The following is a 263299-nucleotide window of genomic DNA, read 5'->3' on the forward strand; positions in this document are numbered from 1 at the left end:
TGTACTACATGTATGTACACCAGTGTCCCCCAGTTGGCGCAGGCTGTGCCCTGAGAATCTAATGGAAGCGTGACAACATATTAAGTTCAGGATCTATTTGGTACTTCTTAGGCGCTGAGCATCATAACTCAGCAACACGATACGCTGCTGGCTGTGTTGTCCCCATGAGCATGGGGCTGAATGGAGACTTCAGTGCACAGCCACTGCCCAGCTCAGAACATCAGACTACATACCGCAAGCCACAAAAGAGATCAGACCCGAAGTTTGGATTCTACTACAAGCATATTCCTTTTGCACCGTCTTGTAAAGCCACCTCCCCTACCCCACAAAAAAAAAAAAAAAAAAAAAAAAAAAGTTAAGCCAAACCACTCACTCTACGTGGGGAACTGTCTTAAGTTATGAATTTGGCACAGCCTAAAATCATTTGAGTGGAAAGCTTCCACTGGGGGCTGCCTAGATGGGAGATTGTCTACATTGTCAGATGATGTAGCAGGACCCAGTCAACTATGAGCAGCACTGTTGCCTAGGTCCTGGATGCAGGAGAAAGCCACTAAGCCTGAGATGGCTGAAGAGAGGCAGCAGGAAGTGTTTTCCATGGTCTCTGCCTCATACTCCTCCTTAAATTCCTGCTCTGACTTCCCTCGGTTATGGACTGTAACTTGTGAGCTGAAATAAGCCCTCTCCTCCCTAAGTTGCCTTTGGCGGGGTGTTTTACCACAGCAACAGCGAGGAAATTGGAGCAGGATCCACCGGCAACTCATCAAGTAATGAGCCAGTCCACTAAGGGTTAGCTTGAGGAACGTTTAACGTTGCCCAATTTTTCATAGTGACTCAGATGAGAATCATCATTTTTTTTTTTTTACAACACAGCATGGGAATTTATTTGAGCAAATATTTATTAGTTATCTCTTGTGTGTTATGCACCAGTCTATGTATTTTACAAGTGCAAAGCAGTTATGGGGCACCATAAAACCAATGATCTAAGTCGCTGTCCATAAAAAAGTGATGACACTGTAGAAAAGATCAAGCACTCGCCAAATGGATTCCATAAGACAATCCGACATTCGACAAAAAGGCGTATAATTGTTGAGTATGCAATTAAAACACGTCAGAAAACTGTTGGTTTTTAAGTTAAGGATATAGCAGAGACACCTGCGTCCTTCACTGAAACCACATCAGTGAATCAAGAATGAGATAGGTCTAAAGCCATCAAGCCCTTAATAAGCAGTCATTTGAGACCTATCAGGATGTCCAACCTCCCACCAAAACAAGCAAACACTGAATGAAGTGACGCACCCCTGTGGTCCCAGTGGAAGGACACCAAGGTCATCCAGAGGTACATCATAGGTTTGAGACAAGTGTGAGCCACACAAGACCGTCTCCAAGGGCTTTTTAAGTAAATGAATAATGGCTACAGTTTTTTGGGGGTTTTTTGGGGGGTTTTTTGTTTGTTTGTTTTTGTTTTTGAAGCCTTCATTCTGATAGATGAAGTTAAATACTTATCACCTGGCTTTTGAAAGCATGTTTTAAACACCATGCTGTAACCTTCCCCAAGAGTCATTCTCCTACTAGGACAGAGAGACTCGCCACTTACAACATTCTAAATGAAACTGTTAGGAGCAAGCCTGAGGCTTCACCTCTTAACTTCTGTTCCTGAAGATGAGAAAGCCTCTAGACGGAGGAAAGATTAATGAGTCAGACAAGCTAATCCACAGAGAATGCCAACCTCCAGCTGTACCCGTGTCCAATAAAGTGTGCAGTCTTAGGCAGCTGAGAACCATCACATCCCAAGACAGGGTTGCCTGTACATTGACCATGGTTCTCTTCTTCCCTGGCCAAACACTGAAACCACCAGGAGCCATTGCTCCCGAGTCCCTGACCCAGGAAGTGGATCCTAGAGGTTAGCAGAAAACCAGAATGACAGAGAAGGCCTTCCTTCAGAAAACAGATTTGTAGAGTCTGGCACAGCTGGTGGCCCGATGAGGCCAAACCCATTTGAAGGCACTGGCCCAGGATTGGGAGTGTTAGACCCTTCAGGTGAGCTTCCTAGGCCGGCCTAAGTAGGTGGAGTTCCCAGCAATCCTCCACCCCTGACATTCCTGCTAGTTGTCTGGGACGAGCTAAAAGCAGTGCCAGCTGTGTGCATGGGTCCCACATCTGTAGTAGAGGGATTTGCCAGTCACGCAGGATGATGACAACAATGCACCAAGAACCAGAGGATGGGTAGACACTGAGAGGTACCACCATAGGCAGCAGACAAGGGAAAGGAAAAGTCCCTCTATGCCACTCCCAATGCTGCTAATAGACTTTTGGCCCAAGGAGGACAGAGAGGGTTCTTTTTCAGAGAATTATGTTTTCACATGGAAAAAAAAAACTAATAGTTTGGGAATTCGTAAGAGGCTTATTTCTTCTTCGTGGATGGGGTTTGGGAGTGGGAAGCAGAAAGGAAGCAATAAGGGGCTTATTGTGCCAGATGCTGCCCTACGTAAGCGGTGTGGGACTGTCCAGAGACCACTGGAACTGACTATGGACCTGCACTGCACACCAAGGGATGTAGGAAGCCGTCAGTTTGCTATGGCCTCAATCAGTGGCAATTGGGTAGTTAGGGAGAGGGGAGTCCCAAACCCTCTGAGGAATCCCACCCTCTGAGACAGGAAATAGGTGAGAAACTTAGGCTGTTGATTGGTGGTACTTATCTGGATTCCATTTGACCTGAGAGGTGGATTTCCTACAGCTTACAAGAATCCTTCTAAATTCATAAAGGGGAAAAAATTTTAGGCATGTTAGCATCATCCTTGTTTGAAATCTGCAGTGAAATACACATTGTTAGACATGTACACATTGTAGAAAAGGCAGTAGATATACAGCACAGTAGAGGCTTGGGAAAAGAACTTAGTGTTAAAAGCATAAATACTCTTTGAGGTGAGCTTAGGAAAGGCAGAAGCCTTGTGGAACTTTTCTGACACCTGTGAAAGGACAACATGGGGAGGACAGAAACCTCCTGTAGAGCAGAAGGCAAAAGCTCACTTTAACATCAGTACCCATTGTGAAAGAGGGGCTTCTTCCCCCTGATCAGAAGACTAGATAATTTAAGCACAATGAGAGACATTTAAGAAAAAGACAAACAAAAGGAAATTTAAAATCTTGAGCTTATAACTATGATAGTGCATCATATAATAGAATGTTTTGCCATAGTTAGATTAATAAATCAGAGCTCCATTGATCAGTGTCAACACTCTGAACAGTTAATACAGCGATAGCATAGCAACGGGATGAATGAAACATCTTTTTAGACATCTTAACCTTCACAACTTGCATTTACCAACTTGAAACACTTTCTTAGACGTTCTAATATTATTAACTTGCATGTATCAACCTTAATACACTTTCTTAGAACCTCCAATATTCATAACTTTCATGGACAACTTTAAAACACCTTCCTGGGTCCTCTAACATTTATGACTTGCATTTATGAACCTTAAAACACCTTCTTGGAAGCTTTAAGAGTTAGGTGAAATTTCCACCTTTCTCCACCCATCACCAGTTGACAACCCCGGTCTGTATGACAGCAGCTGTTCCTTCTTGCTAACCTACAACAAGGACTTTTTCCAGTGGGTGAAATCACCGGCTCAGTTCTTTCTCCCCTGCCACCGCTGCCCCTGCCACAGAATCCTAGTACTGGGTGGGCTATGTCCCCAAACCAGCATCAGTCACTTGTATGCCAAACAGCAAGTTTACTTTGAAATACTTGAATTGATACATAACATTGAAAGTATGTGTAGGACACCCTGTGATATTTTGATATATGCGCACATTTAATAGCACTCAAACTAAGGAGAGCTTATCTGTCTGCACCAACATGGATCATTTCTTTGCGATGTAAAGATCCAAAAATCCCCTCTTCTATCTTTTTTTGAAATTTATAGTATATCACCATTGTGTTTTCAAGTATATTTTTTAGCCCCTTTCTTACCTTGGGGAAAAAAGCCACTATGAAAGAAAGAAAGAAAGAAAGAAAGAAAGAAAGAAAGAAAGAAAGAAAGAAAGAAAGAAAGGAAAGAAGAAAGAAGCCATTATCTTTGAATGGAACAAAGAGTTATTGGTGATGAATCTGAGAATACAGCATACAAATTTGTGACAATAGCTGTATGACTATGCTAATGTACGATATATGGTATATAATAGGTAAGTTGAGGCATCCATCTTGAGTTTGTTTTGTTTTGTTTTTAATGAAAAAGAATGTCACAATGATTTTTTTTGTCTGCCAAAAGAAAACTTCTTTCAAATGATTTGCTGACTGTTCTAACATTTCTTTTAGATTGCAGTTGTAAAAATGAGTGCATATCACCCTGAAATGCTGGAAGCCCTAAAGAAACTGCAGGGAGTAAGCCCCAAGTGCTGGTGTAGATGGTTGTTAGAGCAGCACCGTTAAGTGTGAATAATGGCAGAACCCAGTGGTTTTGCACAGGTAAACATGCAGAACACAGGGATGGTTGTAACCTTGCGTGAACACACCTTAGCTCAGGACTGGTCTGTTCTCCACTCGTTCCAAGTTCAGGTATATCTAAGCTTTACACAAAGGTGTATTCACTATAAGCTACCCAAAGGCTGAGAAGCAATTCTATGAGTAAACTTTGAAAACTCACTGCAGTGTACAATAAACCAAAAAACAAACAAAACACAAAACACAATGTAACCAATGACTTATTTGATGTTTATGTGAGTTTCTTCCCAGTCTTTTGCTACGGTCAGACTTGCAAGCTTAGCTGGAATTCCCGGCCTTTAGGAGAGTGTGAAGGAGAGTAAGAAAAGTGAGATCAGAGAGAACGGTGAAGCCTCAAGTAACTGGGTTGAGAACTAGAGGTCACGGAGGCCTGAGACAACCATCCCATTCCTAGTCTTTATAAACCCAATTATTTTTAAATTTCCTGCTTTATTTATTATTGTTGTCTATGTGTGTGATGTTTATGTGGGCTTGGATGTGTGGAATGGCATGATACACATGTGGCAGTCAGGAGTTAATTCTCTCCTTCCACCACGGGTTCCAAGGATTGGAGTCAGGTCATCACTAAAAGTTTGCACAGGAAGCACTTTTGTGCACTGAGTCGTCTTGATTTCCTCCGATTCTATGTTTATACTAGAAAATAGCTATGTTTTTGTCCATTTTTCTCTCAAAGCTCTTTATAGAAAATGATAGTGGGCTCAGAATATGGGTCAGCGTCAGAGCCTTCGCCTAGCATGCTCATGACAGACAAACATGAGGCCCTAGGTTAGGTCTTCTGTAACACACACCACAACCGGGGGGCAGAGGCAGGGGCAGGGGCCGGGGTAGGGTTAGGGGTGGGGGATTTTTCTCTGAGAATGCCTTAGCTTTTCCTAAAAGTACCATCTTTATAATATGAGGATCCACATGTGATGGTGTAGATCTGCAATGCCAGCGCTCGGGAGGCTGAGGTAGGAGAGGTCCACAAGTTCCAGGCCATCAGAAGATGAGATGGTAAGTGTGGGGCATAAGAGTGATAAGAGTGGCGACCCTCCCACGTGCGTGATACATTGGTACAAAACTGGCACAAGCACTGTGGGAGTAAAAGAACTACTACCCGATTAGATTTAAGGCCCGCTCCATGAGATGGAACCCAGCCCCGACACAAATTGCCAAGAACCTGAGACTAAGCAGGCCATGGACCTGGAGGGAAACCAAATCCTACTGTTCTTCTAAGAGAGCATAGCTATAGAAGGACTCCTGACCACACCCTGCTATTCTCATACATCGGTACCTTGCTCATCCATCCTCAGAGAAGCTCCCTCCTGCAGTGATGGGATCTAACACAGAGACCCACAGCCAGGCGCTACGCAGAGAGACCTTGAACACTCAGCCCCTCACACGCCCAAGCTAGACGGGGACGCAGCATTGAGAGAACTGGGCATGAGCTCCATTCCTGACCAAGATAACCACTGGCGAAGGAAAAACTAGTTTTCTCTGACAGAGTCTCACTGAGAATAGAATGCCCTACGCCCTATGCCTGCCCTTAAATGTGAACAATGCGAAACGAATTCAATGAAAGTTTTAGAGGTTTATTGTCTCATATTGCTTTGTTTGGGCTTTTTTTTTCTTAACCTTACTAGTTTTTTGCTTGCATATTATGACTTCCAATTTTGTGTTTTTATAAGCGTGTGTGTGTGTGTGTGTGTGTGTGTGTGTGTGTGTGTGTGTTGTGTTGTGTTTCTTCTTGATTTCTGTTTTTGTTTTTCAAGACAAGGTTTCTCTGTGTAGCCTTGGCTGTCCTGGACTCACTTTGTAGACCAGGCTGGCCTCGAACTCACAGAGATCTGCCTGTCTCTGCCTCCCGAGTGCTAGGATTTTAGGCATGTGCCACTGCCACTCAGGCTTTGATTTTTTTTTAATTGTATGTGGGTCTGTGATTTTTTTGTTGTTGATGGTGGTGATGGTGGTGGTGGTGGTGGCGGTGGTGGTCTAGCTTGGTTTAGGGATTTTAGTGTTTTGGTTTTGGTTTTAGTTTGGGGTTTTTTTTTCTTTTTTCTTTTCTTTTCTTTTTTTTTTCTTGAATTTATTTATTTATTCACTTTACATCCTGAGCTGATAGACAGTCCAGGTCCCTTAGCAACTGGAGTGGACCAGTGTTTAACATGTTGCCTGCTGTGGGATCACTCTCCCCAAGCTGGGCAGCCTTGAGAAACAGAGGATGCCCTTAGGCCTGCTTGTTTTCTAAAGAGAGTGAAAGAAAGCAATGAGTTGGGTGGGATGGGATATGGGATGATCTAGGAGGAGATGGGGGAGGGGAAACTATGACCAGAATATGTTGTATGAGATTTATTTTCAATGTAGTAAAAGAGTGAGACTAGCCAGCAAAGTGGCTCGGTGAGTCAGGGTGCTTGGTGCACACATGGCAATGTAAGCTTGCTTCCCAGGACTCAGAAGGTGAAAGGTGAGAACTTATTTATAAAGTACATGCATACGGGCATGTGCACATACACACACACACACACACACACACACACACACACACACACATATGTGCCGGTGTGATACATTTTGTAAGATAGCAAAATAAATAAAAGAGAAATAAAAGGTGTAGCCCACATTTGTGATCCTTGAATAAAAAAATAGTCTAATTTTTATAGTGAAGTAATTGCCAAAGTAGCTCATAAGCAAACACCTACATTATGTTTCCACAGTTTCTTGCTTTGTCATGAGAAGCAGAAATCATTCTATATAAACAGGCAAAATGATTCCATGTGAACAGCATACCTGGGGCAACTTCCAATGCTAAATTGGGGCAGTGGCTCCAAGAACAAATGTAACTAACACTTCCTAACTATTATTCCCTTGGAATGTCAAAGAAAATGCCAATGCTGATATGCTCAAATGGCTTCTAAAATCACAATACTGTTCACCTACCCTCCTAACTCATTACTTAAGGAAAAATGTCATCACTACACATTCATAACTCATGTAACTGATGACTCACTGATGACACAATTACAAGCACAATTAATGAGTCCAAGATGACACAGACTCAAACTTTGCATTGCCAAATAAAGGCACTTTCTCAATTGTTTATTTGTCAATCTGTGAAGGTCTTTGTCTCATGGTGAAAATATTTTTATTACAATGAATAGAATAGGGTTTTTTTTAACCTAATACCATGTTTGGAGACGTGTCCTGGTCATTCAGAAATTCTTTGGTGCTCACAGTTGAGTAAGGTCTGTCTGTTCTGACTGTGGCCTTGCTAGACAGTTACCACCCTTCAAGGTGAGTGTGCAGCTCTGTTAGTGAGAGAAGAATGTAGGTCATCACCATAATTAGCTAGTTCTTAATAAAAAAAAATGACACTTATTATTCTATGATGAAATAAAATGATTTTATTTGGCTTTATTGAGCAGCAGGGAGAAGCTGAGTTCAATGTGAGCTAAAGGCCAATCAATAGTACCCTAGCACTCAGAACATGCCTCAAATCTATTTTATTAATCACCTCTTGGAGCAAATCTCTAATTTCAAATTAGATCTCTAAATCCCTTTCAATGTTCCAGCCTTTCCTTGTGGGTCTGGGTGCTCCTCCTCCCCAGTCTTCTCTTCCATTTTGATTTTTCTCACAGCCATTCTGTGATGAATATTTGAACATCAGTGTGCTGCTTATATAACTCTAAGTGGCCAGCTTCTCCCGGGGACTTGAGTCAGCCAGGCAGAATAAAGACGAAGGACTGAGAGCACAGCAATTGGCTCACAGGACTTGCATAAATTAAGTTCCATTCATCATCCCAGTTGTCTCAAAAGCTCTCTGTCCCTTCCCTAAAGGGCAACAGGGTTGTGTGGTGCATGGATGCAGAAGAGAGAGGGTAATTCAGAAATTCCCGCACTCCCCTGCAGCATCATGAAGCAGGTCTGTGATAAAAGAAAACATTTTTACAGGAGGATAGATGACACATCCTGGGTACAGTGATGGGTTTGCTAAACAATGGCTCCTGAAATGAATACTCTCCCTATACACAGTGTCTTACCAGATACGATTATATGACAATATTACCCTTGTCATGCGTTTCCTCATCTAGGCCCTCATCCATCTCATTTACTTGTAGCAATCTGTTTTGCACACTGTGTCTTCCTGCAGCTCCTTAACCCATGATCAATAAAGACAATCCTTCATCATGACATTAGTCACCAGGTAGCACCCCAGAGTCAGGTGACTGCACATTGGTGACAATGTTAGAGTCTCTGTGCTGTTTGCCTACCAGAAGATGCTTCTGAACGATTGATTTGTTGAGGTTAGCACAGCTTTACTGTGTATGCTCAAACTGCGTCACTGAAAGCTGTGGGTTCCAGATCCATAAAAGATCAGCATTCCTGACAGAGAGCCAATGGCTAACAGTGACAAACTTCAGCTGCATGACTTGGAAGGACAATATCCTGTTGTTCAGTCAACATTATTTCTGTGTCTCATTTATTGAATTTGTGTTCTAAACAAGGAGATTCAAGCTCTAGATTAAATCCCTAACGCCTGTGCCCACAACTTTTAAAGTGTCTCTCTTCCTAATTAAATTTCATTAAATTGTAATCTTGGGCTATAAAAATTTTGTGGTTAGCTTTCTTGTTTTTGCCACTTAGAAAACAAGAGCCATATGAAACAGAAAAATCCTCTTTCTGAACCAACATTTTATTATGAAACTAGAATATTTTGAATAATTTGAGAAGTATCAAAACCCTAACGCAGAGTAACTATCATTCAGCCCCCCAAAGCTAAGGAGTGTTATCTCTTTACAAGAGGAAATAGAAGGAACAGAAAAGATATAGTGTTTGAGCACCATTTCTAAACAGGAAAAAAATATATTACAAAATAAGTGAACCATTTTTTAAAAACAGAGGCTGCTGTTCCTCATGGCCCTCGGTGTCCTAGCCTTTCGTATCAGCTACTTCCTGTTGCTGGGATGAAGCACTGTGACCAAAGGCAACTTATGGATTTGTGATCACCAAGAGTCCATGACAAGAAGAGCATGGCAGCAGTTGGCTAGGACAGGAAACAAAAAATCAACAAGCAAGCAGAGAGTGGCTACAGATGCCCAGAGCCCACACCCGGTGACGTGCTTCCTTCACCAGCTAAAGGTCCCATAACCTCCGCAAATGGCATCACCAAGAGGAAATGAATGGTCGCAAATATGTGAGCCTGTGAGGGATGGTTCCTATGCAAGTCCATCAAACTCTTAATGGATTCAGAGCTCTTCACAGTCAAAGGCCCTGCAGAGGATGTAAGACCTTCCTGGCTTGCTCCCTTCTCTGCTTTTCCTTGTGATGTCACCACCATTTAGCCAGTCCACAGTCCATAAAACTAAGGGAATCTTTGTGGTGTCCTTTCCTTGTACCTGTCGCCTGCTACTGAACACCAACCATGTTGGCATTATCTCTTAAATGCACCTGCATCAGGTTTCACCCTGGGCTTGATTGCATAGGGCTATAATATGAAATATTTTCCTAACTGGAGTCCCTGTAAAAGACTCAAGCCCAATCGAGTCTCCACAACTGGGAGCATCATTTCAAAATGTAAACCTCCTCCTACCTATCTTAAAACTATGTTTACAAGATCATCAAGGTCCCATGGAAAGCCTGACAGAGGTATCTCTCAGAAATCAGAATCCATGATTAAAGGATCATCAGCTATGACAACCTATGCATTCTTGGCTGGTGAGACGGCTTAGTGGGTAAGCACTTAATGTGAAAGCCTGAGGACCTGAGTTCAAGTCCCCAGTGTATGACATGGTAGCTCATATGTCTGCATTGCCTATGCCCCTACAGGAAGACGGGAGAGAGAGATAGGAGACCCCCCAATAAGCTCATGAGTCAACTAGGCTGTTATACACAAAAATAATGTATGACAGGCCTTGTCTCAAACAAAGTGGGAGGTGAGGACTAACTTCACCACATGTGTACAACTCATGAGTGAACACACACACACATGGGAGGGGTGCATTGTCAGCCCATCTTTCTATTTGTTGCCCCCAACCCCCCTTGATCCTGGCATATTAATAACTTTTCCTAGAATGTAACATGGTCTCTGTGCTTCTCTCCTCCTGAAGACCGCCTTATGCTTTGTCTGATAAACTCATCATTATCCACAGACTTCTGCTCAAGCCCCTGGTGTGGTGACAGATAAATGTTATTACCCTAACACTTGGGAGGTAAGTACATGACAGTTAGGAGTCAAGACCATCCTTAGTGACTTAGGGAATTCAAGGACAGCCCAAGGACACAACAACAACAACAAAACCCACGAAAGAATTCTGTTCAACCCTTCTCTTGTCTCTTTCAGCTTTCTCTAGTTCCACCAAGACTAATCTACTTGATCCTTGGGCCTCTGTGGTTTATGTCTGTGCTACATTGTTAATAAAGTATTATTTTATTGTTGTTTATAACCATAAGACTATCATCACCATTAGACAAGCTTTTCGTGGGCAAAGATATTTATTGCTCAACTTTTCGGCCATTATTTTTGACAACCCACTATGAGTCTAGAAAAATGAACAGACTTCTCAGACCACAAGGAACACCTGTGAAGATGTGGGTGACAGAAGAGAGAAGATGAAGAGTGAAGGAGATTAATTTAGGAAGTAGGTAATGGAACTGATAGTCTTCCAAAAGAGAAAAGATAAAACATTAGTGGGGAGACCAACACTTTAAAAAATAATACCTTCTCACATACACACACACACACACACACACACACACACACACACACACACACTGGGAAAAGTAGTTATAATATGTAGAGGAATGTTAATTCAGAACATGCTTGCTCTGGCAAGAGATTATATGCAAAAAACTTTATAGGCCTATGTGATCCACCTGACAAGAAATCACATCCAAAGCTCTTATAGGTCTGTGTGATCCAGCTGGAATACAAACATACCTTTATTCCAGGAGACAGAGGCAAACAGATCTGAGTTCAAGACCAGCCTGGTGTAGTGGCAGTATCAAGTAAAGAAAAACTTAGGTCCAGGCATGGTGGTAGTACATGCCTATAATCCCAAACAAAGGTAAAGTTAGTTTGTAGAAGGAAGCACCCATGTTCAAAAGGGATACCTAATTGAGTGGCAGAAAAGGTGATGAATCAGAGAAGATTTGCCAGAGTAGGAGATGCCCAACTCTCATGAGAAGAGGAAAGAAGAAGCTACTTAAGAGGCTGTTTTACAGAAGGAAGAAGTCGTTTTTACCAGGGCAATAATAGAGAGATGGGTTGCAAAGAGAACTCAGGTGAAGACAGAACAAGCCAGAAAATAAGAAGAAGCCAGAAGATTAGAGCAGATTGCTGAGTTAGTTTGAGGTCAAACAGAGCAACCCAATGCCAAGAGAGAAGCCAGATTAAATAAATCAGCTGGGAGAAGAGTTTAAGCCAGAACAGCTGAGTTAAACCAGCCAGCCCAGAGAGCTCAGAAAGAACATGTAAGGCTGAACTTATTAAGCAGTAAGTCTCAGAAGCTGAAAACAGTCATAGGCCTAGGTTAGATTGTGCAGAGGCTAGAAGCTTCCAGGACTAGGCCTAGGATACCAGACAGAGACAGTAATTCTCTGAGACAACAGTTGAAATAGGCAAATAAAATATACTTTTACAATAATATATACAAAGCCCAAAGGTTTGAGCTCAGAATTGTAAAATTTTAAATAACAAAATGGTAGATGTCTTAATTAAAATAGACATAAAATATTTTGTTAAAGAAGACACATGGGGTCTGGAGAGATAGCTCAAAGGTTAAAAGCACTGGCTGCTCTTCCAGGAGACCCAGGGTTGGTTCATAGCACCCACAACTGTCTGTAACTGCAGTCTCAGGGGATGCTACATCCTCTTCTGACCTCTGTGGGCACTTCATGGAGGGAGAACATCCATATACATAAAAATAATAGGAAAAAATTAAAGAAACACAAATGTCCAATAATCACATAAAATAGTGTTCAGCACCACTGGCTATCAATAAAGAAAAAGCCAATAAAAGTCATAATGACAACACACCATGCTAAGACGGCTGAAATTGAAGGAGTGAGTACACACATTGATGAGGAGCTGGAACAGGTAGGATCCTCGCTTACTCCTGGCAGAAGTAAAATATGGTAGAGATACCCACTTCACACATGACCACAGCCCGACTTCTAGATATGTATTTAAGACAGATGACACTGCACGCCCTCCAAATATCTCTGCACACGAATGTCTGTTGTACTTTTCCTCATGAGAGACATAAAGTAGGAACTGTTCCTTGTCCATCCTCAGAACAGAGAAATAAACTGGTCTACAGTCTGGTATACATTTCAGCAACGAAAAGAAACAGGCCATGGCTACGTGCAGCACATGAACCTCAAAAACATCATGCTAGGGAAGAACAGCCAGACAAACAGTATACAGTGTACATTTCCACTTAAATAAAAAAAAAAACTGGATTAGATAAAGCTGGTGGATTCCTGACATCCGTTGTGGGGATGTTTTTTAAGTGGGAGGAGGCTGATAGAAGTGTCCTGTGCCTGGGTGGGGCAGGATTGGGTTGGGGGACCCAGATGGACTCGAGTTTCATTGCGAGTTAACCTTGCATTTAAGGTCTGGGCATCTATCTCACTGTTTGCACATGACATCGCAGCAACACATGGACAGCACAGCAGAGCTGAAGTTTTATGTGAGACGTAGAAACCTCAGACATCTTTTGTGGTTATTATCAGAGGATTGAGCAATGTAACTGTAAACCCAAGTGACAAATCACAAATGCTTAGCTAGTGTAAGCTTTAATATTAGCACCAGATCAAGTCATGTTGTTCCCTACTGCTTTTATTCTTCGATTTGAGCTGGAAGTAAGTCCCACTGAGAGGTTTACCCAGTGAAAAACGTACTAAGCTGAGTGTTTATTGTGTACATGTATGTAACTCCTGGTAGTCAGAGGTAGACAAGGGGGCTACACGTCTTTCCCTAGAAACTTCCTCTCTGGGACACAGGCCATAATGAAAACCAGGCTATGATAGCCTTCCACAAGGGAATGTCTGCGTCTGTGTGACAGAGGTAGGAAGGTAATTGACAAAGACTCCGGAAAATAGGGCCTTCAAGGAGTTGCCCACGAAGGTTGTCTTAAGTGAACAGTGACAGGCACCCTGACTTGAGGAAGGCACTGTTCTCAGTCAGCCTGCCTGGAAGCCAAAGCAGCAAGACACAAACAGAAGAGAATAAACACAGCACGACAAAGGAAGGAGACGTGGTGCAAAGAGAACACAAACAGTTCCCTGGGCCCTGCTGCCAAAGAGGGTCCCAGCCCCTAAGGATGAGAAACAGCCATTGCAAGGTAGCCGGACCTGTAATTTGTAAATAAGTTAGCGAACATTGCTTAGTAATGTGTATTTTGTTAGTTAGTGTTAGAATTAAGCACACACACACACACACACACACACACACACACACACACACACACACTTTATACAAAGCCTGCTATAGAGGAAGTGTGGCCTGCAGCACTCGCCCACCCCCTATAGAGATTCCCAAGCCTTAGAAGGACTGGATCACAGGCTCAACGCCCTATGAATGAATCTCTCTGTGCACTTCCTTCTCTGAAGCTCGGGTGATGCTCACTCTAACTGTAACAGTCTATAATAGGTCCCTTCCTTTCTCTTGAATAACATGCTGTCTGTGGAAATTCTGCTGGGCTCAACAGAGACATCATAAAAAATGACTTACATAGCATATGTAACCCCATAAATGCATACTAAAATCAACTTACCAGGAAGAAACTGACCACACATTGCAAGCGGTTTGTCACATGCCATTAGGAACTAATGATCTTGAGCACGTAGTCATATTCACTTCCACTGAGATAATTTGAGGCCAGCATGTGATTTATGAGACCATTTCTCAAGAAAAGAAAGGAGGAGAGATGAAGAGGAGGGAGAGGAGGGAAGGGAAGGGAGGGGAGGGGAGGGGAGGGGAGGGGAGGGAAGGGAGGGGAGGGAAGGGAAAGGATGAGGACAGCAAGTAAGGAATTAGGGGGAGACACCAGACTTGGTCTTATCAGTCTTAGTAATGAGTTAATCTACCCTTAAAGAAAAAGGAAGCTGATGAAGCACACAGGTCTAGGATACACCCCATATGGCTCTCTTAAAGAAAACTGGTGCTCACATGCAGGCAGAATGCTGCATAAATAATAAATCTTAAAAAGAAAGAAAGAACTTTTTAAAAAGATTTATTTATTTATTATGTATACAGTGCTGTGTCCGCATGTATACCTGAAGACCAGAAGTGGGTGTTAGATCACATTATAGATAGTTGTGAGCCACCATGTGGTTGCTGGGAATTGAACTCAGGACCTCTAGAAGAGCAGTCAGTGCTCTTAACCTCTGAGCCATCTCTTCAGCCCCAAGAAAGAATTTCTGTAAGGTAAAGGACACTGTCAACAGAACAAAACAACAGCCTAAGGACAGGGAAAAGATCTTCACCAATTCTACATTTGACCAAGGACTAATATCCAAAATATATAAAGAACTCAAGAAATTAAAACTATTAAAACAAATAACCCAATTTAAAAATGAAGTACAGACCTAAACAGAATTCTCAACAGAGGAATACCAAATGGCCAAGAAACACGTTTTAAAAATGGATTGAACTAGAAATTATCATAATGAGTCAGTTCACCCAGAAGCAAAAAGAGTTAAATGGTATATACTCACTTATGTTGAGACACTAGTCCAAGGGGTACATCCCATGAAAAACTTTACTTACCAGGAAAGTGGGTCAGAGGGGAGGACATCCTATTGAGACTTTAGGTGAGAGAAGCCTGGGAGAATGGGGAAATAGAAAGATCCAGAGGGTCCTGGAAACCTACAAGAGGAACTTTATGACAAGCCGATCTGGGTCCTGGGGTCCTCCTCAAACTATGGCACCAGCCAAGGAAAATATAGGCAGTAAACTTCGAACCCCTACCCAGACTAGCTGATGGACAGGACTCTCCACTCAACAGTGGAGAATGAGATCTGACTTTCACACAAACTCTGGTGCCCCATTTCTGACCACGTCCCCTGGATGGGGAGGCCTGGTGGCACTCAGAGGAAGGATAGCAAGTTACCAAGAAGAGACTAGATACCCTAAGAGCATATATAGGGGGAGGAGGTCCCCCCTCAGTCATAGACATAGGGGAGGGGAGTAGGGGGGAAGCGGGAGGAAGGAAGGAATAGGAAGATACAAGGGATGGGCTAACAATTGAGATGTAATATGAATAAATTAATTAAAATTTTTTTCACTAAAAAAAATGCTCAGTATCCCTAGTCATCAAGGAAATGCAAATCAAAACTACTCTGAGATTCCATCTTACACCGATTCAAATGGCTAAGATCAAAAACTCAAGTGCCAGCACAAGCTGGCAAGGATGTGAAGAAAGGGGAACACTCCTCCATTGCAAACTTGTACAGTCACCTTAGAAATCAATCTGGTGCTTTCTCAGAAAACTGGGGATTGCTCTACCTTAAGACCCAGCTATACCACTCCTGGGCATACACCCAAAAGATGCTCCACCATACAACAAGGACATTCGTTCAACTATGTTCATAGCAGTTCTACTTGTAATAGCCAGAATCTGGAAACAACCTAGATGTCCCTCAACCAAAGAATGCATAAAGAAACTGTGGTGCATCTACACAATGGAACACTACTCGGGGATTAAAAGCAAGGAAGTCTTGAAATTTGCAGGAACTAGAAATGATCATCTTAAGTGAGGTAACCCAGACCCAGAAAGCATGCAAGGTCTATACTCAGTTATAAATGGATATTAGCCAAATAATACAGAATAATCACACTACAATACACAGATAACAAGGAGGATCCTAGGGAGAATGTTTAATTCTCATTCAGAAGGACAAATAGAATAGACACAAGAAGCAGTAGAAGAGAAGGAACAGGAAGAGACCTACCATAGAGGTCCTCTGAAAGACTCCACCCCGCAGGGGATCCAAGCAGATGCTGAGACTCACAGCCAAACTCTGGGGTAGAACACAGGGAGTCTTATGTAAGAATTGGGGAATAAAGGGGCCTGGAGGGGTCAGGAGCTCCACAAGGAGACCAAGAACCAACAAATCCGGGCAGCGGAGGGGACTATTTGCGGAGACTGATGAACCAACCAAGGACCATGCATGGTGAGGACCTAGGCCCTCTGCTCAGATGTAGTAGATAGAAAGCACAGTCTCCTTGTGGGTCCCATAATATGGGGAATAGGAACTTCTAACATGGACTCTGGCTCCCACACATTGATCACTTCCCCCTGGTGGGGTGGTCTTGCCAGGCCACAGAGGAAGAGGATACAGGCAGTCCAGATGAGACTTGATAGGCTGAGGTCAAATGGTAGGGGAGGGGGGGTTCCTCTTCACGAGGACTAGGGGATGGGGTGGGGGTGGGGTGGGAGACGGGATGAGGAAGTGAGGGTTGGATAAGAAGGCGATGAGGGAGGGGGCTACAATCCGGATGTAAAGTGAAGAAAAAAACAAAAAAGGATACTTTAATTAACAGATAATGAAAATGCTAATTAAAGTTATACTCATGCAAATTTTTCAAAGTATCTCCTGAAATTTTGTAATAAAAATGCCTCTAGTGTTGAGGGAAAAAAAGAAAGAAAGGCAGGCAGGCCTGGGACCTGTGTGTGTGTGTGTGTGTGTGTGTGTGTGTGTGTGTGTGTGTGTGTAAGTTTCTAAATTGATTAAGTGATGGAGGAATGTGGATGGCACCATGTCATCTGCAAGGGTCCCTCACTGAATAAAAAGGGGTGAAAGACAAAGGAGGCTGAGCTTCCTGGTCCTAACAAGATGTGAGTCACACTCCACTCAACCACTGGCTGAAAGCCACCCCTGCTAGCACCTTCCCCCAACCCTAATTGACATGAGCTTCAAAGTATGAGCTCAAATAAATCCTTCCTTCCTTAAAGTGCTCCTGTCAAGCATTCCGTCAAGAAAAGGAGATCCTGTGCCAGGCAAGCATCTCAGCTCTGAGCTCTTGTGTTCCCTGCCCTTGAAAGGATGGTTTCCATCCTCTGGCTTTCCACGAGTCCTTAGGCTATGTAGGTGATTCCCCTGCACTCCAGCACCCTGGCTACCACAGCTGGTTACAGGAATATGCTCTGCTTTCTTATTCTTAGAAGTACCAAAATCCATGCTTGCCCACCAAGTTGGAGCCAACCATCTCTCCTAGATCTCCAGAGGGCTTATTTTCTTCATGCCAAGGGTCACAAACTCAACCACCTTCACTTTTTCTCTGGGATTTCTACTACATAACAGATGCTAACTGAAAAAGGGAGAGAGAGACAGAATGTGTGTGTGTGTGTAGTGTTTTCTGCCTTTGAAAGCTTGTCTTGGTTCAATCAATTTGCCATATTTAACATTCAAATTTTATGCATATGCTAATAATGTTTCATTAACATTCATGTGGATCCTGACATCTTTCAGTTGTACTTCTTTTCCTATGTTTTGAAATTTCTACTAAATTCTACTAAATTACATTGCAATTATTCACCAGTAAACTTCTGTATCCATCCTATCCACATCTGGGAAAAAGAGAATCAGAATACTAAAATTCTCCAGCATTTGTTGTAAGTATTTTGGCCTTGCATAGTCCAGAAGTCGGGTTGTTGGGTTTTGCTTCTTTGTTTTGTTTTGGTTTGATTTGGTTTTTGTTTTCCCGACACTCATTAACCTCTGGGTGCTTGTGTGTGTGTGTGTGTGTGTGTGTGTGTGTGTGTGTGTGTGTGTGTGCTACTGACCAGAGCATCCAGTACCGTCTGTACTGGAAATGCCTAAAGAACCTGGAGCATCAAGAAGGGAGCCCTGGGAGCTTTGCTCCTGCACAAGACTTCCCTCTATGTAGTATTCCTGGATGATCTGGGCAGCTGCTTCTGTTTTCACAATTGAGGTGTTCAGGGGCTCACTAACTACCAAGTAAATAACCTAGATGTCACAAAGTGGGTATGTATTGTGATTGGGGTGGGGGTGGGGGTAATTTTGGGATTTAACAGAAAAATGTGGATGTCCCATTCCTTTCACCTCTAAATTTCTCCTTGAGGTTCCGAAACAGAACTTCATGTCCACTCTCAAATAGTGATCTTCAGTTCTTGGCGCAGAGTTGGAACCCCACTGTCTTGACTGCCCTAGACGGAGTGTGTGCAGCGCTGTGACCCTCTGCCAGCTCTCCCTCACAGCTAGGCCTACTTTCCTCCCTCCCCTTACGAGGTCCAGCTACCATCCTAGAAGCCCTCCGTCTCTGCTCCCCACTGCTTACACATGCATGCTGTAGATCAACTGCTACAGAACCAGAGTCCTCACATAGCCCAGAAGGCATGATTAGGGCACCACAAAGCCAGGAGTTTTTTGCAGCCACTTTGAGAGCAGGCATCTCACTGTAACCATTTTTCTTAACATTATTTGATGAGTTTTCAGCTTTGGAGAAACCTAAAGTCATTTTATTGACATCTTGCGACAAAATTAATACTTCTCAATCATATACTGACTGATTCAGTTTGGGGTTAAGTTATGGTCATTACAAACAACCTTATCACACTACAAATAATACATTCTGTTCAGAAAGATTTTTCTCAATCCTTTTTTTTTTTTTTTTTTTTTTTACCATTTGAAGAACCATAGGGCAAGTGATGTGCAGACTTCCTTTAAAGAGCATTTACTATGCTGTACAAGGAAACTTCAGATGTTCTTTGCTGTAAACTTCCACTACTGTGCATACCTAAACTTTGCTTGCATAGATGCTAAACTAATGATACATGTCCCCAAGCTGAACTGACATTTACCAATGATTTCAATAGGTCCTAAAATTGTGAAAGCATTCATGCAAAGACATCTTGTTATGCCTGTTCTGCCTTCAAAACAATAAAGGTAACAAAAAAACAAAGCAAAAAAAATCAATTTGTTTCAGCAACTAAACTGTCTTTAGTTGTATATCTTTCAGGCATACTGGAGGACTCAATTAACTATTAGTCTTGCGTAGATCTGATCCCTATGAGCTACAGTAGTGACTAGTTTAAAGGCAGGACCACTGGCAATAGTGGCACAGATGTCATGGGAGTAGCCAACTCCTTTCCGATTACATTCAAATCCCACTCAATGAGATTAAACTCACACCTGGAAGCATCATTGGACCAACAACCTATGACTAGACAGGTCATAGCCCCTAGAAAAGAACTTACTATTATTCTTATAAACAGTATTAAAGGTCCTCCTAGCCCCATGTGATAGCACATGCCTCTAATTCCAGAACTCAGGAAGACAGAGGCAAGTGGATCCTGTAAGTTCAAGAAGGCCAGCCTGGTCTACAAAGTGAGTCCAGGGCAACCAAGGCTACAAAGAGAAACCCTGTCTCAAAAACAAAAGCAAAAAAAGGGGGAGTGTGGAGACTCCTAATGGCATCATTATACCCATAAAGTAATGTATCTCTCAACCCACATCAGAAAAGCTTCTGTCTGAAATAGATGAGGACTACCTAAGGTACAGAAAATAAGAGAATGCAGAACGCTAAACTCTAAATAGAACTTTGTATGTTCCATATAATGAAAATATGTATATTCCCCACAGCCAGGAACCACTGCAGCAAACAGAATATAAGAGCCACAGGCAGGAGATGATAAAGAAACAATGTCTTCTGGAGCCAGTTAGAATCTGCACATATGAACTCACAGTGGTTCTGAGCGCATGCATGAGAAGGAAATTGGGCGCCATGTCCCATCTCTAGCTCTTTAAATATTGACAATTAGCTGCTGGAAATGGAGAAGTCAATTTTCTTTTCTTTTCTTTTCTTTTCTTAAAATCTTTTTTTTAAGGTTTATTTATTCATTATTATGTATACAGTGCTCTGCTTGCATGTACTCCTGCAAGCCAGAAGAGGGCGCCATAGCACATTATAGATGGTTATGAGCCACCATGTGGTTGCTGAGAGTTGACTCAAGACCTTGGAAGAGCAGGCGGCGCTCTTAACCACTGAGCCATCTCTCCAACCCCGGAGAAGTCAGTTTTCTATGAGTGTGTAGCCCCTGATAAAATGACCATGTTCCAATGGAAGGACACATATCCAAGAATATTTAGGAGGAAAAAATTGGTCTTGATGGGTTAATGCTTGTAAAGGGCACAAATTTGGGTGGGTGGGCAAGGGGAGTAGATCAGGGAAGATTGGGGGGGGCAGTGAATATGGTCAAAACACAAAACACATTTACAGCATTCTCATAGTAAAATATTTAATTTAAGGTTTGTATGCATTTAGCCTGAGATAAACACACAGACACACACACACACACACACACACACACGAGAAATTGCTTAACTGTGGCAGTGTACTTCACAGTAAATCCCTGACCTAATTATTGCTATAAACTCCATTACCATGGCCTCTCCTGTCACATGCCTAGTGAAAATATAACCCTGCACCATTACGAATTCCAACTGCAGCCGAATACATCCAATTATAATCAGTTGCAGTGAAGTCCCGCTCTGCATTAGGCATAATTAGCCATGTGATAATAATCAGTATAATAACATTTAATGTGCTGTGATAGCATTTATAAACTGCTCATGCGGATTCTGGAAACTAGAGTATGCTTTGTGGCCAGCCATCAGTGTCTGTAACCCTTTCCTGGTTGAAAATTCATGCCTGCTCCTTATTAGGGAATTTTCAATAAACTTACCTGAAAATGAAATTTTTGTTTTGCCTAAGGACATCATTATGTTTGTTATTAATTTTTAAAGCCTCTCCTTTTATCAAAATAGTATTTACTTTCATAACTGTTAATAAATTTACCTGAAATGTAGACACCCTAGAGGAGAATGTATTACTACCACTTTCTAAATTTTTAAGCATTCCCAGAGTGGCTGAGATTTTTGTTAACATAATATAGTGATTTAATAATTTTAATTGATGCACCTGCAATTTAAAAAAGGTATCACATCTGGTTCATTTTAATAATGAAATTTCTGTTATATCCCTACAAGAAATTAATTCCATGCCTATTCAATGTGCAAAATAATTGTTTATTCTAGCACATAGTGATTTTTTTGGAATTTTTATTGATATGTATTCTCTGTACATAATTACATACTTTACAAAGACATTTTCGTACAAGCTAACCATACACTTCGGTAACACCTCTCCTTTCTTTCCACACCCCACTCATGGTTTCCACTCATAACCTTAGACATTCTCACTTCTACATTTGAGTCTTTATACAATTTTGTACATCCAATATTTGTCTATCCTTAATATGCCTTGCTTTTCTTACTTCTTACTGCATTGATAGCTGGTTGTTCTGGTTTCCTGCATGTGACGTGATGTGCTTCTTTAGAGCTGAGGAAACCTCCGTTGTGTATACATCCACTGTCCCCCCACTCTTCTCCTGGTGAACACCCAGGCTAGTACTACAACTTAGCTCTTGTGAACAGCACACAAATGCACAGATGCCTCTGTGCTGTGCCTACTTGGGAACTGTATTAATGGATCATGTGGTGGTTCTACTTTTCGCTTTTTGAGGAGCCTCCACCTTGACTTCCATAGCGGTTGCACGAGTTTACATTTCCACCAGTGTGAATGTGGGTTCCCTCTTCCAATATACTCAGTATCATTTGCTATACTTCCTTTCCTTATTCGCGGCCACTCTGCCTGTGTGAGATGAAGTTTGTCTTGGTTTAATGCTGTGGCAGCTTTACTGTCCTTTTGCTCTCCACAATTCTGAGGTCAGTGAGAACTGATATGAAGTAGTGTTCTCAGCCGCCATGCTCTTATCCAAACTTGGCCTAACTGCACTCACATCATTAAGTGGCAATACTTCCTAGAAGTCCATGTGTTTATTTTACTAGAATGAATATGACAATAAACCCTATGGCTTGGCTGTTCTGTGATTTATTGGGCACTGAAGTGATGAGTCTGGACAGAACCTTAGTAAGGCTTAGAATCTTTTCCCCCTGGACAGAAGGTATCTAAAAACATTAGGTCTTTATGAGCTTTGCCCTGTGTTCTCATAATAAACATACTTACATGTTACATGTTTTTTTTTTCATCTCTTGTTTGGCTTCTTTGTTTTCGTGTGTGTGTGTGTGTGTGTGTGTGTGTGTGTGTGTGTGTGTGTGTGTTGTGTGTTTTGCTGGCAATGAACTCCAGGGTTCGTATGCATGCTAGGCGGGCATTCTAACACAAAGTACTTCCACAACCCTGTTCCAATAAAATTGTTTGACTGACATTCTCTCTGTTGTGGTTCACTACTGTACCTTGAAAAGCTACTCTGAGTAAATCTTTTGCTTGTTTGTGCGTTTTTTGTTTTGTTTTCTCTTGGGTAGTGCTAGGGAACAATCCAGGGTCTTTTGCACACTGGGTAAGCCCTCTGCTATGGAGCTTTATTCTCAGTTCTGTTTTTGAGACAGGGTCTCACTATGTAACCCAGACTAGCCTCAAATTCACTATGTAGCCCAGGCTAGCCTCAAACTCACAATCCTCCTGCATTTGTTTTCCAAGTCTTGATATTATAAGCACTCACCACCATATCCAACTATGAGATTGCTTGTTGGCTCCTTCATTTTGCTGTACAGAGAGCCAAAGCTAGAGTAGCAAGTGTGTTACCCAGAGGCATATATCCATCCTATAATAAGCTCTTCTCTAGCCAGCCTTTCTGGGTGAATGCTCTGTCACATTCCATATGCAACCACTTCAGAAACTCAAAACTGGCAGAGAGCATCTCTCAGGATATTTCCGTTTCATCTTTCCAAAGTGAGAATAGAAATCCACAGGATGACATTTGCATCGCAAAGGCTTTTCAACTGATAACCGAATTATGCAAACTATCATCTTTCAGAGAAATCCAGGTGTACCAGAGCTTACTTGACCAGGGAAAGAGCTGGTAGGATTAGAGCAATCTATTCACATTTTATCTGTGCTGTGAAGAAGAAAAGGGAGGGATAAATGGGAAAACCAAAGGGCTCACATCAGCTACAGTCTTATATTAAAGCCTTCTGTGATTCACCTGCCGGTCCATGGAGAATTAAGAGACTGTCACTGAGGGGTTTCCTGAGAGAGTTTGGATCTATGGCTGGTGCTCCTTGTGTGTTCCAGTGTGGTGGTTTGAATGAGAAATGGCCCCCGTAACCTTAGCCATTTGTACACTTGGTTTCTACCTGGTGGTATTTCTTAAGCTTATGGGATGCTGCCTTGCAGGAGGAAGTCTGGGAGAAGGCTTCGGGATGAAAAGACTTCCTCCTATTTCCCCATTCTCCCATGCTTCTCTCACCTAAAGTCCCAATAGAATGTCCTCCCCCTCTGTCCCTCTTTCCTGGTAAGTGAAGACTTTTATAGGATACGCCCCTTGGGCTAGTGTCCAGATATAAGTGAGTGTATACCATTTGACTTTTTCTGCTTCTGGATTAACTCACTCATTATGATCATTTCTAGTTCAATCCATTTGTCCACAAATTTCAGGAATTTCTTGTGCACTTGGGAGGCAGAGTCAGGTGGATCACTGTGAGGTCGAGGCCAGCCTGGTCTACCAGTGAGTCAAGGACAACCAAGGCTACACAGAGAAACCTTGTCTCAAAAAAAAAACAAAAAACAAAAAACAAAACAAAATGAAACAAAAACCACAACAACAATAAGAAAATGTTACATTCTTAGTGGTTTGGCTATTCGTATTTGACAGCGTTAAAGAAAACATCTTTGCTATCTTGGTGCGTCTGAAATTCTGGATGTAAATCAATCTCCAACGAGAGAGAGAGAGAGAGAAAGATCCATAAGTGCAATACATACTACTTTGAAGAAAATAAAATTATTTTGTAGGAATCCATTAAAAAATAAATAAATAAATAAATAAATAAATAAATAAAATAGGAAGACAAGGAGGAAATCTGGTACAAGAATTTTATACAGGTTCCAAAGTATTTAGGTTTTGATTTGGGGGTGGGGAGGAGGGGTAACACTGATCTACCTTGTGTCTTACCCTTAGGTAGACAAGAAATAAAGGCTTATCATGAAAGAAAGGAAGAAAGAAAGAAAGAAAGAAAGAAAGAAAGAAAGAAAGAAAGAAGGAAGGAAGGAAGGAAGGAAAAGACCTCCCTTACTTCATTTGTGCTCTTTGCTTTGTGCTTCTGGCTTAAGACGGGGACTTTCTGGCCCTGCAGCCATGCCTGCTGCTTCCCTTCATGCATCCCCTCCGTGGTGATTCCTCTGCAGCTGAGCCAAAGCAAACCCTGCTTTTTATAAGTTGTCTAGGTCATGATGTTTAACCACAGCAACTGAAAAGTAACTCATATACCCAGGCTAGCCTTGAACTCAAAATCTTCCCAGCTTGGCCTTCTGAGTAGCAGGATAGCAAGTGTGCACCGGCATGCTTGGCAGGCCCCTACTCAAGTCCCTGCTTTATTTGCTGCCGTTTATAAATGATGGCGGCTGATACCAAAATGAAGCCAAAAGTAAGTTAGGAAGCTGTACTAAAGCACTCTGGCTCTTTTACCCTCAAAAAGACAGCCCAGGGCTCATGAATATTGAAATGAGAGGTGGGAGCAGGAATGTTCTGTCCTGGGGGAGAAGGCTCCTCTTCTGCTATCCGCTCTGAAATCCCCCAAAGCACTCCTTTATGCCAGACACACTTGCCTACTGTGGACCAAGCCCTGGGCTAGAGACACAAACATAAATAATGCATGATCTCTGCTCTCATGGGACTTGCATTTTAATTAGAGAAGCGAACCGCAGTAAATACAGAACAACCACAGGGCGCTGCGGTAATTGCTGAAAGCATATCATGGGGGGGGGGGGGGAAGCAAAGGTTAGAAAGCAAGAGACGCATCAGATAAAAAATAAAAAGCAAGGGCAAAACTATGCAGAGCCGCCACATGTGGTGGTCAGCCTGACCCAGCCCACACAGAGGCGGAAATTTTCATGTGGCCACAGTGCAACAAGCCTATTATAGAGGATAGGGCGTGGCTGATGCAAGAAGAAAGGCAATGAAGACCTGCAAGTGGTGGTTTGAGCCCTTCGTCTCCTGTCTATCATTCCATTCTGTGCTCTCATCTCTCCTCATCTGCCCAGCTATCACTGTAGCCAGTACTCACAAATACTCTCCATCCTTGCCCCTCTCTTCCTGTACAGCATCTCATAGCAGAAGACAAACTTGATTAGCCTCGCTCTTCTCTGTCACGCACAGGTGCCACTCTCCCTGGAAAGATGTGAATAAATGTCCACTCACCTCCGACGGGACACAGGTAACTAGGGAACAGCCAAAGGAGCCATCCCATACAAGCCTAGATTGGTGAGCCAGCAAGTGTACTGGGCTTCTTTACACGAGCATGAGAGACAAGACTTGCAGAAGCATGGGCAGTCCAAAGGCAGCTACAGCCATAGAAATCCCACTCCAACGTGGGAGAAAACTCATGAAAGTGTGCCCCTGGAGCTCCCTGTGCAACATGAGGCAACTCCACAGGAAAAAAAAAAACTCTTCTCACTCTACCAAATATGCTCTTAGTTTCTCCCCATTAATGGAAGCATATGGAATAGAGAAATGGGGTTGATCTTGAAAGGCATCACATTCTAGGAGTGCAATGATTGGACTCTAAAGGAGTTGAAGACAAGACACAGTTGGAAAATTTACAGTATACAATTCTCAGAAGCAAACCAAACATGGCCTGAAGATTGATTTACTAATATTTTCTTGTTTTCTTTTAATAAAACTTGCCATTGTGGTCATGAACAAAGCAAGCCCAGAACCATAACGTCTTCCATTAAGCTCCACATCCTAGAGGGCTCATCGCCTACCAACACCACCATAAGCTTACAACCAAGCCTTTACCACATGAGGCTATGGGAGGTACTCCCATAGAAACTACAGCAGCAACAAACAAGAAATTATCCAGAGAAGATGCATTTGATAATAAAGAACACAAGAAAATTGCCACTGATCCTGAACAGGAAGAGATGGCACCTGGACACTAAAGAAGAATCTATGCCTACATAGGTTAGACAGTAAAGAAATGATGAGTTCTCTTCACATTGCCCTACGTCTCCCTGATAAACTATCACACTTTTAAGAGAGTTATGGTTTTTGTCATAAGTTTAATCAAATTGTTTATAACTCCCAGAGTCCTGGGTTCCTAGGACGGGTCCTGTTATTGTTCAACTGCCTGTTGGTTTTGGTCTCTTTCTCTCCTTCGTTTCTTATACCCAATGCAGTAGTATATCCAGGACAGTCTGTCTCTCCAAAGCCTGAAAGAATGACAGAGAAACTTTACCTGTGATACTGCAATGACAGTGGCTGCCTAAACAAGATCTCAACAATAACAACACCAATAGATATGCTGATGGAAAACAGGAAAATGTCATGGAGCCCCACCCCTAGATGAACAACTGCAGGCAACTAAGTATCTCTTAGGAAGGTAGAATTAGCCCCCTAACTGGTTATCCTGAAATTTTATACATACAAGTTAACCCTAAAATTATATACATATAAGTAACACTAAATGGACTTAACATGTATTTATATATTTATGAAAATATATTTATCGATAGCAATAAAAGGAAAAGGGGCTATTAATTTGAGAGGGTGGGTGGATCATAAGAGGAGTAGGAACAAGAAACGATGTAATTATATTTTAATCAAAAAATTTTTAATGTTTTAAAATGTCCCATTTTACATTTTCAAAACAAGACTACTTTAAATGATAAAACCATGGGTATTTCAAATTACTCCATATATGTTTACCTTTCTTGTTGCTGTAAGAAAATGTCTAGCTTAAACAAACTTAAGAGAGGAAAGATTTGTTTTTCTTGGCTCACAGTTCAAGGGCTCACAGTCCATCCTGGTGGGGAAGGTACACTGACAGAAGCGGCTTTGCCTGCAGTGGTGAGAGTTTGCTTCCATTCTGGCAGACCAGAAAGCAAAAACTGGGCCAAACTACAAACCATAATGGCTGCTCCAGTGGCCCACTTCCTCTAGCGTGATCCCACCTCTTAAGGTTTCCACACCTCTCAAAAGTGCACCAGAAGCTGAAGACCAGGTGTTCAAACACACGAGCCTGTGGGGAACATTTCAAATTAGTCACCTTTGTAATCCTCTACTAAGAAATGACAGTGTCCTATTTTGACTACCTCCTGTATTCTTTCAATGTGCCTTGATACAAGAGATTGGGTGATCTCCTTGTACCAATTCTTGCCTTCCTCTAAATCAGTGTTTCTTAACCTTCCTGGTGCTGCAATCCTTTAATATGGTTACTCATGTTGCGGTGATCCCCAGCCATAAATTTATTTTCATTGCTTCTTCATAACTGTAATTTTGCTAGTTATGAATCATAATGAAAATATCTGTGTTTTCTGACGGCTTTGGGGGGCCACAACCCACAGATTGAGAATCACTGCCCGAAACAAACACAGATTCTAATCCCCCCCAAAAAAACTGGAAGAGAGATCTCTTTTAAGAGTTTATCAGGTCGGGGATTTAGCTCAGCGGTAGAGCGCTTGCCTAGCAAGGGCAAAGCCCTAGGTTTGGTCCTCAGCTCCGGAAAAAACAAAAAAGAGTTTACCAATGCCTTGTTGCTCAGCTTAAAAGAAACCTGGACATCAACAGTAAACACCACACTTGCTTCTACACAGAATACAGGCCTAGAGTGTCTGCCCTGTTGCTCGTCATGACCCCATTCTTTTTCTTAACTCTTAGTGATATAAACCCCACACACACCCTGCTCAAAGATACTTTCTCTGACTACTTTCATCTAAACTGCTTCCATTCAACCCTATGTTTCTCCACTAATGTTTGCTGTGTCCTATGCAGTAATTCTGTTTTATTCTAGTCTCTTTCCCAATCAAATGTAAGCTTAATGAAGTCAAAGCCTTCATATCTTTTATTGTTATAACTTCATTGTTATAACAGTTCCTGAAACATACTAGGCATTCAACAAACACTTATTACATGTGATAAAGTAACTTTCACAGTGTGCCATGAAGTAGTACGCCCATAGACCTATGGAAACATAGGTGAGATTCTGATGTTTCCATCGGCCATTGAAATGGAACATGCACATGAGTTCTAAGTTAAAACATGACCTACAGCCCTCCTTAATTTGCTAAGTTTAATCTAATGTTTAAAATTGTATACTCTTTAAATTTATTATAGAAATGCATTTTAGACTTGTATACATAGCATTCAAAGTCACTCAATCCAGTTATAAGTTTCCATCTCTGATCGTTTAGACTCTACTTACAAAGGTATCATTCTTACATTATTTCACTACCTGGAATATTGTCTTCCATCTCTGCGCTCACTCACAAACTTCCTTCTGCACATGCCATCCAAGTCTATCCTTCAGGAGATGCTGCTATGTTCTACGGCTCTGTTACATATTCTCAAACATCCCCAGAGCATCCCTGGCTTTTTCCCAAACTCACAGTAGCATCAATAGCATCCATCAGTCCCTAGCAATTTCTTTAGCGAATTGTCAGTTTATGTTTCATGATACTTATACTCAATAAGACATAAAGCTGTTGGGTAGGACAGATGTTTTTGTATCAGTCATAGAGTTAGGGCTGAAGAGGCCATGGAAGTAGCTCAGTTGGTAAAGTGCTCACCACACATGTGAGAACCTGAGTTAAATCCCCAGTGCTCAGTAGGAAGAAGAAGAAAAAACCTAGCCAGAGCTGTAAACCCAGAGACAGGAGGATCCTGGGACTTGATGGTCACTCGGCCAAGCCAAATCAAAGATGTCTAGATTTTGGGAGAAACCTGCCCCAACAAAGAGTATGGAGAGTGATTGAGGAAGACAATCAACTAGCACACACATGCGCACACACATACACACACACACATACACACCAGAATTGGGTCTATAGTAGATATCTAATAAATTATTAATGATCAACTAATGTGTAGACACATATACTATACTTAAGTGGTGCTTTCACTGACTCTGATACTATACTGTGGAGTAGGGTGAGCAACTGGGCGCTGTTCTGAGTCAAGATTTTTTTTTTTTTAGCTTGATTACTGTAGGAAGAATGTGATTCATCTGGAAATTTACAGTCCTTAAAATGACTTGACAAAGACTCAAAGGACAGTTTTTACAGAAGAGAATTATAAATATATAATACTCAGAACAAAAGGCGGAGAAAATAAAAAAGAATGCTCCTTCTTAGGCCTCTTTTTCCCCAAACTCAGAATAAACACATGAAGTTCTCTAGGAAGCTGCTCAGTACAAAGTTTGCTCATCTGTTCTCTTTCTTCCTGCCTTTACTTCTCAGAGAGAACTCAGAACATCAAGACGTTGATTCTCAGCCAATAGGAACCCTTCGTTCCTCAGCATGCTTATTAAGCACTGATGAAGGCACAGACTAGGGCTTTGAACTTGCAGGTCATGTTTCCATATCCAGCACCCCGCAATGTCTCTGGAGTCCTGAGAGGGACCGGCCCCAGAAGGACAACAGATGTCAACCTCATGTTTCCCTGATGCTCCTTCTCTTCAACTTGATTTCCTTTGCTCTTTTAACTCTTTTTAAAAAGAGAACAGAAAAAAGAACAAAAGAGAGAACAGTATTCTTGGCTCGAAAAAAATGTGGCTTTGCTTTACTTTGCATAAATTTGCATAATGAAGCAATAACTCAAAATTTGAGTAAAGAAATTCATCAGTCAACCTACAGCCATTGTACTCACGTTCAACATGGGTGGCACTACACATGAAAAGTACCTATTATTTGTAAGCCAATCACAATGTGGATCAGGAAGACTTAAGACTCTTCTAAAGGGGAACAGCCTACCAACCTTGTGAGGAATAATTCTGCTTTCACTAATAGCTCTATCGATGTGACCTGGGACCCTCTTTTCCCACCAGTGCTACTGAAGGCGAGTATCGCTTAGATGTGACTGCTCCAGGGAACGTGTTTATTAATTCTTTGTTTGGGGGCCCTAGCATTTCTTCTGCACACAGTAAGGGAATCCTCTCATTTGAAACTGTTTTGTTTTTCTTCACTATCGTTAGCCTGCTTCTTTTCTGAACATACGCTTTAGCGTTGCTCTCCACTAGAATCACCTGTGGAGTCCACCCCAGTGCTTTCTGAAGTCTCAGCAATTTCTCTAGATATTTCCCTCTGACATGAGGTTTTTGATCCATTCCTATATGAACACACACACACACACACACACACACACACACACACACACACACACACATACACATATAGCAAGCACATGCCTCCTTCTGAGAGAAAGCTACACTAAGCAGATGTCGGAACATACAATTTTTCTTTTACGTCAGTCACTGAAAGGAATGATGATTGACCTGGGGGAGGGTGGCCAATCACTGGGAAATGATGGAAAACTTTAACACCTTTATGAAAATCTGCTTCTCATTTTCATTCACTGGCAACTATATCTGATTAAGAGTCAGGACCCTTTAGATTTCCCTGTGATTCTCCTATACTCCCATCTGGAAATGGAACATATTTGAGCCACATGATTCCTTCTGACTTCAAGAGGTCGAGCATTTGGAGATGATTGAAAGTACATTGAGAAGAAACTTCTGCGATGTCAAGTATCTTAAGATTTTTAGGAATTAATAAAGTCCCACAGATCAGAGTTGAACCAAATAAGTACATTAGCTACATGAAAGGCTTAGACATTTTCCTACTCTCTTCTGCTGCGAACTAGTTTCTCAAGTCCAGTTGTCTTTGTAACTGAGTTTTGATATTTTTATTGTTTATGTTTTAGAATTGCATACATGAGTACAATGTGTTTTCATATTATCCACATCTTTAATTCTTCTTGTGTCCCCCACATCAGTATTGGAAACTCACATCTTTGTGTGTGTATGTGTGTGTGTGTGTGTGTGTGTGTGTGTGTGTGTGTGTGTACATGTCTTGTACAGGAAACCATACTGTTGGGAGTTCATGGGCACAGTAGTCCTGTAATGTACAGAAGTCACTGTCTCTCCATAGTCTTCTTGGTCCTCTGGCTCTTACAATCTTTCTGCCCCTCTTCTACAATGCTTCCTGAACCTTCAGTGGAATAGTTATGTTGTAGATCCCCTTTGAGATCAGAAATCTATAGTTACTTAATCTCTCCACATTGACCAGTCATAGTTTTCTGTAATGGCTGTTGCAAAACAGAAGGAGGAGGAGGAGGAGAAGAAGAAGGAGAAAGGAAAAAAAGAAAAAAGCTTCTAGGATGAGGGATGAGAGCTAATTAGGAAGCCTTTGCTAGTAGTTTTAACAGTTTTCCCACGGATGTTCTCTCTAATGCTCAGCCAGCTCTATAAAACTAGCCCATCTCAAGCATGTCCTCCTGTAAGGTCACATGTGGTGGCTTTTCTGCCCATCACTAAAATATGTGGAACCAAAAGAAGGCAAAACAGCAACGTTTCCACAAATATCAAGTAATTAAATGATTATAGCTCCAGGCCCTGTCAAGTGGGTGACCACACACAGTCTTCTTTCTAATGCGCCCCCAAGCAATTCTAATGAGGTGAAGACATTTGCTGAGAGAAGTTTTGATTATGATAAAATGAAGACCGCTCTACCAAGTGTCCTTAGAATTAAAAATGAAAACGAGTACATTGAAAGAAGTACAGCATCCAAAGGCTCAGAGCCAGAGAGGAAATCATCAAGGTAGTCAGTCAACATTTTCTTAGAAACAGAGGAAGTGAAGTAATTGTGACTACTGCTCCTATGTGCCTTTGAGTTGGCTTTCCAGGAACTGACGTCAGTCCATACATGACTCAACCTGTGTTTCTGCACGACCGAGGCAAGACGTTACAGGCCATTGCTAAGATGGTAGACTGATGTTTGAGGGCAAAGCTATGAATGTTTGCGTTGTACATCATCATCACCACGATCAGACACTGAATGATAAATAATTTACTCAATGCTGAGAAATGCTCTAAAGATTTTCAAGAGTCACTGGTATTCATTTAATGCACACAGAATATTATAGTTAGTGTCACCTATCAACTCAATACACTTGGGAAGAGAAAACCTCAGATGGAAAAAAACAGCCTCTGGCAAATGGCCTATGGGCAAGTTCTTGGATTACAGTTGATGAGGGCGGGCCCAGTCCTCTGTGAGTGGAACCATCCCTAGGAAGATAAGAAAGTTGGGTAAGTGGGAGCCTGAGAACAAGCCAGTAGTCTCTGTGACTTCTGCTTTGGTTGCTGCATGTGTTCTTGCCCTGACTTCCCCACGATAGACTGCAACCTGGAAGTGGAAGCCAAATAAACCTTTTCTTCCCCTAAATCGCTCCTGGTCTGAGTGGTTTATCTGAGTTCAGAGGGAAGGTAGAAGGCAATGAACTGTTTGTTAATGGCAAGGTCATTTTGTTTGTATTAGGCAGAGAAGGAAGCAAAGAAGGAAGGAAGGAAAGAAGGAAGGAAGGAAGGAAGGAAGGAAAACCAATAGAAAACATGCTAATAAACTGAAACACATGCAAGTATGAAGACCAGAGTTCAAACCCCTAGTACTCATGTAAAAGCCAGGAAGATGTGGCATCCCCCTGTAACCCCAGGACATAAGAGTCAGAAGCAAGGGGTCCTGGAGCAAGCCATGGAACCAAACAAGCGGAAAATGTGAGTCCTGGGTTTAGTGAGAGACCCTGCCTCAATACATATGGTGAAGAACAATTGAGGAAGACACCCAGTGTCAACCTCTGGCTTTCATGGCATGTGCCAGTACCTGCACACTAAAAATAAAATAAAATAAAAAATGAAAGTGATACAGGAGACAGAAACCAAAATAAGGAACCAGACTCAGGTAGAGAATGAGGTTTCCATCTATCCTAACATAAATTTATTGTACCCAACTCACACAAAAAAGCAATCTTTGAATGTATGATTTTTGAAAGGAACCTAGCCCCATCACTCTCAACAGGAAATCTATGAATACCAGGAGGAAATTTCTTGCCCAGGCTTCTGAAGACCATTCTGTCTGAAATCCAGGGGTCTAGCAATCTGAGGCAAATGGATTGTCATGAGGCTAACACCAACCTGTCTTAGAAAATAAGTTTCAGGCCATCTTGGGCTACAGAGTGAAACACACACCCATAGATAGATAGATAGATAGATAGATAGATAGATAGATAGATAATGGATGGATGATGGATGAATGGATAGATATATAGATGATAGATGGATAATAGATGGTTGATAGATGATGATAGATAGATAGATAGATAGATAGATAGATAGATAGATAGATAACTTATAATAATATGTATTACTTATATAAATTAAATATTACAAGAGCCTAGCAGCCATCTTCAATAAAAGCCAGTGCCTCCTTTTCCTAGTTGACTGTGATTTCTTTCCATTTTGTTCAAAGAAGAGCCTGGTGCAGCATCTTTGAAAGCTTTAGTCCAGCCATTCACTTACAGACAAGCTACAGCTATCTGAACTTCAGCTAAAAGAATGCCCAAGATTCAACTGTGATGCTGTGATGCAGCAATAGAAATCCTAGCTAAGACAAGCATGGGAGTAACTTGTCCATAACACAAGGGCTGCCAAGTCACTAGAGCACAGATTGTGACTCATTACCAATTGTAATCAAACTCACCTATCAAATTTCCAAACAAATATTTATAGCACTTGCCATTTTACATCAAATAAATTTGAATTCATATCTTACCCCTCGTGTGGCACAGTAACATCCTGCAGCATGATTCAAGAAAAAAGATCCTGTGTGTGTGCCTTGTTTGTTTATCAGAAGTGTGTTTAGAGACAGCTACTCTAATGACTTGAGAGACTCACACATAAGAAACATCCCTGAGGAGCTGACTGTAGTCCGCTGCCAGCAGTCTGCCAACTCTTCCACAGATGAAAGGAACATTCCTATCGTGAGGACAAGGAAGTTCACTGTCTCCTTTAAGAAATTCTCCCTGGACTGCCCTCACTTCTGCCACAGGATAACAGAAGCAACTCTGAAGATGACCTGGTCTAACTTCAGACTTCAGAGTGGGATACCAGCCATTTTAGGGGACCTTTGTAGAGTGTGTTTTTCCCTGCTCCAACCCAGACATGCTATCGGGAACTGAGAATGGGTGAAGAGCCTAAGGAAAGTGTCAGCCAAACGTGATTTGCTTGTCGTATTTACTATTTTTCTTTCTTTGTGGGAGGGTTTCATGGAGCTAAGCTGGCCTCAAACTAGCAATGTACTGAGGATGGCCTTGAAAATCTGATCATCCTGAGCACATGTTCTCAGTCTTAGAAAACTATTCTATTGGATTATGTCCCAATTCTTCTGAAGTTCTTCTAAAATATGAGAGGAAGTTTACACGTTGTTGTTTACAGAGGTTAAAACTGTCTCATGAGATGAAAACTAAACTTACCCACAACCTGATATGAGGAAGAGTATACACAGTGCAGGATGGTTATATCCAGGGAGCACATGATGGCAACATCCAATCTCAATATAACAACAAACATAACAAGAAACACAATATACCACGGTTACTATCATCACCACATGTACAGATGATCGGGACTTCTTCCCTCCAAAGGGAATTTTTTCCTTTTGACCAGTAACTTTTTATCCACACCACCACCACCCACAATCCTTTCTACTTCTAAGAATGAATTCTCTTAGGTTTCCCTGTAGACATGTCAGAGTACATGCTAATAATATTATATGCCTAGTTTACATCAGTTAATAAAACATTATCATGGTCCATCCATGTTATTGCAAGTAACAGGACCTTCTTTTGAGGAGCTAAATGCTATTCTATTTACGGTACCATTCCATGTCCTTTTTAGTTATCATTTATCCATTGGGAGGACACTTAGATTGGTTCCATATTTTGGTTAATACACTGCAAGAAACAGGGTGTGTATAACTGTCTGGTATCGATTTTATGTCTTTTGGTCATATGCTCAGTGGCAGAAATGCTGGGCCATGGAGTCATTCTGTTTTTAATTTTCTGAGGTGCCTCCAGAATTTTTTTCATACTGGTTTTGCTAAGTTATACTTCCACTAACAGTATATGGGACCCCCCCTTTCTCCATAACCCCACTGGTTTTTTTTTGTTTGTCCGTTTCATTGTGTGTTTCTGACTATTATCATCTGGTCTAACAGGAGTGCAGTGATGTCTCCCGGTTTGACTTGCACTCTTCATGATGATTTGCCCTCTGCAGGATGATTACTGACACCAGACAATTTTACATGCTCGTTGTCCATCTGTACTTCTTCTCTGGAAAACATCTTTTTAGGATTATTATCTAAATTTTCTTTTTTAATTAATTTTATTTTTACATATATATTTATATTATTAGATGTATATACAATAAACTACGTATAGCAAGAAGAACCATGACACAATCAGGAATTATATAAATGTTACATTCTTAGTGTTTTGGCTATTTGTATTTGACAGCCTTGAAGAAAGCATCTTTCTTATCTTGGTATGTCTAAAATTCGGAATGTAAATCAATGTCTATCACATCTTGTCATTACTAACTTAAAACATCTATCTAGACCTAAACATCTTAACCCCTAAACAACTGAGCTTCATTGTAAAACTAAGCTACCTAGTCATCAACTCCATCAGAGACTTGAGAAGGAATAAGCTTGATTACCTAGCTTTTCAAATGAGAAGATGACAGAGACAGTTTGCTACCTGAATAGTCACCCAAAACTCTCTATTTATGTTGGAGCATCTTCTTCAGCCTTCTGGACCAATATATCTGACAGACATCTTTGTGAGGCAGGAACTATATTATCTAATTTTCAACTGGGCTGTTCACTTCCATCTTGCTAGGTAGCTGAGTTTCTTGTGTGCTTTTTATACAATTGTCAGATATAGTGTTTGAAAATATTTTCTCCCATTAAATTGTCATTCACGATTGACTCCTTAGCCATGAATAGATTTGTCTGGTGTGAACATTTTGTCTGTTCTAGGTTGTGTCACTATGTTTCTGAACTTCATTTAAATTAAAGCATCATAGCTCAGACCAATACAATAGACTTTCCCCTTAAGTAAAGCATTGTCACTCAGACCAATATGGTGGAACTTTCCCTTAAGTAAAATATCATCACTCAGGCCAATATGGTGGATGTTTCCTCTAAATTGAAACAATTACTGCAGTTTGGGGTTTTACCTTTAAGCGTTATATCCCTTTGGAGTTGATTTTGTCTACAGTGTGAGAGAAGGGTTCACGTCCATCCTTCTGTATATGGTGTCTGGTTTTCCCAGCGCCACCTATTTATTGAAGAGGCAGTCCTTTTTTTTATGATGTGTTTTGGGTATGTTTGCAAAATCCAGTGTGCTGTAAATGCCTGGATTTATTTCCAGGTGGGTTGTATCCTGGCCATTGTTTTCATGTCTGTTTATATTTCACAGCCATGCTGTTTTGATTCCTGGGGGTTCGTATTATACAGGAACTTCCCAGAATATGTATGATAAGGATACACACTCAGCTTAACACACAGTGGGTTAGAAATATTGGTAAGTCAAAAAGCACTTGATACGGCTAAGTTACCAGACAGCACAGCTTAGCAACGCAGCACTCTGTGGATTATGGGTTATTTACCCCCACAAGCACATGGCTCACTGAAAGCTCCTGCTTACTGCTGTTGCCGAGCACCACAAAGGAGTGTCACGGTGCATGCTGCTAACCTGGAAAAAGGTCAAAACTTGAAACCACAATCCAGTGTCCGCTGGCTGTACACTCACTTTCACATCATCATGAAGTCAAAAAGCCATCTTAAGGGAGGACCATCTGTGTTTTAAAGTTGTGTATCCTTGTTAATTATTGACTATCTGTGTCACCAACTGGGAGAAGAGTGTGAAAACTGCATGTGATTAAGAAGACGGGGGCAAAGGCCAATAATGAGCAAGTGGTTTTAAATGACGTCAGGCCGCCGTGCTCAAAACCCTAGCGGCCAGGTTCTAACAAAAACAGCAGACATGAATAAAAGACCGGAAACATGTATTCCTACATATACTGGAATGCGAGCATGTGGGGACCAACATGTGAGCATGTTGGGAACTGAGAACACTGTGCTGCCCTCTGCTTCTCCCTTGGCAGAGAGACAGAAAAAGAGAGAAGCAGCCTATGGTGAGATTTCAGAGACCACAGAACCTCAGATACTTCCATAACCAAGATCAAACCTGGGAAGGCTCTGATAAGTTATCTACTATAAAAGGGAAACCGAGACAGATATTTTAACAAGAACATTTCTTTCTTGGTTTATGGTGCAGGCCACGTTTCCCAGGATGCCATGCTCCCTAGCTTCTATCCCATCATTATCACCTAACCCAACAATTGTCATAGCAAGCATGGCAGCTATAGTCAAGAATGCCGGGTAGAAAACGGGCCCTGGAGTGGGGCACATGAGCTGTCCCTAGAACAATACTAGAAAAATAAAGTCTATGTGAAATAGACTACACCTGGCTAAAGACAGGAAGGAAACTGCACAGTGCGAAGCAGTCAGGGGTCAGGGTCCTTGAAGGAGAATGTACACACCTCAGGAAAAGCATTCATTATTCCCAGAATTCAGAAAGGCATCAGGGAATAAAGCATTTACATAAGAGTGTTGGTACATACCTGCTATCTCACAACCCATTAGGCTGGGGCAGGAGAACAGTTAAGCTGGAGACTCACAAAACATAACCATTATTATTTTCAAATGCAAATTAGAAGTTGTGGCTAGTTTTCACCATTCTTTTCTCAGTTCTATTTTTCTGTATGTTTTACAGTGAACAATGCGTAGTAATGAACTTCACATTAACACACAAAGGCTCCTACACACATTTTACAAAGGGGGAATTCATAAGTCCTTATATTTGGACACTGTTGACTTAGACTCAGAACTCTTAACTCTTCTGGGTGTCAACTTTTAATTTCACCGAGCCATACAGTAAATCATTCTGTTTCCAAAAAAAATCTAAAATTAATTTCAAATCCAATGCTTTGGGGGGAGAAGAAGAAGAAGAAGAAGAAGAAGAAGAAGAAGAAGAAGAAGAAGAAGAAGAAGAAGAAGAAGAAGAAGAAGAAGAAGGGCTATTGCGTTTATAAACAATGCTTCAGTCCATCAGAAGCTGATTTAGCCAATCTTCTTTAAGAGGGAATTCAAAGTCAATGCAAATTAACAAGACCACAATGTCTAAGAATAATGAAGAAACTACAAGAACATGATTATAAATATGCAAAGACAGCAAAAATAAAAAGTACTCGGAAGTCTAGACAGAAAATGGGAGTTGTGAAGAATGTATCATTCTTATTCAAGTATCAATAACTTTTAAAACCAATGAATATCAAACACATAGGTGATTCAGTGATGGGACACATGCCAGGAGAGAATCAGATTGTTATTACATGATTTCTGGGAGTCTAATGTGGTGGCACAAGCCTAATGTGCTGGTACATGTCTATAATCTCAGGGTAAGAGAGGATGAGGCGGGGGCATCACAAGCTTTAGGCTAGCCTGGGATACACAGTGAGACCTTATTTCAGAAAGGAAAAAAATTACAAGACTATCAATTCCCCACTGTCTTGCTCCCTCACTGATGTGTTGGACAGGGCTTTAACATGTAGTTCTTATGTACTTACAAGAATACCATTACCTAACATGGGAAAGTCATACTTAGCATGGCTGCATGGCTTTCTACAAGTTATAGGGAACCCCATGTATAAATCCCAGACCCTCTGGAACCAATGAAGAACTGGGATTAATATATGCCGAAGTAGGGAGACTTTCTTTTCTTCTTGAGACAGAAGTTGGTGTGTACATGTAGGATGGCAACAACTTGTAGTGTTGAAGGGAGCAGGGAGAAGAAACAAGGAAGTGAACCCAGCCAGTTGCAGGGCTCTTCATCTTACATACACAATACAATATGAACCCCAGGTAGACTGTAGATGCTTATAATAAATTACAATCAGCCACTGAAAATAAACAATGCAAAGGTGTAAGTAGAAAGCTACATGCTAGCTATATTTTTAAATACTTAAATGACTCAGGAGGGTAGGGAAGGAGTAAGCTGACTTTAAAACAGAGAGACAGTAGGAACAATGAAAACTCTATGGTAGATATAGATTTAAGCATATCAATAACTTTATTAAATGTTCAGTAAGCAAATTTTCCTCAGCAATGGATAAAGAGCAGAGGCACAATATCTTAGACACAAATAATCTGAAAAATACCATGAGCCACAAGGACATAATGAGTCCAAACAGAACCAGCAACTGTGAGCATGCATCATTTCATGGTGTGCATGTACACACATCCATCAAAGCAGAACACGGGACCATAAAGCAAACTGGCTCCTCGTTCCTTCACCATATAACAGAACTAAGTCAGAAGTCAATAATGAAAATATACATGGGATTTCAAATCATATGAGACCTTGTAGGTTTCTAAGAACATCAAGAGTAGAAACTATTTTAGATTGTTTAATTCAGTTTCATCAAGCTTAAAGCCAAAATAAACCACATTAAAATTGTTTGTTCTTTGAAATACACATTGAGAAGACACAAGAAAAATCACCATGAAACAAAGATAAGCATCCAAATATATGCTCAGTGAGAAGGGCACACAAAGAAAGGAACCTACAATGTATGGTTGAACTCATAGAAAAGTCTAGAAAATGCCAATCAACCTATAGCAACAGGAAGCAGTTGCCTGGGACAAAAGAGGGGTCAATTTCAAAGAGGTGGAGAGAAACGTGGGGTTATTTCTGTTTATATTTAGTTGGGGTGCCTGAGTGTGTCACATACACTGTCTCTTCATGTGAAGTCCATGAAAAAGAAGGATAAAATCAAAACTCAAAGGCCACACCAGAGCTCTAAGTACATTGAATTTAAGGTCCCAGAAGTTACTTTTCCAACTATTTAACACCAAATCTATATTTAAATTTAAGGCAGCTAGCCCAGTTTTTTAATATTTATTCTTATTAGCCCAGATTTTTTTTAATGAAGAGGGCAAGATGCCCAGCCTGTTACATGGTGCCCATGGAACAGTTTGCCTGCCATCCTGAATCATCACGGGTGGTATTTCAGCAAAAGTCAGTGTTCTAGAAAGCATGTCCTAAAGTACCCTTCTAAAACATGTTATCCATCACATTAGCCACAGAGCAGGTTGGGATGTGGTGATGAGGACTCGGGGGTCGGAGGGTGGGAGGCAAAAGGCTGGAGTTGCTAGTTCCTATCTATGTATAGGCCCGTGTAGTCCAGAGCACAGGCTACCTAAGTACGTCCTGGGATAGGTTACAGTTTCAGAAAGTCTAGACTTCATGTGCTAAAAAGCACCACAAGAGGCTGTCAGAGTCAGTTGGTAGCACGCTACTGCACAAGCACAAGGACCTGAGCTAGCTCTAACTCAGGACATGGCAGAACACACCTGTCACACCAATTCCTTGGTCAAGAAAACTCAGGAGGATTCGTTGGCCAGCTCCAGTTTCATGGAGGGACTCTGTCTCAAAATACAATGTGGAAGAGTAGAGTGAGAACTCAGACAAAGATGCTTGCAGCCAAACCAACTTGAGTTTGATCCCTAAAAACAACATAGTAGAAAGAGAAGCGATTCCTGCAAGTTGTCCTCTACTTCCATGGGTACAACATACCACACACATGTGCACACACATGTGCACACACACATGCACACACACACATGCACACACACATACACACACTAAATAGATTATAGATAGATAGGTAGACAGACAGATAGATAGATAGATAGATAGATAGATAGATAGATAGATAGACAGACAGACAGACAGACAGACAGACAGATGACAAATAATAAATGCCTGTATGCATGTATATGGAGACTCCCAGAGTTGACCTCTGGCCACATGCATGCATACAGATATTCACATGAGCACACACATACAGAGTATCAGAAGACTTGCTCTGGGTTACAGGATAAAAAGATTGTGAGCTAGAGTTGATGTACAGCTGTTTCCTTTTAACGGAAACACCCCACCCTACAGGGATCGGGGAACATCTGTGAGGAAGCTAAGGAAACTAAAGAAGGCTCTGGAAGTTTAGAAAATTATGATTCACAGGTCCCTTTTCGAGATTATAAATGCAGTAATAATTTCTGGGGAGAAGAGACTCTCCAGTGGAGCTGCCTGCACATTGGGCAGGAGGCAACAGGGATGGACACATCTTTACATTAATTGCCACCTGTCTTGGGTGGGCTTTTCAGGGATGTCTTTGTGTCACCTGTGCTCCTATAACTGCTGGTCCTCGCTCCTCTGAGCAGCCCCAGTAAACTCATTGGTTCAGTAGCTAGACTTGGACAGAGTCTTTTCTTTGATCTGTGGTCCATATCCTATTTGGGGTGAACTGAGGTTTGCTCATGTCTCCTCAGGAAAAGTCATGAATCCTGGAAATCCTAAATTGAGTGATGAGATGCAGGTTTTTAGAGAAACAAATGCAGAAATCTTTTCAAAGGCACCTGAGGCCTGGAGAGTGTGGAGTCTGTCATCAGACACTAATTCTAATTCTTACACTAAGCCAAACTGCACACATACATAAATAAGTTATGAAGTGAAGATGGAGGCGAGAGGTCAGTGGGGACTCCAACTGCAGGCTGGAGGGTGACTTCTAATGCACACACTGGCAACAGGACTGCAGTGCCCTGAGGTTCGGCAAGGCCTAGCTCCCAGCTCAGGACATCTGTCACTGAGCATCCCTCCCAGGCGCCTGTGATGGAAGGCCGCCCAGACTTCTCAATGCTGGGCCTTAGGCAATTTAAGCAGCCCTCTAGACATCTGCATCGAGTCCCGTGCTGTCCTCCCAGAGCTCTCAAAATAAACTGGACCTGAAGAAAGAAAAGTCAAAGGGAATGAAGTAGAAGCATTTGACTGTGGAGGGGAAAATAATGAGTGTTGGAAGGTCTGGAACCCAGAGGTGTCACCAGGGTATTGTGTGGAAGCCAGGGAGCCATACTACCTGTGTTATGGCGTGTCATAGGGAAGCCATTTTCCCACTCAAGAGATGGGGTGACCCAGGTTCCTCCCAGCTGTAAGATTTTGAAGTCTAGATATGAGTAAGACGTAAATGGAACATGTTGAAATAAGACAAGAAATTCCATTTTACGTGACTAAATCAGCACCAGACACCGACCCCATGCCTTTATAAACGCACATGCACTTCCTCCACAGAGGCCAACCTTATAAAGACTTAAGTGGCCATACCAGCAATAACAGAAACAGTGCAAGATGCCTGGGCCCTTGTTTTTGTTAATGCCGTGCTGCCCCCTGCAGTTGGAGACCGATGTAGCATTTGAGTTTGGTTTTTTTTATTATTATTTTATTTAAATAGTTTATTCAGATTACATCTCAACTGTTATCCCCTCACTTGTATCTTCCTGTTCCCCACTCCCTCCCTCTTTCTCCCTATTCCTCTCCCCTAGGCCTGTGACAGAAGGGGACCTCTTCCCCCACTATACGATCACAGCCTATCAGGTCTCATGCAGATAGCCTGATTACCCTTCCTCTGAGCGCCACTAGGCCTCCCCACCAAGGGGAAGTGGTCAAATAGGGGGCACCAGAGTTTATATCAGAGTCAGTCTCCACTCTCCACGTAACTGTGGAGAACGTGCTGTCCATTGGCTAGAGCTGGATAGACAGTCTAGGTTTACTGCATGCATTGTCCTTAGTTGGTACAGTAGTTTGAGCAGACGCCCCTGGGTCCAGATCCTCCAGTCTTGATGGTCTTCTTGTAGGTTTCTAGGACCCTCTGGATCCTTCCATTGCTCCATTCTCCCATACCTCTCTCACCTGGAGTCCCAGTAGGACGTCCCAGCATCTGTCCCAATCCCCCACTGAGTGAAGACTCTCAGAGGACATCCCTGGTGGGCTAGCGTCCAATTATAATTGAGCATATACCATGTGTATCTTTCTGGGTCTTTGTTAACTCACTCAGGATGATTATTTCTAGTTCCATCCATTTGCCTGCAAATTTCAAGGTTTCCTTGTTTTTAATAGCTAAGTAGTATTCCATTGTGTAAACATACCACAGTTTCTTTGTCCATTCTTGGACTGAAGGAAATCTTTATCTAGGTTGCCTTATTTGTAATAGCCAGAGTTTGAGGTTTCTTAATGGCAAAGTCTACCTTGAATTATTTGAATTGTTATTACTCTTTGCATTTGTGGGTGGTGGTGGTGACATCTCCTTGTGTGATTAGGATGGTTAGAAAAAGACAGGCTAAAAGATTTTAAACAAGTAAGCACAGGGAAGAAAAACGCTTCTCCCTTGTATAAGTCAATGTGAGGGGGAATCAGCTGTCTTTGCTTGCTCTATAAGAGGCTGGCTTTCTTTTTGTCTCTCGGGTTCACAGCTGAAGGGAAACAATATCCCCCATTCTGTATTAGTCAGCCTTGAAGGGTTTGTAAAATAAAATAAAATAAAATAAAATAAAATAAAATAAAATAAAATAAAATAAATAAAAACAGTGACACCAATGTGGCAGCTGTTGAGACAGCATAATAGCATAAAACCTACCAGGTATGTGCTGCTTAAATATGTCTGAGGCGATTGACTATTATTGCTACAGTTCATTAAGTTTCTGTCTTTGATGTGGGAGTTGCAATGAGGAAATGCGTGATGGATTCAAACATGTGAACTCTGGGCTCAGGAATTACCTGAGTCTGAAAGGCAGTTCTGGTTTTCACCAGCTACAGTAACTTACATCACTCCTCTTTTGTGCCTCACTTTGATAACCTAAAGAAAGGAATAAGCCACCCTCAGCTACATAGTGAGTTCAAGGCTAGCCTGGGCAACATGAGACTATATGCTGTGTGTGTGTGTGTGTGTGTGTGTGTGTGTGTGTGTGTGTGTGTGTGTATAGATATGTACATATGTGTGTATGTGTATATGTTTATAGATAGATATATACATATATGTGTGTAGATATGGATATAGAAAAATTAAATAAATACAAGAGGAAGATACATCAAGCTCCACACTGCCCCATGTGTCTTCCCTTTCATCTTTGCCATCCATGCTCCTTTTCTGCTTTTTTTTTTCTTTTGTAATAACCATCGTCATGTAGAAAATAAGAGTCAGAGAATCAGAGCAAGAAACTCTCTATCATGATATTCAGTCCTATCAGCTGCACAGAGAAGGAACTAGGAACTGGAGAGATGAGCCCCGAGTCCCTGAGGGATATGCCCAGAGTCCAACCGAAATGACTGTCTTCATATCAGACACTGGGACAGCACACGTCCTGCACGGTACATCCTCTCACACGGAACTCTGAGCACTTTCCCATCCTTCCTCCTCTCAGTTTTTCTGCTTTCTCTCCCCTTCCCACTTTCTCTCTTATACTCAAATATACTTCATTCTAACTCAGGGCCACAGACCATTGCCTTCCTCAACTGTGTCTTAATGACCTTTCTAATTTGGTTGCTCTACTTCCTTTTGGGTAACATAAATAGCATGGTGGCTCCACTGTAGGGAAACATAAGAACTGTGTGCTTATCTAAGTGGTATATGAACTTGTGTACATGGAGAAAGAAAAACACAAACTTTAAGACACTCGTGATTTTTCTTATAGAGAATAATTTATCAAGAATACAAAAATGGGTGAATGAGGTATGGTGGGGCATTCCTATAACTCCAGAACTTAAGAGATAGAGTCAGTAGAATTAGAAGTTCAAAGCCACCTTCAGCTACATGGTGAGTTCAAGGCCAGCCTGCGCTACGTGAGACTATGTGTCGTGTGTGTGTGTGTGTGTGTGTGTGTGTGTGTGTGTATGTGTGTGTGTGTATATATGTATATAGATAGATAATGTGGGGGGGATGTATATGGAATTGGTAATGGTTTTAAAGTTCAGTGCATCTATACCACATGTACAGGAATACATCCCATAAAACTAAGAGGGCACACACAGTCAAGTCCCTTGAATCTTTTAGTTCCATGGTTGTGTTTTACCAACCATCTAGCCACCATACTTGGTCATGAAGGCATATTTAAACTGCACAATTTAAACACATCATTAGTTATTAACTATTCTTTGTAATGAGTTTAGTATCACATTAGACAAAAGGGCCCACTACTAAGGATTACAATAAATGAAGAAAACATAAAAATAAATATACAAATAATTTAGTTCCTTAAGCATTAAAATGGAAATGCCCCTCCTGCCCCCACCCTACCCCCACCCCATCCCCACCTCAGCCAAGAAGTGAATGTACAACTGAAGGCACATAACCCCTGCCTCGCTGGAAGACATAGAAAATTAACCCTAAGAACAACACACAGTTACCAACAGAGACTCCTGCTGGAGGAAGAGGGCACGGTGTCACCTGTGCTAAGGAAAATAATTCATTATCTGTGGTACCTAGGTTTTTACCATGGGAGCCTGAGCAATGGATGGACCCTAAAATGCTCTGGGTAAAACGTTTGGGGGAAGTGCTAACTTGCTGCCAGCTCAGTGCTCTTGAGCCTTGTTCTGAACAAAGGCCAGGTTGGCCAGCACACTAAAAGTGAAGAAATAGGACAAAATTAAGCAAGAAAACAGGGATAATGTCAGCGAACAAGAACCATGTTTCAGTTAGTCCAAGAGAACCATTGGGCAGCACCAAGAGTCACTGGCAAAAGACCTGTGTTCGAATCCCAGCACCTACATGGAGCCTCACACCCATGGCAACTCCAGTTCCAGGAAATGTGATGTCTTCTTCTTCCCTCCAGCAGCATGTATATGATACAACACACTCACACTCACACACACACACACACACACACACACACACACACACACACACACTCCTGGCCTGCTTGGGAATGTGGCTATGTCAGATCCATCCCCTAGTTTCATGGGCAATCAAATAACCAACTCCATCTTGCCTTGGTGGTGAGGACGCCAGCCTGGGGAGGCTCACTCTCCTCGGTTCTACTATTTTGACAGGTGCAACTCAAGCTCAAACCAATGGCTTTGCACAAAATTCATTTACTTTGCAAGTAAAATAGATCAGTCACTGAAAGACAAACGCCACATGAAATCACATATGTGTGTATTTTTTTAAAAAACAGTTAAACTCACATCAGGAGAAGCAAGTGGTGGTGGCCAGAGGCTGGGGGAGGTGGGTATGCACAGAGCAGATGTTGGTCAAGGTTGTCAGAGTTCAGCTAGGAATCATCTAACAGGCCAATACTCCAGCTGGCTAACTAACTACAGTTAATAACCGTGCTTATACTTGAAGATTTCTGGGAGATTTCAAGTATTCTCAACTCAGAATAAGTAGGTGCCAGGATTACATGTACTAACTAGCTTGACTTAGACATCTCACAATGTAAACATTTTCCCAAAATATCATATTGTTCGCCATAAATATATATTATAATAATAGATTGTTCATAGGGCTTAGGATTCCTAGTGGTGGAGATGTGTGCCAGTCCCACAGAACATTTTCTCTCTCTCTCTCTCTCTCTCTCTCTCTCTCTCTCTCTCTCTCTCTCTCAAGATTTGTTTATTTATTATGTATACAACATTGTGCCTGCCCGCCAGAAGAGCACAATAACTCTCATTATAGATGCCATGTGGTTGCTGGGAATTGAACTCAGGACCTCTGGAAGAGCAGCCAGTGCTTTTAACCTCTGAGCCATCTCTCCAGCCCACAGTACATTTTCACTATGATTCATGTTTGGGGGAGAGCTTTGTGAGCCAAGAGAACCCCTGGCTCTGCCTTAAGCCTCAACAATAGGATATTTCTTTGGCCTTGGACAGAGTTACAGCTCTTAGGGAATTCTAAGTGAAATGCAAATATGTGAAGCAAGGTTAACCATCTGTCCCTTGTTCATTTCGGAGGGCTTTAGAGGATGGCTGGGGAAGTTTAAAGCAAAGTAACCATGGAGACGCAGAAGGCATCCACCTGCGGGAGGCATCCTCAGTGTGGGAAGAAGCGGCCACGTCGAAGCTTTGCTGTTACCTTCATGAAAGTTGAACATACACAGCTTCGTGTGCGTAATTCATTAAGCCAGATGAAAAAAGTGCACCCAGGGTCGCCTAGGATATAGTAAAAATTGAGAGTAAGCCAGGCAGGCTGCTCTGTCAAAGAAGAACAAAGTGTTCTATGGTGCTTTTCCCTCATACATTGAAAGAAAGATCAAAAGGGAAACTAATTCCACCAGAAAACCATGTCCACCAGAAAGATGGAAAAGGGAGATGCTTGCAGTGATTAAACACAACCCCTTCAGGATGAGAAAAACAAGGAACTGAGTGAGAACTCAATGAAGACAGGAAGGCACAAGAAAAGTCTGTGTGTGGCTTGGGATAAATCTAGAAGCTTCTAATCAAAATAATCATATTTACATGTAAATTTTCAGTTATTTTTTTTATTTATGTATAATTCAAAACCCTGAGATTGAAATCTTGCTAGGCACACATACAAGTCAGTCTTTTCTGCTGAGTGTTGGTTCTTTTAACAACTAGAAGCCTTCAGACAAGCTGATCCGGCAGGTGAACGCACTGGCCATGTAAGCCTGATGACCCAAGTTGTTTGATCCTGCAATCCATGTAACAGTGTGAGAGAACCAGCTCCACAACATTGTTCTCTGACTACAGAGAGAGAGAGAGAGAGAGAGAGAGAGAGAGAGAGAGAGAGAGAGAGAGAGAGAGAGAGAGAGTAAAATAATTTTTTTAAAAAAGAGCTGTCAGAGGAGATCACAAGATGGTGGTAGGGTTGCCAATAGTCCAGTTATGCAAAGGACTCTAGAGTCACTGTTAAAATAAAACTGAGAAGAACAAGAATGGGTTCAGACGGTAACTTAGGAGGACAAAGAGAGAGTTCAGACAGTTGGCTAAACCTGAACTGAGGGAGGAGATGATGGAGATGATGATGATGATGATGACGACGACGACGATGATGACGGTAGTGGTAATATGTAAAAACTTCAATATAGTGTGAGACTTCATTATAGCGCTTACTAAAGCAGTTAGCACGTATTCATTCAATTCATGCTCACAAGAAAAGTTAAAAGGTTAAGACTATCACTGTTCCCATCTTATAGATGAAGAAGCTGAAGCAAAAGCTAGATCACTTTCTTGAAAGGAACAGAGCAAGGGAACAGTAAAGTGGAAAGTGAGGATACAAGAAAGAGTGATGGTTTAGCTGAAAGTGGCTGCAGAGGCTCACAATGAATGATTATTAATATTTGATACTTATTTATTATTTTAATAAATCAGTAGTTACTCCTTAACCAGATATATACCTAAATAACCACACAGAGACTAGGACCTAAATAACCACACAGAGAGACTAGGACCTAAATAACCACACAGAGAGAGACACTAGGACCTAGTCTCTCTGCTAGCGTAGCTTCCTCCCATTCAGATTTCCCACATTATATTTTATTTTCACTCATAGCCTAGGTCCAGCTCATTTCTCTTAGTGCTTTCTGGTCCTTTTCATGTGCATCCCTCATGTCCTTCTTCTTCTTTCTCCTCCTCTCACTGGACCAGGATGTCCCATCCTATTCTCTGTATCACTCAGCATCAGCTAGCTGGCTTTCACTGGCAACCCAGAGAACAAATGGTGACATGTTTACACAAACTTGAGACAGGAGACACTTAGAATGAACATCACAGTGCAATGTGTTGAAACCAGATAGTGGGGTAGAGAAATCAGCATTTGAATGAACCAGGGTAAACTGTACACAGTCCACAGGAACATAATGCCAACAGGCTCAGGTCTTTGAATAGCTGGGCTCTATGTTTAGGAAAGACTAGGAGATGTGCCCTTGTTTGAGGAAGTATGTCACTTGGGGTGGACTTTGAGGTTTCTAAAGCTGATGTCAGGCCCCGTGTTACTGCTTCCCCCCCCCTCTACCTCTGCCACCTCAACACACACTCTCTCCCTCCCTCCTCCACCTCCACCTCCACCTCCACCTCTGCCTCTATCTCTTCTTCCCCCACCTTCTGCCTCCTGCCTAAGAATTAGGCTGTAGCTTTCAGCGACTGCTCCAGTGCCATTCTTGCCTGCTGCCATGTTCCTGGACATGATGATAACGGACTGACCCTCTGAAACCGTCAGCAGGCTAACAGCTAAACGCTTTCTTTTAAAGTTGCCATGGTCATGATGTCTCTTCCCAGCAATAAAACAGTAACTAAGACAAAAAAAGAGATTCGGATAAAAAAAAAATTAGAGAGTGGTAGTTCAAGAAGTATTTAAGGAAAAACTTCGTAAATTTTGTAAAAAAAAAAAATTTTTTTTTATTCCAACTTGTAGTAGAAGCAGAGTTGTCCCGGCACTTAGGAGACTGTGCTGTCTCGCAGAAGACCAGGTTCCCAGCACACACGTGACAGCTCATACATGTCTGTAATTCCAGCTGCAGGAGATCCCATGCCTTCACCTGGTCGTCATGGGCGCTGCACTCATGTGTACACACACATACCGCCCAAACACACAAATCAAAATAAATAACCCTGTGGCAGGAAAGATGGGTTGAGAACATTTTTATTCTTGCCAGGGACTCAAATTTAATTCCTAGCACCCACGTGGTGGCTCACAACTGTCTGTAACTCCAGGTCCAGGGGGTCAAACACCTTCTTCCTCAGGCCTCTGCAAACATCTGGTACATATGGCAGGTAACACACTCAGCCACATAAAATAAAAATAAATATTTTAAAATAATAGCAATTATAGAAGTTTAGACGCTTCAGGCCCGTTTAATCTTTAAAGACACGTGTTAAAATAAAGAGAAGGAGCTGGGTGCAGTGGCACACACCTGTGATCCCAGCACTGAGGAGGCAGAAGCAAAAGGATCTCCGTGAGTTCGAGGCCAGCCTGGTCTACAAAGTGAGTCCAGGACAGCCAAGGCTACACAGAGAAACCCTGTTTCCGAATAAATAAATACATAAATAAATAAATAGAAGAGCTTTTAAAAAATGACTAAGCATTCATTCCAAAAAGTTACGTAATACCAAGGCAACACCCCTGCAAAGGAGAAAAACGTCTCAACACTAGCACAGAAGCGAGCCCTGATGAGCAAGCGAAGGAGTAGACCCACCTCCTGGGAATGAGAGGGAACATCTTGCAGACATTAAAGAGATGAGGAGAATGCCATGAGCCGCTTATGACAGTTCATGTAAATTTAGGACAAGTGGACAAATTCCCAGAAATCTATGACTCAGTGAGAAAGGGAGCATGAACAGTCTAACAGTCATGAAGGAACTGAATCGACAGTGAGAACTCCTTCGGAAACCCAGCTCCAGGAGCCGTGCGGTGGCTCGACCGGCTAGTGAGCCACATGAACGTTATGCTTATTTGAAGAGCTGGCATGCACAATGGAATAGTCAGTGGGAAAAAAACTGCATGCCAATCTTACTGTAAATAAAGAGGAAAATTTTCTCAACAAAATAGCAGCAAGCTAAACATAACAACATCTAAAGTATATATTAACCAAGAAGAGCTTCTACAAGCCAACTGGGCTAGTAAGTTCAGTTTAGCATGAGAAAAGCAGTTTGGCTCTCTACATCATTGTATTTGCTCACAATTAGTGCACTTACATAGTGTCCAGGCAAAACACGCATCCACATAAAATGAAAAGAAATCTTTAAAATATAAATAATTAAAAGTGATGCATTTGTAATAATATAAAAGCACGAAGCACCTATAAAGAAATTTGCAAATAGTGTATTACTTAAAGCTAATCAAAACATTTAAAATTATCTGTCAGAAATAGGAAATATGCTCATTGGTTCCATGTCTGTATTTGGTTACTATTTCTCCTGTAATGCATATATTCTACAGAAATGAACAAAATTCCAATGTATTTATACTTTGGAAAGTTTGACAAGCTGCCTCTAACACATATTCAAAAACTCAAAAAGCCGTGATTAGTCAAAATACTTTGAAGAACAAAGCAGAGTCGCTTTCTCCAAAAGAAATCCACGCATATAGCAGGTAAATAAAGTGACGTGATGTCAGCCTACTGCAGAGAGCTTGGAGCTGGGCCACAGAGGTATAAGCAGCTGCACAAGGCACAACCAGCAAAGTCACAGCAGTTGTCTACTTAAACAATGCAAGATTAAAGTAAAATCAGACTTACTGAAACAAGTTACTAAAATGAATAGCAGACAATATTTTTAAAACAAAAACTTTAAGAAAGGGTATGAGTTCTTGTCAAATCACAACAAGAAGGAAGTGATGGGCAAATCCAATGCATCTCCTTCTTGAAGAACTATAAAGAAAATAAATGCCAGAAACTACAGGGAAAGATATTCAAAATGCATAAATGCAAAAAGAAACTGGAACCTCAAATGTTGTAGCTGCTCCCATAAAAAATGCTTCCAAATGAAAATACAGGGGCTAGAGAGTGACTCAGCACCCAGATTTGGTTCACAATAACCTACAACTCCAGCTCTAGGGGGATCTAGCGCCCTCTTCTGGCCTCCACAGAAATCTGAACACATGTGCACAGACACACAGACATATGTTCACATATGCACATAAATTAAAAAAGGAATTTTTAAAAAATAATATGTCATAGAGGGCTAAGGTATCTTTCAGTAGTAGACTACATGAATCTCTGTGTTTAATCTCTAGTTACACACACACATACACACACACACACACACACACACACACACACGTGAAGGAGGAAAGAAAGAAAGGCAGGGGGAATGAATAAACATTTTTAACTGGCAGAGTAGAAAAGGAGGAAGTTATCTAAATGGAAAATAAGCATACACTTATGCTGACCTTCAATAGCATCAGGGGGCCACGCAAATTTCCATAACTGTTACATATTCATAAGACTAAGACACGTTAAAAGTTCAGTGTGCTGGTTGTTGGTCAGGAAGTAGAAATAGGAACTCCCAAGCAGTGCTGAAGAATTTCTTGAACTTATTTAGTAAAATTGAAGATTTATATTTCATCTCACTCAAAAATTCCACGTCTACAGAAACTAACACCAACTTATACTAGAACACAGGTATGGTTGTGCTTGACAACAAGCCAATGTCTTCCAACGCAGGACATAGAAAAACGCACCATGTCCATAGAACAAACACTGTATATTAATGAAAATGATATATCAGGTGTGGCGAAGGCACACACATACAATTGCAGACAAGCTTCAGGCGTGTATTAACATCAAAAGGCAGAAAATTGAAGTGAGTATGGCAATCAAATGAAGTTAGATTTTTAATGGCTAATCCGAAACACAAGCTAGAAGTGTACTTACAGGTGTTAACACCGTTTCATGTCAAGCAATGGAGTGCGTATCTTCCTCAGAGAATCTGTGGTGAGATTGAGAAAGTAGGAGAGAGCTGGCTTTGTCTGTCTGCCATGTTCCCTAGCTACATCTTGTGTTCCATATCAAAGAAAGCACAGTAAAGCAAACGCTAGAACACTGTGTTTTCTGCAAACATCTAGATTCTTGTTCATGGAAATGAACTTTCGTTCTGCTATACCAAATAGCTATTACATAATTTTCATATTTTTGCATTACATTTTCTCCCACTTGAATGCACTTTGCCCATATTACTGAGATTCGTTCTCAGAAAAATATGAGACCTCTCTTATTTATCTACATTTAATAAATGTAAGTATAAAAACGGATCCAATATTCTCCAATGCCTACCCTGTGAGGCTGTAAATTCCCACTGTCCTACATGAAATGTCTCTGGTCCTAACTGTGATCGTATCTATCGTGGACCAGGCTGTATCCTTTTGAATTTATAGGTGAAAAATCTGCCCCAAATAGAGAGAGGCAGAGCTTTCTTATCTCTTGAAGGTTAAACGGGACCATAAAGGGGACAGGCACTTTCACAAGAAAAAGCAGAGACATCAGAGCCGTGAGTCCTGGGGAAAGGACACATGTGGGCATGGAGGGCAGGAACAGCCGGCCAGCCAAGGCGAGAGCCCTAGACAACCAGAATCTGCTCATGCCTCTATTTTAGACTTCAAGGTCTCACACCTATGAAGGAAATTAAAGTTCTGTTATTTAAGTAACTGTAACAATAGCAAAAACATGGGAAGCTGACCAGATATAGAAGCCACAAAAATAATATGAATGTACTAAGATAGGATTATTTTTATGTTCATACACTGACATAATATATAAAAGACAGTGCCACAAAGGACTTGTGTACATATTAGGCAGAGTGCAACTATACAGACAGGGCTTAGTGCAATGTAATGCAAACTTGAATATTCAAAAATATCTGATCCTGACCTGGGCCACAGCGTGTAGGTAAAGACCCTGGCCTCCGAGCCCAGTGACCTGAGTTCAATTCACAGGACCCATATGGTAGAAGGCAAAAGCCCACTCAGAAAGTTGTCCTCTGGCCTCTTCACATGGACCATGGCATATACACGTACCTGCTCATTCATGCACATGCATGTGCGCTCGTGCGCGCGCGCACACACACACACACACACACACACACACATACAAAAAACATTAAGATTACATATAAATGATCCTGGATCAACTAAAACAAAGAATATTTGAAATATGACCAGGAAACCAACTAATTGTATGCTAACTTAAAAGAACATAGAAGAGACCTTTAAACCAAACAAAAATAGAAATTTGTTCTTTTTCAGGGGTTTCCAGTAGTTTACCAAAAACACTGTTGTACACACAGAGAATATGAAAAGTTTAGGGTTTCAAGCTCACTATTTCAAGAAGACTGGATCCTATAAAACTCATTTTGGCCCCACACATTTAAAGTTAAGAATTTAAAATTGCACTAATAGACACCATTGAGGCCAATGAAGTGGTAACAATTCCTTCATGCAGTTTTCACTCAGTTATGTTGGTCCAGCAGTCTCTGCCTAGAATCTGTCTTCTTGATTCTATTTTGAGACTTTGGTTCCTGTCTCTGATGGTATTGCCAATAAAGCCGCCGGATGCCATTAATCTCACTTCTTTGAAAGAATAAATCATTCCCCAGAGTAATTAAACAATAAACACATCAAAGTAAAACTAATTGGAGCTAAGTCTAGACATCCACTGTGTAGTTCTAAGATAGGCTTGTCGCAAGCATCTGGACTGGAACTTGAAGCCGTTTTAGTGAGTCCTTTACAACTGGAGTTAAGAATCAAGATTGTGTTATGGAAGTGCCTAACGCCATGGAGCTGACCTCAAAAGTCACCAGGGATGCTAGCCTTCTGCCTGCAGTTTCCCTTAGCCACTAAGGTGCATGCCCAGGGTTGGTACTCCACCACACCAAGCACACCCCAGGCTTGTCCCTGGACCACCTCTCTTCCCTGTTCCCACATGTTTGTTATGCTGATTTTCAAAGGCACAGAGATTTGAGAGCTAGGCATGGGTGTTTTCCCCTGCAGGGAGTCATGATTTTTACAGTCAGACTGCAAGATGTTGTAATAATTTGGGCCTCTATGTATAGAACCAAAATGGTCTGAGGTCTTCCTGGATTCAGCCACCAAACATTACAAATAAGGTAGTTACAGTTCTGTTTGAGTTTGTTTTACTATGGGATAGATTGAGTCACTTTTACAGGAACTGAAAAGAATTTCCTAAACTAATATCTGAGATATTTTTGGTGCTGTTGCCCAGTTATTCAGATTAGACTTTATCTCCAAAGAAATCCTCTCCTAACCCCCATCTCAGGAAACAGAAGTAAATGCATTCCTTTCTCTAATAACGTACAGAAAACAGCAGATCCGTTTCTTTCACACACTGATAGAGGTCCAGCCTTTCTTGTTGAGGTGATGGAGTTCTGCATACAGGCAGAATAAATTCTGTTGGCTAAAATCAGATATTAGAGTGGTTGAGGCTGATAGTCTTCATTGCCAACTTGCGAGGAGGTGATATCACCTAGGAAACACCCTATTTTTTTTTTAGATTTCTTAATTTCATGTTTATGAGTGTTTTGCTTCCATGTATGTCTACATACCACATGCATGCCTGATGCCTAAGGAAGTCAGAAGAGGATGTTGGATCCCCTGGAACTGGAGGTACAGACGGTTGCAACCACTGTGTGCGTGCTGGGAATCGAACCCAGGTCCTCTGCAAGAGCAACAGGAGCTCTTAACTATTGAGCCATCTTCTCTCCAGCCCCAAGAAACACTTTCAAGGGTATCTCTGGGGTGCTTCCAGATAGCTATAACTGAGAAGGGAGACCCATCTTGAATTTGGGCAGCACCACCTCACGTGCTGGAGTCCTCAACTAAATAAAAGCTAGAAAGCAACATCCGACTCTCTGTGCCCCCTGACTGATGCTGCCATGTAGCCAGCTGCCTCAAGCGCCTGCCACCAAGCCTTCCCACCACAAGGGTAGACTATTCTCTGAACTGTGAGCCAGAATTACCCCTTTCTTCCTGAAGCTGATTTTGTCCTGTGCTTTCTCACAACCATGAGAAAAGTAACTTATGCAGAAAGAAACAGGAAGTTTGGTGGAATAAGCAGAATACGAAGCATTGTGCCTTGATCTAGTGCCGTCAGTGAGATCTTTTGTAGAAACGTGGTTAGAGTTTTGCTGAGGATCTACTCTTAAGTTTTATGCAAATCAATCAAATAGCAGAACAGGTCATATCCCAGGTACAGAAGAGACACTTCACTGTGGTCAACGATGAGACAAAATGCCAAACAGGTGCCTCATACAAGTCAGTCTCACTTACTTAAAAGCACTCACAAATAGTTATATAACAACTGTATAAATTACAGTGAGCCTCAGATGTCTATATCTCAGAAGGTTCAAAAACAACTAACATTATAATCAAAATGCCACACACACACACACACACACACACACACACACACACACACACACACGATTTCAGTTCTTGGGGCAGAGAAAATCCATAGCATTTTAATAGCTACCATACTACAGAATGCATGGCATGTTGAGTGTTATGTCTCCTTTAGTTCCAGAGCCCCCCAGAACTATTTGTGTCCATATAGTCAGAAGAAAATATTGTACCAAGACCATGTAAAGAAGTAGCATAAGACCATTTTATTATAAAAGTACAGTTTGAGTGAACTGTTTTAAATCAAACTCTAGCAACAAACATTAGACTGACTTCAAACATTACTAAGGAAATGATGTCTGTTTAAATTGTACTTCCTGTCAATTCCAAGAAACCACCCCTGTTTCCGTCAGTGCTGACAATCTACAGGAGTTGGAATGTAGGTCTGGGAACATGAACCTGTGACAGTGGCTGAGCCAGACTCCAGCCCTGTTCCAAACCTGCTGTCAATCACCAGATCTTGCCATGATGTCTTTTCTGATAGCAGCATTGGAGAGATTAATTTAAGGGTAAATACATGTTCACATGTATATTTAACTCAGGGTCAGGAGAATTAACTAAAACATATTTCTTGTGAATTAAAGAAGACAGACAAACAGAGGGTGAAACTGATAAGAGAAAAGATAATATGTGTGTGACATGAGTATAAAACTAATTCAATCTAATATGGAAAATTAGTCTGCTCTATGAAAACAAATTCTAAAGGAATGAAATCTGACTAAAATACCTCAGCCTTCAACCGGGAGGCACCATAAGCTGAACATACAACCTGGCACCATGTGGCAGTACTCCATTGTTCCTCTGTAAGTGAGAGGTGCTGGGAGTGCAAAAATATCCCGAGTTCCAGAAGCAGAAAAACTCACATGGTATACACTCACTTATAAATGGGCACTAGCCCAAAAGGCATGTCCCACAAAAGTCTTCACTTACCAGGAGATTGGGATAGATGTGAGGACATCACACTGGGACTCTAGGTAAGACAAATATAGGAGATGGGGAAATAGAAGGACCCAGAGAGTCCTAGAAACCTACAAGAAGAACATCATGATGGGTGGATTGGGGCCCAGGGGGATCTGCTCAAACTATTATACTAACCAAGGACAATACAAGTAGTAAACATCAAACCCCTACTCTGATCTAGCCAATGGACAGGCCATTCTCCACAGTTATGTGGAGAGCGGGGACTCACTCTGATGTGAACTCTGGTGCCCCATATTTAACCACCTCCTCTGGGTGGGAAGGCCTGAGGGCACTCCAAGAAAGAATAAGCAGGCTATCAAGATGAGACTTGATAGCCTATGACCATATAGAGGGGGAGGAAGTGTAACTCACCTTCACTCAACAGCAGTGCAACATACAACCAGCTCTGCCACATGCTAAAATTTCCCATCACCCTATCATCAGGATGGCCACTTCCTTTGTTCTGTCTTCTATTTTGTATTTGAAAACAGACTACCTCATCTTCAAACACATGAAGATAGAGCCCTTAAAGAATTCACTGTTAGAAAAAAAAAAAGAATTTGCTGTTAGGCGGATATTGCGGTAGAGGGGGTTGAATGTGGGGAAGATTGTTTCTCTCTGCTTTTTCTCCGTGTTTTAATTGGTTTGACTAGACATTGAGTATCGAAGTGGCGGCCCTGCCTGTGCCAACATTCTCTGATTATTCATGTACCCATCACAGTGACATCCTGGAGCGCCCTGCAAACAAACAAGTGTTGGCAAACTCCTAACCAAGTGCACACCCCAATGACAGCCTGAGGCTGGAAGGCAAATAAAAACAGGGCCTGAGAAACGGATGTCTTCTATTAGCATCTAAAGTTTCCAGAGGTAATTTGGTTTCCTAATTCCTAGAGACTTGGAAGTCACGGAAGTATTAACCAGGACTGTAGGACTGCAGACAGAAGTCCACGCTGACGAGTCCAAGAACAGGAGTAAACCGTGGGTGGGGTCACCATTGTGATCAGGGTGTGTCGTGGGGTGTGGCTTAGTTACTCCCCCTTTATTTTTAGGTTTCGAAGCTTTATTATTTTACTCCTATTGATGGGTGTCAATGTATGTCTGCATGGGTGTCCTCAGAGATCAGAAGAAGGTGGCAAACTCCCTGAAACTGGTGTTATTGTCATTTGTGAACTTCCGGATACAGGTGCTGGGAAATGAACTCATTTCCCACAAGAGCATCAAACGTTCTTAATTTCTGTGCCAAGTGTGCGTGCATGAATGCAAGTGTGGTGGTGCAAGGTCAAGGTCACATAAGCATATGGAGGCCAGGGGACAATCTGTAGGAGTCAGTTCTCTCTTCTCACCATGTGTGTCCTGGGGATTGAACTCAGGTCATAGGGCTTGACGGTTACTGGGTCTACCTAACAAGCCATCTGGCCAGCCCAAGATATGTATTTTTTTTTAATTCATGTGAAGGCAAGCTGCAGTCATTGTGACATTTTCTAGGTCTTTGAAGCATGACCTTGTCACAGAGAAAGTACATGCTTCCCTAAGTAATGCCATGACTTTCCAGTGTTGTCCAAATGTTCTTTCTAGCACCTTCCCTACTAACTAGAATATGGGAAATTCAAAACATTGTATTCATTCTATTATTTTATAATACCTCTATAGGCCTAAAAATTTTCAAACTAACATTCAGGAAGGAAAGTGAGCTCATTTGCAAAATACATTATAACTTCATCAATAATTAGGCCATTTTTGATTGGTTTTCTATCCTAGAATAGTAATATTGCCTAGGAGAGAACCAAAGCCCTATAGAGAAGGAAGAGAGGGAGAGGAAAGGGAGAGGGAGGGAACAGTTAATCTTGTTCATGAACGTTTAAAACACAGAGGAGAAAAACAAATGCAAAAGGAATTTAGTCCGAGGCTGAGCAGTGAGCACGGGCAGTCACAAGTTTGTGCAAATCACATCTGGGCTTGAGGCTCACATTTTTTCATTTCCATTCATAAAAACGAATGAGCCAAGTCTTGCTTCTTTAGCAAAGGAAATACCTCTTTCTCAGTTGCTTCCCTGAAAGTGACACCACCTTTTGCATGTCCCTGGTAGAGTCAGGAAACCCTCCCTGAGGAATACTTAGGGACTCTTTTCCATTTATGGGACTAAAGCTCTGAGTATCAGCCAACCCGCAAACAACTGCAGTGTTTTCTGACTGCAAACACTTGTCCAGGGCCACCCCTGCCGAACCAGAGCCTCTCGAAACCTGCAGACTTCGCTGACCCAAAACCTGCTTGTCTTAAGTTGAAGACGCTTAACAAATGTCGATCGCTGGTATTCCATCATTTTATAAAGTGTTCAAATCTCAGATCAACAGCTTCTAAAACATCACTGCGAGCAACTCAGACTAATACTGAGACTCAGTTTCATAGTAAGACTGAGGACACCTGTCTGCCAGGTGACCATAAGTACTAGAAACACATAAGGAAAAGTGTTTCCTAGCTGATACGCAAGTAGAGCCAATGCTGTGTGCCCTGGCTGGCCTGTAAGGGAGCGCTGCTGATGGCTACACATATCCAAGGACCTTAGTGCCTACTCAACAATGTCGCCTTTCATCTACCTCCTAGGATCTTGTCCTAACAGGTCTTTTATATAGACAACTACAACATAAAAATCCAGGTCAGTGGATGTCTGAGGTAAGCTTATTTTACAATATCCATCTTGTTTCAATTTGCATCTTGTTTTTATTTAAACACTATTCTAATCTATATTCATTAGAACATAGACTGGGCTCAGAGTCCAGGGGCTAGGCTTGCTTGCAGATAGAGCTATACTTAGCATACAGAAGGCCCAGGCGCCAATACACAGCACAACAAATAAAATGTTTAAAAAATACAAAATAAAGTTTTTCAAAGGTACTTTATGCAAAGCATTAATTTCTTTGCACCAACGCACAAGTAATTATTTGGTTAAATTAGCCTACTTTTTCCATCACTAGATATATCAACATGAAAGAACTCATTACTGAGTAGCATGTGGCCAGTGAAACACTGAGCACCAGCTGGCGAGTTATCTGGTGAAAATCCATTTTTTCCAGATCATGGAATCTTAGTTAGAAGAAAACATGTAATCAATGGAAAGAATGTGGCTAATCTGTCTAGTATACGGCCTGCAGTCACACAATTAGGAGGAAATTATTTTGGTTGGGCAATTTTAAAAAACAAGGCCTCAATATCAATGCAGGAAATGATCTTGGATCTTGGAAGTCACCACATTTGTTCTGAATTGAATATGAGACGCTCAGACACAGAACGGAAACTAGCCAGGGTGGAAGGAAACTATGTTCATCTTCTTGCCACATACATGCGATATGAGCAAAGCAGGATGGGCTTTGAGCAGTTGGAAGTCCTTACCTGATAGATCAGGGATTTGGTGACTTAGCAGAAGCTTCCAGAACTCTGTAGACCTCATCCCAGAATATATGGACTGTTCTCCAGTTCTCTCCTTCTAGGTAATAACAGCAGGATACAAAGTCAGCCAGAAGTGTCATGTACACACACACACACACACACACACACACACACACACACACACACACACACATTTACATATTAAAAATAAACTACATCTTTTTTTTCTCCTTTATTAATTTATTCTTGTTACATCTCAATGGTTATCCCATCCCTTGTATCCTCCCATTCTTCCCTCCCTCCCATTTTCCCCTTATTCCCCTCCCCTATGACTGTTCCTGAGGGGGATTACCTCCCCCTGTATATGTTCATAGGGTATCAAGTCTCTTCTTGGTAACTCAGAAGAGTTACCTGCTGTCCTTCCTCTGAGTGCCACCAGGTCTCCCCCTCCAGGGGACATGGTCAAAGGTGAGGCACCAGAGTATGTGAGAAAGTAATATCCCACTCTCCACTTTACTGTGGAGAGTGTTCTGTCCATTGGCTAGATCTGGGTAGGGGTTTAAGGTTTACCGCCTGTATTGTCCTTGGCTGGTGCCTTAGTTTGAGCGGGACCCCTGGGCCCAAATCTGCCTATCATAATGTTCTACTTGTAGGCTTCTAGGACCCTCTGGATCCTTCTACTTTGCCTTTCTCCCATGATTCTCTCATCTAGAGTCCCACTAGAATGTCCTCTCCTCTGTCTCAGTTTCCTGGTAAGTGAAGGCTTTCGTGGGACATGCCCCTTGGGCTAATATGCAGATATAAGTGAGTATATACCATTTGAGTCTTTCTGCTTCTGGGTTAACTCACTCATTATGATCATTTCTAGCTCAATCCATTTATCCACAAATTTCGGGAATTCCTTGTTTTTTATAGCTGAATAGTATTCCATAGTGTATAAAGAAATGCTCAACCTCCTTAATCATCAGGGAAATGCAAATCAAAACAACTCTGAGATTCCATCTTACACCCATCAGAATGGCTAAGATCAAAAACTCAAGCGACACCACATGCTGGCAAGGATGTGGGGAGAGAGGAACACTCCTTCATTGCTGGTGGGAATGCAAACTAGTACAACCACTTTGGAAATCTATCTGGTGCTATCTCAGAAAAATGGGAATAGGGCTTCCTCAAGACCCAGCTATTCCACTCCTTGGAATATACCCAGAAGATGCTCCAGCACACAGCAAGAAAATTTGCTCAACCATGTTCATAGCAGCCTTATTCATAATAGCCAGAACATGGAAACAGCCTAAGTGTCCCTCAATAGAAGAATGGATAAACTACATCTTAAGGAAAAGAAATACGAGCTAATTCTTAGAACAGGTCCTGGATTACATGTCAAAATCAGAAAGATCTATCACTGGAGATTATCTTCAACTACCACTTAGCAATTCAACTAGACCCACCTTAACTTCACTGAAGGCAAGAATTAAAATGAAATCTTACCAATAAGAAGATTGCTATTAGATTCCCACTATCAACAACAATTTAAGCTGCTCTGTTTTTGAACACCCGGCAATGTGTAGGCTGGACCAATAAATAAGAATCATGCTGAGGGACACAGCCCTTCCTCTCATCAGGTGAAAAGGTGATGACACAGGAGGTGGTAGGGCAGAAAAGTGCTCCAACAGGCCACACAGCTTGAAAATGAGACTCTGAACGCAGATGTCCACAAAACTCCCTGTGCCTAAGGATCTCTTGGAAAGTCTCTGTGAGCCTCTCCGGGCCTGTGTGACCCAGGTGGCAACAGTGGGGACAACTGACACTTACTGAGCAGAGAACTACTGCATTATAACTGGGCCTTAGACATATCAACCCATAAGCAATACGCAGACTGAAGAGAAGACTGAGAAACAGAGACCTCGTAAAGTAGAGCAGGGAGTGTTGAGAAGGACCAGGAGCCGGTTGCAGCTCAGTGGAGTTCTCCATGCACGAGACCCTGGCTTCCATCTCCACCAAGAAAGGCATGGTCTCAAATACCAACTTGGAAGCAGAAAAGAGTGAGAGACATATACAAATAAGAATCAAAATGGTTTAACCACTAGAAGTCAATGTGACTTAAACACCTTTTGAGCTCTTTTCCTAGTTTATTTAGTCACGGAAGTGACCATTTGGATGCCTTTGACCTACAGTGACTGTGGCAGCAAACACATAAAGATGGCAGACAAAGGACGCCAGTAAAATTATTCTAGTGTTTAGAAAGAGCACTGAAACGGTCTTCAAATTATCTGTCAAACTCTCTAAAATGCTTAATTCAAATTCTGAATTATTTAAATTAAATCCATATTGGGATGGCCCTCTGTCTTCGTGGATTTGAAGGACATTTTGAAGTTATTTTTGTGGGAGGAAGTACATGTGTTAAGAAATGGCTTTTAGTGGAAAACTTGGTGGGTGGAAGGACCCAGAGGGGTCAGGAGCTCTACAAGAAGATCATAAAACCTGGTGGATATGGACCCAGAGGGCCTGGACAAATTAATACACCAACCAAGGACATTGAGGTAGAGAACCTAGACCCGCTGTCCAAACATAGCTGATGGACAGCTCATTCTCCATGTTCGCGTCAGGGAGGAGAGGAGGGACTGCCTCTGACAGACACTCTGGTGCTTTCATGATTTGATCACTGCCCTTGGCTATCCTGATGAGACCAAATAGTCTGAGGTCAGAAGATGGAGGAAGAACACCCTCCCCGCCCCCCCCCCAGGTCAGAGGTCTAGGGGAAGGGAATAGGATAGATGAGGGAGGGAGAGTGGGTATGAGAAGATAAGAGCAAGAGGGCAACAATTTAGATGGAATGTGAATAAATTACAATAAATTAAAAATAATAATAATAATTTAAAAAGAAATGTCTCTTATTAAGGTGGTAAATTCGATCAGATGTCATCCTTCAGCAACTGGGTCTTTCAATGTAGGGGCAGCTTTGCAACCACCACAGCTAACAGACAGTACAACAGCTCTATGGGAAGTGAGAAGGTTGTTCGGTCCAACACAACTAAGTAGATGGTGTTGGTTCAAACTGCCATAGTCTGACCCCAAGTAGTTTATTTCAGGCATATTTAAGCACAGCACAAGTTGATTTCCTAGTGATATATAACTCAATTGTGTATGTACAATAAAGCATACATACATCTCCTTGAGAGGAACAAAGTAAGCTAAATACAGATCAAAGGTGACTATATCGAAACTCTTTGTAAAGTAGATGTGTCACCTTCCATAAAGATGGGTCCTAAAAATCATCCTGAGTGAGGTAACATAAACCCAAAAACACATGCATGCTATGTACTCACTTGTAAGTGGATAATAGCCATGAAGTACAGGATAGCCATGCTACAATCCATAGGCCCAAAGAAGCCAAGTTACAAGGACTCAAGGGAGGATGCTTGAATCTCACTCAGAGAGGGAAATGAAATGGGCATTGGAAGTGGATAGAGGGAAGGACCAGGGTAGGAGAGGGGATGGGGGGTGGGGGGACAGAGGATGGGGATTAGGAGAAGGGAGAGCTAGGGAGAGAGGGCCAAGTGAAAGAACGGCAAGACTTCCAGTGGAGGGATAAAGACACCAACCCACCATCCACAAAACTTTTGACTCAAAACTTATCCTGCCTACAAGATGTGCAGGGGCAAATACGGAGCGGAGATTAGGGGAATGGCCAACCAAAGACTGGCCCTACTTTAGACCCATCCCATGGGAGAGAATCAATCCCTAACACTATTATATTTTTGGTTGGGAGCCTAGACTTTAACAGCTGAGCCATCTCTCCAGCTCCTCCCCCCTCCCCCTAACATTATTAATGGTACTCTGCTATGATTGCAGACAGGAGCCTAGCATAACTGTCCTCGGAGATGCTTCCCCCAGCAGCTGATGGAAACAGATGCAGAGACCCACAGCCAAACACCAGACAGAACTCGTGGAGTCCTATGGAAGAGTTGGGGGAACTATTGAGGGAGACAGAGGGATTAAGGACTCCACAAGAAGACCTACAGAGTCAACTAACCTGGGCCCAAGGTGGCTCACAGAGACTGAACCATCAACCAAAGAGCATGCGTGGACTGGTCCTAAGCCTTCTGCACATATGTAGCAGATACGCAGCTTGGTCTTCAAGAGGACGCCCCCCCCAATAACTGGAGAAGGGGCTGTCTCTGACTCTGATGCCTCCCTTTGGATCCCATTCCCCTAATCGGGCTGCCTTGTCTGGTCTCCATGGAAGAGGTGCGCCTAGTTCTGCAGCAACTTGATGTTCCAGGGCATATTGGTCCCCAAGGGATCCTCCCCCTTCTCTGAGGAGAAGGAGAGAGGAGAATGGTGAATGGGGTGTGCAAGAGGGGACTGAGAGTAGAGGATGGGGGCTTCAGTCAGGATGTAAAGTGAATAAAATTTTAAAAATAAAATAAAATAATCAAAGAGAGAGGGGGGGTGCATTCTATAGATTGACTACATGTGATACCTCCATAAGGATTTGCTTTGTAGATTAACTGAGAAAAACAAGCCTATGAAAAGAGCCTGGGTGAGAATCCAGTGTGGTCTGTTAACTACATCTACCCCCCCAGCCTTCTGGGCAGATAACAGGCTGTGCAACCCTTCTTTTGAAGGAAGAACTCTGGGTTCACATTCCAGGTTCCTTAGAGCTTCTCTGTGAGCACATGGACCCCAGGCTCCCTATACAACAAAAGCACAGAGCTCAAGGGTCAGAGGGTAAAAATCAAGAGTCACTCAAGTTGACTGAACCAGGGCTTCCTGCATACTAGGTAAGCACCACGCTGCTCAGATACAGCCCCGGCCCCATGACAAACTTCCAAACGATGATACCTCAGTCTGCAACACGCCCATTGAGGAACTCTGCAGCATACATGAAGAGCATCTCATGCGTTCCCCAACTTAGTCCGTTCTGTTAGGGCTCTGCTCTGAGTGCTGCATGTCTTACTTCTTAAAGAAAGTGTTAAAAGATTAAATAAATTCTGTCACACTTTTAAGTTCACACACTCATTCTTGTAGTCTCCTTTAGGGCCGTAAGTAATTGGTATGGTTGCCCCGCCCACTCCTATCTAAATACTTAAAAGCAACTTTACAACTTTCTCTCGTAATTTCTCTTGGATCCACTACCTCTGCATAGCTTTCCACCAGACTTCAGGTGCCACAGCTGTAGTTTCTCATTGTCTTTGTTTCTTTCTTGACTTTGACTGGTGTTCCAATTTGGTTTCTGCTACTATGATAAACACCATGACCAAGAAGAACTTAGAGAGGAAAGGGGGTTATTTGACTTAAACTTTCCTGTCACAGCCCACCACTGAGGAAAGGCAGAGCAAGGATTCAAGCAGGAGCAGAGGCCAGAGCCATGGAGGAACTCTGCTGGCTTGCTCTCAGACTCAAATTCTACAGCACAGGCCCATATGCCCAGGGTGGCACATAAAAGACTGGACCCTTCTACCTAAGTTAATAAGCAAGAAAATGCCCCACAGACATGCCCGCGGGCCAAACTGATGGAGGCGGTCCTCAATTTAGATTCCCTCTTCCTAGGTATGTCAAGGTTTGTGCCAAGCTGACAACCGAAGCTAACCATGACAGCTTCAAGTCTGACTCCCCAAATAGAACACAACTACACACTACACCTACCATCTGGCAACTCACCTTCCCGCCCTGAATATCAGAGCTCAATAACATTGTGACATTCCAAGCAAAGGTCAAATTGTATGAAGAGCCCATCACACAAATAACCTAAGAAAGTAACACAATAGCATTCCAGCCTCACTCCCATTTTTATATAGATTTATGCTCTCTGGAGTTTGCTGGTCACAACGAAAGAATTTTTCATTATTCGAGCAGGGAATTTCCCACAACATTAGAATTAACAATGCAAAACTCATCTTTCCCCAAAGTCACAATCTCAAATTATCTCCTAAGAAACCACACTGCGTAAGAAAAGTCAGCAGGGTTGTATCATATATAACTGCTCCAGGGCGCAACATTATTTTTTTTAGTTGTACAGTGTGTTCAGTGACTCCAACTCCCTAATGCTAATGAACGGAACAGGACATCTAGCTTTGTCCTCTGCCGGGAGAGGACAGCAAGCAGAGAAGAAGAAAGGCAAGAATATCTCAAAAACAGAAAGCAAAACAACACGTCAGACCAGGAAGATGTTTATGGCCTTGATGTGCTCCTGTGCAGTATTTCAAAGAGATGTTTGGCAATAGCACAAAGGCTAATTTGTATTTTACCCTTCTTTATTATAAGGGAGCTGCCACACTGAAGCCCTGTGTGCTAACCTCCTGAAAGAGATGAACTGCTGTGCTGAAGAGGCTAGAGGCTCCAACACAGGTCTTAAATGCTCTGAACTCAAGCCATGATTGCAGTTTCTCTTGTTGCTGGATGAAATGGTCGAGAGTTTGAAAGTCAAGGAGAGCTGTCCGGTAGAAGTCCCGGATGGGTTGAGTGCAGAGTGGAAGGACGGGCTTCCGGTTTCTACCATTTGAACTGTTCTCTTGCCTCAAAAGCGCAAACATCTTGGGACGTGCCTTTTGGGCTGGTGCCCAATGATAAGTGAGTATATACCATGTGAGTCTTTCTGCTTCTGGCTTAACTCACTCATTATGATCATTTCTAGTCCCATCCATTTGTCCACAAATTTCAGGAGGATATTCTCCACAGTTATGTGGAGAGTGGGGACTGACTCTGACATGAACTCTGGTGCTCCATATTTGACCACCTCCCCTTGGTGGGGAGGCCTGGTGGCACTCAAAGAAAGAGTAAGCAGGCTACCAAGATGAGACTTGATAGCCTATGACCATATAGTGGGGGAAGAGGTCCCCCTTGGTCATAGACCTAGAGGAGGGGAATAGGGTGAAAGTGGGAGGGAGGGAGGAATGGGAGGATACAAGTGACGGGATAACAATTGAGTTGTAATCTGAATAAGTTAATAAAATTTTTTTTAAAAGTGCCAACATCTCGGCCGGTGTCAGTTAGCCTTTCTTTGTCGTTGTTGGTTGAGTCTCTTGCTTCTCTTCACTGGAGCTCAAAGAGACACAAGGGACCCTGGCGACAGAGTCTAACAGGTTCCCAGTGTCCACCTGTGGCTTGCAAACATCTGAGGCTTGGAGACCCACTGAGACAGAGGAAAGTAGAAACCAGGATATTGTCATTGTCCTTACACATATTAAAAATAACTCCTTTTGGGGCATTTGTGAGTAGTCAAAGTAAAATACTTGCCGGTCAGTTAAATACTGTTTAAAGAACTTGGCCACCAATTTTATTGGTTGTTTGACCTTCAAATTAATTGATATCTTCTCTCATCTTGATAATTATTGACAGTGGTTGTACATCTTTAAGTTGAGAAGGAAAGGAGTTAAAAAGCAAGTGTTACTCCTGGTGGGACCTGAGTTTGGTTCCCAGCACCTACACTGTGGCACACAAACATCTGTAATTCCGGTACCAGGGGATCTGACAGCTCTTCCACAACTAAGGTCACTATGCACGTGTATACATGCGCGCACGTGCATACACACACACACAGAGGGAGGTAAGAAGGGAGGGAGGGAGGGAGAGGGAGGGAGAGAGAGAGAGAGATGAAGAAAGAGAAGGAGAGATGCACATGATTACCAAAATCAGTGCCAATGGCCAAACACATACTTAGTGGTTTAACAACTGTAAGATGTTCTCAAGTCTTTCTACAGCAAGCTGACTGGAGGGCTGGAAGGATTCCACACTGTAAGGTGGCTCCATGCAGGAGTTCGTGTGTAGCAATGTGTTACTCCACACACTTTCACTGGACACACTGCACAAGTCATCCCTCCATAAGGAAAGGAAAGTCTGTAACTGATCCTGTCTCAGTGTCCATAAAATTCCCTTTATGCCTAGTGCAGTGGAAATTCCATGGAATCTACAAGGGTGACACTAGCGAAGACTCCTAGTAATGGGGGACACAGAGCCTGAACCAGCCATCCTCTGTAACCAGGCAAGGCCTCAAGTGGAGGGACTGGGACACCAGGCCAGCTGCAAGACCTCTGACCTACAGTTTGTCATGGCTGCAGGATGTGCTGGGACCAGAGCCTAGCATGATCGCCATCAGAGAGACCAGAGAGGATTCGTCCAGCAACTGATGGGAGCAGATGCAGAGTCCCACAGCCAAATATTAAGCAGCAGAGTCCTGGGAATCCTGAAGAGGAGGGGGAGGAAGGACTGGAAGAGGCACAGGGATCCAGGACATCTCAGGAACACAGGCCACAAAATCAATTGATCAGGACTCAAGTGAGCTCACAGAGATCAGGGAGCCTGTATGGGGCTGCCATAGGTCCTGGTCCACTGCATATATCTTATGGTTGTGTTGCTCAGTGACTCTTCTGCCTGTCTTTGGGACCTTTTCCTCTTACCAGGTTGGCTCATCCAGCCTGGATAGAGGGGTAAGTATGTGCTTGGTCTCATAGTAGCTTGTTAAGCAGTATTTGGTTAATGCCCCTGGAAGGCCTGCTCTTTTCTGAGGGGAGGGGAAGGGGTTGGATTCATGGGGGAAAGGAGGTGGAGGGGAAAGGTGGGGGAGGGGAGGGAGGGGGAAATTGTAGTCAGGATATAATATATGAGAAAAAAATAAACAGGTAAAGAGTCCTTTTCTGTTTGTTTCACTGTCCAGTTATGGCTCATGCTCTGCATGGGGCCTCATGGTTTTATACACAAAAGCCGTTGAAACTCTAAAACGTTTAGCCAAGATGCCCCCTCCTGCATAATCTTGATCAACACTTGACAGAGCAGAGTCATTTTTGTTGTGACCTGTGTTATGCTAATAATACACCCAGAAGTCCTTTTCATCAACCTGATGGGAACTTAAAAATGTCCAGTAGTAGTCAAATTTCTGGGGAAATGGGTTGAAAAATGAAGTTAAGATGTAGCTAAGGCCTGGGGGAGCATTCAGAGGAAGTACGCGTTTTAAAATCCGGGGTGTGGATGGTTATGGAGAGTCACCCCAAAGCTCCCCTCAGACAGCATTTGCTAGTAAACATGGGTAGTGTGGGGGATGGGAGGAGGGGAAAGCAAAGTCTCCTGCCAATCACATGGAAGGGTCACTTAAGCATTACTAATAGTGTCACTACCGAGACGTGTGGCTGGCATCCTGCACAAGGAAGCACAGCAAAGGGCAGGGGAAAGAGAACAAATAGTTTCCAAACCTTTTTCTGCCTTTTCAGCCGCAATACAGAAGAAATCAGGCCGCAATGAGGAGCCAAGAAAGCTGGCTTCCATCCTAAGCCTGTCACTACCTACTGCACACACCACTTAATTTCTCTCATTCGCCATTTCTTCATCTATAAAAGGAAGAGGAGGAGGCGATGATGTACATAAACCCAGGGACTCCAACTGCTCCTGCTCTGGCTGAGTTATGGCGTCTCCTACTGTGTCCTGTTGGGGTCTATAATTTCTCAGTCAGAGGAGAGACATTTCTTCTAGCAGGCTCTTGTTGTTTATTTTCCTGTCTACCGTAGCAACATTCAAATGCCCCAGGTTTGCAGCACCACCTGGCTCTCTCCCCAGTGTCTTCTTGCTGGCATGCTTACCCAAGAAGCAGGCTTGAAATAACAACATGCAGCTCATGAGAAGTCCTCCAGGCTTCCTAAGAGAGCCATCAACATAGGGATTCAGAAGCAGTCTGGGCTTGTATTTTTGCAAATGGTACCAGTTTCCTCAGTGGTTTTTGCATTAGAAGTCAATTGGATATCCATGGACATATTTGTTAGATTCTCACTGAAACTTTACCCTCAAATTTATAAACATTATTTCTGAAGGTATATCTGCACAATTAACTAAAGCTACACTATTAAAGAAAGTCCACAGGCGGGAGAGATGACTCAGTGATTAAGAACACTGACTGTTCTTCCAAAGGACTCAGGTTCAATTCCCAGCACCCACATGGTAGCTCACAACTGTCTGTACCTCCAGTTCCATGATATCTGACACCCTTTTCTGGCTTCTGACGGTACCAGGCATCTACGTGGTGCGCAGAACCACATATGTACAATGGTACACAGACATGCATGCAAGCAAAACATGCATATACATAAAAGAATAAAATAATAATTTTCTAAATCCCAGAGATTTTAGTTGTGAGTTCTTTTGTTGTTATATATTTTTAAAGAATAACCCAGGGGAAGTGACTTTTCCTTGGTTGTGTTAGAGCCTGCAACTCTGCAATTGCATCAAGGGGGTTGGGTGATAACTTAGTGACAATAACATCCAGTGAGAGAGGGTGCCACACTGAAGACTTGAGGTCATAAAATTCCTACCTCACTCTCTAGAGTCCTATGCTACTGAAAGAAGACAACAACTCAGCACATACAGGGAACAGTGAAGGTCTGCATGGCTCCATTCTACAACCAGAAAAGTTTAGAGAGGGGCTCTGGATTCTAGGCCCATCCAGGTTTGCAAACTACAAGCATTAGGGCCTATGTCATTTATTACTGTTCACCCACTGCTGCCCTCACCAGTACCCGAGGGGATTAAGAAAGATTGATGATGAGAGAAGTTGTACAAGGAAAAGCTTAAAATACAATGTCGAGCATCAGGGAGGTGATTCCGTTGTGGAGTGCATGTTGTGTAAACATGAGGACCTCAGTCCAACCCCAGAATCCACAGAAGAGATGGCCAGGCCTGGTGGCACGTGCTTTTAATCCAAACATGGAAGGGTGGGAAATGGCACAGATCCCTAGGGCTTCCTGGCCAGCCAGCCTAACAGGAAAGTCTCCTGTCACCACAGACATTCCTGTCAGTGAAAGCTCCAGGCTAAAAACAAGGTTGAGGGGCCGGAGAGATGGCCCAGTGGTTAAGAATACTGTCTGCTCTTCCGAAGGACCCGGGTTCAATTCCCAGCACCCACACGGCAGCTCACACCTGTCTGTTACTCTAGTTCCAGGGGATCTGACACCCCCACACCAATGCACATAAAATAAAATTAAATAAAAAAATAAAAATAAAATAAAAACAAAGTTGAAGGCTCCTGGGGAGTGGCATTCAAAATTGATGTTCTCTCTCTCTCTCTCTCTCTCTCTCTCTCTCTCTCTCTCTCTCTCTCTCTCTTTCACACACACACACACACACACACACACACACACACACACACACACCACAGAGTCATGCATGCACATAAACATTAGATACATGTAGATACATACAAAAATAATAATAATACATTTTCAATCCAGTATAGCGGTGCATGGCTGTAATCCCAGTGTTTGAGAGGGTAAGACAATTTGAGGCCACCCTGAGCTAGAGTGAGATCTTGTCTGAAAAATGTATAAACAGTCATAGGGTACAGACGCGAAAAGAAATGAGAGAACATGCAGCTATCTTTACCCCATTGTCCTGTAAGGAATATGCCCGACAAATTCCACCAAAGTTTAAGTCTGCTAATGAATTTACTACCAATAAGCTTAATAAATTTAAGTGAAATAGATAAAGGAATTTTAGAAAAATCATTTCAAGGTGGTAATAGAGTCTGCTAAATACTGTCTACCACCTTCATTTGTGCTTTCATAATGAAAATGCAAAGCTAAACTCTACAGCCCATCACACTGGCTAAAAATAAAGGCACAGTTTAATAACAAGCTCACTTTCTATGATATATCGCCCTCATATCTATAAACTTAGCCCTAAACAACCTCGATTTTAAATTAAAAGTTCACTCTCCTTTTATGTAATTTCTAAAAATAGTTTGCTTAGCTAAATATGTAGGTCCTGAAGAATTGGCTAGATTTATGAAACATTCTTTAATAAGCTAAACAATCACTATATAAAAAGCAGATGCAATACCTTTGTAATTCAATTTTATAGTTTAAAAATATTCTGCATGGAAGCGCCAAGTTCTGCCCTGCAGAGACACAGGGCTCCCACTGACGTCAGCAAGAGCCAAGCACTCACAAAGGAGGGCAGAACTGTGCCCTGAGCACTTAAATTTAGTAATCCATTAGATGCAGGGAGGAAGAAAAAAGCTCGGCTCAAATGCCATCTCATCAGCCTTCCAATCTGCTGGTATTAAGTGCGGTTCGGGGTGGCTAAATCATTTTCTTGTAGAGTAGGGGGGAAATGGGAGCAGACCACTGTCACAGTGCATACAAGAACTTAGTGGAATTTTACATACGTTTCTATTCCCCCAGGAGACTGTGACTCTGTTTCTTTTGAGATTTTATTTTCCTTCACTCTCTTAAGATGGCTGAACTATCTGATTTCCTGAAATGAATGGTAGAATTTGTGGAATCAAAGCACCCCTCCTCCTTTCAATGAATATGAAAATATTTACACGTGAAGCAATTGACTGCTTCTCATGTAAGCTCACACCCATGAATTCACTCGAATAGAACACACGCGAAGTGACAGCCACAGGGAAAGAATAGGAGGCACCATATCTGAGTGAAAGCCATGGATCTCTGGGTCACTTGGTCACTGTGGGGCTCAGCCAACTGACAGAGAAGGGGTCACCCGGCTCTGTACTTTAACCAAGCAAAGGCGCCACCCTGCTAAGTGTAGAATACTTCCAAGAATTAACAGTGTCATGGAAAGACCAAGTTATGGAGACAGAACATCTGGATGCAGTCTTTATGTTCAACTAATCTATCATTAATATTTTTGTCGCCCTCTGACATTACCAGAACTTCCCACTGGACGGTCTTAATGCTCTGCCTGCTCAATGAATTTTTGCAAACCTTTGAAACATGGCCATGAGTTTAAATCTGACCAATTTGGGCAATCTTCTCTGCCCTGCCTTTCTTTTCTTCAGTCTCTTCTGTTCTGTAGCTTCACTTCTGACATAATCTTAGCCAAAAAAAAAATTCCCATTTCTGCAATATTTCCAGTTAACTAAAGAACAGGTGCAAATGAATTGCCAAGCAAGGCATGCTCTCTTGCGGGTCGGCCTAACTCTCTCTAGTAGCTGATCAGAAGCACTCACTGTCCCCAGTGGAGTGTCACAGGGTTTGTCACATCTGCTTCTCACTACATCACACACCAGAGAGGCCGAGACAAGAGCATCCTTAGAGCCTGTTGTCAGGCGGTCCAGCTGAAACTGGTGAGGTCCAGGTTCAATGAGGGACTATTTTAAATAAATAATAAAAAATAATAATAAGGGGAGAGTAGTTGAGAGACATTTGACATCTGGCCACCACACACCTGTACATGGGCATGCACACGCACACACACACACACACACACACACACACACACACACACACACACACACAAGGCAGATCAGAAAATCACCTTCAGCTGAACTTGCCACAGCAGCAGATGACCTTCCTGACAATGACTGGTCCTCTCAATTCACTCTTCGTTACCAATGTGCAGTATGTTTCACTTACTAACCTAAAATCATCTTTTGGGAAAGTTGCCTATGTAATCCATATGTTCATAATGTACCTTCACAAGCAACTAAAGACATTAGCATATAATGTTATCCTTGATGATGGGGCAAGGATCATTATAACCAAGGTCAAAAGAGAGTGAGTTATGGCTCTGCCTTGAGTGGTCCTCCAGACATGGAGGACTTTAAAATGTCCTGGCTCCAGAGTCTGCTTGTCTGGCAACTGTGTCCAGTGAAAATTTCCTCCCTGGGCTTTTGCCTCGAAGCGTGAAGATGTGATTTGTCTCCCTCTTACTGGGAAAAGTAGAGAGAATGTTTTCAGAAGTCCTTGCCAGGTCACCACCTAATCCTCACGCCTTATCAGAAACGGATGCTGATGTAGGAAACATGGTAGGTTTCATTCAAGGCGGACTCCTGAGCATGCATTTGAGGAAGCCTGCTCCTCTTTTTCCTGCCCACGAGCAAGTCTGTAATGAGGATCCTGTGTCTTGTCCCCTGTTGACTGGGGAGCGGAGATGTTAACGTGGAGAGCAGCATGTCACAAAAAACATGATGTATGCTGTCTTGCCTACGGTAGGGTGCAAACGGGGCAGAGAGGCTTCTCGGGTAAAATCAGTCCAGCAAATGCCGCTGCCTGGAACTGACCGTTCCTACCTGCATGGACTGTGACCAGCTGAATCGCATGCTGTCTTAAGAACATGGGGATGCGAAGACTGCTCAGGTTCTCTGACTTAGGGACGGCGGATTGGAGCAGACATTTCTACGTTTTAAGATCTGTTCATTTTTAATCTGCACGCATGAATATGTGCACTGTATGTGCAGTGCCCATGGTGACTAGCAGACGGTTATCAGATAGCCTAAAACTGGAGTTACAGTGGCTACAGAGCCATCATGTGGGTGCTGGACACCAAACCAAAGTCCTCTGTAAGAGCAACAAGTGTTCTTAACCACTGACCTACCTCTCCAGCGCTAAAATTTTGCATTTGTATTTTAAACAGGAGCCCAGACATTAGGCATCATCGGGATAAAGGTTCAAATGCAGCTTAGTAGGTGTGTGTGTGTGTGTGTGTGTGTGTGTGTGTGTGTGTGTGTGCGTGTACACATGTGCATACATGTGAGCATATTCTTGCTCACCAGAGGTTGACATAAGGTAACTTTTACTATTACGCTCCAGCTTTCTTTTTAAACATGGTCTCTCTCTGGGACCTGAAACTTTCCAACTGGGCCGGACCGGCTAGCCAGTGACTTCCACAGGATTATTTACACATCATGCCTGGCTTTTTATGTAGATGCTGCAAATCAAATCCAGGTCCTCAAGTCTGTGCAGCAAGCACCTTATCAACTAAGCCACCTCCCCCACCCCAATACCTTTTATTTTTAAAAGGAATTCTTTAAAGAATGCAAAGTAAGATGTAGATATTCTTCAGTGGCCCTGGGGTGTCTGTGCCTCATACAGTCATTTAATTTGTTCCCCTCTGCTCCATTTTCCATCGATGTGTAGGTAAAAAGATAGACCCTTACCCACCCACCCCCAAAAAAATATCATTTTTTTCTTTCTCCTTCTCTCTCCAATTATTTTTTTGAGTATCTGAAGCAACAACTGAGTCTTATAGTTTGGCTGTTGCCATCACAATAAAAGTTCACCCTGAATTTGAACCTGATTCAACCTCTCTGAAATCCCCCCAGCTTCCAAGGACTTGGCTGGAAATAGGTTCTCTCACAAGGAACTGAGTGCTCCCTGTTGCGTGCTTTCTGTCTGTCCGATCACCTACAAATGGAGCAATGAAAGACAGGACGCTGAAAGCTATTCATAATTTAGAAGCCTGCCAGCAGCTGCTTGAGGGGTTGATGTCTTAGCAAAGTGATGCTTTGGCTCCTTTTCTTCAATGAGTCAGATCAAAATTTGTTCAAAGCTCTAGTTAGATTTTCCAAATGGACAACATTTCCCTCCCAACTACCATCACCTGGCCTTTATGGGGAAATGCAGTTGGTTTTAACATTTACTTTGAAAATTCTCCATTTAGCTACAGCGGAGGCTGGAGGGATCCGAAAGTTAAAATAAGCAAAATGTGATAATTATAGGAATAGAAGGAGAAGATAAGCATGCATCAGCAAAAATAACCCAGGTTCTCCTTCTTGAGACTTAACTAAAGGTCATCATAACATCAGGGGAGAGAGAATAGGCAGCGGGAACCAGGCATAGCTGAAAGAACAAGGGCAAGCGATGCCCAAGAGGCAACAAAGCAAGGCAGCTGCAGTGTTGGCCTCAGCCCCACATACAGGGCTAGCCTGTGGCAGCCCTGCACAGCAGCTAACTGCAAGCCAAACACCCTTTCCCATGGTCGCCTATCAAGTCAAGTCCAAGATGATCAAATATCCTTCTTCCATTTGTCTCAGGGACACTAAGTCTTCCTAGACACAAAGTGACAACACTAACAAAAAGGTTACAGCAGTTGGCAGCAGGAAGCTCACTTGGCTCCTAAGTAGAAAAATAAATTTGGAAGGGGGGGGGATGGGGGGAGGGCAGAGAAGATCCTTAAAGAGTTGATAGCCCAACTGAACATGAGTGAGGAAACAGGGCAGAGAAACAGGTGGGTCTCTCTCTCTCTCTCTCTCTCTCTCTCTCTCTCTCTCTCTCTCTCTCTCTCTCTCTCATACACACACACACACACACACACACACACCAACTATATCTTAATCCACTAGTCTGATCCAACCTGTATCTGGCTTTTATTGCTCTTGGAGACTTGAAAACTCAGAATATGAAGGTCAACTTCCAAGACACTGACAAGTGCATATTTGCTAATCCCTTGCTAGCTCCCATAAAATAGTGACGAGAACACACAGCAACATATATTTGACTGTACATGTGTAAGGACAGTGTCCTTTATGTGAAAAACAATGAAGTTAAATACTTGGAAAAAAGAAAAGAAGGAATGTCATGTTAGTGGATGTAACGTTGAAAACTAGCTACACCTGGGAAGACGGCTGTCAGTAGAGTTTGCTATGCAAGCCTGGGGATCTGAATTCAATGGAAACAGTGCGTGTGTCACAGCTTTCATGACTCCAGCACTGGGAAGGTGAAGACAACAAGAACCTCAGAGCTCACCAGCCACCTAGTCTGGCCAAGTCAGCGAACTCAGATCTCAGGAAAGATTCTGTCTTAAAAACTAAGGTGGAAGATCTAGCCAATGGACAGGACATTCTCCACAGTTGAGTGGAGAGTGGGGTATGACTTTCACACATACTCTGGTGCCTCATATTTGACCATGTCCCCTGGAGGGGGAGACCTGATGGCACTCAGAGGAAGGACAGCAGGCTACCAAGAAGAGATTTGATACCTATGAGCATATAAAGGGGGAGGAAGTCCCCCTCAGGCACAGTCATAGGGGAGGGGAGTAAGGGGAAAATGGGAAGGAGGGAGGAATGGGAGGATACAAGGGATGGGATAACCATTGAAATGTAACAAGAATAAATTAATTTTTAAAAACTGAAAAAAAAAACTAAGGTGGAGAAAACTGCCATGGTTGACTTCCCACCTCCACATGTAGAGTATACCTGCATATACATGCATGCACGCATGCCCACACACACACACATACACACACATACATGTGCACATACATATATATCACACAGAGCCAAACTGCCTACAGTATGGATAATTATAGAACAGTCACATCACAATGTTTCAATGAGACCCAGTTCTGAGATTACTCATGCATGCTGAGCCATGTCTGTATGTGACTGTGTGAACATGCTAATTTGCTGCATGTGGCTTACCAGTACCCAACTCAGGCGCAAACTTGAACATTTCTATGTAAATACTTAAAAGGAGAATTCTAGAGAGCCAGCCTCTGACGCTATTAATGATACTCTGCTGTGCTTGCAGACAGGAGCCTAGTCTTCTGAGAGGCTTCAACCAGCAGCTGATGGACACAGATGCAGAGACCCGCAGCCAAACAGTAGGCAGAGCTCAGGGAGAAGTAGGCAGAAGTGTGGGAGGAAGGACCGAGGGAGCCAGAGGGGTCAAGGACACCACAAGAAGATCTACAGAATTCATTAACCTGGGCCTATGGAAGCTCACAGAGACTGAACCACCAAACAGAGACCATGCCTGGGCTGGACCTAGGCCCCTGCACATGTGTAGCAGATGTGCACCTTGATCATCATGTGGGTCCCCTAACAATTGGAGTAGGAGCTCTCTCTGCCTCCACTGCCTGTCTCTGGATGCCGGTCCTCTAGCTGGGCTGCCTTGCCTGGCCTCAATGGGGGAGGATGTGCTTAGTCCTGCTTCATCTTGATGTGGCAGGATAGCTTGGTACCCATGGGGGAACCTCCCTTTCTCAGAGAAGGGGAGGGGGGAATAGCAGGAGGAGGGAGATGTGAGAGAAGGACCAAGAGGAGAGATGGGAGAGGGCTGCTATCAGGATATAAAGTGATTAAATAAATTACTGAAAATTCAAATTTTTTAAATTTTAAAGTGAGGGGCACAACATTTTCCCTCTTGGAAGACAAGATTTGAAGCAGCATCACACTGTGTAGGCCAGGATGACCTCCAGCTCACCATATGGCCTCAACTTATGACATTCCCCCTGTGTCAGCGCCAGAGCAGTAGGATTACAGACGCAAGCCACCACATCAGGCTGAACATTTGTTTTGGTTTTGGTTTTGGTTTTGGTTTTTTTTTTTTGTTTTTTTTTTTTGTTTTGGTTTTAGTTTGGGAGATGTTTTCAGGGGGGTTCTTTTGTTTTGTTTATTTATTTTGTTTTTTCAAGACTGAGTTTCTCTGTGTAGCCTTGGCTGTCCTGGATTCGCTTTGTAAACCAGGCTGGCCTCACAGGCTGAACTCACAGAAACTTCCCTGCCTCTGCCTCCCTGAGTGCAGAGATTAAAGGCGAGCTCCAACATGCCCAGCTAGCTGAACTTTTTAAAACATAACCTCTTTACCATTCCAATTCCCTACAATCTATTTTAAAGAACGAGACAATGAGGATGCTCCTTAATTCATTCTGTGTTGTTGCTATTTCCTTCACACGGGGAAAGAGAAAAACATTATAAGAACACATGAAGGAGCTGGAGAAATGGCTAACAGTTAAGAGCACTTGCTTCACGATCACAAGGACTGGAGCTTAGAGTCCAGTACTCCGCCAACAAACCAGGGGTCTTGCAAACACCTGCAGCCCTAGCTTTGAGGGGCACAGAGACAGGAGAGTCACTGGGGTGTGTTGGCTTCCAGCCAGGCTGAGAGCAAGTCCCAGCTTCCAGGAGAAACTGTGCCTCAACAGTATAGACAGAAAGGGATGTAGAAGTAGATCTGATGCTCTCCTCTGACCTGTTCATACACACACACACACACACACACACACACACAAATACACATACACACATAGGCACATGCACACACAAACACACAGAGGCACATGTGTGCATCTATACACACACACACAGGCTCAGGCACCTACAAACAAATGCACATACACTTACACAAGCACATACATATAAAAAAGAAACCTTAGGCCAATACACGAATTAAATAACATAGATGCAAAATTATCAGCAAAACATGGGCTTTGCATGTGTGTATGTATATGTGTGTGTGCATGCATGATAGATAGATGATAGATATGACAGATATAAATGATAGATAAAAATATAAGTATATAATAAAAGCAATAATTTGCAAGCTAACCAAAAAAAATAAAACAAAGGAAATACCAAAGAAACTACAGTTAATCCTGCTTAGCGGTGAGAACCCAGCAGCTTCCCTACCTGTCCCTCTCGCTTTTCTTTATCAACCTCACACTGGAAGACAGAAGCATTGGTACACATGAGGAAGACGGTTCGCTGTCGTAGTCTAGTTTATGCTGCTACCACACAATACAACAGACTGGACACATTATAAATAGTAAATTTTAAGTTCATATGGTTCAGGATTTTTTGTTCTTTTTTTTTCTTTTTTTTTTTTTAAGTTCTTCTTGTTATATCATAATATGGCTAAAAAATCTGAAGCCATGAGGCAAAATAAACTTTCCTTACTTCATGTTATTTTGTCAAATACTCTGGCCACCATAACATAAACATATTATAATTAATACTGTCGGAGCTCCCTAGTTTTTAATAGTTGTTATCTTTCTCAGGGGCTTTTTGGCTGAACTGCTGCCTACAAGACTCACCCAACCCCTTTTCACTGTGATTGGCTCCCTGACTAAAGTGCAGCAAAGCCATGGCCAAAGCAGCTGCCTTCTCACAACTGAGGAAAAATCACTGAATGCATGATTACACTCCCTTAGACCAGAATGCAGGCATCTCGTTGAGTAGATCGTGTCTAAGAGTAGACGCCTTGCTTATTCTTTACCAGCAATAGTGAACATTCATGAAATGTTTAGCCACTACGACAGATTCACTACCAAAGGGATTTTAAAATGTACAGATTTTTCCTTAATGAAACTCTGCACAGATTACAGATGCACACTTTCTGTGTGGTGAGGCTCACTACTATTTTCAAACAGTAGACGCACATTCATATAGTCGTCTTTGCACTTGGTCACACGACAGGCATGTGTCCTCTGGTGGCAGTGCCGTCGGACATAGAAGACTGAACTCAATGTGATGGTTTGCATCTGTAGGAGGCATCGCCTATATGCAGCAATAGCTTACCTAGCAGTAGCTTGACAACTTCCTTTTTAGTCACGCCATCTGTCACCTCTTAAACGGCCTACATATACCTCGCTGTCACTGGCAAAAGGATAAGCAAGTTATCTACTCTTAAACACAACCATGAACAAAGTGGAGTGAATTATAAAATAAAAAGAATGTCTACTCCTTTAGGTTTCATGGTTATTAATCAGTATTGTTCCTGCAAAGTCCTTAGTACACAGAGGGTGTTCATGTGATGTGGAGTTTTTTTTTAACTTTCTAGTGTATACTCATTTCTGCGGTAAAATTGTGTGATAGGCATGTATACCCAAAAGTTTACCAAAAACCACTCTGCTGATTATTTTCTTTGTTTATTTTTGTTAATTGTCAACTTAACACAAGCCAGGGTCATCTGGGAAGAAGAAAAGTCAGTTGAGAAAAATGTCTCTATGTCAGATTGGCCTGCAGAAAAGCCTGTTAGGAGGGCCCTGACGGTACTGCCTTGGGCTTACAGGAAAGCAGGCTGAACAAACCATGAGGGGCAAGGCAGTAAGTGTCTCTCACAGCCATACTTTAGTTTGTTCCTCTGGGCTCTTGCTTGACCTTGACCTCCATTCATGACGGACCAGGATCATAGTATATAATCCAAATAAATCTTTTCCTCCCCAGGTTGCTTTGGGTCATGGTATTTTAATCACAGCAAAGGTAAGAAAATTAAGGCATCCATGTAAATGTGTATTTTGAAATTATACAATGAAAGAAAAAAACTTCCTTCACATAGTAAATAATGACCTGAAATATTTTTTGGTAAATTGTTTCCATGACTACATATCCATCCACTAAATTATCATATAGAATAGAGACATAAAATGAACGAAACAAAAAGTTAGCCTTTGAGTAGATAGCCAAGAACTTGTTCCACAGAAAAGCAATCAGAATTGTCTCCCCAGCTCTCCCTTTCCAAGAAACTGGTGTGGTTTTGGGTGGATATTAATTTGAAATGTCATCGCAAAGAGAGTAAAGAACCCATTCTGTTACATTCAGGGGACACAGTCTCTCTTTTGACAACAAATGGAATTTTATGCTCTCTTTGGAGCTACCTGTATCGAGAGTTGCAAGCCACTCATCTGCTGGCTCTGGAGCCCATGGGTACCTCAGGATTCATTCCAACCCCCACTCCCACATACACATAATCCTCATCCCATACACACAACCCTCAGCTCCCCACATACAACAACATACACACACACACACATACACACACACACACCAGCTCTCCTCCACTCCCCCCCCACACACATACACACACCAGCTCCCGTCCCAGCCAGTGCAGGGAGGTGTTAGTGGTCGGCATTATGTAACCCAAAAGACCAAATCTGTGGGTGATAATGTTTCCATTGCTCTCACCAAAACTGACTGACTAAATAAAACCATATTTTAAAATTATTATAACAAAGACAGGGATAATGAGTAGGAATTCCTACAGTGGGAAGATTTAAAGGGAAGCAGCAGCCTAGTCTCAAAATTTTATTTATGTATGAGAGCTAGCAGACCAGCAATTCAAGGGCTTTTCTTTTCTTGACTTTACTGTCTTGTAGTCTGGCTCTCTTTCCTTCCTCGCCGTGTGGCATTTCTGTGACACTCTGTCTCCTATGACTGACTATCCTAACCCTCCACACTGAAGTATGCAGTTGTGATGCTTGAATCTTGTCCTGTGAGTGCCTTGATTTTCACAGACATTTTTAGCCTGACATTGTGCAATTGATACATTATACTGGCGTGAATTCACTTTGTGATATCAAGCCAGCCCAGCCCAGCAGGAGGACACTCAGCTTCAGCACCCAAGGCCTTCACACTTGATAGCTTGGGAACCCACTCATCAAAACTGAGAGCCCTGTGTTGCTTCAGGGATGATTCTAAATAAATCTACATGGGAAATATAAAAACCAGCTTTCATTCTTAAATTTGGCAAATGGTAAAGAAAGATTTCAGAATTCCCAAGAGATCCTATTGAACCCATTTCCCTCTCTCTCTCTCTCTCTCTCTCTCTCTCTCCCTCCGTGTGTGTGTGTGTGTGTGTGTGTGTGTGTGTGTGTGTGTGTATCTGTGCCTCTCTCTCTGTCTTTCTTGCTCTCTCTGTCTTTCTTGCTCTCTCTGTCTCTCTGTCTCTGTGTGTGTGTGTGTGTGTGTGTGTGTGTGTGTGTGTGTGTGTGTGTATGAATCTGTGTCTGTGTCTGTGCCTCTGTGTCTCTGTGTGTCTGTGTGTCTATGTGTTTGCAAGGTAAGCTAACTATATATATTTGTTGTTGTTTAAATACATAGTGCAGTCACCTAAAGCACCCTTAAAGTATAAATATACACAAAGGAGCTGTAGCACAGTTGGAGCACAAGGACCTGGGTTCGATCCCCAGCACTGACAGATGCAGCGGCATGGCATGTTCCTATAATCCCAGCACTCAGGAGGTGGAGGCAGAAAGATCAAACATTTAAGGTCATCCTCAGTTAAATAACAAGTTAGGAAAAGCCTCAGCTACTTGAGACTCTGTCGCACATTTTCATTATAAGTGACTGAAGACATCAATATTATTCAGCATCTAATAGGGTGATGGCTTCTAAGAAAACCCCTGTCAGATGGAGCCGTTCTCTATGTCTTGGACCATACAGCAGAGACGTTCAAGATGAAGTAGTTACTGGATAGAGTATAAATATAATTTGGAGAATTTTTTCTTTGGGGTGTGTGTGTGTGTGTGTGTGTGTGTGTGTGTGTGTGTGTGTGTGTGTGTGAATCATAGCACACCTTGCACACCTTCTCTCCTTCCATGTGGGTCCCAGAGACAGGTCTCGGAACGCCAGGCTTGGTAGAAATGCATCTTTGCCCACTAAGCCCTCTCTCCAGCTCCGTCTGCTTAATTCCAGTTGTCATTGTCACAACTGCTGTCCTGCACCTGTGTGAACTGATTCACGGCCAGCGTCTGTCACTTCTAAATCCATACGGTCACCCGGCACATACTCTCACAAGAAGCACACGGCCAGGAACTCCAAGCAAAGGACTCCAGTCCCAGATTTAAAACACAGCAAGCATCACCGCTTGTGCTCGACTGCATTTTTTTTTCTTTCTAAAAATCTGTAAGTCATGAAATATAAATTAACAGGAAAATGAATAAACTCTGAGGCACACTGACAGGAGGGCGGCACTCCCACCATCATTTCCCCCCTCTCTGTAGGGTTCCCTGAAACCACAAAAAGAAATAATGACGATTTGGGATTTGGCACACACTCAGCTCTTCTTTTTTCTGATGTTAGGACCACTGCCACTGTTTCTCTCTGTTCTGGCTGCTTGATCAGACTCTGAGTGACTGGGTGTATTTCCATGTCATAGAAGGCGCACACTCAGTAAGTGAACAAATGAGTGAACTGGACACAAATTATTAAATATGTTGGGAAATTATAGACTAATTTTTCACAGAGGCAATCTAAGTAACTCATTTCTCATCAGAATGTTTCCACTTCCTCCTTCATTTAGGAAAACATGTCTCTAGATCTTTTTCCTCTTAGAACTGTGGGGATGTTTTTTCTTTTTTAATTTCTTATTAATTTATACACACATGGGTGTGTGCATGTGCCTCTCTTTTTTTACCTTGCACATATTATTACCGTGTGTGAAAGTACACACATTTGAAGGCCAGAAGACAACACTAGTGCACAGTTCTCTCCTTTCTGCTTTGATGTGGTGGCTGCAGGGGACTGAAATCAAACCATTGGGCTTTCACATCAAGTGCCTTTATCCACTGACTCACCTGGAAGGGCCACCATCTCCCCACTTTAATTAAAATTACTTGCACACTTGTGTTGAACTCACATCTGCAGGCACATTACACAGTCTGTATTATTCTTTCTAGGTGGTATCTCTAAAGGTTTCCCTACTTTTTTTTATCTTAATGGCAGAGTCAAAAATAGAAAGAAAAAAAAAAGGACTCAGCATTTTCACTATTTAATACCACTACTGCTAAATGAGCCTCAATATTCAAATTTTCTGAAAGCTGCGGCCCACGCAGATCTCAGAATCTGAAAGCACAGCCAAGAGAAAGTAACTGCATCAGATGCACTTTTAACACTGGATGCCTTTGCAGGGAAAGCCTTCTGCTGTGCATACATTATTAAGGCTCTGATTTTAATTTCAGATTGAATTAAGACATTATCTAAAATTCCTTCTATTGATTTTTATCTTTACTGTCACAAGCAAATATCACATGAGGATTGTTGTTACAATCACAGAAAGACTGAGACAGACTTCAGAAGTCTGAATCTTTGCACACATTCAATGGATGGGGCTGTGCTCTCTCCTAGCCTTGCATCCTTGCTGTGGAGTGCTGTAGACTGGCTGCCTGGACACACCTGAATTCTGGCACACAGCCCCAAATTTGAGAGGGCTCATGATCTCAAATGCCATTTATTTTAGTTCTAACTAAAATATAGTTATTTCCAAGATCCAGAGTGCAGGTGAACCCTGATTGCAGCTAAAATTGGTACAGTCCTACAGCATATAAAGACTATTTTGCTGCATCTGAAAGGTAGTGTGGGTGGAGGAAAATGTGGAAGGGTGAGAGCCAGGCAGGGGTTATGTACCTCAGGAAAATATACATCAACAAAGTGTCCTGGGATCTTATAAAATACCTGAAAATAATGTTGTCATAAACATCTGCCTGCTAGGGATGTATTAAATTCTTTCACTGGTTCACTGTGAGATTGTACATTTTACCAAATGAATCACTTTGAGACATACAATGGCCCTGGGGGGTGGAGGGTGTCTCAGAACTGACTGTGACTCGAAGGTGGCATAAAGCCTGAGGGTCTATGATTTTTCAAGAGCTTGCCACATCTTTCTACATCCATTCTATTGCAAATATGAAATTTAAACTTATAAATATCACAATATCAATGTGAAAAACATTTCTGAAACATGAGTGTTATAAAAGATACCATAAAAGAAAACTTGTCATTTCTACAGTTGAATTAACTGTGGATCAAATGACATGAAAGATTTCGAGGGAGCATAAAGTGTAGACAGACTGACTCATCTTTCTCCTAAACATCTTCAAGAACTCGCTTTAAAGAAAAAAAAATGGAAACAATTGAGTATTGTGATGGCTAGTGCTCAGTATCCAGCTGACAGGCGCTGAATCGCCTAGGAGGCAGTCCTCCAGGGATGCCCGTTGTGAGCTCTTTGGGTGAGCCTGTGGCCAAGTCTGTGAGGGGTTGTCTTGATTGAGTTAGTGGAGGTGGGAAGACGGAACCAAATGGTGGAGGCGCCATCCCATAGGCTGGCATCGGGGCTGTGCTGCAAAGGCAGGGATGAGTTGAGCACAACCATGTATCACTCTGCTTCTTGGCTGTGGATGCCATGTGACCAGTTGCTTGGCGCTCTTATGCAGGGACCTCCCCCCATAATGAGGGACGGTGACCCTGAACTATGAGCAAAACAAACTCTTTCTTAAGTTGCTTTTGACTGAGTATTTTTATCACGGCAATGGAAAGAGTGATTAAGACAACTCTAAGTAATAACTTACTCAAAACCCTAAGCTCCAATCAGCACACATGTATTGATAGAAAACTATTTCTGTTAGAACAAAACATTGTTCAATGAACAAGCATCCACATGCACACGAGTGGATATCTGTGCAGAGTAAAATAAAATACCTTCCCGTGATCACTTTGGGTATATCTACTGTTCTTAAAAATTAGCAATTAATTTAGGGCTTTGATGTTTCAGTAAGAGGATCATGCTTGACCTAAAACACATTTCAAAATTATGTTACATAGTTTGAAGTGAGTAACCAAATGTGTCCATTTCTCTACAGGAAATATTCAAAGTATGTACTCACTCATAATTAGACATTAGCCACATAATACAGGATAACCACACTACAAAACAGAGTCAGAAACATCAACCTAGGACCATGTATAATGTGGACCTAGACCCACTGCTTGGAAGTAGTAGCACAGTCTCCTTGTGGATCCTATGTGTGGAGGGTAGGGACTACTTCAGGCGTGCACTCTGGCCACCGAACTTAGATCACTTCCCTCTGGCAAAATGGCCTTGCCAGGCTACAGAGGAAGAGGTTACAGCTAATACAGATGAGACTTGATAGATCAAGGTCAGATATTAGAGGAAGAGGGCTCCGCTGTCTGAGCACTAAGGGAGGGAGGGAGAGGGGATTAGGAAGGGAGGAGGGATCAGGAGGGAATGAGGGAGGGGGCTACAATCACGATGTGAAGAATTTAAACTGCAGAACAAGCAGGTAACTTACATTGCTAACCCCACCATATGGAACTAGCTCTGAGACTGGCTGAGGCATGAATGTCTAGGCATAGACAATGCTTCTTGTTGGCTACAGAACCCCTATGAATTACTATTAGATGCCATTCTTTGTATGGCATGAATGAAGATTTACAGATGTCTCCTTTTCTTGCTCATACAAAGAGCAGAAATCCAGCCTTAATTGTTCTGTGCATCACACACACCTTATACACTTACATTTTTAGGACTGTATAATGCTTGTGAGAAATTATATGCTTTCAGAACAAAAGAACCAGACACTGACATTGGATCAGACTGGACAGGATGCACTCCTCGCAGCATACTGGATATTGACATCCTATTTGGAGAAAGGGGTTGAAAAGAAAGAAGGGGGGAATATAGAAATACATAGGGAAGATAGAACAAAAAGCAGGTTAGTGAACCTCTCCTCAACTTAATGCCTCAATGGTCACTCACAAGGTATTTTTAATTCACTGGTATAAAATTTTGCATATAGATGCAAAATAAGTTTAATTCTAGATACAGTGGTATAGAACTCAAATGTAAGATTATTCTTTACACACACACACACATATATTATATAATATATGTTATATAATATATATTTCTACTCTAATATGATGTATTGTGCCCATGTAACTCAATTTATAACACAAGGTTTACTTACAATGCTTTGAAAGTGCTATAGCAAGCTGTTTAGGAGAAATACGTTATACAAATTAAATGTTAGTCGATTAAATCATGGTCCTGTCAGTTGCCAGTCTACTCTTATCACAAGAATGTACATCTTAGGTGCAGCAAATAGACATGACTCTATGGAAAGATAAGGAAGGATAAGTAGACAAGGTCTTCAAAAACCCCAGAGACATGTAGAATACAGCATTTAAAAATGTTTTTATTACCTTACAGATTCATTGACAATGAAACAGGTTTACTTCTGGCAACACCCAGCCTCCCTCAAAGAGGATGATGAGCATCAAAGAACCTTCTGATGGAGATGGCTTCAAATGTGGCAAACTAGCCACTGGGGACAAAGTCCTCATTTCTACCACAGACAGAATTCTGCGTAAAAGAAAGGCAAGCTTGGATCTATGCAGAGTTGATGGCCAAACTCTGCCAAGACAGGGTAAGCAAGTCCTCAATAGTTCCTGCATCATAAATATGTCTGTCAGCTATATTGAGCCAGAAGGCTGAAGAAGATGCTCCAATGTTATAGAGAGTTTTGGGTGACTATTCAGGTAGAAAACTGTCTCTGTCATCTTTTCATTTGGAAAGCTACTAACCTGCACTTTCAGCATACTCAGGTAATCAAGTTTATTCCTTCTCAAATCTCTGATGGAGACTTGGGTTTTACAATGAAGCTTAGTTGCTTAGGGGCTTATATAGTTTTTAGGTCTAGATAAGTGTTTTAAGTTGATAATGACAATATGTGAGAGAGATTGAATTACATTCAAAAATTTAGACACAACAAGATAGGAAAGATGTTTTCATCAAGGCTATATCAAATACCAATAGCCAAAACACTAAGAATGTAACATTTATATAACTCCTGATTGTGTCATGGTTCTTCATGCTATAGGTAGTCTATTGTATATATGTATAATAATATAAATGTATATGTAAAAAAAAATAAAATAATTAAAAGAAAGAAAAAAGATAAGCTGTTCCCTTGCCAAGTATGCTGGTGCATGCCTCTGATCCCAGCACTTGAGAAGGTAAATCAGGCAGCATGTAACTCTAGGTAAGCCTGGGCTATGTAGCAAAAAGGCAAGCATGGGGCACAGAGGTGCGTGCCTTTAATCTCAGCACTTGAAAAGTGAAGGTCAAATGATCATGAGTTTGAGGTCATTCTCTGGCATATAGAGAGTTCAAGGCCAGCCTGGACCACATGATGCCTTATCTCAAATATAAAGAAAGAAAGAAAGAAAGAAAGAAAGAAAGAAAGAAAGAAAGAAAGAAAGATAGCCAATAATAGAAAATATGTTTTTCTGAAATTCCAGCTCAGATGGGTCAAATCCACCATTGTCTAAGGAGTAGAGACGCCACCAAGTGAGGTATTTGCGGTTGTGGCAGCAGGCATTTCCTCAGATTACCTTTCTTCTGGAAGTGTAGAAGTCAGCCAGGCACTGTGCACACACCGATAATTCCAGAATTCAGGGAGGCAGAAGCAGGCAAATCTCTGTGGGTTCAAGGCCATCCTGGTCTACAAAGTGAGTCCAGGACAGCCAAGGCTACACAAAGAAACCCTGTCTTGAGAGGGAAATGTCGAAAAGTCCAGGAACTAAGATAAATCTCAGTTCTCACTCACCATTGGAGCGAGTCTTTATTCCTCTCCTAGAAAAATGAGACAATACCATACACACAATAGAAGCATTAGAACATAAAATTCTCTTGGTGCCAAAGACTGGTTGGAATTCCCACATATAAAATTACATATTTAAATTTGTGTACTCACTGTGTAAAATTAGTTGGTAGTATTTTACACACACATCCATGTCTCAATTCCCATTTAAAAAAATGTAAGGCTATTTACCAAAAATGTTTCTAAGAATGTTCATAGTAACAGTATCTGTCACAATCCAAAACAGGAAATCATCTATAAATAGAACAAAGAATAAGTAAATTGTATATTCATACAAAGAAATACCACAGGGCAGGCGCTGGCAAACTGTGTAGGGGAAGGCTACATTGAAAAAAAAATGTTCCAAGCTTTGCAGGCCAAATATGGTTTCTGTTGAATACTTTTCTACATGACCTTTATAATCTTTGAAATCATTCTTAGCTTGTAGGCTGTACACATCCACTTATACTGGACCTGGAGGAAGCTTTGCTGACCCGTGGCCAAGAGTCATGGAGCAGATTATATGGCTACATTGATGGAGGTCATAGACATAATGCTGAGCAAAACAGAGCAAGTCCCCAAAGAAATAATGCCAGCTGGGTTTCAGGTGGGCAATGCATGCCCACCTCTCAGCACTCAGGATGGGGCAGAGGCAAGAGGATTGCTACAAGTTCAAGACCAGCTTGAGCTGTACAGAGAGACCATATTTCAAAAACTCCAATCAATGAATCGTAGCTAACGTATATGAACCTCCACAAAGTTTGAGAACAAAACTCATCTACAGTGATAGGAGGCTGAAGAGCATAGCGACCATGCAAGGGCAGTTAAAGAACTGCAACTTCTCTAGTTCAGATTATAGTAATGTCTTCCCCCAAAGTTATGTTCACAGTGTAAGAATCCTACACACAGAAGATCAGTGTACTCCAGGGTAATTATGCTGGCTTCAATAAAAATTAGCCAAAACCAATAACTATTTATTTACTATAGGTCCTCTCAAGTCTTTTAACAATACTGGCAAAAATGCTTCCTACACATCTAACCACAAATTTTCTTCTTCCCACAGCACCTTTCAAAACTATAACAACATCTCAAGGCAGAAAGCACACAGAGTATGGGAAACTAGATCCTGAAGAAAGGATATGAAAAGGATGGTTATGAATGGTAGGAGACCTTAGATGCTGACCTCATCTCAACTTCCATCTTGGGGAAGCCCTTAAAAGACTTGAAGTGGAAGTGGGCAAAAAACATGTCTATAGACTTAGAAGTCAAGACTGGCAGTCACATGGAGAGCGGCAAACCAGGGATGAAGTGCAAGAGTGGGAACAAAGGAAACAATATGGTGGGCAGTGGTCTGAGTGCAGTCACTCCAGCAGCCAATAGGAGCAGCCATAGCCAAGGGAGACACAGACAAAAGGGGACCTGGGAGATGCTCAGTCAGTGAGGTGAGCATGAGTGCGTGTGTTTTGGATGCCCAGAACTCAGGTAAAAGCTGGGCCTGCCATCCTGTACATGTCACATCGACACTCAAGGGATGCAGACAGGCAGATCTCAGGGGCTCACAGGACAGCCAGTCTAGCTGAAGTGATGAGTTCTACTCTCAATAAGAGACATCATGTCAAAAAGAAGATGGAGAGTGACTGAAGAGGATACCCTATGTCAGCTCTAGCCTAAACACACACACAGAGAGAGAGAGAGAGAGAGAGAGAGAGAGAGAGAGAGAGACAGACAGACAGACAGACAGACAGACAGACACAGAAACAGACACAGACAGACAGACACAGAGACAGATACAGACACACACACACAGAGGGGGGGCTACCTAATTCCCCTTTAGAAATAAATAAATTTCAGTTCAAACTAAAATACTCCTTTTAAAATAAATATGAAAAAATTCACTAGTTGGTAAACATATCACTAATGCTAAAAATACATCCCATTTCTAAAAACTGTACTCTTGCTCTGCAGCATCTACACATCTATCTGCTTTGGATACACAGCTCTCACTGTTGGTAAATACAAGATACAGACAGTAAAGCTTGGACGTTCTACAGCAGGAAGCTTAAAGGGTGGGGGCGGTGCTGGACCATTCAAAGAATGACCTACTGTGCCTGAACTTTCAGTTCTAAGTACATGAGCCACCCAATTAAAAGAAGAAAAGAAAGGGGAAATAGAAGGCAAACAGATTTAAAGAAAGAAAAGAAAAGATTATAAAATGCATGCTCAAAACATCCAGCAGAACATGACTGTGGAAGCCAAGGCTGAAATTTCTGGCTGAGCTCATTTCCATGGCTCGGCTCCCTTCTTCCCTCTCCCACTGCAGGCATCTTTATATCATGGGATAAACTGGAGGTTCCCAACCTACGGGTTGAGATGCATTTGGGGGTCTAATGACCTTTTCATGGAGGTCACCTAAGATCATCAAAATACACCGACATTTACATTTCAATTCATAACAGTAGCAGAATTAACTATGAAGTAGCAATGAAAAGATTTCATGGTTGGGGTTACCACAACATGATTAAAAGTTCGCAGTGTTAGGAAGGTTAACTACTTGGATAAACAGTAGTGATCTCAGTGGGAAATGGTTGGCCCTTCTAGATACCCTCAAAGATGCATTGTCTTTACTCCTGGGTTGTTTTTCTGTTCTCTTCTCTCCCTGTCACAGGGTTAGGGGTACCAGCCCATCCCCAGACAAGAGGCTTAATGACACTTGACACCGACATGCTTGGGTCTAAAGAGATTGTGACGGGATCCCTGCTCCCAGGACCAGCTTCTCAGTGGGCTCAAACGGCACATGCCAATTTACCAATATAAAGTACACTACAAGGGGGTGACAAGTTAGAAAGAATCCTTACAGGCCCATCTTACGTTCAAGTGTGCATGGCAAAGCCCAGCCTCCCTTAAGTGAACATTTACCTAGGATACATGGAGCTACACTAGCCATTCGAGAAGTATGCTTCTGCTTGGAAAGTGAGCCTCTTAGGGTGTGAAGGTTATAGGGACTGGCAGAATAGCCAGACTTACCCACTAGCCTTGACATTTGAAGTAATTGTAATGTTGTGATGACAAAACATTTCTATAATCAACAGCTATTCAAGTTTTGTTACCTCTAAAGTGCCAGACACAGCAGTAGCCATATGTAAATGTTTTGACTCAAAATTTTTTTTTAAGAGAAATAAGTGTACAAACACACACATATATACACATCGGGAGAATAAACTGTGAAATAACATGACACACTGTGATTGGATCTCGTTTATATTTGTAGTTTTACATGAGATGCTATCATGGGGTCTCTGGCAAACTGAATAACTCTCCCACAGAATGCATCAGCCTCTAATCCTAGTGCTGCGGGTAGCATGCCAACACGTACAGATACAGTGATGGGGAGGCACGCTCTCACATATCAGGAGGTCATGAGCCTGATGGGGTCCAAATCATGATGGGCATGGTAGAAAGGCTCCCAGGAGGGGGAAAAAAAACCTCTTTCTTTTCCTCCCCCAGAGCCTGGGAGCTGTCCACATTCCTTAACTGGTAGTCACATCATCCCCCCCACTCTGTGCCCACACGGTCACGTCGCTTCCTTCCCTCCCCTCCCCTCTCCTCTTGTATCATATCTGCCTCTTTCTTACAAAGACACATGAGCAGCATTAGAGCAGTTAGTGTGGATGGGAAATGTCCCCACAGGGTCACGTGTTTGCGCTCTCAGTTCCCAGATGCAGCAGTTTCAGGAGGTCGCAGAACCTATGGGGCAGGAAGTCTGACTGGCAGATGTAGAGTAGGGGGTAGGAGAAGACTAGAGAGTTACAGACCCCCCCCCCTCTAATTCTTGACAAGTCTCTGCTTCCTAGTCTAATGTGAAGATATGTGCGAGCCACATAGCCCTGCCACCACAGACAAGCCATGCCCAAAGCCATGCCTGTGCCAAGCACTCCCCATTGTGAAGCTGTGAGCTAAAATCAATCCCTCGATCCCTCGTCTCTGTCCGCTCTTTGTCAGCATTGGGAACAGTAACTAATACAGACACCACATGCTGGTAATCCTGAACGGGGTCCCCGCTGCAGGTTCCTCAAATGAGTCAACAGTCTGCAGGATGGCAGAACTTTACAGACCCCAGGAGTTAACACTTCATATCTCACCTTGGTCCTTACTCTGTCTGAGCATTGTTTGATGTATTTAGACTTGGAAGACAGCAGAGCTGAAGACTAAAATACCTTTATGTTTTATCCCCTTTAACACTTTACAGGTTGCAATTATTGTTTTAAGAAGGGGCCAGAAAGTCATTCTAGTATTGTCTAATATCCATGTATAATGAGATGTAAAATATTTCTCCATGACTTTTACCCTATCCTCAAATGTAGTTTTAGAGCTCGTTCCCTAAGAAATAATAGTAATAACTAAAAATCACAGCTCCAGCTTTTGAGAGGGGAGCTACCACTATTCATCATCACTTCGTCACCTGACTCTCTAGACACAGCTGCATCATGTCCCTTCAATCCAGAACCCCAGGCTGGGAAGGTGGCTCAACACAGAAAAATCAAACTTCTAAAGGATGTATTATTTCGATTTTTTTTTTTAACAAATGGAACAAGCAAAAGTGGCAATTTACCTGCCCACAAAATTTACCAGCAGGACCTAATTTCCCCTGGGCTAGCATAATAGAAAGGGCTAATTACAAGTAGGTTATTCTTGTGGGGAGGAAAAGGAATTGGTTCTGTGCTGTGTGACACAGAGAACCCCATTCCGGCCATCTGTTAAGCGAATGTAACAAGAGCGGGGCAATTTAATCTTGTTCCGCTTTGCTGAGAATAAACATGTCTTCCAAAAGGAATTTAACTCATCTGCCAGACAGCAACTCTACACAAAACGCCACTGACAAGAGCAACTTCAATCCATGCTCTTTATTTGGCGCCTCTCAGGCAAAATGCTGGGGGTGGGGGAGCTCGGTTGTTACTGGGATGGGGACCACATTTCGCCTTCACACAAAGTAAAACTCCTCCGTGCAAGCTGTCTTGGTGAAGTGCTTGGCGGCAGAATGCTGTTGGCCAATTTACATGGCGTTTGGTTTGAAGTTATATGCCATTTGGGGAAGATTACTATAATTAGAAAAATGGCCTAATTACTTTTCTGGCAACAGTGAGGAAAGAGAACAGACTTTTCAGCTTACGGAGACAAGTCCTTGAGAAACCTCAAAAGATTTCAGGATCCTATTTGACAGGAAAGAACATCTCATCTGAACTTCTTGGATCTGTTGGAAAATCAAGTTCCGAAGCCAAACCACGAAAAGGCGGGTGTCGGGGTTGGGGGGGGGGGCATCCCCTCCTGTCAGGTTCTGAAACAGAGATGGCAAGCATGGTCCTCCCTGCCACATGGCACCATCAGCTGCCCTTTCCCTCATGGGCAGCAACGAACAGAAAACAACAGAACTGGACAGGATGGGTGGAATTTTGCAGCCGCAAGACTGGGAGCGTGGTTAATGGCTCTGTCTGTTTCAACTGTAAATAATATGACACTGAAGGCTCAGCTCCTGTTAGTTTTAGGTCTTGGGTTCACATTTCCGATAGAAAATCATCCTGAGATCCTCTCCTGAGCACCTCTCTTCCTGTGCAGAGGGCGGGAGTCACGGCTGTTTTTAATCAAACCCCACTCCCCAGGCCGGGGGGGATCACAGGACGCTAGCTTTCACCCAGAAGGGAAGAGGGATCAGCCAGAGCTCTGCTACAGAAAAAAAAAAATGACGCATGGCTTTCTCTGTTTAGGTTCTATTTCCTGGATGTAACGATGGCGCACCTGCACTACATCCTCCCTAAACAGCATCTTAAACTGTCCTGAGTGCGTCAAGGATGCAGGGGTAAAACCAGGATAACAAAGCAACTTAGAAATAAAAAAAGATTTACTCGGGGTCGGGGAATTGTGGGAGATTTCTTGTTTATTTCAGTTGTGTGGAGACGGTGACGGGTGAGAAGTGGCTAAGAGACAGCGAAAGCTGGGCAAGGCTTGTTGCTTTCAAGTTTCGAGCTGGCTAATGACAATGACCCCTTCGTAAATGTGGTTCCCATCATTAGACTTGCAGAAGCAGGTCCCCTTCCCTTCCTGGGAACCGTAGCTAACACCGGAAGACCAAGTTTGATACAAAGGATCCTGTAGTCTAAAATTCCTAGGTTTTTTTGTTTTTTGTTTTGTTTTGTTTTTTATCATCCAACAACAGAAATGGACAATTGAAAACGCATATTAAAATACTGGCCTCCTTAAAAAAAAAAAAAAGGACTGGCATTTGCATCTTTTCCAATTTCAGTCTAGCCATTAAAAAAAAATCATTATTGGGCCAGGTGGTAGTAACCCATGCCAGGCAGAGGCAGGCAGATCTCTGTGAGTTAGAGGCCAGTCTAGTATACAAATCGAGTCCAGGATAGCCAGGACTACACAGAGAAACCCAATCTCAAAAAAAAAAAAAAGTAAATAAATTATATATTATATATCATATATATGTAATTGGGACTGGTGGGGTTAGCTTAGTGGAAAAGCTTTGCATACAAAGCCTTCAGTTTGTTTCCCAGTACCACCAAAAAAAAGAAAAGAAAAGAAAAAAGTCAATTTAATTTAAATCATCTTTAAAAGCATCTTCTCGTTTATCTTGACCCACTCCTTTTGTCCCAACCAGATTTACATCGACCTTATTTCTTTCTCAGCAAAAGGACTCAGGACACTATAGCAAAAGGATTCTATACACTAGTCTGAATGTAGGGTAGCCCTAAATAAAGCTGGTACTTTTCCTTGGGCAATCAGTAATTTCTCTGAAATAAACAAGAAACCTCCCACAGTTCCTCAACCTGAGTTAATCTTTTGTTTGTAGCATAAGTTTTCACTCATTGAAATGTAATGTTTTGATGCCTTTTTAAGACATTTACCATGATGCCTGAACTATTTTTTTAATGCAGGTTAATTAATTATTGTCAGTGGCAGAAATAAAAAGAATGCTTTTTAAATGAGCTAGCAGGAGCAGATTAACCAAAGATAACTTAACATCTTTTGAAACAAACAGCTATGGGCTAAATTGTGCCCCATCAAAAAAAAATCATATACTGTTTGGGTGTACCCTAACCCAATCTGACGGGGCCCTGCTGGAGAAAGTGTGGCTTTGCTGGAGGAAGTGTGTCCTTATTGGAGGAGGTGTGGCCTTGCTGGAGAAGGTGTGGCCTTGTTGGAGAAGGTGTGGCCTTGTTGGAGGAGGTGTGGCCCTGTTGGAGGAGGTGTGGCCTTGCTGGAGAAGGTGTGGCCTCCTGGAGAAGGTGTGGCCTTGCTGGAGAAGGTGTGGCCTTGTTGGAGAAGGTGTGGCCTTGTTGGAGAAGGTGTGGCCTTGTTGGAGGAGGTGTGGCCTTGATGGAGGAGGTGTGGCCTTGATGGAGAAGGTGTGGCCTTGTTGGAGGAGGTGTGGCCTTGCTGGACAAGGTGTGGCCTTGTTGGAGGAGGTGTGGCTTACTGAAGGAGGTGCATCACTAAGGAGCGGGCTTTGAAGTCTCAGAAGCTCAAGCCAATTCAATTTCTGCTACTGTTGATCGAGATGTAAAACTCTCAGTTCCTCCAGCACCATGTTTTCCAGCACATCGCCATATTTCCCACAATAATGATAATGGAATGAACCTCTGAAACTGTAAGCCAGACCCAATTAAATGTTTTCCTTTATAAAAGTTGCCTTGGTCACGGTGCCTCTTCATAGCCATAAAACCCTAACTAAAGCCTTATAAGAAGGAGAAAGTGAGATGCACAAAGGGACATCTGTGACACTCACACATAGGAAAGGCCACATGTGGACACTCACACATAGGAAAGGCCACGTGTGCACACCAGTAGCAAGCAGCCATTGATGCCAGGGAGTACAACATCAAGACCGTGACCCTGACCCTGGCTTCTCCACATTCAGAACTGCAAGAAAACTACTCCTTTGTGGTTCAACTCGCCTGGCATTTTGTGGTGTAAGTCCCAGTGGACAGAAGCACAAACTGTCGAGCAAGAAGTGAGCACCAGGTTGGTCTGACAACAATGCCAAGAGCTAAAGTAAAACAGAGAGCGAAGAGTGAGGTTGGGGAGCCCAGAGTCAGGTTCCGGAGTCAAAGGAAAGAACAAAGTACTGTGCCCATTCGCTCTGTGTTGAAGCCCAGGGCAGGTCTAAGGAACCTCACAGAGATTGAGTCATGAGTTAGGAAAGTCTACAGTCAGCTTAGTCTGTCAATGCTGTGTGTCCTGATGTAGAAGTCTAGCACCTTTGAAGTAAGCCCCATCAAATGATGTGCTTGAACCTACCCAGGTTGGTAGTCACGTGACATATTAGCTACTGTCTTTTTCTTTCTGTTATCCATGGGTACTTCTGTCAGTCTCGTCCTTGTGAGAACCATGAACACCTCTCTCTCTTTCTCTCTCTCTCTCTCTCTCTCTCTCTCTCTCTCTCTCTCTCTCTCTCTCTCTCTCTCTCCCTCACTCCTCCCTCTCCCCCCCCTTTCTCTCTGTAGACCAGGCTGGCCTTGAGCTCACAGAGATCCTCCTGCCTTTGCCTCCCAGAGTGTTAGGATTACAGGTGAATGCCACTGCACCCAGCCAAACACTTCTTTTATCTTACCCTAAATGGAACTTCTGCCTCCTTTTCTCTAGTCCCATGCAGTGCCACATGGACCACAGGACCACATGAGACCGAGGCCTGCTCACTTTCTCACCTCCCTTCACAGAACAAAGTTGATTTCCTTCAGGCTTGTATTCTACTGCCCTTGCCTGATGGAGGCAGTTGCCACGGGTCCCCCACTGCACCTGCATGGCCTAGAAGTCAATATTTTGTGCACTCCTCGCGTTGATAGCATATGTATGTGGGAAGTTATTTAAAGCTCTCTTTATGTAGACATAAAGCTACGTGGATAGCTTTAAGAGTACTGATGCCTTTTAAGCTAATCTATAAAGAGACCCTTGAGTTTCTACTTTTATTCCTTTTTTTTTTTTCTCTCTCCAAAGGAAAGAGTCATCCTTCCATACAATCCTGGTAGACTTTCCTCAGGGGCTGCATATCCCCCTTGGATCTTTGAGACCACTCCCTTCACACGGTCGGGACTTGGTAATGACTGTAATTTCTCCTCAATTGAGATACTTCACCCCACCTGAAGAAGAAAAAAAAAAACTTCTTTCATGGGAGCAATTTTATGCCTCAGGTGACATAATTTCCCATTATTCAAAGGATTAGATATTATTCTACAAAGTATATAAGAAATAAGAAAAAGTACTTTACCAAAAAAAAGAAAAGTAGGGAACACTTGTTCTTCTCCCACGTACAGCCCTGGGTGACTAAATGGCCAGCTGGGTTATTTGGCATCCGTGGTTCTCTGGTGGGTAAAAAATTATTCTCACGCAATTAAAGAGAGCGGAACCCCACAGTAGGTGAATATGGAGAGATGGCTAAGTCCCTAAGAGAACTGGCTGCCCTTCCCTTTTTCAGCTCCCAGAACCTACATGGAGACTCACAACCATCTCTAACTCTAGGTCCAGGGGAGCCAAAGCCATCCTCTGGCCTCCACAGACACCAGGTATGTGCACCCAAATGAAACACACACAGATGCAGGCAAAACACATATTCACAACAATCACGTAAAACCCACAGTAGGGCTGCTGAGCTATAGGAAAATAAGCAAGTTACGACACCTGAGACACAGTTAAAAATACCACCGAGGCCAACTACATAGGGCACACACCCAAGCACAGAGGCAGTGTGGGGAGGCCATAGATGGATTCTAAATAGGAATAAAGGAACAGCTTCCCTAAGCAAACCAAAGCCAAGTTTGCCAGCCTCTGTTTGACAGGACAAAGCTCAGCTCCCCAGGGGAGCCTCCACTGCCTCCTGCAGCCTGAGATGCCTTGACTAAGAATCCTCAAGACTGAAAAGCCTTTGGCCACAGAGGAAACCCACGACTGTCAGCCTAACTTATCTTGATGGCTAATTCTTCTGAAACCAAAACCCCACGTATCCAGGCTTATTATAAACGAAGCCAGGGTGACTGGCGGGCAGCTTCATTCAACTTCTTTCTGAACGTTGATTTTAATGGAACTATTACAAGATAAATATTAAAATATCACCTCCAGGCAGCCCACCCCAGAAACATGAACTTGCCGCTCTCAATCAGTCAGCTGTTGCCCATGGTTATTTCAAGGCAGGCAGGCATTCCACTCCTTTTGGTCTGGGTTATGGTCTGTGCTGTCAGGATTCGTTGAGTACTCACTGAAGGACACTGTGTGTGTGTGTGTGTGTGTGTGTGTGTGTGTGTGTGTGTGTGTGTGTGTGACTATCTGAATCTCATTGGCCAACAACAGACTTTAAATTATAAGCATAAAGAAAGGTAAAATGTGTAAAAGAACAGTTTCTCTGGCCTTAGAAATGTAGCTTGCTATGGTTATTAAATTACATGGGGACCGAGTAGCAGCCGACCCTGAAACTAAATACATATTTGGAATTGGTTTTTAACAGTTTCCATGGTTACTCCTGGGACTGCTTAGTCCTCTCAGAACCATGTTTTCACACACACGAAGGAGAGCAACCACACCACCCACAGACTCTAAAATTGACATTGGCTCCTTGCTCTGGGATGGGCCCTTTCATAAGTCACCTTCCTTACCATTGTACGTTTCCTCCTTGTGCGCCCTTCATTTCCCTGTGATGCCTCCTCTTCTGCTAGCTCCTTCCTCACACTGCAGCCTTCATTAGCTCCTGGTAAGGACCACTTTCCTAGTTCTGTCTGTTGAGGTCAGTGACACAGAAACCATTGTCCTTGCTGCCACAGTCCCCAGACCATTTCCCTGAGCATTTTTTTTCCATTCATGTAAGTCTGCATGACATCTTTGCTTCAAATCCATCTACATGAAAGATTTCAAAGTTTTCAGCTTGTAATGGAAAATGCCCCCCCCAAGCCACCCAAGATCTGGCACATAACCCTTTTCCTTCACAGTGACTCTTGAGCCTTTATTTTAATAAACATCAACTGCTTTGGGCCTAACTCTGAGTCCTCTCCAGCTCTGTCCCTTCACTTTATTCTTCTCCTCGACTGCGGTGTCCTTCGTTCTCTGAGCTCAGCCTAGGGGCCACAAATTCTAGTCTCTGAGGTCATTGTATTCTACCAAGGTCATCTTAACCTGCAAATCAGTGACTTCTTAACAATGGCGGTTAGGTGAAACCGTGTTAGATCCCATTGGGCCTCAAGTAATGTGTGTGTGCCTCGATTTATATGTGCCTGACTTTGTGTGTGCCTCCATTTGTATGTGCCTGACTTTGGTCTGGTCGTGTTGCGTTCAATGGTCACGGTTCATGCCTGATCGAAGTTGATCTAATGTGTGGGGCTTCTCCATGAGGCATGTCGCAGCCTTCTCCTGCTTAGGAGTTACTAGCTTTGGAATTACCAGTCAGGACCTCAGCGCTGTGCTTAGGGGTGTTTTACACTAGCTAAATCACCAACCGGATGAATGAAAAGCTACAAGCATGAGGAGCAGTTGTTCACTGCCTCATGTGGTACTGGGAACCAAAGCCTGGTCCTCGGACAGAGCAGCAAGTGCTGCCAACATCTGAGCCCTCTCTCCAGCCCTGAAGAGAAGCAGCTTTAGGACACAGAGCCGATGCATTCTACCCTGTTCACAGACACGGGGAGCTGCTCCTCTCCTGAATAAAGGCAGGAGCAGAGAGCCCTTGTAAGGAAGTCGTTAACAGTTGCTTGGGGACCCTGATGCAGGGCATGCACCTCCCACGGGGACAGCATCTGTCACAACAGGTTGGGTTTCCTAGCAGTCCGCAGGCATCAGGCGAGCCAACTTTTGAGACCAGTTCACAAGTAGGCTTATCTTTCCTTGGAGATAAGCCATCCAGCACAACTCCAAAACCACACAGAAGGTTCTGTGTTTTTGAGTTTCTGTGCTTCCAGTTTATTATGGAAACCAGCCCTGGGCATGATGATCTCAAAAGAGCCACTGTCACCAAGCACATTACCTGGCATATGGAGATTTTTAGACCCTCACAGGACTATGTAGTTGTGGTGTTTATACATTCAATTCAATGCTCATTAAGCTGCCTCGGGTTTAAACTGAGGTTTGGGTGTTGACTATAACTGGCCATCCAGCTCTGACATTCCATTCTCCCCCAGTCACCTGTATCTTCTCCCAATTCCCATTCAGAGTGGTTCACAGTTTCACATGCTCCGTGGTAAGATTAAGTGAAAGGAGAAGGGGCTGTGTGGCATTCAACAGAAAGCTGTGTGTCTGGTGTAAAGGAGAGCATGTGAGTTCATGGATAACTCATGATGGACTCTTGGCTGCTGGTCTATCCTTCTATTTCTCAGTGATTTATTCAAAGGGTCCTGCTTTGTTTCACTTGCAGACTGTTTTAACATTGCACTGGGTAAACAGAGTGTCACTAGATTTCCCGTCTTTCCTGGGGTCATTTTTCCTGGCTATATAAATGTTTGTCTTAATCTTGCTTCTTCCTGTGCATTTCACACACACACACACACACACACACACACACACACACACACACACACACTATGCTTCTAGTCTGCACTGGGGCGATGTGCGAATTTTCAAACGAGATGGACATGAAAGAGTCTCCATACTCAGAGGTCAAATATGTAGGCTGCACTCTTAAAGAAACACAGTACTTTTATATATCTGTAATTATGCCTCCATGTACCTTTCTCTCCCAAAATGCTACCCCAGATATTAACTGATGACTCCAAATGGGACCAAGAGAGAAACCTTCCTGTGAGACAGCAAGGATGACTGCCTCTGTTCTTGTGGTCTTTAAAAAGGGGGAGATAGTGGTCAGATATGTCTTTAGCCATGTGTAAGCTTCAGCTCTGAGCTCGTTTTTAGGGAGAGCAGTCTAGACTCACACGGAATTTTCTACACTTTTCCCACCATCCAAACTATGTTGAACTTGGCCAGTGGTTTTCTGGAAGGAGCCACATGTTAGTTAAACTCTAGTCATCATGGTGTGTGATAAGCTTAGCTAAACTCAAGAAGGCACAACGTCTGCCAACTGTTCTCACACCCTGACAATTTCTCACACACCCAGGGAAGGAGAGAGAGAGAGAGAGAGAGAGAGAGAGAGAGAGAGAGAGAGAGAGAGAGAGAGAGAGAGAAACCCAACTCAAGCAAAGCCAAGTATTTCTGCAGCAATTTGACTACAAACCAGAAAAATTAATCCTGCTACTGTTCTGAAGTGATTGTGAAACTATAAACAAGTCCCCGAGCATATCCAGAGAGAAACATTTATCCTAAAATACTAGAGATTGAAGCAAGCTCTAAAAATTCCAGTACATTTTTAATGCCCTATTCAACCCCAAACTGAACATAGAAACCAGCCACTCCTTTCGCTCTAATCTGACATCAGTCTTTGCTTCACATTGCAAATCCCTTATGGTTGGTTGAGCTTTGAAATACTCCTATTTAAAGTGTTTAGTGGCAGAGACTAAATCTTCTATAGCTTCCTCCAGAAGCTTCCTCCACGTAGCCCAGCAGACCTTTCAATAGGAGCAAGACCTCTGGCTGTAAGGAAATGGCTTATTCAGGAACATCAGCCTACACTTCCCACTGCTCTGTAGCTAAGCTAAAGCCTGGCTTATGGCTAAAAAGGGAAAAAATGAAACCTATAGATGCTTTCCAGAGCCAGAGGCAGGACATTTTAATGACCATAACTTATCTTGGAGGTGGAGCCAGGTGTGCATAAGTGGCAGAGGTCAGCCCGCACAAGTCATAAGCACCAAATCTCCTAGATGCAGCTTATCACATAGGAGACAAGTTGAGGAGGACTGGGAAGGCACCAGGAAGGTCTCTGCTGCTTCTCCAGTGCCCAAACTGCATCTTCAGAGTAATGCTGGGAGGAGGCAGGTAAAGGAAACATAAAAGGCGATGCCTTTGAAAAGCTGGTAAAAGTTGTGAAGTTGTTCCCTTGTGAACAGATCATGTGTATAGTGTCACGTTGTGCAGGAAGCTTTTGAGTGACGTGGGATTCATCTGCACAGCTCTTGTGCCTCATAGATCTCATGGTGAGATGCCAGAAGAAAGGTGACTCCTCAGTGAAAGGTGGATGTCACTGAATCCTCTGTGCATCCATTTCTTCTCTTCTGTTATTGTATATTAATGATTTGGGTCTTGGCTTGGGTGTTTGGGTTGGCTGATTTGTGGGTTGGCTGATTGGAAGGTAGGCTCTCACTATGCAGTCCTGGCTGGCCTAGAACTCACTGCTTTGACCAGGCTGGCCTCACACTTGTAGAGCACTTCTTGTTTCAGCCTCCCACATGCCGAGCTGACAGGCACACATCAGCAGGCCTTTCTGTACACTTGTTAAGCACCTACCCTCACGCAATCACTGGGAAACATTCCCTCTATGGCCCTTGATGGTCACAGCTAGCACAGTTGCCCAATTTCAGGCCAGGTATGAGATGGGAAGGCATATCATTTTACAGCAACTGTACGATTAGATCCAAAGGATGCTGCTGCTTCTGGTAGTCCATTTAATTCTGTGCCTTTGGAAGAAAAAAAAAGTTATGTGCTGTAAAAGTAACTTATTCTCCTGGATCAATTATTTATTGTCTGGGAGGCTTACTGTCTCCTTCTGCTAACGTAGGCCTACTCCTGGAAGCTTCCAGCCTCTGTACAACCTAACCTAGGGCTAGAATGTTTTCAGCCTCTGAGACTTACTCCTTAATAAGCTCACCCTTACTTGTTCTTTCTGAGCTCTGGTTCTACTCAGCTGTTCTGGCTCAAATTCTTCTCCCAGCTGACTTATTTAATCTGGCTCCTCTCTTGGCCTGGAGTTTCTCTGCTTGGCATCAAACTAACTCAGCAATCTGCTCTAATCTTCTGGCTTCTTCTCCTTTTCTGGCTCATTCCATCTTCATCAAGTTTTCTCTCTCTCTCTCTCTCTCTCTCTCTCTCTCTCTCTCTCTCTCTCTCTCTCTCTCTCTGCAATCCATCTATTACTGTTCTGGTAAAAACTGACTCCTATCTCTGTAAAACTGCCTCTTAAGTAGCTTCCCTTTCATCTCTCTTCTCATGATAGTTGGGTGTATCTTATTCTGTCAAATCTTCTCTGATTTGTCACCTTCTCTGCCACACAATTAGACATCACTTTGAAACATGGATGCTTTCTTCTAACTTTACCTTCATTGTTTGAGATTAAAGGCATGTACCACCACCATGCCTGGACCTAAGCTTTTCTTTTCCTGATACTTGCTCTATACCAGGCTGGCCTTGACCTCAGATATGTTTGCCTCTGTCTCCTGGATTAAAGGCATCTTTGTATTCCAACCAGATCACACAGACCTAGAAGATTGTTGGATGTGATCTCTTGCCTGAGCAGCCATGTTCTGAATTAATATTCCTCTACAATGTGTCTTGTTTGTTTTTCATTTTGTTTTTTGGAAAAGGTCTTAGTCTGTAACTCATGCTGTATTCACCTTTGTGACAATCGTCCTGCCTCAGTAAGCCAAGTGCTAGAATAAAAAGTGTGAGCCACCAAGGCCAGCTAAAAGAACAATTCTTATAAGCCCAGAAAGCATGTAAATTTTTATGCAATTTGGGGCATTTTCAAGACTCTTACTGACTCAGGAGAGGGATCTTTGTTACCCACTTGTGTTCATCATGGCTCTCCAAAAGCACAGTGCTGACCGAATAGACAGGTGCAGGGAATGGTATACATTTTCAGGCATTGGCTCATGAGAGTATAAAGACGTTGAGGCCCACAGTCTGCAGTGGTGGCTGGCTAAGGTGGGTGCAATTTAGTTCCAACCTGAAGGACAAAGAACAAGGGAGTCACATGATCTGAGCCTGAAGGTCCCAGAGCCAGGAGTGCCAACATCCAAGGAGAAGGAGTAAGTCTCTACTTAAGCAGACAGAAGACGGGCCTTTCCTCTGCCTCTCTCTTCTTCCAAAGGGTTTAGTGGGCACCAGGCAGAGGCAAGCCCTCTACAAATGCACCTCTTCTCTCTATTGGATGATCATATAGGAGCTGACTCAGACTCACAGCTAACATATCTCACAGCTGCGTACTAGTTACATGTCTCCCTGCTATGGCAGAATGAACACCCGACAGAAGCAGCCCATGGGAGGAAGAGTCTATTTCTGCTCACTGCTTTAGAAGGAACAGCCATCATGCTGAAGAAGGCATGGCAGCAGGAGCAAGAGGCTGCCTGTGCACATCAGGGCAGATCAGGGAGAAAGGAAGGAGGAATACAAACACTGCACTGGCTTCCACACTTCTTACTTTTTATTCAGCCCGGGACCCCAACCCATGGGATGCCACCATAATCAAGAGAGGTCTCTCCACCTCAGTTCATCAGCTCTAGAAACACATACATACATACACTCTTACACACAAGCACACACATACCCACTCACACACATGTACACACATACACATACATACACACATGCACACACATAAACACACACACACACATACATACACACACTCACTCACACACATGCACACACATACACACATATACATACATAATACATACACACACACACTCACCCACATGCACACCCATACACACTCACGCCCATACACATACACTCTCACTGACACACATTCATACACACACACACACACACACACACACACACACACACACACACACAGGTGTGCTTTACCAATGATCTGGGAGTGTCTTGATCCCATCAAGTTTATGATTAAAATTAACCATCACAATGTATCTCTTGATCCTCTGTCAGCAAGTAACCAGATAAACACCTGTGGGTTCACACAGATATGCACTCAGGCAATCTCCAGATTGTTGTTGGTGTTGTCATAGTAATATGGGGATTTTGCTCTCAGGATGGAGCAGAGTCCAATGAGAGAAACCTCAGGCCTAGTCATGGTTCTCAAAGGGGGATGATCGACCTAAGTAACTTTTCGTTGAAAGCCTGCAAGTCATGCCAATGCTTTACCGGCACCATTTTGCCAGCATTACCCACCAACACAGATGTAGACCATCTTAAGTGGGGTCTCTGGGACTGGGATGCAACACCGTGATCAGAGCAACTTGGGGAGGAAAGGGTTTCTCTCAGCTCATATGTCCCATCACGGTCCATCACTGAAGAAAGTCGGGGCAGAAGCCTGGGGCAGGACCTGAAGCAGAGGCCATGGAAAAACACTACTGACTCCCATGCTCCTCCTGACTTACTCAGCCTGCTTTTTTATACACCCCAAGACGTAGTGAGCTATGCCCCCATATCAATCATTAATGAAAACAATATTCCACAGACTTGCCTATAGACCCAATGTGAATAGAGACAAATTCTCTGTTGAGGTTCCTTCTTCCCAGATGAGGCAAACAACTCCCCTAACACACACAGACACACACAGACACACACAATTTTCATAGCTCTGGCAGTAGGTAGAATCCAGTTACCTCTACCTAAAAAAATAAGTCGGTAAAGGGAGATATTTCCACCTGTTTTCTTATATTGTTGGGATTTACTTGCTAGCTTCTTTGCAGGAGTCAGTGACTCGCCTCTCAAGTCCTATATGAGCATCACTCACCTCCATCACCATGTTTAGCCCCACTCTCTGATAAGTGGTAGGACCTCTGCTCTGCAGACTGCCCAGAGCTAGATACTAGGTTTCTTTACTGCTCTGCAAACTAGTAACAACTTGGAACACAGTAGGACTTCAAATTTTCCTTCACTGAATTAACTCCTTGGAGGCTCCTAAGGAACATAAACCAACATCCAGAAATTTATTTAGGACAAAGGAGACAACCCACATAAAACCACTACAGACTCTGTCCAACTCAAGTCACTGCTCTCCTTTCCTGTACGGAGAAACCGCTATAGAGCTTCCTTTAAATGGTACTTAGTGGCCTGGAAAACAAATGTGTCTGCCTAAGTGCCTGGGCCCCAGAGAGCCACTTACATAACCCAGAGCTCTGGGGCTATTTCTCTTCACGAAGTCATCTTGTTTCTTAAAGCACTACACTTGGACGTTCTTATCTGACTAATTCATTGTTTTTGACCTTAGAAAAAAATGATTGAGAAAAAATTTACACCAGAAAAACTAGAAAGAGGAAAAAGTAAACAACATTTGAATGAAAAAGGACACTTAAAAGGTGGAGTAAGAATAAATAAATTTTTTTTTAAAAGTCAAACCAAGCCTTGTAAGAGACCCACATGAGGCTGGAGAGATGGCTCAGAGGTTAAGAGCACTGGCTGCTCTTCCAGAGGTCCTGAGTTCAATTCCCAGCAACCACATGGTGGCTCACTACCATCTATAATGTGATCTAATGTCCTCTTCTGGCATGCAAGGTGTTCATGTAGATGGAGCACTGTATACATAATAAATAAAATAAAATCTTAAAAATAAAAAAAAAATTAAAAAAAAAAGAGACCCACATGAATGTACATTGCTCAAGGCAAGTTTTCCTGGATTTTATAAACATGACTTTCATTCAAAGATAAAACCAGTCATCACAAGAGGAAATGCATAAGGAAAAGAGTATAATATAGACACAGGAGTAAATATCAGTACATGTGATGGGTTTTTTTTATTTTCCTTTTCCTTTTCTTAAGTGGAGGAAGCTGCCTGATTTAGGACAGCATTCATGATTCTGTGTCCTTTAGCAAATTCATTTCCTGTATAATCAACTGCAAACTACAAATCACTTGTTGATCTATTGATATTTATCCTTAAAATCTTATATAACTGTTTCATACAGAAAAAATATGAGCAAACTCCTTTTTACTGTAGAATGGTTTAAATCTAAAAACTTCTTCAGAGTACCAGAGGTGGTTACTATTGTTACAATAAAGACCTTAGTGTCTATCTGAAATACTGCTATACTATCTTCAAATTATTAAACAAAAACCCACATACTTTCATGGGCTAGTAAAGTCACTTGCAGCCAAGTCAGGGGACCTGAGTTCAGTACCCAGGGCACACAACAGTAAAAGGGAATAACTGACTCCTCTGACCTACACATGCACTATGTCACATGCACACACACACACACACACACACACACACACACACACACACACATACACGATAAGATGTAATAATAATAAATATACACTTTCAATCTCTCAGAGAATTCATACCCAGACACATTAACTGACCATCAGTTTATTTTTTTTCTAAATCGTATGTTTTATGAACACCAAAATGCATACGTTGAGGAGTTTAGCGCAAACTATAAACATTTTCCCTTATATTGGTAATTATTTAGTTAAAAGACAGTAAAGTGAGGGGAAGTCAGGATGGAAGATGAGAAGCAAATGGTTCTACCCAACTTGTTTGTTATATGGAAGCAAAACAGACAGACACACACAAAACAAACAAACAAACAAACAGCTTCTGAGGGTGCCTGGGTGGGTGACTGGGTAATGAATGCTTTGCGGTGCAACATCAGATAGGCAGAACCTAGGAGGCACTACTTGTCAGAACAGAGAAAGAATGAATGCATCAGTGGTGCACTCATGTGGCCCAGGAGTGCGCAGAAGAAGAGATGGAAGAAAAGGGAAGAGGCAACAATGTCATGGGCAAATCTGGCCCAGAAGCAAACTTATATCTTATATATCTTAGGATTTATGAAAATTCTAACTTCTCATTTTCTTCTCTCTAAATTGGCTTTTCCTTTTCCTGTTACCTCTTAAAACAATCTAGGTTGTGTCATTTCTGCCCCCACTGATCTTAATATCTTTAGGTGTCATCCTGTTGGCGTTTGGTTTTCATTTCATTTCTGTTCCTAGATCGTTGCTGTTTGCTGCTGTTACTGTTGTCTCCCCCTTTTTATGCAGCACTGGTGACTGGGTGCAGCATTTCAAGTCTACTGTATAGAACCTCTGCATCTGAACAGAACTCCTAACCCAGCTAAGAGTTGTACTACATACAGCCAACCCCTGCCCAAACACCAATAATAAATAAGTTCAAAGAGTAAGAGTGACTAAAACCCTAAGCAATGACCAGGATGCAAATGAGCATGGGTAAAGGGGTCCCAAAGCCATACCCTGAGGTACCACTCCTGCAAATGTTTTTCTTTCCTCTGATGACGACTGGGATGAGCGCCATGCCCAAGCTTTACGAATACATGGCTTGGGCTGAGCCTAAAGCGTTTCTATCTAACTAACCCTAGGCCTAGGCTGGAAACTTCTAGCCTCCTTAAAATCTAATCTTCTGTAAGCACAGACCTTGACTGCTTCAGCTTCCAACCGCCATCTGCTAACATAGGCCTATGTTTCGGCCTCCGAGACTTACTGCTGAATAAGCTCACCCTTTCTAGCTCTTTCTGAACTAGGCTGGTTCAACCCTGACGCTCTGGCTCAGACTTGTGAAATGAAGCACGTACCAACACAAAAAATGATATGCACTAGGAACAACAGAATGGGCCTAACAAATTTCAAGTCACATTCCAAAAAACGTAGTAATGACAAAACGTGCAGTGGTTTATATTTGTTTTCCTGTTGCCGCTGCCATCATGCAGATGGTATTTAAGCAACCGTATTTCTACACAAATCTTAAAATCACCTTCCTACGAGTAAGGAGATGGCTTAGTAGAGAGGAGTAGTTGCTATGCAAGCAAGAGAACCTGAGTTCGAACCCTCAGCACCCATTAAAAAGCTGGACACGCTTATAGATGTGCCTGTAGCTCTGGAGCTGTGGGGAGCCGTGGGGACAGGAGCACTTCTGGGTACCGATGATCAAGAACCAAGCTCTAGATTCATTTACAGAACTAGTCTGAAGTGGAGAATGGCAAGAAGGATACTGAGCATCCTCCTTAGGCCACTACACATGCGCAGGCACACCTGCACATCTGCACAAATATATGCACATATGAGAGGGGGGGAATCTCTTGTCTAAAAATCCCACTAGAGAACACACTCTTGGATTAGTTGACACCCCCACTACCACGTGCTGAGTGCTAGCCTCTACTCACTTCTTCTGCATGGTGCTTACCGTCTTTCTTTATAATGGGTTTTAACCATTTTTTTATTTAACTAATTTATTCAGATTACAACTAAATTGTTATCCCATCACTTGTATCCTCCCGCTCCCCCCTCCCTCCCTCTTTCACCCTATTCCCCTGCCCTAGGTCTAAGACTGAGGGGGACCTCCTCCCCCACTATATGGTCAGGTTTTAACTATTTTAAGAAGACAGGAAACAGCTGGATGTGGTGGTGCACCCCTTTAATCGCAGCACTCGAGAGGCAGAGGCAAGTAGATCGCTGTGAGTTCAAGACCAGCCTGGTCTACAAAGTGAGTCCAGGACAGCCAAGGCTACACAGCAAAATGCTGTCTCAGAAAAAAAGGAGGAGGAGGAAGAGGAGAAGAAGGCAGGATACGAGTATAGCTTGCTGTTCCACAAGGTGCATAAATAGTTTATTTATCCATATATTCATTAAGCAAGGGCAGCAGCTGCATGTACGGGCAGAGACAGGCTTGAGGAGGCATGTGACATAAGGAGAGGAGAAGGCATTCCTGAGAGAAACTGTGATAGTTTGCACAGGAATGGGCCCCTTACGATCCTAGACTTGAATGCTTAGTCACAAGGGAGTGGCTCTACTAGGAGGAGTGGCCTTGATGGAGGAAGTGTATCACTGAGGGGTGGGCTTTGAGGTTTCAAAAGCTTGTGCAGACCCATTTGTCGCATTCTCTTCCTGATGCCTGCCAATCCAGATATAGAATTCTCAGCTACGTCTCAAGCACCATGTCTGCCTGCCTGTTGCCAGCTTCCTGCCATGATAAGGAGCCAACCCTCTGAAACTGTAAGCTAACCCCAATTACATTGCTTCCATTCTAAGCAGTGCTGTGGCCATGATGTCTCCTCACAGCAATGAAACACTGGCTAAGACAGGAAGGAAAGTGCAGACACCTTTACCTTGAAGGACGCAAGGAAGAGACCACACAGAACCTGTAGAAGATGCTTGTGTAGAAAGAGTCAGGAACCACCAAACCCAACCTCACTGATAATCTTAACCCAGTAGCCAAGGTCCAAAAGAGCTATGGAAACTGGAGGATTCTTCCAGGCTGGGGAGATGGCTCAGCGGGGAAAGCTGCTTTCTAATAGGTAGCAGTGAGTCAGGACCATGTGGTGGAGGAAGAGAGTTGACTCCGGCAAGTTATTCCCTGACCATATGTGCACTGTTGCACATGCACATGTGCACGCACACACACACACACACACACACACACACACACACACACACACACACACACACACTTTTTAAAAAAAGAAATAGTTTAAAATAGTAATAATAGGGCAGGCATGGTGACACACGCCTTTAAGGCCAACACTCAGGAAGAAGAAGTAGACAGATCCCTGTTAGATTAAAGGCATCCTGATCTACCTAGCAAATTCCAGGACAGCCAGGGGCCACATAGTGCTACTTTATCTCAAAAGAACGTTAAAATCAAATAAGTAAAATAATGATAAAAAATAAATAACAAAGGTTCTTGCATCCATGCAGTCAGACATGTAAGTCACAGAGAATGGCTATCTTGAAACATCCATGAGATATATGCAACTTTTCCTGCTATCTATTGACACTCGAGATCCATAGAGTGGCTTTAAATTATTGAAAATCCATTTATAAAACATCACTTAGAGCATTGTGTATTCTTTCTGAACTATACTTACCATATGCGCTTGTGGCTACCACCTCTAGGAAACCTGGACAGGAACAGAAAGGTCACAGAAGCTCGCTAATGTAATAAAAACCCATTTCAGCAAAGCACTGAAGGTGGCTCATGAGACACAAGTGAAGTCAGGACACAGAAACAAAGCAGTGCTGTGCACAGACTCCACAGCCGACTCACTTTGCCAACTTTTCCAAAAGCACATTTTAGCTTAATATAAATAAAGAATATTATAATTTTCTATTTATTGTGGTTTATTAGAGACAAAGAAATGCTATCTACAGAGATAATCATCTATTACAGAACCCATGTCAAATCCTGGAGGAGTCACAGACTACAGAGTCCGTGGGGCCGTGTGAGAAGTAGTGAAGGCACTGCACGCCTTTCCATACAAGTTTCTGGGCACAGGGTGAGAACCATACATGGTCAGAAGGAAGCCAGGACACCAGTCAGGCGTTAGGACGATCATGAGCTTGGGGACACATCCTAGACAAAGGCAGGAGGCCAGATTCCTGAGATGTCCCCACTACTGTGATTTTTGGCTTCAGATCTTTTGCTTCCTCTATCTGATGAGTCCAAGAGCCAGAACACTGTGTCTGAATAGAAAGAATGACGGTTGCTCATCCTCCCTGCTGGCTTGGCTGGGAAGGTCAGCTCAGTCTGAGACAGAACCCAACTGTACACTGGACAGACCATACATTCACAAGATGCATCAAGAGCTGGGAGAGAGAGAGGGTCAGTGTCTCTCCAGAGTGCCGCCTCACTGCCGCTTGATGTGATCCATTTGTTGGAATTCTGTCAAAAACTGATAGTGGAAAGCAAGAAGCAACAACAGGAAGCCCTGGGCTAGCTAGGTCAGACTCCAAAGCGGTGGGAAAGTAATGCTGGCAGTTCAATAATCAGTAAAGCTTAAGGTATGTCTCATTAAAAAAAACTACAAAATTGGAGAGAAAGTAAATATACACGTGTACATACACACTGATGTATGTTCATGTGCACTCACATACAAAGAAACACATGGGCATATACATGCATAAACATACATACACACACATACATAATACATACACATATACATGTGTAAATGTCTCACCAATCACATACACAAAATCTGGAGCTAACAAGTTCGACAACATTGCAGGGATCAAAATCAGCATGACATTATGAGAGACAGAGACACGTAGGTTTCTGTGAGTTCAAGGACCGAGCTATGGAGAGAGTCCCTGTCTTAAACAAAACAAAAACAAACAAAAGCCAACCATCAAAAATCAGTTGTTTCTCCACCAGCCACAGCGGCGTGGGTGTGGAATGTCCCCCAGAAGCTCATGTTTACCTGGCCCCCAGCTAGTAGCGCTGTCTGGGAAGATTTGAAGCCTTTAGGAGGTGTAGTCTGAAGGACACAGGGGGAGGCGACAAGGAAGGCATTGTAAGGTCTTGTAGCTGGGCCCTACAACTTTCTGTTGTCTGTCTCTGCATCTGACTGCTAGGAAGTGTCACACTCCTGCTTCAGTGCCCCCGACCCCCCACCACCACCACCACCACCATGATGGACTCTGTCACTCGGAAACTATGAGGTCGTGAAAACACACACACACACACACACACACACACACACATGGATAGCAGCACGAGTGATCCAAAGAGGAAATTAAGAGCACAGCCCACAGACAAATAAAAATGATTAAAGCAAGTTCCAGAGCCAGAGGCTTGAGTTCAAGGCCAACTGCCTCTCTTAGCCATGAGATTTTATACAAATTACTAAGCTCACTTCGCCTTGTTTCCTTACCTGGAAAAATGACTAAGCCGACTTCCCAGGACTATGGGAAGAATACATCATGAACTGCCTGTCCGTGGCTTAGGAGAGTCACAGAACACAAGTGCTCATCCTGAAACAATGTGTAAGAGAGACACTACAGAGCCCAAGCCTCCCTCCCTCCAGCTTTGCAGGCAGCTCTGGGGATGTGCGAGGCTTTGCTCTTGTTCAGCTGTATTGCTCCGGGCCCTGTTGCTTCCTCGGCAGAGTGCAAGAAGCTTTCCCTAAATCTTTGCCTGCCTCAGTCACTTCCACATCAGAGCCCCCCTGAAATCCACCTTCTAAGTTGCTCCCCTGTCTCTCTTCTCTACTCACTCTCCACTCTGACCCCTAAAACAGCTGGCTCTCTCCTTCTATTGTGAGTCTTGGGGTTCAAACTCAGGACATCAGGCTTGGAGGCAAGCACCCTACCCCCAGAGCCATCTCACTAGCCTGCAAGTTGTATCTTATGAGATTTTCATTCTATGATTAAATTCTTTCACTCACCAAGTACCATGGATTTATAAATAATGTCAAATACTAGGCATTTAAAAAACTTTATTACTTTCCATCATGACTACTGTATCTAAGAAAAACTATTCCATTTCTTCTCAGTATGATGAGCCTACTCTGAAAAATTCTGAAGTAGTAGACTGGATGGTTATTGTTCAGTTTAATCATATGTACATATGTGTGTATATAAGCATATGTCAGTACTCATGAGACAGGTTTGTGTCTAAGTTAGGGTTTCCATTGCTGTGAGGAGACACCATGACCAACGCAACTCCTATAAAGGAAAACATTTAATTGGGGCTGGCTTATAGTCTCAGAGGTTTAGTCCATTTTCATCAAGGTGGGAAGCAAGGCAGACATGGTGCTGGAGGAGGAGCCGAGAATTTTATGTCTTGATCCTTAGGCAACCGAAGGAAACTGTGTGTCACATTGTCTGTAGCTTGAGCATAGGAGACCTCGAAGCTCGCTCCTCAGTGACACACTTCCTCCAACAAGACCACATCTGGTAATAGTGCCTCTTTCTATGGCCAAGCATTCAAACACATGAGTCTATGGGGGGTGGGGGGGGCTAGTATTCCTATTCAAACCACTACAACTTGCAAAATTGTTTTAATTATAGACTATCATGAGGATTTAAAACATCATAAATCTGAAAGTAGACACCTAAGCCAACAGAACAGAAGAAAATGTCTTAAAAAAAAAAAAAGGACCCTAGGAAACATAGCAGCATATATTAGTGAGCAAAACTCAAGTCCCTAAAACACATGGTGGGGTGGCGATGAGTCAACAGCTGGGGAGAGGTAAAGCTGGATTCAAGGGTGTCCCAAAGTTCCTCAGACCACAGTTACCAGAAGGGAACACAATTGAATTCCTCTACAGCTCCAAACAGAGGAAGCCTTTCCATAAAGCTACCAAAATCCCAAGGCCATAATGGGAAAGGTGAAAAAAAATGTATCACATAGGAAGGTTTGCTTCCGCCAGATACTTTGAGATGCCAAAACACAAATAGCTAGGAAAACAAAAAGGCTATGAAATCACAGACCTGATGACCGTACTATATAAGTAGCTACAGAAATTGATAAGAAAAAATATCCCAAAGCTTGTGCAGAGGTCCTTGATGTCAACAAAGCTGAAAACTAAATCCACGCTGACATATCATGTATGTGAGATAAGTCACCTGGCCTTTGCACGTGGCCTGCCACCGATGCTGGAGGGACAGAGTATCTGTGCACCATGCCCTATGCCAAGCCATTTGGCCACAGTTGCCAAATTTCCAATTTATTTCCTAACTGGCTGTAATAGTAGTTTGAAGAGACCAGAGACTGGTGGCGTGGTGGTTTGGAGCAGACAGAGAGAAATGTTTCCCGGCACAGTGGCTTGCAGGAGATTTCTTGATGCCTGTGCTCTTGACAGAATTGGTACAGCCCCAAAGACTCTTGGATCCTAAACAGCTGAGAAAAGTAAAAGGGGGACCCTCTCTCCACTAACCTTCTCTCTCCTACATAGGATTCAGAGATTGGAAGGGAGGTTGAGGCCTGAACACCCCAAATAAAGTAGACTTTAATAAAAGAGTGCTACAGGTGGTGCCCAGCATGTCTGTCTGCTCCAAACCACCACACCATCAGTCCCTGGTCTCTTTATACTGCTCCACCCCAACACCGCACGCCACCCCACACTCTCTCTGGGTTCTCTTGGCTATCCTCACAGCCCTAGACCCCTCTCCATTCCCCATGAGGAAAGCCTTACCAGCTAGCGAAAGCCACACCCCACATGAGATAATTAACACCTGTGGACAAAGCTTAAACTGAAATCTCACGCTTGGGATTTAAAAAAAAAAAACGTATTTACATAACACAACTGAGTTTACAAAAGAAACTGAAACTTCCATTACATATGGCAATCTGTTATATGGCTTTATCATGGGCCAAATGGTACAAGTAGGTCAGTTTTCACATTAGTATGGTCAGTAGTAGAAAAAGGAAAAATAAGGCCAGTGTGTGTCTCTATAATATATCCGTGTGTTCCTTATGTGGGAAGATATATGTGAATAGTGTTTAAATATATATAAATAAATAAGACTTTAAAAGGAAACAAGCTCTGGACTAGGGAGAGGGCTCAATGGTTAAAATGCAGGCTTTGCAGCATAAGGACCAGAGTTCGCCCAGCATCCACATAAATGCAGGGTAGACTTGGCAACTCACCTGTGAGTCCAGGCCAGGAAGATGAAAGAAGGATCCTCAAGACAGCCAGATAGCAAGACTAGTCACACTGCATGCTCTGACTTTGAGTAAAGTGAAAGAGTGATTGACAATAATTCCTGACATCAACCTTGGGCTTCCACACGCATGTACACACCCATGCATGCCTTTCCGCATGCAAATAATATATATAAACAGAAAATGGAAAAAAACAAACTTTATAAAGAAGGAATGAAATATGGGTATATATTCTCATCTCTGCTTGTATTTGAATATTTCAAGGACACATAAGAAACTGATGAGAAGAGATAAAGTAGGTGTGGACTGCAACCTGACAGACAGCAAGCTGGAGTGAGGTCTCACACAAGTACCACTTCCTTATTAGAAGGCTTTTTTGAACCATAATAAAGCAGTACCTATTCAAAAAAGTTTGAGCCGTGCTGATCATTCATACTGTATACTACCAACTTATAAGCTTAACTTTTAACTTAAAAAGTTAGAATCCTAAAATGTCAGTGAACAAGTAAAGCCGTTTGTTAGTAAAGACACTGATGAAAACAGATGGAGAACTGGGAAGTCCTAAGGGGGTGACAGAGGAGCCGCCTGTACATGTGTGAGCACAGAGGCTGGTTCTCTTCTTGGCTGTTGAGAATAACATAGAAGCAGACATGGGGGTGAAGATGCCTCCTTGGTGAACTGATTTTACTGGTTCTGTTGTTGTTGTTGTTGCTTGGTTGGTGATGTGGTGTTTCTCTCTCTCTCTCTCTCTCTCTCTCTCTCTCTCTCTCTACCACCAGAATTCTGCAGGACAGCCTCCAATCTCTGATTCCGCAGTGTGATGATAGGCACACTCGACTAGGCTGGCTTCTATTTTTAATTGGAGGGGCACCTCCATATTGTTTCCCATCATGGCTGAGCTAATTTACATTTCCATCAACCATGGGTAAGGGTTCCGTTTCCTTAGTCTTCACCAACACTTGTTACTGTTAGACTTTCTAATTACAGCCATTCCTACTAGAGTGAAATGGCATTCTGTTGTGGTTTTCACTTTGATTTTCTTGATGTTTAATAATGTTTATTACTCACATTTTCATAGCTTCCTCTTTGATGCCTGTAGTTCCATTGTCCACTTTCAATGAGGTTATTTGAGGTCCACAAATACTGGGTTTGGGGAGTTTCTCGATAGACTCTGAGTAATCCCCTGAGTTTCTCTCATTTGATGTTTTAATATTTTCCTTGTTTCCTTTGCCATACAGAAGGTGTTTAGGTTGACTTCGTCTCATTTATTATATTTGCTTTTATTTCATGTGCTTTGGAGTGTGTCTAAAATGCCCTTAATTATCCCAGCGTCCTGCTGTGCTCCCTCAACGTCACAAAGGGCTTCTAGTAGTCTCCTTTTTTCAGCCCTTGCATTCCAGCATTTGCCATTTTGAGTTTATTCTTTATATGGTGAGATATATTCATCTAAGTTTTAATGGTCTGTGTATAGACCTCCAGTTTCCCAGCACCATCTCATGAAGAGACTGCCCTTTCTCCAGTCTGTGATCTCAGTGTGTTCACTGAGTCAGCCATGCAGAATTACAGACTCACTTCTAGGTGCTCTTTTATCCCAGTGGTCCGCATGTCACTCTTGATAGTAAATACAACCAATTGCAATGGTGTTAAGGCAGATAATTCCCCTGTCTTGGTTTCTGTTTGTTTGTGTTTTTAATCTCTTGCTTAGTTGTTTGGTTGGGTCTCGTTTTGGTTTATTTGTTTGGCTGGATTTTTCTCAAGTCAAGATTGCTTTGGTTACTTGGGGTTTCCTTATACTTTAATATGGACTTTTAAATTGTTTTTTCTGTTTCTGTGAAAAATGGCACTGACATTCTCCTGGGGTTGCTTTGAATCTGTCAGCATATGGTGTTTTCCTTCTAAAGGTGTACATAATTATTGATATCTGATTATTTCTATAATAACAATACATCTTATTCAAGTAAAATTTTTTAAAAAGAAATTTGTCTGAACCAAAAGTAAGCAGGGCAGAAGAGAGGACTGTGGCTGCTCCGAGATGTGATGACTGCAATCAATGTCAACAATATTAGTGTGGCAAAAATGGCGAGTGAAGCCAGCCCACTTTCCCCACAAAGCAGGAAGAGAGATGTGAAGGCCTTCTCCTTTGGGGAAGCCTTTCTCATCAAACCGCCCCAAGTGATGGCAACAGACCCACCAAATCTGCCAGCGCTCAGAAAGGAAACAGGAATACTACAGGCGCTCTAAAGAAGCCTTACATCTGGGAAAAATAAGGCAGGATGAATGAGTTGGTTCTAACCAAAGTTTAAAATGCTGAAGTAAACCAATTTGTAGATGAAATGATGGAAAGAAAGCATCACATACCAGGGAGGTTATACTCAGGACACCCTAAAACATACACTATTTCTCAGAACTCTTCTCCATGTCATCAAAGAGCAACATCATGATTATTGAGAAAGCCAAACATGGCGACTCCCACCTGTAATCTCGACACATGAGAGGCTGAAGCAGGAGGAGTGCCCTGAGTTCTAGACCATCTGGGGCTACAGTGTAAAACTCCAGCTCTGTCTCAAAAAAAAAATGTGGGGGCAGGGTAGTAATAACTTACCCATCTGTCACCTCCTATGTTGTATAAAGCCACAACTCCAACCTTATGTCTATCTTAGAGACTAAAAAGCACAAAGGCTGAGGACTTAACGCTGTGCAAATAAGATGCCTGACTATGAATCCCCAGCACCTCTGCCCCAGGCTGAGCCACAGAGACAACTGCTAAACCACTCTGAGCTATGTTTCCATTATATGGTTTTTGTACCATGATGAAGACCCTGGACTACTCTGCAGTGTTTCCAAACAAATTAAACAAACTAATGCCAACTATGCCCTTGAGAGTGTTCACACACATGCTATGACATAGTCTCACAGCTATGACTATCCCATGATGATGATGATGATGATGATGATGATGATGATGACGATGACTGCGGCAGCGGCAACGGTGGCACTATTGCTATTGCTATTATTGCTATTGCTGTTGCTAATGTTCATGCTGCAGGCTATCTTCCAACACCGCAAAATAATGACATGCTCCTAAGATTTCCCTGAGCCAATACAAAAGGTTTTTCTCCAATAAGCTTAACAAAAACTAGAATGGAAAATGTGTTGTAGAAATGTTCCCACTAACAGCATTTCCACACTGAATGGAGTCTGCTATTGAGGCAAAAGTTATTATAGGAACAATGAAGCTAAATAAGTAAGCTCCCATTGTTGATGAGAGAACATTATTTGACTCACCATACTAAGGGCAGTTGTACTTACATTTGATTACACTTTTCTTTGTACTTTTTTACTGCCCCTAAATTTGTAATTAATGTTACTTCTTAAAATATGTATGCATACAGCAAGTCAACAGTGTGGAACATGAGATTCTTTTAAAGCTTATTTTTTCTATTTAAAAAAATATTTCCATGTTAATCTAAAAAATAAAATACCACAGTAACAAGATTTCATCTATATTAAATTTATATGTGAAAAAAGAAACGACAAATCTTGCTGTTTTATTTCCCAATCTAGATGGTTTTGTGGGGTGGTTGTTTTGTTGTTGTTGTTGTTGTTGTTGGGTTTTGTTTAGCTTTTGTTTGGTTTGATTTGGTTTGCTTTGCTTTGCTTTGCTTTGCTTTGGTTTTTTTGAGACAAGGTTTCTCTGTGTAGTCTTGGCTGTCCTGGACTCACTTTGTAGACCAGGCTGGCCTTGAACTCACATTGATCCCCTGCCTCTGCCTCCCAAGTGCTGGCATTAAAGGAGTGAGAAACCATGCCTGGCTCTAATCTAGATGTTTTATCTCCAAGGCTTAATGCACTGAAAACAAATTAATGAATACTTACATTGAAGAAGATAATATTTTTAAAGAAATAGCCTATCAAGAGTTCAAAGTCAGGGCTAGAGAGATGGCTCAGAGGTTAAGAGCACTGGCTGATCTTCCAAAGGTCCTGAGTTCAATTCCCAGCAACCACATAGTAGCTCACAACCACCTGTAATAAGATCTGATGCCCTCTTCTGGTGTCCAGAAACATAGGCAGGCAGAACACTGTATACATAATAAATAAACAAATCTTTTAAAATTAAAAAAAAAAAAGAGTTCAAAGTCATCTCTAGCTACATATCAAGTTTGAAGTCAGCCTGGGCTAAATGAGACTCTGTCTCAAAAAGAAAAAAATAAAACCAAAATAATAATAAAATGAAGAATGCAAAATTGGAAATTTGGACCATGAGTTTTAAAGTCTTATAACTATACTCAAACATATGTTTATTAATCATATGATAACCATTAAAATCAACACATTTTTGCCAACAAGAAACAAATTTGTTTATCCCAGTAGCATAAATTCATACGCCCTTGCCTTAAAGGAATTCAATACACTTGGAAAGCATTTTCTTCAAAATCTGCATCTGGCTGATTTTGAAAACCTTTTCCCTAAAAAGAGTTGCTGAGAGACTGTGTGTGTGTGCTTGTGTGTGTGTTTGTGTGTGTGTGTGTGTGTGTGTGTGTGTGTGTGTGTGTGTATGTGTGTATGCGTGTGCACACATATGTTCACAGGTGAACATGCACATGTGTGTGAAGGCTACATGACAGCCTCAGTCTCAGGCATCATCTTCAAGTATTGTTGAAGTTAGTTTTTAAAAATGGGGTTTGTTTCTCTTAGCTTATTTCTTAACCCAGCTATCACACAAATAGTTGAGACTCTTTTATAATACAAGGCTTCACAATACAATCTTGAACAGTTTAAGTCTGTTCTTAACCCTCTATGATATCCTGTCTTACTTCTAACAAACATCCCAGCAATACTTGTGCTTTGTAGCTTTCCTTGCCTCCAGCTCTTTCCCCCTGATCTTCCTTGGACCTCTACCCATGGCTGAATCCCTGCTTCCTCTCCTAACTCCTCCTCTTCTGTCTGGCAGGAAGTCCAGCCTTATTCTCTCCTCTGCTCATTGATTGGCTGTAAGCTGCTTTATTGACATAACAAGGGGACAGTTGGGGAGCAGAGTTCACACAACATTTAGACTGGAAATGAGAATTTAAACCACACAATAACTTTGTGCCTAGAAGCTATACTATCCATCCCCTTTGAAACAAGATCTCTCTCATTCACCTGGAATTCACCAGCTAAGGTGCCCACTGAGCCCTAGGAATCTGTCTGTCTACACTTTCCCAACACTAGGACTACAAGTATGTACTACCATACTTGGCTTTGTGTGTGTGTTCCAGAGATCAGACTCATATCCTCACGTTTGCAAGGTAAATGCTTTACTAAGTGAGCCATCTTCCTTAGCCCATTATCCTTTTAATAAAAGTAGAGGAACCAGTGAGATAACTCAGCAAAGGATAGGCATTGTCACCAAGCCTGACAGCCTGAGTCAATCCTGGCGCCCACATAGTGGTAAGTGTCCATGCAACTTGTCCTCTGGCCTCCACCTGCATACTGTCACATATTTACAGACACCATGCATACCACACACATACACATTAAATAAATAAACAAACAAATAAAATGTAATTTTTTAAAATGTTGGACAAGAGAGATAGATCAGTGTGCAATAGCAATTGCTAGGCAAACATAAAGACCTTAGTTCAAATCTGGGCGCCTACATAAAAAGCCATATGCATCTATCTGTAGCCCCAGCACTGCAGAGGGAGGAGCCAAGAGGATCCTGGCTTTCTAGCTGTCAATCTCACTGCAAGGTCAGTAAGACATCTTGTCTCCAAAACAAGGTAGAGAATAAAACGGGACACGTGACCTCCTCCTCTGGTCTCTGAGAGCCTGTACACAGACATAGGCAGGCATTACACACACACACACACACACACACACACACACACACACACACACACACACTGCACAGAGCTCATGTTTCTTCCACAGTTGTGGATAACCAACAGCTAACTATATCTGTAAGCTACCTAAATCCACAGTGTAGTAACTAAGCCCAGAAGCTCACCTGTGGCCAAGGCTGTTAGTCCCCAGGACCCTGACCAGCAATCCTGGTGTGGGCTCCCAAGCCCAGAGTGTGCTGAAGGGCATGATCTAAGGGCAGACACTTCTCAGTCTCCTTCTCTAATCTCTGTCCACTAAAGACTCCATTAAACTGGACCATACTATGGAAAAGCATTTTCAGCTCGGAATTCTGCTAAGGACTCGAGTCAGTTGCTGGCTTCAACTCGCTGGTCAAGGGATTAATTGCCTCATTTTCATCAGGTTATCTTTCCTTGCATCACTGCTTTGTCTTAGTTTACTGAGTTATGTGACTTTCATTTTCTGTTTTATATCCATGTCAATGTCATGTTTCTTGCTTTAAATTAGCCCCTTTGTGGGGGCAAGGCATGAGACAGAGTTTCTCTGTGTATTCATGGCTGTACTGGACTTGCTTTGTAGACCAGGCTGGTCTCAAATTCACAGAGATCCACCTTCCTCTGCCTCCTGAAGTGCTGGGATTACAGTCATGTGCTGCCATGCCCAGCTCTAAAGTAGACATTTTATGTTTAATAATTTCTATTTCCACACACACACTTTCCCTCATGCCATGACCAACTGATTCTCTTTAACTTTTTTAACCTTCTTAGGTTTAAATTTGTTATCCATTTTTTAATATTTTTTATTTTATATATACACATTTATATTATTAAACATATAAAATAAATTAATTACAGCAAGAAGAACCACAAAACAATCAGGAATTATATTAATGTTACATTTATCGTGTTTTGGCTATTTGCATTTGGCAACCTTGAAGAAAACATCTTTCCTATCTTGTTCAGTCTAAAATTCTGAATGTAAATCAATATCTATCATATCTCAACATTATCAACTTAAAACATCTATCTAGACCTAAAAACATTTTAACCACTGAACAACTAAGCTTAGTTGTAAAACTAAACTATCTGGTCTTCAATTCCATCAGAGACTTGAGAAGGAATAAAATTAATTACCTGAGTAAACAGGAAGTGCGGGTTAGCAGCTTCCAAAGTAGAAAAAAATGACAGAGATAGTTTACTGCCTGAACAGTCACCCAAACTCTCTATAAAGCTGGAGCATCATCTTCAGCCTTCTGGCCCAGTACATCTGACAGACATATTTGTGAGGTAGGAACTATTGAGGACTTGCTTTCTCTGTCTTGGCAGAGTTTGGCCTGCATCTGCCTGCATCCAAGATTGCCCATTTTTAGACAGATTTCTGTCTGTAGCCTAAATGAGGACATTTTGCCCAGTGACTGGTTTACCACATTTTGAAGCCATCTCCATAAGGAGGTTTTCTTATGCTCATCATCTTCTTTGAGGTAAGCTGGGTGTTGCCAGGAGTTAACCTGTCTCATTGTCAGTGAACCTTTAAAATAATTTTTAAAAATCTATACATTTATAATTTAGGACTATATAATGCTTGTGAGAAATTATATGTCCTCAGAACAAAAGAACTGGACACTGACACGGGATCAGACCTGACAGGATTCATTCCTCTCAGCATGCTGGACACCGACGTCCTGCATCCTTCATGTTCCAGCACCAAGTGCTTCAGTTGCTGTTCCTCATCAAAAACAGAACAGATTCAAAGAAAGCTTCTTTCCCAATTGGTCCTGCATTTCAGATTGTCCCACACAGGACTTCTTTTAGCTTGGAATTTCTCAACATTTAGAAACTGGACCACAAATGCTATTCCTAGCTTGTTTAACCATTTTCCCCAATTTTATTTGGGCCCCTACAAAGGTATTATTCATCCCAAATCAGCTGAAAAAAAAAACTAAATAGAACAATGCCCCATTTCCCTTAATAGGGGGTAGGTTTCTGATTGCTTTCTTGGGCTATAGATGTTTATTTTCATTGGTAGTTGGTTGAAGTTACTATTGGTCATATTCAGAGAGAAAACAAGACTGAACTTATGGATGTCTCTTTTTTCCTTTATCTTTCTTTCTTAGGTTTGGGGATACAGGTTGAAAATAAAGAAGAGGGAATATAGAAATTTATAGGAATGATAAGACAAAAAGGAGATTATTTTGACCACCTCCTCTGGGTAGGGAAGCCTGATGGCATTCAAAGAAAGAATAAGCAGGCTACCAAGATAAGATTTGATAGCCTATGACCATATAGTGGGGGAGGAGGTCCGCCTCGGTCATAGACCTAGGGGAGGGGAATAGGGGGAAAGCAGGAGAGAGGGAGGAACAGGAAGATGCAAATGAGAGGATAACAATGGAATTGTAATCTGAATACAGTAATAAAATAAAATTTAAAAAGTAAATTATTGAGTCTATTCCTCAATTTAAGGCCTTCATTGCTCCTCACAGGTTATTTTTATTTCATTGGTACAGAATTTTTTATATTGATGTAAAATAAGTTTAATTTTGGTACATTGGTATAGAAATCAAATTTAAGATCATTCTTCAAATACATCATATACTCTACTATGATATGAAGTATCTACTCTACTCTTATATGAGGTAATGAACCCATACAACTCAAGTAGAATAAAAGGTTTATCTCCAATACTTTGAAAGTGCTATTGCAGGCTGTTTAAGATAAGGAAGTTATACATGTTAATTGTTAGTTGATAAAATCATGGTCATGTCAATTACTAGTCTATTTTTAACACAATAATAGACATCCTAAGTATAATGTATATGGTTCTATAACTAGATAAGGTAAAATAGTTAGGTAAGGTCTTCAAAACCCTCAGAGATCCATTTTATTTTTAAATTCTATTTAAAATTTTATTCTGTTAGATTTTCTTCCTTGGGGTTATTCAAATTACCTCAAATTTTGTATGCTTCTTGGTTATTATGAATTTTAATTTTTCCTCATCATCTCAAAAGTGTTAATTAGTCTTTACATCATGTTTTGTATTCACACTACCAGAGAAGGGTGGGTAAAGTGGTGCTCAGATTAGACATGTCAGTGGGACAGTCTAGACAACAATCTCCCGGCAGTGTCCAAGGACCCTCCAGTTCTAACAACCCCTACCCCACTTATTTACCAAAATACCTCCTTTCAAAATGCTGCATGTTCCAAAAATATAGTGATCATGACAGTTTATATGCTATCCTGTCTTCTGGTGAAGACAAGAGAGAGAAGGGATGGTTATATACAGGGAGAGAGAGAGAGAGAGAGAGAGAGAGAGAGAGAGAGAGAGAGAGAGAGAGAGAGACTGGGCAGGTGAGTACAAAGGAGGAAGTCTCAACTTTCTGACTTGTTCCTTTAGGAAAGGGTCTCTCACTAAACCAGAAGCTTGCCTGGTGCTGGGGATTTGAACTCTCGGGTGATCATGTTTTCACAGCAAGCACTTTACCCACTGAGCCATCTCCATAGCCCCTGAGACCTTTCAGTCCACAGTAAGAGGTTGAGCAAGCTGAGAAACAGAGGGCCACTCTGTCGACATGTCTAGTCCAACACTGGCTAAAGCACTCATCTATAATGAACACGGACATTTTACTCTTCATTGTTCCCTAGACAGCAGGTGACATGGCATTTGTGTTGTCTTAGTCATGAGCAGTAATGTGGTGACCCTCTAGAAAGGTCCCCCAGTGCGCTGGCTTCTTCAATGGGAGTTAAGGAACTCTCAAGAGAACTCGGCTAACTCTCTATGGAGAGGGTCATCCTGCTTGGCCATGAATCTGGTTTGCTGTAACAAGATGACACAGCAAATGGATAGCAAAGTCATAAGCCATGTGGTTTATCCAATCTATCCAAACCAATGAAAAGATAATGGTCTCTCCAAAAGATTTATTGTATCTCTTAAAAGCGCTCATGATCCAAGAATGCAGCTGAGTTTGGGGTTTCCCCTCTTTATTTCACATCCTTAAAGAGAAACACAAAGCTATTGAGCAAAAATATAGCTAGCTCGCTCTCTCAACTTGAGCCAACTGTTTATCATCCTAATTTTTTCTCCATTCTGTTTTCTTCTTTTTTGGATCATCTCCTTCCTGAAGCCCCAGCCTTCTCTTGCACAATTCCTCTGATTTATTCCTTTATCGGACCTAAGTATCTTGACTAAAGGCCAAGACTATCAGACCATCCCTAGTCACTTGTCCAAGGCCTCTCCTACACTCAGCTCGCTCGGTGATGAAAGCCCTCAGACCAGGCATCCTCCAAGCCCATCCATCCCTGCAGTCCACCTGATTCAGTTGACTTTGGTCTGCTCAAGCTGCAGCTAGAATGCCAGCTGATGAAATGTCCCATCACAAAGCCCGGGTCTGTGTCTCACTGCCATCAGGAATGCACCATCCTGCGAATCTGACTCTCCACAAAATGATCACAAAAGCATCTGATTAGAAAAAGCCCTACCTCACCCAACTCTTGTCAGTTTTCTAACCTCCTTCAGTAATAATTATATGCTCCAAGAGGTCTAGGTTTTAGAAGTCTATTAGCCCATATGCAGTGTTTAGGACCCTTCTTTATCTCCTACAGTCTATAAACTGATGCTCTCCTTGGCTCTTGCAGCTACATCCCAAGAGCTGAAAACCTAATTCCTAGTTTCTAGCATCTTCTGGCATGAAAAACATCATCTAACCACAGGTAAGACCAAGAACAAAGAGCATGGCTGACATCTTCCCTGCTGACTTTCCAGTTGAAATCCTATCTTATTTATTTTAAAAAACCAGGGGAATCGGAATGAATGTGAACTAACTGGTTTCTCCCCTTACTTGCCTTTCCCTGTACCCAGGCTCCAAGTTCCTGTCACATTTTTTTTTCCTTTAAAGACTTGTTCCCACCACAGCCAGGCCTATGAACATTAACTCTACATTGAGCTTCTTCTCATTTTGTTAAATCCCAAATATTTCCCATTTGCTGAGTACAATGGACACTTCAATTGTGTGTTTTGACCACTCGGACATCTCTATTTTCAAACTTTTTTTTTCAGAACTCTCTTTCCTTGTGGCTTATATGAGACCACACATTGATGGTCCCTTCTGATGCTCACGATCAACTAACACTCTCTCACACACACACACACACACACACACACACTCTCTCTCTCTCTCTCTCTCTCTCTCTCTCTCTCACTCTCTCTCGCTCTCTCTCGCTCTGTCTCTCTGTCTCTCTCACACACACACATGCACACACACATACACGCACATGTGTGCATGTCAGCATGTCTGTGTGAGTGTAATATAAGTGTGCCTATCCTGGATTTCACACTCCCAAGTACACACTAGTACAGGCCAGAGGAAGCATCAGGTGACTTGCTCTACCATTCTCCTCCTCATTCCCTTAAGTCAGAGTTTTTCACTGAATCTCAAGCTAAGCTGGCAGCCAGCAAGACCAAGCAGCCCTCCCATCTCCATGCCCCACAGACACACATGACAGTGTCCAACTTTTCATATGGGTGCTGGACTCAATCTCAGGTCTTCATGTTTGCCAGCAACTGCTCTCATATACTTAGCCATCTTTCTAGCCCCTTTATTGCCAAATACCTGCCTTCTGCCTAACTAATTTTTTAACTTCTAAGACCTGTCACCATTGGTTTCTCAACCCCCCCCACACACACACCTTTACCTTTCCTATGAAAAAAAAAAGGTCACATCTCTGCATCCTTCAGCTATAGACTCTGCTCACAGTACAATTCTGAGGCCCCCAAAAATTGCATCAGTAGGAAATTAGAGACTTTTTCTCACTTTATCATTGCCATAGCCAAATTCCTGACAAAGCAACTTAAGAAAGGAACCTTTTCACTGGACTTACAGCTTGAAGGGATGTGATCCTCCATGGTAGGGAAAGCATGACAGCAGGAGTGTGACAATCCTCATCAGACTGAGACCAAAGCCAGTACAGAGAGTGATGAGGATGCCAGCTCTCCATATTCAGGACCCTCACAGGTGAAATGATGCAGCCCACGCCCAAGGGTTTGCTGCCTAGGGGGTTCTCAATCATGTCGGATTGACAAGTCAAGCTTGACTCTTCAGAACGCAAGTGTAGACAAGAACAAGAAAATAAACCTGAGAATCTATACCAAACAGATTATATATAAACTTAGGAGTAACTGGGTTCGTTCAAGGACCTTACTGAGTAGATGTATAGCAAGGGTAAGTATTCAAAGAATTATTTCAGGCCCCTGCATGCCATTCCTCTATCCTGGATGTCATGGTTGGTCTGTATCCAGTGTTTATGCTTGGCCAACCCCATATCAGACCTGCCTCTGCCCCTCAGGAATAGCCAGTGGAAAACATTGTTCTAATGAAGTCAGTGGAAACTTCATGTGCTTATCCAAATCTTACCCACACTATTTATAGTTCAAGAAACAGGAATACAACCCTGAAGAGTCATGTGGACGTTTCTGAGTAAACTCCACCTTGCATAGTCATTTTAAAAAACAGATAAAACTCCAGGTTAGAAAAGGGCTTTGGACCCTTCTAGACCAACACATCACCACAGAGGCTACCACCACATTACCACTATATACTATAAACACAATTTATTCCTTAACAAGAATCCTAAGTGAACAGACATTGACTCAATTCCTACAACTATTTGATAAAATAAGAAAAAAGCACTCTTTCAAAAAAAATAACCAACAATGCCCCAAAGTACCACACCACGGCAGCTTTTCTCTATCTCTAGTGAACTCGCTGGAGGTGTTCCGCCATGAGCAAAGGGATACTAGGAACCACATTTCAACTGTGAGGTCATTAAAACATCACTGAAGTTTACCAAAAGAGCTTATTGGAATCTCCCTCGGAAGTTTGTTGTTTTTTTTTTTAAATCGGTGAGACAGTCATTTGCAGGAATTAGCTTAAGATAACTTGACTGTATTTCTTCAGTGGCAAGAACCGAACTTCAATGTTGTTTTTCCACAGCACTATTTCCTGGCTGGAAATTGAAGGTGGGAAAGAAAATTAGAATGAGCTTGAAGTTTGTGGTTTTATTATTTAAATCATTTCCTCATGTTAAGTGAGCTACCACCTTCACTGTTTATAGCATTTAAATACAGTCAGGACTCCAGGATATTTGTCATGCTCTTGCCGGCTGGGATTTGCTTAACTTCTGACTAATTTGTGCTTAGAGTTGCTCTGAATTAGGCAGAAGGTCTTGGGCCCTGGCTCCAGCTTTATTACTTCCAGTCAAGTCAGAGAACCACAAGACAGAGCTACCACAGTAGACTGACGTCTATTGTTCAAGGACACTTGTGGCTAGCCCAGACACTCTTTGATTCTGGAAAGCAGAAGTCGGAGCCACACAGAGAAGGCGCCTCTATGGCTTGGAAGTGGTTACCTTGTCTAATGAAAATATCTATGCAAGCCAAGTGTGGTAGTGAACGCCTTTGATCCCAGCACTCAAAGGCAAAGGTAGGCAGATCTCTGCGAGTTCAAGGCCAGTCTCATCTGCATAGTGAGTTCCAGCTCAGCCAGGACTACAAAGAGAAACTTTGTCTCAAACAAACAAGCAATAAGTATGCAGATAACTCTGGACCAAAGGATTAATGGTGCAGAGAAATATAATGACTGAATTCCAAATCACAAGTAAAACAAAACCACAAATAAACATGATTTCAACATTCTCAACTAATAATTATATATATATATATTTATATATATTATATATATACACACATATACATATTAGTAAGAGGAAAGTGAGTGAAGAATTATACAGAATGCAGCTTTTGAGGTGAGGACCATCAAGTATGAAGCTTGCAGAAATGTACTGGGCAAGGCTCCATGAAAATCTTTCTTCTCTGAGAAGAACCTAAAGGGACTGGGAAGATGGAACAGTCAGTGAAGCATAAGAACTTGGGTTCAATCTCCATACTTAAAAAGTCAGGCATAGTGGGCACATGCTTATATTCCCAGGGCTAGAGACACAGGAGAGGTGAATGAGTCCCTAGGGCTCTCTTGACAGCCAGCCTGGCCTAAGTTGAGCTTCAGGACAGCTGACATCTGAGTTTGACTTCTGGCCTCTATGCCTACACACTCACAAATGCACATAGGAGCATACATATCAGAAGAAGAAGAATGAAGAGGAGGAGAGAAGGAACAAGAGAGAAAGAGAAGCAGGAAGGTGGATGTAAGAGGGAACAGAGGAGGAGGAAGAGAAGAAGGAGGAGAAGGAGCAGGAGGAAGAGGAGGAGGAGCAAGAAGAGGAGGAAGGAGGAGGAAGAAGGAGGAGGAGGAGGGAGGAGGAGGAGAAGGAGAAGAAGAAGAAGAAGAAGAAGAAGAAGAAGAAGAAGAAGAAGAAGAAGAAGAAGAAGAAGAAGAAGAAGAAGAGCTGAAGGGGAAAGGAAAAGTGATCTGGATATAGAATTTCTTCCTAAATGGTTCAGAGAAAAGAGATGACTTTAAAGCTCCAGTATCCCAAAATCCCTGTATTCAAGCAACAAAGTATTTGTTGAACAGTTATTAAACATCCAGCACAGAGCAAGGCTTGTTGAAGATCAGTACAACAAACAGCGTTTTCAGAGTCACTGGATGCCTAGGCTGTGATGACTATATCTCAGAATCCCTTTTCTTTTTTGATTATGTATTTATTCACTTTACATCCTGATCATACCCCCTCCCTCCTCTCCTCCTAGCCCCACCTTCCCTCCCTCTTCTAACAAAGCGTATGGGATGCAGAGCTAAACAGAAAATTCTCAACAGAGGCATCTTGAATGACTGACTTAAAGAAATGCTCAACATCCTTAGTCATCAGGGAAATCCAAATCAAAGTGACTTTGCAATTCTTCCACCCATCAGAATGGCTAAATTCAAAAACTCAAGTGACAGCACAAGCTGGCAAAGATATGGAGAAAGGGAAAAACTCCTCCATTGATGGTCGGAGTGCAAACTTGTACAGCCACTTTGGAAATCAATCTGGTGCTTTCTTAGAAAATTGGGCATAGATTTGCCTCAAGACCCAGCTATACCACTCTGGGTATATCCCCAAAAGATGTTCTACCATATAACAATGACACTTGCTCAACTATGTTCATAGCAGCTTTATTCATAATAGCCAGAAACTGGAAACAACCTAGATGTCCCTAAGCCAAAGAATAGATAAAGAAACTATGGTACATTTACACAATGGAATACTACTCAGCTGTTAAAAACAAGGAAATCATGAGATTTGCATGCAAATGGATGGAACTGGAAAAGATCATCCTGAGTAAGATAACCCTGGCCCAGAAAGACACGCATGGTATGTATGCACTTATAAGTGGGTTTTAGCAACATAGTACAGGATCCCTCTTCTAGAGACAGAGGGCTCCTCTGAGGCTCTTCTCAGGTGCTCTGGCCCAAGACATAGGAACTGTCAGGAAGAATGAATGCCTCTGTGAGAAGTGATGAAAAAGCCACTGTGTTCACAGCCCACTGACAAAGGAATCATTTTGGCCAAAACATCATGGCTCCTGGTGCTGTGTGCAAAATGGTCTAGAAGCAAACAAAAGTGACTTTGGCAGGTAAGAAGAGACGGAAGTTCACAGAGCAGGCAGGAACATGACCACGCATCTGGCTGCCCTTGGATACAGCAAGAAGCAGGTAAGGTGCCCTTGGCATCTGAAAGGGTTAAGTTGGCAGGTGCTCTGTCCTTTGTGAGCCTCTGGTAAATCTTCATTTCCTCTAAGACTCAGATTTTTCATTTTAAAAAAAGACAAGGTTCAGGAATTACTGCCCTATCAGAGAGCCTGAAATTTGGATCCCAGGCAATTTACAAACACCCAATGACTCCTGCTCCAAGGATCCCGTGCCCTCTTCTAGCCTTCACAGGCATTTGTACCAGCATGTGTGTACATGTATGTGCACGCACACATATGCCTGGGCTAGTACCTGGCACACATGCACACATACATGCATATACAGTTTTGTTTAAATTTACAGGAGAAAGAAAAGAATGATGAACGAAGAGAAAGCTGTGGGACACTCACATGAAAGGATGGCTGCGAGGGTAAAATACGGTGTGGAAGTTCCTTATACAGCACAGAGTTTCAATAAAGGAAAAACTTCATGCATATTACTTAATACCCTTTACTTCAGTAATTATCAACTCAGTGACCACTTAAGTGTCACTCAAGCCTACAGGAGTAGCATCCTGAAGCAGAATAAATGCAATACTCCCAAGACAAAGGCAGCCATAAGCCCACAAGTCAGAGAGTGGCCACATCGTGCTGTGTGTGCGGGCGCCAGCATCTCATTCATTATATACATTATCAGGTAGTCTATGGTTTATCCAACAGCTTCTAAGAAAAAGTGAAAATTCATTTTTTTAAAAAAAAACCAATATCTACAGGTCTTGTAAATAGTTTGTGGTTTTTTAGTATTTATAATGTCTTGTCTTGGGATGGGAGTTGATTTCTTTCCTGTCCCAAGCTAAAGTAATTTCCTCTGAAATTACAAAAGTCTTATCTAACAACCATTCTATACTAACAATATGTAGAAACAAATTAATATTTGTTGTGAGCCTATCATGGACAAAGCTTTATCTGTAAGCCTGTTGTGGCATTTGAATTCTATTGTGAACGAGCCATGCTTCCAGTACCATAGTGGGCAATATTTACAGTTTATATCTTACCCAAAACTGACAGTAGTCATGAACAATGCCTCTTTTTCAGAGAATAAAGATGGGAGTCATGGTGACAGTTAGTTTCAATGATCAACTCCCTACAGTCAAGAATTGCCTACGAAAAGATTTGCCTTGGCAAGGAATGGTCTAGAATAGACTGGCCTGTGGTCATGCCAGTGGGGGGCTGCCTTAATTATATTAATTGATATGAGAAGACCCAAACAGATAGTGGGTAGCATCATTCCCCTGGCTTGGGTCCTGAATTATAGAAGAGAAAAAAAAGCTGAGAGGTAAGCATGTGACTTGCTGTTTTTAGATCCTACACTTCCCTGGAGTCTAACCCGGAACTGCAAGCAACATGGGCCCTTTCACCCCTGTGCTGCCTCTCGCTGGGGTGTTTTATCACAGCCACAGAAATGAGTGGAGGACAGTAACTGATTGAGACTCCCCGGAATTTACACAATGGGACTGAGATTTGACTCTCCAATAATTGAACTTCTCAATTCAAACATGTCTAAATATTAAATGAATTTGTAAGAAATAAGGGTCATGCAATTATTCCCAGAATGTATAATTATCTATTGCCCAACCATTCCAATAGGTACCAGTTTGTCTCTTTCTCAAGACTTGGATAATGACAAGGAAGATGCAAATATGAATGCAACCCTAAAAGAGCACTATCGCACTTGACCTGACTGAGAACCACGTTCCCCCCCCCCCAGTTGTATTTTCCTCATGCTTGGATTCAGATAGTGTTCTTCAGGTTTTGTTAGCGATAGGTGCCTGTTCTATCTTGGCTTAGTAATCCTGACAGCGAAGAAAAGATACTCAATTTAACAAAGCACTTCTTTCCACAACTTTATAAATTTAAAAACTTTTTCAGAGGTTTGGAATATGCAATAGTACCTTTGGCATCTAACCAATTGTAGAGCATTTGTCATACAGCCATGTTCTCGGCCTTCAGTGAAAGTGTCTAGGATGAACCAGACGCCTTGTCATTATAATGTGCACCTTTCCTTTGTAGCTGTCCAATGCCTTGCTGCCTTGTGATGTCATCAGCTAAATAATAGTAAGGACACAAACAAAGACAGACAGACAGGCAGGGAGACAGACATGCACACTCACACAGACACACACATTGACTAAACAACCAGGGGTATGAAGACATTATCTAAAGCATTTAACAGGTGCTCAGAAAACCTACAACAAAAGGCACCTGAGTGTTACCAACAGAACTAGCAACACCTGGTAAATTTTAAACATAAGCAAAAGGCTACCTGCCTTTGGTACTAATAATAACAATATTGTATATATATATATATGTGTATATATACATATATATATATATATATGTCATATCATATGTTTCTTGTGGGTTTTTTGTCTATCAAAACATTCAAGTCAATTCTCCAAACTGATTTTCTCCCACAGGAGCACAGCCAGATGCACACCTGCATGGACCAACCGTTGCTCACCCCTACAGCCATATCGACCTTCAGAAAAACAGATGTGACAAGTGAAGGCCCCTTGTGTTCCTGACACTTTCCCCAAACTTTTAGCCTTCTGCCAGTTGAAGACTCCTAAGATTCCAAAAATAAATCACCAGAAAACTAGCAAACAGTTAACCGTCCTCAGCGAAGAATAAAAATCTGCACGTGTGAACAGAAAGTTTAGTGTTGCTGATGTTAGCATTTCAGAGGCCTTGTGGGAAATAAACAGAGCTACCAGCCCCTCCCTTGCTGAGAATTAACATTATTCTAGTTACATTCTGAGTTAACTTTGTAAAGGTAAGGTAGATGTAAACTAGGTTTATCTGGGTATATGGTGCACACCTTTAAACCCAGCACGAAGGTGTCAGAGAAGGTGGATTTCCATGGGTTCAAGGCCAACCTAGTCTATATAGTGAGTTCCATGCCACTCAGGGCTACACAGTGAGACTGTGTCTCAAAAGAAAAATATTAGGTTTGCAAAAACCAACTGCAGATCAACATTTCCATTCCCACAATGCCTTTCTCCATAGCACCCTTGTTACTCTTTACGTAAGACTGTCTCCTCTGTAGTTTCTCTCATGGAGTGGCCAGGATTCCTGTCTGCAGCATCTCTACAGACAGCTTTTCCTCCTCCGGCCCCACCCTCTTCCCCAAACTCCGGCTGAGGAATGGGTCGCCATGGTGATAACTCAGCACTCAGCAGCTTTCACCCAGTGAGATTTATGGCCTTCATGGAACATGGCAACAGGCATTAGTTTCCCCCATGTGGACAGACTACCATACGGTCATACTTTCATATGAACTCAAGCTAGAAAGATGAATTGCCCTTGTGTGTGATCCTTGGCCCATGGCTCTAGAAGTTGCCTCAACGTACTTTGGTAAGAAGTACTCAACTGGAATTCTCCTATCCTGTGAATTTCCCTCTGACATTTCTGGGCTTCTGTGCTCACTGGCAAGCATATCTTTTCTCTTTAGTGAGTGCTGCTGGCAAATCTCACAAAGATGACACCCTCCCTCTGTTGTGAAAAATGTGTCCAGTACCATTTCCTAAGCTCAAACTTCTCTATCAAAGAACAAAATGTCAGGACGGCTCTGATTTCTGGCTTTTAAAAGAGCATGCATTTACTGCTCACCATTTCATTATTTCCTCTGAAATACAAACAAGTTGCATAGGTGATAGATCTCACAGCAAAAGTAGAAACTATAAAAGTCCATTCAAGTACTACTGGGTTTGTTAGAGAACAGAAAGTGGGGGCTGAGGAAAAGCCTAGGAAGTGCACACTGCCACTGACTTAAGTTCATCCCTGGCAGACAGATGGTTAAAAAAAAAAAAACAGAACTGACTCTTCCAAGGTCACCTCTCACCTTCACTCACACACACACACACACACAAACACACACACACCACAATATGTGTGCTCCCTCACACATACACATATTGTCAAATAAACAAAATTTGTAATTGTAAATGGTAAATAATAAACACAGAGGATTTAAATTGATCTTGGTGTCTACTAGCATGCCTTCCGTGTTGCATTTCTGTATTAATTCTTACATCAACTCATCAATTCATAAACCGCACCCACAGGAGAGCATGAGAGTTTGACTGTACAGATCCATGTGGGCAGCAGTGTGTACATAAGAGAATCTTCTAAGCCATGAACTCAGGAAAGCCCCCTTCTACATACATCCTTGCTTTTTCTCTGAGCCATTCCATAGTTTTCAGAGTAGACTCGCTGCATTTCTGTTACCAGAATTAACCCTGAAATGGATGGGGGAATGTGGAAAGAGGAAGGCTTTCTGTTAAAAAAAAAATTTAAAGACCCATAACATCCATCCTTTTCTCCACTCCCACTTAAAGGTAGCAAACACATACCATGCCCAGTCTGGACTCACACCACACACGGCCACCCCTCCCCAACTGTCAGCTTCCTGCCCCAATCATCTCCAAGTGTGATGCAAAAGCCGACTCGTTACTCATCCTGGGATGTGCAGTAAAGCCCAAGAGAAACCTAAATAAAACCTCTGTATCTAATTCACTGTGAAAGCTTGTGGTTCATTTCCTTTTACTTAACTTTAAGAATTGCTAATTTGGGGGCTAGAGAGATGGCTCAGAGGTTAAGAGCACTGTCTGCTCTTCCAGAAGTCCTGAGTTCAATTTCCAGGAGCCACAACCATCTATAATGAGATCTGGTGCCTTCTTCTAGTAGGCAGGTACATATACAGGCAGAGCACTGTGTACATAATAAATAAATAATCTTTTTTTTTTTAATCACTAATTTAGGGTTGAGGGAGAAGGCCCAGGGGGTGACACTGGCTGTGTAAAAGTCATAACTCAAATTTGACCTCCAGAACACACATAGAAAGCTGGAACCCACATAAAAACTCTGATAATTCTTAAAATTATGTGTAATAATATAAATGTATATTTTAAAAATAAATATAATTTTTAAAGAGTTTAAAGAAAAACAATGTCAGGAGAAAGAAAGGCAGAAAGTTGTTGTTTTGTTTTGTTTTTGTTTTTGTTTTGTTTTACCATTCAAGAATAAAGCTCATTTTAGACATGCTTAGAATTATCTACCGGGGCACCCCAGCCCCTGCTCATCTGTCCTTTGCATGGAGCCTTTGGGACACTTGCAAGTAAGAGAATCTTGATTTTTTGAGTCTATCTCTTTCTTTTACTAAAACCCATTAAAGTAGAAATATATTTGTGGCATCTGAATTTTCTCTGTGAATAGTTTTCTTGTAGAAATTATGTTAAGGTCACAAATTTATACCAGGCAATATTTTCTTCAAAAAGATAAAGATTCCATTTGGGGCCCTTCTGATCCATAGCTGAAGAATTTGTCAAAGAAGCACTAACTACAGTCTCTGCGATTGTAATGGAACTCATCACTTATCTCAGAAGGTTGTGCAGGTTAATGTGGCCAAATAGTTTGAATTCCTTCCAAATAGGCATTTAAAAATAACCAAAGTTCTTTGACTCTTCTTATTTTAAAAAAGAAAATGTAAGGAATTGAAACCTGGTCATCTGCAAGAGCAGCCAAGGTTCTTAACTGCTGAGCCATCTATCCAGGCCCTTCTGCCATTCCTTAAGAAATAGCATTAAGGCATAAAAATGTGTTTCCCCTTTGACCCAGAAATTATAATTAAATACTTCTTTATATATCAAAATATAGAAAAAATAGGTTTTGAGACAGGATCTGGCCTTAGACTTTCAGCTTGATTGCCTCAGCTTCCTCAGTGTTAAAATTACAGGTCTCACTCCCTAACCTGACTCCAAAAACATTTTTATAACCAAGTGTGTTTGCTGCACTGTTTAGAAGTACAGAAAGAAACTTATGACCCCAATAATGAGGAAATGGTTAAGAAAAGTATGATTTACCCACATTATAAAATATCCTATTAATATTAGAAGTATACAGATACATTTTAAAGAACTTTGTAAAAATAAGAGCTTGGGGCTGGAGAGATGGCTCAGAGATTAAGAGCACTGACTGTTCTTCCAGAGGTCCTGAGTTCAATTCCCAGCAACCACATGGTGGCTCACAGCCATCTATAATGAGATCTGGTGCCCTCTTCTGGCCTGCAGGTAGAGACCTGTATACATATAAATAAATAAATAAATCTTTAGAAAAGATTTTTTAAAAAAAATAAGAGCTTATGCTATGAGTGAAGAAAAGAAGAATAATATACACCATGAGCTAAGATAATTAAAAAATGAAAAGACTTAACAATAACTTTCCACAAAGGGTCAACTTAACCTCTTGTAATTTTCTCAATTACCTGGTACATTTGTATGATGTTCCTAGTGATGGAAATAGTTAAATAGGTCTGCAAAAGGCAGATATGGTATTTGATGTTAATATTCTCAAACTGTGAAAAGCGGATGCACAGGTATTCAAATTAAGTTTTCACTGAGATGATTCTGAGGAGCTAGAACAAAGTGCCCCCTGAAATCACAGGCTGATTGAAGGTTGAAGATTAGGAGGGAGCCAGCTTTGTTTTCTGCTGCTGGGGAGGAAGGGGTTCATTTCATCTTAACAGTTATAGTCCATCATAGAGGAAGACAAAGCAGAGGCTTGAAGCAGAAGCCATGGAAGCTGCTTCCTGGTTCGACCACTGTCTCACTCTCAGCCAGTTTTCTTGCACAGCCCAGACCCACCTGCCTAGGGATGGTTATGCCCACAGTGGGCCAGGCTCTTCTACTTCAGCTATTAATTAAGAAAATGTCCTACAGACCAATCTAATCTGTGCAATTCGTCAGCTGAGGTTCTCTCTTCCCAGTGACTCTGGATTGTGTCAGGTTGACAGCTGAAGCAGACCATGACGGAAGAGATTTATTGTTTTGTTTTTAACACTTATGTAATAAAATGACTGGGTTTTCCCCCTAAATTAGAATTACTGGAGTTTATCACACAGAAAAATTACAAAGTGTAATTTGAAGCACAACAAATTATCCATAGGCAAAATCTACACAGTACGTATTCTAGTCAGGAAAGAGAGTGCTTCCAGCACCAAGGAAACCTAGACCAGATTTTTAAAAGAGTTTTCAGGGAATTGCCTGACCCTTCACCTCAAGCCAGGAAACTAGCCCTTTAAAAGGATGCAATGCCCCCTGATGTTGGGAACACTAGGAAAAGAAGTTGGCCAAGAGGTCTGTTCAAGAAATTACTTTCTGGGAATTTTTCAGGGCAAAGAAAACACAACTGTGGAGTGGGAGTATTTCCCTTGGATCAAATGTTTGGAATGGTGTGGGAGAAGGAACTGTATGGGGAATTTTGAACACTAAAAATGCCTCTGGGAAAACGAGTAAAGTATCAACACAAAGAAGTGGAAGTTTCTTATTCACTAAAGAAATGAACAAAGTAAGAACATGCTAATTAGAAATATGTTCACTCAGGTCAGAGAAATTGAAGTATGGGGCACATCTGTGAAGAAACTTTGTTTGCCTGTACCAATCTATTGTCTATGACTGTAACAAAATACCTGAGGCTGGAAACATATAAAAAAAAAAGGACATTCATGTATCCCATAGTTAAATGGAGGTTCAGGGGCATGGCTGGCATCAGCCCTGCTCTGGTGAGATGCTCATAAAAGATGGAATTCATACTGAAAGCCTGGGTGAGAAAGACCTAAGTTGAGTCAGGGAGTCAGAGTGAGGGGAAGAATTAGCCTTGTTTTACTTGTAACAACTACCATAATCCCTTTCAAAGATTAAATCCCCTCCTTAGCCTCATAGCAGACTCCACCTGTTAGGTATTTATTTTAGACATGGTCTCACTATTTGTCCTGGCTCTCCTGGAACTCACTGTGTAGACCAGGCTGCTCTCAGCTCTCAGACATCTGCCTGTTTCTGTCTCCTGGGTCCTGGAACTAAAGACATGTGCTACCGTGCCAGGTTTCAGAGACCACCTGGTAAAGAACCTGCCACATCTTAACATGGCCATACTGGGGCCCAAACTCCCAGTGCATGAACCCTTGTGGGACACACAAGCCATATCCACACTCCAGCAGTTCTCACACAAGAAGGAACTAGCTTTAATTTCTACCCTTAGCAAGTACCCATGTCACCTCCACAGTGCCAGCCAATAAAGCAACCTAGTCCAAGCTCCTGCTCCCCACCAACATGGAACAGGACACAGACAAAGAGAGGAGAGACTGGAGCTTACTGGCCATAAGGACAAAAGCCTATTGCTCAACAGTAACATGGCAAAGGCAAGGGGAAAAAGACTTCAGTTTTGACATGTCTCACCTTTCTGTGAAAATTTTGGCTTCCATAATGACTTGGTATTTTACTTTTGGGATTTAGATACTTTGAGTTACTTAAGATTGTAGAGAAATTGATTCAATTGCACATATTATCAGGAGCAAATGACACAAATACATAATCCATAGAGGAGGGGGACATAAAAAGAAGTTACTTTTTAATGACATCGTGCTGTGGTCAATACTTGGGATGCGACGATATCCTTACTGTCATGGAAGGCTAAAGAGCCAAGGCAATGGGATTTGCACCTCTACAGATACTGGGGGAACAACCTGTGGTTTATACCAGAATCTCTACTTGGTGACATGGTCACTATTTGGACACTAAGTCTGGAAAGCATCCCCAGGCTTCCATGTCACTTGCCTGCACACTCAACAGTGTACACAGCCTGTGGTGTTAACCCTGATTGCCAGCTTCATAGGATGCTAGAACCAGCAGAGAGATAAGCAAGCCTCTTTTGTTGTTGTTATTGTTGTTGTTGTTGTTGTTGTTGTTGCCTGTGCAGGATTCTCTAGACAAGATGGAGGTGGAAAGACCAAACCTCAAAGTGGACAGTGACAACCCATGGGCTGGAATCCTACATTGAATAAAACAGAGAAAGGCGGGCAACAGCATTCTTCCATCTCTGCTTCCTGACAGACGCAATGTGACCAGCTGCCTCGAGATCCTGCTTTGTGTCAAAATAAGCCCTTCCTTCACGAGTTGTTTTTGTCACATACATTGTCACAGCAATGAGAAATGTAACCGATGGGCCACGTGTATAAAACCAATGAGGAAAGACAGTGATGGAAGAGGTTTCCAAGTCACTGCATAGTCCCAGAGCCCAGGCACCTGCTCTCTGGTGTGTTACCTGCCAAGCTTCCCCATGCAGCCCCAAGGTAGCACATCACAAAAAAAAGAAAAAAGAAAAAAGAAAAAAGAAAAAAAAAGCCCATCCAAGCAAGGGTCCCTTCTGGGCTCTGACATTTGCTCGCACTGTCATGGTGACACTTGAGCACTGCAGCACATCAAAGAAAGCAGGATGGCTAACATAAATGAAAGATCCCTCAAGAGTAAACAAAAAAGTAAGTCTCTTCCTTTGTTTACAACTGGCGATGGACAATCTGAAAGTCAGTAATTATAAAAGAATAGGAAATATCAAATAGCAGACGCAGGCTGTCTGTGAGCCCTGTGGGCAGGAGAGACAGACATAGGTTCTCAGATGTCAAGCTGAGGCGTGGCTTGTCATTGTGAGAGTGTAGTTCTGAAATCCACAAAGGGAAAAATGGAAGGAAAACTGCCTACTCTAAACCTTTGTATGCTGGATGCAGAATTAAGTTTTCATTTCCATAGCTATGAACCAAGTTCTATTTATACCCTAATATGTAAGGCCATGTTAAGGGCAATAAAGATTAATTGAAATGCTATGGATATTAAGGGTTCCTAAAAGTTCAGAGTCAGAAAGGGGCTTAATCATTTTCTTCCATCTCCCAATTTTCCACACTGGGAAATGACTTGGTCTGAAGTTACCTAATTAACTAGCTCCAAGAAGGTGGAGGCATGGCAGCAGTTAAGACTGTGTACTGCTCTTGCTGAAAACCCAAGTTCTGATCTGAGAACCCACATTGGGTGGCTCATAAGCTCCTACCACTCCAGTTCCTAGGGATATCATGCCCTCTTCAGGCCTCTGTGAGCACTACAGGTCACATGCACATACCCACACACATACATATAATTTTAAAAGGAGAAAACAAAACAAACAAAAACAAAAGAAATCCAACCTAACTTCTATACAGAATTTGGTTCCTTTAGAAATAGTTCAAAAATTCCATGGGGTTAGGAAGATTTTTTTAAATTTTCCTATACAATACCAGACTGTGTTATCTCTTCCCTACTTCAGACTAATCAATTATTGAGTGATTGTCCCCAATGACATAATCGAAAGTATAAAGACAAGGACATTTCAGGTTGTCCTGTCCTGATTGTTGCTCCTACGGCTGGTCAAGTTGAGGCTAGCATCGCCAAGAATGGCACATACATTAACAACATGCCTTCTGGCTTACACACTGGGTGTGAAACATCTGGGTGTTGTTCACAAAGTGGATTCTGCTGATCTGCCCTCCAATCAGAGGACATACAAAGAAGTCATTAAGAAAGTGATTGCTCACAATAAGAAAGTTGACTGCAACTGCAAAACAGTAGCTTCTGGGCCAAGTTCTGATGGCAACAGCAGAGATGGGCTGAAGCCAAGTGCTAACATGCCTTGATTTATGACAAGTCACTCATAAACTCTCTCTGCTGGGTAGTCTCTAACATCTACTTGACACAGCCTGAAGTCACCAAGTGTGACAGATAGTCTTGGATGTCAACTTTACTACACCTGGAGTCAACTTAAACGCAAGCTTCTAGGCACACCTGTGAGGGATTTCGTGGTTGGATAGTCTGAGGTGAGACGGCCCATCCTAAATGTGGGTCACACCTTTTGGGGAGCAGCATAGATAAAAGGGCATAAAAAACGGGTGTGTTTACTTTGTGCCTTCTTGCCTTCACTCTCACTTGGCAAGGTCATCTATCCTGTTCCTGCGGCATTCCTTCTCTGGCACGCGAACTCACTTCTTCAGGATTGCAACACAAACCAGCAGTTCTGTAGGAATCCTCTGGGACTCCAGCACCAGATTGGGACTGCAGAGACATCCAGCCTCATGCACTCAACAACTACCAGATTCATGACCTTTCAGTCAGGAGGCAACCATTGTTAAACGGCCTGGACTACAGCCTGTAAGCTACGCTAATAAATACCCTTTTAATAAATAGCTGTTCACTCAGTCAGTTCTGATCCTTTAGAGAACCCTGACTAACACGCCTAGGAAGAGGAAACCGCAAATGAGGCATTGCCCAGACCAAACTGGCAGGGGATTGTCATGGGAAGGTATAACCCAGGCCACTGAGGGTGGCACCAATCCCTGGGGCCTCTGTTATATAAGAAAGGTAGCTCCAGCCAGGCATGCCTCTAATCCCAGCACTCGGGAGGCAGAGATAGGCAGATTGCTGTGAGTTTGAGGCCAGCCTGGACTACAAAGTGAGTCCAGGAAAGCCGAGGCTAACACAGAGAGACCCTGTCTTGAAAAAATCAAAAAAGAAAGAAAGAAAGAAAGAAAGAAAGAAAGAAAGAAAGAAAGAAAGAAAGAAAGAAAGGTAGCTCCCAGCCAGTAAGCAGAATTCCACCACAGTTTTCACTTTAGCTCTTACCCTGACTACTCTCAATTGTGGATTATGACCTGGAAGCGTAAGCCAAATAAACCTCTTTCTCCCATAATTTGCTCTTTTGTTATAGTGTTTTATCACAGTCTCATAAAAGCAAATCAGAAAACCCTTCAAGAGGCCTACAAATCAATACTATTAGTACTATTCACGTAAGTCTCGAAGCATTGTACAGGGATTTTAATCTGGCAACATGGCTACTCTGGCAAAGGATCACAACCAAAGACCTACGTCTGTGTGATCCAGCTGGAATATACGCCCTTAATATTCACCATTCATAGCTCTGGCTAAAATACACACTTTTATTCCCTCTGGCTGGAATACAGACATGCCTTTAGTACACACCTTTAATCCCAAACAATGACATCGAATTGAGGGCAGACAAAGTGACAAATCAAAGAAAGATATGACAAAAGAGTCAGAGATAGAATATTCCCAACTCTCATGAGAACAGGATAGGAAAGAGAAGCTACTCACAGGCAGCACAGAAACCCTGCCTTGAAAAAACAAAATAATTTTAAGTGGCACAGAGAGATAGCGAGTTTGTTATTGGAGACAGTACAGTAGAGTTTAGAAGTGCAGTAGAGTTTGGTGCACTTCAGTTGAGTTCATGGGGTTGTGGAGTTCAGAGGCAGTTTTTCCAAGCAGAGCAGTTCAGTGAGAAGCAGAGAAAAGCCAGTTTGAATCAGTCGGCTTGGAGAGGAGTTTTGAACCGAAACAGCAGAGTTGAACTAGACACCCAGAATTCGGAAAGAACTAGAAAGGGTAAGTTTACTCAGAAGTAAATCTTGGAAGCTGAAAACATTCTAGGCCTAGGTTAGCAGATGGAGGCCAGAAGCTGAAGCCTTTAAGGTCCATGCTTGCAGAAGATGGATTGTAGGGAGGCTAGAAGCTTCCAGGCCTAGGCTTAGGAATAGCTTGAAACTTTCTGGGCTTAGCCCAAGCCATGTATTTGTAAAGCTTGGCTGCAGCTTTCACCTCATCCCCTCATCTGAGGAAATAAAAAGCATGTTTACAAAGCCTGATCTGGTAGCTGCCTCTGCTTCAATGAGCAACACAAGTAAAGTCTGTGCAGAGGCATGTGGTGCACTGAGTGGTGATCTTTCCAGGAACAACGTAGAGCTAGATGTCAAGAAATGGGCGCCAAAGATGTCTGCCATAGCAGTGTTGCTGGTGATAGTAAAAATGACCCAGATCAGGCAAGCAGGTCCTCAGTGTTCAGGCGATCAACCTGAACCCTCCAGGCCAAGCAGCGCCAGCTCTGTTCCTGTCCTGTGTTGTCACACAGCTCATGTCTGACCTGAAAGCAGACCGGCCACACTTCTGGTGAGAGCAGGCAATGACCCTAAGTTGCTGAAGTCTCTGACACTGTCGCACTGAAGTGGCTTGTGGAAAGCCCGTGTGTGGCACTTTAAGATGTTCTCCTCTGAATCTGCTTCTCTGCTGTAGATGCCATCAAAGAACACATGAAGGATTCTGCACATGCAAAGTCTAAGCCACCCAAAAACTCAGAAAAGAACTCCTATAGCAGCAGTAAAGATCCGATACACATGACTCTCCCTTTGGCTCTCATACTATTAAAACAATGGTCTCCACAGAATTTGGATAGCCCCAGGAATCTCATGGAAAGGGAAATTTTGAACCTTCATAACATTCAAAACAAAGAAGAAACTGTCTCCCAGGACACTGCCCCCTGTTGGCATGGCCATGTTTGGATGTAGCACAGGCCACGCCACCGGTGAAAAGCTTGTCTCTTTCACCCGAGATATCACCTGGAGAGAAAGTCACTCAAGAAGGCTGAATAAACTCCTAGGCTAATAGACAAATGGGGAAACCAGTCCTGCCCCTGTTATAACCAACCTGTCACAGCTCCTTCTAGGAGTACAGGCTGTGCTGAGGGATGCACTGTAAGCTTTGTGAGCTTAAATGTTCAAGTAAACACACTGAAAATCGTCAGTGGACATTCCAAGGGAGGCTCAGAGAGATTATGAGGAGTTCGCACAAACTCTTAAAATAGGAAGACACATAACCCAAACTTCTGTCCTAAATAGGAACAGTCTTGGTCAGTATTCCATTGCTGTGAAGAGACACCATGAGCATGGCAACTCTTATAAAAGGAAACATTTAATTGGGTCTGGCTTACAGTTTCAGAGGTTTAGTCCATTGTCATCATGGCGGAAAGCATGTCAGCATGCAGGCAGACATGGCACTGGAGAGGGAGCTGAGAGTTCTACATCTGTATCTGTAGGCAGCAGGAAGAGAAAGTCAGTGGGCCTGGCTTGGGCTTTTAAAATCTCAGTGCCCATCCCAAGTGACACACTTTCTCCAACAAGGGAACATCTACTCCAACAAGGCCATGCCTCCTAATCCTTCTCAAGTAGTATCACTCCCTGATGACTAAACATTCAAAAACATGAGCCTGTGGGGGACACTCTTGTTTAACCCACCACAAGAACTCTCCAAAAGAATGCTAGCAACCATTGCCCGTGTCTTCAAGTAGCAGTTAATATAATCCAGATGGTTTTAGTCACCTAAATTTGTTATCGTTATTTACTTATGGGGGAAAGAAATACTTATGAAAGTCAAAAGACAACTTGCAAAAAGTGGTTCTGTCCTTCTATCACATGGGTCCCTGGGATCAAACTCAGGCCATCAGGCTTGGCAGCAAGCTCCTTTGCTCGCTGATCTAGCTTTCCAGACCTCACAATACGTCTTTCTTTCTCACAATAAAGTTTCGCCACGGATGGACCACTCGAGACTTGCTATCTGGTGCTACATGCTGTCTCTCCTCCAGGACCTAGCCACTGTGTATCTAACAGAGTGGCAGTCCATTAAGAAAAGAAAGGAAGACAGATAGCCCACCAGCTGGCATTTGTACTTATACATCAGTGGCTGATACAATTCACACAGCTGAGCCTGAGCCTATGAGGACAGAGAAGTATGGCCCATACGTGATGCAGGATAGAGATGTTTATAATAACTTCAAAAGCACATGGCCCTCTTAGGCCTTGCACCATCTCTTCCAGCCTTGTGCTCACCCCAAATCCACCTCCCTGTAACTCTTGCTCATTCCCAGATAAGCCACCTGATCGGATACTAAGTACCTGAGATGTCTCCCCTTCAGTGCACCTGTTCAATGCTAGCTCAGCTCTAGGTGAGCTGCTGACACCACCCTAGGAGGACAAAAAGATCACTACAAAGAATGGGTTCACCTTCAAGCATCCAGTAAGAAAAAAACCGGCTTCATAAACATGTTTTCTACGAACAAATGTAAAACCGGCCCCAAAGCGCACTAGAAACAGACCAGCCTGAGTGGACTTATCGAGTGCTGTTTTCAAGCCAGCCTGCCTCACTTCTTTCAACTCCTGTGCTTATGCCATGATTTCTATACCTCTTTGATCTGTTTTAATTTGTACACAAGGATAAAGGCAGATGTCATCCTTTGAGTATTGAATGCCTCCTTCGTCCAAATACCCACGTGTTTAAAAAGCTTGATACCAGGAGCGCTACTGGGAAAGTGGGGAAACCTTTACAAGGCAGGGTCTTGTGAGAGACTGCTATGGGACTGGGGCACACCCTTGGAGGGGATGGTAGAACCCTGACCCTTCCTAGTCTACTTCCTGGACATGTCAACACTTTGTCTTACCACATACTCCACTCTACTGCCACCGAGCCCCCAGCCAGGCGTGTAAAAGTAATGGGACCACCAATCATGAACTGGACCCTCCAAAACTGTGAGCCAAGAGTTAAACCTTTTCTCTTTACAAGTTGGTTCTCTTAGGTATTTTCTTACAGTGGTGGAGAGATGGCCAACGCAGCAGGCTGACTCCATTTTTCTTGTTCTCTCAAGTATACTCTTCATTCATGCTGAAATTACGATAAGCCAAAGTGATGTCTTTTTCACTTGTGTGGTTATTTGACCACACCAACCATCAACTTTCGATATTAGTTTTATGTATGATTCAACATATCAATGTAGCAAAGTAATTTCAGACACTGTTAGTGACTGTAATGCCTTCTTGTTTTCATGGTCAACAGGCCATGTGTCACCTTCTCATCAGTGGCCACATGTGTAATGTGTCCTTATTTTTATGGTCAATGGGCCACATGCCACCTTCTCAACCATGTCACTAAGAAAAACTGTGGCAAACAGACAATGTGAGCACCAGAAACCTGTCCTAGATTAGATACTACTATCAGACCTAAATTATAGCCTAAGCTGCCACCACAAATTCTTCTCTAGATGGCAAAGGACATTTTGTCTAGGGCCAATAAGATGGTTCAGCATTCAAAGGCCCTTATTGCAAGACTGACAATCAGAGCTCAGGTCCCACACAGTGGAAGGAGAGATTGATTTCTTCAAGTTGTCTTCTGACCACCATGCATAAAAACCACATAATATGTCCTTTTAAACCACACACACACACACAAGAAGCTATTTCAAATAGTAGTATTCAAGTTTATGGCTACAAATAGTGGGCCTGGACCTCTCCCTACTCATGGGAGAAATGAAGCAAAGATAATGAACGAAATGAAGAAGGTTTATCTTACTCTTTTTAGAACTCAGGGAGAAACGTTCCAGTCAAGAACAGACGGTGTGTGGGCCTCAAGGCAAAAGGAGTAAGCTTCAGCTGAGGCACTGTGCACACAGTAGGGCCAAGGGCCCATGCTCTGGGAGCACATGAGAAGGACTTGGGGTGGCACTGGTGCCAGTCACAATCCCAAATGGCATCATCTGAACTCTTTTAACTTTCTGAGGCCCAGAAAATCTTAAAAACCTGAAAGTCACAAATCCTAAACTCTAAGCTTGGAAAAGATCAAAATCCCGGCATTCTAAAACCTCCAAGATCACAATCTGAAACATTAAAACTTATGTGCTGAGATCCTTAACCCCATCCACCCACCCACCCACAAAGAGCGGCCATGCCTGGGGAAAAGCTTACATACCAGGAGCCAGGAGCTGAATTCTTAAGAATGGACTGGCCACACCATGCGTCAGTTTTCTGCACTGCCTTCCTGGCTAACAAGTTCCCAGGAGCTTCCAACGGATTAAAGTTTTATTTGCCTGGAGAGGCCAGCAAACTATTAACCAGTCTGAAAGCATGAGAAGCACTTAGATGCCAGGATCGCCAACCACCAGGATAGTTCTGTGTATGAGTATGTGCAGTGTGTGTGTGTGTGTGTGTGTGTGTGTGTGTGTGTGCACGTGCATGAGCTCATACAACCACAGCCACACAATGGCACAGAGAGGAAATGCCATAGAAGTGTTGGCAGACACAGAATTCCACACCGGAATTCCACCACATCAAAAAGAGAAGCAATGAGGCTGGAGTGTAGCTCAGTGATTAAGAGCCATTATTCCTCTTGCAGAGGGGTTCAAGTCCTAGCACCCAAATGGTGTTCCACAACCATCCATAACCCTAGTTTCAGAGGATCCAAGAGGCAGGCATGCAATCAAAACATTCACGTTCACAAAATAACTAAATTAAAAATATTTTGAAAGAACCAAAACCAAAGCGTTCTCCAAGCAGAGCCCACGCCCCGCCAAACAAATAGCAGGAATGTGTCAAGATGCAAGACTTCAAAATACATTGATCGTGAAAGCTAAGCCCCGTCACAGCTGCCTCATGCAATGACCCATGACCTGCCCTTGTCATGTGCACTACCACCTGTTGGCTGAGCTGGTTTTGTTTTTAAGAGGGGTTGACAGAACTTGGGTTTTCTTTTCCCTTTCATCTCATCCCACCCTGACACACCCATCTCCCAGCGTCCTTTTTTCTTAGTTTCTTTTATTATTTTAAATTGTCTGCATTCGTTTTTAGAATTCCCCAGGTAGGCCCGGGGAACAGAATTAGTGAGGTACTTGATAGCTTGGTCCTGGAGGACTCCCAGGCCTGGATTTCAAGTTGGCCGTAGCACTTTGCATTCCTATCAGGGTTTGGATTTTTCCACATCCTCTCGAGCACTTGTTATCTGACTTTTGAATCCCAAGTGGCTATTCTTTTTTGTTTGTTTGTTTTTTACTTATTTATTTTTACTTCATGCACATGGGTGTTTTGCCTGCATATCTATCTTGGTGATAGTGTTGGACCTCCTAGAACTGCAATTACACACAGCTATGACCTGCCATGTGGGTGCTGAGAATTGAACCCAGTTCCTCTGGAAGAGCAGCCAGTGCTCTTGACAGCCAGGCCATCTCTCCAGGCCCCCTAGTGGTTTTTTTTTTGTTTTTGTTTGCTTATGACTTGATCTTTTATATCTTATTTTACATAAGTAATCTTAACTATAATAACAGAAAAGCAAACAAGTACAGTACATAGCTTTTTTGTTTTGGTTTGGTTTTTTGCTTTTTCAAGACAGGGTTTCTCTGTGTAGTCTTGGCTGTCCTGGACTCACACTGTAGATCAGGCTGGCCTCCAACTCACAGGGATCCACCTGCCTCTGCCTCCTGACTGCTGGGATTAAAGGCGTGCGCCATCACTGCCCAGCATACGTAGCATTTTTTAAAGATTACATTTCCTAGTATAGCTTTTGTATTTCTGTAGTGTAGCAGGCATGTTAACCATGTTTGAGAAAGTCAACATATAGAACTTCTGCATTTATATTTCTTCCTCTCCCTAAGTTAGCTTAATTTGAGGAAAAATATAGAATATATATATGTACATATATGTGTGTGTATACATTTGATAAAATATATTGTGCATCCAAAATAAAAAATATTCTTGATATTTTAATTTACTAGATATGTTGTTATTTGAATTTATAAAATTTTACCAATGAAAGAAGAATGACTATAGATATTTTTCATGACTTTGTTTTTTTTTAAGTCACAGTCATTTTCATCTCATCCAAGTCCACCCCAAGACATATTATAATCAAACACTCAGTGGTAAATATGCAGGGATGATTTTTTCCTTTTTTTTTTTTTTTTAGTTTTTGAAACATATTTTATTAAATATTTTTTGTGTTTTACCTATACATTTCTGTATTACGGATATATACAATAAACTACCTATAGCAAGAAGAACCTTGACACAATCAGGAATTATATAAATGTTACATTCTTAGTGTGTTGGCTATTTGAATTTGGCAGCCTTCAAAAAAACATCTTTTCTATCTTGGTGTGTCTAAAATTCTGAATGTAAGTCAATATCTATCATATCTTGACATTATCAATTTAAAACATCTATCTAGACCTAAAAACATATTAACCATTTCCCCAGTTTTATTTGGGCCCCTACAAAGGTATCATTCATCCCAAATCAGCTGGAAGAAACCTTAGGAGAATGATGCCCCATTTCCTTTAAGGGGGTCAGATAGGTTTTTGGTTGCTTTCTTGGGCTATAGAGGGTTATTTTCAATGGGAGTTGGTTACAAGTTATTATTGGTCTTATTTAGATAGAAAACAAGGTTGAACTCAAGGATGTCTCTCTTTTCCTTTATCTTCCACTCTTAGGTTTGGAGATAGGGATTGAAAAGAAAGAAGGGGGGGTCTAGAAATATATAGGGATGATAGAACAAAAAGTAAATTAGCGAATCTACTCCTCAACCTAGTAGTTATTCTTAATGGTCATTTTTTCCCTTTTAGATAGACTTACCATCTTCCCTCAGTATTTTCAGTAATACTGTCCTGGATTTCCAAACTTCACCTTTTCAGTTACAGAATTTTGCTCCTGTTTCTAAGAGACAGAACAACAGCAGCCATTGTCAATCTCCTGAAATCATCCTCATTCTCCCAGCTTGTCCAAATGTCACTGCTTCTCAAAGATCACTCTGCATTAAAGAAACAAAGGATCCTCTGGTGTCTTTTTCTTACACATTGAAACCAAAACTGCTATGAGCAGGGCTCGCAAAATATGGATTCTCACTTTTTAAAAACTGATGATTTAATTTTGGTTATCTCCCATTAATTCCTTGGCCTTCCAATATTTTTCCTATGTGACCTTATAAGTGGCACATCACGAAATACCCCGTCAACATTTAACAAAATATGTGATCCTATATTCAATAGAGTATATTCAGTTCATCTTTTTGCATTTAAAATATGTGATTTCTGTCCTAATAATCTAACAGCAAAAGCTTTTCATCAAATTCTGGTTTTGAGTAAGAAGAGTATTAACTTTTATTTTATATCAAAACTTGGTTAATAGAGGCTGGAGAGATTGCTCAGCGGTTAAGAGCACTGGCTACTCTTCCAAGGAACCCAGGCTTAGTTCCTGGCACTCAACTGGCAGCTCACAACTATTTAAAATTCCAATTCCAGGAGATCTTAAGCCCCTGCTGACTTTCTCAGGCATCACACACACTTGGTGGACATAAATACATAAAGGCTGGGCAATCATATTCATAAAATAAGATAAATCTGAAGACAGTATTATTATTATTGTGTGTTATGGGCATTTTGCCTGCATGTATGTATATGCACTACGGGAGCACCAGGTGCCTGCACAGACCAGAACAGGGCATCGGATTCCCTGGAACTGGAGTTAGAGGTGGTTGTGAGCTTCCATGTGGATGCTGGGGATTGAACTCGAGTTCTCTGCAAAAGTAGCCAGCGCTCTTAGCCACTGAGGCATCTCTCCAGACTCTAAAAAATTTTTCATTGATTATTCTGAAAATTTCAAGATAGATATGGCAGCATTTATTTTGTCATTATTGCTGCCTAGCTTTATGACTCATACAACCTATAACTGAGCAACAGACTCTGGGAGTCAAAACACTGAGTCACTCCTTTCCTTTGCAGATGAGCTGAGAGCTGGAAATTAAGCAAACGTGTGAAGGCGCTAGCTCAAGTCCAGTCAGGTCACACCAGCCTGGTGGCTGCAGGGATCAGTCTTTGTCAGGCAGGGAAGACATAGGAGTCATGATTTAAACTATATGTGACGTCTCAACGTCCCCAAGTCCCTTGTGTGTCAGCTGCATGAGTCAACTGTTTAACTCTTCAGTCATTCCTAGGGCACCATACTATTCTAGTCAGTGAAAAATTTCAGCCAGTGCCTAAATATAATAAAATCATTTGATTTTTGCAAGTTCAAGTCCAGTCGAGTCCTCTGGAATTCATCCTCGAGAAGCCATGTGCTAATTCATAATAATGAACAAATGTGACCTTCATGGTCTCTCTTTTTTTTAACTTAAATTATTCATTCATTCATTTTTTCATTTACTTATTTTAGAATCCCACATGGCAATGAGATAGGGGGAAGGTGGCCAGGCCCAAGGTCTGAATCAAGAGCTCCTTGCAACCAATGGTTCCTGAGAGAGCACTCTTCACCAGGTTGTCTCATCCCAAGGGCTGTCTACTTACAGGGGACAGAGCATCCACGCAGGGACATCTAGTGGCACCAGGACCCACTGCACCCACCACCTTGTCAGCCTGCACTCTTCCTTGCTGTAGCCTAAGGACCAGAGTGAAATCTGGGTAGTGCTGTGTTTGCAACAGCAAACAAGGAGCAGAAAACACCCAAACAAAACAAAGCATTTGAACAGAAACTCCTTTTTTTCTACAATAACAGAAGTCCAGGCTTAGAGCTAAGACACGAAAGTAAAAGAATAGTGTTACAGAAATTAATCTTTGTAGGACCACTGAAGACTACAATAAACTAATTATCCTTTGTGTTGTAGAACATTAATTTTAATAGCTCTGCTTTATAAAGCACCATGACCGTAATAAGGAAACTAATAGAAAACTAATGACACATAGCACAGCTGAGATTATTAAAATGAAATAACAGTGAGTTTTAATTAAACTACTCAATATCCTTGCGATATTTTATGTGCCTTTTATATGAATTATTTTCCTTCTTTAAAAGACAGTAGAGAGCTTGAGAAAGGGCTCAGTGGTCTTCCAGAGGACCAGAGTCCAGTCCTCACACCCCAGAGCCTCACGCTGCTTTTAACTCATGCAGCAAGAGATCTGTATTCATTCTAGGCTCCTCTGTGCCTGCACACATAGATGGCTGAGCACATCCTCTCTGTGTGTCTCTGCCTCTGCCTCTGCCTCTGCCTCTGTCTGTTCTCTCTCTCTCTCTCTTTCTCTCTCTCTCTCTCTCTCTCTCTCTCTCTGTGTGTGTGTGTGTGTGTGTGTGTGTGTGTGTGTGTGTGTGTGAGAGAGAGAGAGAGAGAGAGAGAGAGAGACAGAGAGAGAGACAGAGAGAGAGACAGAGAGAGAGACAGAGAGACAGAGAGAGAAAAGAGAAAAATAAAATGCAGTGGAAATTGAGCAAAACAGAGTCTATTGTAAATACTACCTTTCCCATTTTCTCTGGTGCTGGTAAAAGAAAAGCACCTGCTTTTCTTAATTCGGCAGGGAGTCCTGGAAAGCCGGAGAACAAATGTGGGAAGAATGGGTATTTTGATCTTGGCTTCCAAGGAGGCTGTTTTAAGACCAAGAAGGGGCTAACACTTGGAGGATGGAATGTTCCAGGTCATCCCAGACACCTAACAGGTTTGGCAGGTTGGCTGGTTTGGTTTGGTTTGGTTTTGTTTTGTTGGAGACGGGGTCATTCTGTGTAGCTCTGACTGGCCTGGAACTCCCTATGTAGATCAGGCTGGCCTTAAACTCACAGCGATCCATCTGCTTCTGCCTGCCAAGTACTGGGGTTAAAGGTGTGTACCACCACACCTGGATGTGTTTTATATCTTGAATTAATTATTGGCCTTAGTCATTCCAAAAGAGCAGCTGGAGACCCTGCTAAAGCACAAACTCTTGAATGAATATTTTTCATCCAGCCTTCGACATGTAAACACCATTGGAGACTCCCTGGCAACGCCTCCAGCTCCTTTCTATACGCCTGTTTCCAGCACCAATGTTTGTCATGTTCCCACTTTGGGCTGACAGTAAGGCCGACCCACGTGCTTTGAGTCAGTTCACATTTAATGAAAACACTAGGATTAGACATAGGATTGCTGTCCTGCTATTAAACAATCTTCAGACTCTCATTTTTGTGTTAATGCTGTTTCTGGCTGTTCCAGTGCTGCCTTCCTCTTGGTGATCCCCCACTGATAAAAAGATCTGGCACTTGTTTTTATTGAGGAAAACTAAAATTGTTCAACATCTCTTTCCGTTCACTCCCAGATGATAAGTTAATCCAGTTTTTATGTGACTAACTCAAGTATCATGAATTGTATATAATTAGTGCATATAACAATAACACTAAGTGGAGCCCATATTAAGGCCACTGAATAACTCAGCTAAATAGGCGGAAAAAGAGCATCCAGTGGCCACTGAACCTGAATGAAGAAGATGAGGGAAACACATGATATGCTCATGTGTTCAATGAGCTGGCATGATAGTTGTGAAAATGTGTTCTTAAAAACTTGTGTGAGGGACATCAGATGGCTAACAGGTAAAGGTACTCACTGCCAAGACTGTGACATGAGTTCATTTCTGGAACCTTCAAGATAGAAGGAGAGAACTTCTGAAAGCTCTCTCTGACTTCTCCATGTGTGATGTGATATGTGCATATGTGCATACACACACACACACACACACACACATACAAACATAAATAAATATAATCTGTTTCAAAATCATTGGATTAGGAAGTCTACATTTCTCAATGTTTTCCTCTTATGTTGTCTCAAAATATCCCATCTGCCTATACTTTGCTCAAATGTCAATATCCAATAGCAATCATAGATAGAAGCTGGGCATGGTGGTGCATGCCTATAATCCCAGCACTCTGGGAGGCAGAGGCAGGTGGATCACTGTGAGTTTGATGTCAGCCTGGTCTACAAAGCAAGTCCAGAATATCCAAGGCTACACAGAGAAACCCTGTCTCAAAAACAAAACAAAATCATAGGTAGCAACTTTTTTTATTTGTAATCAAAGGCTAGTCTGGACTTTGGAGACGTGTAGGCTAACAAAGTCATCACCATGCTAAGTAACCCAACCTCGAACTCCTGATGCACCCCTGCCTGCACCTCCTGTACCAGGGTTACAGATACATACCACCAATGCCCAACAATGAATTCCCTCTATACAAGAAATATAACCTCATAATTCTCTCTCAAATGAAGGACAAAGCCTATGCCTCATCCTGCTGTTATTCTTACAGCAAATTTTATTAATGCATTATTTTATACATTAAAAATATCCTACAAAGAATTTGAAGCTATACACTAAAACACATAAAACAAAGTGATGAAATGTCAATCATAACACATTCCTGGGAAAATCCAAAGCACAGATGCAAAAGAGATAAAGTGAGAATCCAGAACATATATGTAACTGTGTGCATTCATGTTCATGTGTGTGCATAAACATATGCATATGCATTTGCATGTGTATATATGTATATGTGTATATATCTAAACATATATGTGTATACTGTTAGCATATGTGTGTGCATATCTACACATTTTGTGTATATATATGTCTACATAGATGTGATGTGTGTGCATATAAGTGTGTACACATTTGTAATATATGCAAGCATATTTATATGTGTGTATGATGTGTGTGCAGATATATTTTTATATGTGTATGTATGTGTGTATACACATTTGTGATATGTGTGCACAAATTTATATATGTGTGTATGTGTATATACCCAGATGTGATGTGTGTGTATATGTGCATGCATATATGTTGGTGTGTATGTGTGTGTGTGTTTGTGTGTGTGTGTGTGTGTGTGTGTGTGTGTGTACATTTTTCCCTTTCTCAGGTAGGAAAAGGAAAAAGCAGTTAGATGCTGAATGGCAAATAGGTTAGCAAGTAAAAGCACCTGCTGTCTACAGATGACCCAAACTCAATACCCAGGACACACACAGTGGGAGTGAAGAATTGTCCTCTGACCACACACAGTAGGAGTGAAGAATTTTCCTCTGACCACACACAGTAGGGGGAGTGAAGAATTGTCCTCTGACCACACACAGTAGGAGTGAAGAATTGTCCTCTGACCTCCACACTTGGGCTGTGGCCCATGCGAAATAAACAAACAAACACACACACAAACTGTGAGGTTTTGTTTCTTTCTAGGAAAAGATAGAAAGAAAGAAAATTACACTCAATTTTTGTTGCTGAAAAAAGAACCCCAGAGATGTAGCAAGGTCCTCGGGTAAGTTCAGCTTCTCTCATCTCTTAGAGCATAGCAGGAACTCCTCACTTAGGTCTCTCCCCGTGGGCACTCAGTTGGTGACAGTCACATCTTTGACACGGTCCTAATAATGTCAGGAGCTATCAGATCCCCTAAGGAAGTTCCTGTAGCAATACACACACACACACACACACACACACACACACACACACACACAAGTAGGGGGCAGAGAAGTTAGTGTCATGGTGGCCAAGAAGCAGAGAAAGGGATCCAGGAATAGATGTGGGCAAGGCACAGCCCCACGCATACCACTATGCTGGCTTAAATGAAAATCTTCCTTACAGGCTCAAGCCTTTGAACACTTGGTCCCCGGTTACTGGCACTGTCTGTGGAGGTTTACGGTGACGCTTTATTGGAAGAAGTATGCCACTTGAGGTGGACTTTAAGAGTTTAAGGATCCCAGTTTGCTCTCTCTGCTTTGTGTTTGTGATGGAGATGTAAGCTCTCCGAGCCCTCCTCCAGCTGCCCTGCTTGCGGCTCGCTGCCATGCCTCCCATGGGTGCATCCCTCTGCAACTGTAAAAACAATAAGTTCTTCTCTAAGTAGTTTCTGGCAGGAGTGTTCGTCACAGCAACAGAAAAGTAACTAATCCACTTTTTCCCCCCAATGAGGCCCACAGCCTGCCTTTTGCCACCTTATTAGGAAGCAATGCCCTGTATAATGAATCCATGAAAAAGGAATCTGTTCATTGCCTCAGAAATCCCATGGCCTAAAATAATAGTGTCTGTAAGCACCACACAGACAGACACTCCCAGAAGTATGCTTTAGTAGTTCACGAGACATTTCTCAATCCAAGCCGTTCGACAATTAATACCAGCAAAACTATAGCTGAAGAGATGGCCCAGCAGTTAAGAGCATGTACTGCCTCTACAGAGGACCCAAGTTCAATTCCCAGTGCCCACACTTGGTGGTACACAATTGCCTGGAGCTCCTGCTCTAGGGGATCTAATGCCTTCTTTTTGGATTCTTCTTGCACTTGCATTCATACATACAGAGACACACAGAGAGACGCAGACATACACACGTAATTCAAAACCAAACGCTATTAGCCATCCTACCTAGCATTTTTTTTTTAAGATTTTTTTATTATACAGCGTTCTACCCACACATACACTAGCAGGCCAGAAGAGGGCGCCAGATCTCACTATAGATGGCTGTGAGCCACCATGAGGTTGCTGGGAATTGAACTCAGGACCTTTGGAAGAGCAGACAATGTTCTTAACCACCGAGCCATCTCTGCAGCCCACCTACCTAGCATTCTTAATCTGAAATCTGAGGCTGAAAATGCTCTAAACCAACAAGAACTTTAATGTCAATGTGATACCACATATTGTAGAAAGTTACACACTTCACCTCATATGGGCACAGTCAAAGTGAGAATCCACTCCAGTGTATAGGATCGCTCTCAGTCTATTAAATAAGTGTGTGTGTGTGTGTGTGTGTGTGTGTGTGTGTGTGTGTGTGTGTGTGTGTGTGTAAAACACAGTGGACTTTGTGCTCATGTTTGGGTCCCCTCCCAAAGTATCTCATTATGTGTATGCAAGCATTCTAAAGTCAAAACGAGCAAGCACCCAGACGTTCGAAGGTCCAAGAGTCGGTTCTGTGTCCGTCACTCTGGCATGAGTTCCACCTTGTCCTCTTCAGGTGCAGCGACTGCCAGTCACAGGATGTCTCTGAGGTGGAGGCACAGAAGCAGATGTATCCAGTAGCTGGTGTACCTGTGGATGGAAAAGTCCGTGCCAAGGTTGGAGAGTGGGGCTGAGGGCTACTTTGTAAACTGTGTTGAGCACTTCGCTGATACAAGCTAACTCACCTCAAATTGACTGGAACAGATCCAGACATCCAAACCTGGCTGCTCAGAGACCAGTTTTTATGAATCGGAGTTGAATGTCATGCATATTTGGTTACCTTTTTAGTGCTAGCCATGTGAAATTAATTGACAGATAATTAAAACTATAAGATGCATATTACTGTATCTGGGATTACACTTTCTCAATGTCCCTTATCTGCTTTATATAATTTTGATGGTGGAACTGCTTTCTATAGTTTGACAGTGGTGCCATATAGATAAATATCTGATTTTTTATGGGGATCTTCATGTCAGAAAAGATAAGACTAGGAAAATATCCTGTGCTAACTGAAGTGTTCATACAATCCAGCTTTTTAGATTATCTCTCTTTTTTTTTTAACCTTTGCTGAAACTCCTTATCACAGATTTTTTATTATTTAATTAATTTATTCAGATTACAACTCAATTGTTATCCCATCACTTGTATCCTCCCATCCCTCCCTCCCGCTTTCACCCTATTCCCCTCCTTTAGGTCTAAGACTGAGGGGGACCTCCTCCCCCACTATATGGTCATAGGCTATCAAGTCTCATCTTGGGAGCCTGCTTATTCTTCTTGGGGTGCCCTCAGGCCTCCCCACCAACGGGAGGTGGTCAAATATGGGGCATCAGAGTTCATGTCAGATTCAGTCCCTGCTCTCCACATAACTGTGGAGAATGTGCTGTCCATTGGGTAGATCAGAGTAGGGGTTCGATGTTTACTGCATGTATTGTCCTTGGTTAGTGCAATAGTTTGAGCAGAGCCCCCTGGGCCCCGATCCACCTGACATATTTCCCCTACATGACGCATGTTTTCTCTCATATATGGAACCTATACATGTATGTGATACCCCGTGCATGCAGCATAAAAACAGAAATAGGGCTTTGGGGGTGGGGGAAGGGACTAACACGGAGAGGGATAAGACAGCATAGTGATGAGTGGTACATAAGGCCCAGTGATATCATGACGGTGTCATAATAAAACCTGTTACCTTGCATGAGAAGATTAAGGAAGAGTCAAACGCCCGGAGCTTTTTGTGCCTTTGTGCTGGGGTGGGGGGAGGGAGCTGCTTCCCTTGCAAGGAGAGTCAGTGGGTCTTTGCTGACTGGGTGCCCCCACGAGGGAGATAAGGAATTTAGCTGCTCTGACTTCCAGCAATCAGGCCGCTGTGGCTGACTCACGAGCAACCAGGTGCTTCCTTATTTATACAACTTTCACAGAGCAGAGAGAGACTAATGATTATCCAAAGGGTACAGAGCATGTGTTTGGTTTTTTCATTACTTGCCCAGGGTTACAAGTTAAGTTACAATTAGAAAATACAAACAGAACAGATTTTATTATTATTACTAGTCCTGTAACTCAAGTTTAAAGAATCTAAAGAATGTCTTCTCCAAAGCAAACGTTTGTTATAGGACAGTCTGCATTTAGACTGGCAGTATGTGCAGTTTGAGAGGATCCCAGACAAACAGAAAATATCTGAACTGGTCTTTTTATGAATAGCAAATATGAACACCTAACTTAATGTTTCATCATCTATACTATAAAATAAGAAAATCTTATTTTAGTCAATTTATTTTATTTTCTGACTTTTATTTCTCTAGGGGTGTATCCTGTATGACTCCCTGTCTTTAGATTACATCTTTAGAGAGCTCTAAGCCTATAATAAAAAGAGACCTTGAATCTGTAATCTATTCTCCTGGCCAGCCCAAGTTTGTCAATTGTCTCTGTTTGCCCTGCACTAATTATACTGTTTGAGTTTGCTCAGGGGCAAGATACCCCAAGAAGATTCCTGGAGTGATGCCCTTATCTAGCTATGTGCTTATCTGTGCTTAATGATCTCCAGAGAATAAGGGAGACTTCCAAAGAGCAGCCAAATAAAGCAAATTCTGAGATTTTCCTAAAAAGACTCCCACGTAATTTCTCTCAGGAAGAGACATAAACTGAATCATAATGCAACGCGCAGAGACCAAAGCCCAAAGGTTACAGATAGAGGATTGCAGCAATCCTCTCAGCTTTGCTGGAACTGTGTCAAGCAGCTGTGCTGGCTTCATGACTCTCACCATGACTCCAGTGGATATGGCTGTGCCACCTTTGTGTCGTTGCACAGAAAACAGGGATAGCAACTGCAAACCCACCATTGGGTTATTTATTTACTTACTTACTTACTTATTTTCTCTCTGTGTGTATAGGTGCCTATATGTGTGCCTACACATGTGTGTGTGCAGGTACATTGCATGTATGTGTGTGGATGTGTGTACATATGTGTCTGAGTAGAAGTCAGAAGACAACCTCAGGAACCATCAACCTTTGGTTTATTTGTAAAAATAGTTATTTTTTGTATATGAGTGTTTTAATGCATGTATATATGTACACCAAATGCCTGCTTGGTATCTGCAGAGGTCACACGAGCATGTCAGATCCCCTAGAACTGGACTTACAGACAACTGTCAGCCATGAGTAGGTGCTGAGAACAGAACCCAGGTCCTCTGCAAAAAGCCAGTGGTCTTAACCAGTGAGCTATCTCTCCTGCATCCACCTTATCTTCTGAGACAGCGTCTCTCACTGGCCTGGATGTTTCCAGTTAGACAAGGCTAGCCGGCCAGCAAGCTACAGGGGTCCACCTGTCTCCACCTTCCCAGTCTCTAGCATTTTTACCTGGGTTCTGGAAAGGGAACGCAGGTTCTTTGAGCCATTTCCCCAGCCCCACATCCCGTCTCATGAAATAGCATGACTGATATAACAAGCGTGGACTTGCTTCTGCTTTAAACCAGAACTCCTATCCATTTATCCACAAATTTCGGGAATTCCTTGTTTTTAATAGCTGAATAGTATTCCATAGTGTATATGTACCACAGTTTCTTTATCCATTCTTCTATTGAGGGACACTTAGGCTGTTTCCATGTTCTGGCTATTATGAATAAGGCTGCTATGCACATGGTTGAGCAAATTTTCTTGCTGTGTGCTGGAGCATCTTCTGGGTATATTCCAAGATGTAACAAGAATAAATTAATAAAGGAGGAAAAAAATAAATAAATAAATAAATAAATAAATAAATAAATAAACCAGAACTCCTAAATGCCCATGCAATGACTGCAGTTCCCAAACATAGCACCTGTCCTAGGGTGCAGTGTCCTAGGGGACAACTCAAATCAGCAAAGGGAAACCTTGACTGGCGTCACCGAAGTAAACTCAGAACTTCAGGCACTTTAGTATCAAGGATACGACTTATTCCAAGTAAATTTTCTACAAAAAAAGAGCTTTCCTCTCTAAAAATTCATTGCCACATATGAAATGCAGCTGGAACTCACGTCAGCTAAAGAGTATTCCATCTTACATAAACACGGTTTTTTAAAAATTAAAAGAAACAATGAGGTTCCATATGGAGAAAGAAGACAGTGACAATGTGCGCAGGGTACAAACCCCACAAATGATACCAGGAGCGTCTGCACAGCTGTGCCGCTTGACTGCCTTGGTCCGTGCCCAGCATTGTGAACAGCACCAGGGGAAGATGACGAGCTATTCTTTTGGACTTTGGAAACATAACAGGGGAAACCTAGTACAAGAGCCATTGAGTTGGCAGATGAGATAAAAGGCTTATGTCAAATTCAAGATGAAGGTGTGGGCTGGGAGAGCTAGAAAGTTCCCGCTCTCAGAAGACAGGAGCTATTGTACATTTTGGGAGCACCAAGAGTGTGGTGGTTGGGAAGGATAGCAGGCTACCAAGAAGAGACTTGATATCCTATGAGCGTATACAGGGGGAGGAGGTCCCCCTCAGTCACAGTCATAGGGGAAGAGAGTAAGGGGAAAATGGGAAGGAGGGAGGAATGGGAGGATACAAGGGATGGGATAACAGTTGAGATGTAATATGAGTAAACTAATAAACTATATTTTTTAAAAGTGTGGTGGTTGGAGCTGTGTGCCTTTGTGCCTTGCATGCCTCGGGCCATGGATTCGATTCCACAGAAAAGGTGATTATTACATCCAGAGAAGGCATAACACATAATCATAAGATCAGACAACAAAGAAACGCATGGAAATTAAAACATAAATGCCTCCCAGTCCTGTAGTTGAACCCAATCCCTATTGCTCGACCATGTTCATGCGTTTAACTCTTAGACAGAAATCTCCTGAGAACAGGGAGATTGTAACTTCTCACACACAAAAAAAAAATCCCTTTCTTGAGATCAACAATTTCCAGGGATTTCATTTGCCTTCCAGATAGGAGAGGTGGGAACTGAAGTTTCCCAGGGGATGGCAGCGGAAGGGGGTAGCAAGTCACATCCAAGTACAAGACCCTATGAAGCTCACTGTGAAGGGTTGGGAGGCTGCAAACCCAGGCCCAGAGAATCTCAGGCTATCTTCCACCCCTTAACAGCCATCCATTGGCCTCTGTATTTGACCTAACTAATATTTGTAAGTATCAAGAGAAACCAACCCAGAAACTAATCAATGCAGTCAGATAGCAAAGGAAACCAACAGCAGAGATCTCCCAACAACCTGCAGGCTTCACTAAAGTATTTTTTAAATGCCTTGATTTAGGACTTCTTCTGTCCTTTATTAAAAAGCAAAACCATGAATCCATTTTTGGGGGGCAACCTGAATCCATAGTCCTAGGCTGTGCATACCCATATTTGACTAAAAATAATCCCTTATGTTTGGATTCCCAGAAGAGAGAGAGAGAGAGAGGAGAGAGATGGGAGAGAGAGAGAGAGAGAGAGAGAGAGAGAGAGAGAGAGAGAGAGATGGGGAGAGAGAGAGAGATGGGGGGAGAGAGGGGGGGGAGGAGGGAGGGGATCCTTAGTTCCAGGGAGATGAGGCTTGCTCTCCATCAACAGAACAGAATTCACTAATGCCTCATGCAGGTCAGATTGTCACATATGCCTAGTCACTGTTTCCCTGGGGTAACGTGACATTTGCCATTGAGTGTTCATGTCTTAATATCCAGGTGCAGAGGAAACGAGGGAACATTCTACAAGAGAACACTCAGAGCTGACAAAGCGACACAGGTGATAAGGGTCTGTGAGTCTGACCAGCTGGGTCCAGTCACAGCTCCGTGACCAACTGGGTCGTCTTAAACAAATAATATCCTCTCCGAACCTTAATCCCTTAGCAGTATAAGGCAGGGCTAAAAGCAAGACCCATAAAGTAAGGGCTTTGTGTACAGGGTAAGAGTTCATGCAAGTCAAATCTTTCATACACTCTTGTATGTTGTTGCAGCTCATTAGATTGTTTGGGAAGCCACTGCATTTTATCTTCCTCAAAGACTGGGACTTTCTTGGTAGCAGGCACTAACGTCTCAGTTCTTTCCCTCCACACAATCTCTCTGTCGTCGTCTTCATCATTAGTGTGCATGCATGTGCATGCAGGCAGCTACCCGAGGACTTCCTGGAGTTAGCATTACAGGAGGCTGTGAACCATCCAACATGAGAGCTAGGAAGGCAACTCAGGACCTCTGCAAGATCAGTCAGTGCTCTAACCATCTCTGAGCCATCTCTCCAGGCCCCGTCCCCCCAATCCTTTGATAAATGTCTTTGGAGTGCAGTGAAAGAAATCACTGAACTATAAAACTTAACTTTTAGCTTCTTCCATGAGTCAGTGTCTGAGTCCAGTTTCCTGGGCTTAGAGACTTATTTTCTCACAAAACAGGAAGCGTGGGGTGGGAAAGGTCTAAGGGTTCACTGATGGTATGGCTCAAAGACGCCATCAGGGATCACTGATCAGCGTCATCCTGAAACTGGCCGTGAGATGACAGCCAGCCCTTGCTCCCTCTGCTCTTCCGTGTAAAAGGGCATATGTGCTGGGTGTAGACTAGCCACAGCCACTGAGGGGCGGGCCCCCACACAGTGACTAGCTGAGGCCTATGGCTCTCCATCATGGCAGTACTCTTTACCTGCTTTGGCAGCACTCTGTGTGTGTGTCCATGTGGATGAGCACATGTGCGTGTTTCACCTTGAGCTTTTTGGTGGTGGTGGTTTGTGGGGGGTTGGCGGGGCGGAGCGGGCAGGGGGGAGGGGGATTAGCCTGGAGCTAGCTCTCCCAAGCAGGCTAGGTTGGCAAGCCTAATGACCACCAGCCATGTGCCTGCCGCCACCGCACCCCCCAAACCTCCTTCACTGGGATTCTGGGATTCTACCATCCCAGATTTTTTTTTTTTGCATATGTTCTTAGGATCTAATTTGGATTCTTATCCTTGCACTATAAGCATTTGACCAACTAAACTCGCTCCCTAGCCCAGAGTAGTTTATCTTTTTTTTAAAAAAAGATTTATTTATTTTATTTATTGCATATGAGTGCTTTATCTGCAGAAGCGGGCATCAGCTCACATTATAGATGGTTGTGAGCCACCATGTGGTTGCTGAGAATTGAACTCAGGACCTCTGGAAGAGCAGGCAGCGCTCTTAACCACTGAGCCATCTCTCAAGTCCCCAAGTAGTTTATCTTTAATACCCATTTATCACAATACTGAAAATTCCCAGAAGCCAGTGGGGTCTGGGTGAAGGTGAAATACACTTTTTTCGAAGCTCTCCCAATGGGAAAGTGCTAACCTCAGAGAACCTAGGACAGATTCCTACAGCTAATGGTAGGGATGCTTAGAAAGCAGGCACCTGGCTGACACAGCAATGACCACAGAGCCTCACTACATACACCAAATGCTCTGCTCACGTTATCTGCACACGATCATTCAACAGGGAAGAAAACTGTTTACTTACTAATTAAAGGGGGTTTACCACCAGCAGAATAAAAGAGAGATACAACAACAGAGTGAAACACCAAGCACACAAGTCCCTCAGGCAGGGTGAGAGGGATGGCTCAGCAGTTAAGAGCATTTGTTCATCTTAAGAAGAATTGGGCTCAATTGCCAGCACCCACACCCGTATGGCAAGTTTATGGGAAATACGGGCGTGGGGAAGTAATGTAGGGCAGAGTTTTTGACACGCATCAAGAGCTAGGTACTAGAGAAGCAGTGATGTCACCAGCGTCTGAATGTGGTGACTCGGGAAGTCTCAAGGGTGTAACAACGTAGAACACAGCTCTGGTGAAGCCACAAACAGGAAGCACTTACGTAAACATTATGTGACTTTGGGAAATGCATGCATGTGGTCAAAAAGCAGCACATTGGTCCCATCTGAAGAGGCAGGGATCCCGTTCCTGACCACATCTACACACACTCCTTGTAGCTATCTCAAAATTAACTCATCAGCGGTGTCTAGCTAGTAGCCATGGAGACAATCAGGAAGCCCCTCTGCTGTACTGAGCTCATTTTTAAGAGTATCTGGCTTTGCCATCAGTCTCAGACAGTTGTCATTAATGCTCCCGTCCATGCTCAGTAAGAGCTCAACAATAAACGCGATGGCTAATACAGACTGTCAACTTCAAAGGATAAAGAATTGTCTAGGTTTTATTATCAAAACTTATGTCAAAAACATTAGCAAGAGTTTGGGCATGTCTGCAAGTGAGTCTTCAGAAGGGTTCAGCTGAGGTGGGAAGACCCCCCCTCTCCATCCCCAGTAAGCAGCATCCTTGCCTGGGGCTAGGTCTAAGACTGAATTAAAAGGAGAAAGATGGCTGAGGCCTAGGATTCATCTTTGTCTGCTTCCTGACTGTGGATGCAGTTTGGCCAACTGTCCCAAACTCTATCAGCATGCCCTTCCGCACAGAACCAGCCCTTCCTCCCTTGAGTTGTTTTTAGTTGGGTCTTCTGTCTCAGCAACAAATAACAGTACATAATTTTTGCCTTTGCAAAGAGAGCTGGTGGCTTTGGAACGAGAAAGTATAGTGAATAAAAATGTCTTTAGAGCTGGTGATTGGTTAAGAGCACTGTCTGTCTGCTCTTCCAGAGGTCCTGAGTTCAATTCCCAGAAACCACAAGGTGGCTCACAACCATCTATAAAGGGATCTGATGCCCTCTTCTGGTCTGCAGGTGTACATGCAGGCAGAGAACTCCTACAATAAAAAATAAATAAACAAACAAATATTTTTAAAAAGGTCTTTGGGAGCCAGGCATGGTGGTGCATCCCTTTAATCTTATCACTTGGGAGGCAGAGGCAGGTGGATCACTGTGAGCTCAAAACCACTCCGCAAAAAAAGGTCTTTGGAAAGAAAGAGATCTAGGGCTGGAGGACAGCTCAATAGATAAAGTACTTTCCCGCAGAAGGGAGGTTAGCTGGACTATCTGCAGTTGGAGAGCACTAGGTTTAGCAAGACAGCCTGTCTCAATAAAATCAAAAGGTGGAGAGCAACCAAGGAAGATGCCCATGTCAACCTCCGGCCTCCACGCTCACATGCACCCATGTGCACATACAGACAGAAGCACCCACACACATACAAATACGCATGTGCATATATCGCACATTTCAGTACATGCCAAAATTAAGGAAAGAAAAAGAGAAACCTGAGAATAAAACGAGACGGGCTTCATTAGGATTCAACCAGCAGCCAAAGGAACCCACGAGCCCATGGGGACAGATACTGTGATCATGGAGATGTATCTAACAGGATCCAACACTCAGGAAGGCGGGTGAATATCCGAGCTGAAATAATAGATCCATAAAAGCTCTCCTCGAGGGCTTGCTGAACAGTGGGAAAGAGAGGGGAGGGGAGAGATGAAGGAATCCAAAGTGTGGTCTAGGGTTTGTGTCGTATATTTCAGCTAGGACATATGGCATCAGCTCCTTCCAGAATTTTAAAAGACTTCCAAGTTCATAAATCTATGTACTTCCACACTGTCAGCATATGCCATGATGTTAAGCCTCAAAACCATGTGTCAAAACTCAGCCCCAAATGTTTGTCTTCCGAGCTCTCCTTCCTCAAATCTCTGCGGCTGTTGACTCACTGCTCACTTCTAACATTTTATACGATTAGACAGCTGTCCTGTGCGGAGGGAGCCGCAGACTCAGACCCACTGTCCTCGCTCCCTGCCTCTGAAACTCACAAGCCATGTGAGCTTATATTTTCTCCATCAAAATTTTCTCCTTCAAAGCCCTGTGCCACTGTTTCTGACTTGACACAATATTGTCATTTTCAAAACTTATGCTCTGAAACCACACAGGGCTGGAGAGGCAGCTCAGTGGTTTAAAAAGCACATACTGTTCATGCCGGGGACCTGAGTTCAGTTCCCAGCACCTAGATCAGGCAGCTTACAGCCTGTAACTGCAGATGCAGGGACCCCCCCCCCCAACTCCCTCGACTGGCTTTCTCAGACACTGCACTTACACACAAACCCACACAGCCCATAAATCTGCACATAATTAAAAACAAAAACAAATCTTTTTATTTCTATAATTTTTTTTTTTTGTTTTTCAAGATAGGGTCTCTCTGTGTAGCCTTGACTGTCCGGGACTTGCTTTGTAGACCAGACTGGCCTCGAACTCACAGAGATCCACCTGCCTCTGCCTCTTGAGTGATGGGATTAAAGGCGTGCGCCACCACTGCCCGGCCAATTTTTTTTAATTAAATATTTTTACACATACATTTATATCATTACACATATATACAATAAACTACCTACAGCAAGAAGAACCATGAAACAATGAGGAATTATATAAATGTTACATTCATAGTGTTTTGGCTATTTGTATTTGGTAGCCAAATCTTCTTTTAAAAAGAATCTCACAGTTGAATTGAAAAGAATTATAGAAATGAAACTCATAATGCTTTAATAAACTTTATGATTTGTGTTGGGTCTCATTCATAGCTATTTCTGGCCAGACTCAACCCATAGTTGGATACACCTAGAATAACTCTGATTCTTTCTAGTTCTTTATTGTTCTAAAGTCTTCTTTATTTCATATGCACACATTTGGCCTCAAGATTTGACAATTTAATATATTGAATATCTTAATTCACAAATGGTCACAGATCCAAAATTCAAATGATTATGTGTACTGTGTGTTAGAAATCTGAGCTTTTCTAAAGAGATAGGACCAGGATAGCCTCCAACTCCCTAAGTGGTCAAGGATGATTTTGAACTTCTGATTTCTCTAGCTCTACCTCCAGAGTGCTGGGCTTACAGACGTGTGCCACCATGCCAAGTGTCCCAGCATTTTTCTCTCCTTACTTTGGGCTAGTGAGATGAACTTGGAGTTCACTGACTTGAAGAACCCATGGCTCGATCCGTGAACCTGAAGATCTGACGTGTGCGAGACTAAAGAGAGATGCAGTCTTCGTCGTCTCTCGCCTTCAAATACACAAGCATCCTTTCCCTGAACTCTGCCTAGTGGTTGGCTGTGGGCCTCTGCGACTGCTTCCACTTGTCGCTGGATGAAGCCTCTCTGACAAGTGAGCTAGGTAGCATTCTATGAGTATAGCAGAATATCATTAGAAACCATTTCATTGATGGTTTTTTTTTCCCCAGTCTTGTTTAGTTCTACCCTAGGTCTCTGGCTATCCAGCCTCTGGGTCCTGACCCTCCAGGCAGTGTCAAGGGTGAGCTCCCTCTCACTGAATGTGTCTCAAGCTGGGCCAGTCATTGGTTGGCCATTCACACAATTTCTGCACCAACTTTACCCCAGCATATCTTGTAGACAGGATGAATTGTAGGTTAAAGGTTTTGTGACTGGGTTGCTGTCTGGATCTCTCCACTGAACCAGGTTACAGAAGATGGCCGGTTCAGGCTCCGTATACCCCATTGCTAGGAGTCTTAGCTGGGGCCACCCTTGTAGATTCCTGGGGATTTATGTATTCCCCCTTTCTCTCCCCATCCCCCCACCCCACTCTGAGCCCTCCTTATTACTTAGCTTCTCTGGGTCTGTGGATTATAGCATGGATATCCTTTATTTTACAGCTAATGTTGATTTATAAGTGAGTACATACCATGCTTACCTTTCAACCAAAGAATGGATAAAGAAAATGTGGTAAATTAATACAATGGAGTTAATACTCAGTTGTTAAAAACAATGACATCATGAAATTTGCAGGCAAATGGGTGAAACTAGGGGAAAAAAAGTATCATCCATAACCCAGATGCAAAAAACAAACAAACAAACAAACATGGTTTGGAGGAATTTTCTAAATTGAGGCTCCCTCATCTCAGATGACTTCAGCTGTGTCAAGTTGACATAAAACTAGCCAGCATGTTATCAGGGGCCATGCTGATGGGGATGGGGCTGAGCTGACACCTGAGGCTATGACAGTGACAGCCTGCTGCCACCAAGGTCCATGTCTGAGTCTGTGGCCCTACTGCAGCTGGGATCTGTACTACATCCATGGCTCAAGTTTCCAAAGGCCATACAGACCTATGGTCTGTGCTGCTGCCTGAGGCTCTCTGTTGATGCCATGGACCACACTACCACTGGGCACCATGTTGATGTCCACAGCCAGCTGCTGCAACAGGGGGCGGTGTTAATGTCTACAGTCTGTACCCCCACTGCAGACCATGCTAAAGCCTGTGGCATGTGCTGACACTGGAGACCATGTGTGTGTCCACAGTCCCTGCTGCGCCCAGAAACAATGTGGAAGTCCATCCCTGCTCCCGGGGACGGTCAAGGGCAAGGAAGCTACTTTTGCAGCAACAGCAATGACTGCAGACTCACAGTTGAGAAAGATGGACATAGAAGGCTTCGTGTGACAACTCAAACCCTGGCCCCCGGCCCCCAAAAGTGACAGCCTAGACAGAAAACCATCAAAGAGAACTCTTAAAATTTGTGTTACGGATGCTGAAGTGTAGCTTTCACGACTGACAGATTCTGTCAGCAGGGCTCAGTTTTCCTTAAGGTACTAGGCACTGGGAGTTTGAACATGTTCCAGTGAGTATGGTCCGGTAAATATGGGCAACACAATTGGACTTCTTTTTTCTTTCTTGGGGGGAGGGGTGGGGTGGTCACAAGGGTTGGGGTGGACCAAGATGGACTGGGAAGTGAGTGTAATCAGGGTTTATGATGCACAAGGGAGGAAAAGGGAGAAAGTGAGCCAGTGCCAGCATCCATCTCTCTCCACTTCCTGACTACAGATGCTACAGGACCATGTGTTGCACGCACCTGCTGTCACAACCCCCTACCATGATGGGCTGCACCCCTTGAACTATGGAACAAACTCTTCCTCCCCTTTTATCCTGTGTTTTGTCACCCAAATGAGAAAAGTAGCCAATACAGCAAGTCCGCAGTGCCCCTTGACTAAGTAAAGTCTCTGTGGCCATCCCACCATTTTACCAACCTTCCCATGTAAAGATCTCTTTCTGGTTTTTGTTGTTTTTGTTTGTTTGTTTGTTTGTTTTTTGAAGCTAACAGAACCCCCAGTTTGAAATATGCATGCTTTTAGAAAATGAGCTTCAAAACACAATAGCATTATACAAAAACCCTGCATCCTTCGCCTTCCACCATGGTTCCAGGAAGTGTGAGGAGTCCCCGGATGGTGACGTGATGTTCCTGAGTCAAGCCTGGCTGCTCACTCAAGTGAATCGGTGGCTTTTCCTCGCAGCAGCACTCTGGAGTCACCAGTTCACTATTTCACTTAGTCCCCTCGCCTCCTCCTTAATAGCCCAGCCTTTAAGGTCTGTGATCACTGGGCAAGGTGTGGTGGCACACTCCTTAACCTCAGGATTTGGGAAGAGAAAGCAAGAAGATCAAGGGTTCGAGGCCATCACTGCCTACATAGGGAGGTCCAGGCCAACATGGGTTATGTGAGACCCTCGCCTGTAAAAAACAAAAATGCCGAAGTAATTTAGATTTCAGGGGACTTATATAACACAGAGCTGGGGGGCGGGCGGGTAGGGGGGACAATGAACATGAAGGTACAAGAAGATTCTCTCAAAACCTCAGGATAGGGTTTGATTGGTGAACCTCGTTCTTCCTCCGAACAGCATTTTTCAACATTGACTTTTCCTTATTTTCTTTTTTGTTCGTTTGTTTTTGTTTTTTCAGAGACAGGGTTTCTCTGTGTGGCCTTGGCTGTCCTGGACTCGCTTTGTAGACCAGGCTGGCCTCGAACTCACAGCGATCCACCTGCCTCTGTCTCCCAAGTGCTGGGATTATAGGTGTGCACCACCATGCCTGGCCCTTATTTTCTTTAATAGACTTTTTAAGAGCTTTTTAAGGAATTGTCTTTACTTTATGGGTATGAGTGTTTGCCTGCATATATGTATGTTTGTTACATGTATCCAGAGCCCTTGGGGACCAGAAAAGGGCATTGGATCCCGTGGAACCAGAGTTCCAAACAGCTATTAGCTACCACATGGGTGCTAGGAATGGAACCCAGGTCCTCCACAAGAGCAGCCAGTGCAACAGTGTGCCGTTTCCTCAGCCCCAGGTTTTCTTTTGAGAGCAAAATGTCTGCGTGTTGTAGCACTATGTTGTCACTGGCACACAGGCAATTACTTTTTATTAACAAAAGTAATGGTGAAGTAACGGACCCTACAAATCTTTGAAGTCATTTAAAATTAAATTTAAATTTAAATTATACAATGATCTAGTTTGCAGGTGGCTCTTAGGCATCTGCACACTGGCCAGTAGCAAGATGTCCCCAATACAGTGCTGAGAAGAGAGATGTCCAATGGACTCCACCCACCCACGCTGGCTCTGGCTCTGTGTGACCCTCCCCCCCACCCACCCACCCAGGCATGGAGCAAAAGCACCATACAAAGCTCAGTGGTCTGAGCACCACATTGGGAAAAGAGAGAGTCCAAGTGAATCAATCAGGAATGTTTGCTCCGCCTCGAACTTGCTTCAAAGAAATGTTTGCTAATTTACATTTATCATCTATAGCAAATCCTACTCCAAAAGAGACATTGGGAAAAACTATTCTAGAAGAAAATGGGGTGCCAGCCCATTGTCTGGGCAACGTCTTAATAGCCCTCATTAGTAGTATAATTAGCTTGAAGAAAGCGCTTAGCATAAATTAACCCAGGGACTTCTCCAGCACCCTGCAGGAGTAGGCAGGCAGTGAGAGGAAATTCTATTTTATGGGAAGCTGAGGGGCTCTGAGAACAGAGGAAACCACGTTCGCGATACAACACGGAGCAGCAATAAGCATCTGACACTGGAGGAAAGGCCCACTGCTGCGGGGAGAAGCACTTGATTCCCTCACGTGCTCTGCTCTCAGCTCCCACTTAAATGCAGCCTATTTTCCACCCAGCAGGAGCTCAGGGTTCCCAGTCACCATAAACAACTACAAGTGGCAGCCTGTGGGCTTGAATCTTCCTGGCCTCTTCCGGGACCATCACCCATCATAAACACGCATGACTTAAGGGATAGCTTCATAGAATAGAACCTGTTAGTGAGAAGTTGACCCTCTTGTCCAAAAGAATAAAACTTTGCCCTTCTTTTTCACGTCAGGCGGTTTTGAGGTTCAGATCCATTGATCTGACCTGTTGAGGCCAAGCTGACAGATGAAATGTTATGGTAAGTGTGGCTGGATTTAGCTTGAGGTGTGCCTCACTGGAATTCAGTGCTTTATTTAGAAGTCCCGCTTCCGGGGCCTCTCTCACGCTGGCACAGGTCCACGGTGGAATATTTCCACAGAGAGCCTGCTCTTTAGCGCCCCCCACAGGAAGAAGCCCGTAGAAGCGGGAGCGGCGGACAGGATGCGCCTGTGACTCTATGGAACTCCAGCCTCTGCAGCTGGCTCTAGAAATCCACAACCACGCAGTTCACATCAGTGTCACATACAATTCGCTGGAGGCCCTTACAGAGGAAACACACATGATCTCTGCCCCCTCCCATCCCCTGGCTCACCCCAGCGCTCAGCCTCTGCAGGGCTTTCTCTGACCTATGGGCTACAAAAGCAAAGGTATGTCAGCCATGCCACACTGGACCCTAATGAGCAAGGCTTCCAAGGCTGGAAGGTAAGGCTTAGGGCTCAGGAGAGTGGTAGAGGGCTAGAGAAGACAGCTGTCCCCTGCTACCGCCCTACCTAAGCAGCAGCATGGCTTCTGTGACAATGGCTGGGTCCTACACAGCCTGAGGAATTAATTGGTCAGCTCCCTATGGAGGAAGTGAATGGCAAGTAGGGACCACGTTCAAGTGGACCTCACACACGTAAACACCAACCTCTCGATCTCATCAGCTGGGAGGGAGAAGGGGGGGCGGGGCTCGTCCACCGTCCACTCCTGGCTCACTTCCGTTCCTGTTTTTGCCCTCTGAGCGTGGCAGAAAAGTTACCCTGATAGAACCTGCCTGGATTTGGATATTCTGCTAAGCAGGCAAATGCACATATCCATTGCACTTGATCCTAACAATAAAGAAATTAGACACTTTTTTTTTTAATCTATAATACTGAAAACCTTGCAATTCTTTGACTGTGGCAGGAAGAAGGGTTTCCTTACAATCCCCGGGCTACAGGAGTCCCACCCTGTTCACTGTATAGCATACTGTTCTGGCCTCCCCCACCCCCCACACACACACACACAAACACACACACATATGCCCTATCTTCTCTGTGTTCCCCGACCACAAATATCTCCAAGCAAAAGAGCTGACTACACAGAAAGCCAGTTTTACTTAGCTAGCTCAGCACTTTGACATTTCACACCTACAATGTCTTGGTATACCCACTTCGATTAAATTAAATCAAATTAAAGACATGCACACCCCTCTTTAACTGATCAATTTCTAGGAGAAAATGTCTTTCTTGTTGCACTTTTTTTTTTTTTTTTTTTGGCCTGGTTTAGACAATGTGATTCATTGCTAGAACCACTAGCTCCTTTGTATATAAAGTTTATGAAATAAACCAAAAACAGAAAGAAACATGACGATGGAATCAGTCTCTGCCAGTAAGTAGTCAAAGCTCCGTCACCTTCCAGGCCACCTTCAAAAATGACAGAGGGTAACAGGCTGAGAAGGCTGAGGCAGCTTCCTGCTGAAGAGGGTGGGTCGTATGAGTGCAACATCAGATTAGACCTGTGGTTTAATGTCTGCAGACCTTCCTCGATTTCCTCATCTGAAACTTCCTGACTTATCAGCAGATGACTAAGGTTCCTTGGTGCATCAAGACGTTGATTCTGAGATACTGAGAAACCCCAGGAACAAAGGAAGGAAAGGGCATTGTTCCCATCCTATTGTACGCCCAGCTGCGCTTATCAGACTAAGATGCCGAGTTCATCAATGAGGAAGAAAAGACTGACACAATTTAGAATTCACATTTGCTAGAAGAGCATTTTTCTCTTGTCCATGTGGATCGTAACAATTTCAAGTATGAACTCAGCCTTGAAGAAACTATCTATAGAATGGTTTTGTCCATTTATCCACTTTCTCTCTAACAGTAAAAATAACCTTGTTGCTTTGTTATAAAACTGTATCTGAATAGAAACCGCAGTCCTCACCAGCCTCTGGACCAAGCCCTGGGAGAACTCATCATGGTTCCTTTCTTTTCTGTGAGCTCAAAGGTAAGAGCGCCATCTGCTGGCCCGGCTCTCTAATAGCATCTTCAAAACATCGCGAAATTTTTACTCTAGTAACTTCCAAAGTCTACATGCTGCTTTGATGAAGACTTTGAGGATTTCAGTCATTTGATGTCCACTTTAAATGGCAAACATATCTCGTCTGGATGTTGAAAACACACGAAGCATTGTTCTGAAGAGGGGAACATATTTGCTTTTCACACTACAATAGTGAAGGTATCAAAAGTCAACATTATTTTCTCACAATGCTCCTCAAGAAGGGGCTGAGAAAGACTGAACCACCAACCAGAGACCATGCATGGGCGGGACCTAGGCCCTCTGCGCATGTGTAACATAGTGTCAATTACCTAATTTCCTTAGTTTAACAGTTGCAATCTGAGTGGCCACTCCAGCTACCAAGAAGAGACTTGATACCCTAGCACCATATTCATAGGGAGGAGGTCCCCCTCAGTCACTCATAGGGAAGGGGGATTGGGGTGAAAGTGGGAGGGAGGGAGGAATGGGAGGATGCATGGGATGGGATAGAAAATGAGACATAATATGAATTTTTTTTCAATAAAAATGTGTTTTAAAAAACATGCAAAAAAAAGAAAGAAAGAAAGAAAAGTCCAACCCCAGGTTCAAGCTTAATTCTCTGCTCCATGCAGACTACAGCCAGTGGGCCGGGCCAGTCTAAAGCACTTAACTGTGACTCTCCACCAAGAGGGCTATGACATTACCACCTTGGCCACCAGCACAGCATTTTGATTCTCCTTACTACCCCCCGCCCTAAAAAACCACCTACATACAAACCTCTTTTTTTAAGGGCACTCTCCATGTTTCTGTATTTACTCAGAAAAGGTTTGACACAAAAGCAAATTTTTCAGTTTCTTAGTCAACTAAATCCGAGGCGATCCCAGGACAACTCAGCTGCACTGGCGGAAGGCTGCTCAGCATGATCCTAAGGAGGGATGGAAGCCAATGGACAGCTTTCATAGAGAAAGACAATCTTGTGTCCACTGTGAATTCGCATGTTTGAAGGGGCGCACATGCCACATGCTCATGTGAAGATCAGAAGACTGCCTTCCAGAGTCAGTCTGTCCTTCCGCCTTGGGTTCCAGGAAGGAACTCAAGCAGTTAGACCTGGGCAATGAGTGCTTTTACCACCGGGTCATCTCCACGGTCCTTTGTCATTGTTGATTCCTTAGAAAGGGTCTCACCCTGCAGTCCTGGCTTGCTGAGGACTCACTCTGGAGTCCACACTGTCTTTGAACTCATGGCTATCCTCCTGCCTCAGCCTGTCAAGTGCTGGGACTACAGATGTGCACACCACAACCAAATGTGATACCGTTGCTATTTATGCAAAAAGTCATACAAAATTCAGCCCGTTGAAAGAAAGCATTTACCTAGAGAAACATAATCACTCCAAGACGGATGAGTTTTAACATTGCCAAGAAGCCAGGGAGTAGAGCAACACCAACCTCAGCGTGCTTGCTGACTCTGCCTAGTAAGACAATGAAAATATTATAACGGTTTGCTGATTCTTGGCCCCAAAAGTATTATTTTCTGAGGATCATTTGTAATATTATATGGAAAAGCCAACCCCTGAAGTAGTAAATCAGACAACTGGTGTGCTCTAAGTGAATTTAGGCAAAGTGTATGTGAAGGAACCAAAGCCCTCGCTCATCTTCTGCTCAAAAGATGCTGTTGCTCATGTTTCTTATGTGTAAATATGAATACAAACTTAAGTCATACTGTAAATTACTCACAGTCTATGTGTTAAGCTAAAACTCTACCAACCAAAGGGGTTGCTTTGGCTGGCATTAGTGACATATTTCCACACCTGAAGTAACAGTTTCTGGTTCTTAGAGTTTGTGTGACTCTAGACTTGTCAAAGTACTAATGACGAGGCTGTGAAGCCCCACAGTGACAAGAATGCAGGGCACCACCAATCACAAGTTTACATGAGGTTAGTGACAACAGTCAAGTTGGAGGGCCTAGGGCCCCGTAAGGCACGGCACTCTTCACACTGGAGACACCACAAGTCATCCATAGTAAAAAGCATTCAGTCCTAGAGATGGCTCAGATGTGTACTGTATCTCAGCTTAAAATACTGCCCACAGGTTACTTCCTTTGTTTTCAGAGCATCCTGGGATACACAGACCATCTTAAGCACTATGGGAGGTCACTCACTTGGTATTTTACAGATGGAGAAATAGCTCCTCAGTGCTCAATTGCAGAGCTTTTTACACTGAGTCTAAAAAGCCAGGCTGAACTGTTGAAGTGGTACCAGTGAATGTTGTGCTATAAACAACAGGCTGTGTGATGCTCGTGTCTGCTGAGATGACAACATAACCCACAAGGCTGCTGTGCACGGCCTGGCAGGCAAGTGAAAGCGGATGGCTGCTGAGTGCAGATTCTCCCTTCACTGAGGGGTGCCAGAAGGAGTTACAAGGATAGTGACATGATCAAATTTGGTTTCTGTTTCATTTGTTTGCTTTGTACACACACATGTCCATGTGTGCACATTTGTGTGTAGATGTGTGTATTGGGTAGGAGATATATGCATGCACGCACGTATGCATGAGGATTTATTAGAATGGTACACAGGCTGTGGTCCAGCTAACCCAACATTAGCTGGCTATGAACAGAAGGTCCAAGAATCCAATGAGGCTGGACGTCTCAGCTGGTTTTCAATAGATGCTGGAATTCTGAAGAAGTAGAGAAGAAGTAGGCTTTAATGCCAGTGAAGGAACGGACTTGCTATCAAGGCAAAGCAAGTGAGGAGCACGAGCTTCCTTCTTCCATGCCCTTATAAGGGCTTCCAGCAGAAGGCATGGCCCGGATTAGAGGTGTGTCTTCCTGCCTCAGGAACCTATGTCTTTTCCCAGCTCAAATGATCTGGCTTAAAGGTGTGCCTTCCTACCTCAAAGATCCAGGTTAGAAATGGATCTTTCTACTTCAAATTAAGCAAAATCTCTCACAGCTGTGCCCTCCATCTTAACGGCTTTAGTTCCAGATGTAGTCAAGTTGGCAACCAAGAACAGCTATCAGAGTGTGTGTGTGCATGTGGAACCATGACAGTGTGTGTGCACGTAGAGCCATGACAGTGTGTGTGCACGTGGAGCCATGACAGTGTGTGTGCACGTGGAGCCATAACAGTGTGTGTGCATGTGGAGCCATGACAGTGTGTGTGCATGTGGAGCCATGACAGTGTGTGTGTACGTGGAGGGCAGAGCACGACCTATGTTGTCCCTCAGGTACTACCCAACTTTTTTTTAGATATACAGAGTTTCCACTGGCCTGACACCACTACCTAAAGCAGGCTAGCTAGAAAGCCCTACAAATCCACCTGTTTCTACCTCCTCGGTGACAGGAATACAAACTTGTGACACCACATGTGGGTGCTTTACTTTTATGTGGCTTCTAGTACCAAGGTGGCACGCACTTTATGAATGAGCCATCTCCCCAGCCACAGACTTGGTTGTTTTAATATGCCAAACCGGTATCAGTACCAAAATATACCTGAGATGATCTGGATGAAAAGCCCAAGACCCTAAACTGCCTTTGATCAAAATCTGGCAGTAGCACAATGGGGACCAGAACCTGAGGTGGGGTGCAACTGTGTCGGTAGAGTGCCGACCTTGCCTGCACAAAGCCCTGAGCTCAATTCCCTATACCATATAACCAGGACAATAGTTATTCCTGCAATCCTAATGCTTAGGAAGTAGAGGCAAGAAGACCAGAAGTTCAAATTCATCCTCAGATACGAACAAAGATGAAGGGCCAACGTAGGATACATGAGAGCCTATGTGGCAGGTTGAAGGGAAATGACTCCCATAGGCTCATGTGTTTGAATACTTTGACCACAGTTGATGGGACTGTTTGGGAAGGATTAGGAGGTGTGGCCCTGTTGAAATATTCTCTCTCTCTCTCTCTCTCTCTCTCTCTCTCTCTCTCTCTCTCTCTCTCTCTCTCTCCCCCCGTGTGTGTGTGTGTGTGTGTGTGTGTGTGTGTGTGTGTGTGTGTGTATCTGTCTGTCTGTCTCTCTACTTCATTGTTATGTCTCATGATGTGAGCTCTAGCACCATGCCTGCCCACTGCCATGCTCCAGGATGGTTATGAATTCTAATGCTGAAACCATAAACCTCAAATGAAATGTTTTCTTTCATAAGTTGCCTTGGTCGTGGTGTTTAATCACAGCAATAGAAAAGTAATTTAGACAATCTGTCTCAAAAAAAAAAATAGTTCTTCTTACATCAAGTCCAAAATTGTGGTTACAGTCAGGAACAATATGCAAGAATTTTGGGTAACTTAACAAAATGCTAAGACAAATTCATATGTGGCTAATTAATCAGTAGTCAAAATCATTTCATCTGAAGAAAGATCCACATACTGAAATCATACATTTTGCTCCTTGCTGTTCCCCTGATTGAGTGTCTTCAGGGAGCCTCCCCACAGTCACAGGCTGTACCAAGGCATCTGACTTCCAACTACAAGACTGGCTTTGATGGCTTGTATTTATGCTGTCCATTCCAAAATATATACTTCAACATGTTCACCTATAAACAGAAAGTCACTGCAGTTCATCAGCTGCAGTGAAAATGGCTGTTTGTGTGAGGAAGTGATACATAACCAATTTCTATATTGAACTCTTAGAATTTGCCATGGGTCATACCACAAGACTGAAATTTGCTTTTTAAGCCTTTATGAAGGAAGGCATCGTTGAGCAGAGCATAATAAAACAGAGGCAAAGCCTAAGCTTGGTAACACAACAGATTATCCTAAGACCTTGAACAAAGACTGCTAGTTAAGGAAACAGCAGCTCCCACAGCACTGAGCCTCCTATCAGGTGGGGAACACCCTGCTGGGCATGCTGAAGGGTTTTGTAATGTGACTCCGTGTCACAGCCCTATCATCCAGAACTTTTGTGGACAAATCTAAAGGCTTCTATTCTCCTGTTTGAGGTTGAGACTTGGTCAGAGTTAGGGAATGCAACCTAGCTGGGGGCGGGGGTGGGGGTAGGACTTGAAGAAACTCAAGAAAGGATATACAGGCCATAGCCCGGCTTTCTTCGCTGACTTCCATAGTGTGCAGAAGGGGCACGAAGGGTATGCATATCTAAACACCTGTAGCGATGCTTGCTCTCCAAGGTAACCGGGTATGGTGGCGCACGCCTTTAATCAAAGCACTCGGGAGGCAGAGGCAGGTGGATCACTGTGAGTTCAAGGCCAGCCTGGTCTACAAAGCGAGTCCAGGACAGCCAAGGCTACACAGAGAAACCCTGTCTCAAAAAAAAAAAAAAAAAGACAAAGTAACAAGTTACTTTGTTACTTTTCTCATTACTGTGACAAAACACCTGGCAAGAAGCAACCTAGGGAAGAAAGGTTACTGAGTCACAGCTTAAGAGCCAGGTGGGGACATGGTGACAGGAGAGCTGGGGGAGGGGGCGGGACAGTTATGGTGACAGGAGAGCTGGGGGAGCGGGGGAAGGACATGGTGACAGGAGATCTGGGGGAGGGGGGGAAGGACATGGTGACAGAAGAACAGAGAATGAGGCAGCTGCTCCTCTCCTCTCCCCTTTTATTCAGTGGGGACTCCAGCCTATAGGACAGTGGCACACACACTCAGGGTGAGCATCCCCACCTTGGGCGAGCCTCTCTAGAAATGCAGACACACCCAGGGATGTGTCTCTTGTGTGACTTTAGAGGTAGTCAAGTTGACAATGAAAACTATCATTACAATATCATTTTGATATGCTCAATATACAGCATGAACTTCTCTAGTTTATAAGGGCTTTTGTGATTGATTCTATTTTGTTTTGTTGTTGTGTTGTTGTGTTGTGTTGTGTTGTGTTGTGTTTTGTATTGTTTTGTTTTGAGACAGGGTGTCTCTGTGTAGCTCTGGCTGTCCTGGAACTCACTGTGTAGACCCAGCTAGCCTCAGACTCAGAGATCAGCCTGCTTCCCGAATGCTGAGATTAAAGGCGTGTGTCACCACGCCAGGCCACTGTGATTGATCTTCATTGTCAGCTTGGACGGATGAAGAAATATCTAGGGGGCCTGGTGAGATGGCTCAGGGGTTGCAAAGGTCCCAAGTTCACTTCCCAGCACCCAGCTTGAACAGCTCCAGCTTCAGGGGACCTAATGCCCTCTTTTCACTCCCAAGGCCCCAAACACAGGGACACATACCCATGCTCAGGCATATGTGCTCACACATAATTGAAACTAAAGGTTGCTTTTTGTTTGTTTCTTTGTTTATGAAATATTCCTCTCTGTGGTTTAGGGTGCTTTTATTCTATGTAAAACTGCTGAACCAGTCACACTCAAATACTGGCAAACACACATCTTAGCAAAGTGTACCCCCAACTGTTCAAGCTACTTTTTTCTAACACTGCCTTTTTCAGAGCATGGATGATATTTTTAGCTACTGTTTTTCATTTGCATCATCCACATCGATTGAACAGGAGCCCATGCTTTCATAATCACCCAACTCCGGATAATTAATCACTTGCTTCAATATAAAATGCATTTCCCCTGCTGTACATACAACTGAGACTTGCTAAATTGTACTTACAAACCTCATCAAGCTGTCCTGTGCTGCCTTCAACATCGCATATGAACTTGACCCTCAGTGACCTCGCACACTGAGAATGTATATTCCTTGTAGATAGGTTCCTGACCCTGAGAGTGCACAGAGCTGTTGCTGTTGGTCAGAGCATGCTGGTAAGTGGACTATCTACAGTAAGGAAAACAGGTCACCTCTAGGAGTGAGTTTCCATATGTTAATTCACTTCACAGGAATGGTGTTCCAACCTCACAGGAAGTAGCACTACACAGTATATGGTATGGACTCTCAGGGTCAAGGAGATGGCTTAGCAGGGAAAGCATTTAGCATGCAAACCCGATGACCTAAGTTTGAGGCCCAGAACCCACATCAAAGTGGAAGGCAAGAATTGGCTCCACTAAGCTATCCCCTGACCTTCACACATGCACCACAGCATCTGTGCATATATAATTATAATAATAATGATGACTATGATGATGATGATAAATTATTTATTATTTATTGAAAATAAAATTATTATTATTGTTTATTATTATTATTATTATTTTAATACAAACTCTGTCCCCAAAGAGCTGAGACTAAAACAAAAATTAAAGTCAAATGTTATGTGATAGCACAACAAATACGATACAAAAAAACAAACAAACCACTACAATGGTCCAGACACAGCATCAGATGAGAGAGGCAAAGGGTGTATGAATCTCCCTGAAGGGTTGGATAGGAAAGTTTCCATGGTAAAGGGCACTTGAACCCAGTTGTGAAGACATGGGATGCTTCAGAAAGGGAGGAAAGACTTCCAATCCCAGGGGATGTACCAGCAGCACACTGATGCAGGCACACGCAGCTCAAGGTCAGCAGGCTGAGTGCAACTGCAGATAGACATGAATGCAGCCCTATACAAAAGTGTGAGCTTGCTTAAAGCCTTGTAAGATCATAGGGACTAGGGAGCAGCTGAGAGCACTTGCTACTCTTGCAGAGGACCTGGATTTGGCTCCCAGCACCTGCATGGCAGCTCACAACCACCTGTAACTCCAGCTCCAGAGGCTCTGATGCCCTCTTCTGGTCTTTATCAACACTTGCAAACACATGGTATACATATGGATGCCTACAATAAATAATTATTTAAAGTAGACAATATATGCAGATGCTCCTAACAAATACTTGGAAAGCAGTTAAATGCCTTCCTTTCTATCAGGTAGACTGTAATTTTGTTATGATTAAACAAACTAAGGACAAAGACAGAATAGGGTTAGCCTCTAGACATTCTTCAGGGACACAGATCATCTTGGCACCATGTTTACAACTCTTAAGTAGGCATGGTGAACCATGCCCCAGTATCCCAGCATTCAGGAGATGGAGAAAAACAAGGTTAAGGCCAGCCTGGTCTATATATTACAAGAAGAAAAACATAAGGAACTTGTAACATGCAATTTAGAACTTGTATATAAGCACTTTAAAAAAATGACAGTTGGGTAAAGAACCTTAAAAAACTAGGAATCAACTGATTCTCATTGAATAGCTAAGTAGGGGGTGTTTTGAGAGCATAAGGAAAGGCAAGGAGTTAACTAGTTTTCTATTCAGAAATCTGACAGTCATCTCACCATGGTGATTTGGCATCACTCACAGTATTTATTTGATCACTAAGGCGTAATAACAATATGCTGGGGATCTGGAACTTTCTGTTTTGTCCCCAGCTTTCACAATACCAACAAGTCATTAATCAATTCTGTGTCCCAACTACCTTTAAAATGGTTCTGGACAATTAAAAGAGTTATTTAAGACTGGTAACTGTGAAACATGGAAACAGAAAGAAAAAAATTTTAAATAGTTTTCAGAGCTTTGCCTAATTTCTCAGTACATATCCCTTTCTTTCATGTGTCTCCAGTAAAGATCAAAATAAGAATTCATCTGCAAGATAATTTAATGATGATTTGTTTGATATTTTATTATATTAGTCACTCAAATAATAACTATGCCATGTTGAAATCATGATTATGACATAGTACCTAATATCATCACTAAAGGACACATGACAATACCAAATATACTAAACAAATAGTCATTTTGTGGAAGTCATTATTTTTTATATATCCCATCCCTTCAATATACAATATACTAATACTTTAAATTATTTCTCCAGTAAGATCTGTTTAAATATGTACCTTCTCTTAACCAATCCACTCTGGGACGGCATGAGATACTGAGGCAGAATTTGGTGGTCCAGTCAAGGCCTTCAGGAGACCTTATTAGCAACAGGGCTAAGCTAAGCTTGTAGGAAGTGGTTTAGACTACAAGACTGATGATTAAGCATGACACAGATTCACATTTTAAAACTGAGAACCAGTCAAGCGTTTGTGACAGTCCCTGCCCTTCATTTTTCCTCGCTATTTTTCTTTAAGTTACCTCACAAAAAAAAAAAAGGCCCTAGGAAACAAACCAGTTAGCTGTCTGCTCCATCACCAAGTCCATCCATTTCACTTCCCAGCCATGCTGGCTAATCCTGGTTGTGAATTTGACTATACCTGGAACCAACCGAAATCCAAACAGCTGGTCGCACCTGTGAGGGCTTTTCTTTATTGGATCCTTTGAAATGGGAAGATCCACACCTGGGGTCACCCACATGAAAGACACGGAAGATGGAAGCTTCTGACTTTTTTTTCCTTGCTTGCCCTCATCCTGGTTGGCAAGGTCATCTATCCTGCTCCTGAGGCATTCCTTCTCTGGCATGAGAACTCACTTCTTTGGGATTACAACACAGACTGAAGACCAGCAGCTCTGTAGGATTCCTCTGGGACTCCAGCACCAGATTGGGACTCCTGAGACATCCAGCCTTCTATTCTGAACAACTTCCAGATTCTTGGCCATTTGACCAGGGGACAGCGCTTGTTGAACCACCTGCACCACAGCCTTTAAGCCACTCTAATAATTTCCCTTCAGTATACAGAGATTCATATCATACAGATATTATATACATATGCATAGTCATACAGAACTGACAACAGCTCTGTGCTTTTGGAAAAGCCTGACTAAACCACCAATATAACCTGATGAAGAATTTCTAACATCCAACAGCTCCTGCTATTCAAAGTCAAAGAATGTCTATAAGGGAGACATGCTTGGGGACAACCATTCCACAGCCAAATGCACAACATCTCTCCCCTAGATTCTAGTATTTTCCAGACTGAGGGATTTGGGGCTTGGTCTCCAGGCAACAGCTCATCAGACTAAATGGAAAAAGCACATTTATAATGGTGACTTTCGACAGTGTAACTCCGAACTGAACAGGAGTGACTTACACAACAAAGTGCGTCTCTTCTCCGCTGCCTCCTGTAGAATATGATTATCTTCTCGAACATGCGTCTTTGTGGGGAATTTGTGAAGAATTCTCACTTCAACATGTCACTTGAGTTGGACTCATTTCCGAAGATCATTGGCTTGTTTCATATACTGGTTGAGATAGACTGAAGCCACCTACAAAGGAACACTGAGTTCGCAGTTTCAAGAGGGCATTCAAGGAAGGGCTTGCCAAGCCTCTTGAGAACCCCAAAGAAAAGAACTAAGCTGATTTTAGCCCAACAACCAATTCTTACCAAGATAACTAGACCCTCCATTCTGTCAAACTTTAGTGTCTGTTCCTTGTGTGTCCCAGAGTTCTAAGAATTTCCCAAAGCCCTGAAATCATGTGAGAAAATCGACACAAAAAAAGAAAGAAAAAAGAAAGTGATTTTTTAAAAATAGAGCTTTTTACCCTTTTGTGTTCTTTCATTTGTTCCCTTGCAACAACCAAAGAAATCAAGCAATGGCAGTCAGAGCCATTTTTAAATTTTTATTTTTATTTTATGCTTTTGAGCATTTTGCTTGGCGGGGGGAGGGGGAGGCTGCATGTGTCTCTCTGCATATGTCTGTGTGTATGTGTGTGTGTCTACCATATGCGTGCCTGGTGCCTAAGGAATCCAAAAGAGGGCTCTGAATCCCCTGGGACTGAAGATCAGAAGGTTGAGTGCCTCTATGTGGATTTGGGGAGCTGAAACTCAGCCCCCTAGAAGATCAGCCGATGCTCTTAACCATTGAGCCATCTCTCTAACTCAGAACCATTTCAAAGACAGAAAGAGTAAAATCAAGAAAGCGAGCCGTTTGTGCCTGTAAACTACCTGGTCGGAACCACAGATCTGACCATGTCCTAAGCTGTATTTCCATGCGTCTCTGACTCCTCCCCTGTCACAGTACAGCTATAATGGCTGGTTTTCATTGCCAACTGACACACTCTAGAATCACCTGTGAAGAGGGGCTTCCGTGAGTGGCTGTGAAGCACAGCTGGGCTGTGGGCATGTCTGTGAGGGCTTATCTTGAGTGGGGAAGAACTTCCACTGTGGGTGGCACCATTCCCTAGGTCCTGCTGCCTTGACTTCCCCAAAGCAATAGAGTATAACATAGAATTGCGAGCCAGATAAATCCTTGCTGTCCTAAATGCGTTTGCCAAGGCATTTTGTCACAGCAACAGGAAATGAATCTAAGACAAGAGCTTCACAACAATTTATTGCTCTCTTAATGACTAGTGTCCTCTTCTAGGTCTTCCTGGCCTTCCTAAAGCAACTGTCTTGATTTCAGAGCTCAGAGCCATCCACTCTGAGTGAAAACCGCCCTTTACTGCTTCTTCATCCTCACCAGCCGCCTCAGTTTCTGCTAAGTTGAAGCCTAGTCAACCCACACTGACCCTAGTGGGGTTCAGATTATTTTTGGATCAGGACTGACATATTCAGGCAGCAGAGAGCCAGCAAGACGCCAAGTTCAGTCTCCACCCTGGAAATTAAGAAAAATGGGAAGCAAGCTAGCTGGTTCAGTGTCCCTTCAGATTTATAGGAAACTGAGAGAACTTGGTGAATTAGCAATGACCCCTCACCAGGAATGCTTTGCCTCAGCCCATCCTGGAACTTACTATGTGAAGCTCAGGCCATCTCCGGTTTGTCAAAAATATTGATTTCACATGACGTCCACATAGCTCAGGCCCAGCTGCCAAGACTCAGCCTAAGGGGCCCACTGCTAAGTCAATGCTACTCCCCTGGTAGTTACACAAAACAGCATGTGAGAGAGCATGTCCCCTCACAGGAGTCAGAAATCCTAGACAGCCTTGATGTCTAGGGACACTGAGAAAGTAATCAGGAAGACGTTGTGGCTACCACTGTGGCTGATACAGCGTTTGCTGTCACCACCTTCAGACATCTTTAACCTCAGTTGCAGAGAACTCTTCACTCAATGTCATGCCCTTCTAGAACAAACAATATCCTATAAGTGCTCTTACAGAAAGGACTGGAAATGTTAACCCAGAGCAAGACCTAGCCCATCTTTGCAGCCTCTGGGCTAATGATTAAATCAGTTGGGTATGCTGAACTAAGTCTACATTACAACCTGATCCTGCATTCTCCACTTTTCTTCCATGATTTTACCCCAAGAAGCTCTCCCTAACAATAAATTCTTATCTCAGAAAACCCCAGGTTATCAAAATACCTCCTTCATCCCACATGGGGCAGAAGAAGTCAAAAATATGTGTGAAAATGGATTGCAAGTAAGCTGGACCAAATGGAGAGTAAGATTTTCCTTTTCACAGTATTGCACAGGGTGATAAACCAGTAGAGAGAAACACATCAAGTCCTTCAGAATTTAAAAGAAACACAAATCCTATGAAAAAAATATGGAACTAGCTGATAATTGATGGAAATGATTGATGTTCTAGAGTGAAAGATACCCAAAGTCTGGGGTACATCTCTGTGAAGAGACTTGCCTAGCACTAAGGAAAATTTAGAGCAGATTCTACACTAAAAAGCTGATGGTCACAAACCATTAATTTAAATGAGACCTTTCAGATAAGCCTGATGATTATGTTCTGGAGTCTTACCATGTTGTATTGTTTAAAACTTTGCTGATAAGAGTCAACCTCATGTTACCACAGATTGTCAATAACACATCAGGAAGAACAGGTGTAAAACAAGGTTAGAGATTTAAACCTCTCAATTTCAAATCATCAGAAAAATATAAAGTAATCAAGATGGTTTAGTGTGTGCTTAATATGTAGATAGAGATCAGTGGAGCCTGAAAACAAATCACACCTTCAGGCTCAATTGTTTTGTTTTACGATGCTGCTGATACCATTCAACGCAGAACGAATGAGCTCTTGGCCAGATAGTGCTGGGACCACCACAGATCCACGAGCAGAAGGATAAAGTTGGACCACACATAAAAATTAACTCATAAGTATTCAAACCCTTAAATTCAGGAGTCGAAACTACTAACACACTTGGGAATGGGGGGTGAGGAGCAGAGACAAAGGGTAGTAGTGGCTTTGCTTAGCAGTGAAGTGGCAGGACACTTGCCTGGCACATGTGAGGACCTGGGCCAAGCTCCATCCCTGAGGGTGCAGGTGGGAAACAGAAACAACATCTGATGGTCTTGAATTGGCTGTGACTTCTCAACTGTGAACCCAAGCACAGAAGCAACAAGAGAAAGTAGATGTCACAACAATGGGAAGCTTCTGTGATTACCAAAGAGCATTGAAACACAAATCATAGAATGGAAGAAAAGATTTTCAGCCACGTAATCAGTAAAGGCTCAGTTAACCAAAGAAGTCACCTGAAGAGACCCTTCATCAAAGAGCTTCATCTTGTTGCAGTGGACGACAAGAATGTGGTACTCACCACTAGTCATTAATGTAATGCAAATCGAGACCACAGTGTGATCTTCTCAGCACCCGGTCGGACAGCCATAGTCAAAATAATAAGCAAGTGTTGGCTGTGACTCTGAGAAGTGGGAGTATGCCACCCTGCTGTTTGGAACATGAAACCATGCTGCTGCTTTAGAAGCACTAAGGAACGGGCGTCTGGGAAGTTAACTCGGTCAGTAAGGTGCTTGCCATATGTCTTGATTTCTTTTCCTGATGCTGAGATAAAATACACTGACAAAGCAATTTAAGAAAGTGTTTATCCTGGGTCACAGCTCAAGGCTACATTGAGGAAGTCAAGCCTGCAGGAGCTTGAAGCAACTGGCCACGCCTTATTCACAGTCAGAAAGCAGAGTGATGGATGTATGCTCAGTTTATTTTCTTCATTCTATATAGTCAGGGTTCCCCACCTACGAAATGGTTCCTGCCATAGTTAATATGGTCTTCCCACATCAGTTAACACAACAAGATAATTCTCCCACAGGCATGCCCTGAGGCTCATCTCCCGGATGAGTCTAGATTTTGTCAAATTGATAATTAACGGTAATTATCATAACTCCACTCTTTGTCAGTTTGATCCCCAAATAAGCCACATTTGAGTCATAACCTTCCACTCCTTGTTCTCCTTAGGCTCATGACCATCTTATAATGTGATTTATATTTAGTTTGCATTCAATACAGAGTCCCCAGAATCATGAACAGTTCCAACACTTTAAAAGTTCAAAGTATAACAAAATGCAGCATCCATTCATGCTAAAAAGTCCTGGGGATAGCAGGGATACAAGGCACATACATAGACATAATAAAAGCAATATACAGCAAGCCTATAGCCAACACCAAACTAAATGGAGAGAAACTTAAATCAATTCCAGTGAAATCAGGGACAAGACAAGGCTGTCCACTTTCTCCTTATCTCCTCAATATGATACTTAAAGTCCTAGCTAGAGCAATAAGACAACTAAAGGAAATCAAGGAGATACAAATCAGAAAGAAAAAAGTCAAAGTAACACTATTTGCAGATGATATGATAGTATACATGCGTCACCCCAAAAATGCTATCAAGGAACTCCTACAGCTGATAAACACCTTCAGCAAAGTGGCTGGATACGAAATCAACTCAAAAAAATCAGTAGCCTTCCTGTATAAAATGACAAACAGGCTGAGAAAGAAGCTAGGGCAACTCCACCCCCTTCACGATAGTCATAATAATATAATGTATCTTGGTGTAACTCTAACCAAGAAAGTGAAATATTTGTATGAAAAAAACTTAAATCTCTAAAGAAAGTATTTGAAGAAGATTTCAGAAGATGGAAATATTTCCACGTTTGTGGGTCAGGAGAATCAACATAGTAAAAATGGCCATCTCACCAAAAGCAATCTACAGACTCAATGCAAGTTCCATCAAAACACCCATGCAATTCTTTACCAACCTTGAAATAGCAATTCTCAGCTTCATATAGAGAAACAAAAAACCCAGAAGAGCTAAAACTATCCTGTACAATAAAAGATCTTCTGGAGGAATCACCATCCCAGATCTTAAGCTGTACTATAGAGCAACCATAATAAAAAAAAATAAAATAAAAAACCAGCATGGTACTAGCATAGAAATAGGCTGGTTAATCAATGGAATCGAATTGAAGACCCAGAAATAAACCTGCATACCTATGGACACTTGATTTTTGACAAAGAAGCCAAATTTATACAATGGAAAAAAGATAGCATCTTCAACAAATGATGCTGGTCTAACTGGATGTCTACATGTAGAAAAATAAAAATAAATCTTTATCTATCACCCTGCATGAAACTGAAGTCCAAATGGATTAAAGACCTCAACATAAAGCCAGACACACTAAATCTGCTAGAAGAAAAAGTGGGGAAGAGCCTTGAGCTCATTGGCACAGGAGACAACTTCCTGAACAGAACACCAAGAGCTCAGGCCCTAAGATCAACCATTAATAAATGGGACCTTATGAAACTGGAAAGCCTCTGTAAGGTGAAGGACACTGTCAACAGAACAAAATGACAGCCTACAGACTGGGAGAAGATCTTCACCAACTCTACATCTGGCAAAGGGCTGAGGTAACCCAGACCCAGAAAGATACGCATGGTATATACTCACTCATAAGCAGCTATTAGCCACATAATACAGGATAACTACACCACAATACAGAGACTGAAACATCAACCAAGGACCATGTATGATGTGGACCTAGACCCTCTGCTCAGATGTAGTAGCACAGTCTCCTTGTGGGTCCCACAATGTGGAGAGTAGGGACTACTTCAGACATGCACTCTGACCACCAAACTTTGATCACTTCTCCCTGGCAGGGCGGCCTCGCCAGGCTACAGAGGAAGAGGTTACAAGTAGTACAGATGAGACTTGACAGGTTGAGGTCAGATGTTAGGGAAGGAGAGCTCCCCTCTCTGACGACTAGGGGAGGAAGGGAGGGGGGGAGATGGATGGGGGGGTGATTAGGAGGGGATGAGAGAGGGGGATACAATCAGAATGTAAAGAATTTAAACAGCAGAACAAGCAGGTAACTTATATTACTAATCCCACTATATGAAAATAGCTCTGAGACTGGCTGAGACATGAATGTCTAGGCATAGACAGTGCTTCTTGTTGGCTACAGAACCCCTATGAATTACTATTAGATGCCATTCTTCGTATGGCATGAATGAAGATTTACAAATGTCTTTTCTTTCTGCTCATACAAAGAACAGAAAACCAGCCTTAATTTTTCTGTACATCATGCATACCTTATACATTCATAATTTTAGGGCTACATAATGCTTGTGAGAAATTATATGCTTTCAGAACAAAAGAACCAGACACTGACACTGAATCAGAGCTGACAGGATTCATTCCTCTCAGCATGCTTGGACACTGACATCCTGCATCTTTCATGTTCCAGAACCAAGTGCTTCAGTTGCTGTTCCTCTTCAAAGCAGGACAGATCCCAGGACACCTTCGAAGAAAGCTTCCAATCCCAATTGGTCCAGCATTTCAGACTGTCCCACACAAGACTCTAATTAAGTCTAGAATCTCTCAACATTTAGAAACTGGACCACAAATGCCATTCCTATCTTGTTTAGCCATTTCCCCAATTTTATTTGTGTCCCTACAAAGGTATCATTCATCCCAAATCAGCCGGAAGAAATCTTAAGAGAATGACACCCCATTTCCTTTAAGGGGGTTGGATAGGTTTTTGGCTGCTCTCTTGGGCTATAGAAGGTTATTTTCAACGGGAGTTGGTTACAAGTTATTATTGGTCTTATTTAGAGAGAAAACAAGGTTAGACTTAGGGATGTCTCTCTTTTCCTTTATCTTCCATTCTTATGTTTGGAGACAGGGGTTGAAAAGAAAGAAGGGGGAATCTAGAAATATATAGGGAAGATAGAACAAAAAGTAGATTAGCGAATCTACTCCTCGACTTAGTGCCTCAATTGTCACTCACCACCCAGCTCAGTTGTGCTTCCTTATCCCACTCTTGATCATTCAGGCCTTCAGACCACACGGGGCCAGCAAAACAGCTCCACAGATAAAGGGACTTGCTGCCAAGCTTAATGACCCATGTTCAATCCTCGGGCCCCACAAGGAGAGAATCAGTTTCTACAAGTTTTCCTCTGACCTACACACACACACAGACACACAGACACACACACACAGACACACAGACACACACACACAGAGACACACACACACACACAGAAACATACACACACACACACTTTTTTTTGAGTGTCAGACACACACACAGACACACACACACACACACACACACACACACACACATAGACACACACACAGACACAGACACACACAGAAACATACACACACACACACTTTTTTTTGAAGTGCCACATAGATGATGCAGCCAGGATGAAGCACGGCCTCTAGGACCACAGCTGCATCAGCTCCTATGGCTGACCCTGAGAAAACATTTTCCTAGACAGCTGCTTTTTGAGAAGCAAAGAACCTTAAGCTTATGCTTTTTTTCCTTTGAATAAATCTGGAGCATCACAGTAAGGAGCTCACACTTAAGTCACACTGCACAAGCATGAGGACTTGAATCTGATCCCCTAGAACCTGAATAAAAGGAAGCTTGGGGCATCGTGTGCCTGTAATCCCAGTAACAAAGAGGCAGAGACAGGAGGTGAGTGGGGTTGGCCGGGCATCCAGTCTGGCCAAACCTGTGAGCTCTGTCTGGGGTGTATGACTTAGGATCCTGGCAGTGCCCTTACATGCAGATAGCTGCTTCTCAGCTTAGAAAGTAATGGCCTATGTGGGCTTGTCAGAACTCCCAAGGCCAACAGTTAAAGGAACCATAGTGCTTCAAAAAGATGATAAAGTAGCTGGGCGTGGTGGCGCACACCTTTAATCCCAGCACTCAGGAGGCAGAGGCAGGCTGTGAGTTCAAGGCCAGCCTGGTCTACAAAGTGAGGTTAGGAGAACCAAGGCTGCACAAAGAAACCCTGTCTCGAAAAACCAAAACACAAAAACAAAAAACAAAAAAGATGATAAAGTAAACAGTAAGTTGCACAACCCAACACACAACTACAGAAAAACTAGAGTACTACTCCATTTGCTAAAAAGACAACTGTGCTCATAAAAGTGGGCCAGCGTCACTGAGGAGCTTACTGGTGCCATGCATCCAGAGTCCCAAGTGACAGCATAGAACACTGTTATAAAACTAGCAATGAAATGATACAATCCCCAAATCACACAAGTGTTGCAAGATATTTGATCCCTTTGTGAACCCTGAGATCGTGAACTGTAAAAACTTGTTTTTTGTTTGGCATGGTTGAGCCCTAACACACACCTTACTCCAAGTACTTTCTGTTCATTTAAAAGGAAGACTAAGGTGTGCTTCAGCCAACCCTAGCACACACCTTTAATCCAAGAGCTTTCTGTACACAGGATTTAATAAAATTAATCCTAGGTCAATAGGCAGAGCAAGAAACCAGCTGACAGAACAGTGGGGACATTGAGTTGAAGGGTATTTAAGACAGTATGGATTTAAAAAGGCGGCAGACTTAGGCTTTTGAGCTTTAAGCTAACAAGCCTTTGGCCTTGGGTTTTTTGGCTTTTTCCTCCTGGACTGACAGCTGAGCTAGTGAGATTTTGGGTTGTTTTTTTTTCTCTGAGACATAAGCTAAGTAGGAAGGTCAGTTGAGTGCTTTCTCTGCCTCTCTTAGGTAGCATGATTTTACCCCAGTATCAGGCTCCTGAGTCTTCTTTGGTAAAGTCAAACGGTTGGGATTTTCATTTCTTTAAAACAGCACACAAGCCAGCTTCTCCATCAAAGGTAAGTAAGGTGATCGTCACAAGTAGTGGAAAGACACAGAGCTATAGACACAATTAATAAGACATGCGCCCTTTGGAGTATATTGAAACCCAACAAGATCCTGTGCAAGCAAGATAAGATGAAACATCAGGAGGGCACCTGCCAAGAGACACAACCCTTTGTCCCTTGTCCACTCACTGAAGTGAAGGTTGGGTTTCCAGAAGGAAGGACCCCAAAACAAACACAAAAGATGAAGATTTCTTTAGTCCATTGCCGATGCCGCTCCCGTCCAGCAGGAAAGACACCAACACTGGGAACTCTTCTTGTAGCAGTTTTTATTCAGGATCCTTGACTATCGGAGTGACCCCGGGAAAAGCTCCCACAGAACCTTTTATAGTGTGCCTGTCCTATCAGAAACTGCCACGTCGCCACTCCTGGTTGGTGCATTTGGATCACCCCACCTCACGCCATGCCTTGTCAGAATCACACCACCTCACGCCATGCCTTGTCAGAATCACGCCACCTTATGTCATGCACATAAGGGGGCTTGCTCACTGCGCATGCGCAAAGGGTTTTCTCACTGCGCATGCGCAGAAGGGGGTGCATTGCACCGGTGAAGCAGCAGGGGCACTGCTATCTATGGCTCTCCACAGTCCATCCCCAAACGGGCTTCAGCTCCTAGCTTGAGCAGTTGTGTGTTAAAGCATTCTGAGGATCATAGGATGGAGTGTGAGGTGACACTGGGACCTGGGGAGCCACTGCTGCCACTGTCTGTTAGAGGATGGCCTCTAGAAGTAGGTAATGGGTAGTCTTCATCATGCTCTGAGGGCGTTCTGTGTGTACTGATCATTTTCCTAGCCGTCAAATGTACACCTAAACAAATCTGCTAGGTTGTTGGAAAAGCCCAGCCACATCCTTAGCCTCAAGAGTGAGCACAACTACAAAGAGAACAGAAAAGAGACTCTGAAACTGCCTTCCTCACCCTTCGTCCAAGAAAAAGTGATTCTGACTCTCAGGGAGAGTGGTAAGGATCATTGCATCATATGGACCTGCAGCTTCAAGCCAGTAAGATGGCCCCGCCAACAGACACTGGCCACCAAGCCTCATGACCTGAGTTTGGTCCCCAGCTCCTCCCGCCAGTGTCAGCCCCCCTTCCTCACAAGAAGCAGCCAAGCAATTGGTAGAAATCCCAAATGAAAGAGGCACATAGAGGTTTGGCTTCTGTGCCCACAGAGCATCAGTCAGTAATGCAGTAGGAAGGTTTTCACACTATCTGACCCTCTGGAGAGAATTCCATGTAACTTACCACCAGCCAAGAGAGCCCTTTACAGCAGAGCACAGTCAGCAGTGGGAGCCACCATGGCAACCACAGCACATCACTCCAAGGCTGCCAGCCAATCATCAATAAACAGGCTGTTAAAGGTGCAGCTGAGCTTCCCAGAGATGGTACTGGGAGCATGGGCCGCCATGTGTGAGAACACCCTCAGTGTTTCAAGTCATCAGCTTGCACATCACACTCTCATCCCAAGAGGCAGAGAGGTGCGGGTCTTGTAATGAAGAGTCAATGTAGGACGTCACCCCATTTACACTCATGTGGTGACCCTCTCATGGAAGTAGCAGTTCCCAGACTTGCAAACTGGTGTCTATATACTTAGGGTTCCTGGCTCCCAAGAGACCCAGAAATTTTCAATTTATAGTTGGTACCTAAACACTTGTAATCCTTGTACCAAAGGAGTGTTGTGTGGAAAAGATGATCTGCCAGATGGCTCAATGGGAAAAGGTATATGATGCCGAGCCTGACAATGCAGTTCAATCCCTGGAGCCCACACGGTACAAGCAGAGGACAGATTGCCTGCAAGACCTCCAAAGCTGTGGCATGCGCTCAATAAAACAAATAAATAAATGTTTATAACTGGAGAAAGGGGGAAGGGAAGTGAGGGGGCATGACCCTGAGTAGAACAGTTAACACTGACCATCAGGATGAGCAAGAACAGACAGGAAGCACTATATTACATACCCCAGAGACCCGCCCAAGCATGTCTGAACCTTCTTCATCCCAAATTAGAAAGTAGATTGATGTCTACAGGAGCTATAGACTAAAAAAGGCATGGAAAGGTCTAGGTACCCACACCAAAGATAAGCCATTTAGGCCAAAAGTAGAAGCTGAGGGTGAGAGGGCAACACAGATAAGAAAAGAATTGGTGATTTACGGCCAGCCAAGTAGAGATTACTACTACATCAGGGACCCAGTTCACGCAGCTGGCTTGCCTCTCACAAGCTCCCTCACTAGAAGGCAGTTCAGGACAGCCCTGGAAGCTCTTCTCTTGGAAGTTACACAAGGAATGAAGTGGTTGTTAAGCACAGAACTCCATCCCTTCAAGACTGCAAACTCGCCTCTCCTGCTGCCGAAGTGTTATCAGCAAGCAATCCACCATCAGAACTTTCTAGAAACTGACACTGGCTGAAGAAAGCCTCCTCACACACTATCAGCTTCTCTCATCATTTCACTTGAAGCCACCCACATTGATGACAGCATTTTAACAGCCTGATCCCTCCCTCACCTCGAAGCAATCAACCAAGCACCGACCCTACCCCCTGGCATTTGATAAGATTGACTAACAGCTAGTAATGTCTTTCTGCTCGGTGCTGCATCCTCCTCCTGCCTCTGAGGTGTTCGTACTGAGCCCACTGCCTTGAGAACCTTCAGGCTTTCCTACTTCTACCTCAGAATTTGATGTCTGCAAGACCAACCCAGCAGTGCTTCTAATTGTACCAAACCACAGACCAATTCCAGATGACCTTGCACTTCGTCTTATCCATAAATCTATTGAGCTCATCTCCTGAATTTCACTAAATCATCTTCTAATTATCTCTAAAGTATTGTCAAAGAGCCTCAGTGACTCCTAGGGAAGGGTTCCTATGTGTTAGGTCTCCCGAGCAGGCTGCTGCTCTCTTCAGTGTGAACAGATGACCTCACCTCGAGAAACCAAGCTGACCCTTACTTCCTTTAACCTCCTCCTTTCTTCCTTTCTTGGAAACAGCCTCTCTGCAGCAGGGTTACTCCTCAGCCCTTGGCTCTCAACCCCATGGCTTCCCAGCTTCTCCTGAATAGTATTTTATCAGCCTTAATCTTCTGTCTGAAGGTTTCCTTTCTTTTACATCATTGACATCTAAAATATTACTCCACCAAAACCTTAACCTCTCTATACTAAAATTCTTTCCTATTAGTCTATAAATACCATCCCTGTTTTGTTTTGGTTTTTTTTTTTTTTTAAGGAAAGGAAGGAAAAACAGAACCTTGACCCCTGAGGTCTGGTTGCTATGTTCTTGACAAGCATGTTTGCCCCTGTTCTTCACCACTTAACAGTGGCCTAGAACAACCACTATATTTATTTCATTGGAGTCAAGGATTTTTTTTCAAGTTTCATAATTTTGCCCCTCATAATCTTGGCCCTTCAACTCTTCGCCATTCCTGCCTACCCTCTCCACAAACCTCTCCTCCTGATTTATGTGTATGTTTCGTGTCACCAAGACAAACCAAGGCCACCTGTGTTACCCTGGAATGGGAACTCTCCCCTTGGAGCCTAATGGGCTCCACAGAGGGTGCCCAAGTGAAGACAGTTATTTCCCCTTTCCCAGAATATGTCAACAACCAGTAGTACAGACAAAACTTCCTTGATGGGTTGTTGATAGGGCCAGTTTTGCTGGCCTTGATTAACTACAATCCACATCCTAGTTGTTTCTCTCTCATAGTCAGAGGGTATAGTCTGTTATGACCAGCCTGGAAGGCATAGCGGCAAAAGCATAGGCAACTGGTCGCATGCACTCAAAGCAAGGAGACAGACAGAGGTGAGTGCTGGTGTTCAGCTCACTTCTTTTCATTCAGTCTGGGACATCAGCTCATGGACTGGTCTTCCCACCTCATTTAATACACCCTAAAAGCTCCTCTCACAGGCATGCCAAGACGTTTGGCTCCTACATAACTGTACATCCTGCCAAGCTGACAGTCATTACTCCCCATTACAAATGAAATGGACAGCAATCAAATGGAAGAAGATGGGTAGAGGAGAATTTGATTTGAGGAGTTATCACTTCACCTCACAGTCCGATGAGATGTTCACAGACATCCAAGGGATATATGTCATGTGAGCAGTTGGATATGTGACAAAAGCACATGAGCCATCAACACAGGTCCAGAGTTGACAGTCACAGCAATACGGCAAAGCCACAAAAGGTGAGAAACGAAGACAACCTGACAGAGTTTTGAGAAGAGAATCAGAAGGCAGTGCTTCGGTCTTCTTATATACAAAGTTACTTATTGCACTGTGTATTTCTCACCCATTCTAAGACTATAAAATCACATAAGGATTTGTCTCTGTCCACTAAATATCACAAGCACATAAGGCAGTACCTGGTTTGTATCGCATTCAATAAGCACTTAGAAATCAATGAGGAATGGCTCGGTGGTTAAAGAGCACTGGCTGATCTTCAAGAGGATGGAGGTTCAATTGCCAGCAAGTCATAACCACCTGTGGCTCCAGTTACAGGGGACCTGACGCTGTCTTCTGGACTCTGAGGGGACCTGCACTCACACATATACATGAATGCAGATATGTGCACGTACACATAATTTAAAATAATTTTTATTACCATGATGATATATCTTTCTCAAAATGGTTCTTCCCGAACAGATGTTTTTAAGTTCTCATGTCCATTCGCATCATATAAAGATCAGAACTTTTAGGGGTAACCCAGGAGGTTAAACGCTGAGCTGCTTTGGGGAGACAAAGCAAGAACACTCAATTCTGTAAATGGTACAGCTCTCAATATATAAATTCTCACTTAAGATGTCTACAAAGTGATTTTTCCCTTTTGTGTCTATAAAATGAAAACTGTATGTCTTCTTTGAAAATTTCATTAAGGGAAGCCATTCATAAAAAGATTCAATTAAGTATATGAAACTTTGCCCACTGGGGCCTGTACTGCTCTTCTCTAAGACAGTATAAGCCTATTTTTGTTCTAAGCTCATTCTCTGGAGCAAAATTGAAAAGATTGGATTTTATTAAGAAAAATAACTGTATTCTCACAATTAGAGTCTCGGGGTCCTGTGGGAACTCTTCAGGGCATAGGCTGAGAAAGAAACTGCTCATATGTACTTGCTCTGTCTCTCTGTGTCTGTCTGTTTCTCTCTCTCTCTCTCTCTCTCTCTCTCTCTCTCTCTCTCTCTCTCTTATACACACACACACACACACACACGCACTGAGCTTCATATATTCTCCCTTTTGTTTGAGATGAACCAAAGTGGTTTAGTAATTGTTTTCATTTAATTTTTGAAATTTTCATACATGTATACAGTACATTTTGGCCACGTCCATCCATCACCGTCTCACTCCAACTCCCTACAGTGCCTCTGACCATGTCACCCTACCAACTTACAGGACAGTCCAGCAACCATGCATTTGTGACAACATATCCAGAAAAGAGCTTGCCCTGGTCCATGGCTGATCCACTACAAATGGTAGCTACAGCCTCGCGCCATCATTGAGCAATCCCATATGGCCTCCTGCCCCTCTGAAGACATAAACTCCCCAGCTGTCTTAGCATCCTTGACTCCTCTCAACAGTTTTTTCTGCATAGGAATCCCCACTGCAAGACCAGTAGGTAGTCCACACGCTGTTGAGTGGCCTCAAGTGATGGGATCTCCCACGAACTTCAGAGGGTGATCTGCGTGGCCTGTACTTTGTGAAATACAAAATTTTATATTGGACATGGGATCTCATAATGTTTGCCTACATGTCCCATGAGTTACTAGACATGTTTGACCCTGCAAGAGGCAACCATTAGCGCTGTGAAAAGGCAAATTCCTTTATTCGTTCCCTTTATACAGCCCTTGCATCCTGTCAAGACATGCCAAAAACACACACACAGTAGAAATAGGACAGTTTGGGTTTATCTATAAATACCTTTTTCTTGGTAATCATTTGTTAGGACTGAGCTATGGACAGGCTCCATCAGATTGTTGATTCTGTCTGGTGATAGTGGTGCATGCCTTTACTCCCAGCAGTGGGAAGGTGGAGGCTGGCAGAGTCTCTGAGTTCAAGGCTAGCCTGGTCTCCAAAGTCAGTTCCAGGTCATCCAAGACTACTCAGAGAAACCCTCTCTCAAAAAAAAAAGCAAACAAGCCAGGCCTGGTGGTACATGTCTTTAATCCCGGCACTTGGGAGGCAGAGGCAGGTGGATCACCGTGAGTTCGAGGCCAGCCTGGTCTACAAAGTGAGTCCAGGACAGCTAAGGCTACACATAGAAACCCTGTCTCCAAAAACCAAAAACAAACAAACAAAAAAAAAGAAAACAAAAACAAAAACAAAACAAGAAAGGAATGAATTGCTGATCTGTCTTCCTATTGGTCCACAACTTTAGAGACCAAGACTCAAGAAAGCCTAGAGAAGCCAGGCATAGTGGCTTATGCCTATAATCCATTCTGGAGGAGGCTGAGGCAGGAGGATCACTGTGGCTTCAAGACCAATGTGAGCTACAACATAAGTTCAGAAAGCTGACTGTAAAATGTAGGAAAGCAACTTAACAAAACAAGAACCTCTTTGGGAGATCCTGACGCACATCCTGAGTTTAAAAACTAACAAAAAGACGAGCGCCATATATTTTTTTCTCACACATTGAAGCTTTCAAACAATGAGTCAGGGGGCTGGAGAGATGGCTCAGCAGTTAAGAGCACTGTTCTTCTCCCAATGGACCAGAGTTCAATACCTAGCAACCACATGGCAGCTCACAACCATCTGTAACTCCAGTTCCAGAGGATTGATTCAACATCCTCTTCTGGCCTTCATGGACACCAGGCATGCACACGGTACACAGACAAACATCCAGGCAAAAAAAAAAAAAAACCACAAACACAAACACATAAAATAAAAATGAGTAAATCTAAAAAAAGAAAATAAAAGAATAGTTTAACAGGAAGGCTGAGTATTAAGGGGTAGGAAGGGGCCGTGGAGAAAGTTTATGGTGAAAGAAGGTGGCTGCATCTTTAGCCCTCTTTTTAACTTCATATTTTGAGACAGAGTAACACTAAATTATCCAGGCTGGTCTTGAACTTAGAATCCTCTTGCCTCAGCTGAAATTACAGGTCAGCACCATCCTCTGGTATTATAATTTTCACTCTATAGCAAATAGCAAGTAGGTGCGGATAAACAACATCTGCATTTATACTGAGTGAGCGCTTTAATGGCATCCAAAATGGCTCCCAGGGCTGTGGATGCTGTGGGTGCTCATTGCATGGCTCAGCTCATTATCCTCTGCATGCATGCTGTGACATGGACACACACACACACACTCACACAAAACAAATAATTTTTTTAAAGCGTTGCTTGAAGGTAGGAAGAGGGATTTGGGTCTTCCTTGCGGGCCTCCGCTTGTCACTGGATAAAAGACTGTACATGTCAGAGTGGTTTTCTTCACAGGAAGCAGCCACCAGAGAACAAATACCTCAGTCCTAGATGGAGCCATAGGGTCCTCACCTCACCCATCTTCAGAAGATGGAAAGGTGGAAAGAGCTCGGCCTCAGCATCTCTCAGCAGGGAGCCTCGGTTTATAAGTGCCAAAGAAGCACATCACCCGTCCTGATGCCTCCCGTCCCAAGCACAAGATGTTTGCAGAATGAGTCACCATCAGAATGAAACGAGAATTTCCATGTGGAATTGTCTCTAGTCCCTTAAATGGCATTTCTTGGGGCCTCTGTCTACAGTTTTGATTAATCAAAATAAATTGTCCAAAAACAACTAGCCATTTTGTGTGTTTAAATGATTGTAATCAGTGTGCGTATTTCTCCCTTAGCAATGTCTTCTTTGGAAAGACCAAAAAGACTTTCTGATTCCATAACAATCACACCCACAGCTCCTTCCCAGAGAGTTATAATAAGCACTGGCCGGGTCAGTCGCCGAGGAAGCAGGAAATGTTACCCTCTTCTCTCAATTGGCTGAATTAACAGATCAGACACATCCAATAGATGAGATGCCATCTTACCCCCGCCCCCTGCAAGTCAGCTGGGGACATCATCTGCCTAAGATTGCATCCAGTGGCATAGTATAAAGTTGGCATGCCCTTGGAGTCAAATCCTTCCCTTATTTCTCCTGCTGCTGCTTTCCACTTCTGATACTGGACCTTTCACCGTGTGTCACAGTCCCACTACCTTGGCTATTAAAATAGGTATGACATCATCTCCATTCCAAGGAATCATACAATGACACAGAGAGATGTGACCCATGTACTGGGGTCCTTCATAATCAACACACATACAACTCAAGGCAAACATATTTTTATGTGTATAGTGTGTGTGTGAGAGAGAGAGGGAGAGAGAGAGGGAGAGGGAGAGGGAGAGGGAGAGGGAGAGATCAGGCACCCACAGAGGCTAAAAGAGAGCATCAGATCACCTAGAACTGTAGTTCAGGCAGTTGTGAGCCACCTGATGTGGGTGCTGGGAACTGAACCCAAGACCTCTGGAAGGACAAGAAGAACTCTTCAAGTTCTGAGCCATCTTTTCAGGCCAAAGCATTTTATTAAATCTGTGGTTCAGACACATCACTGTGTGTGTGTGTGTGTGTGTGTAATGTGCTTGTGATGACTAAAACACCTTCTCGGGTCCCAGACACTGTGGTAAATGCTGTGATTCTCCCACATGATCTTAGATGGAGACATCCCAGTGGGCACATAAATTCAAGCAGAGCCTTTTCTGCCTCTCACTCTGGTCCCCTGCTCTTTTTTTGAAACAGCCCAAGAACCAGCTGTAAAAGAGAAAGAATATTTTCTCTATAACCTTATGGGTTTATTTTAATTGCTTATAAATTACTGTGGGTTTTTTTTCCCCTTAAGACAGAATCTCATGAATCCAGGCTAGCCGTGAGCCAATGCACATATGTACATTGGTGTCACTATGTAGCCAGAGCTGACTACAAACTCTTGAGCCTCTGGGTCCTACCGCCCAAGTGCTGGAATCAAGGAGGGCATCACCACACCCACCTTCTAGTTGATATTTTTACTACTCTCCAGCTTAGTTGATGACTTAGTGTGTGTGTGTGTGTGTGTGTGTGTGTGTGTGTGTGTTCACCGGCATGAGGTACTAAGATTCATCTAAAAGTGCTTCAGAAAAGTTACCCAGTACTTTCCACTAACGGTGATTTTCTACTCCCAAATACACCCTGCGATGTTCCTTTAGGGTATGTAGGAGAATGTTAGAGGCAGCATTGTTAGTATATCAGAGAGAGCACTATGGACTTTATTTGTAATATTCCATTGCAGACAATAATGAGGAGGAAGAAAGAACTGCTTTCTGCAAGAGGAATAAATCCCACAAATGTAACGGACAGCTAGCAGTGCTGGGAGACTCAGCCCCCAGGTCTATACAACAACAATACCACCACCACTCGGGTAACAGAGAGGACCTCGTCTATGGTGGCATTTAAACCAACTGCAGAAACAAGCACAGTTATTCTTGGTTTTAAGTAAAGATACTAGTTACACCGAAGGCTGCCATGGCAGAAGGGTTGCCCAGGTCTAATAAGAGTCTGTCTCATGATCAGATGCTAGTGGTTGCAATTTTTGGGGACTGGTTGAGCTAGGCCCTGTAGTCTACACATGTTAGCATTCAGCTCCCCCCCCCCTTTTTTTTTTTTTTTTAATTTCTCAACTGTTTCAAAACAAAATACTGATTTTTCTTCACACACTATAGCTAAGCTGTGCTTCTATGGGGGCTGCCTTAGTCCAAAGCTTAGCCCACTGCTTGGTGCCGCCCCCATCATCCCTGGCTTCCCTGGCTTCAGCCTTCTTCCCACCCATGGCTCTGACTGATGAGACCAGATTTCACTGCATTTCAGAAATTCATTTTCCCTGTCTTATTTATTTCTTAGCTTTTCCCGACTGTAGCCCCCTCCCCCCTCTCCTCCCAGTGCCACCCTCCCTCCCTCTTCCCCCATCCCCTACCGTTTCCCATTTCTTAATTGCAATGGGAACTGGAACACAACCGCAGTTTGCCATCCAAGCCTAAAACTAGGGCGGATGCACACAAACCCTTCTTTTAAACATTCACCTGGTGTCCCTTTGGCCCCAACATTCTGTTTTCACTGCACACTGAACTTCACTGGGTAAGGTTAGCGCTCTGCTAAGGATGAGTTTTTACCACAAACTGGAGGGCTTGATATTTACCCTCTTACTCTTGGCAGTTCGCATTCAAGGTCAAAAACAATATTAATTCAAGCTCATATTCTATTAAATGATTTGGTGACATTCCAAATCCTCTCTAGTCTCAACTACAACTCTTCCCCAGCCTTGATTAGTCTGGCCCATGAGAACCATAGCAACTAGGAACGACCCCACACTACAGAGAGACAACGCTAATGGTGGCTTTTCCAAAGGCCAGAAATAAAGTAATCCTCGATGCAAAAGTAGCAATATAAATTCTTCCTATCGAGAGTTTTCTCTTTTTTGTTTTGTTTTGTTTGCTGGAAAAGGGGTGTGTGTGTGTGTGTGTGTGTGTGTGTGTGTGTGTGTGTGTGTTCACGTGCACACACATTCCTGTATGTGCACCTGCGCAGATGCATGTGAAAGGCAGAGGAGGCCAATGCTGTCTTCCTCAATGATGATCCACCTTATATTTTTTTTAAGATTTATTTATTTATTATGTATACAATATTCTATCTGCACACACACCATGTGGCTGCTGGGAATTGAACTCAGGACCTTTGGAAGAACAGGAGGCGCTCTTAACTTCTGAGCCATCTTGCCAGCCCACCACCTTATTTTTTGAGGCAGGACCTGTCACTGAACCTAGATGTCACCAGCGTGGTTAGGTTGGCTAGCCAGCAGTCCCCAGGGAGCCTCCCACATCTGCCTTCTTCTCAAGTGCTGGAATTACAGGCACATGTCACCACCATGTCTTGTTTTTGTTTGTTTGTTTGTTTGTTTGTTTGATGTGCCTACTGGGCATCCAAACTTAGGTCTCCATACTTTCCCAGCAGGCACACTTTATCCTCAGTCATCTGCCCAGCTCACCGCTTTTAAACTTTATAATCATCTATAGTACAGAGCATAATAAAAAAATTAATCGTTTTTTTCCACAAAATATATGCATCCATCAACCATGATACAATTTAGAATTATAACATATAATGAAAAAACAGTCAAATACAGCTTCCCAGTGTTTTCCAATTTCTGGCATGTTACTCTTTGACATTCAAGGACTCTAGGCCAGGACTCACAGACTTTCTCAGTTTTCCTTTTTATAGTAAATGCAGCCATGATGAACATGAGTGTGTGCATCTCTGTGGTGCTGCGTGGGGCTCTCTGGGAACACAAGTGCGCACATCTCTGTGGTGCTGTGTGGGGCTGTGTGGGGCTCTCTGGGAACACAAGTGCGCACATCTCTGTGGTGCTGCGTGGGGCTCTCTGGGAATACGGCCAGCAGTGAAATTTCTGGGCCATATGGTCGTTCACTTTGGAATTTTTTGAGGAACCTCCAAGCTGATTTCCATAAGATCTGAATTATTTTGCATAAAATAAAGTGTAGATAAAATAAAGCGTACTCTCGCTTATATACTGGAGTCCTGGTGAAGTGTGTTACGACAATCCTGAGCCCAGCAATGAGGACATTAAAGAGATGTTTAAGTGAAAATGAAAAATCTGGCCTTGAGAAGTGGGGAGATATACAGCACGCATGACGAGTTACATTCAAATCCCCAGCACGCATGTACAAAATCACTGAGAACACACACACACACACACACACACCAGCACTAGCTATCGAACGCAGGCAGATCTCAGGACCTCATTGGCCAGCTAGCCTAGCCAAAATGGTGAGCTTGGGTTTGTTAGAGACCCTCTCTCAGTACAGTAAAGTGAGAGCAGTAGTGGATGACACTCAATGTCTTCCTCTGGCCTTCACATGACAGCAAATGGAAATTCACTAGACATAAATACGGGGGTTGGGGGGGGCAGCCAGGAGGGAGGATCTCACAAAACTAAAAGCCAATCTTGTCTGCACAGCAAGTTCCAGGACAGCCAGTGCTACATAGTAAGAGCTTCTCTCAGGGGGAAAAAAAGTTTAAATAAAAACAAAAGCAAAACAAATAAACCATACCTTATCCTTTCATGAAGAGAAAAAATTGAGCCAGGTGTGGTGGCACATGCCTTTAATCCCAGCATTCAAGAGGGAGAGGCAGGTGGCTTGCTATGAGTTTGAGGCCAGTGTGGTCTGCAAAAGGAGTTCAAGACAGAGAAACCCTGTCTTGAAAAAAAATAGAGAGAAAAAAATGTCTAATTTAAGATCATACAGAAGGCTAGAGAGATGGCTCAGTGGTTAGGAGCACCGCCTGCTCTTCCAGAGGTCCTGAGTTCAATTCCCAACAACCACATAGTGGCTCACAACCATCTGTAATGTGATCTGATGCCTTCTTCTGGTGTATAGGTATACATGCAGGCAGAGCATGGTATATATAATAAACAAATAAATCTTTTTTAAAAGAAGATCATACAGAATAGTCAAATTCTCTTGTAATAGTTCAAAATCTGTAACCAATGAAAATGTGCATACTCATAATTAATCCTTTCTAATAAATGTGCGACATAGACACTGGGAATTTTTTTTAATATTTAGATTCCCCAAAACTGCTTTAATTACAGACTATTGTGTGGGAGGAAGCCTTGTAAGTCTGGCAGCTCCTTTGGAAATGACTGAGGTCCACAAGGCCACACTTCCTCCTCTGAGCGACTGCGGTCTCCATGGAAACCCTCCATCTGCTTCCCACCACTTCCACAGGCTTTCCAAATTACGCTTACATATGTCAACGTTCCCAGATTATCTCTGTGTTTTCATAAACCATATGGCTCATTGACAGAGTTGATTACGCCAATAACATTAGGGAAATATTTAAATGTCATGTCTGTTACACAAGAAAAAAATAAATGTAAAATGAGAATGAAGCTGGCATGGGAGGCACTCTTGCTATAAATTCATTCATAATTGATGTGCTTTTCTGTTCCGTTTCGTGAGACAAAGCCTCGTGTAGTGCAGGCTAGCCTCGCATTTGCTGTGTAGCCAAGCAATGAGCTCCCAATCCTAACTCTGCCCACCACCTGCTGGGGTTACAGTTGCAAGCCGCCATTGCCAGCTCACAGTGGAAGGCAAGAGTCATGGGCTTCTCTAAAAAACAGAGTGACTTAAACTCTACGAATATTCTAAACAGAATACCCTTGAATTTAGCAAATATGCAACCTGCACAGGTAGCCCGAGTTCCCCGCAGAACTGTGCTTGGTGTCCTTGACAGCTGTTCCTGAGAATCCTGTCCCTTAAAACTCACAAACAGCAAGGAGGGACTATAGAAATCAGGCAAATTTGGAAACTCGCCTCGCTGCCAAAGCCTACTTGTGTTACTAGAGACGGGCTTTGGAAAGGCCTGAGTCCACATGAAGTGCCTGAATTGTTTCCTAAGGTTAAGCCTTCAACCATGACTTATTCCTCTGCCATATCTGACAAAGGCCTCCAGCCACGAGGTCTGGGAGAGGAAAAGCCGCCAGGGCTCTTAACCCTTAACCACTGAAACTTTGATCCTGAGAAAGGCAAATGTATTAATGGCTACATTTCCTGTTTCTAAAACTATTCATTTACAGAGACTTTCTTGAAGCTGCAGGAACTAATTTTAGATGACATTGCTAAATGGGTCTGTTTCCTTTTTTTTTTTTTTTTTTTTTTTTTACGTACACTGGCCTGCCTTGCATCTAGCAAAGGAGTGTGTGTATCCGTGACCCTAAAGAGCTGCCCTGTGTAATCCCTCCACTACTCTAGCTTGACCTCGTGCCCCACATCTCCTGTATTTGTTTCCATCAACGTAGGCCATTCCCGGTAGAAACACTCACATTTGAGGAAGGCAAGGCACTGCATCTGGGCTCTGTCCACATTCATCTCCCTAGCAAAGAGCAGAACTCTGAAAAAAATAGGATAAATGTGTTTTCACTGGGGTTCTGTCACCTCCCAAAAAAAAAGCAGATTATGGGTGAGCAAAACAGGAGGAAATGTTTTCCAGGTTGGGCAAGGTAGGAGGACGTTGCCTGAAGCAGGCACAAACATGGAAGGCCAGAAATAAATATACGTTTTAGTTTGTTCAGGGTGACAGATGTTGTTTGGACCTCTGACCTCCTTGACTATACAGGAAAGCACTACAGAACCTTCCTCCAGTATTCCTTAATGTGTGGCTGCACGGTATGTGAGGCATGCATCCTGCTCTCCTCTGTTACAGCAGAAAATGCTGTATTCTGCTTCATGCATGTTCTGGTCTCGTTTTCTGTTGCTGTAATGAAACGCCAGGACCCGGAGCAGCCAGGGGAGGAAGGGACTGTTTGCTTCCGGTCCAGGTTACTGTCCATTACTGGGTAAAAGTGAAGGCAAGAGCCGTGAACAGCTAGCGGGATCACACGAGTCAGGGGCAGAGAGCGCAGATGGTCCCGCATTACATACCTGCTTGCTTGCGGCTCAGCCAGCCCTCTGACGTAAGGGACTCACAAGTGATGGGACAGCCTGGGCTCAAGGCAAGACGCTGTCTCAAAGAATAAGGCAAAGCAGGGCAGTTAAAACATTTGCCTTTACTCCATGTGCTTGAAGGCTCCTGAGGCTCCAGGCTAAGAATCCCTGAACCACAAAGGAGTGGCTCATCATGCATGGAGCCTTTGCGCTCAACTCCTAGTACCACACAAAAAACAAGAGCCAGCCCAAGCAGGTTCTCTGTCATTTTCACGTCTTCCCATGCTTGATTTAAATCTGTGCCTTAGGGGGCTAGAGAGATGGCTCAGTGGGTAAGAGCACTGGTTATTCTTCCAGAGGGTCCCGAGTTCAATTCCCAGCAACCACATGGTGGCTCACAACCATCTATGGTGAGATCTGGCGCCCTCTTCTGGCCTGCAGGTGTACATGCAGGCAGAGCACTGTATATATAATAAATAATAAACCTTTTTTTTTTCAATCTGTGACTTAGACTCCACGAGCCTACAATGCCGTGACAGAAGTAATAAGTACACAAGAACTAGTGGTAGCTTACACAGTGCCTTATTGAGTTGGAATTTCTTGAATGCTAATGAACAACACAAAAACAACATTCCCAAATTTAGTCAACTGGGGACACTGAGTCAGACCAGCTTAGAACAGTCAGTCACAAAACACAGTCATTCCAAGAGGGTGAGTCCTGTCTCTTATCTACTAATCTAAAATTAGATTTCCTGTGCAGCTCTGACCTGAAGTCTATTTATAGCCCTTCAAGGAAAAAAAAAGGGGGAAAACAGAGGAAACCCTGGGACATTGTCCCTAAAACCAAAGCAGCGAGAAGAGCATGTCATTGATGGTTGATTCACTTCAAAGCATCTCTGAGTCAGTCTCCCGAACACACACACACACACACACACACACACACACACACACACACACACACACACACACAGCTCAAGATGTGAGGAAAAGGCAGGAGGGTATGTATTCATGTGGTGACAAAGGTACACACATGCGCACAGGTGTGTATCCCAGGGGCCAACGTCCAGTGTCTTCCTCAGGTGCTCGCCACCTAATTTTTTAGCGAATCTGGCACTCAGCAGTTCAGCTAGACTGGCCGGCCAGTGAGCTGCTGGGATCCTCCTGCCTCTGACTCCCAGCGCTGGGATTGCAGATGCGCATCACCACCCGGCGCTAGGATTGGAGTCCAGGTCCTCGTGCCCTGCCATGCTGCAGAAACATGCAGAAAGCCAATCTCAAGCAGCATACACACTGTTGAGCTCGCCATACTATACTATTATTTTTACTCTTGTGGAAAGAATAGTAACAGTCATGAGGTACGGACACGTCCACTGTTCTGAGTGCCTCGTGTGTCAACTCATGTAAAAGCGCTTTTCCAAGGACCAGGAGGTGTGGGTAAAGGCATCTGCAATGACCTGCATTCAAACACGGCTCACATGGTGGAAGGAGAGAACTGACTCCTTAAAATTGTCCTTTTGACCTTAACATGTGTCTTACACACATGCGCGCGCGCACTTGCCTGCAATTTTGAAGCATTTTTCACAATCCACAACTTTTGTACACATGAATAAACAATAAATTCTATTAAAAAAACTCAAGTCTAAATACAAATGAATTGATGTCATGAAAGATAAAAACATTAAATTAACTTCATCACATCTCAGAGTAGAACTTGGAGGGATTTTGAGAGATTTGGTTGGTTTTCTGCCTCTGGAATTGTTTATCCCAGAAAAGGGAACACTTCTTTTACCGTGTGTGTGTGTGTGTGTGTGTGTGTGTGTGTGTGTGTGTGTGCGCGCGGTGTGTGTGTGTATTGTGTATAGTGGGGTGGAGTCTGCGGGGTGGAGCCTGCGGGGTGGAGCCTGCGGGGTGGAGCGTGCGGGGTGGAGCGTGCGGGGTGGAGCGTGTACAGTATATACCTGTAAGCATGCGCATGCACACAGGCGGAAGCCAGAAAATAATATCAGGTGACTTCCTCTACTACTCTCTACCTTATTTTTTGTATTATTTCCTTTTTAAATTATTTTTTGAGACTGTAATATTGGCTGGGCATGGGGGTGCACACCTCTAATCCCAGCACTCAGCAGACAGAGGGAGGTGGATCTGTGAGTTCAAATCCAGGCTTGGTCGACAGAGGGAGTTCCAGGACCGCCAAGGGCTACAAAGAGAAACCCTGTCTCAGAGAGAGAGAGAGAGAGAGAGAGAGAGAGAGAGAGAGAGAGAGAGAGAGAGACACTCACACACAAAAACAGAGAGACAGACAGACAGAGGGACTATAATATCATTACATTATTTCCCGCCTCCCTGAGAGCCCTCCCATATTTCCTGGAAAGGACAACAGCAGCAACCTTCTGACATGGAAGTGAGGGTGGACCCATGAGGCCTTATCCCTACACAGAGAACCAAGCAACTAAGGCATGTCGAGAATTGGGAAAGATAATCCCCAGCACACCAATTGGTTATCCAATACCAAATAGCCAGCCAGAAAACACGTAACAAGTACTACTACAGAGACTGAGAATGTTTCCCTTACATATTTAGGAATGCATGGGCCTTGTGTTTTGAGACAGGGTCTCTCATGGAACCTGAGGTCCCTGAGTCAGCAAGACTGGCTGAGTAATATTGGGTGTCTTCCTCCGTCACTCTCGCCTCACTTTTTGAGACAGGGTCTCTCACTGAGCCTGGACCCACCACTGGGCTACACTGGCTATGACGTAAGTCCCAGGGATTCCCGTCTCCACCTCCAGCCCTAAGATTACAGGCACGTACCACATCTGCCTTTATACACAGATGCTAGGGATCCAAACGCAGGCACGCAAGCGTGGCACCCACTGAGCCATCCCCACAGCCCCTTCCTTATTTTTAATTCTTTATAGCCTGCTCTTCGTTCTTTTCTTCTCATCCACAAATTATTTTTCCCACACTTCTATTTATGGCCAGTACTGAATTTTGGTGGAGCTTTCTAAGCTTAGTAGGTAGAAGGTAACAGTTTAACTCCTTCCAAGCATCCTCCCCGCATTCTAGAAAGTTACCAGGCGACAGGTGCCTTCCAGTATAAGCTTGAGTCAAATAGCCAAGACAAGTATGAGAATTTGAGTCACATGATGCAGTTATTATTGCAGCAACACGTGTGATGGGACACAGTATAGTTTTATACATCTGTGGGATGTGTGAAATTGGCAAACTTATCACAGTCAGTCATCTGCTTGAACTTAGTTTCAAGGCTGGGTTATCTTCTGGGGCTCAAGCTGACCTCAAACTCATGATCTGCCTGTCTTGGCCTCACAAGAACATGAGCCATGTATCCACTTCCTTGAATGCTTTACCTTTAAATTCATTTTTTAAGTGATATATAAAGTCATTTTTTCAAACTGTACTTATGGAGTATCAAGCAATATTTTGATGCATATATCCAGTGTATGAAGTTTCAATCAAACTTAACATTTGTCTTGCTAAATGCTTGTCACTTATTTATGGGGGCCGGGGGAAAGAACCCTTCCAATGTCCTTTTGTCTACAATTTGGGAAAACATAGTCCATAAATGTCATCTGTGGTCATTTCTGTGCTCCTGAATCCTATCACCCTACAACTTTCAATGAGGTTTTTCATTGATAATCATTCTTTTGTAAGTAGTGAGGCATTCACTCACCTCTTTTATTTATTTATTTATTTATTTATTTGGTTTTTTGAGACAGGGTTTCTCTGTGTAGCCTTGGCTTTCCTGGACTCACTTTGTAGACCTGGCTGGCCTCGAACTCACAGTGATCCGCCTGCCTCTGCCTCCCAAGTGCTGGGATTAAAGGTGTGCACCACCACGCCCAGCTCACTTACCTCTTACAAACTCATAGCACATCCTGATTCATCTGTTGCTGTTGTTGTTGCTGTTGTTGTTTTGAAGCCCTCTTGAATGCTGCTGAGGTACAGAATGAAGAGTTGCTAGTCTTTTGCTTTTGAAGTTTATCTCCGCAATGTGTGGCGCTTTTTCTCTCTTTCCATAATAAACAAAGAAAACACTGCAAACCATCAGTGAAGATAAGGCCCTTTGCTGAGGTTTCGCCAACCAAGAGGCTGTAACCCACAAAATTCCACCTGACCAATCTTCTTTCCCTATATTTATGTTTACTACATATTTTGATATACTCTCTGCCCAATGCCTTATCTATTACAGGCTAGAGAGGTAGACCAGTTGTCAAAATACGCACTGTTCCTGCAGAGACCCCGAGCTGAATACCTAGCACCCACACAGGACAGCTCACAATTACCTGCTAATGCAGTTCCAGGGGGATCCAGGGGGACCTCTGGCCTCTGAATACATTTGCATTCACATGGAGAGAGACAGACAGACAGACAGACAGACACAGAGAGAGAGAGAGAGAGAGAGAGAGAGAGAGAGAGAAGGAGGCCAAAAGTTTTTAAATAAATCTCTTAGAAGAGTTGATGGGTTTGTTTTCCTCACTGGCATCTCAACTACAGAACCCAAAGGGACCATGGGAGATTCAATCAGTCCACTGCTGAGCAGGCAAATCAATGTCTTGCTGGTGACTTCAGAAGCACACCAATGTTGTCTTCTATTATTTATTTCAAAAAGAAAACAGTGTAGAAATGGAAAGTCTGTCCCCTTCAGTAAAAGTTCTAACTGAAAAAAAAAGAAATAGTCACTATCGCCAAGAAAGAAAACACACAGACAAAGCACAGCAGGGCCCTTTCCTGGGATCGCCACACTCTCTCCCAATCTAAGGCATGGAGTCTGGCTGTTTGGGGCCACAGCTCTGCAGCTCTCTCGAGCTATCCCGGCTCTGCCTTGCCGAGACTTTGCTCCAGAGCAGCAGAGGGTCCAGCGCATAGTGGGTTGAGCTTCCAACAAATGCTTCTCAAGGCAATGAGTCCATCCACTCAGATGGGAACACAATTGAAAGTTCACAGTCAGTGTCTCTTGCCACCCCTGGCCTATGCACACAGTAGCTCCCGTGATGGGATTGTGCCTTCAGAGACTGGTCCTTGGCTCAGGAGTGGTAACCATGGCCAAGATACTTCTCCCTAGACCCTGGTAGTTAGGTCAGGGGAGCCCTCAACAAAGTGATGATTCTCCTGGTCATGGGAGACCTTGATACAATGGCTAAATAAAAGTGTCTTCAACTGTGGGCTGCAGCTGAATGTGGGAAGCAAGAAAATACTGGCAGATGGAAGTAAAATCAAAATAAAACACATAATGAGTCAACTTGCGGGGGGGGGGGGTAACAACTGCCTATATAATAGTCTCTGACATCACTTGGTTCTGAACGCATAACCCATGCCGTCTACGTGGTCCACGCCATCGGTGCACATAACAGCAACAAACACTTCTAGAACACTTCAGCTCAGAGTCAAGGCTATCATATAATATGAATTACAACATTTTTACTGCACCTACCAAGTTTTCTACTCTTATAAAAAACATCATGGTTTAATTACAGAAAACCAAGACCATTTTCCTACTGTCACAGTCCCCTCACCCCCATGTATCAAATTAGCGTATGTTTGATTGGGTTGGGTTAGAATGCTTGATCTCAAAAACTGCTATTTGAGTCTCTGACTTGAGTTCCATAAATGAATAAAAAAAAAAACTGTGAAATGAAAATTGGCTTGGAAATAGGACAGAACTTCCAACAATTTCTGAGATGCCCTAAACACATCTCTGCCATTTTTTACTACATATTTATGTGAAGCAATATTCTCGGAACTGATGATTATAAAATCAAAATATTGATCTATTCTGGAAAAAAAAAGGTTGAAATTTAATTCTTTATATAAACTTAAACAAGCACATACATCTCGTTAGTATGCAGATTTGCTTTCATCTTTAGTAAGTGGTAAATTATGTGTATAACACAGATTTGTTTTAAATTAAACTTCTTAGCAAGATGTGGTGCCACACACCTACAGTTCTAGCTCTCAGGAGGCAAATAGGCAAATCTCTACAGGTTGGAGGCCAGCCAGCGCTACATAAAGAAGAAGCTGCCTCAAAACATAAGTAAATAATAAAATAAATGTCTTTATGATTTGGTCTGTTTACACATTCTATAGCCATGGTGATGCTCGGCCTTTGTTACCAACCTCACTGGTCTGAGAATCATTAAGAAAACAGCAGAAGGACAAAGACACACCTGAAGCATTCTTCCCGGATCCCCACTAGACAGACAGGAGAAAATCAGATGAATGTGGACATCATCTTTCTGCTTCTTGATCGAAGATGCATCAAGCCCCTATTGGCATGCCTTTCCTTCCATGAGGGATATACATTTAAACTGTGAGCCAAACTAATCCTGTCTCCCCGCCCTCCCACTCGCCTCCCTGCCTCCCCACCCACTGCCTGCCCCCTGCCCACCATCTAACACACCTATATATCCAAGGTTGTGTAAAACTTTCTCTAGTCAGAGTTCACGTCATGAAATTTGGTGCCCCATATAAACCACATCCCCTTGGTGGGGAGGCCTGGTGGCACTCAGAGAAAGAATAGGAAGGCTACCAAGATGAGACTTGATAGGCTGTGACCATATGGTGGGGGAGGAGGTCCCCTTCTGTCACAGACCTAGGGGATGGGAATAAGGTGAAAGAGGGAGGGAGAAACAGGAGGAGACAAGCAAAGGGATAAAAATTTAGATGTAACCTGAATAAATTAATTTAAAAAAAACTGCAAAATATACAGTTGCTACTAAGAATAACTGTTATCATTAACTCTGAAGGAGAGAAAATGCTTCACCTTTGACCTTTTTGCAGACAATTGAACATAATTAACATGATTATGGTTGGTTTTCCTGTTCATTTCTGGCAAGAATTGTTTTCTTTTTTCATATCTATAAGAGATGCATATTAGAAGAGTAAAACTGTATTTTGTTCAAAAAAAAAAAACTTTCTCTAGTGAAATGGGGTCATGAGAAGGGAAAGTTTAAGCCCCAGAAAGACAACTTCAGAAACGCTGAGTCTGTGGCCAAGAGTTTAGGCTGCAAACAGCAATGTGTTCACAGTATAGTCAAGAGGGAAATCTAATGTACGAAGAAACCTCAGCGTGGGTATCTCATGGGAAAAGAAAGAGAAGCTGATTCCCAGGAACTTTCTCTGCCTCCAGCACATCATAGCAAAAGGAAGACAAATGAAGGCCTCCGGGAAAGGAAGTCTATAGACGAGAAAAAAGTTGGAAAACCTTAAGAGCTGTCACAGCGGTGGAGGAAATGCTTTAAATCTGTGTAGGGAAGGGGGCTGGAGAGATGGCTCCGAGATTAAAAGCACTCACTGGCTGCCCTTCCAGGAAGCCAGATTCAATTCCCAGTGCCCACACAGCAGCTCACAACCATCTATAACTCCAGTCCCTGGGGGTCTGACCCCCACTTCCGGCCTTTGTGGGTACTTCATGCTTGTGGTGCTTAAACATACATTCAGGCAAAACGCTTGTACATATTAAAATAAATAAATAAAATCTCAACAGAAGCTTAATGGCCTAGGGTAAGCAGACAAATGTTTATTGTGGCCAGTCCTACTGCAAAACTATCTCTGCCCTTAAAGGTAGAGAGACAAGACATTTTGGCCCCTGATCCTTAATGTTGGAGAGGAACAAACATTGTCTCGTCTTCTCATTTCTCATGGCTTTGTGGCTTCGCCTGGGTGTAATAGAGTCTTGAAGAAATATTTTAAGAGCACGGACAATGAATACACTGTGACAGGCTTAGCGGCAAACTAACAATCTAGCCTGCTGAGTTTTATGGACATAGACAGAAGACATGAGATTCCCAAATAACAGGCAAAGAGCAGGTTATTTTTTTCCTCACAATAGTAGTAGTTAGGACACCAGTATTTGACCCAGTTTCTCTAAGACTCAAATTGCACAGGGAAATGCAGAAAGCTAGGTGGTGTGCATCCAAGTGACCTGTGTTCCAGCAGAAAACCCTGAGCCTGGAGAAGTCAAGTCTCTAAAAACTAGAAATAACGCACAAATGCCTTCTGTGCTAGAGAAGGACAGCTTCGCTGCACAGTAGGCAGGTTTGCCCTTTATTGGTCCAGAGTACAACTCCCATCTCCATCCCCAGAGTACAACTGGCATCTCCATCCACCAGGTGTGTTCCTTTCCCATAGGATGTTGTAACAAAGCATCTCAAAGGCTTGGGCCCCTCAGTGGCCTTAAATCCCAGCACTCAGGAAGCAGAGGCAGGCTGATTTCTGTGAGATCGATGCCAGCCTATCCACAGAGTAAGTTTCAGTACAGCCAGAGCTGTTACAAAGAGAAACCCCTGTCTCGGAAATGGAAAAACACAAGGTGGCAGCTTGGCCATTGCACACTTACCAGGTTCGGAAGGCCAGACACCAAAGTGTAAGCAGGGCTGCATCACTTCTGGGGGACCTAGAGGAGACCCCCTCTCCTTAACTTTTCAAGGAAAAATATGTGTCTATGTGTGCATGTAAAGACATGTACATATGTTTACAAACAGACAACCTAACTGAACATAGGTCAAAAAACTGCCTTAGTCTACATGGGCCAAAATGAGTAGATAATCTAATGTGTCCCCATAAAGACCAAATGGTGTTTGGGTTGGGTTGGGTTGGGTTTTGACATTGTTTTCAGGGAGTTGTTCTTTTGCTTTCTCAGGGGAGAGGGCTCTTACTGTGTCTTACAATAGTAAGTAGTCCTACTGCCTCTGCTTCCTTAGAAGCTGGGATTACACGTGTGCACTACCACACTCAACTGACAGTGAAATGTTTACAGCTTAATAAGGGACCAAGATGAGATCAACTGCCCAGCTTCAGGGGTCAGTGGACACTATCGTAAGCAAAGCAAGCTCAATGACCCAACAAAGTCCAGGCAGAGCCAACACTCAAGAAAGAGCCTTTTAGGCCAGGAGTGGTGGCACAGGCCTTTAATACCAGCACTTGGGAGGCAGAGGCAGGCAGATCACTGTGAGTTTGAGACAAGCCTGGTCTACAAAGCAAGTCCAGGACAGGCAAGGCTAACACAGAAAAACCCTGTCTTGGGGAAAAAAAAAAAAAACAAGAAAGAAAGAGCCTTTTGATAGCTCATTAATTATTTTTATTTTTATTGTGATTGTATGTATGACTTGGGGAGAGCACACACATGCCATGGGACACATGGGTAGGGCAGAGGATACCTTTATAAGTGGACTCTCCTCTCACTGTGGGATCTAAGGGTTGAGCTTGGGTCTCCAGGTTTGCACGGCAAGTGTTTTTAACTGCTGAGCTGTCTGTTTGGGCCTAATATTTCATAGCTAAAAAAAACTCAACTATTGGGGGAAATTCTTTGAGTTTAACCTTAAATCCTGCTATGTGTGGCTTCAACTTGTTTCTTCTCAACCTCTCCCCACTCTTCGTATGTCTCAAAAAGAACAACTGAGGGCGTTCTGACACTTTAATAGACTCTCCGCAGGGGCAACATTCCCTGTTGTTCTTATGCCAAAGCCCTAAGAAGATGAGCTTCATTGCCTCTAGCTAGCCACGCCTGGATTCCAGGAGGCTCATCGAAAGGTCAAGGCCAGGCCTGCCTATACACTACGTCTGAGGCCACACTGGTCATCTTAGTTACAGCTTGACTCAAAAAAAAAAAAAAAAGTCACCTAGATGAAATAGATATCAGCTGCTGTTAGCTCTCCGGCAGCAACAGCATCTACCCACGTGAGTTGTTCACCTGGGAGTGAACATGAAAGAGCGCGTGTGCTGTGGGTTTGACTTCCGGTCAGATGTTTAAGTAGAGGTTACCACAGAAACACCATAGAGAAGACACAATAAGGTAGTGTGTGAGAGAGCACAAGCCAAGCTCACAGCAGAGTCAGGCAAAACGTCCTAAAATACCATACTGTTAGCTACTACGATGATTGGGGGGCAGAACAGTTGTTTGAAAGTAGAGGTTAGCTGGGCACGATTGTGCACACCTGTAATCCCAGCACTTGAAAGCAGAGGCAGGCAGATCTCTGAGTTCGAGGCCAGCCTGGTCTACAAAGCCAGGGCAGACAAGGCTACACAGAGAAACCCTGTCTCAAAAAAACACACACACACACAAAGGAAAAAAAGAAAGAAAGAAAGTAGAGGTTTTCTCCTAAATCCACTAGTTTGACATCCCAATGGGCCAGGCAGGCCTATAGTCTAATCTGGGCAAAGTTAGTAAGATCCTGCTTCAAAATACAAGGTGTGCTTGTAGTAATCCCAGCACTTGGGAGGCAGAGGCAGACAAATCTCTGTGAGTTCAAGGCCAGCCTGGTCTACGGAATGAGTTTCAGGACATCCAGCACTACACAAAAAAAGGAAGAAATCTCCTTTCCTCTAATAAACACAAAGACCCATGCATACAAGCAATGATGTGCTGTGTGGGTCCTGAGTGTGGGAGAGGCAGCAAGCTTGCCAATAGGTCACCTGGAAAGGTAATGAGATTTCAGCAAACAAAAGCTGGTGAGGACCACCAGACTGCAGAATCTGCATGGAATCTGCAGATCATTATGGGAACGGACTGCTAAGAAACACCCAGCCTCGAGAAGACACTGCTGCCCCTAAGCCCAAAGAAAGCGTCCAAGGGTTGGGTACTGTTGTGGTTAATTTATAACTATACCCTAATAATTGTTTATTATTAGGCTATAATTACTACAGCAGTATTTTCTTACCCACTTTCAATCAAGAACAAAAACCAAAACAGACACCTGTTATATTTTAAAATAGCCTTGGGTCATCTGGGGCAGGGCAGATATTAATCCCCTAAACTACCTCCCATATCTCCCTGCCAAAATCCCATGCCATCTGCTTCTAATAATTTCTATTGAGCTACCGCCCTCCCATAACCCCAAATACTTGCCAGTGCTCTTCATCTGGACCAAAATCCTCCATCCACGCCAGCCAGGTCCTTCTTCCTCCGCCCAAACCCAGGGCAGCAGCCTCCTTCCTTCTCTTCTTCCTCTCTCCTGTCTCCTCCCAAGATCCTCTTCTGGTCTCTGACTGCTTCCCTTCCCAAGAACCTCTCTGGCTTTCAAAGCCTGCGAACCTTAGCCACGCCTATCCATTTGCCTGCCCAGCTGTATCGGCTTCTTATTGGTCAAACAGGAATAGGTTTTTAGGCCAGGTTACACAGCAAATGTTTGGGGTACATTCAAAGACAGCAAGCAGTAATTGGCATCAAATTACATCAGGCCAACCTCCAACAGGGTATGGTGTCACATGTCTTTAATGCCAGCACTTAGGCAGAGGCAGGGGGATCTTTAGGAGTTCCAGGCCAGCCTGGTCTGCATAGAGCCAGCCAGGGCTACATAGTGAGACCTTGTTTCAAGAAGAAAAAAGCGGGGGAGGGGCTGCAAAGAAGCATTCAGGTTCTATACTGACAAACTCCCTCTATAAGAGCACATTTCCAGAAAAAAAACTGTAGCTTTCCTCTCCCCTCCTCTCCTCTCCCCTGAGAGTCTCCTGTTACAACTTTCAGGGTTGGTGGCCAGAGTTAAGGACAAAAGGATGGACAGATGCTCCCAGAAACTGAGGACTGAGTTCACTCTTAGAACACCTGCATTGTGTCAGCCAGCTCACTGCTGCTGTGAGGAAAAGACCATGCAACCGGAAACCTCCCCAGAAGCAACTTGTGGAGGAAAGGGTTTGTATGGCTTACACTTCCACAGCACTGTTCATCATCAAAGGAAGTCAGGAAGGAACTCAAACAGGGCAGGCGCCTGGAGGCAGGAGCTGACGCAGAGGCAGTGGAGGGGCGCTGTTTACTGGCTTGCTCCCATGGTTTGCTCAGTCTAGTTTCTTATAGAACTGGACGGACCACCAGAGATGGTACCACACCTCTGGGCTGAGCCCTCCCCCATTGGTCACTAATTGAGAAAATGCCTACAGCTGGATCTCATGAAGGCATTTCCTCAGCTGAGGCTCCTGCTTCTCTGATGACTATAACTTGTATCAAGTTGACATTAAACTATCCAGCACACCTTGCCTGTGTGAGGCACTGAGTTTGAGTCCCAGCATCACAAATAATAACAGGGATGATGATGGGAGGGTGATATTTTTAAAATAAAATTAAAAGAACAAACCCATGTAATGGGGTCCCACAGAGCAGGTGTGGTAGAAAGTCCTAGAAGGATGTTGGTTGTCAGTTGTTTGTTTGTTTTTTCTTTTATGGCTTCAGACTGCCCCCACCAACAACTTAAATGACTTCTGCACAGCCCAGAAATCTATCTCACACAGAGAGAAATGATACTTTGTTGTAATTTTAGCACCTAAGCATTTTGGTGAATTTTAACATTTTTATGGTCTTACCTTTTGTAGAGTCAGGAGAATCATAAAATGGTGATCTGTAGTGGGGAAAAAGAAACATTAAAGATGACTGCGCCTAAAAGCAGAAAGAACAGCCAGTGTAAACAGGAACAAGCGCCAGGAGCAGAAACAGACAAAGCGGTGAGCTTCGGTTGGGCTTTTTATACTTAATTGGCCCTCACAACGGAGTCAGTGAAAAGCAAGATGAGCAACAGGTGTGTTGCAGTCAAATTTACTGGGAGTAAATACATCTGTTAAGGTCAGAGGTAGATTAAAATTTAAGTCGTGTGACCACAGGGCCTGGCAAGCCAGAGTCTCTTTGGATAATTAGCTGGCGAGTCTAAGCCTCGTGAGCCGCTCCCAGTGCAGAGTTTTCCTATGCAAACGAAGCACAGAGTCTGCCAGAGTCTAGGCCAATCAGAAACGACCAGCTAAACCGGGAGTGGTGGCTCACTCCTTTAATCCCAGCACTCGGGAGGCAGAGGCAGGCGTATCTTTGTGAGTTCGAGGCCAGCCTGATCTACAAAGGGAGTCCAGGACAGCCAAGGCTACACAGAGAAACCCTGTCTGGGGGGGTGGGGGGGAAGAAGACCAGCTAGCCTCTAAGGCCTTTCCAACAGACTGATTTGTTTACCCTTCTTCCACATCCACCCCTAGGAGTTCTATCCTGGGTCTCCATCAGAGAAGGCCCAAGCCTCTTCTGAGCTTGGAGGGGGCCAATGCATTTGCGCCATACACGCAAATAAATTATAAATACCAAGGCGTCTGAGGTTAGCAGGCTGGAAACCCCCACAGGATGGTCTCATTTGTTCAAGAAGCCTCCTTGGCTGTTTGTCCTTACAAGCGCCCCCTGATTAGGTGAGGCAGCACCCACTTACAAAGGGCAATCTCTTTTACTTACAGTTCATCGTGGGTGCTGTGTGACCCACCTTCGCAGCAACAATCCAGCTAATGGTGACTGAAACGGACTTAACTCTAGCCTTGTCAACACAAACACAGCAACAGTGAACGACACAAGTACAAAGTATTAAAAAATAATAATAATAAAAATTTAAAGGTTCCAGTTCCAAGGATAAAAATATGATTTCCGGGAGAAAAAAAAATAGTTACTATCTAAATAGGCTCCTCTAGCTACTGTGGCTTCATGAACACACCAACTTAGACAGGTATTGGGGCACCAGACAACTTTCTACAGAATGGAGGAAGCAGCCAGGCGGTGGTGGCGCACGCCTTTAATCCCAGCACTTGGGAGGCAGAGGCAGGAGGATCGCTGTGCGTTCGAGGCCAGCCTGGTCTACAAAGTTAGTCCAGGACAGCCAAGTCTACACAGAGAAACCCTGTCTCAAAAACAAAAACAAACAAGAATGGAGGAAGCCAACTGAGGACCAGAGTGCCTGTCATTAGAAAGATGAAGAAATGCACTGATAGAGGCAGGAAGGAAGGGGAGGGCATCTCAGCCAGCCTGCAGGGGCGGGTGGGGGGGTGGGGTAGAGGGATTGAGTTTGAAGCCCGGCCATGGTGAGATGAGCAGAGTCCCAGTGCAGAGCTTAAGCAACGAGGGTGGAGGGAGGCCTGAGCCTACTCCCTCCGCGGTGACTTCACCTTGGAGCCAGGCAGAATCCCACAGTTCCCGGTTGGATACTCAGGACTGTGGGTGAGGCAGCTGGGTCTGCCACGTACTTAGGATAAATTTAGGTCAAACCTGTGCTTGGAGCGCCACCTAGTGCTTAGACAATGACAACACGCCAACAACACACAGCAAACCTGGATTAGGGCTCCATCAAAGTGCAGAACCTGATACAGGTGGCAGAGAGGTGGCTTAGCTGGTAAAGGGGCTTGCCGCCAAACCTGACAACATGAGTTCGATGCCCAGGACCCACAAGGTGAATGGCGAGAAATAAATCCTGTAAGTTATCCTACAACCTCCACATGAGTGCTACAGTACAGGCACACCCACTCGTGTGCACGTGTGCACAGGAACACACAATCAACAAATTAACTTTGGAATGTAATACGCATGACTGCAAATTCACAGAAAATCATTTCTTGGAAAACAAAGTTAGATGAAATAAGTACCTTATCCTTCCAATACGCAAGGGACATCACACCAAGCACCGAGAACTAACTATCAGGGAAACAGGATGTGGCACCAGGAATGGCCTGAGATAGGCATTCAGAGGAAACTCCTTGAGTTTTCAGAGGCGGAGAAGGATCCTGACATTCCAACAGAGAGGCTGAAGTGAGAGGGAGAAACCATTTCTCCAAAGCAAACGAATCTCTGAGCTGAGGCGTCATGAAACAAAGATTTAGACGCAACAGAAGATTCTGGTATCAGTAGAAACCAAACGAGAGGGGAACCGTGGGCTCGGCAGCGGCGGTGGCAATCTATCCGAACGAATAGAGGCTGTGAGGGTAGGATTGCGGACACGTAGTCTCGGGAAATTGTCGCTCAATCTCACGAAACCAGAGAAACGGGAGTGGGGTCCTCACTTCGCTCGCCCAAGGACCAGAGTGTGCCCGGCAAGCATCCACATAAAGACAGGCGCTGTGGTGTCTTATCCACAAGCACAGCTCTGTGTGGCCGAGATGGGCAGGTCCCAGCACTCGCTGGCCAAGCAGCCTAACCCAACAGCAGGTTCCAGGCTCAGGGAAATGTCTCATCCAAACAAGGTGGGGCTAGGAAGATGGCGCTGCGGCTAAGAGTACTTGCTGCTCTTCCGGAGGACCCGGCAGACACGGCATCTCTCATTGTGCCGTGTGAGGGGGTCTAGCATCCTCTTCTGGCCTCCATAGGTACCAGTCATACATATAGTGCACATACTCATACACATATGAAATACAAAACATTCATACACCTAAGAAAAATTTTTTAATATTTTTTTGAATTTTTAAAATTAATTTATTCATATTACATCTCAATGGTTATCCCATCCCTTGTATCCTCCCTCCCACTTTCCCCTTACTCCCCTCCCCTATGACTGTTCCTGAGGGGGACTTCCTCCCCCTGTATATGCTCATAGGGTATCAAGTCTCTTCTTGGTAACCTGCTGTCATCCTTCCTCTGAGTGCCACTGGGTCTCCCCACCCAGGGGACGTGGTCAACTATGAGGCACTAGAGTATGTGTGAAAGAAATACATACCCAAAAGAAAAAAGTTGGAGAAGCAGCTGGGGCAGACATCCACAGCATTAATCTCTCATCTACACATGCATCTATTCAGGCAAACACACCTGCCTGCACACACAGGCACACCCCTACCCCATACACCAAATACAGATGTGTGTGTGCATGTATGAAAAAAAAAAAAGCAATTCCAACCCAGAAGTGGAAGGGAAGAAATAGTAAGATCAAAGTAGAAATGAACAAAATAAAGACTGAACTGTAATCCAGCAGCTCAGTGGATAAGCAGCTTGCTCTTTGAAAAAAGTGACGTTGACAAACTCTTACCTAGGTTAGCCAGGAAAATGGGAGCCGGGATGAGCAAAAGGGAAGGAAGATGGGACAGTGAACCCAAAGCACGCTCAAAGGGTCACACGTTCCCAGGGTAACACTCCATGTAAAACACTCTCGGGATCACACTCCGTGAAAGACATTCTCGGGGTCACATTCCATGTAAGACACTCTCAGGGTCACACTCCATGAAAGACATCCCGGGGTCACACTCTGTGTAAGACACTCTCAGGGTCACACTCTGTGTAAGACACTCTCAGGGTCACAGGAAGGTGGGGAGTTTGAGGCCAGCCTGGCCATGTCACAAGATTCTGGCTCAATATTTTAGAAGTAGAACTGTTTGTTTTTACATTATGTGGACAGCCATCTTGGGGGAGGGGACACACTCTTGTTCATCGTCCCCTCTTGTCAGCTCAAGGGAAACTATAAACTTTCTGGAGTTTCTTCTCACACATTGAACCACCCTCTTGGAAGTTTTATGGGCAGAAATCAGAAACTGGACTGTCAGACAGTGTTCTGGAATTTCACCTGTTCATCCTAGAAAACAATTCTAATTATATTGAACTATTTCCCCAAATTTAACTTTTATCAAGTTGAGTCTAAGAAACAGTCCTTTTCAAAGACAGAGGGAAAAAAACTCAAAGTATCCTATTAACCCTGCAACATAATTGGCTCTAAATCTCATCAACAACCTCCTTTAATTTGATCTATGGCAGGCTCTTCTGGAGGACTCTGACCCTTTATCTTGCTTATTTTAAAAATTAAGTTATTCTCTTAAATCATTTAAATAATAAGATATGTGGGAGATACTTTGGTGAAACTGAACAAAGAAGAGAAAAATACATTCCATCACCTAAAGACAACCATTTTTTTTTTCATTTTTTTCTCCTTTATTAATTTATTCTTGTTACATCTCAATGGTTATCCCATCCCTTGTATCCTCCCATTCTTCCCTCCCTCCCATTTTCCCCTTATTCCCCTCCCCTATGACTGTTCCTGAGGGGGATTACCTCCCCCTGTATATGTTCATAGGGTATCAAGTCTCTTCTTGGTAACCTGCTGTCCTTCCTCTGAGTGCCACCAGGTCTCCCCCTCCAGGGGACATGGTCAAATGTGAGGCACCGGAGTATGTGAGAAAGTAATATCCCACTCTCCACTCTACTGTGGAGAGTGTTCTGCCCATTAAGACAACCATTGTTGATATATTTTTACAATTTCTCTGAGCAGAAAAAGAAAAAATACAATTCTCTTGCTTCTACGCACACATACACATATGCACACACACAAATATTCATACACACATATACATGCACACATATAGACACATACTCATGTACACATGTACATAGAAACATACACTTACCCACACATACACCTGCATACATATACACACATACATAACACATTTACACACATATACACATGCATACACTCATACATACACATACATACATGTAGACACGCACGTGTGCGTGCATGCACACACACACGTGCACTGTGTACTAATCACCTGCTATCCTGCATTTCCTTAGGCCACTGGGCTTTGCTAAGCCGGCCCCTTCTGCTGATGAACTTTCCACTCTCTCTGGCTTTTAGCAGATGAGGCCAGTGTACTACCCCTTCTGTCCTGTAGGTGGCAGCACGATCTCTACATTTGCCTATTCCTCCAGAAAGCCATTTCTCCAAAAAATACTTTTTAATTAAATTTAAATAAATAAGCGAGTCTAGGACAGCCATGGCTGTCTCACAAAGAAACCAAAAAAAGAAACAAAAAACCAGTTGCCTTCTGCAATATTCTTTCTATATATATCAGGGCTGTTACACAGAGAAACCCTGTCTTGAAAAAAAATAATAAATAAACAAATTTAAATAAATAAAAGAAATAATAAATTAAAATAACTAAAAATAGAATTCAGGTTGAATTCTTTCAAGGATCGCTAAGGAGCTGGCTGGTTTGGGAATGGAGAAAAGTGTCATTACAAGTGAAGGCGTGAAAAATGGAGAAGCCAGGGCCTGTGGATCGTCAGCACGCTCCCAGTGTCTAGATCAAAAATCCCACACACCATAGCTCACTGCTAAGTTTCAAGGTGCTGGGTAATCACTCTTGCTTATTACTTAATCACTTGACGCTCGCTAACAGACTCCTTGCTGTGTACGGAGGCAGCAACACTCCGCTCCAGGAGAGCTGAGGCAGCAGAGAGCAAGACCCTTAAAAACCAGGTCCCTGTCACCCGAGAGACACGTGATTGAAAAGGAGACCACTGGGCAGCTAATGTAAACTTAGGTGCTGTGGGAGGGACTGGTTCGGAAGGCTCGTCAACTAAGGCCTCCGCGATCGTTCATCTTCTTTTCCTGTCATTTACATTCTAATATGCTAATACCGTGTCTATATGTGTGTGATGGGAGGGGCGCTGCACCACGTGGAGGTTGGGGGACAGCTCTGTGGAGTCGTTCTTTTTCCACCTCTACACACAGGGCCCTTGTGTGGCCTTTCTCTCTTTTTTTTTTTTTTTTCAGACAAGGCCTCAGATGGCCCAGGCTGGCCTCAAATTCGTTATGTAGCTGAGGGTAGCCTTGAACTTTGCATGCTCCTGACTCCTCCCCTATAGTTCTGGGATCACAGCCATGTTCCTTCGTGCATTTCATCTATATTTGCCCTTTTCCCTCTAACCAGGAACCTGTCAGCAGGTGAGCATCCAGGGATCTAGGTGTCAGGAAGACCAAGAGACCACCTGCCTGCGTTACTCAGCTTCCATCACCATAGCAAACACTGAGACAGTAGCTTCTTTTTAAAAGAGATTTATTTATTTACTTACTTACTTATTATGTATCAGTGTTCTGCCTGCATATAACACCTACAGGTCAGAAGAGGGCGCCAGATTTCATTGTAGATGGTTGTGAGCCATCCTGTGGTTGCTGGGAATTGAACTCAGAACCTCTAGAAGAGCAGGCAGTGCTCCTAACCTCTGAGCCATCTCTCCAGCCCGAGACAGCAGCTTCTAACGAGGAAAGCTTTGCTGCGGCTCACACTTTCAGGGGGTTCTGGTCCATGGCTGGTCAGCCCTACTCCTTTGGCAGAGAGAGGCAACACATCATGTCAGGGTTGTTTGACAAAGCAAAAGCACTCACCACAGGGCTGAGGGGAGAGACAGAGAGAGAAGAGACCAAGGTCTCCTTATCTCCCCTAAAACCACAGTCCCAATGACCTACAGACCTCCTTCCAGGCCTCACTTTCCATGGTGTCACCCTGTGCACCAAGCTTTCACTACACAGATCTCTAAGGGACGTTGAAGACCCAAATGACAGCAAGGTCCAAGGCCACAGAAATAAGGAGGAGTCTCTCAAGGTTGAAATCTCCGTGGCCTGGTTCAGAAGTGTGTGTGTGTGTGTGTGTGTGTGTGTGTGTGTGTGTGTGTGTGTTCCTGTGTGTCCATGTGTGTAAGCATGGGTGTTCCTGTGCTTGCTAGTGTATGTACAAGGCAGTCAGAGGTCCACCTCAAGAGTCAGGCCTTCCCTCACCATCCGTCTTGCTTAAGACAGGGTCTCCCACTGTGTATTCCAGGCTAATTGGCCCCAAGTGCCTCCAGGAGAATCCTGTCTATGCTTTCATCTCACCGCAGGAGTGCTGGGACTGCATGCACATGTTACCACATCCTACTTTCTGTGGGCTCCGAGGATATGAACTCAAATCTCCCAGTGTGCACCGCAAGCACTGTACTCATTCAGCCATCCCCCTGCCCCAGGGTATGGACATTTTAAAGGCACAGATCTGGTCTCCTGGTTGCTGCTGGAATTCTAGTCAATCCTGGCTGTGAAGTCACTTTTTCTTACACCTACTTTTTAAATTATTTATAATTACAAGTGAGCTTATTAGGGCATTCAATCTCTTCTGTAACATCCAGTCAATATCTCAGTATACGGTTCATTCAGATTTCTCCCTCTACCTTCAAATCCCCTGCACCTATTTAGTTGTAAGTTCTTATTTTTGTGGGAAATTTCTTCCCTGTCTATCTCCCAGAAGGCAAATAAATCAAATTAAGCCATCGAACAGTCTTCAGGCAACTGTGACAGGAACTCAATAAGGTGGGTAATAGGCTGATAACATCAGGCGTCCTTTCATTACGAATTTCAATGCCTATTTGGTTGGGCTTAAATAAAGCTGGATTCATTTGAGAGCCTTGGGTTTTGAATGCAGTGAATCCCGTGAGCTGGGTCCTTGGCTTGTGGCTGTGTCATTCACGCTTAAGAGTCTGAAGAAAACCCTGAGCTTTAAATGGAAAGAAAGTATCAGGGCTACCAGAAAGCTAAGATCTCTGTGGTCTTCCGGACAAGGAGGCCCTAGAGATGTTAAGGTGATTTCAGTACTTCCTTTGCTTTGAAGAAACTCCTAGAAACCACATGTAGGGGGCTGGAGAGATGACTCAGAGGTTAAGAGCACTGACTGTTCTCCCAAAGATCCTGAGTTCAATTCCCAGCAACCACATGGTGGCTCATAACCATCTAGAATAAGAAATGGTATCCTCTTCTGGTGTGCAGGCACACATACAGGCAGAACACTGCCTAACAATAAATACATAAATCTTGCCAAAGAAATTGTATGTCAACCAGGCATGGTGGCACATGCCTTTAATCCCAGCAGAGGCAGAGGCAGGCTGAGCGATGTGAGTTTGAGGCCAGCCTGGTCTACAAAGGGAGTCTAGGACAGCCAAGGCTACACAGAGAAACCCTGTCTTGATACGGGGGAAGGGGGGAGGGGGGGAGAAACTTCTAATTAACCACAAAATTCAAAACAATCTAGGCCAGAGCTGTTGATGATAACAAGGTAACAACAGAAAGTAATCATTAAGTTACAAACGAGGAGAACTTGCAAAGCTAGAAGCAGCCACCCAAACGGCCATGGTAATTATGTTGCAAGTTGCGACTTCAGAGAAGTTTCCTGTGCCTGTTTTTGAGGTTAAGGCCGGCGCTTTTCAAAGCCCAAATCATGCACGTTTACAAAGAATTGCCACTGTAGGAAGAAAAAAAATCATTTTCTTTCTACCCGATGAGGTACATGAAACAGAACCTCAAATGGCACACTTGAGCAAAACAGAAAAGTTTCTCCTCCCCCAACCTGCACTTTGTGGCCATCCCAACCGAGAGACTCCCCAGAGGGAAGGATTTTTTTAAACCCAAGAGAAGAGCATCTCAACAAACAGGTCTTGCGTATTTACCCTAAGGTCAGCCCCTCTGATCCAGTAAGCTTTCCACACAATTGTCCATTCCTCAGCAAGCTTAGGCACAGAAAACACGCACTTTTCCCTGGGTCTTTGGGTCTGAAGGCTCCTACATCACAAAAGCAAACAGTAAATACCTTCACTAGTCTTTTACCTCTCTCTCTCTCTCCTTACCTTGACAATATGACTGGGTTTAAAATCTCTCAGGAGGCATCCCTCCGTTGTGCTCAGCAGGGTCTTCCAGAGAGATTGAACAGAGGCGGGAACACCCACCCTGCATGGGAGCTGCACCATCTGCAGACTAGTGTCCTGGGTGAGCAAAAAGTTGAAAGAAAGGAAGGGAACCCCATCATTCATCCCCGTATTCTGACCACCCCTAGTACACTCTGACCAACCCCCTCGCCCTCCTGCTGCCCTGCCCTCCCCTGCCCCTCCCCCAGGAAGGACTGTACCCTCAAACTGTGAGCCCACCCTTCCTGACGTTGTTTTTGTCAGGTCATTTGTCACTGTAACAAAGAATGTCAGCTACAACTCCTCCTCCATGGCGTGAGGAAGACAGGGTCTGCCTGTGCCTGTCGGCTGCATACCTTCCATGCCGTAGCTGCGGTCCCGCACCAACAAGAACACGGCACGCAGCTGGATTTGGTAAAACTTTAACAAGTCATAAGAAACTGAAGGCCCAACGTGCCAGTGAATTCTGAGCATTTCCACGCGCAATTTGGAGAAGAATGGAGACGTGTGAAAAGGAAAAGGGCAAATGTAAACGGGGCAACTTCTGAAGGCTGTCTCTATGTCCCTGTGGACTGGAGCAAGGATGGCCCCGCCCTCAGCTGCAAGAAGACCATCGCCCATGGAGGTCTTATCACCTGCTTCCAGAGCAGGCAGAAATTCCTTCTTGTGTTTTACCTAGCTGAAGAGATAGATCGCTCGGTCATGAAAGTGCTGTCACACAAACATGAGGTCCTGAGTTTGATCCGCAGAACCCACATGAAAGCCTCCAGGCACTGGGAAGGCAGAGATAGGCTCATGCTTGGGGCGCATTGGATTGGCAGACTAGCCCGCTCCAGGCCGGTGACCGACAACACGATGACTATGACTGAGGAGCAACTGTTGAAGTTGAGTCTGGCTTACACACACACACACACACACACACACACACACGGAGGGGGCGGGGGTACCGCTGGGGCTGAGAGCTTAGGCAAGCCAGGACAAAAGGAAGATTACTTCCTAGGTTCTATGATGTGCTCATGGGGAAAGGGTGACCTTCCTAGCCACAGTGACATATTTTAGCCTAAAATAGGTGATTAATCTTGTCAATTCCAGGCTGGGCATGGTTGCACATGCCTTTAATCCCAGCACTCGGGAGGCAGAGGCAGAGGCAGAGGCAGAGGCAGGCAGATCTCTGTGAGTTCGAGGCCAACCTAGTCTACAAACTGAGGCCAGGACAGCCAGAGCTGTTACACAGAGAAACACCACCTCGGAAAAACAAAGAGCCAAACCAAACCAAAAAAAAAGAATCCTGTCAATTCCCTGAGATCTGGAGCCACCTCAGAGACAAACCACTGCCTTGAGCAGGGTGCCAGGCTGAGTAAAAAATGGAAGGAGCAGGGGGTGGAGACACACATCTTTAATCCCCGCACACAGGAGGCAGAGACAAGTGGGTCTCTGAGTTCAAGGTCAACCTGTCCATAGAATGAGTTCCAGGACAGCCCAGGATCCACAGAGAAACCCTGTCAAAGAAAAAGGGGGTCAGGGGAGAGTGGCACTTCTGCATGCATCTCTGCAGACGCAAGGTGACCAGATGCCTCAAGCTCCTAGGGCCACACTCTCCACCATCGCCTTGTTTCTATTGCTGTGAGGGAACACCATGACCAAAATGCAAATTGGGATGGGGGTGGAGGAGAATTCATTCAATTTCCACTTCCACTTTGCACCTCATCACTGAAGGAAGTCAGGACAGAAACTCAAACAGGGCAGGAACCAGGAGGCAGGAGCTGATGCCGAGGCCATGGAGGAGTGCTGCTTGCTGGCTTGATCCCCCATGGCTTGTCCAAGATGCTTTCCTTTAGAACCCAGGAACCTTGAGATGGGCCCTCCTCGCCCCCCCCCCCATGGATCAGTAATCGAGAAAATGCCTCACAGCTGGGTCTCATGGAGGCATTTCCTCAACTGAGGCTCCTTCCTCTCTGATGACTCTAGATTGTGTCAAATTGACACATAAAACCAGCCAGTACAGTCATGGTGGAGTTCATCTCTGCTGATGAGAACCAAAGAGAGCCCTCCCACCCTAAGCTGCACTGAGGGGTGTTTTTATCACAGCAATGAGGAAAGTAAGCACAGCAGACAACCTGACCCTCATTGTCAGCACCTCTGTCAACCTCTCTACGGGGAGGTTGTTTCTGCTAATATTAGTTTGATTTCTATAAAAATCTCAAGCAACCAATCCTTTGAAAAGCCAGCAGGAGACATATCGCAGAGATTAGGCCACATTTGAGAGAGAAATGTAAAAGCAGACCCTGTGGTATGGCATATTATAAATATATGCAAGTATATGAGGGTTTTTAATTTTTATATATATATTGAGTGTTTTGCCTGCATGGGTTGCTATATATACCACATGAATGCAGTACTCATGCAGGCCAGAAGAGGGCGATGGATTCTCTAGAACTGGAAGTACAGCCAGTTGTGAGCCACCATGTAGGGTCTGGGAATCAATTCTAGGACCTCTAGAAGAACAGTCCAGCCTCAAGTTCATATTTAAAATGTATGTTTGTGGGCTGGAGAGATGTTTCAGCAGTTAAAGAGCATTTGCTGCTCTTATAGAGGGCCCGGGTTCAGTTCCCACGGCCCTCTGTAACTCCTGCTCTATGTGATCTAACGCCCTCTTATGGCCTCTGTGAGCACTGCATGCACATGGTACAGACATGTGCAAGCAGACAAAACACCGGTATTCACAAAATAAAAATAAGTAAACCTTAAAATATAAAACATGTGCTCAAAAGACAGTGTATCCCCCAAATCAAGTGACTTTACAGCAACTCAAATAATTTTCCCAAATGGCATCTGAAATAAAGACAACTACAGATTTGCCAATCGTTTATTGCAAGATCATTTCCCTAAAGCACACCCTTGTAAGTGCAAAGAATCTCCTTTAAGCTCTTAATTAAATGTGTCCCCCAAAGGTGAAGCAAGAGACACAGAGTCTTCCGTCTAAATATGCTCCTATGTGCCTAACAGTGCCCTGGGACATTTTAGCATTGGTAAAGGATACAGCCTCAGAAAAGCAACAAAAAATGCAGAAGGTCCTTCTTTCTCAGTGTGCGTAGGCCTCCAGAATTCAAATTTAAGCCCCTCACAGGAGCCAGGACACATCATAAAAGAAAAGAAGAAGAAGAAAAAGAAAAAGATATGATTTAAGGGTCAAATAAAATGCTTCCATGGTCACTTTAAAAATCCATGCATTTCACCAGGCTGAGAAATTGATTTTCTATGAAGAGAAACATATGCTATCCATACAAGTCCTTTCATTAAGCCCTAAGGTCCCATCTACTGCTGGTTATAAAAAATGCTACATATGGAAAAACTGTTTAAAGCCACTGTACATGAAATTTGATGCACACACGCACCAACTCGAGCACATAATTACCTGCATGTAGAACTCCTCGTGGGTCTTGTTCTGTTTTCCTTTTTCCAGTGTTAAGTAATTCTGAGTTACTCAGTGGCAGTCTCCTGCCTGGGTTTATCGTTTAATAGAACGTCTTTTCTCCAGCCACACACAGGAAGAGGAGATTTTAAGTTAGCACTAAAAGTGCATAAAGTATTGGTGATTTTATTTACATATCAGATAAATTGCAAACTCCAAAAGCATAATTATGTGCTGATGATTCTGCAGGCAGAAACTAAGGGACGTGAGACACAGCTTGACACTCACCAAGGGGCTGTGATTCTGCGGTGGGGTGTGGCCCAAGATCCAAAGCTGTGTCCATGCTAGGGACAAAGCTTCCATCCCTGTCTCCTCAAGGAGAAGAAATGAGTCCTCGGCATTCAACAGGTCCCGTCTCTCTGTCGGGTGCTAAGAAAGCGAGGAAATGAATGAGGTCGCCCACCATTTGCCCCTGTATAGTCATCTAAATTTACTATCCTATTTTTAAATTATGTGTGTGTGTGCACATCTGTGTGTAGGTATATACACTTGGGTATGGAGTCCACAGGGACTGGGAGAGTTTACTGGATCCCCTAGAGCTGGAGTTACAGCCAGTCGTGAGTCACCCAATGTGGATGCTAGGAACCAAACGTGGGTCCTCAGTATGTACTCTTAGCCCCTGAGCCAGCTCTCTAATCCTGCAGCCACCTAGATTTAATCTGCAGCTCTGTGCCCTGCTCCATCCCTGATCTCCTACCCCCCACCTGGCAGTTCTCTGCTGAGAGAGTGTCTATTCACAGGGAAGGAAGGCCTTCAGAACTGCAATGGGTTGACTCACTTACTTGTCATTTATTGTTGTCATCCATTTACATAGCAGTGAAACTCAATATTGCTTATGTTTATGAAGTGGCTAATTTTTTTTTAATTTTTTAATTATTTAGGCTTCCTGACATATGAAAAGAAAAAAGTGGGGCAAACAGATACATGACGTGGGGGTGGAACACATGCCACTGGCTGCATGTGGAGGGCAGAGGGCAGTCTTGTGAGTTGTGAAGACAAAGCCCTCCACATTTACATGCGTTCTGAGGGCAGTCACGTTGCCCAACTTGCGTGGCAGGCTCCTTCACCCTTTGAGCATGTCTCTGACCCTCAACAATCTAGTTCTAGTCTAGTTCTAAACCACTGAGTCCTGACGTGTCAATAGAACAGACGTGATCCAGGTGAGAAAGCAAGATGACACGTGGCCATAAATGTCACCCTTTGCTTAGGCAAGCTTGTGATGGGAAAAGACAGCCAACTGCCCCAGTTTACTCTTTCCCACTGAGTTTCTCCCAGTTTCCCACTGCGAGGAAGCAAGTCCAATGCCTCAGGTTGACGGCTCAGCTTCCTGCGAAATTGCTTAGAGAGACAAGTCCAGGTGACAAGATAGAGGGTTTTAAATAAGCAAACATAAAAGAAAGCTAGTATTGAGCTGGGCGTGGTGGTGCCTGATCTACAAAGCGAGTCCAGGACAGCCAAGGCTAACACAGAGAGACACTGTCTCGGAAAAAAAAGAAAAGAAAAGAAAGCTAGTATTAACAACTGGACCAAAAGTCCCTGATTTCCATGCAGAAGGTGAAAGTGGCTGGGAACACAGAAGAAAAAGCACCACCCTCACGGGCTCAAGCTGGAGCGTGTGCTCGCTCACCAGTCTCAGGACTGGCACCCGGTAGCAGGAAGACCTTTTTGCTCCTCTCTTGTGCTAAAATTACAAGCACTCTGACATCGACAGCACATATACTATGTGCTTGGCTTCTCCCAGTACAGTTTTCCCAGTACTGACTCACTTCATCTTCATAGAGTCGGTTAGTGCAGTTGCTATCACTAATTGGAGATGAGGTTGAGCAAGGCCAGCGAGAGGAAAGCTCTCCATAGGGGGAGCAGTTGATAGATTTATTCTCCAGACAGGTGTTAAATTCCACCTTGTCTAGTCACCGAAGGGTCAATGACCTGAATCTTGGTGGCCTGGAGCCAGCACACATCAGTCTCCTTGCTGAGGAAACCTTCATGGCTGCGGCTCTTCAGAAACCCTGAGAATTGACCCCACCTGGGCTGCAGCCCCAGACATCCTGGTTAAATCGCTTCCATCATTCGGTTCCTCCATCCCCAAATACAGATTGTAACGCATACCTCAGAGAGCTATGAAAAGGCTCAAAGGAAAGAATCCATGGAAAGTACTTACCACAAGACCTGGCTCTTAGCAGCAGTCAATAACTCAACACCGTGAGGAAAGGTTGGGGTGGGAAGAGCAAAAATGGTGAGATTTATTTAACGTATTTTTCAGACCATAAGATGCACTTTTTACCCCTAAAACTGGGGGGAAGGGGATTAGGGTGTGCCTTGTGGTCCAATTGCTGTTTTTACTGTTTTTCTTGTTTTATCTCTCTAAAAAACTGTGTGCGTCTTATGGTCAGGTGCATCTTATGGTCTGAAAAATACGGCCCAACCATGTCACTACTTCCTTTCTATCAAGCCCTGGAATGAGGGAGTGCTGGAAGGGAGCTCCCAATGGACCACTTGGATGGAGGAGATAGCCTTTGCGCTGTAGCCCTGTCTCAGGATGACCAGGCACGCTGTGGCCACAAGACAGTCAGCTACAACAGGCCACGATGAGTGGGCACAGGGTTGTCAGAGCGAAGCTGTGTGGGCATTCCCAAGGGACCACTGGAGGCCGAGGGCCAGAGATGGTGCTGCATAAAAAGCTATTTATTTACAAGCCAAGGAGATGTGTAGGAGGGCAGGGCTTCCCAGAGAGCCTCTGAGGAAAGGGACAAGGCCAGGCTTTGTGAAGAGGAAGGGACACCTCATCCAGAGGCTTCGTCCACCTCAGCCAAGTTGTCATGTACGGTGAAGAACCTCGGCTTTCACAAAGCACCCAAGTAGAGAGGCGGCTTCCTCCTTAGTCTTTTCTTCTTTGTAACATCTTGTGTTGCTCAGGCTAGCCTGAAACTCACTTATGTAGCTGAGGATGCCTTTGAAATCCTGAGGCTCTTATCTTCATCGCCTGACTGCTAGGATAACAGGTGTGCCCCACTGCACCTAAGCCAAGAAGTGCTGAGGACCAAACCCAAGTCTTTGTGCGTGGCAAACCAGCAGTCTACCAACTGAGATACACCCTCGGCCCCATTTCCATTATCTTTTGAACCAATTTTCCATCCTTAAAACTTTGCATTTGAGCTGGGCATGGTGGTGCATGCCTTTAATGCCAGTAGTTGGGAGATAGAGGCAGATGGATCTCTGTGAGTTCGAGGTCAGCCTGGTCTACAAAGAGAGATCCAGGACAGCCAGGGTTACACAGAGAAACCCTGTCTCAAAAAAAACGAAAAACAAACAAAACAAAAAACAAAAAAAACCTTTGTGTTTGATACATGCCAACTATTTCCAAGCAGAGACCCTGACAGGTGATTTCTGACACAATGTCACCCATAATGAAGGTGTTGTAGAAGGCAGGTGTGGCAAGCAGTGAACAGTGTCAGTCCAAATTACTGAGCTACGAGTGTCATCCTAGCATTTAAGCATTCGGGAGGCTGATGCAGGGGGTTTGCCATGAGCTCAAAGAGCACCCAAGGCTACACAGTGAGTTCCAAGTCAGCATGGACTACAGAATAAAACCATCTCGAAAGTAAAAAGGGACCGTGTAGAGTGTTCATTTGCTCATAACTATGAGGGCAGACACGGTTACAAGGGACAAACTGAGACTGGCTCCCTCTTCCTACCAGAGGCTGCACATTCCCACCCGAGGCCCTGCCCGCAGACGATTGCTTTTTAAATACAGATGTTTCTCTCAGCTGAGGCGGGGGTCCCCGCAGACTTCCCTTTCATCTGTCTTCAGAGTGTTTTCATGTTTGGTTAAAACCTCCATGCGGAAACTTCACAAGGCCCGCCCGACAGAGGCGAGGCCAGAGCATTCCTAAGCAGCTGGGGGAAAGAAACAGGTGACGCACACATTGTTTCCAAGACTGCATACACCAGGTTACTAGCTAGGAACGGGTGAGCTGGATGTAAAAGTTCACTCATGACGCACTAACTCCTACTTCAAGATGGACTGAGGACACTGCTGCTCACGTGATATTTACTCATTTTGCGGTTAAGAGCAAAAACAAGATAAGACAATTGTGTTGGAGTATAAAGTCATTTGTGCGACGGGGGCTCAGGGATTTCTACCTCCTGAGCGTGACATAATGTCATGCTTCCATCTTCTCCCATCCATCCCACGGGGGACAAAGTCTACCTGCTGCTCTGAGTGAAGGGACTACTCACCTCCCGTCCCTACAGCACCCTATAGCATCGGTGCTAGCCTCCTAAGGACAGTGGCAACATAAGCAGAGATTTGGTGCTGGTGGGGATACTGAGGTCAGGAAGTCAGAAGAAGGGGGAGGGGGCGGGGGGGCTAGTCAGCGAGAGCTGTGTGTCGACTGTGTGTCACTGACCTCATTTCATTTCTGCTGCCATAATAAAATACCCTGACCAAAAGCAACATATATGACAGAAAAGGGTTTATCTGGCTCAGAATTCCAAGTACCACTCAATGTAAGAGTCACAGCAGGAGCTCAGGCAGCCAGTCACATCACTTCCACAGCCAAGAGCAAAGACTGAATTAAAACATCTCTGTTTGCTTGCTCTCCGCTGACTCTCTCTCCTAGTTTCTAACTGTGCAGAACCTTCTGGCTAGGGAATGGTGCTGCCAACAGTGGGCTGGGGCTCCCCACATCAATTAACAATCCCCCACAGATAAGCCCATCGGCCAGAGAGTGCCTCACCTGAGCCTCTCTTCCCAAGTGATTCTAGGCTATGTTAAGTTGCCAATGAAAGCCAACCATCACAGCCACACAGCAAACACTTCCAAAATATTTCCTGAATTGATATTCCGAATGTGACGATATGACAATGACTGGTGTTCCTGTCTCTAAGACACCAAAGCCTGGAAGTTCGCCATCAAGATAGCACATCAGTGATGGCAAGAACAAAAATACAATAAGCACAAAAAAAGCACAAGTAGCATCACCAGGAGACAGGATGCAATTCATCCCATACTGATGACGTCCCATATTGATGTCATGTTTCCCATATCTCCCACCTTAAGAACACTGCTTTGCCCTTTGTACTTAATAACATTTTTAGAGTGTGTATGTGAGTTCACATGTGTGTGAGGTGCATGTGTATGCAATGAGTGCACGCGTCTGGGTGGAGATCCCAGAACTCACTGGCTGTGCTAGTCTACTTAGCCAGCTTGATGGGGGTGCGGGGGGGGGGGAAGGGGTGGGCAGGGTCCCATCATCTCCACCTCTGGAGTGCTGGGATTACAGGCAACTGCCATACCTGCCTGGTGGCTTTTCACTGGAGCTGTGGGCCTTTAGACTCCTGTCCTCATCCTCGCACTGCGTGTGCCGAGCCATCTCCACAGCCCCGAATGAATAGCTTTGAAGAGCGCATGCTGAGGTGGGACTGGAGAGATGACTCTGGGGCTAGGAATACTTGCTGCTTATCCAGAAGTCCTGAGGTCCTGAGTTCCCAGCAGCCGGGTCAGGTGGCCCACACCACCTGTAATAACACCAGCTCTGGGGCCAACACCTTCACCTTCGTCTGGCCTCTGTGGGCTCACACACACACACACACACACACACACACACACACACACACACGTGCCATGCACGCACTGAGACATACATACTCATAAATAAAAAGTTAAAAGGAATATACTCTGAGAGTCTGTAAGGAGAGAGCTGTCATCACCCTAAGCACGCACCAACAATTCTCACTGGACCGATTCCTGCCATGATAACTGCCGGCCGCCTTCATCTACCTCTTGGCAATGTGCTGTGGGGAAAGCCTTTCTCTTCTTCCCCCTCAAGTGTTTATCTTGGCACACCTCACAGTCTTACCGTATTGAAAGGGTAACTGCCTGAAATTAACGTTTTTTTATTCCCTCGTGGTCGTAATGGATTCCCCTCGATTCGCCTCCATCCTTGTTTCTTATTTCCTGCTCTAGCCTTGAAGTCACTCATTTCCTTTTCCCAGAGGTCTACATTTTACTTAGTGGGGACTGTAGTTGCTAGTAGCCAGAACCCGGACAAGACTTTACAGACCACCTCAGGGTGCTGATTTAAGGAATATGTGTGTGCAAACAGGGCACACATCAGTAGGTACATAGGCCCCTGTGAATATTATTAAAATTAGTTAAAACTGATCTCTAGGGCTGGAGAGATGGCTCAGTGGTTAAGAGCGCCGCCTGCTCTTCTAAAGGTCCTGAGTTCAATTCCCAGCAACCACATGGTGGCTCATAACCATCTGTAATGTGATATGGCGCCCTCTTCTGGCTTGCAGGAGTACATGCAAGCAGAGCACTGTATACATAATAATAAATAAATAAATCTTTAAAAAAAAATACTGATCTCCAGCTCCAGCCAAACACCACGGAACATGAGTATCACTCTGCTTGGGATTCCTTTGTGGCTTTGTATTCCTGTCTGTGCAGGTACTTGTGCTTTGGGACAGAGTGTGTTACCAGCACCTGGACCAGGTCTCCACTTAGGCTGGACCAGCTCCTGTTGCCCAGGAACTGGGATTACAAGCATGTGCCTCCAAACCCAGCTGCTTTCCCTAAGGACTGGGGATCAAACTCAGCTCCTTATACTTGTCTGGTAAGCACTTTATTAACAGCTATCTCCTGATCTAGGTTTGTTTTGTTTTGTTTTGTTTTAAGGTTTATTTAATATGGGCATACATGTGTGCATGTGCAAAAGTACAGGTGCTGTGGCCACAGCATACATGTGAAGGTAAGAGGAAAATATTGCAGGACTCGGTTCACCCACATATATGTTTTAAGGCAAGGTCTCTGTCTGGGCTCTTCCTTGCTGGGCTTTATTCATTTGAGAGATTGTGGAGAAATGTCTATTTGGATGTGCAGCACTATGTCAGCTACCTAGAGATCCCCTCAATAAGTGATATTTTTAATGAGTCAACACATTCAGTGAAATCATGGCTTTGATTTAGACATAGAAACTAAATTCTTGTGACATATGACAGATATAAGATTTGAAGAGACACTGAGTGTGGTGGCACACACCTTTAATCCCAGCACTCAGGAGGCAAAGACAGGCAAATCACTGTGAGTTCAAGGCCAGCCTGGTCTACAAAGCGAGTCTAGGAGAGCCAAGGCTACACAGAGAAACCCTGTCTCGAAAAACAACAACAACAACAAAAAAAAAAAAAAAGATTTGAAAAGATCTAACACAAGAATTATAAGAATTACTACATACTTTAAATTTCAAAACTCTGGATTGTTTTGCTTAAGGCTGATAATTTCCTCAACCATGGAACGCTAGGGTTAAAATGTTAGGGTTTACCTGGGCCTGGGGGAACACACCTTTAATCCCAGTACTCGGGAGGCAGAGGCAGGTGGATCGCTGTGAGTTTGAGGCCAGCCTGGTCTACAAAGTGAGTCCAGGATGGCCAAGGCTACACAGAGAAACCCTGTCTTGAGAAAACAAAACAAAACAAACAAACAAACAACAAACAAACAAAATGTAGGGCTTCTTTACTGGGCAAATTTCGATTCTAACACAGGTATCTTTCCAATATCATCGCGAACCAGTCCTCGGGTATTTCTCGTGTTTCTTATCCTTGGGGTTGCTAAATAACAACAATGACGGCAGAAAACCTTCAGAAACTAAGTGGAGAAAAGTTTTAGTAAACCGCTATTCTTCTCGCGGACCCACTTTTGCTGACTGCTGTATACGAGCATTAATTCCCTGGTGTGTAGGGCGGCAGTTCGTGTTTTATAACTAAAAAGACAGCCGTATTTGCAAACTCGCAGGAGCCTGGCATCCAATCCAGATCGGCAGCAACCCGCAGCCATACTGCAAGCCAGATGGAGGAGCCAACCCCTTTACAGCATGGAGCAGCTGTCTCCTTCCCGTGTTCACGAGCCTGCTGTGCGCCCCAGGGAAGTAAAAGGCACCGATACCAGATTCTTCCCAGCTTCCTCTGTTTCCCTTCTGAAATATTCTCAAGGGCCGGTGAACTGGCTCAGCAGGTAAGGGTGCTCGCCTTCATACCTGTCAGCCTGAGTTAAACCCCAGGATCCACAGGGATGGAAAGAGAAGTAAATCCTGTAAGTTGTCCTTTGGCCTCCACCCAGACATCACAGTATGTGTTCATGGTCAATAAATAAAACGTAACGTTAAAATTTTGTGAAAGTATTTTGTTGTTTGTTGTTGTGAAGCAAGGTCTCTCTACATAGCCCTGGCTGTCCTGGAACTCTCTACGTAAACCAGGCTGGCCTCAAACTCACAGAGATCCACCTGCCTCTGTCTCTGGAATGCTGGGATTAAAGGTGTGCACCACCATGCCCAGCTTTAAATGTGTTTTAACAACCAACTTTAGAATGAACCAGCTTGAAGGGCCAGCCAGTCCTGGTCTTAATTAAGTCTATGGACTAGGAACTTCACCTTTCTATGTGCTCACAAATACTGCACAGTTTGCACACAGAGTAGGAAATTGCCCTCTAATAATCTAATGCTCAGCAGAAAGGTATCATTTTTAAAACTAGTACTGAGGACCAAGGGCCTGGCTCAGTGAATAAGAGCATTTCCTGTGCACCATGAGGACCTGAGTCTGCATCCCCAGCACCCATGGAAAAATTCAGGTATGGCTACACATGCCTCTAACCCCAGCACTGGGGAGCAAAGGCTGGTGGACCCTGGGAGCTTGCTGCCCAGCCAGCCTAGCCAAAAGGATGAGCCTGTGAGGGTTAGCGAGAGTCCGTGTCTCAAGGCAATAACTGTAGAGACCCATAGAGGCAGCCACCCAACTTTCTGCTCTTGTCTTTGCTGACACACACACACACACACACACACACACACACACACACACACAGACACACTGGAGGTGCTCAGCATGTGGCACATGCCGCCTTCACCTCTGCACTCAGAACACAAAAGGAGAAAGAGCATGGATCTGAGGCTAGCCTGGGCTACAAAAGGAGACCTTGTTTCAAAAACAAAAAGCAAGTGGAGAGACGGTTCAGTGCCTACGAGCATTCCCTGCTCTTTCAGAGGACCCATGCCTGGTTCCCAGGGCCCACGACAGGCAGCTCAAAATGATTTGTAATTCCAGCTCCAACACACACACACACACACACACACACACACACACACACATTAAATTAATTCCGTGGGGCTAGAGTGATGGTTCCATGGTTAAGTGTGCCTGTTACGGAAGACCTGGGCTCGGTTCACAGCACCCACAGTGGGTCCTCCACAACCAACTGTTACTCCAGTCCCAGAGGATCAGACACCTTTGGCCAGATGCAGGCATCTGAACTCACAAGCACAAACTCACAGGCAGACACGAAACTCCATATAATAAAGACAAATCTAAAGCATAATTAACACATTAAATAAGTAGCAAGTGAGCCTCACCGGGTAAACCACCCCCCCACACACACACACACGGTTCACTTCTTTCAGCTGTGCACTAAATCAGAGCCTAAAGAGAATAGGTAGGAAGCTTAGGCTGAGGGGCGCATCACAGAAGACGAACGGCAGAACAGATGGTCCGCCATAAAGCAAGCCCAGCTCTCCCTCACTTTGCTTCTCCCAGAATTAAACATTTAAACCGCAATGATTTTTCACATATACCCATAAAAAGCAGGAAAACAGAGAAGGGCATGCAAATTCTCCTGAAATCCAGGCCGCTCTCGTGGAGATGGAATTAATCTGGGCCGCAATAAAATCCTGAGGTGTGAAGATCAATCTTTTCATACAAAATTAGCATGTGACCCAGGCTCCTGGCACTTTCTGTTCCTCAGATGGAAACTATTTTTGCAAGGGAGATATATATATATATATTTTTTTTTTTTTCAGGCTGGCTGAGCCTCAGCTGGATGGCAACCTTTTACTCACATCATCTACTGGACCAATTTTTTAAAATGCTCGTTTGGATAGTAGGAGCCAAGAGCAGCTATAGATTAAACAGACCTACGGAGCCCTCGGATTTGATTTCACTGTGAAATTTCCCTGCAAAATGTACTCAGGGATCCATTTGCAGAGAGACATTAAGCAGTGTGACTCCAGCCTCGGCTTAAAGACTCCACAGCGTGGCGAAAGAGGAGAGTGAAGAAAGAAGAGATGAAGGCAGAAGTGCAAAGAAAAACACCTCTGTAGTGAATAAGCCTGGCACCATACAAAGGAAGAAAAGAAGTGCTACGTGTAAAGAGCACCAGCCTGGCACCATGCACAACAGTGTGCAACACAATCCCTGAGGTGTTAAGTTCCTGCTTTCCTTAGGAGAGCATCAAGTATTTGCGAGAGGGAACTGGTTCCAAATAAAACAAAATCTCGCCTAACAACTCAGTCCTGGTGGTCATGAAAGGCAGACTTATCAGCGGCAAACTTAAGCCCTCTGTCCCAACACTGTCGCCAGCACAGGCGTCTCTGGCTGTGACTCCATCAGTGAAGAGCGCGCCCTTAGGATAAGAGTAGCCCACCTTCCTGACAGGATTGTCACCCACACCTGCTGCTTACAGGGAGGACAGAGAAATGAGAGAAACCAGAGCTGAGGAAATCCAAAATGGAAATAAGGTTTTCATTTCTATCAGGGCCAAGCTGAGATGAGTTATGATGGCTCAGTGGGTAAGAGTGGTTGCTATGAGAACCTGAGGATCCAAGTTTCACTCTCAGGACCTTCAGACCAGCCTGCCATGTGCCTGTGATCTCAGCACTGTGGGGCTTGCTGGCCCCAACCTAGCCCCCAGTTCAGTGAGAAATACGGCAGAGAGTTACAGACTGGGACGAAGGTCTGCCTTTGGCTTCCATGAATGTCCACAAGTATGTACACAAACGCGCGTGTGCACACACACACACACACACACACACACACACACAAGAAATTAATAATAATAATAAGTCATGGAATAGTAAGATTTTTCTCTGACCCTTGTAACTCTTTGTTTTGAGTTAGGGTCTCACTACGTAGACCAGGCTGCCCTGTAATTCATGCGTTATGTTAACTAATGATCTTTGGCTTCCACTTCCTGGTGACTGGTATTATCATCGACACCAGATTTCCTTATTGCTGGCCAAACAAGAGAAACACTGGAGTAGAAGACCGAATGCTGGATTTGGGGCTGAGAGAGGGGTGCTGTAGGAAACTCTTTTCTTCCTGCTTTCCTCAACACAGCTTCCATTACCATTTCCTTACACTAGAGCTGGTAACACAAGGTCTCATCTGATTTTCTTAGCTGTTGGCAAGTCAACTGTTTGACTTTGAGGAGATCCCTATAGAGGAACACAGCCGCCATCTTTACAGGAGGCCAGACTTGTGGGCAGAGAGTAGGGCAGGAGCCACAGACACAGCTCCATGACACTGCCTGTCACGGCCCCGAGAACTGTTTGCCGCAGCCTCCACTAATTCTTTCATGTTATTTAAGATTTATTTAACTGTATGTGTATCGGTGCTTTGTCTGGTTTGTGTGTCTGTGCATGCAGTGCCCAAGGAGGCCAGAAAAGACTGTCAGATCCCCTAGAATTGGTGTTACAGGTGGTTGTGAGCCTCCGTGTGGGCTCTGGGATTCAAACAAGGAAGACCAACCGGAGCCCTTAACCTCTGAGCTATCACTCCAGCCCAAAGACAAAAATTCTGGCCTTCAGCCGGGCGTGGTGGCGCACGCCTTTAATCCCAGCACTCGGGAGGCAGAGGCAAGTGGATCGCTGTGAGTTCGAGGCCAGCCTGGTCTACAAAGCGAGTCCAGGACAGCCAAGGCTACACAGAGAAACCCTGTCTCAAAAAAAAAAAAAAATTCTGGCCTTCTACACTGAAGATAATTTCAGAAAAGTCCATGCAAAGAAGGCCTATAGTTTATCAAGAGCATATCTTAACACAAATTTAAGCGCAAGTATTAAAGTTAAAGGAAAGATTGAGGCATGCCCATGTGTGGGCATGGGGTTCTCAAAAGTGAGCTTGAGTGTCTAGTCATACCATTTGGGTGGTGTCTCAGCTAGGGCTTTATCACTGTGAAGAGGCATCCTGACTATGGCAGCTCTTATAAAGGAAAATATTGCCGGGCACGGGAGCTCACACCTTTGTTCGCAGCACTCAGGAGGCAGAGGCCAGTGGATCTCTCTGTAAGTTCAAGGTCAACCTCTTCTACAAAGAGAATTCCAGGACAGCCAGGGCTACACAGAGAAAGCCTGTTTTGAAAAAACAGAACAAGCCAGCAAAAACATTTAATTAGGGCTAGCGCACAGTCTCGGAGGTTTAGTCCATAATTATGGCAGGAAACATGGCAGCACGCAGGCAGGCACCATGGTGCTGGAGAAGGAGCTGAGAGTTCTATCTTTTGATCCGCAGGCAGCAGAAGGAGACTGTGCCACTCTGGCCATGGCTTGAACATAGGAGACCTCAAAGCCCACCCCACAGTGACACACTTCCTCCAACAAGGCCACACCTACTCCAGCAAGGCCACACCTCCTAAGAGTGTCACTCCCTATGGGCCAAGCATTCAAACACCTGAGTCTATGGGGCCAAACCTATTCAAACCACCACAGGTGGCTTTTGGAGTTAAAGCTCAAAGGGTTACTAAGGACCTTTTTGGTAAATAAGGTCATAGTGTAGCTTCTGATGTAGAAACTCTGGGTCACAGGGGTCACGGAAGGAAACTAAGACACATAAACAAAGTTAATGTCAGGTTTATGAGATTCTCAGGAGACTGTAGGAGTACATTTAGAAATGGGGGGAAAGGCCATGTTTGGGCCTTAAACATGGTTCATTGCTATTTCAACATTTGGAAGCACCTGTATATAAAAAGGCCAACATCTCTATGTAGACAATTTCTCTATGTAGTAGGTTTTGTTAGTTGTGTTGCAATTTTTCTTTTTCTTTTTTAATTTTTTTTGAGACAGGGTTTCTCTATGTAGCCTTAGCTGTCCTAGACTCGCTTTGTAGACCAGGCTGGCCTCGAACTCACAGCGATCCACCTGCCTCTGCCTCCTGAGTGCTGGGATTAAAGGCGTGTGCCACTATACCTAGCTCCCAATTCTTTTTTTAATTGGCATACAAGGTGTCATACACCATTATGGCAATTTTGAACAAAAGGTGTTTTAGTAGATTCTCTTTCTCCTCATCTCTCCCATCACTTGCTCCTCATACCCCTGGCAGCCCCTCTCCTTTCAGTTTCCTGCACGCTTTCAAGTCATATGTATCCTTTCTACCCTCTCTTTGCCTCTCTCCTTTCTAGTTTTTTTTCCATCTTCACCTACACTTACACACACACACACACACACACACACACACACACACACACAGAGGGGGCAGGGAGAGAGGCATAAGGTTATTGTGTAGATTAAAATCTGATGTCCTGTCTAAATGTCGTGTAAACTCTGCTCCTCAAACTGTCCCCCTGATATGTCAATAAAGCAGCTTACAGCCAATCGATGAGCAGGGGAGAGAATAGGGCTGGACTTCCTGCCAGCCAGGAGAGGAGGGGTTAGGAGAGGAAGCAGGGGATTCAGGTGCAGGAAAGATCAGGAGGAAGGAGCCAGAGCCGAGGAAAGCTACAAAGGGCAGATATCTCTGGGATAGTTGCTGGATATAAGACAAAATAACATAGAGGATTAAGAATAGACTTAAGCTGTTTAAGATTGTGGCGTAAAGCCTTATAGCGAAATGTAAAAGAGTCTCAATTATTTATGCGATAGCTGGTTTAAAAAACAAGCCAATGGCGGTGGCGGCGGAAGCCTTTAATCCCAGCACTCAGGAGCAGAGGCACGTGGATCTCTGTGAGTTCGAGGCCGGTCTGGTCCACAAAGTGAGTCTAGCACAGATAAGGCTACACAGAGAAACCCTCTCTCAGAAAAACCAAAAAAGAAAGAAAGAAAGAAGCTAAGAGGAACACGGCTTTATAAAAATAAGCTCAGCACACATATGCATGTGGACATCACAGGCTAGATCTACATAAGAGAGCAAGGACTCTTCATCCTTTTAAGTTTTGGTCACATTGCTTAGTGTTATTCTTTCCAGATCCATTCGTTGTTCTGCATATTTCAGAATTTAATCTTTCTTTACAGCTAAATAAAATCCCATTGCATACACATACCACATCTCCAGGACCCTCCTGACAGCTGGTGGGCATCTGGCTGCTTCCGTTTCCTGGCCACTGTGACTAGAGCAGCAATGACCACGGAGATGCAGGCGTCTGCAGTGTGGCGCGCAGTCCTTTAAGCCTATGCTGAGGAGCAGGACAGCTGCCTCACACAGTAGTTCTACTTTAATTTTTTGGGAAACCTCCTTCAGTGGTTAATTTCTATAATGGCTGCGGTGATTTACGTTGCCACCAACAGTGAATAAGGGCTTCCCTTTCCCAGTTTTTCCTCATCAGAATTCTCTCAGCTGATGAGATTCCAAAACGAGGGGGCCCTTTCCAGGTCTCCTTCATTTACTCTGCCTCTCTGCCCTACTTCAGACTGACATGGGCTAAATGGAGGCACTAAAGACACAGCTGGAGGCTGAGGCAGCCCCAGAGGCAGCTGGGACCAACATGGCCAGCCAAGATGGCTACCAACTGCCCTCTGCTTACTAACAGCATCCTCACATCATTAGTCCGATGGGAGTTTTCCCATCCTGCATCTGGTACCATTCCACATCACAAACTGTTCCTAGCACCTCCATCTTTTCCCTCTCTTCAGCTCATGAACAACCCTCCCTTTCTCTGCAACTCCTGAGTTCACACTTAAGCTCTTCAGTAAAGCTTCCCAAATCCCAAATCCAGACACTTTTCTCTGCTGGTGAACAAGGGTCTGGAAGCACTGGGTTGGGCTGTCAATCACCAGTCAGGTAATAGCTTCCTGCTGCCTCTCCTGAGCTCTAGAGACAGAAACACAGCACCACTTCCTGTTTGTTGCATACCAAACTCTTTGCTTCCAAACCCTGACCTCTAACCAGCCCTGTGGTAGCCTCTAAGGTCAGGGAAACCATCTGAACCTTTGCACTAATCCTGAGCACACAAACCCTTGTGTGCATGTCTGAAACAAAGACATGGGATTTTTTTTTACAGGCCTAGGGAGCCATGTTGTAGGTAAGAAACACACGTGTAGAGCAACGTTGCACAGTACATGGTAAGTGCCACTTCTGAAAGGCCCATTTAGGAAGGCAGGGCTGAGTTGCAAGCTGAAGTGGGTCTCTTTTCACTACAGTAGGCCATTCTGTGTCGAGATGCTCTCAACTAGCTTCTGGTCCCCTCCCTTGGGTGTCAGGAGAACTTAAAGATGTTCATGTAACCAGATTTGAACTTTAACATATTCCAAGCAACACTGAGCAAGCCCAGACCTCATGGAGCCCTTTGCTACTCAAAGTTTCTCTCACTTTTCTGTCACATGCACTCACATGCCATACTAATCCACTGGCCATCAGAAGCTGACCATCAGGAATGTTTCATCAAGGTCACCAAAGGACCTTAGGTGGATGCCTCAGAGTGGCCTCTTGGAAGCCCCTATGGGATGGAGATGGGGCATCCCAGAACAAGATGCTCACAGCAGACTAAGAAAAAGGCTTAGATGAACTGCTTGTCCTGGGCTAAGTGTTCTAAAGCTGCCTGCTTCTAGGAGAGCTTGGGAGCATCAGCAGACGCAGAAGCTAGAAGGTTTGAGCAGTGAGCCAAAGTCCACCAGAATACACAGCATAGCCAGGCCGTTTGCTCCTGCTTCCCACTGCATTCGCGTAGGATCTTGGTGGGTCCATGCAGAGGGGGTTTTGTGTAGAAGATCAGAGTGCTGGGGCTCTTCTGGCTGAACCTAAATTATCCCTTACCATAGTGTTCTTAAAATTCCCTAAACCTCCACGTGGGGCCCCAAGGGCATTCTGAGAGGGGTACAAAACACTGGTTCTTTCCAGTTACCAAAGAACCTGGCCTTTAATGAAACACGATGAGGTTTCCGCCCTTCTACGTACAGCTAACCCAGCCAGAGAATCAACAGGCACTAGGGTAATTATTTTCAAAAAAAAAAAAAAAGCACTCACCCTTAAGGCTCAGCAGGGGAAATGCTTACTATCAAAAGCGTAAGTTCACCCAGAGGTAAAATCAGCTAATTGCCGGCCTTTCTAGGCAATGGAAAGAATCAATGCATACATCACTGGCCTGCTTACAACCCCGTGTTTATAAAACATTTAATGCAGAGTTTTCTTGCCAATTAAGAGTGTAGGATTTATCCATCAGTTTTAATATCTTTGCCTGACTCGCACATACTAGTAATACGAGCCAAAGGGATTAAGGAAAGCATTGGCTACATATCTCTGAAAAACTATCTCACTGGAAATTATCTTGAGGGTAAAAGGAAATGGTACGAGGGCTGGAAAGAGGGATTGGCTGGGTTTCCTCCGCATATAATCAGTCCAAGTTGGAACGAGTTTGTGTTTGTAGTGCCAAGGCCTGATTATCCGGCCATCGCAATTGGCTCTGCGAGCTACGTCATACGTTCCAGTAAAGCACTCTCTATTCTAGTCGGAGGGGGTCCAAGCAGGCCACTGAGTCATGGGGCAGCAGATGCTAAAGGGTTTGCAGTCAGCAGGCCCTCAAAGCAATGGGAAAATTTAGGAGACTCCCTCTCTCTGTTAGGTCTTGGAAGCAATGGAGACCCCATTACCACTTCATTTTCCAGAGGGTGGGAGTTTCATGCATGAGCAGCTTTGGAAAGTGGAACGAAGCATGAGCTGTCGGAGAGAACAAATGGCCTGGACTCCTCACAGGAAAGTTTACAGGAAGGAGACGCCAAGCTCCATGTTTAAAATATTTGGGACATAGGATACAATCACAGAATAAAGTGTTGCTATGATCAGCCTTTCAAAACGCCTCTTGGATCTTGCAGTTGCTTCACTGGGATCACAGAACGCCAGGTACTGCAGATCTTGAATTTGTACAAATGAAATGTGGCTGGGGGGTGGTGGCACACGCCTTTAATCCCAGCACTCAGGAGGCAGAGGCAGAGGCAGGCGGAGCGCTGTGAGTTCGAGGCCAGCCTGGTCTACAAAGGTGAGTCCAGCACAGCCAGGACTGTTACACAGAGAAACTCTGTCTCGGAAAAAAAAAAAAACTGGCCTGCTTCAGTCCCAAGCTTGGAGCCCCAAGACATACAGTGGAGCATCCCTTGTATGTCTTTTTAAACCAATAGCCCTTCCTTGCCAGAGTTAAGAGTTCCCTCTTTGATTGAATTTGTTTGTGGTGGGGAGTATATGTGTACATATATGTTTATGAGGATGTGCACACATATGTTATGTGGGAGCTAGAGGTCCATGTTAGAGGTCGGCCTTAATCCCTCTTCACCTGATGTTTTGGGACATACTCTCTCTAAAGCGGAAGCTTACCAGGCGGTCAGGCTGGCAGGCCAATGAGCTCTAGGGATCCCCCTGCCTCAGCCTCCCAGCTCTGGGATTAACCCCCACGCGCCACCTCCCGTATCTTCTCACATGACATCTAGGTATCCAAACTCAGGTCCGTGAACAACGAGAGCTCTGCTGAGTGAGCCGTCTCCGTCAACTCACCTTTGATCCCGACTCTTCACAGGAGCCCTCACTGTAAATCCCTGGCCTCACGCAGCTGCTTCACAAGCAGGACCAAGTCTCCCACAGCCCAGCTCTCTTCCTTCTATACCTACACCTAGAGACTTTTGCCGCCATGCCCTTAGAGGCAAACTAAAAGCTCAAACTCCGTTCTTTAAGGCTGCAGCTCACAGCACTCCTGAGAGGGGGCAGCCATATTCTCCCAGACCTGCGGGATGTAGTTCATGCCTCAGTGTGGTCCACCGGAGCTTCACCCGTGTGGGCAAGAAGCCCAGAGCTGCAGTGTGGAGGTCTCCTCGGTCTCTCTCTCTCTCTGTCTCTCTCTGTCTCTGTCTCTGTCTCTCTCTGTCTCTCTCTCTGTCTCTGTCTCTCTCTCTCTCTCTCTCTCTCTCTCTCTCTCTCTCTCTCTCTCTCTCTCTCTCTCTCTCTCTCGGTCCCACTCGCAGCCACAGGGTGTCTGGCTCTAGACTAAGCATCCTCATAGCCCTCCTCAGCTGGAGCCAACACCATGGGGCTCACGTGTGAATGGTGAGGACATTAACATAGTGGCGTGTGCCACCACCCCTTGCAACTTATAAATCATACCAATTGGGTGGTGTTTTTACTCGTGTCCACAAGAGAGGTCGCTTGGAGCCGTAATAGAGGCAGCAGGACCTACAGATATCTCTTGTGTGTGCCTCGGGAACCACTGGGTCCTTCAGTATAATATTTTTTTTTAAATCATTTTTGATGTTGAATGCAGTGGGATCTGTACCTTCACTAAACAGCAGCAAATGAGCCTCCGCTCAAGTTAAGCTGAAGGCTAACCCAACAAAAGAAGCTAAGAGCAACTTAAAGTCAATAAGTTTAAGGTCATCCTCTGCTATGCAGTGAATTTAAAGCTAGACTGGGCTACCTAGGACCTTATCTTCGCAGAAAAAAAAAATGGCAAAGGAACTCCTAAGGATGAGCGATTACCTTCCGAGGACTCACTTAACTCCGTAAGGGCAGGCAGAAATGCTCTCTTTTATTTTTACATGTATTTATTGGAGTTGGAAGGCGCACGCGTGGAGGTCAGAGGAAAGCCGGCGGCAATCGTTCTCCTCTTCCAGCACGTAGATTCCAGGGACTGAACTCTGGTTGTCACGTTTGGTGGCAAAATGCCTTGACCCATTGAGCTGTCTCACCAGACTGAGGTGTTTCTCTTAATCACTGTATAGGAAACATTTAACAACTAAATTTCTACCTAGTCATGTGTGAAACTTGGAGTTATCTGCTTAGAGGCATGAAAAGTATGACTGACAGTTTAAAAAATAATCTTTTTCCATCTGGCCTCACCCACTCACTTTTGATTGCTCCTCTGTAGGATTTAATGGCCAAGGGATGGACTGGAAATGTCTGCGCTGGTGGGAGGTTGCTTGTGTGGCTAATGATGCGGTTTAACCAGCTCCGTTATCACCAAGTAATGATGTTCTGTCTCCAATATTCCTGAAGGTCGGCTGCAATTCCTGAGCAGCTCGTTCAGGTTCTACCTTGTCTTCCTTCCAAGTCTGAGGGCACTACGGCACATACTGGGATTTCTTGGTCTCCAGACAGGCCAGTCGCTTGTCTGAGACACTTTCTAAGGACAACAGATCTAGCGCGATGGTTCTCAACCTGTGGGGCTCGACCCCTCAGGGAAGTCACATCAAATATTTGCATTATGATCCACACGTCACATTAGCAAAACCACAGTCAAGAAGTGGCAACAGAACAACTTTACGGTTCAGAGTCACCACAACACGAAGAGCCGTTAAAATGTCCCAGCATTCGGAAGGTTGAGAACCACTGACCTAGCCAGATAGAGAAATAGAGTGCCCGAAGAACCATAGAACTGCGCATAGATGTGGTCCTAAGAGGAGAGTACACTGGAGCAGGGAGACGAGGGAAAAGTTTCTCACTAGAGTGATAATGACTATTCTCCAGCGAGAAAGGCTTTGTTCAGCTTTACCATTGGCGGATTACAACCCATGACTTGGGAAAGACATGGTGGGAGGAGCCTGTGGCAGCACTCCAGCTACTTCCGCAGTCAGGAAGTAAAGAGCAGACAGAAGAAGGGCCTCGGGCTGGAGAGATGGCTCAGCGGTTAAGAGCACTCCAAAGGACGCGGGTTCAATTCCCAGCACCCACATGGCAGCTTACAACTGTCTGTAACTCCAAGATCTGACACCCTCACACCAACACACATGAGTTAAAATTAAATAAAAATAAAAAAATAAAAAAAAAAGAAGTAGGGCCTCAATATCAAACACAATACCCACCCCTGCACCCCTAACCCTGGTGACCCACTTCCTCCATCAAGGAGGTTCTACCTCCTGAAGGTTCCACGGCCTTCCTAGCCGGTGCCGCTCTCCGGAGCCTGTGAGAGGGAGCGTTTCACATTCAAGCCGCACCACTTACAGAGCTGTTGATGAACACGCCCCGGACAGTGGCAGAACGTCCTCAGAGGAGAAAATCTCTTCAGGCTGTCAGCACTAAGGAAAACGTACAGCTTCGGCAATCAGTCAACATAACAAAGAAGTCTCTGTTAAGGACCACAGTGACGGGAAGCCAGCAAAACCGCAACCTGATGAAAGTGCTGTCCCAAAAAGAACCCACCGTGAGACTTTGTGCCTTCCGAATCCGTGCAACTGACACGAATTAGGCTTTGATAAAGCAGAGCAACTTCGGCAGAAAGTATTGTCAGTCTGAAACAGAAGTAGTGCAAAGACTCAGAATCCCCTAGAAACTTAATTTGCAAGTTTCGGTCCTGAGGACTAGAGATGGCCCACGATGTTCCTGAAACAGAGCATTAGTGACTAGTGCAGGCCCTCAGAGCTGGTGACCACGCCAGACACTAGCTTACATTGCTTCGAGTGACCAATAGCATGGTCACATACACACTTAAAATTAAAAACATCGCAATGGTAAGATATCTCAGGTGTAATATAGAGGAACTTTAATCCAGCAACGTGGCTGCTCTGGCAAGAGATCACATCCAAAGACCTTCTAGGTCTGTGTGATCCTGCTCGAATGGCACACCTTTAATCGCTTTGGCTGGAATACCATACCACATGCCCAAACAATAAAGGTAGTTATTTTGTAGAAAGAGACACCCATGTTTCAAAGTGATGTCTAATTGAGGGGCAGACAAAGTGACAAACCAGGGAAAGATCTGGCAGAAGGAGTCAGAGACAGGAAACATCTAACTCTCGTGAGAACATGCAGGAAAGAGAGGCTACTTAAGACCGGTGCAGGAGAGTTGAGACAGGAGAGTACAGAAAAGAGTAGAGAAGACAGTACAGTAGAGTACAGTAGAGTTGAGTTTAGCACAGTACAGTGCAGTTCAGTTTGTGGAGTTCGGAAGCAGAGCAATTCAGAAGAAGCTGAGAGAAGCCAGATTGAATCAGTCAGCTTAGAGAGGCGTTTGAGCCAGTACAGCTGAGTTGAACCAGCCAGCAAGAGTTCAGAAAGAGCTAGAAAGGATGAGCTTATTCAGCAGTAAAGCCTCCGAGATAGTGATTACATCTGGCAGATAAAAGTTACATTTGCTGGCTAGAGAGATGGCTCAGCAGTTAAGAGCACTATCTGTTCTTCCAGAAGTCCTGAGTTCAATTCCCAGCAACTACATGGTGGCTCACAACCATCTATAATGTGATCTGGTGCCCTCTTTTGGTTTGCAGGTGTACATGCAGGCAGAGCACTGTATACATAATAAATAAACAAATCTTTTAAAAAAGAAAGAAAGAAAGCTACATTTACAATGTAAAAAAAAATACAATAGCAATATGGGAGCTGGAGAGCTGGCCCAGCAGTTAAGAGCATAGGCATTCCCAGTAACCACGCGGTGGCTCACAACCATCTTCTGGCATGCAGGTGTACAGGCAGATAGAGCACTTATGCATTAAGAAGAAGAAAGAAAAAGAAAGAAAGAAAGAAAGAAAGAAAGAAAGAAAGAAAGAAAGAGATGCAATATGGAAGTGCTCAAAGAAACTGTTTTCAGAGCTGGGGAGGCAGCTCATGTGTCAGAGTCCGTTCTGTAGCACGCATTAAGCCCTGGGTTTGATCCCCACCACAACATAAGCCTAACGTGGGGTGTGCTTCTGCAATCCCAGCACCCTGCATGTGGAAGCAGGAGAATCAAGAGTTCAAGGTCAAAAAAAAAAAAAAAGCCAGGTGGTGGTGTCGCACGCCTTTAATCCCAGGGGAGACAGAGGTAGGTGGATCCCTGTGAGTTCCAGGCCAAGGCTACACAAAGAAACCCTATCTCAAAAAAAACAAAAACAAAAAGAGAGTTCAAGGTCATCCTCAGCTACATAGGGAGTTTGAGGTAAGCCAGGCTACATGAGACCCTCCCTCAAAAGCAAAAATATTATTTTCATATGTTTAGTTACTAAAATGAACCCAAAAAATGCAGAACAATAAACTCTATGCCTTGTGGATCTCATTATCAGTAAATGAAGCAGGAAAATAAATGATAACCTGTTCTCAATATGTTTCCTTATGAGTCAGACTGAAATCTGAAGGGATTTGTGGTTTTCCTTTTTCAAAGCAAGCTTCTATCCTATTTTCAAAATGTGTCGGCTCCCATGTGGACTACTAATCACTTTCCCCGTTTTATTTATTTTGTTCTGTTTATTATTTGTGTGCATGAGAGAAAGAAAGAGACAGAAACAGAGGCAGAGAGCAGGCATAAGTGCCACCACACATGCAAAAAAGGCCAGAAAACAACCTCTAGGAGTCAGGTCTCTCTTTCTCTCTCTTTTTTTTTTTTTTTTTTTTTTTTTTAATCTTTAGGCTAACTCATTTTGATGGGTTTTTTTTTTTTTGTTTTGTTTTGTTTTTTGAGATTTTAAAGAGGAGGGAGGATATCACACATGTGCCATGCACTTGGAGACCAGAAAATGACACAGGAGCCACTGAAGCTGTAGCTACAGGCATCTCTGAGGCACCCAACATGGGTGGTAGGAATGGAACTCAAGTCCTCTGGAAGAGCAGGCAGAGCTCTTAATGCTGAGCCACCTCCCACCCCTAAACTAATTCCCTTAATTTTCACAGTGCCAAGCATCAGGCTGTATATTGTGGTGGTTTTATAGATGGTGGAAATAAGGCACAGACATGTCCGGCTGCTCAGGTGAACAAAGCTGAAAATTAAAGGAAAGCAGGTTCTGTTTCTTTCTCATTACATTTATGTATTTATTTAGGAGAGGCACATGTGTGCCATGGTGCACGTGTGAGTGTCAGAGGACATTCAGTTTTTCCCTTCCAGCATGAGGGTCTCAGGGATCAAACTCAGGTCATCAGGCTTAAGTGGCAAGTGCCTTTACCTGTTGAGGCATCTTGGTGTTTATTTTATTTTTTTAATTTAGGGTGTGTGTGTCTGTGTGTGTATCTGTGTGTGTCTACGTGTATGTGCACCATGTGTGTGCCTGGTGCCCACTAAGGTCAGGAGAAGGCATCTGCTCTCCTGGAACTGGAGTTACAAATGTGACTGTGAGCCACCATTTGGGTGCTGAGATCCAAGCCAGGGTCCTCTGCAAAAGCCAAACCCCAGCCTCTCTGGGGCTTATTTTTTTAAGTAAGGTTATATGTAGCCAGAGATAACCTAAAGTTTCTGATCCTCCTGCCTCCACCTCCAGGTAGTTGGATTTGAGGTGTGCACCACCACACCCTGCTTTCTACGGTTCTGCAGACTGAAGCCAGGGCTTGGTGCATGCTGGGCAGGCACTTTACCAACTGAGCCACATCCCCATCCCAGAACTGAGATCTGAGACCAAGCAGTAGTACTGCAGATCTGGATTCTTTAAACCAGGGTTTTAGCCGAGGTTCCCAAAATAGAAAAAGCAAAACTAAAGGCTGCTGCTGGTAGAGTAGCAGATGCCAGAGGCTTTGTACCAGACCAACGAGCCACTGCAGTGAACATTTGCAAGCAAAGAAGTGTGGACAAAAGGGGAGGCTGTGGGTCACACCGTGGCACACTACAGCGTCCACAACGAGACTTCAGTTTCTTCTCTGTTGGATGGAGGTTGCAAGGATGGACAGTGGGTACGAGGGGAGGGGAGATGAGTGGGGTTTGGATGCATGATACAAGAAACCAATAAAAAGGTTTTTCTTTTAAAGAAAGATGATAAGTGACCTCTCTCTCCAACCTTTTCCCTCCCTAGGTCTTCCTCCCTACGTGTGTGTGTTTGTGTGTATGTGTGTCTTTGTCTCTCTCTCTCTCTCTCTGTCTCTCTCTCTCTCTGTCTCTCTCTCTCTCTGTCTCTCTCTCTCTCTCTCTCTCTCTCTCTCTCTCTCTCTCTCTCTCTCTCTCACATACACACACACACACACCTTTTGAAATGCGGTCTCTCTATGTCACCCAAGTTGTCTTTGAACTCCTGACCTGACCTGTCTCAGTCTCCCACTTGCTAGGATTCAGAATGAAGCATCACCTACCCCCTACACTGAACACTCTTTTTAATAGGCCCTTTTGACTTTACCCAGTTATTCGGGCTTGTTTTCAATCCCCTCCTGTTTATTTTCCCACTTGCTGAAGAAGAGATAGGAGATAGGGGATGGACGGACAAAACCTTTCACGTAGAAACAGACGAGAGGAATCTGTCCAAAGACTGTGGGAACGTGGCCGCCGGACTCTGCTCCTGCTCCGCCATCTGCTAGCATTTCGCTAGCATTTCTCACTAGAAGCCAGAGGCTCACTTCCCCCTTTGCTGCCCTTGCTCCACTCACAGGTTTTCTGCAGGCTTCTATCTTTAGCCCCCCAGTGGGAGGTACCTGGAGGTTAACTTGGCATTCACCTGGCTTCCTGGGCTACCCTCACTGGTCCATCTGCTCTTAGCGTCTGAGTTGCCCACACTTTGGGCAAAAGGCTTTGGCTTTTTCTGGTTCTGGTGAAGTATTTCAGGCATACAGAAAGATGCCATCATACACGCAGCCTCAGAACGGAGAGCAGCTGCATCCAGCGGGGCCCTATGAACTCTGCACCATCTGTTGTTCGCTCAGCTTCGAAGCTTCCTGCCACCCTGAACTTGGCGTGCCGGGATGGGATACGTCCAATCTGAGTCTAAGGACAGCACATCTCACTACATGCCTTTAAGCTTCATGGAAATGATGCCACATTCTGCGATACTATCCTCGCAGCGACTGACATAGGCTGACAAAGGGAGCATGGCTGTTACCGTGGCATCCAGAGACTCTGTTCTGCGTGCCAGCCCTTCATCCCCAGGAGGTAGTGCCACCCCTGACAAGCCTGGTCAAAGCTTCCCTCCTCCACTGTTTCAGAGTCGCTGGGTCTCTCAGCTTTATATACTTTCTTGCACAATAATTTGTGCATATACAAGGCCTCATCTTGTCCCCTCTTTAGTGTCTTGAAGATCTTCTGTAGCAGCAAACACAGCAGCATTTGCTTCCACACAGCACCCACTTTTCTATTGGAGCGATCCAATTTCATTATTTATATTTTCCATTTCCCTTCTTTATTTTTTCTGAGATAGAATCCTACCATGTAGCCCAGGCTGGCTTTTTTTTTTTTTCTCCCCTTCCAAGTAAGGCTGCTGCAAACGCATTCGGCCATTGAGCCTCTGATCTCTATGCCCAAGACCCACCACTTAATCATTATTTTGTTCTGTAACTCTGATACTGAAAGGACAGCCTTTGTATGTCCTCAATTTAAATTTCAACCCAGGGGTTTTGCTCTCTGTGCCTTCCATCTCAAGATGGACAATGCAGGGATTGTAGGAGGTGGCCACCTTGGTGTGAATCCCATCTCTTGGTTTGGGATTTTTTTCTTACTGTTTGGGTTTTGGATGTTTTCCTTGGCAGCAGCCTCTCATATTTTATAGCTCCCTCTCAGCCTTTTCTGTTCCTCTGTCAGGGAGGAAAAATCTTCCAGGCATCTCCACATTATTCTTGCTGCTAGGCCAGTTAAAGTGCTGCCGTAGGCTGGCTCTCTCTCGACAAAGGGGCTTGTCTGCCTGCCTGCCTGCCTGCCTGTCTGTCTGTCTGTCTGTCTGTCGAGACAGCGTCTCATTATGTATCCTGGGCTGCACTTGAACTCAGTACCCTCCCACTTCAGCAGGGGTCAGGCATGCACTCCAGTGGCCAACCCATAAGGACTTCGCCACGTATGTTTGCCTCCTCCAAGTTCACCTGCAAGAGGGCCAGAGAATATCCCTGATGGCACAGAGCACAGTGGACATAAACAACACACACAAAGCCTACAGGTGCAGTGAAATGAGATAAACTCCTAGAATGCCTAGGAAATCACACGATTGAATAGTTGAGGTAGCCTTAGGGAAATCCCAGCCAATATGGCAGCCACGTGGAAAGTTATGCTTCAGCTATAACCAGTTAGCAATAAGCCGTCTGTGCTTTTCCCATTCTCTGTGGCTCTCCTGGCTATGAGGTTTTGGGGAGCGGTCACCATCAGAATTCCCATTGCGGAACTCGAGGACTTTCTGCTCATAGCCTGGCAGAAGGATGTCAAATGCATGAAGATCAAGAAGGAGGAGGATAATATGAAGTTCAAGGCTCACTACCACAGGTACCTCCACACCCTGTTAATCACAGACAAGGCTCACTGCCGCAGGTACCTCCTCACCCTGCTCATCACAGACAAGGCTCACTGCCGCAGGTACCTCCACACCCTGCTCATCACAGACAAGGCTCACTGCCACAGGTACCTCCTCACCCTGCTCATCACAGACAAGGCTCACTGCCGCAGGTACCTCCACACCCTGCTCATCACAGACAAGGCTCACTGCCGCAGGTACCTCCTCACCCTGCTCATCACAGACAAGGCTCACTGCTGCAGGTACCTCCACACCCTGCTCATCACAGACAAGGCTCACTGCTGCAGGTACCTCCACACCCTGCTCATCACAGACAAGGCTCACTGCTGCAGGTACCTCCACACCCTGCTCATCACAGACAAGGCTCACTGCTGCAGGTACCTCCACACCCTGTTAATCACACACAAGGACACCACAGAGAAGTTGCAGCAGTCTCTGCCTCCTGGTTTGGCAGTAAAGGAGCTAAAATGAAGGAGACCTCTGCGTTTGACTATTAAAAACCCTGAAAAATAAGAGAAAGAAAAGAAAAGAAAGAAGCCATTCCTATACCAGTAAGAACCACGTGATAGCCTGTGACCTGTTCCATCCCCAAGACCGACATGGTTGTCCCCTGACTTCTATGCACTATGTTAATCTCATGCCCATGTACACATATGGATGTTCTAGGGTTTTAAGATTTTCTTTTTCTTGAGACAAGACCTCACTGTGTACTCCTGGCTGTCCTGCAACTCACTACATAGAACAGGATGGCCTTGGGGCTGGAGAGATGGCTCAGAGGTTTAGAGCACTGTCTGCTCTTCCAGAGGTCCCGAGTCCAATTCCCAGCAACCTGGCCTACATGGAAAAACTGTTGCTCCAGTGTAACATAACAAAGCCATGTGCGCTGCTCTTGGTTTGTCAGTGCAGCGCGGCACCTTTTCCCCCTCTTCCTGTAGCTGCCATGAGCCTCTGGTCTTAGATACTGTGGACACTGCACTTCCATGACTCCCTGGAGGTGGCGGATCAGGGACCTGATGGGGAGTAATGAGAGGAGAATGAAGGGCTGGAGAGATGGCTCAGAGGTTAAGAACACTGATGGGTCTTCGGGAGGTCCTGAGTTCAATTCCCAGCAACCACATGCTGGTTCACAACCGTCTATCATGTGATCTAATGCCCTCTTCTGGCCAGCAGGTGTACATGCAGGCAGAGCACTATATACATGCAGGCAGAGTATACATAATAAATAAATGTGAAGAAGAAGAAGAAGAAGAAGAAGAAGAAGAAGAAGAAGAAGCAGAAGCAGAAGAAGAAGAAGAAGAAGAAGAAGAAGAAGAAGAAGAAGAAGAAGAAGAAGAAGAAGCAGAAGAAGAAGAAGAAGAAGGACGACGAAGACGCTTGTTAGCATCACCATCTCACACCACCCAGGCTGGCTGTGGCTTCATCTGCTTAGAGTGACCCTGACCTCCAGGCTCCTACAACACTGGCTGGAGTGAAGCCCCCCAGCTACAGCCAGTGTCCAGCTGGCCTCACCATCTCCTGTGACTTCGCCACAAGCAGCTCCAACACCTGCATGAAACTTGGTTTCTGTGCTCCCAGCTGGTGGTGAGCCAGCTCTCCGGTATGTGTTCATGCTCAGTGGCAAGGCTGGTGAGTGTCTTCTTCAGTTTTTGCAAGTTCACAAGCCTTACTCTAAAGCTGCATGTATGTACCCATGTGGCCTGTACTGTAGTCAGCATGATTTTTTTAAGTGCTCAAACAGCTGCCAATGCTTAGTGCTCAGGCAGCACATGATACAGTGGCCCCTGTAGTACGAGATGATTCCCATCTGATCTGATCTTGTGCCCTGACCCAAATCTGTACAGATTCACCCAAAAGATGATTATTTTGTCTGAATGGTCTCTGCAGAACAGTCACATTTGGAAATTTATTTACTTGTTGCAAAAAAAAAATCTTCGGGAGTGAGGCTGAAGATATGGCTCAGCACTTTAAAAACACTTGCTGCTCTTTTGTAGAGGTCAACAGGTTCAAGTCACAGCACCCACATGCTGGCTCAAAATCATGCATAACCCCAGTTCCAGGGGATCCAACAAACATACACATGATGCCCACACATGCTTGCAGGCAAAACATCCATACACATAAAGTCAAATAAATAAGTCTAAAAAATTTTTAATGAACAATTTTTTATTTTTTATTTTTATTTATTTATTTATTGGTTTTTCGAGACAGGGTCTCTCTATGTAGCCTTGGCCATCCTGGACTCACTTTGTAGACCAGGCTGGCCTCGAACTCACAGCGATCCGCCTACCTCTGCCTCCCGAGTGCTGGGATTAAAGGCGTGCGCCACCACGCCCGGATGAACAATTTTTTAAATAACTGTTTCTACAGTGCATTTAGGAAGCTCAGAGCCAGGAATACTACATGCGTTTTACTTACACACACACACACACACACACACACACACACACACACACACACCCATGCACACACACTCAAGTATGCGCTCAGGTGCACGCGCAAACACACACACACACAGTATGAATCTGAAACCACTTAGTTACACACACCTCTGCTGCACTCATTTCCTAAACACAATACTGTGTCACTTAACGACAGGGTTAAGCTCTAAGAAAAACATCATTAACAACTGCATCACTGTTTTGAATATAATAGCCAATATTCACAGAAACTCTGAGGGGACTGCTATCATGTGATACAATCTTTAGCCAGAGCCTTGGACTTTCTGGGCAAAGTGCCACATGCCCCAGGCCCTTGCTCATGTAAACCCTGCCTGACAAGGACCCCTGGAGATCCAGGCCTCTTCAGTCAGAGGGACCTTGGAGCCTCTTCCAGTTGGAGTTCTCTTTTACACTATAGGGACAATGCCTATGGCCTATAGGTCTGTTTGCCACCCCCACATGTTGTGATCTCTTCAACAAAAAAGACTGTGTCTCAGGTTGAATCTGCAGAGGGGGAAACACACTTGGCACAGAGTTCATGCTGAAATGTGCTGACTGAATGAGGAAGGGAGGCATCTGAGCAATTATCCCAAATATTTACCCATTTTATAGTCATAGCAACACTGTGAAGTGACCCCGATTGTTTCTCTCCCCACCCCTCATGACAACTTGCATTTACTATGTACACAGTGTTCTGCCTGCGTGTGCACCTGCACTCCAGAAGAGGGCACCAGATCTCATTATAGATGGTCGTGAGCCACCATGTGGTTGCTGGGAATTAAACTCGGGACCTTTGGAAGAGCAGGCGGTGCTCTTAACCGCTGAGCCATCTCTCCAGCCTGCCAACTTAGATTTAATCCAGCTATCTTGGCGTCAGTGTGTGAGGGCTGAGGCAAGTCATTGTAGTTTGAAGCCTGGATTACATAGTGAGACTTGGTGTCAAAAAACCAAAAAGGAAGAAAGAGGGGTGGGGGAAAGGTGAGGGACAGAGGGAGGAAAGGGAGCAAGAAAGAGTGTAGAATTTGAGAAGTGACACAGGACCTAACCCTGCCTAGCAATCTGCCACTACATTCCTGTGGGGCTTTTACTGGTTTAGGAAAACTCACCCTTCTTAGAAACATAGCTGTCAAGAAGCTCTTTGCTCTGAGGAGGCAATTTAGACAGAGCCCTTCCTTCCTGCTAGCTAGCTAAGGCAACATGGTGCAAAACATGCTCTTTCCCATAGCTCATTCAGAACTTTCCACACCCTGTGTGTGCGGAATGCAAGTGTTCCTTTTCATTTTGCTTCCCCGGGCTTCCTTTATCAACTCTAATGCATATTTACTGTAAAGTGCCTTTCCTGGTTTTTTTTTTTCTTTTTATAGCGTATGTAACTAAAAGGCATCGTTGAGTGAGCTTTTGATGGCAGTATTTTTAGCTACATCACAATGAAATCACTACTTCATGATAGCTATTTTCTGGCTGTTCTATTGCCATCAGCTTCAAATGCTTATATTTCAAATGGAGCCAGATGTGTTTTCATAGATGTGTAGTCTCCTTGCCGTAAATCCTCTGTGTCCCCAAGCAGGTAGATTTCCCAGCACAGGAGACAGGACTTTACTTCTTTCATTCCGTCCTTAACTAGTTCATTTGTCTTTGTGCCTGATAGAGTGTGACATGACACCACTGCCTTTTACCCGCTGTCAATCTTCACACTGTACTTTTAATTCTCTTGGTTTTTGATATAGAATAAGCCAGATGCTGGGTGTGGTGGCAAGCGCATTTAACCCCAGCAGCAGCAGCAGCAGGCTATGAGTTCGAGGCCAGCTTGGTCTACAAAGCAAGTCCAGGACAGCAAAGACTAATGCTGTCCTGAAAAACAAAAGAAAAAAGAACAAGCCAAACTGAATCACTTAGGAATCAGACTGACCTCCAGTCTGTGCCTCCAGTCAGGTACACCTTTTTATTTTTAAAGAGAAAATTTACTCTGTGTGTGTGTGTGTGTGTGTGTGTGTGTGTGTGTGTGTGTGTGTAAGCATGCAGGTGCCATGATCAGAGTATCCTTTGCAAGAGTTGGTTCCTGTGTTCCACCATGTGTGTCCCAGACATCGAACCCAGGACCTCAGGCTTGGCTGCAAGCACCTTAACGCACTGAATCACTCACCAGTCCAATGTGGGTCTTCACTGACACCTAACACACTTATCTTGAAATATTAATGCAGATGTCTGAAACAGTCATCCTAATTTTTTACATTTATATATATGTGTACATATATATATATATATCCTCCCTTTGTTGAATGAGTCACACTTTTTGTCAAGCTTCTTTGTTCTTCTCCCCAAACTTCAAAAGAAAGCATAACTCCATGCCCTGTTTTAAATTTCCCTCCTCCTCTGCAGTGTCTGTGAGGGTCCTTTTCTTCACATCTTTTTAGGGGATGG

General features: G+C 43.6%; 2 long non-coding RNA genes across 6 annotated transcripts; both read right to left on the bottom strand.

The window, feature by feature from the left end:
• Positions 1 to 47376: 47376 nt before the first annotated feature.
• LOC311588542 lies at positions 47377 to 220210 on the bottom strand. 3 transcript variants are annotated; one of them, XR_014776243.1, is made up of 10 exons: positions 219980 to 220210; positions 158022 to 158168; positions 150952 to 151032; positions 148301 to 148447; positions 146458 to 146526; positions 145497 to 145595; positions 104823 to 104981; positions 103547 to 103716; positions 60518 to 60611; positions 57509 to 57668 (listed from the first exon to the last, which is right to left on the bottom strand). It is a non-coding gene; the product is annotated as an uncharacterized lncRNA (long non-coding RNA). The 3 variants fall into 3 exon arrangements; XR_014776242.1 differs by lacking the exons at positions 103547 to 103716; positions 104823 to 104981 and having other exon boundaries at positions 148301 to 148418; XR_014776241.1 differs by lacking the exons at positions 57509 to 57668; positions 60518 to 60611; positions 103547 to 103716; positions 104823 to 104981 and adding an exon at positions 47377 to 47454 and having other exon boundaries at positions 148301 to 148418.
• Positions 220211 to 226208: 5998 nt separating this feature from the next.
• LOC311588253 lies at positions 226209 to 229290 on the bottom strand. Of its 3 annotated transcripts, none has more exons than XR_014776125.1 (4): positions 229229 to 229290; positions 228816 to 228950; positions 228639 to 228750; positions 226209 to 228433 (listed from the first exon to the last, which is right to left on the bottom strand). It is a non-coding gene; the product is annotated as an uncharacterized lncRNA (long non-coding RNA). The 3 variants fall into 3 exon arrangements; XR_014776126.1 differs by lacking the exon at positions 229229 to 229290 and adding an exon at positions 229113 to 229221; XR_014776127.1 differs by lacking the exon at positions 229229 to 229290 and adding an exon at positions 229094 to 229221.
• Between the last annotated feature and the right edge of the window lie 34009 nt (positions 229291 to 263299).

The sequence above is a fragment of the Acomys minous genome, assembly GCF_964271855.1.
Source record: "Acomys minous genome assembly, chromosome: 17".
In the NCBI taxonomy this organism is placed as follows: Eukaryota; Metazoa; Chordata; class Mammalia; order Rodentia; family Muridae; genus Acomys; species Acomys minous.